Here is a 288,358-nt window from a genome sequence, read left to right on the forward strand (position 1 = left end):
GAAGAGCAGGTTCTCCGATAAGCTGTTGTTAATGTTTGTCGACAGAGGGAACTCGTCTCTCTGCTGGAACAACAGTACCGAGGCCTTAGAAAGAGTTCTTCAGTTCAGCTCAGTGTGTGCTGGTCAGCTGGTCGCGGTTTGTACTGCTGGAGTTCAGTTATCCGATAATCTGTCACACTAAGTATTCCCAAAATACTTCATTTTTGTTTTGCGACTTAAGCATTAAGCCACTAAATCCAAACAGCACTCCAAAAACGGGCCTTTAATGGAGATGAACTTCCAGATCACTATGTGTGTGTTGCACACCGTCCAGGTGCAGCACTGTAGTTCTGCTCTTTTTATTCCATCAATCTTCTAACATTGTTCCAAAAAAATGTATTTGTGAATTTTTTCTTGATTTTCTAGAACATGTGACTTATCAATTCAGTCCCCTTTATGAGGAGGTCCACGTGGGCTAGTGGGACTCCGTTCAAAAGGACGTCCACATACAGATACACAGGACACCCCTTGATGAGGAACAAACATCTTTCCCATCTATTTGCCCGTTACCGTCCTTCCTTCTCACATTCATCTTTTTAACTCAGCCTCCTCATTTTCATGTCCCTTCTGATTCTCCCACTCCTCCATATCTGCCCACCTCCTTTTCAAATTCTTCCCTCCTTGTCTTCCACTATTTCCTCCACCACCTCTCTCTCCTTCCCTCTTCATCACATCATCCTCATATCTCCTCATTTTCCCTCTCTTTCTCAGCAGCCATCTGATGTCCTGTTAGCAGTGACCTAGTTGGAGGGCTGCCTCCTCTGGCCCAAGGCAGAGCAGCACACACACACACACACACACACACACACACACACACACACACACACACACACACACACACACACACACACACACACATGTTTGCAGTTGATGTTTTTTTTTTCCATTTCTAATGAATTTCATGTACATGAATCATATCAGATCTACATGAATCACACACACGCTCTGATTCCTCTGACCTCTTTTTTAATGAAGACACACTCTGCTCTCCTCCTGTCACATTCCTGATGCTCAGTGTTTTTTTCTGTATGATACAAAATAGAAGTAAGCCAACAACACCGACATGGAGTTGTAAGGATAGAATGACTGAGTGTGTAAACAGTCTGCTAAGTTCAGAAAATGACAACAGGCCACTATCTTCCAGGAACACGAACCATCAAGTTATTCATTTCAACTTCATACACAGAACATCCTTCACTCCCTAGACGTTGCGTGGGATGAACATTTTGCCATCATCAAACTACACTCTATGCAATCAAAGTGCAGTGTGCACATGTTTTCCTGTGTATGGGAGTGCTCCAGGGGCTGCTGAGTTATTGAAGAGGCTGCATGTCAAAGATTCCATCAAGCATGTTGTTTAAAACCGTTCAATATTTACCAAATGTTCTCTCACCTCAACGACAGCTCCAACATGGAATTCTGTGCAGATGGGAGACATCACTGGTTGGCTCAGCCTTAAAGCAATCTCAGCGATTGAAAGCGCCTCAGTCTTTTAATGTACAGAGATGGCTTCTGGACTAGCATGGGATAGTGGATTAATCATAGTTCGGAATAGTTCTGAGTGATTTTCAAACAGTATTTTTGCTTGAAATGCCCATTTCTAATCTATGTTGTATCAACTTGCGACTCCACGCGGTAAATTACCAATGAAGAATTAATCACGAGCAAATGACATCACTTTACTGTAATGCAGCCATGGAAACCTGGAAAAGACAACACTTATTCCATGATACTACAATATCTAAATTCCAAGACAATATTTTGGTCTGAAATCACTACATCAGTATAGTATCAACATATTTCCCAGCCTGACTCTAAACCACCTAAAGATGTGGTGGTAAATGCTGTCATGTGTTATGCCATTTTTATTTAGTACTGTGCAATAAGCCATGAGGAGAACAAGGAGTCCTTCAACAGATGGTCTGACCCCCTCAGAGCCCCGATCTCAGCATCACGGAGTCAATCCGAGACTGAATGAAGACACAGATGCCAGAAACAACCTAAGAGCCATACACGTCAGAAAACTGTCTGCAACTGTACCTGGTGCTGCTCGAGACGCAAAGACTGCTCACATCAAATATGCTTACGATTTACATTCTATATTTTAAGTTTGAGTTGTTTAACTGTATTTAGGTCTTTAGTAAAATCGTTTTATAAATCCTGACAGTATCCTCGTCAATACAGTTAAACGTACACTCATTCCTCTAATAAACTGATTCAGAGATGCTGTTAACATGAGGGATTGTAGAGCACAACACGCACCACCTGAGGTAAGTCATGATGCAGGCAACAAGCAAAGGATGCAGGCAAAGAGGGCGGCTGGCAGTGAGAATTCAGGACTCGCTGTTTCACAACCTGTGTGAATTCTTAGCTACAAGTCGGTTGTGTAGAAAGCAGATAACACATCAGACAGTTACTGTACAGGGCGGCCTTCAAATCCCTGAAAGAATATTCAGCAGAGTGGGAACACAGTGGCCCCACAATGTTCCTGTCTAAGGTCAAACAAAGACAATATGTTCGTCTTCTTGGTGAAAAAACAAGGATGATTTGGTCATCAAAGCCTGTGCAATACAAAAGCATGATCCTGTCTTGGCTGAGGATTTATTAATTAGGCTAAATCGTTTTTGTACAGGCCTATTTTTAATATATTTTCAGCAAAAACTCCCACATAATGACATTTATCTATATGTAAAAAAAAAAATCCTGCCCATAAAACTGTGTCTATATAGCTAGCTTAGCTATATTTCTCATGCTTGACATTGAATAATGTATTTGTCCACAGCAAAAGTTTTATTAGTTTTACAATGACATTTCAAGTTCGCCTGGAATATTAAAAAATAAAATCAATTTATAACAACAGCGGATTGAGCCAAAAGAATAATTATTTGGAAGGAGAAATCATTTTAGGTCGTTAATGACATTTATTCAACTTTATTCACAAAGCGACAGGATAATATGAATTAATTAGGAGTCATTGTCACATTGTGACAATAACTTGTCCTTCCGAAATGAAGGGATTAATAGATTTTTTTTGTTACAAATGCCGTCCGTCATACCAATTAATTATAACCTGCTATAATTTTGGGAAGGGATTAAGAAATGAAATAATAGATATCCCCAAAGCCTACTGCACTTTGTATGCATTTAATTTATGAAAGCATGTCCATGGTATGATTTCTGGGGACCTGTGTTGCATGTCAAACCCTTCTCTCATTGCTTTGTTTCCTGTCTCTCTACACTGTGTCAACTGTTAAATAAAGGCATAATGCCACAATCTATTTTTAAAAAATGGCAGAGAAAAATGAGGGCAGCAAGCACAGAAAGAGAGAAGTACAGCCAGACCAGAAAGTGCCGTTCTCTTTGTCTTTGGATGAGACTCATAAATGCTGAGCCACTTGTCATGAAACACACCTTCTCTCAGAGACACACAGCCACCAACGGCCAACTGCCTGTTTTTACCTTACAAGGACAAGTCCCTCTCGTTATGTCTGTCTGTGAGTGTGTGTCAACTACGGGAGGATTTATTTCCACTTCAAATTCATGATGTGACTTTGATATCACATATAACAAACAGTTTAACAAACAAAGCTTTTAGGCACTTAAATGTAATATTTTCAAAAATAATGCTCCTTATTTAAATTCAGGCAAAGTGCAGTAAAGTTTTAAAAATGAAATCAAATAAATATTGTGCGTGGCCACCCTTTGCCTCTAAATCAGCACCAACTATTTCTAAATATCATGATTTTTTTTAATCTACAGGGTTTTATTTTCCATCTGCAGACTTAGTAAGGACTACTTAGTAACAGTGTCATGTGTTGATGTCCAACTTCACGCCACTTCATACATCTGACAACAGACAGCAAAAAACTATGAACGAGAACAATGATATTGTGTATTATCCTGCATTAAAACTGGAAAAAAGAAGCAGGTTAAGAAGCAGAATTACTTTTGCTGTTCCGGAACCAGTATCAAAGTCAAGATAATGGTCCTGCAATAAAGAATTTTTGAACGATAACCAGTCTTATCGATCTATAATCTCTTTAGCATTATCATGGTTCTGCCTCCTGCACCTCATTGCAAGTACCCAGGACATTTCCCGAGATAGGCGTCCAGGTTGCATCCAGCTGCTTGAATCAGCGGGCTCCTTTCAATGTGAACAATCTACGAGATTAGTTGATAAGCAAAATTGTTTTTGTGAATTTAAGATGTGGCCAAATAACACCAAATTCAGCATCCATGGGGTAGTCATGTGACCAATGCTTGGCACACGCTCAACTTTCTAACCAGACACTGATTGGTCATATCTTCATAATGGCCGTGGAGAATGAACAAAGAGAATACGATGTCCCGTTCGCACCTGCATGTGGGACACTTTTGTGGTTATACAATTGCACAATGCTGCAATTGCGATTAAGATTTCAATTCAATTTTATTTATATAGTCACAACATAGGTTATTTCATGGCACTTAACACATTAAAGTCCTTACAGCAGAACTTTACAATATTATACAGAGAAACCCAACAATTCAACAATTCCCACATAAGCTAAAAGGGAAAAACTCCTCTTTAAGGGAGAAAAACCTCCAACAGAGGGAAGGAGAAACTAACTTAACAGGAAGAAACCTCCAACAGAACCAGGATGAGAGGTGGGCGGCCATCTGCCTCGACCGGTTGGGGTGAGAGGAGAGCAGAGAGAGAAAAGGACAGCATTCAAGTGTGCATCCCTACTTGAATCACACCACCATTAGAACAGAAAAAAGAGTTTGTTTTAACTAAAAATATAAACTCCTGTCCAATTGCACACATGATCATCTTCGGTTTGCCAAGCTTCTGATCACCAACCTATCCTTCCGATCACTCAGCCTGTTACGCCCCCGCAGGAGCTGTTCCTGGCACCAGCCCTCAAACTGGAGGCTGATACTTCTTCAACTGGAAAACCAATCGCCATGGTTTCCAACCCAAAACACACACACACACACACACACACACACACACACACACACACACACACACACACACACACACACACACACACACACACACACACACACACACACACTCTCACAACGACCAGCGTCCTCCTCCACCCTCCATGTTCAGCCTCCTGTAGCGGGGCCATGTGTTTTCAATGAGCAGCAGGAGGTCGAGTTACATTACAACTACCTCCACTGACAGCTAACCGGTACCAGCTGTGGAGGACCCAGAAGGAACAAAACAGGACGGGGATATGAGTGGGGGAGGGATGGGTCGTCACATGCTCAGTACAGGACGGCTCAGGATGAAGAAAATGCACAAATACCAAGATGGAATTCATGAAAAATGAACGTTGATTAATGGATGAAGAGTTTCAGCTCATTTTGCTGCTACAGTTCTTCTCACATTTCACATCGCGTTCACCAGCTTTTAAAACCAGGTTTTTAACATTTTTACTTGACTTTGTTTTTTTTAAGTAAATATTCCAACAATCGTCCTGATATTCTGAGTTTCTCTCTACAAACAAGAGATCTTCTATTCTTAAATAGATGAGCTCTAACTTTGTAAAGATGTGTGAATTTGTGTCCCAGCTTCAAACCCACACAGCACTGTGGAGATGTGGGTGGTGTTATATTGGACAATCAGGTCTCGTGCAAGACCAGTATATTTTATTTTTCCTGACAAACAATGGTAGGAGACCTGGACAGACATTAAACTATCTAAGGTAGAGTATGCAAGTTTTAAACAATTTCCTCTATTGATGCTGAAGTGTGTTTTTCTTCTACAGCCTTAAGGATTTTCTACAAATTGCACCAAAGCGTGATTGAAAGGCGATACCTTTCAGGATTTCACTTGTGAGACAGCTGACGATCAAAGACCTGCGAGGCTGTCATGACCCTACACTCTAGCCAAAGGTAATACATTATCAACAAAGATAAACAGAGATATCATATCAGCATGCGGAGATTTTTTTTGTCACTCTTTACCTCTCAGATGAGACTGGGGTTGGGATCTGTTCGCTGGTTTTGTTTGGGATCGGATTCATTAAACTCTGACAAGAACAGTCTTCGATCAAACGCATTGATGCAGCTTAAAGGTGGTTATTGGAATCAGCTTTCATTATGTCACTGAGTTTAAAGTTCGGAGGGTGTGCCACCGTAGGGGGGCGCTGCACTGGCCTCCACACACACCCCGGCAACTGCTACACACCACCGAGAGCAGACCGGGCGAGAGACAACCGGCAGTCCAGAGAAAAAAGAAGAGTGTGGCGTGGACTTTTACGATTGACAGATAGTCTATATGAAAACCAAAAAAAAGGAGCAAATAGTCTGGGAGAGGGGGTTGCATTCCTAAAATCACAAACTGTCTGATCAGAGCAGATAAAAGTAAACAAGTATCTGACTAGGCATGCAAAGGATCAGACCGTTTTTAATAATGATATAAACACTATTATTTACACTATAATGAGCGTCTGTCCCGCTTTAAATAAAACCAGACAGATTTCAATTTGACAGTGCCTCATTAGCCGTGGCCACTTTACCCAGGAGGAGGCCACACAGGGCCAAGTAGGGCTGAACACGGGTCAACCCTAAATCCAAATATTTAGCCCATTTAACAGGATCAACGGCACTATCGGATTATGTAACAGCTCACATCATCTGCTGGCAGCGGAAATGTAGGCCAGGCACTGGGTACCGAGTTAGCAATGTTAGGCCCCATTTGGACACGGAGTATGACCAGTTCAATGAACTGGAAAAAGAGGAGTTTGTGATGTGATTGCCGAGAGGAGGAAGTTATTGCTCACAGAGACAGAAAAGAGAGTTGAGCTCATCTCAAGGAAAGAAAAGTACACAAAGGTGAAAGGATGTAAGAGAGTAAAAGGAGAAGTAAAGAAAGAAAGGAAAAGTAACAAAGAGAAGATAAATTAAAAAGAAAAAGGGAAATGAAGATTAAATTAAATCAGTTATTGTGAAAAGCAGGGTATAATGGGGACCAGGGTTTCTATACCTTATCTGGTGCAGTGGTACTTTTCATGGACAATTAGCACATTGCATTTAAACGTAATGAACATATATAAACATGCACTGATTTTTTTTTTAATCCTTAATTAAAGGTGCAATATGTAAGGTTTAAGTCCAGTCTTGTAGAACCACTTTGCACATCGAAAGGAGATACAGGAGAAAATACAGAAAGAAAGCAATTCAAGAAAAAGTTTCTGGGAAGCTGACCTGTTAGCCAAGTTAAGAGAAGAGAACGGCTTTCCTCTGGTGCTACATACCAACACTAATATACACTCAGGTACTAAAACTAATATTACATAAAAGCCTCAACTAGTCAAAAGACAAAACAAAAACCTGAAGCAACACTAAAGCCGAAAACTAAGAAATGTAAAGTGGGATGGAAATAAATAGAACAAATTTACACAAACTCATTGTCAAGATTATAACCTGAAAAAGTTGCAAAAGTAAACCGGAAGTTGTCAGTCCAAGTTGACCAGTTTAAGCCGCACACACACAAAAAAGCCACTTCTTAAAGAACGAAATGAGAAAACATTTTTGGAGTTTGCCAAACAGCAAGAGGCAGAGTTCCCAAACACATGGTGGGAGGTTTTCATGAGCAGGGACTGGAAAACTGATCAGGCTTGAAGAAAAGTCAGATGGAAACCCGTTCCCATCCCACTGGGATGGATTATCACCTTCCTGCAGGACAAAGACCCTCAAACATACCGCAAGAGCTACACTGGAGTTGTATAAAAGGTTCTTGGAATGGCTTAGACCTCAATCCACCTATGAATCTATGGCATTACTTGAAAACTGCAGTACACCAACACAATCCTATCTCACTAGCAAGAGCAGTTTTACCTTAAAGAACAGGCAAAAATCCCCAGTGGCTACGTGTGCTCAGCAAAGAAATGCACCAAGAAACCTGCAGCTGTACTTAAAGCAAAAGGTGGCGCTAAAAAAGTGCAGATTTCAGTTTTCTTAATTGTTCTTTAAAAAAAAAGGACATTTTAATTCTCGGTTGGAATGAAACCAAACAGGAAACACACCAAGAGGAGTGGCTACTTTTACAATGCACTGTACCAGCATACATTTTATAACTGCTGCTTCGTGCCTGGAAATATTACAGATAGCTGCACAAACAGCATGTGCTGACAGTTTATTAGTATTTAGCATGTACACATGGATGCGTGTAGCCAGATTTCCCCTGTGTCAATCTGCGGTGACGCATCATACACCGCATGTGTCGCCCTTTGGTGAAGACGAACTGTTAATGCAGTTTCTCTCGTTGAAATTCACACGCAGCTGCACAAATGTGGTGAATATGAAGTGTGGCGGTGAACAGGTGTGTATTTAGCGCTGACAGATGAAGAACAGTTGTCCATAACAGCCTTGCCTGCCCACGTACACTCACACACTCATCTGCCGTCATGTCTCCGCTAACCAAGCACAGGGGGAGGATGGTGCACGGCTACTGGTGTTTTATTCACCGTCTTAAGAAGCCATTATTGAAGCTGGTCATAGACTTGTTCCGTCAGTGGATGTTACACAGAAGCACAACTGAAAAGAAAATGGATTTACAACTTTTAAAGTAGTTCTTTAAAGCAAAAGTCAGAATGTCACCAAAGTCCAGCTTTACAGTTGTGAGGATTTGAAATATTTTTAATGTCTTATGCAATACTAAACTCAATATCTTTGGGTTTTGAAAAAAAAAAAAAAAGAAAAAAACAGAAAAATATCACATTAGACTGAATAATAAATCGATTAATCGAGAAAGTTACATCAATATACTTTAAATTAACCTGACACTCACTTGTCATCGTACCATCTGACACTGGGATCTAACACTTTGTGAAGCAATGTTCTTGGTTAAACACATTGGAGACTTGTTTATTATTTATTTATCATTTTCAATGTAAAATGACAAAAAATAGCCAAAAATCATGAATTTTTTTTTCCAGTCAGAGTTTTCAAAAGCTTACTGTCACGTCTTCAAAAAGTCTGATTTTGTCTGAGCAGCACACAACAATATTCAGTTTTACTATGACATAAAATAAAAAGCAACAAACTGAAAGCTGAAACTAGAGGACTTCACATATTTTTACTTAACAAAAGATTAATTGATTTTTTAAAATAATGGACGATTACCCAACCAATCCTTTCAGCCTAACCTTAGATGTATATTTGTTTGTTTATTTGTATCTACAAATGGCTTTTTACTTTTCCTATTGATGACGATCACTTCATCTCAAGGCATTTCAGCTATTATGTGAAATATATCCTTGTCCATAACGGTTTTGGAAAGAGGAAAATATTATAAGGGATTTATAATTTGCACATTTCCAAGGTAATTCTATACTTATACTCTTGGTTCCGTCCAGCGGTCCGTTACGACCTTAAACTTGAACTTTTCACCTGGCCAAAGTTGCCTCCTCTTGATGTTATGTAACTGGGCTTCAGTACGTTTTGATTTTGAAGAAATTTCTACTTGGTCAGGGATCACGCTGAATTCTTCTTTAATTGTAAGCAAAGTGACAATTTATGTTTTCTCTGAAAATATAAAAACAACTCTGTGTTAAGCTGGAGGAGGTGAAGAAGTAAAATTCCTCACAACGTATTGTTTAGCAAATTCAAATTATAATGAAAACCAGATCTTCAGAAAAACTGGGTAATTTCCCAAGTGATGCTTAATGCTGCAAATGATCTGCCGTTCACACCTCCATGTCAACGATCCCCTGCTTATCTGCAAAAGTTACACACAAGTCGCTTTTTATTTCGGTGTGTGCGTAATGAACCAATCAAGAATGAATTCAGTCAAACTCCACTTCAACACCAACTCACTTCCATCCATGACTCACCGCAACGCACCGCGGGGCTGCAAACAACACTTGGAAAAGTTGGTTTTTCACACTTAGAAAAACGTGTAAGGTTACAAATTTGGACGCCGAATTAACTCTGAGGTTCCAACAATTCAGCCCTAAAAACAGGTCCGTTTTTAAATGTGGACTTGAGTCCTTTCTGTAAGACAACGGAGTATTTGTACAGTCATTCCATCACTCCTCTCCAAAACGCCCACTCCCCACTGACATTACCTCGATATGTCATTTTAATTGATTTGTACACCAGGTGTTTAAATACTAGCACGTACCTGGACATAGTTGCTTTCGCAGTACTCCGCTACTCTTTCCAGGTTGGTGAAACTGTCCAGTAATGCTCTCCGTCCCGCAGGAATTTCGTCCTCCAGCAGCATCTGCAGCTCCGCCATCTTTACATGCTTTTTACTACTAGAGGCTGCGGCGCGCGCTGACTGGATGTACCCCGCTGCCTTCAGGGGCTGTGGGAAACATTAACTACGTGCTCCAATGAAAGGGAAAGTGGGAGTTTTCTGTGACACCTCAGCGTGGGGGTGTGGCACTGAAAGTAACAAGAGCATTTCAGGGTTACGGTCGTGGACGGGACAACCGGGCACAGGCCCAGGATCCCAAGGGGTCTTGGGGACCACGTTGGAGGGGACAGTTACTGTTTCTAGTTGGAAAGTCAATTAAATGACGAAGAGACACACAATAACTTTGAAATGACAGCAAAGACAAACAAAACAATTTAAAAACTACTTCAAATACTAAACAACCACAAGGACACCAAAATAACCAAAACGACAAAGATAAAATTAGCACAAATACTTGGCAAAAAATACAAACAGATGCAAAATGACCATGCAGACAACCTCAAACACATAAAATGACGACAAAGACACAAAGACTTCAAAATGAATCGAAAAAGATGCAAATGTACTAAAAAAAGAACAACTTCAGTCCAGGAATATAAAAATGATCTTGAGTAAATTTCAGCCTGAAATCCAATTTAAGTAAAAGTATAGACATATCAGCTGCTAAGTAGTTTAACTATTAAAGTAAAAGTATTGGTTTGGTCCCTCTGACTGATTTTTTTATTTTATTTTATTTTATTTTATTTTTTTTTATTTCACTCTATTAATCCCCGAGGGGAAATGTCTTCGCTACAGCAGGGGGGCTCTCAGGGGGGAGATGCTGCAACAGGCTGCCACTAGCGCGGCGCCAGGTAACCTGACCTGAGGTGCATGTTTTTGGATGTTTGGATATATGATCACATATGACAACAGTAGGTTATTATTAATAAAGACGCAGTGTCTCAGCAGTATGTTACTATCGTAGCTAGTGTGAACTTCTATATCCAGTTTTATATCCAGTGACAGCAGATAAATCTGAGGGGTTGTCAGATAATTCCTTAGGGAGGACACAAGAAAAAAAAAAGTTCTGATTGTCAAATAGTTTTCCTGTTTTCCTGCAGTCAAGAACTTTAAAGACACCAAACACCCGCCAGCTGTTACTGTACACATACTGCATTTATTTATTTACAAAATCACATTCATGTAAAACAAAGTGCTAGATAATATATTGTACAAAAACATAGATTAAAAGAGCAAACACAGATTTGGAGTCTGATAGAGACAGACAGACAGACAGACAGACAGACAGACAGGGCTTCAGGCAGGGATGTCCAGGTTCTCGTCTCCTCTCGGGTATCCCTCCACTTCCATTGTCATCAAAAACTCTGCAATAGAAAATAAAAAATAGACCGGTGTGTAACATGCTTTACTTTGGTGCCATCTGGTGGTAGTATCAAGACTAACGTCAGGATAAACTGCAATACAACACAGCAGAAACCTCATTTGTAAGATCAAAAGCATCATTCTTACATCATGTCCACTCATGAAAGGGATTACAGAAGCTGTGTTTTAATCATCATTCAACCTGCATGTTCTGTTTGGAGTCCAAGAGACTAGTGCTGCGTTCCAAGTGACATATATACTAACAAATAGTGCACTTACATGTTGGAGCTTTTACTTGTGTAGTGCAGGAGTTTTGACAGGGTAGTGTTGTTTCAAATCACACACTGCACTGACTGGAAATAACCTCAACATGTCAACACATCACCCATCAAAACATCTGCAGCCTAAATTATTTAACCCAGAAATTAACATGTTTCGTGTCCTCTATTTCGAACTCTATGAACACACTGATGGCTTCTGGACAGCAGTAGTTAAAAATAAACCCTTTTGTGTGGTGTTCAACAACATCTGCAGCTTCCTCAGACGCTTTAATTTGAGAATTCTTTACTTCAGTGGTCCCACCCCTTCTCTACATAGCCAAGATGGCCACACTTCTTTTTTAGACTGTTTTGAGTGCATCATCCTGGTACCTGTAGTGCACTGCATGTTTCTGTACTTGACAGTGTGAACGCACATAGGCACTCAAAATAGTGAGTGTTAGTACACAAGTACGTCATTTAGAACACCAGAGTCCTCTTTAGAAGCTCAGGTTGCATTTAAACTTTTGAACTGATGTTTCAAAAGTGCATCTGTATTGTGACTGGGACAAATCCCCAATCAATCAATAGTACACAGCTGTGAAATGTATTGGGGTAGACGTATTTAACTACAGTACTTGAGTAAATGTACTTGGTTACTTTGCCCCACTGCATCTACAGGAACACAAACGAGATGGAATAACAGCCACAAGCAATTACAACAATGTAGAAGTGTTAACTTTCTATACAGTCGTTAACCCGTGTGTGAGCTACTTTCACTAAGGAGTTAGCCTGACAGTAATCTACAGTGCGATATCTCCACTTGCCTTCTGTGTAGTCGATGTCCGGCCGCGTGGAGACGACGGCCCAGGCCATGCCCACCAACAGCGCCACCACCAGGTTCACTACAATCCACGGCCGCAGGATCTGCTGCTCCGAGCCTGGAGGCCTGCAGGAGGCGGGGAGGTTAGCAGCAAACGGATTAATAACTGGGAAAAAGACAACTGGACAACTGTCCAGGGGCCACTGACAAGTATGCTATTTAATAAATGTCAGAACATATAGAATTATGGCCACTATTATTCCCTAAAGTCAAAAGGAATTATCATTTCTTTATTTAATTATCCCCCCCAAAGAAGATCAAAAAAATCTTCCACTGTATATAAACAATATGTAACACAAATATATAAACAATATGTAAAACAAATATATAAACAATATGTAAAACAATCAGGGTTCTCACCACAGAGTCTCGTTGGCAGTAGGATAGAGGTTGATGCGATCACTGGTCATTTGCTGACTGAGGGACAGGATCAGGGCTATAAAATACACTGAACACAGAGAGATCATGTTAAAACATTTCATCATCATTATCATCATCATCATCTCAATCTCAACCCTGCTGTCATGTTGCCTCACTTACAGAAAGATGCCAGAGCAGCAGGGTCCAGAGTGAGGAAGCCTCTCAGGGCCATGGAGGCCTTGGCCAGGTTCACTCTGCGGGTGACCCCAAAAACAAGCATGTTTTTTTTCTGTCTTATTGTCTATTTAAAGTAACTGATTGTTGTCCAGCAGCAGTTCAGTTCAACTATGGACCACTTTCTTTAAACTTTGGGGTTTTACAGACGCAGTGAAAATGCAGGTCCTACATTATATGTTTCAATAACTTGTGTTTCTTTCTTTTAAACTATTTAAGACATTTTCTTTAGGGTTGTTTCTAAGGCCAGATAACATTTTTCTATTAAGTTACCAAAGTTAAGTCAGCTTATTACTAGCATGTGTGCTTCAAGTGGACTGTATGTAGCTGATTGTTTGTTCGCCCATGATAAACACTGTTCCTGCTTCATTTATGGGTGAATAAAGTACAGTTCTAATTGTATGACCCTCATTAAGGCCACAACCTGAAATGCACAAAAAAAGCTTTCTTTCTGACAGAATTGCTGCTGGAGTTTAGACTTCATCTGGCTTTGTTTGCATCCGCCATGCTCACTGGAAGAAGGCAAAGGTGTACCACAATTCTCTATTTGTTCTCTGCAGAAAAAAAAGTCTACTAAACTCATGAGAGCGGAGTACGATTTTGTCTTACTGGCTGCTATTTGCACACTCAAAAGACAGACCTGTCGAATGCAGACACGGTGCTGATGGCCAGCAGCAGGTAGAGCAGAGACTGAGCAGGGTAGGCCAGTAGGTGGTACTGCTGCAGCAGGTTGGGCAGTGTGGTCATCTGCTCGCCCGCCAACACGTACACAACAATAATGTTCCACACCGCGTAGCCGGCCAGGAATCCATGAGAGAACAAACCGATCACCCTGCAGGTGGAGAACAAGAACTTTGTGTAAAACTGGCTTCACCGCTACACTACTGCTGGAAAATATTACATTCATCTTAGGACACGTCATACTTCACAGAAACATGATCTCTGAGGTGTTGCACAAGCCAGTCGCCTAAGTTCCCTACTTTTTTTTTTAATGTATGTGCTCCCATCATGTGATAGAACGTGGAGTCGTACTGATAAACAAGCTTACATTTCAGCTGAACCAAATATTTCCAGCTGTTGTGATCAGTCAATGAATGGATGGCCAATAACTTTTTGGAGCTTACAGACAAAACTGAAATCCTGTTAGCTCCTCAAAAGTGAAATGAGATCTGTTTAAGAAACTCTCAGTGTGTTGTTTTTTTTATTGTGTGTGTGTGTGTGTGTGTGTGTGTGTGTGTGTGTGTGTGTGTGTGTGTGTGTGTGTGTGTGTGTGTGTGTGTGTGTGTGTGTGTGTGTGTGTGTGTGTGTATGTAGACCTGAAACCACTGTGGACTCTTAACGCGATGTCTCTGGTGGTCCAGATCTGTCTGGGGTCGACGTAGTCTTCCATCATCTCTGAGTGTCGCAGCTGATCTACTCGCTCTGCCTGGAAACGTCCTGCACACAAACAGAAATATTTCCATCACTTTAAAGGGCATTTCATTGACTTGCTTGCATTCCATGGAGCCATAACCTAATCCTAAACCTAACCTTACCCTCGTCTTTCCCTTAAAATCTAATAATTAATGCATTGTTGGCTTGTTTTTCATCTCCAAACCTGTACTACAAGTCAGCTGTTTTTAATGTTATTACACCTCCGCGCCTTTATTTTAATTTTTTTTATTTTGTGTTGAGTGTAAATATCCTTTGACATTTTTGAAAATCTTTTTTTTTACTTTGTGGTCTTGTTTGAGTGCAGAGCAAACACCCTGAGAGTGTCTGAGGTGAGAAGGTCAGGTGAAGTCAACTGCCTGTGACCTACACAGACACTGACACTGCTTCTGATGGATTAAAGAGTATCACTGCAACTTCTGTCCAAAACAATAAAACAAACATTCATTTAATTTGTGCTATTTTGGACAATCAATAAAGTAAATAAATAAATAAAATGTTTATTAGTGATGAATAAAGTTTCTTATTATTCTTATTTTATAGTACTTAAACCCAAAAAACTCTGACCTAATCGTTTCTTTTGAAACAAATATGTCTCAAGTCATTATGTAATACAACATTGCCTTCATTTTACAGTATTATACTAAAATAGTGTAGTAGAAGAGGGAGATCAAATTCATAAAATTCAATGTTTTAGAGGCCTGCAGTTGTGTATTTGAGCAAAACCAGTGTCAGATTTTTCTTAGATATCTGAGTGAGGCACGACGACAAAACTCAACATTCTTTCTGATTGTTAAATCTGTACGTTTTGCTGGCTTTGTCTTTCACTGCTGCTGACTCATACATTTGAATCTGATTCAAACTCACGGTTTCTCTCCACGAAGACTTTGCCGACTGGCTGGCTGGTTCCATGCGGGGCGGAAAACAGGGAATGCTGGGGGATGGGCGACGGGGCACCTGTGGTGATGTCGTCGTCTTCGGCTCCCAGATGGTTGCTGTGGTGCTCCGAGGTCTTAGTCTTCCTGCCATGTGACAGAGGAAAGAGGACTTTGTCACATTTTGAATGGCAGTGTCAGTCTGTCCTCCACTTTGGTTCAGACTGAACTAATAGAACTGTAATAATTGATTGTGAGGTTTTGGACTCATGAACTAATGCACACTGCAGCTCTGGCTCACATTAAACCCTCCTGCAAACCACAGACCAAAGCTCCATCTTTCTCGCCTCCAGTGACGGGGTGAAGAGGAGGGTTAACAAGGTGTCACTTCTACGATACATTAACTTCTCTGTACATGGATGATATAGTTTCCTGTAGCGCTGTGCAAAATGTCCAGAAAAAGGAGCAATGGCCATGTTTGGCTCAACCTGACAGTTTTGGGGACAATGTGGGGCGCACCAGTTTTTTTTTTCTACCAGTTGAATTCAACTTGAATCTTTTCCTTGACTGACTCACTCTTATCCAATAATGCTTTGCTTAGTGAATGCGCTTAAATGATCGCATGTACTGATGTGTTTGTAGTGGGAGCTGCTTTTGTAACTGATGATCGCTGTGATCAGTTTAATATTTCCTCATACACTTGTGTTTACATTTGATTATTTTTTATTTGTTTTATTTGTGCCGATATTCCTTGAATGATTTGATTCAATTCGCTGGTGGTTGATTTCATCGCTGGGTTCTTATATACACTGACTGAGCTTCAACTATGATTAAATGCCAAGATTCTGCTTTTAAATTTGATTCATTGATTGTTACTCAGCTGTGACAGTATTTGCTTGTTTGATTGGCATAATTTGGGTTTTTGATTCTCAAAATGGTTAATCATCTTATTGAATGAATCAAAAATTTGTTCTCATTCCTGTGATTATTTATCTAGTGCTTTCCTTCGGATAAAATCTCAACAAAGGTCTAGCCGATGATTAGTTTACTAAATGCTGCTCCTCACCGCTTCCTTTTTGTCCTTTTGGTCACAGGAATTGTTTCCTCTCCGTCCATGACGGGGTCGGACGTGTTACCGTTTGCCATGTCAGCGTGCTCTGTTTCCTGGTCTGACACAAAAAACCACAAGTTCAGTCACACCTAAGTCATTTTGGTAAAACACTGTTTGTTACATAAAATCAGTGTGACACCTACAGATATGACTTCATAATGAAAAACAGATAAATAAGTGATACAAAGTGCACGAAACAGAGATTTAAAAAATGTAAAAGCCAAATGATGTTGTTCCTTAAACTCTGTATGTAAGAACTACATACAGTATTTAATCTCCATATCTACATGACACAAAATCAACACATAGAAAACAGACAAATATATGATTGTACGGCTAGTACACTGAATCCACTCTGTTCCTACACAGTGACTTGGTCAGTGGTCAATAAAGTGGCAGAGCATATTAAAATAATAAGGCTATAAAAGATTTTAAAAATAAAACATGGGAAGGAGATAATGGCCATATGCCAAAATTTAAATAAAACAAGTTAAATAGTTTTGTACTCAATATTACTCAATATTGCACATGAACCCATGTGGATAATATAAACAGCTATTGCCAATTAAACCTAAGAAAGCTAAGTTTTCCCCAAAAGTTCAGCAGTTATCTTTTAGCTGGAGCGCAACAAATGGGCTATCTCCATAAACATGAATATCTGCCACTGACTGAACGAGTGACTGAATCTCTGACAGTGATTGTACAGCATTGGTCAGACAAATGCGACCACAGCGCTATAGAGCTTATGAATTTACTTGACAGCTTTGAACTGACCCAACATGTAAAGGAAGCCACCCACCAGCATGGTAGCACTCTGGACTTAATGATAACAAGAGGGTTACACATGGACCATGTGAATTACCTATCTCTGATAATCACTGTATTTTCTGATGTGATCGTAACCATGCCAAAGACTAAAAGGGAAATTCTGTTTCAAAAGAGACTCTATGATGAAAGGGATGAAGCTAAAATTCACTGAGATGATGAGGTCAATTGAGCCTCTTTAAATGACATGGTTGAACATCTCAATAACACTCTGTCGTCTGTTTTCAAATACTGTTGCTCCTCTAAAGATCAGGAAGAAGTCGACTGGTTGAATCTCCCCGTGGTTAAACTATAACAGTGTGACAAAGAACAAGAGAAGTTGTCGGGCAGCTGAAAGAAAGTGGAGGAAAACTGGACTCACAGTTCACTGTGATATATACAAAGAAGCCATGACTTCCTGTAACAAAGCAATACGTCTGGCAAGAAAGGATTACTTTTCTAAGAATATTACAGAGGATGCTGGAAACTCAAGAATATTGTTCTCCACTATTGAACATCATACTCAACACTAGCCCCGCCCCCCTGCAGGTCTCGGCATCAAAATGTGAAGAACTGGTACTGTTCTTCAGAGACAAAGCCACTTCAATCGGAGCCAGTATTGCTGCTTATCTATACACGCACAAACTCCAAACATCTTCTAACACAGAAGCAACAATGGAAACATTCACCTCCATCACATGAACTGAGCTTTGTAAGACTCACTGGGTGTAACTCCTCCACTTCCTGTATTGACCCGATACCAACAGCGTTTTTTAAGCAGGTATTCAACAGCATTTCAAGTCATGTCCTCGAGATTATAAACACATCCCTTCAAACAGGCATTTTCCCAGATGCCTTCAAAACAGCTGTTGTAAAACCGTTAATAGGATCTATTCTCATGCAGCTTCATATGCGGTTTCATATCAGTCCTTATGCATCTAATTTCTTTTCTATATTTTTAAATGTTCCTTTATATCTGTTTTCATGTCAAACACTGCATGTCATTTTCTTGCTGTAAAGCACTTTCTTGTATGAAATACATACAAATAAAGTTTATTATTGTTATTATTATTACACACTACTACTATCTTAAAAAATGTAAATCATCTCTGTTGCTAGGTTTTTTCTAAGGGTCGGCCTACTTGCTGGAGAAGTAAACACTGCATACATTAGACTAGAGGCTACTGACGTGACTGATTGTTTTCCGGGTTATTGGTCATACCTATGGTCATACCTGTGTATTGCCATGGAAACGGAGATAAAAAAAAAAAAAAGTTTCATATTTTGAGAGCGAATCACCGCCCAAAAATTAATACATTTTGATTCCATATTTTATTTAGTTGGTAACTTCTTGCGCCGTATTTTAAAAGTTGATTAATATGGTTTTATATTTCTCTGTAATGTAGCACAATGTTACTTATTAGTGTCTTTGTCATTGCTGGAACTCAAACATTTTTTCTGACTTCTCAAAAAATATATATTAGACAATTAAATAAATTCAAAAAGGTGCAACGACTAGTCGACTCCTGGTTTGAATTAACGACTTTTAGTTGACTTTTAGCAGAATCTTGAATCTTCCCTGCAGAGTTCATCTGCACTATCAACTCATGTCAACTTCCTGATAGCAATCAAGCAGTTGTGTTTTAAGGAACAGACAATAAAGCTGGAGGTACAGCTACAATGATTAAACTGCAGTAGTGGAGGGGAACGTTACGTCTGTGCCAACTGTTCATCTATCAGCAGACAGCTTTGCTCGTGTTTTTGGTATAAAGGCAGGTAAAAGTTTTGCCACCGATGGTCGGCGCCCTCTTCTTTTTCTTCTTCTTCTGTGGTGCTGGATCCTGAGGCTCCGGGGTCAAAGACTCTTTGCTGTTGCTATGGGTTACATCCTCCATCTCCACCTCCAGGCCCACTAGAATAGAGTAGAAGAGAACAGAATAAAATAGAATTCAGTGCTGTGTGGAGCTGCAGGTAGTGGCTATCGCCTCTCACCTTCTCCCTGCTCCTCCCCATCGTTGACCTCCTTCTTCACCTTCTTCTTCTTGCTCTTGACCGTCGGCATGTCGATGTTTCTCTGTGAGAGGATCAGAAGTTCAAGATGTGAATAATGTCAATCATGAAGATCTCTGAGCGTGTAACAGACTCTGAGTAATTTAGGTCAGTTAATTAGTGTTTCACGAGGATCTGCAGGCAGCCGGGTGGTGATGCCTGTTTGAGATAATTGGATTAGTTTGAGCTCGGAGGACAGGTGGTGGAGCAAAGCTTCAGGAAGCATGCCACACAGCACACAGCTTGTGTGCACACCGAAATCAAAGTAACCACATTTTTGATGATTTTTCAAAGATCCTGCTCACGTTCATCTGAACCTGAAGATTGATTGGTGCACTCACTGTCTTGCTGCAGCATTTCTGCAGTTACACTTTTCCAAATATTGGTTTGTCCAGCTCATGCACTTTGCAGTTCGAATGTGCGTAAAATTATGCAAAATGCAAACATTTTCAGCCTCGGATGGACAATAGGGTTTAGTTTTATTTGTGTCTCTAAGATCGACATTACTCTCACATATCTCCAAATATGAAGCTATCAGCAGCTGGTTGGCTTAGCTTAGCATAAAGACTGGAAGTAGAGGGCCTGGCTCTGTCCAAGGGTTAGAAATCCCACATAGCAGCACCTCTACAGGTCAGTGATGAACATGTTTTAGGTTGATCATCCGTTTTATGTGTACAGAAACGAAAAGAGTAAAGACAGATTTTTTTTTTTTTACTGGGCCTTGTGCGGACTACTTCTTTGGGAGCAGAGATGTCCTCGTCTTGTTATTGATGAGACTGTGGTGCGACCTAAAGATATTTGGACATTATAAAGTTCACTGAAACATTACGAGTTCTGACAGAAGAAATATATTCATCATTTTTTGTACGCTGTTTAAAATGTTCTCTTTGGTTGAATCTGGTGTTTTTATTTGCAGTGCTTCTTTTGCATTGAAAAATGTGTATTTCTTGTCAGAGCGACACCACAAAGCATTGTGGGACAGTCGTTGTTGTTGCGTTGTTGTGTGCAGGTGGATGCTAAAAAAGAGCACTGGCTTCTTCGGAAAGAAAAGAGAAAAAAAACAACAAAAAAAAAAACAGTGCAGAGGAGAGGAAATATAAATTGACCAAGTGAAAGACGGACTCTTGTCTGCTTTGAGGTTTCAACAAGTTCCAGGCAATTTGTGATAATGAAGTCAGTTTTTACCTTCGGACAGAGCCAGGCTACTGTTTACAGCATATATTAATGCCAACGGCAAGCTAAATTCACACAGCGTCCACTCGCAGTAATGCAACACAAAAGGACCTCGGTCACCCAAAAAGCATTTTCCTTCCGAACACTATTATAAAAGGGAAATGTGTAAACTGGTCAGGGCACCTCCACCTGCAAACAAAGTAATTTTACTTATTATTGATTTTTTATCCATGAGGGTTTCATATTTATAAAATTGTTCTGAGTCTAGAAAAAGGCCCGTCACTCCCTGTTAAGTTAAATAAAGTTTTCAGTGGATGATTTTCTCCACATCCAGTTGACTCAGTTTAAAAAAACATTTTTTATTAACATTTTTATTTGGAACAGAACTGAAAAATTATCTTGAAAAACGTGTTTACATGATGTTCCCATTTTAACAAGGGTGAAAATGGAAAATAATATAGTAGAATAACTTAAAAGGACACTGTAAATAATACATTAAAAATTTAAAGAAAAAATGAACTATAAAAAAATTTGAAAATACGAACTTTGAACGTCTGTTTTAAATGAGGATGCATAATCATCCAAGATTTCCAACAGCTTTCAAACTTTTTTTGTTCAAGTATTAAAATAAAAGTTTGTTTCTCCATCACAAAAATATCATGGATCACATTAACCCAGTCTCTCAACTGTTGGAATTTCAGTTGTCATCCATTTTCTCGTGAGAGCTTTCTTACTTGCAATCAACAAAATATCTATTTTCAGGACCCTGGACGGTGTCTTGTCTCTTACTATGGTACATTGTCTCAAATTTTATTTTCAATTTGATTTTACTACCTTTTCCATGGTAGTTTAGATTTTTTTTTCCCAATATTGGAGGAGTAACGGACAGCTCCAGAACAGTGATTTGCCTTTTCTCCTCCACAGGACCTCCAACATGAAATGTTTTTATTTATGAAACTCTGCTGTGCTGGTGTTTAAAAAAACTTTTACTAGATTCTTCCACCTAAATTCTCTTCAGGAAAGAGCAGACGTACCTTTCCATTGTTGTTTGTTATTTCTTTCCCCCATATTTCCAATTGTAGCATTACATTTCAGTGGAGTCCGTTTTAAACTGATGATTGAGGGAACAAACTAGTTGTCTTTCATTTTGAGGGGTTATATTGATGTTTTGTCAGTTATAATATGATAAAAACAGTTGATTTCAGGCTGAACATTTCAATGAAAATTCCGGACGGCACTCGGCATCGTCACTGCTCCTCCTCATGTAGAGAAAAAAAACATTCCTTATGGTTTCCACACATGGGGCTTATGGGTGTTGAGTGTTAAGGCCACTTTCACAAAGCCATCAAGGGGGGACCTCATCACATCCACGGGCCGAGCAGGGAGCCATCACATCTGCACAGACCCTGTGATGGACCAGAAGGCAGTTTTAGATGATTGAATCTGCAAACCCCTCCTGGTGTCACATACAGACATGACAGTGATATTGATCTGAGCATTTTTGGCAAAAAAGCACATTCCAAAATATCTTGTGTTTTATGGGTAGGAAGTACCTGATGAATGAGACCCCTGCTTGGTCCATGAGATATGTATTTACCCATATATTTGTGCAACCGTTCAACACCTCAACTACACACACTGCTGCTGAGTGCCAAATCTGTAATACACACTAATTCTATGTAGTCAGTAGTGAATTATAAATGACATTTACTCAAGTACTGTACTTTTAAAAGTACTTGTACTTCACTTGAGTATTTCCATTTGATGCTACTTTACACTACCCTGGTGCAAACCAGACCCAATTTCAGTCCATGAATATGGGTCTGGCGATCCTCCATAGGAATCGTTTGCGGTGGCCCGTCAAATGCTAATATGAGCTGAGTTATCAGACTCTATTCACAGTGAAGAACACTGAAGCTGTGATCAACAGTCGGTGCAGCCAGACTAACTTCATATTTCCACCTCACTACATTTAAAAGGGAAATATTGCACTTTTTACTCCCCTATATGCATTTCACAGATGTACATGTTACTAGTGACTTTTCAGATCAATATTTTATATTCATAATATTGTTCTATATGCATTCTTAAACATAGATTAGCTCAATGAACAGTGTTGAGATTAGCTTCACCATGACAAAATAAAAATGCTGCTCATGTTCATGTCAATGACGCACTGTTCCAATGCTTTATACATGATAAATATGGAAACACTACATTGGGCCATTCTGCATAATGAGTACTTTGACTCTGGATAAAAAAACATTTGCTGACAGTGCTCATGTATTAAAGTAAAATAAGTACAATTTTAAGAGTTTTACTAATATTGAAACTGTTTGTTTATCATTGTGGGAGTAAAGTAAAAGAACTGAGTAATTGTTCCACTACTGAATACAGTATGTACAGTACTACATGTTAGTATATTATACTGTAAAATGTTATGAGTTATTCCACAAAAAAAAATAATTTAACTGATTTACACAGGAAATTATACATCAGACATTCATCAAACTGTGTCGTGTAATGTCACTGAGTATATAACAAACAAAACAAAATGTCTTCATTCCAATATAATACTGATTTTCATTTTAAAAGATCTTTCATTTTCATCGAATTTTTCAGACCCGTAAGCTACATCCACTTTTATATACAATTTATGGTCACCACCAGGAGCAGCTTCTCCAGTCCATGTACTAATTAAGTACACTTTAACACAACAAGTATATTTTTAGCACATTATTGTTTTTGTGTTAAATAGTCGCAACAGAAATATATGGCAAATGTGCTAATAAAAAGTGTATTAAACGCATGAATACCTAAACTGTCCTGCATGTCAGAAACAACCTAAACATTTTGTGTTTAATTTCCTGTCTACAAAGGAAGTGAGGTTGTGTCTCGTGGCATGTAGACATTCTCTGCTCGTGATCACCTTTATAATCTAGTGAGGTACCGAGAGAGCTAAAACAAAGGAAGAGACTTTCTTCGACAGCAGTCTAACAAACATCCACTGCTATTTAGTGGCACTGATCAGTGTTTCTGCACAGCGGCATCAGCTGCTTGTTACTGGTATTAGTGGTACTGGTCAGAAAGTGTTGGTATGCGTGTGTTTTTAATATGTTTACACCAACATGATAAAAGAACAGAAACTGTCTGTATGTGAGCCTTCAAAATACACTTCAATGTAATATTTCTAAATCTAGAACCATCACAATCATCCTGTTGTTTCTATGACATGGAGTAGTTGGGTCAAATATTTTAATTTGTTTATAAATTAGCTTCCAGAATGGCAAAGCAGGAATCAATGAGTTTCGTGATAGTTTGTGGAAACTGCACAATATATTAACAGAAGTTATTAACAATAATCTGCATCACCGTAACTTCTGATAATTTCAGCATCTGTGCTCCTGAAAATGTTCACCCATAAAATCATCAAACTAATGTGCTGCCACAACACTCAGTGAGCTGCTGATAATAGAGGCTGAAAGTTAAAAAAACAAACTGGACGGGCTACATTCGACCAATAAGACACACAAATATGAATATTTAAATCTTAATATTAAATTATTTAGAAGGGGCTTAACATTTACTGTAGATTCACAGTTTAGTTCTTTTTTGTTCTGACACACTTTTAGTACATTATTCATAAGTGCACATGGAGGAATAGTAAATATACTTTAAGGACGTTTGCTTTAGTGTACCATTTGTGTGCATTTTGTCAGAATAGTACCCATCCACAGCACACTCAAAAATGTACTGGATTTGTGGTTGTCTCAATCAAGTACACTTCATTTTGGGTCATTTCCACTGTGAATACACTCCACACTAAAGTTGCTGAGAATCACTGTGTAGTGTGGATACGGCACACCAGTCAACTGTGACATGGCACGACATGGCCCTAAACAAGAGACTGACTGAAGACTGGAGACACCATAAATACACAAAAAAAGAACCTGAGATGAGGTTGAAAATAACAGAAGAAGCTCATAGACAGACCTTCAGTTCAGTGAACAGAATGTGACAGTTTTGAGTTATAAAAAAAAAACATTTTCACAACGCTTTGTTTTACAAAATAATGCAACAGCAGATAGTCTTCCTTTGGAAGCAGAATGAATATTATGACAATAAGCATAAAAATCATACTAAAAAAGACCATGATTGGAAAGATGTTGCACTATGAAAGACTGGCTATTATTAGAATTAAGAGTATATTTAAATTAAGGGATGCTTAAATTGTCCAATGTTTTTTTTTTAATCTCTTTTAAGGGATGCCCTAATTAAATTAATCTAATCAGATCATTTAATTAATTGACCTTATTATTAATCTTATCGCAAATTAAATTATCTCATGAGGAAAAACTATTTCTCTACAAACCCCATTCATCTGAACAGGAAGCTTCAGGGCGATGTCAGTGCTCACCTGTGCAGCTGAGTCTGTCTGCGGCTGTGGAGCTGAAACACTGCAAACGCTCCTCCTGTGTGTCTGATCTTATCAAGCTGAAGTGTCTTAGGCTGAGCCTGAGTGTAAAGACTCTGCCTCCCTTCCCTTTATTCGACAGTCTTCAGTCCTTTTTTAATTCCACAGGTGCATTCAAGATGACTGCAGGTCTCCTTAAATTGTAAACCGGCAGCCTGAATAAAAGGTGGGGAGGTAAGGTGGAGCAGAAAGGAGACGCAGAGCGGAGAGGAGGCTCATCTGCAGCTTTCAGAATTTAGAGTAACAGGTGGATCACGTGTTGAGCCGCGTTGGCCCCTGGGAGCTTTGTGGTAGGTTGATCAAATGTGATGTCACAGCTTGGCGTAGCTTCAAATCAGCCATGGATGCTAGTAATCCTTCAGCTTTCTTTTCTTAAATCATCCCTTCAACATATCCAATCACTCCTTGCTCTGCAGCTCAGTCATCAAGAAACAGAATCAGGTGAGTGGGAGAAGTGTTCAGATCTCCAAAGTTTAGGAGCTGCCCCCTAAGAGTCGGTCAAGATTACAAAAAGCTGCTGGTCCACTGAGCCAAGCAAACTCAGGGGGGATTTAGGGGGTGCAACAGGTCAGAGAGATAAAATTATAATCCTATACTCAGCAGACAGTCGACGTACGGATGCTAGATTAGGAGGAATGTGCTCCCACTTACATAACTGCTGAAGAGGTGAGCAGTGTGCTGCTGCTCCCTGAGGTCCACAGGTCCAAGGTTAAACCTTTACAGAACAGAAAGCAGCTCACTTAAATGGATCCTGTTAGAACAACACACAATGTACATGCAGACCGTGGAGTGTGAACCTGAAATAGTCATGCATTCAAAATAGTAATGATGATAATAAAACATGTAAAGTGATTCATACTTGATTTTGTCTGGTTCTGTTGGAGGTTTCTTCCTGTTAAAGGGAGTTTTTCTTCCCTCTGTCGTACGTATTTCTCCCTTAAAGTGGAGTTTTTTCCTCCGAGCATATATGTGGGAATTGTTGAATAGTTGAGTTTCTTTGTATAATGTTGTAAAATTCTGTTGTAAGGACTTTACTATGTTCAGTGCCTTAAAATAACCTGTGGTATGATTTAGCAATATATAAATAAAAGTGAATTTAATGATACTGTTTTAAATGTCACTCAACTTCAAATTTCTGGTCATAAAAAGAAGAGAATATTGAAAGTAAAAGTTAATTTCACAACAACTTCACGTCAACCTCTTTGTCTACATCTTCTGCTATCTGCCGTGTTGTGTGAAACCGGCTGCCGCTCGCTATGTGGATGACACGCAGACTGAATGATGGCAGAGAGTAGGCACTAATCCGCCGGTTAAATCGGCTGAGCTGCATCTGGCCTGCACAGGATTAACCTGAGCAACACAAGAGAGGTTAACCCACAGCGTCCACGCCAAGTGTCGCGCAGCCGCCTCGGCTCCAGCTGACTGGGACAAATGTGTTCAGCAGGTCCACCTGTGTCTCTTTTCCTCCCTCTGCTGTCTGTACATCAGGACAGCAGGTGCTGACTTTTGTATCTCTGAAGCATGAAATTGATTGGTGAATGTATATAATTGTCTGTAAAATTGACTTCAATCCATAATGCTCCATTTCATTTGCCGAGGTGGTTCTGGTTCATCCTGCTCTCCACAATCACCTGGTACCTCGCACTACACCTGATACTGCGTTTTTAATGCTGCTCGCCATAAAGATGTTCTCATACAGATGAGACATTCATTTTTCTATGTGCTTAGATAACTAATTAGGCTGTTAACCAGCACTCATCAGGTGGTGTGTTGTAAATGCATTTCATTATTTTATAATCACAACATCAAAACAAACTTCTGAGCAAGTATTTTACTGGACAAATATGAGAACAAATTGCAGGGACACAGTATCAGCTAATACACAATAGGCCTACATACATATGCAGTACCAATAAAGTAAAATAAAATACAATGTGCGAAGGCCTACTTAGTATTCAGTGTCCGAATAGCATTTGTCCGTCTACTCTTCTGTGTGTGTGTGTGTGTGTGTGTGTGTGTGTGTGTGTGTGTGTGTGTGTGTGTGTGTGTGTGTGTGTGTGTGTGTGTGTGCGTGGAGTAGGTCCATGTTTTGTTCATTGGTTTAGATAAAAATGTAGTCGCAGGCTCTACAGATGACTGGGTCCAAACCCTTCGGGAACATTGCTGCTCCGCCAGCTGTTCCAACTCCAGCTCCAAGCCAAGCTTTGAACCTCCCATCCCGGCCTCTGGCCGCGCACTGCCTTCAGCTCTCCAAACCTGTTCAACCCACACACAGAAAATGATCCCAGCTGGGCTACGGAAATCCAAGATGACGTGTTCGAGGAATGCAACAAACACGGAAGAATATAAATTGTAAATCTTACAATTTACAAACTCAAAGTGCTCAAAGTGCATTAGGGTTGCAATCAATACTAAATTATTTATGATGAGGACTTTATTTGGCTTTATGTAAACCTGTCCGATTACTTTTGAACCCCCTAAACTTTGGGTTTTCAGAACTCATACTGTGGATTTCATTGTGGAATCACTTGTATTTAATTGACAGTATGAACAGAAGGGACGATCATAGCCTGTTTCACTCTTCCTTTGGGCACCTGACCTGAAAAAATTAAATAAAATTGTGAACATATCCTTTAGCTTCAGCAGCTGATAAATAAATATCATGGTTTAAAATGTCGTTAATGATAATAAACTGCTGCTACTCCTAATCTTTTTGACAATCAACTCCATAAAAAGATCGAAACCAACAGGGAATTGATTGTATACTAAAAAGCATTCCAAATCCACTGTAAAGTGCAGTTTCAGCTTTTGACCACGAGGTGTCAGTGTAACCATTCTGTAAGACTGCTCCCCCAGAACAACGAGGTGCTGATGAGTGTTTTCTTTAAGTGCTCCGTTGAGCTTTCAGTAGAAGATAAAGAGGAGGATTAGTAGTCTGAGTGAAGTTAAATTCATAATCAGACACTCTGTAATTCATTCATTCATTTCATGTTGAATCTATGTTACCAAAAGGAAATGAAGGAAACCAAATCCTTCATATAACAGAATCACTGGATGTCATGTTTGTGTCCGCCTGACTGATGCAAGCTCAACATTCTGCACAGGTTTGGTGGTTTAAAGTCACAGTTCACGCTATCTGGTTTTGTCTCCTTCATTGTTAATGTGTTTGAGGAAGAATTACTTATATAACAGAAGGAGGCAGTTTATCAGGTGGGTTCTGCCCTCTGATGGATTTAGTCAGGACTCTGCTGAGTCAGTTGCTTTCTCACTGATCCCCTCTGTTAACACCATACTGTGTGCTGCCACTTATTTATAAAAGCAAGCACCTCGTGAGAGCAAAGGAAACATATTTACAGCCGTTTTTAAATTCAATATCAAGGTGCATTTAATTTACCTTAAAAGTGTGAAAAAAATGATGCTAATCAGATAACCTTCACAGTAATGAAATCAGTGATGATCCTAGCAGTGACATCGTAAATTATTAAAGTAACTCATACCAACAAATACAAAATTAAAAGGCTTCAGGAACCCCAGAGATTTTTCTAAAAGTTATCCTACAACACAGATTTCTAATATTGGATAGTTTAAGAGTTCTTGGCTCTCTGCACTTTTTAGTGTCCTGTTTATATCATTACCAAATAGAGCCAAACCAGGGTAGCGGGAATAAGTCAGGGCTTAACGCGACAACTAAAGATTTGCTTGTGCCAAATAAGGCTAACATGTTGTTAATGGTCACCTAAAACCCCTGAAAACACTGAAAAACAGGACCAAAGGTGGTGAATCAGAAAGAATCATTCAGGACCAAAGGTGATGAATCAGAAAGAATCATTCAGGACCAAACTGGGCCAAAGAGGAAGAGTTGGTCCAGGACCAAACCATAAAAGCTAAAATACCTGAAGTGGGCCACTCAGGACTACTGTCTGGGTCAAACTTAAAGTCCCAGAACAATATGAAAATTACCCAGAATTCCTTGCACTACCTTCAGTACTCAGTACCAGTCAGGGGAGTGGCTTCCTGTCTGAAGCTCCTCCCTCGGTGACATTTGAAACTGAAGAAGCTGTGCCTCATGCTAGGCTGGCAGCCATACTGTGGCTGCACTGCCGGCTCCCTGAGGGGGGACGTGGTGCTGACGTGGGAGGGGACGGGAACATCGCAACATTTTTCTTATATCCCTGAATTAAAAAAACTTCTGATTGCCCACTAAATAGTACACTATATAGTGAACAAAATCCACTCTGTGCAGTTGCACAGTGGACAAGTAGGCAACCAGAGTGGATTTTGAATCTGAATGCAGCTCAAGCTGTGATCCATCTATTCTTTTCTTTTCTAGACTAAAGTAAATTAATACACCGATGACACACAGGCCTAAGAGCCGACAACCAAAGTTCCACAGATGGAAATCTCCAGGCTTCACAGTTGTTCCATTTGCACAGTGTACAAATGGTATTTGTCCTTCCTGTCAGAAGGATCTCAGCAGCAGATCATGTTGAGGTGGATCGCTGCCTTCCACCACTTCAAACACTGACCAGGCAGAGGTTGCTAAGCAACTGTTGTGCAGCATTCTGTTGTTCTGTTGTCTTTACGAGATGCTGCATTGCACCTTCTGAACGCGACCTCATCAGTGAGTTACCAGCACCAGCAGACGTCTTCTTACTGGAGTGGGACAGATGGACACGACCAACCAGTAAATCACTGTGAGACGCTTCGGCATGTTTAGAGCACTTTTCAAAGCAGCACAACGTGTCGGTATTAAACATGTGTAACATCAGAAACACTGTTGGAAGATGTAACACTGTAGGTTACAGGGTAATTATTTCATAAATATGATGTATTAATAAAACACTTATGGGCTATGTATGTATGAAGTCAAAGAATGAAAGAATAACGGGATACCAACACCGTATTCAAGAGGAATTAAGGAATATATTGAACTGTAAGTGGTTATATATTAAACATGTTATTATATTATAATAAATTGCACAAATATACATTTATAGCATTTTAAAGATGAATTTAATTAATTATCTGGCCTGAAATTCCAAATTGGTGAATCTCTAGTTCTCTGCTTCCTATTTTTTTTTTTTTTTTAATTTTTTTATTCACTCAGCAGCAAACAACAGAAATACAGTTCAAGATGAGACGGTGAACACAGTGGAGCATTTAGCAGCTAAAGAGCCACATATTTCTCTGAGGAGCTGAGGAAACCAAAAGCAGAGTAAAAAGAGAGAAGCTATGTCAGGTGGACACAAACATCCCCTGAATTATATTCTTTACTTCAATACTTTCACCTTAAGAATGTAGCATTTTTTATATTTATGTGCTTTTACTTAAGTGCAATTTTGATTGTAGGCGTTGTAACAAAGTATTTTCACAGAGTGTCATTGTCGCTTTTACTGCAGTAAAACATCTCAGTACTTCTTCCACCACTGTAGATGAATCAACAATTTTTTCAAGAGGTGGTGCAGACCAAAAAAGAGCGAAAATACATAAGTACAATACATACTCATGTGACTATGTTACAGTAGCCTACTGAAGAACTTGAGTAAAAGCACTTTATTACTCCCTGCTTCTGGTTAGCCCACAGTTCATGCTCGACTTAAAAACCCTGCAGGATGTTTGCTCAGTGTGATAACATATTTTGGATGCACCATTGACGCCGTCTTTTCCAGCCACACACACACACACACAGCTGTCAGCCAGGAGTAGCATCATAATAGCCGACATACGATTTCACACAAGAGATTTCTCACTGTAATGGTTGCCAGGTGCAATGACAAGCATGCGTTGGTGACGAGACATGACAGCAGCGGGGAGTATGAAGGAATGTCTCGACACCACACTCGACAAAGGGAACACAAAGAGCTCTGGCTAATTACAGCCACTCTTCATTAGGGATGCAGCACAGTTAATGGAGGGCTGCTCCCTTTGCCTCCTCACAATACTGCTGCTGCTGCTGCACGCATTATTCATAGGCCAGCAATAAACACACACACACACACACACACACACACACACACACACACACACACACACACACACACACACACGTTTCTGTAGCTAACCTTGTGAGGCCATTCACTGAAATAATGCAGTCTCTTGCCCCTTGGGCTAAAAGCGAGGCCTGACAAAAATGTCCTCATTTTGATGGTGAAAAACTCAAATTAGTACACACACACACACACACACACACACACACACACACACACACACACACACACACACACACACACACACACACACACACACACACACACACACACACACACACACACACACACACATGTTGGTCTTTCTATCTTTATGAGGACACTTGTTGAGATAATGCATTTCCTTGCCCCATACAAACCTAAGATTAACCATCACAACGAAGTGCCTAACTCAAACTCAAACCTAAACCTAATTCTAACCTCGACTGTTAAACCAAGTCTTAAACCTCCAACTGCCCTTCAAAGTTATTAGGACCAGAACAAATGCCTTCACAATGTGGAAAAACTTTAAAAAAAAAAAAGAAAAAAAGGCATGACCAAATGTTGCAGCTGGTGTTTTAGATTTCAGTTATCTTAAAGGGCCACCTCTGATTGTGTCTTGCAAGTAATCTTTCATCCAATCCATACTGATGCTGTAGGCAGTTGTGTGGAGAATACAACAAATATGGATTGGAAATATATCAAATGGAGCTTCTACATTTCTAAACTTTAGGTCCCTGATCTCAGTGAGACACAGACAGACAGAGTGTTGGACCAGATGGAGCCGCTGGATTAAACTTTCAAAGGCAATCATATTCTGTTGACAGAGGAAATACTGCAGCGGGATTTATGGTGCCTTTGAACTGTATGTCAGATGTTCGGAGACCTTTCCAACACAGAGGACGGTGCGATTCCTGGTCTCCACCTCCCAGTGTGGTGGTTCAGATCAGCTATAAACACATCTGCAGGGTTTTCCCAGGTTTTCTGGAGGACTTATGTGCTCTGTTATTTAACTAAAAACTTTTGTCATCTTCCCATAACCATTTGACAGAATAAAAGCATTTGTCTTCTTCCTAAAACTGTTTAGACATCTACAGCAGGTCACTCTTTTAGTTGGTGTTTCCAGTTCCTGAGTTATTGTAGCGATTCGAGTCTTTGCTCACTCTCACGCCTCACTCTGAGTCATTTTCTCTGACAGTATTCCCCAGGCTGTCTCCTTGAGAACATCATCTGAGACAGCCATAAATCTTGGCTGGTTGATCTGCTTTACTTGGATTTTCTCTCTGGTTTTAATTTCAAGACGTTGGGAAAAGCTATAAATTTGTTTTCACAAGTCATGACCTCATGTCAACTGTTCACAAACTCCGACAGATTAAACACTTTCAGGGCTGATTAACTCCTAAAGACTCACGGACTAAAAGTGGACTAGTCTGGCAACAATGAGGCTACAAACAGCATGCTTCTGTTCAAAAAGAATATCTTAAATGTCTAGTAATTGTATAGTGTGCCCAAATATGACCACCATCACTTACAGTATACTCAGGTCAGTACAGTATAGTATATTTCAGCTTGTAACTCATCGATTTTTCCATGTATTTGGATTAGACGCTACACAAAAATGCCGGGGGGCTACACTCGAGTGATGATATGAGTAATGATAGAGAAAACTCTAATCTTATTTCTGACCTGGTTGGACAGGATGTCTTAAAAATGAATTCTGAGAGAGCAGAAGCTGAGAAAAGTACTAATACAACACTGTAACTGTACTCTAATCAATTCATCTGATCCTGATTTATCAACAGACAAACAGACAGGTAGGTAGATACAATAGAATTAAAGTAGAGATTAAACATAGACCCATAAGTAGAGTATACTGAAAAAAACTGCAACCATAACAATATTCTATACTGGGGGTCTCGAACCTTAGCTCGGGAGCTACCAGTAGCTCGGTACCCGTTTCTCAATAGCTCGCAGAAGATTCAAACAGTATGCAGTGATTCCCACATATAGACTTAACCTTTCAAATGAAAATGGAAAAGAAATGCACACGGAAAAAAATAATGCACATGCTGAGTATCAGTTTGTTATTGTTCACATAAAAGAAGCTTATTCAGCTGGTTTGGCTGGAGCTCAGCTTTGTGAATAAATGTTACTGAACATGAGTAGCTCTCAGACACATTCATATTGTCAAAGTAGCTTTAAGAGGAAAAAAGGTTGGAGACCCCTGTTCTATACTATTTACCTATATAGTAAAGGTAAATATAGTTAATTAGTAGCGATGAAAAATCATGTTTTGGCTTAAACATAAGGGACACAGTATCAGCAAACAATTTGATTTAAAATGCATTAATACAGCAACAATAAAGTGAAATAGTAAAACCATTTACTTGTCTGTGGTGCCTCCCCAACTGTTAAACTTCAGACAGTGAAGGATCACATTACGCTGTATTTGTAATTCATATTTCTCACATGGTTGCATCTCAGCCTTCCAAATATATAACAGCTGTACTTACTATTCTCCACAATATCAATCTATTTCACATTTTAGAGTAAAAGGAAATCCACCAGCTTATTTTACACCACCTCTATTTCTACATTACAAACATTTACAAGCCTCCATACAATTTCTGTGCAGCTTTCCGTGCAGCTTTCCTGACAATGTCGATGGTTTCATCCAGTGATTGTCATTAGTAGGAGTCGTTTTTACTGCTGCCAGGACACTGTTGGAAAAGGGATCTAAAAAAGGCTGTCCTGGTTACAGATAACTCACTGATCTCCATATTTTTGACAGGAAGACAAGTCATGTGATGTTTCTTTCATTTTTTTGTACCCATTTTCATTTCCTATTGGACCATTTTTGCGGGATCGTCTGTCTGAGCTCAGTTTATTGTTTATCCAGCAGAGAAAGGAGAGCTGGAAGTCATTTACTGGCCTGAGGAACCATAATCCGGGCGGATGGCTACACCCTCTGTATTTTCTGTTTGTGTTTGATATTGCTTTCAGACACAATAGAAACACATGTGACACACACAGAAACAAGGTTGGGGGAGATTAATGGAGGGGGAGGGACTGTGAAAAAGAGACAGAGGACACAGAGGAGGAAAAAACGGAAGAGGAATGAGCAAGAACCAGTCTAGGAAACAGAGCTTTTCAAATGTATTTTACTAATTTGTTTTGGACAGTGTTCGGTACACCGTATTGTGTTATACAATATGTCCCTTTTGAAAAAATAAAGTTGTTGATTAAATATGTACCAGAAGGAGTGGCATAACTGCATATGCTAAATCTGAAAGGCCATCACTGATCTAAACTTTGAAAGCTCTGATTTACAAATATTTAATTTATATGCTTAGATTATTAATCTGATATGACTGAAATTCAAACTGGTAAATCCAACTCCTCAAACTGACGTAAAGTGATAAACTGGAGAAATGACATCTCACTCAGATTTGCTGGAACTACAGAAACTGTCCACTGTGATTTTACAGTGGTGTTAGAGTGGTGCTTTTTTATTTCACAACTCTTTCATCTTTGACAGTCTAGACACACAAACCATCAGCAGACAGGTCTCATTTTGTTCTGTCATCAAGTTATTGGCTGAATGAACACTGATGAGAGATGTGACCTGCTGCTGGAGGTGTTTGTTTCTGAAGAGATGCAGGGAAACAAGGAGTCAGATTAATTTCAGCTTTAGAATTGACACTGAACAAACTTGGCACTGACTCGGTTTAGTGTGAGCACAGATTTCACAGGATCCAGTCGTGGAGGTAAGATCATACAAGTTCAACAAAATTTGCGCTGTGTCTGCTAGCTTTAAAAGGCCTGCTAGCCTGCTGTAGCTCACATATTTGACCACCAGTGGTGGAACAAGTACTCAACTGCGATACTCTAGCAATACCATAATGAAAAAAATCTATTATGAGTGGAAGTCCTGCGTTCAAAATCTTACTTTTTAAAAGTGCAAAGGTACTGTCAGCCAAATATACTTAAATGATCAAAAGTAAACGTACTCATTAAGCTAAATGGCTCAGTTTAGAGTAATATAAATACATTTTGCTTCATTGACATGTACATGTGAGCAACATTTTAACGTTGTCATGGTAGAGATAAATTCAACACATGATACAGTTGAAGCATCTAATCAATGTATATTATTGCATATATAGTGACTGACCATATGTTTTTGGTATAAAATAAAATAAAGCTGTCAAATAAATGCAGTGGAGAAGAAGGTATAATATTTCCCTCTGAAATGTAGTGAAATGGAAATATTAAGTGGCATTAAATGGAATTATTCAAGTAAAGTACACATGCTCCTAAACTGTAATTAAATACAGTACTTGAGAAAATGTACTTAGTTACTTTCACAACTGTGTACAACAACGAGTGGACGACTATGTGAACGTGAAGAGACCTTCTGACTGCGAATGTTTGACGACAGCCTGGACGAACAGAAGTTTCATATCAAAGTAAATGTCATGTACTCAACGCTTCCAGATGAATATGCGCATGTGTTACAATTTGAGTAAAGAAACAGTAGAGTGCAGTAAACTTTTTTTTTTAAATTGCAGTAAAGAAACAGTAGAGTGCAGTAGTAAAAAAAAAAGCAGTAGATGTTGTTAAAGAAATGCAGTGGAATACAGTAAAGAAACACTCGGTAAATAATCACAGTAAAATAAAAAGCTGAGATTTTGATCTTTAAGACTGATGTCTCCAATTAATCAAGTAATCAAACAAAGGGTAATACAAAATATTAAATGACAAACAGAAAGTGCTTGTTTTAGCATCATTTTCTATCATCTAATCCACTTCCTGTCCAGAACAGTGTGGTGCTTCTGTGTATATCCACAGCCAAACAAAAGCACCCGGTGAATGAAGCCACCACCAGCTGTTGTGTACAAATGGAAACAAGGATGGTGAAGGGCCCACTGAGAGACGAAAGCCTTCTGTTGACACAGTAAACCTAACAGAGCCATAAATACTGCAGCCAGCCTTCCTCCACTTGCGCTCCTTCCTCTCCTGCAAAGGCCGCCATGTGATTATGTGTGTTCCCTGCTCAGGAGTGGTGTATAAATAGTAAAGCGCTGCCCCAAATTGTGAAATTGGTTTCTCTCTTCACTCAGGCCCAAAGGAAACAGCAGCAACCGTGTAAAAATCTTTCAGGCTGCTGCCAAGATTTGTGGACAAACAGCAGCACTGGGGGTGTCGCAGTTAGGACTCGGACGGGACATTCCTGTCTGTTTTTGTTTTTAATAATGCAAACTAATATGACACTTCCTCGTCATTAGCTCACAGCCGCCTGCACAGAGATTTAGAATAAATATGTTGACGAACAAATGGTGTTTGGAATGACGCTGCTTTAATGAATGTCACGAGGTTAAATTGGAGAAATGATGAAATTGGCTGTGTTAATGATTTGAAATTGATATGCCAAAACATTATAGTGGGAATAATTACAAAGACAGTGGCTGATAACCAGATGCTGTCATTTCACATTAATGACAACATCACTTTATTTTTGGGCTCTTCTATTTTCCAGCTAATCTCCTGGAAACATTCCTCATCTTTTCCTAAATATTAGTTTACCAAAGTGTAAATTAATAGAATATTTCCAAGAAAGTCCAATGCAATACAAACTCTGAACCTGAGCACCTTGCATGGTAGCTCTGCCACTTTTGGTATGTGACTGTGAGGGGGTCAACGGGAGGCGAACTGTAAAGTGCTTTGAGACCACTAAGGTGATACGCCGCTACAAACGTGCAGACCATTTAGCATGTGATGTTACAGTCAACAATTAAAACACTTCATAATATAAAATTTCACCCATTCAGACATTGTAGTCCTTTGTATGCACAGTTGCCAAGACATACCTTTTCTGTGCTGGCAGTTCACATTGTTGTTGCTCAGTTTGTGTTTTTTTGTCCAAGATTTTTGTAATTATTCTTTTACTACTCAAAAGTCATGGGAATAAATCTACAGCGCTATAAGATTTACAAAAAGTAAAAGGGTGTGAATACTTTCTGATTCCAATAAATGTGCTTGGGACCTAAACAAGATATATATATATACAAGATTAATGTATTAGTCCTTTGTGCTACTTGCGGAAAGGTACAATATCTAAGTGGTTTTAGTTTAAAACTCTTCAAAATCAGAAGATGAAAAAATAAGTCATAAATATTAATGTTATGTCTGTTTATTGTGTTGTAGAGATATCTACTACTGAGTTTAGCATGCTAATCAGCTAGCCTCAACTTGTCCTATTTTGTATTACCACGCTGCACCTCAAGAGGCGATAGTGAGTCACCTGCCCTCAGTTTAATGAGAGGAAGAAGAAGTAGTGTCTTCGAGTTAAATATGAATATGAGTTCAAATAGATTTTCACTGCGAAGTTTGATGCTGAATTTGCTACATTTCTTCTTGACTGATTTAACAGAGATTCATTAAAAGGTTGGCCGTGGCCACATGTGGTTCAGAGCAGCTATAATAGCTGTTTGTGCCTGGCAGTGTTATCATCTAGTGATCAAACTGAGGCAATTTAATGTCTCAAACAAACAAGGCGTACTGACCTTGTCTGGACAATTCAAAACAGATCTTTAGTGCAGCTACCGAAAACACAAACCATACAAAAAAACATTTAAAAAGGTGTTGATATATGGGCTGTTTTCTTGATACTATCGTCTTGTTAAAATCAAGAATATGCAACAAACTATACAAACTTAACTGATTGATCCACTACTGGGCCTGTACAATCAAACTGTAATAACTGTATACCTAGATGTAACTGTACATACGTAACTGTAGCGCCCCGCCCCTTTACCCTATGTCTAAAGCTGCTGAAACTGACTGTTTGGGTTGGTCTCGCCTTACGGTAGCTACCGCTAACGTTTTTCTTGTCTTATGGACTCGACTGATGAGCAAGAAAAAACAACAACACACAACTCTTCTTTCAAAATTAAACTAGTTTGCTGAAAATATTTCAAAAACAACACAAATACTAAAAATATATATATATTTTTTAAAGAAGATCTAAGTAACTGGTCAACACCCTTATTGAATTTAAGTGTGAGCATTGATATTATAAGGATGTCCATTTTACCTGGACTACTGTATTTATTCATGTCACTACCAGTTAAAATCCCAACCAGACAATTTCAGGATTGGGACAGACAAATCTCCAGATTTATTTGGAACAGAAAGAAACCAAGGGTTAAATATAGCACGTCAACCATTAGTAAGGAGGGAGGTGGTATGTCTCTTCCTAACCTTAGAGACTATTTCCATTCTGCCCAATTAAAAACAATAGTTCTTTGGTGTGATAATGGTTACGAGGCTAAGTGGAAGGAGATGGAAAATGAATGCAAAGGTATCCCAGTGCAAGCAATGATCGCAGACCGCAAACTAATGTTAACTTATCGTGACCACCTGAATCCCATCGTCTCATTTACCCTCCACACTTAGTTTGAAGTTATAAAGCAATTTAATTTGCGGACCCAGTTAAGAAAACTCAGATGGCTTGCATATGATACAGAATTTAAACCAAATTATACTCCAAATACTGGACAAACCAAGGTATTACTGCTTTCTGCACAATAATGGAGAAAAACACATTACAAAGTTTTCAGGCATTGAAGGAAAAATACAATTTGGAAAAATATGATTTTTTTTTTCAGATATTTACAGTTACGGCAGTACTTTCTAAAAGAAATTAGGACACATGAGGTAACCATAGAACCTAACGAAATAATACAATTAACAGTACGGGCATACATAGGTAGCTCCAAATCAATAATTTCAAAAGTTCACCAGGGAATTACAAAGGGCAGAGGAACTACCATAACATATATCAAGGAGAGATAGGAGAAAGAACTAGAAGATAAAATATCCAGTCAGCAATGGGAGAATACGTGTGAAACCGCGTTTTCTACTTCCTGTTCTATGTATCGGTGTGAATTTGGCTGGAAGAACCTTGTTCATTTCTTTAGTTCCCCTAAAATGAAGACATACTTAACTACAATAAACCATAAATGCTGGAGAAATTGTGGGGAGGGGAGTGCAAACCACCACCATATCTTCTGGTGCTGTCCCAAGATACAAATATTCTGGGAAAACATTTGGAGAATTATGCAACATATTCTTGGGCAGCAGATCCTATTCACATGCAAGTCACTTTATTTGGGCGATCTACCAGAAGGAATAACAGGAAATGACAGGTACCTCCTGAAAATATTAACAGTAGCGGCAAAAAAAGCAATTACTCGTAAATGTTTACAACCCGACCCACCTTCAGTAGAAAACTGGACTGAAATCGTTAAAGAAATCCACGATATGGAAAGATTGACCTTCCTGCTAAGACTAAGAAAGGACACATACAGTACATAGCAAGATGGACAAAATGGAGCAAATATTTGTCAGAACAAGGAAATGGCCAGGTGTTTTGCCCTCCCTAACCTCACAAGTTTTGGGATTTTGTATGCTGTAGACGCTCATTATCTCTTAAAAAGATAAGTGCTCTCTTCAACCAGGATGCTACCCCATGTATTGAAGACTAGTTCCAAGTTTAAGAAATGCTGTGTATGGAACCCTCTGAATATATTTTGGGATATCTGTTTGTTGGGATGAATTTATGGGTGACACGATTGTCTGACAACGTTGTTGGTGTGTTGTATGGTTGTTTGGATGAATTCTTTTTATTTTCCACTTATCTATATGCTTAATTTGTTTTTTCTTTTTTTGGTCAGTTGCATGGTTATGTATTTTAATTTATTTTTCTTATTTTTCTCTTTGCTGTAAAACACCTTAATAAAAAAAATTCAAGTATAAAAAAAATACTACAAAATAAACTTACCCCCATGGGGGTGATGTAATTATCAGTCATATATACATATATATACATATATATATATATATATATATATATATGTATATATATGTAAAGCCAACTATTAACTAATAAAATGACGTGTATTTTCATTACCTCTATTCATTTCATGTACATTTAGTCTCAGCATATAATGAGAAACTACAGTCTTGAGAGGGACTGCAGTGGAAGAGACTGCAGGCCTGCAGTAGGACTGTTTATCCATGAAAACTAGTGTGAATTCAGGAGCTTCAGTGAGTCAGTGATCTCTGTGGAATTAACATTTCTTTTGCTGAAAGAGATTTGTAAGCAGGTAGAGAGAGAAATGCTCATGCAATTCAGTCTGGAGGTTTACCAAAGATTGCGTTTGACACAGTGAAGCTCTGCCCTAGATTTTTATTTAGATATCCTGGGCATGCACATACACACATTAATCCTTTAGCAGCAGTGTGTGTTGCAACTGTGTTGCATCAGTAGCTCCTCAGTGGTCATGAACAGCCTTTCACAGGATTCACCAGACTTAAAAAATTCTAAATGTTTGAATGTCTTTATTCAAAATCCCCTTTTCGACTCAAAACCGTCTTTTGGTTTTTGGATGTTTGAGTATGGGGTCAGTTTTATGTCCTATGTCGCGAGCTCATTAAACATTTAGGCCTACGAGGAAATTATATTATTTCACATGCACAAATATTTACTGCCAATTGTACGATATAAGTCCTTGTGTACAAATTCAACAACTGAGAGTTGTACAGTTAGTGGAGAGAGAAAAAACATCAGAGCACCTGTGTGTATAGAAGTAAGCAGCAAGCTGCCACCACGCACCAGAGTTTCTGCTTGAGGCTGCGCTGCAAGGAACACACTGGTTAACTCTGCTCTTGTTTAGGTCTACTCGTGCAAATCGATGAGTTTTTACAATTTGGGGGTGGAAACCAAAGGAGGCACTGGCCTTCCTACAATTGGTTGCTTTCTACACAGTCCCACCCACACTGCTTCCTTGAAAATTGATTGACAGCTTCCTTTGACTGATGAGCTGTTTCTGCAAGACTTGAGACAGAAATGTAAACACAAGGCTCATGTAAATCCTAATAAATACAATCTTGTAACATAAAAGAATATTCAGTTTTATTTCTGACATTTCCCATTATTGTGGCTATTGTAGCTCTACATGGGTCGTGCTAACTTTGCACTCCCTTATCAGGGATACATGGAATAATACAAAACAGTGTATATCAGTGCAAAAAGCATGAGCTCCCTGCAGCGACTTCTCATTTCTCATTTCACAGAGTCAGCTAATGACCCTTAAAAGCCACAATAGCCACACTAATGGGAAATAGAATAAACATGATCTACATTCTAGCCTGGTAGTGCAACACTTATAGGCCAGTGTAGATGTAGATGGTGAAAATATGTCATTGTATGAGACATTTTTCTGCTAAAGAGATATTGACATGTGCTGCTGTAAAACGTGAAACTTGAAACCTTCAGTGCATATATAAGTGGACTTATTGGAGAAGTAGAAATCTAATGTCTAGCAACTAAACTTTAATTCTCTGGGAGGAGAATTTATAACTTGTTTATTGAGATTTTTTGTGGAAACAAATATATCGGACACAAATTTGAATGCCAAGGAGAATATTTTTATGAATCTTAAAACATGTCTGGAGGGCATATTCAAATTAGGAAAAAAATAGTCCCTTGAATGTTTTGAAAGTGTAACAAAAAACCTTTACATCTGCAGCACTAAAAATGAGGACAAGTGTGTGGCGTCTCATCCTCTTCGGTATCAGTATCAACATCGCTCACCTTCCTCCTGATCTCCAGACTTTGGTTTGACATCATCATCATCATCATCATCATCCCTAGAAGGAAAAGCATTGTTTGCTAAACTTAAGTGTTAATAACTCTGAGAGGTATATGAAAGGAGCAGGAGACAGTCAGGACCATAGTCATCATATTTAATTACAATATGTAACTTATGGCAGTAAGACTTTTCAGTCCGCTGCCTTCAGCTTCTTCGTACAGTATAATGAAATAAATTAGGCAGAGTGATCGAATGTACTCCTCGTTCATGTTATCCTTTAACTAAATACAACTTTTGTCTCTCTTTATTTCAGTCTTCTCCATCCAGAATTTCCGAAACACTGTCGTTTCCACCTCTAGCCCTCCAGTCTCTGGTGTCGTGATTTCGACAGGGAGCCAACGATGAAGACAGGCCTGGAGTGTTTTCACACTTAGTCGCTCAGATTATTCCAAACCCTGGAGGGATTTCCCTTTTTAAACAACAACAAAAAAAGTGGCAGTAAGAAATGAATATGGTCTCATGTTTTGGGGCATTGTCTTTGCACACCAGCTCCAAATCTGTTAGCCATCATACACTTGATTTCAGGAGCAGTGAGGGCTAAGACACTCAGGAGTAATTCATGAATTTCATCTGTAGAAAAATCATGTTTCTTTTAATACTTTGGGATATGCTAAAGCAGCTTCCCATGATTTGCTGTTTAAAAAATATCCTTATTTATCGTATACTGCCCTGAACTCTAAGTTCATTCTCTGTCTGACACAGGCTTCAGTGTTTTCAGGGTGTATGTTATTTGACTAACATGCCTGTGCTGCAGTCATCTTGCTTGAATAGATGGGCGGGCATAGTCTCCTCCCATTTCTTAGTTGGATTCACCCCTCGCTCCTCCCCAGCTCGTCCAAATATGGTCACTTATGGCTGCAAAACAAAAACAAGATGGCAACGGCTGAAATGCCAGACTGGAGGCTTCAAAACAGCAGTTTACAAACCAATAGGTCCACCTGGTTTTTCGAAAACCTGAAAGCTTTATAAATGACACAAGTAAAAATATGAAGCCGATACTTCAGTGCACTTTTAAACTCTGTCAACAATAAAATAAGACTTGTGCCAACACTCACAATGAGACAAACCTGTAGAAGGAAATGATACAACAGACATAATGTTTGACAATCACATTGGAAAGAGAGGATTACCATGAGTTGGCAATAATGACCAGAAAAAAGGTTCTTGTTGGATGACAGATTTAGAGTTGGTGTGCAAACCCCTTTCCAAACCCACCCCAGAGTGTCATGAGGACGGAGTGATCTCTGTGGTCATGCTACACGAAGCCCAGACAGTTTCTGGACAAGAGAGGAGATGAAGACTCCCATTTGATCGGCTAATGAGATGAGGTTTGGCATTAAATCTCTTAAGGATCAACTTTGGTATAACTGTTTTTTCTTTCTGTTGACTGAGCTGCTGCCAGGTGTTTGAGGCTCCAGGCTGTACCAACAACAAGACTACCAAGGACCAGCATTCAGTTCCAAGCAGAGACAGTTGCAGTGTTGTCCGGACTGTTTGTCAGCATTAAGTCTGTAAGGTGTCGGGTCCTGTTGCAGTTCATTGTGAAAAGTATCTGCAGTGATGAAAAGTTTTGGACCTGGACCTGACACCCTGAAGTGACCTGTGTTTTGGGATTTTTTTTCCAAGGCCTGAACATCCTTTTCTTCCACAGACTCCAGTGTCTGCTCGAGTGAACATCATGGTCCGATGCGCTGCTGTATGTGAGGAACACGCGCGAACACACACACGCTTAGACCTGAAGGTCTGAGGCGTTATTGTGCTCCTGTTCACGTCAGTGTGTCTTCCCAGTGTGTGTGTGCGCTGTGCCTGTGTCACGCTGAGCTGAGGCTGTCAAAACCACAGAACTTCCAACGTTTCTCCAGAGTTGCGCCGACGCCGCTCAGCTCCTGCCTGAACATACTTGGCAGACGGACCATGAGACGCTCCAGCTCCCCTGCAGACACCTGAGCGAGGACAGCAGTGATGAAAAATCACAAATAAAAATGTAATAACACATTTTGTTACTTTAGTGGGCCTCATACGGCAGAAGAATTCATTTTTTTCCTTTTTTCTGAATTAAGCTTCATTGGATCTGGATCCTGCTGACATCCTTGGATCTTTAGATGTTTTACTGCTTTTTTTCTGTCGACTTATTTATTAACTTTTTTAATCAGCTTTAATCAGAAAATGGATGAAGTAAAGGAGGAAGTTGTTTGCTAATCTGATAGATGGAAACACGTAGAAACCAAAGAATTACAAAAAAAAAAATGTATTCCAGAAGGAAAAGCTCATCAGAGGGTAGGCTATTTACTATTGAGCCTATATTTGTTTACATTTTGTCATGGTGCCATTAAAAGTTAGCAGAATTAGCAGTTAGTGGTTTGTGTTTTTGGTACATTGCTGTACAGATAACTATCATTAGGTTACTTTGATAATGGAGAAAACCTAAAAGGTTTTGCATTTCTAATAGGCTTTGATGATGATATTTGCCACAATGGGACATCATTTTATCACGAGAGAGTGCAAAATGGGTGGTAACCTATTTTTGCTTTTGTTATTGTCGTTGTCATTATCACTGTGTTGTTACGTGACCTTGAGTAAGAAAACACACAGTTGTACCAGCAAAACTCCCATCAGCCTCAGCTGTTCTTTGGGGTTTACTGCTAATTCGTAAATGTTAGCATGCTGACATGCTAAACCTAAGAGGTAAGCATGGTTCACATGGTAGACATTACACTTGCTGAACGTCAGCATGTTATTCTGTGCATGTTAGCACTGCTGTGCCCACAGAGCGGCTCTCAGGCTGGATGAAGGCAGCATAATGTCATTTTCACCCTGTAGGAAACAGGCAAATCCCTTCGCAAGGCATTGTTGGCCCTAAGAGAGCTTTACCTTTGAGTCAAGTCTCTGTATGTATGACCACAGATACTCAAGGTTGGCTCCGAATGGATGGACATGGAGGAAGGTTGATATAATGCCTGCAGAGAAGAAAACAGGTTGTCAGACAGACTCGTAGTTCAGTGCAAACAGGATCGGAGGAAGGAGAGTTCCAACCAATCACTGTAAGAGATGTTCAGTAACAAAGTCAAGGTTTTGTAAAGGGGAAAAATATGAATCTTTAAAGTCAGCGAAACACTACAATGAATATAATCATTAAAGTACTATAATACTTTACAACTGCAAAGGTCATGTTATTTAATCTAAGCACGTACCAGTATGTCTGTAAGTAGTACAAGGATCTTATATGTTGTCTGCAACACAATGTTGGTTAAGTTTAGACCGTTTTAGTTGGAGTATTGTTGAATTAGAGCATCTTGTATACTATACTATATACAGATAACAAAATAATACAGTAGAGTACAGTAAAAATACACAGAAACTATGGAAATAACTATGGTATAGAGATTAATAAGGGTTCACTTTTTATTATGAGTCACATCTGCAGGGGAAAACTAGTCTTTTGCATTGTGTCATATGTTCTGTTTAAGATACTAATGTGAATCACAATGAAGATACTTTTAATTGTGTAGATTTAGCATTCAACATCAATATTCAGTGCTGTAAGAACACAGGCTTGGCAAGCTAATACAGTCAGCAGAGAGAGAGAGAGCTGACAGAGGTGAGATCCACTCGAGTGGATATTAGATGTAGAAGTAAAGACTGCAGTTGAGCAGCCAATCTGCATCCTCATGAAGCGCTGCACAATAAACAAATGGCACAGCGGCCCCGTACAAAAAATGCTGGCCAGAGCAGAAAGCACTCTCAAGCTGATTACTTCTGAGAGGTCCTGCAAAGCTCGGCAGTCATGCAGAAGGAGAAGGGGGAGGAAGGGTGGGGTGGGGTGGGGTGTGAGGCAATAGAGTGGCGTGCCCCTGGAGGATCCGGCACAGCCAATATTTATTTCCTTGATTTATGTGGCGAAACGCTGGCAATTACAGACGGGCCTAATTCAATTCCTTCCACCAGACCTGCTCACATGGGAGAGTGCCACCAGAGGAGAACTGTAGGGTGGGGGAGGGGGGGTGGGGAGTGTGCACTCTTAAAACGAAAGTTAAATCTCCAACTTGCACCAAGGAAACTAAAAAAAAAAAGGCAATTCAGTAAAAAAGAGGAAGAAAAAAACTCAATGTGCATGACTTGAACAATAACTTAAAGTCTGAACTTTAAAGAAGCAGCAAAGTTTAGGTTCTAGGTTCTGCCTTGTTTTTAACTGGATCTTACAAACTAGTTTTGGATTTCTGTCATCGTGCAGGTCCTGCCTGCTTGTTTTTGGTGGTTTGCTGTTCAGATGTGCACGTGATAGTGATAGCGATCTTTGTTTTACCATCAGAACACAGAACAAGAAACCAGCAAAAGTTATTGTTTTCAGTTCACATTTCCAAAATATAACTGCATAATTGGATTACATTATACGATATACATTTTATATATTTTACCTTGTGTAGGTTTACATGCACCATTTTATTTTGAGAAATGTATCTGCTAAAGCATTTTCTCTTTGTTTGCTGTGTTAGACAAACTTAAAATGGCCTGGATGCTACAGAGTCTGTAAGTATGATGGTTTCAGCGAAGAAATACCCTGAGAGAAACACATGTATTTATGGTTATTTGCACGGATTGCACAAAATAGACCACTAGATTCAAGGACAAGTACCAGTGCAGTGTTGTTTTTACATTCTTACAGAAGCTATTTCACTTTATTCATCACTTATGCTGAAATAACCAGAAACAACTTTTGTATGTGTTGTAACCAGCTCCCACTTCATGCTAGTTGTTTGGAATGACAGTGTGGTCGGACCTTCATCATGGAGGCTCCATGTGAACACTCAAATAGAGTCAGAGTGGGTAGGGAGTGGATGCAGGGGATAGAATGGATTTATAGATACACCAAGTGTAATATTTCAAGTCTTTTTGTCATTTAAATTCAGTGTCTTTTATATGAAAATTGAAATGTGTGAATTCATGTCATGTTTGATTGCATGAGAAAAAAACAACCCACATGGCCTCTGAAAACGCTTCTGTTCGATGAAAATCTCCCAGCAACATCAGCAGCAGCAGCTTGCCGGCAGCCGGGGAGGAAGACAGAGAGCCGGGCCGCCTCTCTCCTTCATATTTGGATTTTCTTTGCGCCACTAAGAGAGATAAATGTGCTGCTGTTTCTCCTGCTCTCCTCTGCTGTGGGCAAAACACTACAAATCACTTTGTTTTTATCAATACCACTTGCATGGCCTGTGTAACATGAGGGGGAAAAAAAACAAAGAAGCAGAAGCAGCTGAAATAAATTCAGTCCAGCTGCTGTGTGAGGCCGGCACTGAGTGAAATGCATGTCTGTGAGCTCGGAAGAGGACAGATAAAGAAAAGGAAGACACAGAGGCAGCCACGTTCAGTCAGTGTGTGTTTCAGTGTGGCAGAAGGTTTCAGTCTGTTTCACTGGTTCTGGTTGAGAGCTCTCCGAACCCCCAGACGGCAGACAGCAGTGTTTTTGTGTCTGTGCGAACATGACAGCGGTGGTATAAAGCTGAGATGAGTCAAGTGTCGAGTGCTCTTTTCCACTCATTTATGTGTGTTCAGTCATCTTTAATGCTCCAAACACTCAGAGCTCCGCTGAACTCACAAAGCAATCAATCCAGAGATGTTCCTCTATGTTTATGTAGAATGAACGGCTCTGCACAGTCTCTCTGGAAATTAAATTAGACGCCAATAACTGCCAGCATGTTCCAGTCGAAGATTTTATAATCCGAGTATGTTTATAATCCACCTGGAGCTGTGTACTGGAAGAGGTTCCTCGGAAGCAGCCGAGGACGGAAACAAAATGCTCAAAGTGCTCACACAATCACACATCACCTCACACAGCAGTCAAATCAGATTCACATCCATCCTGAGGTGGAACCAGCAGAGCACAGCGCCGCCAGGGAGAGCAGTCATCGAGAAACTGGTGGGTGGGCAAACGTTTTGAAGTATGCAGCAACATTTTCCATGGATAAGGTAATGGACAGGTGAGAGAAGCTTAAAAGGTTCTTAAACACCAATGTCTGCTAATGATTGTCTGTCTTTCAAGCTAGAGACTAATACTTGACAAGATGTTTAGATGTGTGGAAACAAGAGTGTAATTTCCACCACGGATGGATTTTCTGATCTGATTCTCTCTAAATGTCCTCCCTTCAACTGACTCTTTCTCCCTCATGCATCCTAACTCGGCCACAGACACTCTCCGTTCTACTCTGTCTCCCTCTCTTGATTGTCTCTGTCCTCCTCCATGTCCTCCAGTCCTCCCCAGCTCTGTGGTTGTCTGACTCGGTGCTCCCAGAGAGACACTATGAGAGCAGCAGAAAGGAAATGGAGAAAATCGAACCACCCTAACGACCTGCTCACCTATCAATCTCTCCTCTCCTCTTTCTCTGCCTCTATCTCTGCAGCCAAAAGCTCTTTCTACCAAACCAGAATTCAATCCTCATTTTCCAATCCCAAAAAGCTCTTCTCCATCTTTTCCAACCTCCTTGACCCCCCCTCTCCTCCCTCCTCCCTTCTACCAAGCCACTTTGTCAACTACTTTACTAAAAAGATTGATGACATAAGCTCCTCTTTTTCAAACACAGCTTCTATAACTACATGTCGATCATCTTCATCTTCATCCCCTTCGCTTTCCTCTTTCACCCCCTGTCTCCCAATCAAGTTGTTACCTTGGTAAACCCCCCCCCCCCCCCATCCCATCTCACATTCTCCAGTCTATTGCTCCTGACCTTCTTCCTTTTCTCTCCATCTCATCAACGCTTCTCTGTCAACGGTCTGTTTCCTGAACTCTCTGAAGGAGAGAGTGAACCCTCTCCTGAAGAAATCCTCCCTCAACCCGTCTGAAGTAAACAACTACAGACCATCTCTCTTCTTCCCTTTCTTTCCAAAACCAAAATCAACTGTCCTCCTATCTCCACCATAATAACCTTCTTGACCACCAGTCTGGTTTCAACAGATCACTCCACAGAGACGGTCCTCCTTCTGTCTCTGAGCAGCTTCACACTGCCAGAGCAGCCTCTCTGTCCTCTGTCCTGATCCTTCTAGACCTTCTGCTGCATTTATTCACAGTGAACCACCAGATCCTTCTTTCCTCCTTCAGGACCTCGGTGTCTCAGGCTCTGCTCTCTCCCTGTTCTCATCCTACCTCAACGACCTCACCTACCGGGTAACTTGGAGAGGATCTGTGTCTGAACCTTGTCCTCTCACTACTGGTGTCCCTCAAGGCTCTGTCCTGGGTCCCCTCCTCTTCTCTTTGTACACCAACTCTCTTGGCTCTGTCCTTCACTCGCATGTCTTTTCCTACCACAGCTATGCTGATGACACCCAACTGATCCTCTCTTTTCCCCGATCTGAAACACAGGTAGCTTCATGAATCTCTGTCTGTCTGACTGACATCTCTCAGTGGATGTCCTCACACCACCTGAAAATCAACCTCGACAAGACTGAACTGCTCTTCCTTCCAGGGAAAGACTCTCCCACCCTCGACCTGACTACTACTACTACCACTGCTACTACTACCTTCAACAACTCTGTTATCCCCGACCCTGACTGCTAAGAACCTCGGAGTCACTCGACAGTCAACTCTCTCTTACTGCCAACATCGCTGCAACAACACGTTCCTGTAGATACATGCTGCACAACATCAGGAGAATACGTCGACTCAGAAGGCGGCGCAGGTTCTGGTCCAGGTTCTGGTCCAGGTTCTGGTCCAGGTTCTGTTCATCTCATGTCTGGACTACTGTAACTCCCTCCTGGCAGGTCTACCTGTTAGCGCCATCCGACCTCTGCAGCTCATCCAGAATGCAACAGCTCGACTGGTCTTTAACCTCCCGAAATTCACTCACACTACTCCACTCCTCCTCCTCCTCCTCCTCCTTTTCCTCCTCCTCCTTCTCCGCTCCCTTCACTGGTTACCAGTAGCCGCCTGCATCCGTTTCAAAACATTGGTACTTGCGTACGGTGCTGCGAACAGATCAGGTCCAGTCTACATCCAGGACATGGTCCAACCTTACATCCCAGCCCGTTCACTCCGCTCTGCTTCTACCAATCGGCTTGTTGCTCCTCACTGAGTTAAACACTCTACAAAATCACAACTGTTTGCTGTCCTGGCTCCTAAATGGTAGAATGAGCTCCCCAATGACATCAGGACAGCAGAAACTCTGAACATCTTCTGCCGCAAACTAAAAACACACCTCTTCAGACTTCACCTTGAACAGTAGAACTTTAGTAGCACTTAAAATGGCACTTTCTGATAGAACTTTGTAGTTTGGCTTTCTTGAAGAAATTGTATTTTCTTGATTCTTGTTGTTCTGGGTTTTCTACCCTCATGGTTGAAATGCACTTATTGTAAGTTGCTTTGGATAAAAGCATCAGCTAAATGAAATTTTATGTAATGTAAAAATGTTCTCCTTTAATTGTCCAGACAGTTTTCTTCACTTCACAAAGCGGCAAGCTTCATGATCAGGGAGGCTTTTACTGCCCCAAGTTTTACTTGTCAGGTACCTCAGGACTACAGAGGCGCCTGAAGAAGTTCTGCATAAATATGACCTCAAACATCATCAGATTTTCACATAAGTCCTAAAAGTAGATACAGAGAACCAAATTTAACAAATAAGACAAAAATATTGTTCTTGGTCATTTATCATTTTGAGAAAAATGACCCAATGTTACGTATTTTATGGAGTGGCAACACATAAGTCATCCTTAGGGATTTGCAGTTAATTCATTGGGTTGGAAACGGTTACCAAACCATTTCTCAAGAGTTTAGACTTCCCTAAACAACAGTCAAAAAGATTTTGTACAAATGAAGGAAATTGAGGATCCTTGTTACCTTCCTCAGAAGTGGTTGTCCAAAACAGATTACTTCAAGAGCAAGAAGTGAAATAATCTGCGGGTCACAAAGGAATCTAGGGTAACATCTAAGCAACTAAAGGCCTCTCTCACATTGGCTAATGTTAATGATCATGATCATCAGGACAACACTGGACAACAAAGGTATGGATGAGGCAGGGTTACCAGGAAAAAGACACTGCTCTCCTAAAACAACATTGCTGCCCAGCTGCAGTGAACTTTTTGGTTTAAACGAGGAGCGTTATGTTTAGAGAAACAAAAACACTTCAGTCCAACATTAGAACCTTTTCCCATCTATGAAACATGGTGTTTGTAGTATCATGACTCGGGCCTGTTTTACTACATCTGGACCAAGAACAATGAATCTGGAATAAAACCAGTGAACTCTAAAGGAAAATGTCAGGACAACTGTTAGTGAACTGAATCTCAAGACAAAGTGGGCCATGCGGCAAAACAACGACACAAGCTCACTAGCCATTCTATCAAAGAAGAACAAATATATAGTCCTGGTATTAATTCAATAGAAATGTTAAAGATGGACCTGAAGCGAGCACTTTGTGCCAGAAAACGCACCAACATGCCAGAGTTAGAGCTGTTCTGTTCAAAGTAGTGGGTTAAATTCCTCTCAAGCCGAGTAACAGGACTAATGAACAGTTGGATTGTAATATTAGATCATTTTACTCACTAAATAAACAACCAAGTAATATTTCTTTGTCATTCAAAACATTCAACAATTTTTTCCAAATAAACAGCCAACTCCCTGGTGTCCCTCAAACTGTTCGTCTTTAACAATGTTCTGGTGTCAAAATGTCAAATAATGAAAAAGCATTGTTTTCACTTAACGTGTATGTGTTCTTCTGTGGTGGCAGTGTTACAATGCCTGAACACAGACACAGTGCTTTAAAGTTTTCCTGTTTGGCTTACTGTCACAGAAACATGATGCCGCTGCAGCTGGTTTGGTTTAGAGACACATTTTCTTTGACATTGGAGAGTTTTGATGAGAACAGCTCTGCAGATGAAGATGTACCTGGATTGGGTTTTGTGTGCTAATTGTTATTTGGGTCATTTTATAAGCACAAGTACAGTAAGACTATTGTCTAAATATGTCGAGTAGAAGTGAGGACTAACAAGATCATTTCATGTAGTTCTCTCAGCTACCTCGATACTGCTTCTACTAACACCCAAGTAGTTTTCCAGGACAAATTTACACCTTGTGAAACCAGAAGATCTGACAAACTCCTGGAAAAGCTGCTGTGGTCAAACGCAGGAGAAAAGGAAAGAGGTGCCACAACTTCCAAAAGCTGAGGGAGTCTCCACAAGTCCAGTTCGTCCAGATTTATAAAAAAAACAACCTTCGTCTGTTCATCCACGCTAAACACGGGAGAGGTGTGTGCTTTGTGTAATAACCAGGGTGCAATAACCCTGAGCACGTGACCATAGTCATTGACCATCTGCTGACTGATTTGATTTTGGTAGGCGTCCCTCGATGAGAAATTACTGTTGGTTGATGATTTTAAATAAAGTGCTGCGAGTTACAGAAATACAACATCCTTCCATAAATGATTAGGATACCTGATGAGAATAAGGATCTATTCGCTCATCTTCTCCCACTAAAGCTTTGACCTATTAGTAAAAGTCATATTTACCCAGAAGCAGTGCCTCTTTTTCTGATGCGACTCCTCCTCTTGTGATAAGTTCACTCCTCCTTTCTCTGCTGTGGTACAGCGAAGGAACACATCCATTGATCCCCTGTGAAAACAAACATATAATAATACACATGGGTGAGAAAACAAGGGCAACTACTGATACTTAAATTAACTGAAGCTGATAATGTTTCTGTTATTTATGTAGGATACCGAACATTTACTTCATGGAGATTTCTACTGATTTATAGAAACAGACAATACATGTTGTACACCACATCAATACTGTGAGCACTTATGTGTACATGCAGTACAAGGACAAAAGTGCAAGCATGACTTCATCATTAAATAAAGGGCATCATAGCGCTGCACTCCGGAGAGTCTCCGGGTTTTAAGATAACACCACAGTGAATACAGGCCGACTGGGCAGAATGTTTTATGTATCTGTGTCCTTCTGACTTCAATCAGTTTCCACTTCAGCATCTTCGGAGCAAAAGTTCACGTCCCGTGACACATACGTGTTATATATATATATATATATATCTATATCTATATATATATATATAGATATATATATATATCTATATCTATATATAGATAGATATATATATGTATATATATATCTATATATATAGTGCTGTGACAGACAGCAGAGGAGGTTTAAAATAACATGCCTGAACTCTCTGCACTCTCCTTCCACCACTAATGTTTCACTCCCATCAACTCAGTGACAGTGTTGGACGTGATTTGAACTGAGGGTTTTTTTTCTCTCAAAGTTTTCTGGAAATTATCCTTATGTGCTGCAAATATGGAAGAGGAAGTACATTTTGAAATACTTATTGTGGAGATACAATTTGTATCTCATGATTTGCAAATGAAAAAACGAGATTTAGGAATAATCAACCCATTATTGCACCAAAGCATGTAATACACCTGCCAGTCCACTAGAGGACAGCGTGTCAGTGTCACAGCTTTGACTTGCCTATACGTGATAAAAAACTACGTGGTTAAGGAAAACAAAGCTACTCTCGGGAAAAAAAAAAAAAAAAAAAAAAAAACGTGGTTACAGTTCAGAAATAATTTCTTCAAACAAAACCTAATAACTTGTGGACTCAAACCCTGGCCTCCTCGATGAAAGTCTACTGTTTTATTCATCCAACCACACCGACCTGGCTTAGCTCCACAGGGAATCGTTGCCAGTCGTTCTATCCTACTGCGTAGGCATCGGGTTAAGTTCAGCATGTGGCCAAACAGGCCGAAACTGTGCGACTGCTGCAACTCCCTAACAAGTCCACCAAAGCGTTTTTCCCTGAGCACACCATGTTTTTAAAATGTTTTTTAATGAATGCCAGCAGCTTCACGGGGTGGTGAGCTTTTATCTGCGCTGAGCGCCGAATGGTCTGCGTTTTCTTTTCTGGTCATCGAGAGTTGAAAAATTTTCATATATTCATATGTAAATATAAACGCTGCGCTCGTTACTTTCACCAGTCGTCAAATCTGATTGGTCTACTGATTGGCTCGCCCTTTAGAGTGGCTGAACAAACTCTATTACAAACAGCGTATCCAGACTATAATTACAGTGAATAAAGCTGAAGCTGTGAGTGATAGGCCCACTCCCAATGTCCACCCTAAACCTGAAACCATCACTGGCTTAGCTGATGGCACAGCTGAAATGCTTTGAGTTCATGGGGGGTTGAAATGGTAAAAAAGATCAAATGGGACACGCCATCGTGACATCACACACTGCTCGCATCACCATTGGAGAAGAAAAACACCAAACCTCTGAATAAATAAATTAATGAATGAATATGGCCTATATTATATATATATATACGTGTGTGTGTGTGTGTGTGTGTGTGTGTGTGTGTGTGTGTGTGTGTGTGTGTGTGTGTGTGTGTGTGTTTAATGTTTATATGTCTTAACAAATTACCAAAACTCAGGAAAGGCATTAACATGAGTAAATCCAATGCAGACGTTTGACTAAGAATACAAACAACTTTACAAACATGCATTAATAACCACAGCAGCAGCAGGTTCTGTCACTTCCAGATAATATCATCAATGCTTGGTTTGTTTGCATTTTGTGGGCAGCGGGACAACCACGTTTAATGCATCACCAATTTTGCTATGAACTGTGGGTAATTCCTGAAGTCAAACTGCAGAAATGCTGACTTACGGAAAGGGTGCTTGAAGGGGTCAAAATGTCCATCAGAGAACCCTGACGGACTAGAAGATTTGACAGTGGGACAGCTTTAAACCCTCACAGACTTACCGGGAATGCGCCTCTAAGACCCTGAGTCTGTGAGGGGGACATTGGGATTGGGCCATATTGTGGTGGAGGTAGAATAACCCCCAACCTGCCTCCTATTTACTTTTCAAACCAATTCAATTCAATTCAATTCAACTTTATTTATATAGCACCAAATCACAACATAGATTATTTCATGGCACTTAACACCTTAAAGTCCTTACAGCAAGACTTTACAATATTATACAGAGAAACCAACAATTCAACAATTCAACAATTCCCACATAAGCTAAGAGGGAAAAACTCCTCTTTAAGGGAGAAAAACCTCCAACAGAGGAAAGAAAAACTCTCTTTAACAGGAAGAAACCTCCGACAGAACCAGAATCAGAGGTGGGCGGAGCATCTGTTAACAGAACCAGGATCAGAGGTGGGCGGAGCATCTGTTAACAGAACTAGGCTCAGAGGTGGGCGGAGCATCTGTTAACAGAACCAGGATCAGAGGTGGGCGGAGCCTCTGTTAACAGAACCAGACTCAGAGGTGGGCGGAGCATCTGTTAACAGAACCAGGATCAGAGGTGGGTGGAGCCTCTGTTAACAGAACCAGGATCAGAGGTGGGCGGCCATCTGCCTCGACCGGTTGGGGCGGGCCAACTGTCACACTGATGCGCTGTCCTCTAGTGGACTGGTGGGTCTATTACATGCTTTGATGTTATTCTTGGCTGGAGCCCTTCATGGTGTTCTTGTCTTCATTAAATGTTTTGTAACAGCATTAAAAGATAAAACAAAAAAGAGTTGATACTTTTCACATTACAGAGTGATGTTTTTTTAATAGCTTGTTTTATTTGACCAACAATTCCACAATCTAAGATGTTTAGTTCTTCAAGTTGAAAAGTGTTGAAATATTTTTCATTTCCTTTTTTTTTTTTTGAGGCAGTAAAATGCCTTAAAAGGTTTTACTTGTTTTTTGTGTCTTTATTTTGAAATGATGCCACCGGCCCACAGGATTTAATGTCATAAATCTGAATATTAGTTTGCATATTGCTCTATAATTTTTAAAATATGTAGTGTTTAAATTGAAGACGTCAAGCACACGTAAATATAAGTAATTTTGCATCCAATATGTACATTCATGCACAATTTAAAAGTTATATTTTTTTGTTCAGGTATTAAATAGGATTAAATTAGATTCCAAACACGTGCATTAAATCCACACTTCTGAGCAAAACCGACATCAATTGATTGATTCCCAGAATAGCTGTAAATAAAACAATTTTTAGACTGACTCATTGCTTCAGCTCAGGTCAGTTTTTACCTTTTCATGCACCTCTCCGTTGGTCCCCTCCACACCCTCCCCATTACTGCTCAGCAGCTGCAGGGAGAAAATGCACGGAGAGAAAGCAGTTGATGAGTCGCAGTGAAACTGAGAACAAAGTTCATCTGCAGCAGAGGACTGTTTGTTTTCCAGAAGGTTGCAACACACTGAAGACACACACACACACACACACACACACACACACACACACACACACACACACACACAAATAGACAAACAAGTCAATTGAGATTGAGGTTGAAATGAACTTATTGTAAGTTGCTTTGGATAAAAGCGACTTACAATAAGTGCTTTTTGGTTGTCCTTACTCTCAACAGATTCCCTCTTCTTTGCACATTCTTTTTTTTTACCACCAAAGTGTGCAATACACTTGTCAGTACATTAGAGGATATGATGTCAAGGTCACATTGTGCCTTCCTAGACGTGAAAAGTACACACATGTATGAACTGGGTCAAAGGAGGAGTCCATGTGACAAAATAAAAAGAGTAAGGAAGTCGCGTGGAACAGAACAAACTGAGGATATTTGACCAGGAGACCTGTTTTTCTTGAGAGAACCAATGTGGATATTTTTAAGCAACGTAAGTAGGGTACTTATATGACATAACCTATTTAATGTTAATGTTAATGTATGTTAAATAACTTATGGGACACACATAATGTTAACTACATAAAATTGTTCATTGTAACCCAAACATAATCTTTATCTAACCTGAACCAAGTCATTTTGATGGCTAAACCAAACTATATTGCGACTGTGTCACATTTAATACACTCGGAGAGAGTTTAATTCTTCATGAAAAAACATCTGTTGAAGTCACGTCAGTGATGCTGATAATGTGGATATAAAATCTTAAAAAATAGCTTAAACAGTATCAAAACTATCCAGGATCTTAAACCTTCTCTCTGCTCATAATGTTGTAACTACTGATACTTCTCCCAGAATCTGCAGCCTAAAGCCTGAATAACGACTAACTGACTGCTGCTACACCTTCTCACTCCCAGTAATCCATCAGCAGAGCCTGGCAACCTTCTTCTCAGTACAGCAGCCAAAATCATCTCAAACCTTTCACCAGCTGCTTTCACTCAACAGTTTCTGGGCAAAAGTCCACCGCAATTTTAAAATCCTCAGAGCAGATTAGAGACTTAACACGTCACTGGATGTGAAGCATATGTACGGATAATTGAAAAGTAGACGTGTAAAGGCTAGCTGATTGATTTGTGGATGGTTTGTGGAGTCCAACCATAGTGTCCATTGTGACATCACCTACTGGTTTTTGAGCTGCTTATTGGAAGCCTCCAGTCAGGCATTTCAGCAGTTGCCATTTTTTTCTTTTGGAGCCGGAAGTGACCGGACAAGATGGGGAGTTTAGAGGGGTGGACCTGACTGAGAACACGAGGACACTATGGCTGCCCACATATACTGGAAAACCTATTGCACCACAGGCATGTCAATCAAACCAGACACATCCCCAAACAGACCTCTCCTAACATGTAAATAATAATGGAATTATTACAAGAGGGAGCCCCAGAGCACTGATCAGGTATACGCTTTTTAAATGAGAGTCAATCGGAGCCATAGTTTTTTTTGGTGCCAGCCCCTATTGGCCCTCAGTGGTATTGCAATTAAATGCACTTTCGCATTGGCTTCACTTTTCAGAAACAGATACTATGTCCATTTATATATATGGCCTCTAACCTTTTTTCCTCTGAGAGCTACTTTGACATGTCCAAGAGCTACTCCTGCTTAGTAACATTTGTTCACATAGCTGAGCTCCATTCCAAACCAGCTGAATAAGTTTATTCTATGTGAACAACAACAAATTAATACTCTTCATACACATTTTGTATAAACGGTGAACTGCGGTGTAACTTTGATCTCACTCACTCAGTGATAGACACACACTTTATAGGTCTGGCCTCGCTGCCGCAGTCCAGCCAAAAATACTGTGTTTTATGAGCATACATTTCTTTCCAACTCATTGCGAGAGTCTCTCCTGCGTTTTGCAAGTTGCAGTTTCTGTCCTCTGATCTCTGTGTGTCTCTCTCAAGGGGGAGCTCCACCTCTGCTGCACTGACACAGTGCTGAGCAGACACAGCTGAAGGGAGCGAGGGGTAATCTCGGACAGGTTAAATATATATATAGATAAATAAAGAATTTAAAAATGATAAAATGGATTGCCAAATATACTGTCAATATACCTGGGCGGCCCGCCAAAGTAAATCTATGTGTGGGAATCACTGCATATTGTTCGAACCTTTCCCGAGCCACTCAGAAAAGGGTGGTAAACTACTGGTAGTTCATGAGATTTGGTTAGAGACACCTGATATACATTCTGTGAGTCCAACATGTGCATTAGTGTGAGCAGTATGGGCAACCATGCATCTCTATCTCTTCATAATACAAAAATATCTCTGAAACAAACACTCCATTGGCTGTGTGGCTGCCATCGTTGCAGACTCTTCCTATCCCTCCTGTGGACTGTATGGAGGTTTGGAGAATCCGGGCAGCCAGTGCCAGGCTCACTAACAGCTTTTCCCCCCTTCAGGGTCCTCAGGTTTGCTGTCCTTGTCCCAAGAATCCCCTGATTCAGCTAGATACGGCTGGAAACTGCAGAGATCTCTTGTTCAGCCTGATGCTTGATTTGGGTCTCAAAGAGCTTGGCCCAAAAGCCTGAAGTGGCACAGCAGTATGTGCTAAAGTACAGACAAATTTCGCGGCTGATTTATGCATTGCTTCCTCGGACTGAGCTTGTTCAACTCTTTATACAAGAGTGTACCACCTATAAATCTCAGCTTTAAAACTGCTGAATACACATATCTCCTCCTCCTTCAAACCCCCTCAGCTCTCCCAGCCTTCCTTCTTCTTCCAACAGAAGAAGAGTAAGTTTCATTTAAGACCAAAATAATTATCAAGCTTCATATTTTATTCCGACCCTCTACAGAGGTGTTGCAGTGTGTAAGAACATTTTGAGAGAATCAATAGAAACAGATTGGAGGAAAATTGACATCACTTTCCATAAAGAGCCCAAAATAAAGAACATCTCTGAAGCGGTATAAAGAGGTATGAAACAAATCCAACTACACACGCTGGTTTTGCAGAAATTGTGAGAACACTTTATTGATGTGACCCTGTTTACTAACTGGGAACAGTCCCGTGATAAAACAGTGAAAGAGGCTGCACTGGTGAATATGAATCTGAATGCTTATTATTATTTTATAACTTTGGAAAGTTATGAGGGGCTTATTATTTTGTCTTTTGTTGCAACACTTGCAAGGTAACTAGTACAAATTCAGAATACAAAAGAGTCCAGCAGGAATATGTGCTTAGATGGACTCAACAGGCTAACGCAGCGTCGTTCTGGAATGATATTTCACTGCAGCAATGGGTAAGCCAGGTTTCAAATGGATTGCTAGCTGTCTGATATCAAAAAGGCTAAGTGTAAAACTAATAATGAGTGCCTGCCTGATATGTCATTGATCCTGTACGTGCAAAACAGCTCTGAGCTGCTGAGGAATGGACTCTTGATGGACGTGTCCTGTGGGATCAGACACCAAGACCTCCTGTAAGCACAGTAAAGCCACCACAGATCAGTGTTGTTCCAGCAAATCCCCCAAAACGTTGGTTCATGGTTTGTCCCTCTTTGGATCACTGCTGACTGTAATCACCACACAACCTTTGTAGTGTTTTTTTTTTAAAAGAGCTGTTCTAATGCAGTGCTAAAACGGTTTTATTTTTCACAGTTCCTCAGATTGTAATACCAAATGGCAACCCGCCCATTGGTTTGTGAACTGTAGTTTTGAAGCCTCCAGTCTGGCATTTTGGCCATCGCCATCTTCTTTTTTGGAGCCAGAAGTGACCGTGTTTGGATAAGTTGGTGGAGTAGTGAGGGGTTGATCTGACTGAGAACTTGAGGACACTATGTCTGCCCACCTACACCGGCAACCTGACTGCAACCTAAGCATGTCCATCAAACGAGACACACCCCCAAAACATACCTCCCCAGTATGTGTTCACTTTGTGTTTCATGAGGAAAAGTGATGCTGTAAAAATGGCAGTCTACTGGTGCCAGTGTTTTTTTGGAACCAGCCACTAGTGGTCCACATTGGCACTGTGCTTTAAGGCACCTCCACTTTTTAGACCCGCAGACTGCATACATTTTTATATAGATTCTTTGCATTATAACTGCACATTTTTCCAACATTCAACATGCTGACTACGAGAACCGACTATTTTTTGCACTGCTGCTAAGAGATAAGTGCCATTCTCTTTAACTATGAGCAGTGATCATATTGAGTAATTAATGGAGCTTCATCGAAAAAGTCTGATTTAAGTACAATTTTCAGACCACCTCAAGAGGTTATGTAAAACTTCTCTACTTTATATAATCTGTTTGAGTGAGAGATTGCTGTTCATTAGGAGCCTGTTAGCTTCCACTTAAACAAAGACAAAAGTAATTCCCAATTACCTGATTCACATATTGTGTTTTCTTATCTGGTTTACTATCGTTAGCCCCGGTTTTCCCAACACTTAGGAGTCTCCTAGTTTTTTGTCAGTGAGGCTAAACTGGCAAACGGTGGCCAGTAAATCCCTCTAAATGGTTCAACTACCTGATTCATGTGGTGTGTGAGTGTGGAAGATTTAGATTTGTTTAAAGGCACCTGATTGAGTTACAAGTAATGAAACATTAATTTGCTGCTAGTAAATTTCACTGACAGATCATTTGTAATTATTAACTGATTACCATTTTCAAAGAAGTTGCCAGATTGTTACCCACCACCACTTGGTCCACAGGTATTTATAAACCACACAACCTTTCTCAGGTCACTCAACTCTCAGCAGGACAACACAGAAAAACATCCGAGCAGGGTTGTTGCCATAGCAGCAGCCCACATGTCCTTCCAACATCCTTCATCCCTCCATCATTTCTGAACCCATGTGTGTGTGTGTGTGTGTGTGTGTGTGCGTGCGTGCGTGCGTGCGTGCGTGCGTGCGTGCGTGCGTGCGTGTGTGTGTGTGTGTGCGTGCGTGCGTGCGAGCGTGCGTGTGTGTGTGTGTGCGTGTGTGTGTGTGTATGTGTGTGTGTGTGCTGTTTTATTGTTGCGACCATGAAAGAGCCACAGCAGAGAGACTGGAAAGCGAGCTTCAGAAGAGAATAAAAAAAAACTGCTGCTGATAACGCAGCACATCGCGTTCTCTCAGAAATTCCCATCTTAATGTTACAATCGTGCTGTGTGTGGCCTCCCTGATAAGAGTGTGCTGTAGGAGCTTTACACATAAAACAGACTTCAAAGAATTAAATCCAACAAAGACATCTAAACTGCAACCTATCACCTCATCTCCTCTGTGCAGTGTGTTTACGACATGGGGCTTCAACAGACAACCAGCTGGTCGAGATTGCGTCTTCATTCTGCACCACTATGTACAAATATGCTGCAAAAAAGCATGGTGGGCATTAAAAGCAAATAAGCCAAATATTGTGGCATGTTACTTGTGAAAGACGAGAGAAATAAATTCAAACTGCACTTCGGTCAGAGACACATCGAGCAGCTGATAGTTTGCAGCAAATGTTTTTACAGTTTGACAGTAGAAGGTTCTGCTTTTTCAAGGAGCTCTCAAAGAATCCAAGCAGCAACAATTCTGCTGAGTGATTGCTGATAAGAGTCAAAATAGAGCCAACAATATAAAACTATAGACAACATGAGGCACAGCCAGCGCATGGAGACAAGCAGGTGACACAAGCAAACATCTCTTCCCCAGGTGAAGAGGGAACTGAGATTGAGGGGAAATGTACGTCTCAATCCTCAGCTATGGTCATGAGGACCGCCTGATTCTTTGAGACTGCGGGTACAAGTAATTGAAATGAGTTTCCGCCATAAGGTGTCTGGGCTCAGCCTAGGAGATATGGAAGGAGCTCAACCAACCAGAGAGAGCTCAGAGTAGAGCTGCTTCATTGTGAAAGCAGCTAGTTGAGGCGAGTTGGTTATCTGATCAGGATTTTCGTCGGGGTCTTTGATCGGAGGTTTTCTGGACCCATTTAGCTGGCAGTAGACCTGTGCCCTGGATCCGCCAGACTTCTGCTCATGGTTTCAGGTTTCCTCACTTGTTTAAAGACTAGAAACACTGTTCACGTTAATGTTCGCTCATCCACTTTGATGTGTGGACCAATCAGTGACCAGTGTCGCCGGTTAGGAGCGATGAGGTTAAAGTTGAGTATTTCTTTCTAAAGGTAGTTGCAAGCGGTTTTGGTGCATACCAATTGGTGGAAGGCTGCTCCAGTTGTTTCAAAATCACCCCAAGGTTTACGTCCTGAAGGATTCCCTATGAACTGTATCCACACGAGACAACATAGGTCAGGTATCACTAGGCTAAGAGAGCAGTGATATGGCCTGTGAATGCCTCGGCATCCCCCAGGAGGAGATGGAAAACATTTCTGCTTAGCCTCATGCTACCACTGAAACACCACTCTGGATAAGTGGTAAATAAATGGGTACATGGACAATTAAGAGAAAAATACAACATAGTCTGACAAACTTAGTTATAATGCCTAATTTACAACCCAAAACAAGTCAATGTAACATCAAATGATCTTACTGATTTCATTTTCGTTTTCATGTCAAAGCATAATTATCTAATGTATGGTTGTGCTATCCAGAGGACCAATCAGATGTGAGTAGGAGTACACACCTTGTCTCTGAGGGTGAGAACCTCTCCCTCCAGGTAGCGATGCTCGTCTCTCGCCTGCTCTAATTCAGCCTCCTTACTCGTCAGCTTCTCCTGCAGGCTCAGGAGTTGCTGGAAGACAAACACAGACACACATTTATCAAACACTTCAGGTTCAGATCAGCTCTTTGGGCAGCTGCTGAGGGATCGTTGGTAGCAGTGATTCATATGAACATGCAGGGAGCAGGAAGAGATGAAGTGTAATTTAGTTTTCTAATTAGACTGAAAAAAGAAGCTGATGATGCAGAGAAGCTGCAGCAAGCGTGTTCACTCTGCTTTTAGTCCAATACGAATGAAGAGAAACAGAACGTCAACTGCAGCACTCAGTAAGCAAAGTGACAGATTTAATCATTTTCATTAATTTCACTCCATTTGCTGCATTGCTATTTGATAATGAGAACTGTACTAATGCGGAGGCCATCTTCTATTCTGGTAATATGGTCTTTTCGTGAGAATAAAATTTATTTAAGGTATTTATATTATTTGCGTGATGTAATTTCATCGTAAAACTTTAATAAAGTCTATTGAGGAAATATTTATTTCAGCAAAGCCCTTATTTTGTTTGTCTCAGCTGCTCGTCTGCACTGAGGCGGCAAAAACAAGAGCAGGTAACAAACGAGAAGCGACAGTACTGTGACTTACCCTCACACTGTTAGGAGTCACGTAAGCAACACATTTACAACAAAGCCAGCGGGGCAGGGTGTGCGAGTGTGCTTATGTGTGTGTGTGTGTGTGTGTGTGTGTGTGTGTGTGTGTGTGTGTGTGTGTGTGTGTGTGTGTGTGTGTGTGTGTGTGTGTGTTGGTGGCTGTCTCTAATGTGCCTTGTTCTATCAGTGCTGTCACTTTAGATAGAGAGAGACAGGAAGTCGAGTCAAATCAGGCTAACCCGTGGCAAACAAGCTTTGTGCTCTAACACAGCTTCATGAAATCAGGGGAGCGAGGGATCATGGGAGAGGTCTGAGTCAGCACTGAGAAATTGTTGCTGTTGTTTATTTGTTTGCGTGTGTAAACTCAGCTTCCTGCTCTTTACTCATAACAACTCATCTGCAGTTTCACACAGCAGCTCAGTGCAGCAGTTAGGGGTTAAAAGTGCCTTGCTCGAGGGCATCGTTACTGGGAGGTACTGATACTGACACTGATTCCTTGAGCTTAGTGGCAGCCAAGCGGAAACCAACAGTAGGCGTTCTCGGACCGGAGGAACTGCACCTTTCTCAGAACAGTGGGGGGGAATTCCCCCTATTTTACTTGAACTTAGAACCCTTTATGTTCCTATAACTCTGTTTTGGAGGACTTTTTTAGCTCCCACCTCTGCCCGGGTACTCTCCCCGTTACAATAGGAACTGTGGTGACACACACAGGAGCACAGACAACTGCGTGTTTAAAACAGTGTGTAAACAGTAAGCAGGTAAACTACAGCTACCAAGTTTCAACTTGAGGCACACAATAGTGAGAAATGGGGTGACAACAAACGTGCAGGCTTTATTAAGCCGATTCACATCGGAGGAAATACAGCGTGACCTTGATTCAACAAATAGAAATATCAAAAGTGTGTCCATTTACGTGCTGCTACGCAGCGGTGTGATGCTTTTTGAAGCACTGGAGGGTTGTTGTGGATTTTTCAAAGAAAGTGTCTGACTTCAGGCACAACACGTTCCTGCAAATTTTTCAAAGGCCTTTTTGTGGGCGGTTTCTTTCATTTAAAAGACTGTGGGGCTTTTAGTTTGAGAAATACAGGAAGTGTTAAGTTTCTATTGCCCCGTAACAGAATAATGACCACGCAAATAATAACGATCATAACAAGGCTTTAAGTTAATACATCTTAAATGTAATTATGAGAAATTTAACTGTTCCATTTGTTTTTATTGGCTCTCTTGAATAAAACATGCTTTGGATCTTCAAACAAGTAAAATATGTTCATAAATTTCAACTAGATCAATTAAACTGAAAACTGTATTTCCTTAATTGACTGCTCCGGCAGTAGTGTGTCATTTCACAGGTCCTATTGGCGGTGCGAATGCAAACAACAAACATCCTTAGAAATGATTTAGTTCTGGGAGAAGGGGCTCATTCTCCTCAAGAAAGTCCTTAGAACTGTTTGGTCTGAAAATGCCTCGTGACTTTTCTCATTGGTTTGTGAACGGCCGCTATGAAGCCTCAAATTCAGATTTTTTTTTTCCCGTCACCATCTTGGTACTTCGGAGTGGTTTGGAGCAGGAAGTGACCATATTCGGACGAGCTGGGGGAGGAGCCAGCGGTGGATCTGACTCAATCTGATTGGAAACCTGGCAATACTACGTCCCGCCCACCGATAGCTGTAACCTGACTGCACCACAGGCCTGTCAATCAAACAGACACGCCCCCCCCAAAAATATGTTTGTTTGAGGCTTATTTTCAAATTAATGACAGGATTATTTTCAGATGGACCTCCAGAAAACTAGTAAGAAGGAGTGACTTTAGTTAGCAAAACCAAAAATAAGTTGTGGAAAACATTTATTGACTGAGGATTTTATGACACTAGTCTAATGGGAGTCTATCCAACAAAGTCAAATGCAATGTGGTGCTCAATATATTGGACATGGAGAAAGTGTTAGTTGCTACAATTATTAAGTATTGGCTCATTATATTATTGTATCATTTTTAAAGTAAATTATGTATTCGGTAAATGTAATATAATTCATAAACTGATGTCAAAATCTCTCTGTTTCCTCCAGAGATTAATACAAACTGTTGATTTGAGAGAAGATAAGCCAAACTTGCACATTGTTTTTCAGCTCTGCTCTGTGGAAGTGTCTGTAGGTCTGACAACATCCAATTTATAGCGATAGTACAGCAGCTCAAAGTGAAGAAAAATCCACGTTGAGTTTATTTTTAGGAAACTCATCGATAGTTTACGAGCTCTTTTTTTCCACTTATACTCAACACATAATTTTCTACTTTTCCATTAAAACTTAAAAACGTAACGAGGGAGTAGGCAACTTAACCCTTTCCACCCTGGGGGTCCTCTTCAGAAGATTGCCGAGTTTGACACGTTCAGTGAAGAGGCTGCCTTGTACCACTGTGACTAAAACAAATCTAACATTCTTGTGCTTCATTTCTGCTGCATCGAATTTAATAGAGAAGCAGTGGAGAATTTTAAGAAGGGCTTCAATCACGTCATTAAATAATTGTTATAAGGATGTTATTTACTCACTCATTTACAGATATTTATTAGGGCAGAAGTGAAACTAGTACTGATACTTTTTTGAGTGAAATTTTAAAAAGCAACAGTTTAAGGGATTATTAAATGCAATAACTAACTTTTTCTTCATTTCTCTTGTAATTAATTGCATAAAACTTTCCTGAAATTATTATTGTATCTTCACAGAAAACATTTTGAAAACTAGCTAGGGTACCCTAAAACAAAACAAAACAAAAAAATCATATTTCTCCTCTTCCAGACTCTCTCCCATCACCTGGAAGCTCCTAACAGGGTTTCTAAGTGAAATTAGAAAAGTTGATTAAAGGATTTAACTGTTGGTGCTAAAAGTAGGACTAGATCTGTGTCACTCTGATGATCATTTGTGGTCAATAGTTATGACTTCCCGCACTAAGACACTTGATAAATACTTGATGAACAGAGGAAGAAGAGGAGTCCACGGCGGAGACACCCACCTGCTGCATGCTGTGCATGCTCTGCTGCAGCAGCTGGATCTGAGCCTCTGGACTGGGAGCATGTGTGTGTGTTTGTGTGTGTGTGTGATCATCGTCCAGACGGCCGGCTCTGCTCTGCTCCCTCCTCAGGAGCTCCACCTCGTTCCTGTAGGCATCCAGCTGCCAACGTAGGGAGTCGTTCTCCTCCTTCAGAGATGCCAGAGTCTGATCACATACTCCTGCAGGAGGAGGGGAGGAGTGGTGGGGAGAGGAGAGGAGAGGAGACCTTTAACCTTTAACCAGCCCTTTATTGGTCCAATTTTTTCAATCACCAAAAAATAAAAACAAGGTTTAACACATACTGTATGTACATACCACCCTTGCATGATATTACTCAAAACCACCAACAAAAGAGATAAATAACAGATTTGTTGTCATTATCAGACACTCAGAACAAGCGAATCCTGAACTACCCCTGATTGAAATAAACTCTTCCAAATCCAACACCGTTATATAAAAGACAAACTCTATTTTGAGGCGTGTAGCCACCAAGCCCTTAAACATTTGTTCCACATCAACTCATCTTCATTTTGTTTCTTCTAGTGAGCCAGATGCTAATTTGTGCTTGACCCAACAAGAAGTTAATCAGGCAAATGGACCTGCGCCATGCACCTTACCTCTTTGTCATACAATTATACATGCTTTGCCTTCACTTCTCAGAAACAGACTTTCCACATCTAACTATTCGATGTGTGATGAAAACACGGCAGCTGACTGAGGAAGCAGAGGCAGAAAAAACACATTTTCAATTCCCCCAAAAATTAAAGCTACGAATTAAAACCGCAGCAGCAGTTTACAGCTGACAAAACACAGCTCATTTATTAGATTGCAGTTTTGGTGATGTGTTATTAACACTACTCTATCATACCATTTTCCTCAGTGCGCATCTTCTTGCAGGGGTTTTCATCCAACTCGTCATCTGACATCTCCATCTCCTCCTCTCGTCTGATGCCCATGATCTCTTCGCTGTGGGCGTTTCTCAGCTCCTGAAACATCACAAGCAGCAGATACACAGGGTGACAGCCGTCCTCAGCTCACTCAGCCAACACTGGGGTTTCCTCAACGAGTTTAACAATTACATACTGCATATATCAGTCTTAGTGCCATATTTATTATGAAGCAGGGGTTAAACATGTGTGTATGTGTGTGTGTGTCTAAACAAGATGCAAAATCTTCCCGTAAGGGATTTGTATAAAATCAATAACCTCCAGGTGGAGTATTTTTCTCTGTCTCCATGTTTCCAATTATTATTCATCTGTTTTTCTAGTTTCTGTCACTCTGCAATGGCACTTGACACCAAGCAGCTAAAAGTCTCCCTTCTCTAAAGATAAGCTTCTGCCTCATAACCTGTATGAGGTCCTCTTATCTTATTGCTTTTAGTTTGTTTTTTTGCACCTTTTTTTTTTTTTTGCATTTACTATTATGGAGAAAAATCAGAAGTAACATGATATTGTTGAATTAGGTTCTGCCTCCAAATGGAACCGTATTTACTGTTTTTACAAGAACAGTCCAAATGAACTCTTGTGGTTTTTAGAAAGGGTGAAGTCCATGGAAGTTCAAAAGTTAATATGTTGTAGTTTTTGTTGTGAATTGGTGATATTTCCAGCAGCCTCATCTTTTCCCTCTGTCATTATGATCTTGCACTTCCTGCTTCATGTTACCCGCCTGCTTGCTTGCTAAATTGTTAGCCTCTGTGGCTTCTAAATTCCTAAATAAGGTGTCTTTTGGCGACCATGTTGCTTTTGCCTATAGAGATATCTCACCGTTCAACCACTTAAACACCAAGCATACTGTGCACGTGAGTTCTCGTGTTGTAACCACAAGCTCATGAGTTCCTTTTGAAAGCAGCAGGTCTGAACGGCAGCTGGAACGGTACATCGGGAATGAAAATACAACGTAGATGAATTTTGAGGCCAATTTAAGATGCTTTAACTTAATTTAATATCTAAATAGTTCAAAAATAAAAGCAAAGTTGTAAGCAATGACTTTTAGCTTGTAATTTTATATATTTAGTAATATAATTATTTGCTTAATTTAATTTGAGCTTTTTGGCTGCAGGGCGACCAAACATTCTATTGACCGGTTGCTGCCATGGCTGTATTAAGATTAAGATTAAGATTCTTTTCTCAGTGGTCACTCTCAGTATTGCACCAAATAAATAAATATATATATAAATACATATATTTTCTTAAATTCCCTGTTGTCCACTTCACAACTGCATTGTCCACCGTTCCCACTTTTTAACAACGCAAAAGCATTTATAAAGCTATCTACAGGCATGTGGGATGCCTTCCTGCTGCATTTTCTCTCATTACCTACGCAGAAGATTCCTGTGATAATCAGATTTTTACTTTACTCTGCCATTTTCATGATTTCTTAATTTATCAACTGTAATTTCACAGTAAATTTCTGCATTCTGTATGCAACCTGTTTCCATACAAACCATTGCTGTTCCTGCAGACATATGTGTTTATAGACTTACCACAGATACTAGCCATTAAAGGAGGGGCTCACAATGGGACTGCAGCATGCTAGAGATGATCTGATCTCACCACAGGTGTGTGACAAAATCATTGTCTCTTCCCTCTTTTTCGACCAAAACTAATAAATGTGGTGACAATGACATGACGAGGAGGAAGCTTAAGGTAATTATTTGTCATACTTCATTCAGTTTGACTAAAGAGGCCATGTACAAGAATACAAACATGGTATAAAGGACAATTATGTCAGTCCTAATTATTTCATGCCACATTGAAATCAGATCACAACACAGAAAACGCAGTCAGGAGATGATCATCATGGCACCAGCTGATTTAAGCCTTCAGGGATGTACAGATGAGAGTTGCAATAATAGTTCCAAGCAGTAAATGAGACTTATATTTTAACAAAATTTAGTAAGTAATCTGCAAAAAAAAAACCAACATGAATGCATGTTTCCATTTGCCACCATAATACAGATATGAGAAGTTGGTTCATGGAGATAAAGGGCTGCTGAAGCTAAAAGGTGATGTGATTGAAAGAGCTCCAGTTGAAATTCAAACTGTGCAGAAGAATGATGTTTTCATGTTTTAGTTGTGACATAAAACAAATCAATCATAGTGTCAATATCAGTTCCCTAAGAGCCAGGTGCAGCTTGGTGAATTGCTCTATATATACAGTATATGTGTGTCTGTAGCAATAGCCAGTGTATGCATATTGCGCAATGTACCTGGAGGTGCATATCAGGGTGCCTATCGTAATAATACACCCTCACAATAATAAAAGCCTGCACCATTGACTTAAGGTTCGCTTTCTGTTGGTCAATCTTTTTCAGCTGCCTCAAGAAATTGATGCACCAACAAAGTACTGGCCTAATTTTAAGACCAATGTGCCCATGGGTGCTCTGATTGGTGCAAGTATTTGCTATTTAAACAACGTGGATGTAAAAATGACAACTGGTTTGAAACTAGCACTTGCGCTACATTTGGCGCCACTTTGCGACCCAACTTCGCTGCTTCTGTAGTAGCTGCTCTCTGCCTGTAGAGGGCAGTGTACACCTCACTTTGTTTTTGTGCTGTGATTTGAAATACATGAAAAATAAAGTGTCTTTTATTTCACTTCATGTCTTTGATTTGTTTTCATTTCTGCATAATAACTTTCTGTTTTCAATCGCCACAGAGCGACAAAACGAATCTTCCCACAGAGCAACATCGAGCTCCACATCTGAATCCACCGCATTGATGCTGCATATCCTCGAGTGCTGACTGGGCTGAAATCGGACAAATCTTCCCTCCTTTACACACAGCCTTCTTATGTTTATACTTGTTATCTAGATTCGACTCAGGATGAATAATTGATCAGAGACTTAACCCTGGAAATCACTGTTGCCATAGCAGCGCTTCACACTTTCGAGGAGGTGTCAGATCTTTGCTTTACGTCTGGGCTGCGGGGAGAATGGGAGGCCCAGATGATCAGAAGCCGCTGTCTGTCTGTCTGTCTGTCTGTCTGTCTGTCTGTCTGTTTGTCTGTTTGTCTGTTTGTCTGTGAGGGCGAAGCATCCAGCAAAAAACAACAAGGGCACTGAATCGAACAAATTCCACAAGGCTGTCTGTCAGCTCTCTCCTGGGGCCAGGAGTGTCAGCAGAGAAGAAAGCTGTGGGCTGGGGTGGGAGGGGAGAACAGAAAAAGGTATACCAACCTCACACTGCTTGCGCCAAATGTCTATGTTCTTGCGCTGTGCTTTTGAGAAATGGTCCCATGCCTTTTGCCTGGTGGCGGCGGTGAAAACGGCGGTGATCTGCTCGACTTTGGGGTGAACAGGGAGGAGGAGGAGGAGGAGGAGGAGGAAGGGTCAAGACAAAACAAGCCGTTTATGTAGCGTTGTAGCACTGACTGGAGGCTCGTACAGCACACAGAGGAGAGACCGTGGACACACACTGACCACAGGCTGGCATGCAGCAGGCTCTTTAAAGTTAAAGGAACATTTCACTCCATAATGAAAATTGAGTCGCCATTTGCTCAGGTCAAACTCCATGAATGTTCAGAATCGTACCAAGTATAAGCTGATACAGAGTCAGATCTGATCCTTTAGATGTAACTGAATGTCCCTCAAAACCTTTTAAAGACCAGTATGTGCTGCTCATTAACAATGGCTCACAACTGTGTCTTTTAGAAAATTACCTTTTGCAATTGAGAAAACTGTAAAGCAAAACCAGCTATGGTTGGCTTCAGACATAAAGGACAGGCAGTACTGCTTTACTGAATATACAAGTGGCCTCTCGGAACCTCTGCAAGGGCCCGACTCACTAACAGAGTTACTGTAAGTGGAGTAAAGTGATCCTTTGAAGGACGTGACTAAGTAAAACTTTTATGTATAGAAAAAAAAAACATATTTTTGTACAACCCCATTTCCAAAACATTTGGGAAGCTGTGTAAAATGTAAATACAAACGGAATGCAATGATTTGCAAATCATGTAAACCCCAATTGAAATGAAAATAGAACAAAGGCAACACATGAAATGTTGAAACGGAGAAATGTTATTGTTTTATGAAAAATATGTGCTCATTTGGAATTTTGTCCCTACTTTTCTAAAAAGTTGGGACAGGGTCATGTTTCCCACTGTTTTGCTTCACCTCTTCTTTTATTAACACTCTGTAAACGTTTGGTAATTAAGGAGACCAGTTGCTCGAGTTTTGGAAGTGAAACGTTCTCCCAGACTTGCCTGATATAGGATTTCAGCTGCTCAACATTTAGGGGTATCCACTGTCGTAGTTGTCGTTTCATGATGTGCCAAATGTTTCTAATAGCTGACATGTCTGGACTGCAGGCACTCCAGTTTAGTACCCGGACTCTTCTACTATAAAGTCATGCAGTTGAAATACTTACAGAATGTGGTTTGTCATTGTTTTTCTGAAATAAGAAAGGCCTTCCCTGAAAGAGACGTTGTCTGGATGGCAACATATACTGCTCCAAAACCTGTTTATATTGTTTGGAATTCATGGTTCCTTCCCAGATGTGCAAGCTCTCCATGCCATGTGCACTAATGCATCCCTGTACTGACACGGACGCTGTTTTTTAAACTGTGCACTGAATGGTCCCTTTTCTCTTTAGGCTGGAGAACGTAGTGTTCATGATGTCCCATTTTGATTTGTCAGACCACAAGACAGTTTTTCACTTCACCTTACTTCATTTTAAATGAGCCTGGCCCAACGAAAGGCGGTGGCTTTTCTGGATCATGTTTATACTGTATATGGTTTCTTCTTTTGTAGAGCGTTAACCAGCATTTGTGGACGCAGCGATGAACTGTGTTCACAGACGATGGTTTTCTGAAGTGTTTCTGAGCCCATGCAGTGATTTCCACTAGAGAATCTTGGCTGTTTTTCATGCAGTGCCGAAGAGGATCCAAAGATAACTGTCATCCAATGTTGGTTTCCAGTACAGAGATTTTTCCAGATTCTCTGAATCTTTTCATGATATCATGTACCGTAGATGATAAAAATCCCCAAAATGTTTAATTGAGGGACATTATTGTTAAATTGTTGCACTATTTTCCAATGCTGTCTTTCACAGAGTGGTAAACTCCTTCTCATCTTCACTGCTGAGAGACTGTGCCTCTCTCTGGATACTCTTTTTATACCCAATAATGTTCCTGACCTGCTGTTAGTTAACGCAGTTAGTTATGAAATGTTAGAGTCTCTGTTTTTTAGCATTACACAACTTTTCCAGTCTTTTGTTGACCCTGTCGCAACTTTTTTTTTAAATGTGTTGTTACTATCGAATCAAAATGAGCATATATTTTTCACAGAACAATAAACTTTCTCAGTTTCAACATTTATTATTTGTTGTATTTGGTTTATTTTTAATTAAATATGGATTTACATGATTTGCAAATCATCACATTCTTTTTTTAATACAAATCTTAAACAGCGTCCCAACTTTTTGGAAATGGGGTTGGAAATTATTGACCCATTTTGACTGGAATTGAAAATAATAGTTTGACAAACATTCAAATATAATAAAAAATGATCTGGATGTAAATTAAGAGGGAAATTGACTTAAACCGCAGACCAACAGAGTTTATCTGTTTGATGACAAACACTATGAGCTACAAATCATTTGTCCTTGCTTAAATGTAACAAATAAGATAAGAAAACAAATGTGCTCATTTCAGGGAAATTCTGGTTGATTTCAGCCAAGTATATTTCACATAAATGTAGTAGGACTGTCTTGACTTATAGTCTCCACAGCTAAGACTCAGGCGTACATATATTGTGCGAGTGGCATGAGGTTCCCACAGCAAAAAAAAACAGTGAAGTCTGGGGGTAATCTTTTCTTCAAAAAGGTAAAAAATAAATTCCTCAATTTCACAGTCAACAACAGTGCTCTGTGGAGTGAAGGGCCACAGTGATTGCATACAACAGGAAAAAATCCACAGCACTCTGAGTTGTGGGGTTTAATGATTAAATATTAACGGATTTTCATCATCATAGCTCAGGGCTCAGAGTGCTTTGGGTTTTTTTTCCCGATTGTTTGCAAACATCCCTTTTACATCAGAGATTTTAAACGTTTGTCTCTCAGTCTGACCGAACAGCCTGGAGCAGCCCTCGCGGCTAACTGCATAGAGATCCTAATCCGGGGCCACATGCCAGATGAATACATCTTCTGAATATTCATCTTTCTTATAAAGGAACTGAAAACACTCAATGCAGTGGTGGATTTTCTCATGGACTAGTATGAGGACAGGCGTGAGTCATTTCACCTTGATGGTGGACCGCATTTACTCAGCTGAGCAGCTGAATGGAGGAAGAAGGACACAGGACGAATGTAGAAAGACAACAGGACCATCCTCGAATCAAACATAGATTAGGGTACAGGTGGTGTTCCTGCACTGATTGAATCTCCACAGCAAACTCCAGAGGGCCTTTTGATTCGAGATTTGGAACATAGATGTGTCCACTGATGAGACAAGCTGGTATCACAGCAGAGTGTGAAATTGACATGCCCATTCACGACAGCAAAATGTGAGATAGCTACGGTTGGCAATGTCTAGGCATGACAGTTACACATTTTCCTGTAGTGGATGAAAACCGCAGAAAAACGGCCTTTGTACTTGATCTCAATACCTCTGTTGTGGTACCTTGGTCATATGATCCTTCGCCACATGACATTTATGTGCATGTAAGTTTCACGCTTACAAAACATGTAACTGTCATGCATAGATAGCCCTAAGCGTGGCTATCTCATGCTGTCGTGGATGGCCGTGTCTATTTCACGCTTTACTGTGATACTGTGTTGGATAAATGGTCCCAAGCAGCGCCTATTAACACTGCCGTACTGCACAACTTATTTCACTTCCCAAAAAAATCAGCTGAAGAACTGAGCAGGGCCAGCTGGACCAAAGGCTCTCCATACCATACGAAAAAAACGATTATGTGTGTGTCCCACCTCAATAATCACCAGCATCTGGCTGCAGTATATTATTGGACCCACTATGAGCTGAAATTACAGTCATGGCTGAGTTACAGTTGTGTTAGATAATCAAGTCCAGCAAGAAAATAACGCTTTAGTTAACTTCCAGAGCATTTAGAACACAACTGGAGCTTCTACAATCCAGCTGTTGTTAAAATAGAACCTGTGTGTTTCTTACATCCATTCACACATGCAAACAAACTGATGTGCAACTATCAAGGCTTTTTGTGTTTAGAGTTGATTCAAGTACCAAAACCTCTAGGAGACTCGCATTGCTCACCTTCAAATGCCTGTTAGCATTGTTATGCTAAGTACGGCAGGTTGAAATAAACCAGAATGGTCCTTTAATGTTGGTCAGAAGTGTGTGCCATGTGATGAGCAGGTCTCTCTCCTGGCCAGTGCTCTGTACTTACATCTCAGCACCTGCAGCTTCACTTCCTTCAGGACTGACAAAGGCGGCATTTATGCAGAATAGATGGTGAATTTTAGACTCCACATCAGCATAGTCAGGTGTCATGTTTCCATATTCAAGCTGTAATGTGATTACCTTGTGTGCAACAGTCACTGCGTGACATGAAGATTATAACTTTAAACATGCAGTTAGGGGAGCCGCACTTCCATTCTGTGAGAAAATGCCGCCTTTCAAAATTTTGCTCTGTTACTCAACATTTCCAGCAGTGACATCCTTTGTATTTATCAAACCTGAATGAACATAAAGCAAAATCCAACCATTGCAAACAACATCTGCGCGCTCACTGTGCTCAGGACTTGCTCTGATGGAGATCAACCGAACTAAAGAAAAAATACACCAAGTGGACAAACACAGAGTAATAGTATACTCACCCTTCACTTACCTTGTTTACATGTTAACATGCACAGTGAACTGATGACAATACATACACTGACTGAACTGCCATGTTAAATCTGCATGAAGTTTTTTTTTTTTATATTAACATTGAAGCAAATGAGACACCTAAAATTATCATTAACTTTGCAGCTGGAGCTTTTGGCTTCTAGTTTTGGTTCTCCATCTGCCTCTTAGCTCCAGTGAAGTACATTTACATGCACAGTGTGTCCTGTCTGGTTTCTGGTGTGTTTTCATTCACATATTAACATGCTAACATGGCATCGGAGAGGAAAAGAAACAAATCTTTACTTGTGGGACCTTGACATGTTTGGGATTTCTATATGAACACTAACTAATACAATTATCAAAATAGTTAAGAATTATTGTACTCCCCTACTAAGAAAACACAGTTTCCCATGTTTTTCAGATGGGACAGCTGTGAATACATGTAATGACATATGTTTACCACATATTGCAACATATAACAAAATGGTAAACATATGTGGAAAAGTTTTCACATGGGAGCCACATTCACACATTACACCATAAAAAAAATTCACATGTGCACAATCACATGTGTCATGTGATCACATTAATTCATTTTTTTTTCTTTGAGGGCTGTCACCCCAGTACATTTTTTCAGCTCAACTTGTAAATACTGTGTGGTAGTTTATTTATAACAATCTAGCCTGTTTTATGAACTCTTCATATGTTGTGTGTGTAAAAATGTGTAAAGTAACTAACGTTTTTAATTAAAGGTGGTGCAGTAGAAGTAAACTCTATTTTAATACATTTACTCAGAGATATAGTTATTTTGGAGTTAATATGTGGCAAGATGATCGAATAAGAAAAAAAACAACATTTCTATCGATTTAGCTTCAGAAAAAAAAGTCAGACAGGCAAAGAAAGACTACTTGGGGATAATAGTGGAGCATTTAGAGGTAAATATTTTCCTCACGAGTTGGAGGAGACCAACAGAGAGCTAAAAGGAGAGTAAATATTGGACATCATGTGGACACAAACACAACTGCAGTCCATTAATTATGTATGTTGCTCTGTGTCTACTGGATGTGATCAGTCAGTGGTGTTTTTCTGTGAAGTGACTGCCCCATAGTGGTGGATAATCACTCAATGCAGCTTTAAATGTAAAGATCTTGAGAAGTGACAGTGAATGAGTAATGTTTAAACAGGGCTGTTTTAGTGTAGCATTAGATAACACGCATTAACATCATCAGCTGTGGCTACAGTCGACGTGTTGGCATTTTTCTGAAACCTGCCTGTGAAAAGGTCAGAGCGCCGTCTCGCCGTCTCGCCGCTGACTCTGAAACCTCGGTGAGAGTGACCTAATCACCACCGCACAGGGGGCTGAAGATAATGGAGCTGATGGTGAGATGAATGGGGGAGGGTTGTCATGGAGACTGGGCCGAGATGCTGGCAGAGTAAATGACTTGCATCGAGGCAAGCTTTAAAATGGATGTGGTGGAAATGGCTTCATGGTTTGCACCTCCGTAATCTGCGACTGCACCACACCCTGCAGCAGAGTGAGGCTGTGATCAAGAGTGCACTCACACTGCACGCTGATGCTGTGGAGATGGATTTATATGGAGATGACACTGGGCATTTTGGAATCAGCTATCAACTAATATTCTGAAGAAATTGGCCTGAAAATTTTGACATTTTAAAATACCACAAATAATCCAGACAATATTGGTGCAGTTCTGAAAAATCTAAACCTCATTCTGAAATCTTTGTTGTTGAAAGCAGCTGTCAATGTTTGAAAAGAGCTCGCAGGTTTTGTTCTCATCACTCGAGATTATTAGACAAATGGTAAAGCATTAAAGGCGAACTCTGCAAATGCTGATAACACATTCTGTTTTAACGTCAACTGTCCAACTCAATCAGACTTGTAAGCAGTGAATAAAGTCTTCATTTCTTACAGTGTGAAGAGCAAAATACATATTATATTAACCTTACAATATACTGTGGTATATAAACATTTTTTTACTGATCTCATTTTAGTGATCAATTACAGTTCTGATGAACACTCAGTTGTCAGTTTATTAGGAACACTTTACCTTCAGTGTTTTAGTGGGGAGAAATGGTGGCACGAGAAATGCAAATCTGGAAAATCACACGATTTTCTAATCTTAATTCAATTAAATTGTTTTGATTTTAATGTGGTATTTCACTGTTTCATATAGATGATAATGCAACTGAGTGCAAACCTGTGTGCCTCATTTCAGTTTTTACTGCATGTGCTGTCAGTTTGGGTGTGTTTGCTCAGGATAAGATCAATATTACTGTGTTGTACAGAGCACTGGTTCTTAAGTGTTCCAGTCTCACAACCCTAAATCATTCATTTGCGACCCAAAGTGAAATTTTTCAGCCACACAAATTTTCACACAAAATAGTGCCGTAATATCCCTCATAATGACTTCATGCATTTGACAGACTTTTCTTCAACTAAATTTTTTTTTTTTTTTTTACTTTTCGAACGCTAAACCTGTTTATAAATGCTGGAGTTACCTACTGATGTGACGATGTTATTGTTGGTTGCTACTGTCATGACAATGCTGGCGGGAAATGGCTACTGAGTGCGCATTGCGTCATGGGAAACATATGTCCTTCAAAATAAGAGTGCATCAGAAGAAGTTCTGTAGACTTCTAAATAACTAAAGAATAAAGAATGACTACTGTTTTTCCTGCACACATACTTGAGTCACTCAAAATGTACCATGACCCAAAAGTGGATCACGACCCACCGGATGAGAACCATTGGTCTATATGACACCTGTAGTTTCATGTTAATGGAAGAAAAAAACCTGTTCTTGCAGGTTCCAATCCCTCTGAAAAACACAAAGCAAAACAATAATTCTGTCACTTCTTCCTGATCTTTATCTTTACTGTTCACTGTTGACGAGCACGTTCGTTGTATTGTTAAGGCTCAGTCAGTTCAGTCAGGGGAACTGATGACTTTTATTCAGATCATTCATTCATTTTTAAGTTTATCATATTTTTCAATCCTGGCTTTGCTTGTATCATTTATTCTACCAAGTTTTTATATTGTTTAAAATGAGGAAACTTCATGAAGGATGGAAGATGGTATTTGTATTGTGAACAGGACGCCATGAGTGAAACTTACCTGAATAACTGCACAGTTCACAGTTATTATACTGAAGAGTTCCCACATGCGAAACAACCGTCTGCCTGGCAGTTATTTCGATGCAACTGTGTGTGTTTAAAATAATAAAGTGCCCTTACACTGCATTAATATGGCCAGCAGGGCGTTCTTGAAAACCTCTTTGGCGTGCTCCATTTCCTCCTCGTGCTGAGCTTTCTCACTCATCAGCCGGCGGACGTGGCTGTTGGCTGACTGGATCATGGAGTAGAAGTGGTTAGCGGACCGGCGGTTGACTTCGCCCCGGTCGATCCAGGTGAACAGCACTGCCGTGGCTTCACTGAAATTATGGTCATCTGTGGGAACAAAGTCAAAGTTAAAAGTAACAAAGGTAAAATAATATCCAGACCGAACAAACTATCTGTTTTTGAATCCATACTATGGATTCTTCCTCTACAGTCAGAGCTTTTAAAATAAACGTGTATGATGTGCTGTCTTAATGTTTTTATTGCTATGTTACAATCTCCAGTGGGATACTGTATCTTCATTATTTTATATTAATAAAAGAAAGACTTCTGTTTGTTTTCTCCAAGATGGATTAAGTTGTTTCAAAAGTAAAAGATAATTTTTCTATTAGACAATGTTCATCACAGCTGGAGGGAGCCCTTCTGCTTTTTTTTGATTGAATTGAAACTCTGACAGTTGAATCATCAGTAAAAAAAAAATTAACTGTGTGAGAAATGATCTGTTTTTTTACTCGAAACAATAAAAGCCTGTGGATGTAAAACAGGAAGGAGAGAAGTCGACTGTGACTTCCAAGGTGTGTTCCTGTACGAAACAATCAGTCACAAAGCTTGAAATACTGTCCTGTGTTAGTTGGTACAAGCTGAAGAGGACTATTGAAAAAAAATATCTTTGGAAGCTGAGGAATTATTTAATTTTTAGTCAGTGATGCAGAACTTTGACTTTGCCACAGCTCTGATTTGTGCCTCTAACTTTCTTTCTTCCTTCGTCCCACCAACTTAAAAAATAAAATAAAAATCCTCACTGATGCTGAGTGCCTTCCCTTCCTGAGATCAAAACCTCTTATTCACAAGATTGCTAGCTACATTTGCCCATTTCAATCTTTAAATGTGCAATAACTGATTGCTCATTTGGCGTCGACCTGTAGTCTCTAACAATCCCCGGTCAACATGAGCCTGAGAAATTTAGAGGAGGTTTAGTCAAGGTAAATATATTTTATGGAGGCTCGAGGCTTTTGCCTTCCACTTTTTCTGCAGTTTCCTGCTGGAACAGCTGATAACAGTGCAGCACGGTTAGACATCCAATGTCTCTTAAAACACCAGCAGATAAGTGACCGTTATCTGAATAATGAATTATGACTATTTTTAAACATATAGCTGCTTTTACAGAATTTCCTTGAAGGATTTCTTGGTAAAGATGCCCAAACAATGAGATCCTTGTTTACATACATTACAGTCTTCCATGCTGGGTTACTTGTGAGGTGCCACCATAATGGAGCGTACGCCTGCTCCCACCTAGAACCCAGATTCATCTCAGGACACTTTGAAGCTGGTCTAGACTTAATCTCCTCAAACTCTGGACAAACAGGGGCCACTTGCACTCTCCATACAACAAATTGTCCGTACAAAAGGTTCGCTTGACAGTTTTCCAAGCCTCATTTCCTTTGGATGGAGCTGATGTTCAACATTTTTATGATTTGGTCATGTGTGCAGAGATAATCTGTGTTTCCTTCATATCCTCATCAAACCATCTCCTTCCAAGGAATGTTATCGTGATAAAGAGAACTCACTATCAGAGACACCTGTCACAATGTTAGATTTTTTTTAATGTTGTAATTCCAAAGAAAGCATTGTAACTGCTTTAAAATGTCCATTAATTTAGTGTCAATCCTCTTAAACTCAAATGAAATCTCTCCTGATGCTGAGACCCTCCCCCATCCTGAAGAGTGCGATGTGAAAGTCGTGTCATGGGACCTTTAACATTCAGTCAGGCTAAACAAACAACAGAGCAGCTAGTGAGGACTAAAATCCTTCTCCAGGGGCGCTCGCTGTTCACGGTTCCGTGAACCACGGCACAGCCGCTGAACACAAAAGGCATTTTTGATTTTCAACTTTTCAAGCAAAACCGCGAGCTGCGCTCAGTCATAAAAACTAAAGTCTCCGCGGGCCTCCGTCGAGTGCGTTCCCCCATTTGAATAATAATTGAACGGTGCCACGGAGCTGTGGACGACGGCAGAACAGAGTGAATTAGAGAGCATTTAATGAGCTCAATACCCGCCGCAACACAACCTGTAAGAAGACACTTTCCACCGCTCTGATAAAGCCCCATTCATACACAGCAGCAGATTACAGTCACATTACAGCGAGCACAATGAAGCGCTGCTGAACAGGGACGACTGGGGGAATAATGGAAATGTATTTCCCCTGCAGTTTGAGATGAAGAATGAATTGAAAAGGGTTATTCAGAGAGAAAACATGCTTGTTTATGTAAGGTATTAAAAAATGGAGGGGAAAACTGCTGCGAGGCTGTCGTTTCGATTTTGCAGTTTAAGTAGAGATGCAGATACTAATAAAGCAAAGGAACCTGTTGCTGGTTTCAAAGAGAGGTACAGAGAGAAAAGGTAAATGTAGGGAATAAGGTTCCTGCTGTTGGGGTAGTTACTCTCAATTGTTATTATATTCCACTTTTTCCATATTTGACTGCCAAACTGCCAACCCAGCCCCTCGTCCAATGACAGGTAAGATACAAACTCCAGCCTCCCCACTGCTGCTCTCCAAAGGATAAGTATAGATAATGATATGGTATGATACAACTGTTTAGAGACTTATCAAACAAATGCATGGTCAGTATTTGGTGGCATAGTTCATTACACTGCAGTCTGTAGCCTTGTCCCATACACTTCAATGATACACTTAATACATAATACAACAAAAGGGAAATGAAATGTCAGCTGCCTTTGAAAAAGAAACATAAAGCAAAGTGAGAACATTTCTGCTTTAAATGTATTTTGATTAACCCCCTTATATGTTTGCAATTACTAGACAGTTTACATGTATTCTCCAGTTTTTATGCACACCTTAGTTAATGAATCCCTCAGCTGTACCTGCTTTATCCTGTACACGATCAATAGGGGGGCTGGAGCACATATCAGCTGAATATGAGCCAGCGAACCTGAAGAAAACCCAGGCAGAACATGTAAACTTCTCACAGAAAGGCCCCTGCAGACCTGCACCTTCTTGCTGTAAGGCAACAATGCAAACCACTGCACCACCGTGGCAACCAATGTACAGCACATATCTGTGGTATCTGATTGACCATATTTCTCTAAAAATACTTTATTTTGGAGGAAACAAAATGTGGCATCTTAGCATTTGGTTGCAATGCCTTTAAAAACAAAAACAAAAAACAGACATTTAAAAGGATTTGATAACTGGATTCTGACTTGATGAAGAGCTTTCAGACCCTGTCCCTAAAAGCTGCACACACTGTCACGGTAAGTCGAGCATATCGAAGTTGAAAGATGCTGCTTTACAGTGAATAGGAGGTAAAACTCAAATGCACGATTCAACAGACAAACTGCAGTTCAAAAACTCTACTGAATTCAAGCAAAGGCAAGGTTTCCAAGGTTTCCAAAAGGCGGATCCCCAATCAGAAGTCAGGTCACAGTCTGTAATCATAAACCATGCAGGCAAAAAACGATCAGGCAAAGGTATCAAAAGGGGAAAAGACAAAGAGACAGAATCCAGGAGACAAAACTCACTTCGGCACACAACTCACAGAACAAGGAATAACGCTGGAACGAAGAGCAAGTAATACCACGACGAACTGCCACAAAAGGTAAGGAGCACACAAGAGAAATTGGATTGAGGTAACTGGACACATGGGAACACAATCAGGGCGGGGTAGACAATCACAATGGCGGTAAGACATGAAGACCAGAAGTAAAGTGACCTGGAACGAGACAAAAGGTAAGTGACCAAAAAAAAAAAAAAAAAGTGAATCTGGAAATAGTCATTTCTGCAAACTGACGTTAGAAATATCTGATTCCTAGTGTTGCTGGTAATGGGTTGCTCAGCAACATGTTGATACCAGAGACACACAACCAAATAATGTGTATGAGTCAAAACCAGGGTTCAGATTACACAGTGGCTTTTGTGGAGCCCTGTTTTCAAGTGCGGACAGCGACTGAACATGTCACATCCTTTTCCCTGAAAAGTTCTGTTTACAACCACTAAAAGAAAGCAGGCAACTGAACGAAGTGAAGTTAATCTGTCTTTGTGAAGAGAAGTTCAAGTGGCAATATAAAATTGAACTTGATTTGAGTGTAGTGCTGCTATACTTGGATGGCCAAAGCAAGAATAGATATATACCATCCAGGACTGGACACTGCTTCCCCAACAACAAGCCGTGGATCACCAGGGACCTGAAGGTGCTTCTTAATAAGAAGAAAGCAGCCTTCAGATCTGGGGACAGGGAGGAGCTCAGGAGAGTGCAGCGCCACCTGAAGGAGAAGATGAGAGAGTGCAAGGACTCCTACAGGAGGAAGCTGGAGGCCAAACTCCAGCAGAATAACGTGAGGGAGGTGTGGACCGGTATGAAGGAGATTACTGGGTTCAAGGGGAGAGAGAGACAACCAGGGGGAACCTGGAGAGGAACAACCAGGGGGAACCTGGAGAGGAACAACCAGGGGAAACCTGGAGAGGAACAACCAGGGTGCTCCCTGGAGAGGTCAAATGAGCTAAACTGTTTCTTCAACAGGTTTAGTTCACCACCCTCATCTGTCTCCTCCACACCTCACACCTCCTAAACACCTCTGCTGCCTCCCCCCCTCCGTCCTCTGTCCCACCTGGTGAGCTGCATGGACACAGAGTCCTCAACTCCAAAGGGCTCTTCCTCCATCAACACCTTGACCCCCCCCCCCCCTCCTCTCACCCCCCTCTCTGTGACGACTGGCCAGGTTAGGAGACAGCTGGAGAGAATCCACCAGCGCAAGGCTGCAGGACCTGACGGCATCAGCCCCGTGGTCCTGAAGACCTGCGCCGTCCAGCTGGCTGAGGTCCTACAACACCTCTTCAACCTGAGCCTGAAGCAGGAGGAGGTCCCGGTGCTGTGGAAGACGTCCTGCCTGGTTCCTGTCCCCAAGAAGACGACTCCATCTGGCCTCAACGACTGCCGACCGGTTGCCCTCACATCTCATGTGATGAAGGTGCTGGAGAGGCTGGTCTTGGCCCACCTCAGGCCGCTGGTGAAATCTTCTCTGGACCCTCTACAATTTGCGTACCAGCCTCATGTGGGAGTGGACGATGCCATCATCTACCTGCTGCAACGAGCTCAGTCGCACCTGGACAGAACCGGTGACTCTGTGAGAATCACTTTCTTTGATTTCTCCAGTGCATTCAACACCATCCAACCACTGCTACTGAGGGAGAAGCTGCGGGTGGTGGGGGTGGACACGTCCACCGTCTCCTGGATCACTGACTACCTGACAGGCAGACCACAGTTTGTCCGTCTGGGCAGTGTGCTGTCTGATATGGTGGTCAGTGGTACTGGAGCTCCTCAGGGAACTGTTCTGTCTCCTTCCTGTTCACCTTCTACACAACTGACTTCCAGAACAACTCAGAGTCAAGACATCTGCAGAAGTTCTCTGATGACTCTGCAGTGGTAGGATGTATAAGGGATGGACGGGAGGATGAGTACAGGGCAGTAGTGGAGGACTTTGTGGAGTGGGCAGGAAGAAATCACCTGCTCCTGAACGTGGCCAAGACCAGAGAGATGGTGGTCGACTTCAGGAGGAAGACGACGGCTCCACAACCGCTGAGAGTTCTGGGAGAGGAGGTGGACATGGTGGAGGAGTACAAGTACCTGGTGTCTCCATGACAACAGACTGAACTGGAAGACCAACATCAACGCTGTCTACAAGAAGGTGATCAGACGACTCTTTTTCTTGAGGAAACTTCGATCCTTCAATGTGTGCAGTGAGATGTTGGAGATGTTCTACCATCTGTTGTGGCCAGTGCATTGTACTTCGCTGGGGTCTGCTGGAGGGGAGAGGAAAGGGGGGGGGGGGGGCATTGGAGCCGGAGACACCAACAGACTTAACAAACTGGTTAAGAAGGCCGGCTCCATCATTGGCTGCAAACTGGACAGTCTGGAAAAGGTGGTGGAGAGGAGGACGCTGAACAAACTATTATCCATATTGGATAATCCTGACCACCCTCTCCACCTGCTGCAGGGACAGAGGAGGACGTTCTCCTAAAGACTCCTCCAGCTCCGCTGTCACAAGGACAGATACAGGAGATCATTCCAGATACAGGAGATCATTCCTGATACAGGAGATCATTCCAGATACAGGAGATCATTCCTGATACAGGAGATCATTCCAGATACAGGAGATCATTCCTGATACAGGAGATCATTCCAGATACAGGAGATCATTCCTGATACAGGAGATCATTCCAGATACAGGAGATCATTCCTGATACAGGAGATCATTCCTGATACAGGAGATCATTCCAGATACAGGAGATCATTCCTGATACAGGAGATCATTCCAGATACAGGAGATCATTCCTGATAAAGGAGATCATTCCAGATACAGGAGATCATTCATTGAAATTATTTGTAATGGATATTCTGCAATGATATAATTTTTTTCTAGGTTAGGTTAGGTTAGGTTAGGTAGTTACTTTGTTAATCCCCGAGGGGAAATTTTTTCGCTACAGCAGCATACAGAAGCAATAAGATAACAATAGAATAATAGAAAAACAATAAAATAGCAGTTCTAGATTCTAGATGTTTTAGCTGGAAAAATGACACCACAGTTCTTTGATTGAATCCAGCTAAAGGACGCCAACAACACCGCATGGAAATGTTCAGTTTCCTCGATCACTCTGAAGAAACAGGAACATTACCAGAGCACATAACTGTAATAACAGTAATGAGCAGTGAGCTGGATTTGAATGAGATTAAATGGCACTAAATTGCAAAAGGGATTCCGGCCCGCCTGTGTTTTCATAAACACAGTGAGGTCTAAATGCCTGCAGGATTTTCAGTCATGGGAGATAAGATTCAGCCACAGCAGAGCGGAGGAAACATGGAGGAGGAGGAGTGACCTTCACTCTCCTCCACAGCAACATCTCTTGCTTCTCACTTATCCACACCTCAGCCAGCTCCGTCCCACGCTTCATCTTCTTCCATCAAATATCTCCTAGTGCAGAGATGGCAGGTGAAAGGCAGCTTTAGAGCCGGACAGACAGGAGAAGAAAGGTCCCCGGCATTAACGTCAAACCCATTACACAGTAGAGAAATGAGGGTATGGTGGTGCAGCTCCTGCAGTGAAAGTAGGCTGATTTTAAAAGAATCTCAGTAACATACTTGAAAATCTCTCCGACCTTTGAAATCTCACTTGAATTATTCATTCTCATGATTGATTCCTTTACAGAACACATTCCTGCTCAGGTCCAAAACAAATTGGGAAATAAAACGCATGCACTGGGGGTGCTCAAACAGGGAAATCATCTGAGACAGCTCAATACACACCTTTATGGATAAAATGGCACAGGGATTGGCAGGAGCACAGAGTAAGTCTGCAGTTAGTCCAGTCTACGAGGTACAATACAAACGTTTTGACACTGCTCCTGCTGCGTGCGAACAGAGCATAGCAATACAAAGTGCTGTTTAGGCCACATATCAAGCATGCTTACAAATACAACACTTTACCTCTCACACATGAGAAAAAGCTGACATACCTATTTTTGTCTGTATGGTTCTGTGCATGCCTAAAGTGACTTAACCAAGCTTTTAACGTGAAATCTGAATATAAAAAGTAATGTGTGTGCAAGCTAATATTCAAAAGAAGATCCAGCAGAACAATGCTAAAAAAGAAGGTCCAGCATTGTTCCGCTGGATCTTCTTTCGAATATTAGCTCGCACACACACTACTTTTTTCATTAACATTTCACATTAAAAGCTTGGTAGAAAAAGTAATGTATGTGATAGCTTTGAGTGTGCATATGCGCTGATAAAGTAGTGCATGTGCGAACTTTTTTACGTGTTGTCTGTGAAAAAATGTGTGTCAAAACATCTGCGCACGTGCAAATTTGTTATGTGCATGTGTGAGCTTTCTTGATATACAACACCTCATACAGCACTGTGATTTGCACAGAGCAGGGGAAGCTAAGACTTTCACAAGGAAGTATTCCAAGTCACATCACTCTTGACTGGTTTATTTCTGTTAACAAATTCAAAAATAATACGACGGCCCACTTCACAGTGCACATCTCACTGTACTGGCGCTGCTACGAGCCATTTAAATATAGGACAGATAAGCAGGAAGCAACTGCAGGAAAACAGAAAGGTAAAGTCGCATTCAAAATAACATTGCTTCATCTTTGTTTTGTATTTTGGTGTGGAGAACTGAAAATGTAACATCATATTTATATTGTAATTCATTTTTTCTTAATCCACCTCACTCATCCATCTAACTCACTGATCGTCTGTATTAGTCTGCTGCAGATTTGACTTTACTTTGTGTACCTTTTTATTATCTCTGATGTGTAAAATACAAAATGAATGAGAGTGAACAAGCAAATTTCTGAAGCGGTCTTTTTCTTACACTTCGCTGCTCTGAGAAAATGAGAATCGATAAATTTGGACCATTTAGCACCTAAAATAACTGTTACTGTAGAAGATATTCTTTATTAAATATCTTCTTTACTCTATTTTCTAACACAAGTTGTCCATTTATAGTTCTGATGCCTGAATCAAAGGAGCCCCAAGTAACAATCACCAACACTGTGCACAAAAAAGATGAGACGCCAAATCAATAATAACTAAAGTTCCACTTTGCTGCTCGGCTTCGATGCTGTGATTTCTCTTCTTATCAAACTTTTTGTTGTCACAAAATCTATTTGGTGCCTCGATTTGTTCACTCTGAAACTCTCTAAGAATCACTCTGCTATACCTGCAGTTTACAAAAACACACAAAAAGACAAACAGCTGCATTTATGGCTTGTTAAATGACCTTCCCTGTATTGCAGTGCACCTCTCCTGTGTTGTCCCAATGTTTGACTGCTTCACACTGTTGCTGACAAACACAGTTGTTTGTATCAGTTTCCTCTGGGAGGCAACAAACGAGGATACAGAATATCAATAATTGTGCAGCTTCCTGGATGATTAATTTGCACTTGCTATTAGATATCACAGCTGGTGATTGAAACAGGAGATTATATCGCGCTCACACACACACACACACACACACACACACACACACACACACACACACACACATAGAACAACAGATGTGCTGACAATCACATTTCGAGCATTGTTAACTAATTCAAAATCCGCTCTGAAAAGCCGTTCATGATTTTAGACTAATATGTTTGATAAAAATGATTGTCTCACTTTTTGTATCCATGACGACACTGTCAGATTTGGTCCTGCCCTCATAAACATCTATTCACCAGTGTAGATGTCGTATTAATCACAACAGCATGGACCACATATAAAGCCGTTTCCACCAGCTTGCTCAGTTCTTTGAAAGTCAGGGAGGAGCAGAGATCTTATGTGCAAGTAAATACAATAGAACAACAAACAGAACCAGTTCAGGTTCGACTGACCAAACAGGAAGGAAAACAGCTCAGCTTGTCTGAGATCTTGGATTGAGAGGTGTGTAGGATTGGAGCACTTCAGAAGGACCTGGAGCTGAGTCCACTTTGTGAAATAAAGCCTACTTCAGGTGTGATGTCACCACTCACTGATGTCAGTTGCAAATATCAAACATGTTTAAAGAAATGAGAATGGATCTTTACACATCACACACACACACACACACACACACACACACACACACACACGATGATTTTATCATAGACCAACTGATCAGACTGGAACAGAACAGCTGATCCAGACTGGAACAGACCAGTTGATCTGGACTTGAACAGACAAACTGACTCTGACTGGAACACATTCGGTCCAACTTCGTCCGATTAGTCATTAAGCCCAAATCAGATTCATGAGCTCAGCAGTCTCCGCCCTTAACAACTACAAGAGTAGTATTTTCATCACACATGCTGTTGTCTTAAGAAGTCACTCGAAATGAAAACCTAACTAGTATTATCTCTGTCAGACAGTTTTCTGTCCTCACCTTTCAGTCTGTCTGCCAGCTGCCCCGCCTCGTGTTCAGAGTAGTGCACGATGGGAGGGGGAGACGGTGGCCGCAGGCGGTCTTCGTGGATCTTGCGGCGGTGTCTTTCCTCTCTGGCCAGTAAGCGCTGTTTACACTCCCACTCATACAGGTCGTCTCTGGCCTGGGCAAAGTCGACATGGATCCTCCCAGAGTCCTTCTTATCAGTGCTAGATCCAATACGCATCCGATACCCTGAAGGAGAGAAGAAGGAGTGTTAGACAGGCCCTGTCCACAACAGGAACCTGGAGGCGAGATCCAGACCTCCTCTTGTAAATATGATATATATACTAACCTGACAGGTAAATCGCCTTGTCTACCATAAACTCCTCACTAAATCGGATGTGGCAGAAGTTCTTCTTGCTCTTGCGGATGGCGACAATCTCCCCACACTGGTCAAACACCTCCCTGACGATTTCCTCTGTGGCGTTCTCCGGCAAACCTCCAACAAACCCTGTCTTACAGCCGGGGGGGCGCTCCCGTGTGGATGGAGGAGGCAGGTCTGAAGAACAGTAATCTCATCAGTGTCATGACTACGTACTCCACATCTCAATATACAGCAGCATTTCTCACAACATAAAATAATTTCCATGGACAGTAAAATAACAAATCTGGGCAAAATCACTTCAGATTGGTCTCTGTTCTCAGATATAATTATCTTTAAAGACGAGATGATTATTAAAGACAGTAATATTTTGTTCAATTTTGTTGTTAAGTACGGTTAATTAAAAACATTTTCATGTGAAATATACTTTGATAAATCAGGTATCAAATTTGTTTATTCTTTAAGTACTACCTAGCTTGTTATTACCTTGATTTCAGTAAAGTTTGTTTGTTTGCCAGCAGGATTCCAGACAAACTACCGTGTAGCATGAGCCGAGGAATTACATGTTGGTGTGGATCTGAATCACGGGGTGGATCCATAAATTATTTGTCACTGTCGTTAACAATGCCAGATAGAGCATTTGACCCAATAAATTCCATCCTTCTTAAAATCCAGTAGGTGGTAGTAAAGTTCAATAGTGACAAAACATTCTAGAAATACAATAACTCCATTATCAGAATCTACATTCATGGGTACCAGTAATCCTCATGTAGATATTAAAACTTAATACAGAATGCGGTCATTGTAGAGCACTTAGGAAAAGTGCTTTCATTGGGGAAAATCGAGACTTTGCCACAGTTGTAAATATATTTGGACATATATAGTGGCTACGATTTCAGATTTTCATATCATAGAAGAGTGGACTTTTGGCCTTGCCAGAGGTCTGTGCTACCTAAGTGCCCAGACATACAGAAATTATTCTTGACATATCATAAATTGTTAAATTTATCTACGAGAGAAATTCAAAAACAGTAAACCTGATGCTAATATTGTGTCTTTTCTTAACCTGACATTTCTGACCATCTAATTTTCGGCTGCATCTTTTTTTTAATTTTCTGTAACAAGCAGATTCTCTCTGCCACAAAGCAGCACTGACATCCTCCCTCTGTCTGAAACCTGCATTTGTCACATCATGTGCAATGCTCTAATGGCCCCACCTCCCTCTAACGCTCCAAGTGGAGTTCCTCCCTGCTACATTAAAAGATCAGTCTTTGAATAAAAAAAGAAATAACAATCTCTGAGTGCTTGTCTCTAATAACACCTGTGGTCGGTTTTACCTTTTGACCTTCATTGGTGCAGTATGTAAAATTGACAAACAGTAACACACAGTGAGTTTAGGGTCTTACTGGGGTTCTGAGGGAAGAGAGTGCAGCTCCCACAGTGGATAATTTCCTTGATGACGGGCATGTCGGGGGGAACGGGTGGCGGCGGGACCAGGCTGATGCCTGCCATCATGGGGTTGATGGGTGCGATGAGGCCCAGCCCGGGGTCAAATCTCTGGATACACAGAGAGTCTGCAAAACAGAGCAACAACAGACATCACAACTGAAGACTGGAAGACTGTGTGAATGTTCACACAAACAAAAGATTGACATTTGTAGTTCAAATACTTTGTGTTTTTGGTAAGACTACAAATACATCAAAGATGGAAAGGGATACACCCTGTTTCTTTTTAGAACGGATTATGATGAAATTTCAGGCATTCATGTTCCCTTTTGGATGAATGCTGATACCTTAACCCCATCATCAAACACCTGTAAATATAATTATGTTCCCATCAAACCAAAGATGGTGATCATGGTAAATATGACATCTGATGAACATTATCATGTTACCATTGTTGCAGCCAATGCTGGCATTTAGCTGTGCCTAAGTACAGCCTCACAGAGCTGCTGTTGTGGCTATCATTATTAATATTATTTGTTTATTTAACAGGTAAAGTGCACATTACAAAAGATTGCTGTGAATGTTTCAGAACTGAGTTGCGATATTTCATCTGTTATCTCTGAACAGATGTTACAGTCACCCCAAAACCCTAAAAACAGAATTTAACATTATAACATTCAATATACAAAATGATTGAGATTATGTATAAACATGCAGAGTGATACTAATAAACTATATACTGATATTAATGTTACTAAAACAAATAACCATCATACAGGACAGCATTATATATATTTTTTTTATATATATATTTTTAGATACTGTGCAACAAATAAGCACATAGTACAATATAAAAAGCAATGAAATGAAGAATGTTCACGTCAATAGAAATATGGACTACTGTACAACATATCCTCCAGCAATGGTGTGGAAAATTAGTTTTTATTTATTTGTCATTTTGTATTACAAAAAAAATATGTCAAGTCAAACAGACCAGCTTGATGTCTGAAGAAGTTACAGGAGGTGAAGACGTACAGCTGCTGCTGTGTAAGGAACAACACAAGGTCTCAGTTCAAAACTTTACTTCGGCCTGCTCACTCTTTAAAATTCTTTGTCCTGAAATGAGCTGTGCAGAGCCAGGCAGGAAATTCATTCACATTAATTACCAGTAATTATATTGCTAAATAATATTTGATACTAATGAAAATGAATCCTCAATGCATACATTTTATATCTAAAACAGCTGGTTTAGTCTACTGGAATCTTGTTGAATTCAACACAATCAATTAGGATATCAGCTGCTGGGGTCATCAGGACTTTGGCTCCTACAGGATGGATTTTCCCTTTGTATATTTTACAACAAATTATGTATTTAATAAGATATTTTTTGACCATATATTTCTGTGGTCATTAAAGTGAACTGTGCATGTTGTGACATCAGTATGATGACTAATTTGTGAAATGTCTAATTTGGGGAATACAATATAAACTCTGTGTTGCTTTTTGTCACGATGGCTTTTTGCCATTGCTGCTTGTTTTTCAGCCCTGTAAATATTTTCTGGAGCTGTAAACCAGCGTGCATGCAGTTTTTTTCCCTTTCTTTACAAGGGTCAGAGGCAAAAAAAAAAGGTTGAGGTTGAAACTGTGGTTTAATATATTAAATAAATAAAAGATCACAATCACACATGCAGGAGAGGAAAGGAAAAGAGTAAAATAAAAATAAAAAAGATAATAAAGCATCACTAATTAGAAGAAAACACAGATAAGAGAAGAAAAAATGGACACTGGATCTGTGGAAAAACACAAGAAAATATCATCTCCACAGTGTTAATGGGAAAGGTGGGAGGGAAGAAGAAAATGTCTGTTCTCCAGGACAAAGAGAAAGTGGAGGAGAAGGAGGAAAACAAACATTGAGAGGACAAAGGCGACAGGAGCAATGCCTCAGCTGTCTGGGTGAAAATAGAGCAGGCAGATGGGAGGAGGGTGGAGCGGCGTCCCATGTTCCCATCTTCCACACTGCAATAACAATGGAGCAGGAGGAAGCAAACGTCAGCAGAAAATCCCACCCGCCGCCGCCCACACAGCCACAACAGCAGGGAGAATATAGTGATTCAAATTACAGGCGAGGGAAGCTGTCACACAAGGAAAGGACAAACGTCCCTTATAGTAATTTAATAGAAATAAATGTTTCTTTTGCTGCTCAGTGTGGAGGATTGATAGAACGCCCCATTGATTCAGTGTGAAAGCTTTTACTTCTGCTGGTCTAAACACTGTGCACACAGTGAGTCTTTGCCTGAAACGATCACAAGCGCACAGGAAGTGAGGCATTTTACATTTCCAGTTTGTTCGGGATGAACAGAAGAAGATGAGGCTGACTAACTGACAGTAAATCAAAAGATAGGTGGAGGTCATACCCTTCCCCGGCAGCGTCCATCGGTTCGTCCTTGGTTTGTGTTTTTCTGGATTAAATGTTTCACAGTGTTGGTTCACTCGAATGGTATCTGAATAGTTTCAATATTTTGTGTTCAGGAACTCCAAAGGTAAATAGTTCCCATGAAAAGATAAGTTTTTTTGGATGTTCGTTGGTCAGTTCACTGCTTTGGTTAAGACTAAAATATCTCAACAGTTATTACAATGATTACTGTGAAATTGTAAACAGTTACATCATCTGACTTTCTGGCGCTACTGTGATGTCCACAGTTGTTTTGAGGGAAATATCTGAGCAACTATTGAGGGGATTGTTGTGAAATAATTTAGTGTCTCAGACAGGATAAAAAAAATTTGACTTCAATACACTGAAAATTTTGTATGGCTGTCAATTGTTTTTTCTAAAATGGATTTTCTTGTTGTTTCTCTTTTTTAAGGGAGCAGATTCAAGCAAGTTCATTCGTAATTGAGGCTCCAGGTTTAATTCTAAATTGGTAATTCAGCGAATAGTGTTGTTTTTTCTTCAGGAATGTCTGTCACCCTTTTGGTTCAGACTGAAATATCTCATCAGACTCCATTGGCTATTAGCCACCAATTTTTCAGCAGATATTTATGGTCCTCAGGCAATAAGTTAAGATAAGTTTGGATCAAGCTACAATTAACTGTGACATCACCCGTTGGTTTGTTAACTGCTGGTTTGAAGCTTCAAGTCTGGCATTTTAGCTGTTGCCATCTTGTTCTTTTTGGAGCCAGAAGTGACAATATTTGGACGAGCTCGGTAGGAGGGGGGGTTGATCTGATTGCAAACACGAGGACACTATGCCCGCCCACTTATACCAGAAACCTTACTGCACCACAGGCCTGTCAATCAAACAAGACATGTCCCCAAATGCACTGCTATTTGAGGCTTAATATCCAATTAATGGTGGGATTATTTTCAGAAGGACCATCAGTGCACTGAAGTGAATTTAGCATATGACAACATAAAAGAGTTGTGGAAAAATGTATTGACTTTGTATTTCATGAGAGAAGTCAAATGGGAGTCTATGGAACCAGACTTTTTGGAGCCAGCCCCTAGTGCCCCTCAGTGGTATTGCACTTTAAGGCACATTGGCTTCACTCTTCAGACCCAGTCCATTTTAATATCTCAGACAAGTTAGACTACAGAAATAACAATTGAATAACTTTAGAAAGAGAGTTTCCAAAACTCTACATCAGCCTTGCACTTCATATGGAGTATCCTGGTCCTTTATGTCATTCTCCACTCACTGTTCTGTTGACATTGATGCTTCCATGAGGGGAGTGACAAGGTATTCTCTCCAAAGATCATCCCTTTACATTTTGGCCATTGACATTCTACAATAATACATTCAGTGAGAGCTTTCAGATACCTCTTTTGGAATCCTTATTATGTTTTTTATGCAGGTATTCTTTAGTCAGCACAATCCCAATAATTGCTAACATGTTTTAATTCATACAGCATTTGGGTACACTAAAGGCTGCAGGCTAAAGAGCTGTAAAACACTTCCTGCACTGCATTTTGTTCAGTAAAAAGAAACAAAAAAAAGCCCTACACACTCTCTCTAAAAGATCTCCAGGCTTGTAAAAAGGAAAAAAACAAAACAAAACAAAAAACACTTGGGGAGATAATTCTCCATAAATCTAGCATGTGCAGCCAAGATGCATTGGGATCTTCTTCAGGTCTAAGGGAAACTCATTAAAGCGTTGTCTGCGATAACCTTGACAGGTAAATTACACATCTTCGTGCCACACATTCATCATAATCACATAAGGCTGGTTTTGCTCAGTCTTTCTCACAGAGCCAAAATGAGTCAAGCCAGGTTCATTTCTCTGGCTGCGAGGCTCTGCTGCATCTGCCAGAGACAGAAACAGAGGCAGAAATATAGAGAGAGAAAATCAAATGCACACACAGGGAGGAGAAGAATGAAAACCAAAGCCAAAAAGTGGAGACAAAGGCTCTGACAGATGAAAAAGGAATATTTATGCCTTAAATTGTGATTATTTTGTAACTGTTTCTTAACAACCAGATATACCAAGAGACATGAGCTGCATCCGTCTTGCTGGGAAACATCTGGCTGTATTTACCCTCAAGGTGAAAGCTCATTGGTCAGGACACACCCTGATACACAAATGCCAGGGATTGTATATAAAAGCGGACGTAGGTTCCGGGTCTGAAAAATGAGGCCGTTGCGGAAGTGCCTGAAGCTGTAATACCACTGAGTGCCGCTAGAGGTCGGCTCCAAAAGGCCTCTGGCTCCACAGACACCCATTCAACTAGTCTCATAAAATTCTCAGTTAATACATTTTTTCCACGAGTTATCTCGGTGTTGTTTGCTAAAGTCAATCCTTCTTATTAGTTCTTTGGCCGTCCATCTAAAATAATCCCGTCATTAATTACAAAAAAGGCTTGAAAAATATGTGTTTTGGGGGCGTGTCTGTTTGATTGACAGGGCTGTTGTGCAGTCATGTTATGGCTATCGGTAGGTGGGATGTAGTATCGAGTTTTGAATCAGTTTGAGTCAGATCCACCGCTCGCTCCTCCCCACCTCGTCCAAATATGGTCACTCCAAACCGCTCCTAAACCAGCAAGATGGTGACGGCCAAATTCCAAACTTGAGGCTTTATAACTGCCGTTTGCAAGCCAACAGATGACGTCACGTTTTGTTGCCTCTTGGATTAAACTAATACTAAACATAATTTAAATCAAATTCCAATTGTGACATGACCTCATTTTTTAACCCTTAGCAGATCTTAGGTACAATTGAATGCACAGGTTTCAGCATTTGTGTTTATATTTTCTCACGAATGTTTAAAAAGTAGTGGGGAATGTAACTAAGTACTCACATGCTGTACTTTAGTGAAAAGTGGAGGAATTTGTACTAAACTTGATCATTTTCTTTTCATCTTTTGAAGGGGTAATTCTGTACTTTTTATCACATTTCATCAGCTAGAAAGAGCTACTGGTTACTTTACAAATTACATAAAATGTTTTTATGTTTTTATGTGCTTGTTTAATATGATTATTGTTAAAACTGTATGTACAAACAGAGCTCAACAATTATTTATGCCGGGTTCAGACTACAAGGTATTTCTTCCTGATTAGATGGTCACTGTCAGATTAGGTAATTATAGAGTCATACATTTCTGCTGTGATTTGGCTGAGCGACATGACAGGCTACAAATGAGTCATAGCTAATCACAGCTGATCGCCTTTCACGACCCACATGATGTCATCAGGGATGAGAAGCCAGAGATCGACTTCTTGAAACAAGAATGTAAACAAACCACGACGTCTGAGCGATTGATTCTGTCTGTCTTGTGTTGGGAAAAGACTAATAAAGGAAAGAAGAAGAAATTGACAGTGGATCCATCTGTGGGTCACACCAAGAGGACAATAAAGGGTAGTTTGTCCTTTAGCCTGTCTTATACTTTACCATGTGTACAATTAAAGAGCACAATGTCATGCACACATTGTGGCGAGAGAAGGTAAAAAAACGAAGACTAGTTTGTTGTTGAGACGTTGTGAGCTGTCCAAGCTGCAGAATCACTTCAGTCACACAACTCACGTTAGAAATGTTCATTTGAACAGCAGAACAGTTTGGCCTCTAGGCTCTGGACTCATCACTCCCCGTAGATGGGATTACACAGATATACCGTATTTGGGGAGTGATGAGCAAATATCTTAAACCCCTCTTTGGAGCCTGCAGGTGGATGCTGGGGTGGTGGTGGGGCCGAGCAAACAGGCAGCAGCACTGATGCAGGCAGCAATGTCGTTGACAGGCAGAAAGGGGGCGATACGAAATTTACCAGCCTAAATAAACTGCAAAATATTGGAGGGTGTGTATGTCAGATGATTATCGAGTACGTAGCATGTCGCATGATGCAGAGCAGAGCAGCTCGAGTTGACTGCCTGAATCAGCTCGCAGACGTTGCTCCTTTTGTTGCCCATATTTGGTTCAGCGTCCTAACATAACAACCGCCTTTGATACTGATTATAATTACTTTACTTTATGTCGAAAATAATGAGAATTTTTACCTGAAAGCATGGTATTAATACTTTTACTTAAAGCCCCTTCAAATAATTGGATCAAGATCATTTTGATGGGACGCTGACTTGTAATGTGGAAAGTGGCGCCTCTTTTATTCCCACTGCTAAATGAAAAAGTTTCTCGCCTGCAACAACACAATCGTCGCTTGCCTCAACCCCTTCTTGCTAGTTTTGGCTCTTTGAAACTTCTTCTCTTCTCTTTCTCTGCTCATCTTTCAGGTCCATGGTGAAATTGAAATTGCGTACATACCCCATGTCATAAAAACTTGTGATACACAGGTGCTGTTGTTGATATAACTTAGAATACTTAGTTACAAAGGTGATTGCTTCCCCCTACTTGATCTGCATGTGTGCAACAGGAAGGTCTCAAAACTTTCGTTTTTAGAATCCCTTGAACACGCAAAGTTACGTTGGCCATCGGAGCTGTTACTAAGGCGTTTATCCCCTTGCACACGTGCAGTAGCCAGAGAGATTTTAATGCATCATAATCCTGTGGTTCCCATTTGTGGCCACAGAGGCCGCTGTTAGCGCTGCGCAGCAAATCTTACATATTGTTGCTTTAAGTCAGGGGTGTCAAACATACGGATCCGGCCCACCAGGGGGTCCAGCTCGGCCCGCCGGATGACTTTGCTAAGTGTGAAAATTACAGAAAGACATAAATTGCATTTCTATGAGAATATGGAGGTTTATGAGTACAAACGTTTTGTCATTTTTTTTTTAATCGATCCAGTAATTGCTTCAAAAACAGCGTAAATGCGACGTCTGCTCCGGAGGCAGCAGCGCTCGCTGCTCGCTTTGTGACGCGTTTGACGTCAAACGCGTCACAAAGCGAGGGAATCTGCAGAGGAGAGCCCAGGCAGATAAACAGTGGGCTGATGTCTGAGTTTTTGGTCTTCATGTTTCTAGTTTATTGTAGAAAGACCTTAAAATAGGATTTATCATCCAAAAACCTTCACCAATGATTTAAACAGAGAGAAATATTGTTGTTATGTATGTATTATTATGCTATGATTTTACTGGTCTGGCCCACTTGAGATCAAAGTGGGCAGTATGTGGCCCCTTAACTAAAATGAGTTTGACACCCCTGCTTTAAGTAAAGGCTCACTTACAAAGCTCTACATGACCAGGCTCCATCATATCTTAGAGATCTTATAGAACCATATAATCCTAGCAGAGCACTTCTCTCTCAGTACGCTGGTCTACTTGTGGTTCCTAGAGTTTACAGAAGTAGAATGGGAGGCGGAGCTTCAGTTTTCAGGCTCCTCCCCTGTGGAACCAGCTCCCAGTTTGTGTTGGAGGGGCAGAAACCCTCTCTAGCTTTAAGATTAGACTCAAAACCTTCCTTCTTGATAAAGCCTATAGTTAGGGCTGGCTCAGGTAGACCTGAACCAACCCTTAGTTATGCTGTTATAGGCCGAGGCTGCTGGGGGACCTCGTTACATGCTGAGCTTCTTTTCTTTCCTCCTACTCTTTAACTGACTCATACCTCACCATCTTTTTCTCTCCCATAGTTTCTTCTTATTATCTGTTGTCTCCATTCAGTTCCTTCACTCGTGTAGTTTCTCTTCTTTCTTTTCCAGATGTCCCGTCATGGAGCTGCATGTCTCTGCTCTGCGCTTGTCGTCTCCACCAACAGTTCTTCTCTTCTATCTCTATGCTGTCCTTTTCTCTCTCTGCTCTCCTCTCACCCCAACCGGTCGAGGCAGATGACCGCCCACCTCTGATCCTGGTTCTGTTAACAGATGCTCCGCCCACCTCTGATCCTGGTTCTGTTAACAGATGCTCTGCCCACCTCTGATCCTGGTTCTGTCGGAGGTTTCTTCCTGTTAAGAGGGAGTTTTTCTTCCCTCTGTTGGAGGTTTTTCTCCCTTAAAGAGGAGTTTTTCCCTCCTAGCTTACGTGGGAATTGTTGAATTGTTGAATTGTTGAATTGTTGGTTTCTCTGTATAATATTGTAAAGTTCTGCTGTAAGGACTTTAATGTGTTAAGTGCCATGAAATAACCTATGTTGTGATTTGGCGCTATATAAATAAAATAAAATTGAATTGAATTAAATATTTCCAACATCACTTTAATAAAGGGAAAACTCTTACCTACGTTGAAGTAGAAATGATATTTGAACACACACACATCAGATTCATTTGTCCCAATTTTCCTGTTTTGTTTCTTTTAGCTTTTCCTCATATTAACCTTCACACGTGGTCTAAAGAGGGATGAGAGCTGCAGCTGTTGGCAGAGGTGGAGCCTAATTAGCATCACATCATATTATCATGTCATCCTTTTAATATTTTCACTCTGGTCCAGTGAACTTTGGTTGCTGTGTTGCTGTCCGTCCCTACTTACAACTCTTACTCTCTCCTTGTCGCTGCTTCACTCAGTTAAGTGCATGCATTAAATTATACTGGGCTTAACACAGAAAACTCAGACTCAACAAATGTCTCTATGTGCTTATTTTATAAACCCCCTACAATGCAGCACTTATACAAGGCATGTATATAATAATTGGATCATGTTTCTGTATACAGTATATAGCAGAAACACGACGCTCAGACAAATCCCAACGTCTCAGAAAAATAATTTCCTAAATAGATTCCAAGGTGAAATTAAGCCGAGAGAAAACAGAAAATGAAAGTGAGCGGCTACACGCAGAGCTTAGTGTAGTTTTTGTTGAAATAACAAGTGAGAGTGGTGTATTTGGAGTGCAGCCACACTGTACGTACTGCTGAGGGACAGATAAAGCTTTGGGGCTTCAGTTAAGGTTTGGACTTGAATATATTATATGTATTTCTCTGTTTACATTCAACTCCATGGGGCAGTTATGAGTTATATGGTTTAGATATCAAGAACTGAGGAAAAAACAGAGGTATTTATTACATCCAGATGTTTGAGTTTCTGTTATGATGATAGATTTTCCAGCCCAGCCCTCTTTAGCAAAGTGTCAAAGTTTGACATGTCTGGAAAAATCTCTGCCTACATACAAGTCGAGGATTGTTAAGTAAAAGTACTATTCACTGGGAACTATTTGACTAGTATGCATCCAATCACAAAAAGAGAGAACCACTCACACAGTAAATTCAGGCTCAAAAAAATTCCATCCAAATTTAAAGAAAACACTTGCCTTTGACAAAAATGATGGGAAGCATGAAATTTAGTTCACCTGGTGACCAAGCTCACCATTGACTGCTGATCTGTGGATGGAGTGTGCGATAGTAACTATCGTCTTGTTGATATGTTTATGTGACATAAACTATAAAAACATTTTTATTAATAAATGACCATTCAAAAATATGAAAATTATGCCAATATTTTGTGTGTGATGTGTACACATACTGCTGTATGAAGTAAAGTGTCAGCAGAAAAAGCTTCCCAACTTAAGGTCATCCCTCCAAAGCTTCACAAGATTAATGAGATCATTCGTGGGAAAGAAGAAATGTTCTTTTGCACAATTTTGTTTTCAGTTTTTTTCCATTACTTTTAATGCAACGTTATTACTGCTGCTACAACTACTACTGCTTTTTCTACTCTATGTCATAATGTCACTACGACCACTGCTATTGCTTCAACTACTACTGCTGTGGGAGTTGTATAGTTAATGCGGTTTACACAGAAAACTACTACTGCACTACCATTAACTGTGTTACATATCCACTACTGCTAAACCCCTTAGGTCTGGAACACACGCCTGCATGGCGTCTGTGTTACCTGTTATACTGGCGTCATTTCATTTCGGCATCCATATCAACGGATTACAGCAGCCGGACTGCCTGCTGATACCTGCGTCACACCTGCGTCTCACGTCTTGCGTTTGCGTTGCGTCATATATAAAATTGAATATACAGGGAAACAATCTGTGATCACACACATTTGTTCAGTATAATCACAGCAGAAAACCAGTGTAGGCTGTAAATATATCATGGCAACAGGCCCAGGTAAAGGGCGGGGTTTTCTTTTTTCTTTCAGAGATGTGGCCAACATGAGATTACCAAACAACAATTTTACAAAATGCACATCTTATGATAAAACAAATACATTATCAGAAAGATAAAAATAAAAAAAGACAGAAAGCAAAACAAAAAGTGAAAAAAATTTACTTCCCACAGAAGTCAGTTCAGTACATGAAGACTTTTTTCAGCCCCCCTCAGGCTTTCTCCAGGTAAATGGATAAAACTGCAAGCGAACACCGAGCACAGTCTCTTTGCGCCATCTATATTTACCTGTTTTTATCTCACTAAACAAAGTGTTGCAGTCTCCTAGCAAAAGAGACAACAGAAAACAAAAAGACACTCATTTTCTCTCATTCAGGCAGCACATCGAACAAACCGGGCTTTACCCGACCAACTTAACCTCAAAACTAACTTGAAATTAAATCTAAATTGGAATGATTTACATGTTTTTGTTTGCTTTTTGTCCCAAAAAGAAGTTGACTCCTGCAGCATGAGTAATACAAGTACACATACTGTACAGACAGACACATAATCAAGCAGAGAGACAGATGATCTCAGAGTCTGTTCACTGTGACACACACAGATAAGAGCTACATTAATGTCAGTGCAGACTGATCAGAGATCAGCCATTTGGAGAGATGGCCACTGCTTCTTGTTGTCCTCACCTCTCTGTCTGTCTCTATCTGTAAGGTTTTAATATATCACGCTCACATTAATGGGACGGACAAACAATGGATGTAAAACCCCAAAACAGTCACAGATTAAATGATTACACAGCTCATCAGAAAAAAAGGTACCTGAGACCAGCTGCTGCCCACTGATGCCCACCGGCATGATGCCCAGGTTGTTCATGGCCGTGGCCCAGGCTCCATGATCAGCGACAGGGACGCTTAGGTGGTTCCGCTCTGCACCCAGACTTCCTACACCATCAGTTGCTGCAGCAGAGACGAGCAGACACCCAAAACTTTAGACATGAGGAGGAGCTGAGTGTTTTTTCTGGATGCGGGATTAAACCCCTTCAGCATGAATATAACACAAAATATTTTCTGGAAATAGGTTTAAAAAAATGTGGGTTGCTTTATATTCAAGGACAAGGCAGTAGCACTATGACAGCATTATCCACTGTTGTTTTTTTTTAATGGAGAGAGTACCAGAGGAACCTCTACAGAGAGAATTGCATTATAGGTTGTTTGTAGCCCTCCTGTTACCTGGCTAGTTCGTGTTTTCAGTTCGCTTTAAGTAAGAGTCTTTCAGAGTCAGTCTGTGTTTGGTTTGCCCAGTGTAACCTGCAGGAGTTTCTGAAGGCTCCTGTTACTATAAATGTTCTGCTGTACAAAGGAAATAAATGCAGGATGAGTGAAAACGAATTCACAGTGTCGCCTGATGTCTGAATATCTGTTCTGAGTTCCAAAAAAGTCTGACAGTCAGAACAAATTATTGTGAGGGCTTCAAGAGCCTGACAGGAGTCCGTGTGAGTCTCTGACAAGATACACAAATGGGGTTTTATGTAGGGATGGGACACCATTTTTGAATATTCGAATACTCGTTATGATATAAAAAAATCTATGAGTTTATGCGGTTATGTTCCTCTTCATTTCCCGTTTTTACTGGCGTCTGGTTGTAATGTGTTACTTCTCTCAACCACCAGTAAACAACATAAGGAGAAAAAGAACACGTTGCTACCAGGTAAAACTGTCGCTAAGAGATTAAATGCAATGGGAATTGAAAAGTTCAGAGCAGTTTTCGCTTGAAATGTGCATCCCCTGTTTTAAGTATTGCTATATTTCATTTATTCTGTGATGAGGACTCCCTTCTCCCTGGATTAATACTATTTTTTTTTTTTTCTGGTTTTAAAGTGTTTCTTTCTGTTTATAAAGTATCTTTCAGTCAAAACAAAAGTTGAAAAATGGGGGGTTGTCATATATTTAAGCAAGTAGGATAATTTGGAAAGTAACATTTTAATTTGGTAATGTACCGCTGGCCATAGCAGGTAGTCTGTTTTCTCCTCTCTCTGCAGTCCTGTCATCAGATCCTTCCTCTGGCTGACGGAGGGATGCCGGGATGCAGCGACGGCTGGCTGACCAGATGGGCTCATCCAGTTTGAGCCACAATCACAGTCCAACTGTGGAAGACAAAAAGAGCGGGGAAATTTAAGGTTAAAAAGATGAAAAAGTCGGACAAAAAAATATATTCTTGAATCTGGAGATGAATCATCGATGAAAAATCTTTACATAATAAGGAAGCAAAGTCACGATCCCAGCTGAACTTCCAACAGGGAACAATGCTGAAGACAGACACGCACACACGCTTTGCTTCATGCACACTGACACTTTTCAGGAGCCGGTTCTAATCTTTGAAAACACACAAAACTGTGCTACAACTCCCCTCGAGCACAGCGATACGCACACGCAGACACCCCCCCCCCCTTTATGTGTGCTGTTAGTGGGCTGGCATCTTGCTCATTACCAGTTCCCCACCCCTGTACTAAGCCGAGCTCTCGAAGCCACATGGAAGACATCAGAGTAACAAACTGACAGCCCTCAGTGGCTCCGAACGAATCCTTCACTTCTGCCTGACAGGACACAATTCAGCTGCATCCATATCAAGTATTAGCAGAAATCATGCAGGGCAGCCACACTGTTGTTGTTGAGTTGAGTCTTAGAGCCTACTGTGAAAAATGCCTGTGGTCTCAGCACAGGTTGGGAACAAAAACGTTTATTTGTACTCAAACTCAAACCTCTCGGATTCAGTCTTCATTTGAGTTGGTCGACCTACCACTTTAAATCCAGACTAAAATGTATCAAAAATGTTCCATATAATGTTGTACAGAAATACCTGGTCCCCAGCGGATGAAAACCAATTAAATAGATAAACGTTACTACAACAATAAAGCTCCTCACACACATTTGCAATACCACTCCAAGTATTCCTTCTGTTTTCATCTTCCTTGTAAAAATCGTTTTGCCTTGTAATCAATGTATTTCTTGTAATTAAGCTGCAAATAAATTAGATCTTAGAGTCTAGAGACCATCAGGCATTTTCCTTACTCACTTGTTTTTTGCAAGACACTGCGAGCTGGAATATTTCCCAGCATTCATTGGTGTCAAGAGGCAGCGATACAGTGGCATCCAATGGGAATCAGTGCAAATGTTAACAAGGAAGGCTAATTAGCTTCCACGTTCTGTATATAGGCTGAAAAGTGTGATATTGCATTAATTCAGGGTTCTATTGCTTTGTTTATCATAAAGCAGGTTTATGTGCTATAATATAGTGTGAAAGTGTTAAAATGCTCAGCTGACTCAAAACTACACGCAGCCTGTATTCAGTAACTTTGGCCATTTGGATGAGCTGTTTGGACTCCTGTAAGTTTGTGATTTCACAAACGAAGGCTCGTGTCATGTCCGCCCTCAGCACAGCCTACTGTGTCACCTGGTAGAAATCACATTGTTCATTATGTTGTGGAGCTGGAAAGCTTTTTGTGATTGGACTAAATGTATCACTCAGATAAGTCTCAGCCAATCAGAGGAGAGGTCACTGATATCAATGCACCTTAAAGACAGACGCAGAAAATCCTGTTCTTAGTAGAGCTCCAGAGGTGTAAAACTATATCAAGAGGGCTTTTGGTAGTTAAAACCCCCAAAATATCTCTTATTGATATCAAGAATGCAAATTAAACACCAGAAAAGTGGTGGGGAGCCAAATTTACACTGCGCTCTTTCTTACTTTAACTCTTTATTCTGGATGACAGAACGTAGATGTTTAGCAGATCAAAAAGAAAGCAAAACACAACTATACCTGCTTAGAAATCACAAAGCAAACACACTTCAGAACAAGTTTTTTTTCTTAAGTGATGTTAATTTTTGGTGGCTAAATTAATGCCCTATATGTTTTCCATCTCTCAGATGATCAGAAACATTCAGATTTCTTCCATTTTCACACAAAAGTCAGATTATAAACTGAGACTGAGACTCTTTTTCCACAAATATGTTCAAAAAAGGTTTCATCCTCTTCTGAAAAAATTCACACAGCATCATTCCCTGACAAAAAAAAAAAGAGTGCTGAGAATTCAAATTTTAGTTTCACTTTAAATGTCTCTTTACAGAAGTGTAAAGGCTTCTCCTATACCTAGAAGCTGTATTTGTCAGGAGCAGACTGTATCTTTGATGTGGGATTGTAAAGCGTGATACTGTAGCGCTGAGTGTTTGGCATGCCAAACACATCGCTCTCTCTCGCTGTCAACCCACTCTGCTCTGCAGTAATCACCATTATTCACATCTGACACCAGGAAACCAGCCGAGCTTCGCAACACATCCTGCTTTAATTGAGACACAATCATATCAATGACTTTTCATTACTGACTACACACCACGACGTGTAGTTGGGAGGATACTTCCCGTATAACTCCAAAATGTGCACCATCATCACTACAGTCATGAACCTTAATTATAAATGTGATTATTGGTCAAAAATATGCTGTTTTAATAAACCTGTTTGCTGCAGGCTCAATGTCAACAGCCAAATAAATGCACTGAAGATTTACATGTACAGATATGAACTTCAATGATCTACACACACCAAAGCACACAAACACACACTCTTTTACAAAGACACACACCTTATAAACCTGAGTCTAACCTGAGACCTAAAACCAGGTCTGAACCATTAAACAGCTCATAGAAAAAAAACGAGGACCTGATAAAACGTGCCCACAAAGACGGAAGAACATGAGCACACACACACACACACACACACACACGCACGCACACACACACACACACACACACACACACACACACACACACACACACACACACACACACACTTCCTGCAGGCAGAATTAGGTCCCCGGCGATACGGAGGGGGATTGTGGATGAAGCAAAGGCTTATGACGAGCTGAGGAGGCTGCATCGCTGCAGCACCACAGGAAGTTCACAAGTTTATTTTAAGCACGATTTATCCAGCAAAATAAAAGTGTTTAGTTTGTCAGTGGAGATGGTAACGTCAGAGTGTCCACCACTGTGGTCCAGCCTGCAATATCTCAACACTTGTTGGGTGGATTGCAATCCACTTTTGCGAACACATCCTAGTTCCAAGAGGTAGAGTCCTTTTGATTTTCATAATCTTTACCAATGAAATATATCATCATCCTCAATATTAAAATGTCACAGAAAGCACACACAATTCAGTATATTTGACCCCCCCATGCAGACATTACAAAGCCAATCTTAAAGGTGACCATACAGCTGGAGATGTAGTGCTAATCAACTGGTGATATTTACATTATTGTATTCAGGTAATTGCTTATCAGAAGCTCCCCTACTGCTAAAAGGATTCTTCTACTCAAACAGATAAAATTCCTTCTGTGAATGGGTTCAGATGGATGTCACTGTGTCCCATACCTTACAGATAACTAGACTGTCTTGGTCCGTGAGTAAGTGAGAAAGTTGTGACAACACATGACAACAACAAAAAGGCAACATGGCAGCCCCCAGGAAATCAGCTCTATAGCTGCTGTCTGAATACAGAAAAATGACAAACAACCTCGTCATCACCCATGTAGACCATCACAGGGACGAGATGTAGTTCGGAAGTTCATCATTATTTGTACACTACATTTCTACATGTCGTTTTTAGCAGGTAACACTTAAAACAACCAACAAAGTAATCGCCGTGTGAGAGGGATGTTACCATTTGTAGTTGTCTGTTAATGTAGTAATTAGTAGCCTATTGTTTAACAGCAAAATACCCTGCTCTAACTATGTTGTAGTATGACCTAAATTAACCATATAGTGACTATTTTTTGCGCTGAGCCAGTATATTTCTTCTTTTCACCACAAATGTTGACGTCAGACCTTCTTCTTGGAGCTCTCAAAAATCTTTGACTTTTCCGAGTGGGAAATTCCCAGTTTGAAAGGCGTTCAGATGATTTCTCCCACTCGGAGGTTGGGACTTTCCCACTTTCCAGTTTCTTGCATGAATGCACAATCTGTATATTGAATACAGAAGGTATTTTTCCTTGATGGGGAGATGAGACACGAGTAACATGGGATGGAACATGTGAAACCAAGACTTATGTCTGCAGCATCAATTTCACATCACTGTTGATATGTTTGTTTTTGTGAGTTTCTTTTATTCATTTTCTGGTATTGTGATTCACTTTTTGTATGTCTGTTTTTTCTGTTTTTATTTGATAACTCTTTCAGCTTGTTGACCTCTCCGCTTCATAGTGCAATACTGTGATGCTTAAGCAACACCATTATAACTCGCAATTGGTGAGTAGACTGTGCTTACCTGCACCACATACTTAATAAAGCCAATAAAAGATGCATTTAAAAGTTCCACTGAATAACATTCATAGTCCACAGGTCCTGATGACTTTGGTGCTGACCTGGTCTCTATGTGTTTGTTAGTCATTTGCTGCTGAGCAGGTTGTGTGCAGTGGCCTTCAGAGCCTTTACTTTTAAGACGATGCTATGAGAGTAAACTGTGAAGTTGTGGACTGGACACTTAACAACAAACTCAAACTCACTATGAAGCCACATAAAGGCAAAACAAGCTGCAGATGAAGTGCAACTCACTGAAAAGCTCCGTAAAGCAGTGTGGAGATGCAGATACCATGTTGGCCTGGGATATTTTTCAGGAAATGACATATTTATTTTTGAATGGAGAACATTTGCAGGAAGAGTATAACACAGACTACAGAGAGCTGTTTTGTGTTTCCCATCCTCAAAAAAACAGATGCTGAAAAAGGAGCAATGATCCTTTAATTGGGTTTGTCCTATATTCGCATTGTGGCTGCTTTACCACAAAAGAAGAGACAATAAATAAATGAAAAAATAAAATATTATTAAATAATAATATAATCATATAATTAGAAGATGTGTTGACTGTCTGATGTTAAAGATGCTGTAATCAAATTCCATGTTCCACGTTTATCCGGACCGGTACCGGTACCGGATAAACGAGCCCAACTACATGTGCAGGAGGCTGCAGAGAGCAGGTGGAGGAGGAGGAGGAGGAGGTGGAGGAGGAGGAGGGACATCAGTGGAAGAGAAACACTGTGGGCTTGACCTGAGCAGGTTGAAAGTTTGAATTGATTTGATGTAATGAATTGATGTGATGTAATGAATTGATGTGATGTAATGAATTGATGTGATGTAATGAATTGATGTGATATAATGAATTGATGTGATGTAATGAATTGATGTGATGTAATGAATTGATGTGATGTAATGAATTGATGTGATATAATGAATTGATGTGATGTAATGAATTGATGTGATATAATGCAGCGTTGTTCATGTTGCAGTCGTTACAGAACTAAATCAACTCCTCCTCTCTTATTATCTCCACTATTGTAATTCAGGTGCGTTAGAAGTAGTTGGAGACTCACTGTCTTCTGTCTCTGGTGTCCAGTTTGACTCCTGTGTTACAGCTCAGGGGGACAAGCTTCATTTATATGCATCTGTATGTTTCACTCATTGGACAAATAAATTCTGATTCTATTGTTTTCATAAAGCAGGCTGCTCCGTCCACCAGAGAGACAGAGGACCAGTGGGACATCATGTATAAAGTCACCGAGAGGTTGGATGTCAGACGGACCGCTTAGTGGGGAAAAGAACTGCAGCCACAGGACTGTCATACACAACACCTTCCAGGGAGGGGGCGGAGCTTCAGCTCTTCAGGACACGCCCCCCCAGTCTCAGAGCAGAGAAGACTGATGATTTTCTCACTATTTCAAACCCTAATTTAACAAACTTGTCTGTGTTTTTATTCATTCACATTTGGATGGGTAGTTAACAACCCATACTTCTGTGGTGTGATGAACTTAAAACTCATTTTCATTTCTACTTTACAGCATCTTTAAACGTTGGGTTCGGGTGAAATGAGATTTTCCAAATTTGCATGAGCACGAGCCTGGGAGCAATGCAGAGGAATCAGGTTGATGCAGAAGCTTATGTAAAGTATGACAAGAGGCAGAGCTACGAACATCTCCCACTCTGCTTTCTGTACGCAGCTCATCACACACACACACACACACACACACACACACACACACACACACACACACACACACACACACACACACACACACACACTCTTTACCCAGGTAAGAAGTCTATGTTTAATGGGCCGCATCAGGCAGTTACTCGAAATCTACGCAGACACAAACACCACGAGCGATGTAGTGTCTTCACTAAGTGACTCTTTGTTCAGCTACTTACTCGTCTGTCTCACCCCATCATGTCTAATATGTCTAATTTTCTGTGTGCGTGTGTGTGTATGTTTGGGGATGTAATGTACCATCACAGACTTGAAGACTACCTCATCTGTTGTGTGTTTTCTCCAGAGTGCCAGGAGGTTCGACTGCTTTTTCTCTCGTATGCTGATGACTGTATGGAGTATTTGGAGTACTGGATGTTACACAGGTCTTAGGCCACAGAGTGCACTGCTTCTTATCAGGTGCATGGGTCTACACCTGTCAGGGCAGGTTATTACAGCTGTTCTATCATATTTGCTGCAGATATATAACATATATGTAGGTAAGTTTTCCCTACATCATTTTCAAGGGGAAACTGCAAGTTAGAGTAATTGCATGGTCATAAAAAACACATATCAAATATAATAAACTAAGTGTCACCCATCAGGTTGTAGATTACTAATCTGAAGCTTCCAGTCTGACCTTCACCATATTGGTTTCTTGGAGGCAGACGTGACCGTATTAGGAAGTAAAAGTACAATTATATGTTTTATTAGCTTCATGTAAAAGTACACAAGTATTATAAGCGTAATTTAGTTATTGTATCAGCTGTGCTACTACACTGTACAGCAAAAGTACTACTACTGTAGTAAAATGGGACTAATAACACTGAGCAAGAAAATCTGAACTTTTACTTATCCTATAAACTAAATGAGGTGAACTATATTTTTGTTTTTATGGCAAATTTAAATCTGTTTTTAGAATCTTTGTGTCAGGCATGCTTTTTAAATGATTGACTTTATATTATTTATTCATAAATGAGGGTGCTGTTACATTCAGAATATGAACAGACTTTTAACATGTACAAGTGTATGAGTTTTGCGTATACTTAGCATCAAGGACATCTGTTGCTTGACAACATAGAAGGGTTCCACTTTCCCATGTCCATGTGAGGTTCCTTTAATTTAAAAAATTACTATGGATACCAGAGAATATATTTTGATTCAAAGTGCAGAAACACAGAGGAAACCGGGTTTTTTTTCTGCATGGGTCAAACCTTGTTAATCTGGAATGTAATTCACAATCACTGTGTTAGCATGCTGTTAGCATTAAACTCAAAGCAATGCTGTGTCTAAGTCCAGCCTCACCGAGCTGGTGGAGTCCGATCTGAACATGACAAAAAGTGTTGAAGTGTTGGAGTAAAATGAAGTGTGAAGTTACGGAGTGTATTCCAAAGCAATTGGTCTTCAAAAAGCCTCAACGTGTTCTCTGTGTGTAACTGCTTGAATTCAACTCCTCAGGTTGTTAAAACATCTCTTTGTTTCCCACTGTCTCTCCGTCCAGAGAGAGTCGACTGGACGATGCGAAAGTCTGCTGAATGTTTCTGCTCACTTTCACGCACCATAAAATATTCACAGCTGAATGCATGCCCTGTTTATTATTCATGACTTCACTTGATCTCTGAATCATTCACACACAGTAGCATCACAAGGTACTCTCTCTCTCTCTCTCTCTCTCTCTCTCTCTCTCTCTCTCTCTCTCTCTCTCTCTCACACACACACACACACACACACATGTGTGCTGTCAGATTTGCATGCTGAGGAATGCTCAGTTGTATGCAAACATTGAGAGAAATGCACAGAGACTGTGGATGTGCAAAGTTTATGACAGGTCTTATTAAACCTTTTATCTCTCCTTATTATTTTTTTTTATCAGTCAGTGTTGGAAACATGCAGTAATGTCAGCAGCTTCTCACTTAGAGCCAGTATAACCCACAGTAGTGCTTCTGGTAAAGGGAGGGAGAAAATCTGCACATTTCAAACTGTCATTTGTCAAATTTCTCTGCACATATTTAGGTGGTTGCGGTTTTAAATATTTACTGAACATTTGTGTTCAATCTACTGAGGAAGGCTTTCAAAGATCCTCCTCTCAAATAATATCCAAACAACTACACGAGGATTGTTGCTCAGGATTCAGTGTGAGCCACTAGTCAGCTACAACCCTTAGACCTGTTCTTGGTTTTTTTTTAGCTTGAAGTAGTTGCCATTTTGGCAAAACTAGAGGTATGTTTGCAGTGTACCAGTGGATGTTCGGACAACGTTCACTGGATACTTTGATACTGAAGAAAATGTGAGGCTTCTCAGGCAAGCTTTGCAGGTGTAAGGAGCCTCTTTTTTGTATTTTTTGTAGTATTATGTCAAGGAGTATTTCCAACAATGCAGAACTGATTCTGTTCTAGTTTGCAAACCATTGTATGACTTGTGAATTTTTCAACAAAAAATAATAAGGGAAACACTGTGAAAAGAGTCTGAGATTAAAAACATTGTGTTACACTTACTTGGCACTGAAATAAGTATTTGAAATAAGATGATCAAAGCTGATGATCAGTTACTCAATATGAGGTACACCATCCTGCTGGGTTTTCCCGGACCTATATTTGCAGAAAATAAAAAATGAAGTCCCTTTTTATGGGGATGAGAAAATTCTGTGAGGAGGTGGACACCGGAGGCTAAATACACCCTGCAGGACTGCTTTGAGTCCACAGACTGGGACGTGCTGTGTGGACCACATGGGGAGGACATCAACAGCATGATGGACTGTATCACAGAATACATCAAATTCTGTGAACACACCACCGGACCATCCCGGACTGTAAAATGCTTCCCCAACAACAAGCCGTGGATCACCAGTGACCTGAAAGTTCTTCTTAATAAGAAGAAAAAAGCCTTCAGTTCTGGGAACAGGGAGGAGCTCAGGAGAGTGCAGCATGACCTGAAGGAGAAGCTCAGGGAGTGCAAGGACTCCTACAGGAGGAAGCTGGAGGCCAAACTCAACAGGGATGAAGGAGATAACTGGGTTCAAGGGGAGAGAGAGACAAGCAGGGGGCTCCCTGGAGAGGGCCAATGAGCTAAACCGTTTCTTCAACAGGTTTAGTTTACCGTCCTCATCTGTCTCCTCCACACACCACACCTCCCAAACACCTCTGCTGCGAGACTGAGCTGCCATGCAATCCAGCCACCAGGAGTACATTCACACACCGATGGTACTCAGCAACTCAGGGTTCAGTGTCTTGCTCAAGGACACTTAGGCATGTGGACAGGAGGAGCTGGGGATCGAACCGCCAGCCTTCTGATTAGTGTGCAACTCACTCTACCATCTGAGCCACAGCCTCCCGTTTCACCCTGGCAACAATCACAGCAGTTTTAAAGACAAACACTCAGAAGGGCCTGAAAAGAGTACAATCAGGAGCTGAGGATCCTGCTGGAGCTCCTTGAAGCGCGACGCACGTGTTGCTGATCAGTCCCAAATGGTGCTCACGATGTCCATCTTTTAAAAAAATTGCCCATAAATCAGAATAAAAGCGACTTGTTCACTGCTCCTTTTAGACACACTGCGTTCTAGATCTTTAAAATGTGCTGCGGGACGTTCCACAAATTCCATCTGCATTAAAAATGTTAATGGAGCATGGCAGCAGTCCCCCATGAAAATCTGTAAACATTCAATCTTCAAAGACACCCTGCTTCCGAGTATGTCTCCTTCTCAACAGACCACAGATTACAGATTCTAACAGATCGACTGACTGACTGTCTCCTGCACATTAACAGAGCAACAAAAAGATTTCAAATAGCATACATTGTTTTATGACACATCATAACTCCCATTTCACTGGGTCCACAGACGTTGTGTTTAATGGCAGCGGTGAGCAGATGAAGAGTTCATGTCGAGGGAGTCACGTGTTCCCGCTTCACTTCACCCACACAGCCGAGCGATCACCATATTTCTGTACTTACAGCTCACAGCACTGCATGCAACGCTAGCCTAAAAATATAGTTCACGAAGGCAGCTGTCATGCAACGGCTACAGGCAGGAGTGGATGGAGTTGATTTTTGTCAACAAAAACTGCAAATTTATTCATATCAAAATGATTATTAATTACCATTATGCGTGGCTAAAAAAAAGTCATTACTTATTGATTCAGTTCCATCATAAATATGCCCCCAAGCTGTAAGAAATTACACTGTCTAACATCTCTGTATACGAACAGTTGATCGATGTCCATTTTAAATGGCACATTGATGGGTTTTTAATAGTTTTTAGAGCTTCAGCGTTGCAGACATATATCAGCCTGTGTTGTTGTGCATTTCTGGAGTGCAGACCCTGTAGGTACTAATACAGACGAGAGCGTTGCCATTCATATATAAGATATGATGCAGTGCCGCCACTCAGTTTCCAGTTCTTACAACACATGTACGGTTGACGGCCGCTCAGGCAAGGAACTAAGGCAATTGTGTGTCCGGATGTTTCAATGTGCATCTCGTTACAACGCCATCATTATGCTCTTCACGATAGCTACCTACCAAGTACCTTAGGTATAAGGTATAAGTAGGAGAATTATTGCTGTTCGTTTTACTTTTGTAGCCAATAGTGCAGCTTTATTGATATTTTACTTATCAAAGTCAGGGCTCCCGCTCTAGCCCACCTTTGTGCTGATCTGATCAAATCCAGCAACAATATTTTATTCCCAGCAGTTTGTCTATATGCTAGTTCACAGGCATTTTCAGGACAAAATTTAACAGATTAAACAATAAACTGAGCAAAATAAATGAATTTCTTTGGGCTGCCTTTCCTAAAGATTGTCCTCCACTGGGTGGCAGCAGATCAGTGGGGGCAACAGGCTTCTTACTGTTGGCTGTGAAGGGCTCCTTCTCCCAAATTGTAATAGATCAATAATAGTTTTACAAACTTTTCAACTGGCTTTTCTGTCTTCTACACGTAACACCCAATATTTGAAGTCATTGTAAACTCTTGAAATTGAAATTTTCCTGCAAGTTTGCCTTCGTTAGCAGCTACAGGAAAAAGCACATGTTGACTGAAGTGATTGTTGATAAGCAGGACAAAGACAAACAAGGTGAATATTACATATTGAAAAATACTTCATGGAGAAAATGACATGTTATTAAATTGAAACAAAAATTTTAAATGCTACAAACACAACTCCATGATACTCCATGATATGGCCCAAATCCTCAGACTTTCCATGTTTGGAATAAACTTTTTATAACTCCAAGATATTCCAGCGATGTCATGCCCAGTGGGAAACCTGCAAAGTCTAAAGGTCTTTACACTCAACCATTTCTGCCACATCCAACAGGTTGGTCAGTGTTCACTTATCATCCTTATATATCCCCGACCTTTTGCATGTGCTATTGTTACAAGATAACTGTTATGTTATTCACCTCATCTGTAAGTGATCGACAGATATTTGTGACGACTGTACAGATTTTTCTCTGTGTTAAAGCACTGGTCTGACCAGCCTTCACCACACTGTCAGTATTGAGCTCATGTGCACCATTCCACAGGCCTTTTAACCAATGAATATTGTATCATCCACAGAGTGCTGTCTATTTCACACATTCTGCGTGGAGGGCATTTCATAATTCATTATGAATATGCATGAATGACTGTATATAGCAGCATCCTCATGAGGCATGCTCTGTATCTATGGAAACACTGATAGACCAGGAACTCATAAAACTGGTTTAGCTGATACAGACTGTGCACTCGTATCCAGCTTTACGAGGCAGAAATGCAATAAACATAACGGAGTTGAGTTTTGATTTGGACGACGATTTGACGACTGCTGCGTGACTGTCAGCTGAAGTCAACAATTTATTTATCTTTCATCATCACACTCCTCCCTGCCTCAATCTCCCACCTGTTGTCTCTATAAACCACCCAGCCTCCCACTTATCACTCATTTTACTCTAAACCTTAAGGACTTATTCTGATCCATCAGGCTGGTAGTTCAGCAATTCATATTTTATTTTCATTGTGGCTAGTATTCAATAACACCCTGCTGAGGTCATGATGTCCCTGACCTGACCTGCCAGGAGGACAAAGACGTCACACTAACATACTAATGCAGAAGTAAATATCCAAAAGCTGGTTTTGCATCCACTGTTACAATGACTGCTAATTTTGCAAATTAATGATAATGAGGGGGAAGAGGTGAGCATCCAAATCCTTGGATAGAATGTCTTTACTGTCCTTCTCCTGAAAACATACTGTTAGTCACTGAGACATCGTTGATTTAATGTTTCTGAGACATTCAGAAGGTGATGATTGTGTATTTTATCTTGATTATGTATGCGTTATGTTTTGTAAGGAATTGTACACATGATAATGTCAGTATAGTGTAAAAAAAATGGCTCCCTGGTAATTTGCTTGATAAAGACCAGGTAGTGTCAAAACTTTGCCTTTGAGTTTATTAAAACTTTTTGGGAACCATTATCTTGTGATTATCAACAGGTTTGAGAATATCTTGAGAACAAAATAACATAAGAATGATCAATGGAAATCAAAATCATTATCAATGCAGGTCTGGATTCAGAATCATACTCAATAAAAGTGTAAAAATCAGATCACAGGCTGATCCAACTTCTGTGGAGATTCCTGAAGACAAGTCCAAATGAGTCTCAGTAGTGTGTGTGTCCTCCACGTGCCTGTATCACTCCCTACAACGCCTGGGCATGCTCCTGATGAGACCACGGATGTTCTCCTGAGGGATCTCCTCCCAGACCTGGATCGAAGCATCAGTCCACTCCCGGACAGTCTGCGGTGGACGTGGCGTCGGAGGACGGAACGAGACACGATGTCCCGGATGTGCTGGATTGGATTCGGGTCTGGGGAACGGGCGGGCCGGTCCGTAGCATCGAGGCCTTCATCATGCAGGAACTACTGACACACTCCAGCCACATGAGGCCGAGCATTGTCCTGCATCAGAAGAACCCAGGACCCACTGCACCAGCAGATGGTCTTCAACGGGTCTGAGGATCTCATCCCGGGACCTAATGGCAGTCAGGGTACCTCTGGCTAGCACATGGAGGGCTGTGCGGCCCTCCAAAGAAACGCCTCCCCAGACCATCGCTGACCCACCGCCGAACCGGTCCCGCTGGAGGATGTTGCAGGCAGCAGAACGTTCTCCACGGCGTCTCCAGACTCTGTCACGTCTGTCACATGTGCTCAGTGTGAACCTGCTCTCATCCGTGAAGACTGCAGGGCACCGACGGAGAAGCTGCCAATCTTGGTGTTCTCTGGTAAAGTCCGATCACCCCGCACGGTGTTGGGCTGTGAGCACAGACCCCACTTGTGGACGTCGGGTCCTCGTACCACCCTCATGGAGTCTGTTTCTGACAGTTTGAGCAGAAACATGCACATTAGTGGCCTGCTGGAGGTCATTTTGTAGGGCTCTGGCAGCGCTCCTCCTGCTCCTCCTTGCACAAAGGAACAGATAGCGGTCCCGCTGCTGGGTTGTTGTCCTCCTACGGCCCCCTCCACGTCTCCTGGTGGACCGGCCCGTCTCCCGGTATCTCCTCCGTCCTCTTGACACTGTGCTGACAGACACAGCAAACCTTCTTGCCACAGCGTGCATTGATGTGCCATCCTGGATGAGCTGCACTACCTGAGCAACTTCTGTGGGTTGTAGACACCTCATGCTCCCTCTAGTGGTGAGGACACTGGCAAAATGCAAAGGGACCAAAAATCATCCAGAAAGGACGAGGACAGAGAAACGGTCTGTGGTCACCACCTGCAGAACCGTTCCTTTATAGGGTTGTCTTGATAATTGCCTCATTTCCACCTGTTGTCTGTTCCATTTGTACAACAGCAGGTGAAACTGATCCACAATCAGTGTTGATCCTAACTGGACAGGTTGATTTCACAGAAGTGTGATTGACTTGAAGTTACATTGTGTTGTTTAAGTGTTCCCTTTATTTTTTGGAGCAGTGTTTTTCATATATTGAATGGGATGTGCACACACCGCCTGCTTGATTGTAACCTTATCAACTTAGGTAACCACAACAGGTACCCTAATTAATTTTTTTTTTCTTTAAACCCAAACCTAGATTTTTTTTTTTCTTAAACCTATTCCAGTGCTCTTATGTGCCTGAACAGAATTAATCATTAACCATATTGGTGTAACATGAGAAAATGCTTTTATTTTTGAAACAAAGATTTGTGGTTGTTGGTCCCAACTTTCTGATGTGACCCACAGGAGATATGACACAAATAAACTGATAAAAAGCATTTAACCTGACAACAAAATATTTATTGTTTCAAATAAGAAGACCCACATAACCGGAGCCAAATATACACTTAAAAGTCGTGTAAGGCTACTTTCACAGAGGCTAATTCCACTGAATTTGAAAATCGCCCACCAGGACTCCCACACTGTGCTGAGGAAAGTGATGCAGCATTTCAGCTTGGAGAAGTTCAGGTATGTGATTCCCTACAAAAATTCCACCAAATATTACCGCTAAGTCTGAACCTCTGCCAGAGGAAATATAATAATCATTAACTGTTTAAACAGTTTAAAACAGGAAACTCAAGTCAAGTCAAATTTATTTGTATAGCACATTTAAAACACAACAAAGGTTGACCAAAGTGCAGCACATAAACAAAATGAGTCAAACACGGTTAAATGGACTTGATCAATAAAAACAAATGACATCAAAAGCAGGATTAAGTTTACACAAAGCACGCAAAAGTGTAAGAGCAGTAGATAAGAACTGAAGTAGTGATTAAAGTGGAAAAGCCACAGAGAATAAATACGTTTTTGAACAGTTTATCAATATTAGAGGTTGAAGACCTGGAAGGTTGTTCCATTGCTTGGGAGCTGCAACCGAGAAGGCATGGCCCAGGTCATCATTTTAGATCTAGGGACAACTAATAGCTGTTGGTCGAGAGACCTGAGTAAGCGAGGAGGGTTATGGGGCTGCAGCAGGTCGGACAGATAGGCAGGGGCTGCTCCATTTAAACACTTGCAAACAAACATTTAACATATTAAAATCAGCCTGCACTGGACAGGTAGCCAATGGAGAGATTTCAAGATTGGTGTAATGTTTTCACGCTTACGTGTACCAGTCAGAAGCCTCGCTGCAGCGTTCTCCACCATCTGAAGCCAGGATAAAAGATTTTGGCCAAATCCAACATACAGAGAATTGCAATAGTCCAACCTAGAGGAGATAAATGCATGAATGACTCTGTCCAGGTCTTTTGAGGGGAGAAAGGGCTTGACCTTAGCTAAAACTCTGGCTTTAACAACAGATTTAATCTGGAGATCTAATTTAAACGAGGAATGAAAAATCACACCCAGATTCTTTACATTAAATTTAGAGTGGGTTGCCGTAGGGCTAAGACAAGATGAAGGACTGTCAGGTGTCACAGCTGAAAGGCGAGAGGGTTTGAGCAGCAAGATCTCTGTTTTACCTTCATTGAGACTCAGAAAAGTTTGCGAGAGCCAGGTTTTGACATCGGCCAGGCAGCTTATTAACGACAGAGGCAATGCCAGATTTCAGAGGTAGGTATATCTGAGTATCATCGGCGTAGAGGTGATAGGAAATGTTGTGTTTTTTTAATATGGACCCCAGAGGTAACATATATAGTGACAACAGAATTAGACTCAAACTGGACCCCCAGGAAAAGCAACAATCTCTCTTGTAGAAGTCCAACGTTGTGTCGACCCATCCATCCACCCTGAAGTCTGTACTTTGCAGACTTTACGGTTTTATAACTACATCACCTGACTTTCTGCTTTGTTTATTTGGACATTTGCTGCCATGCCTCATGTTGTTTTACACAACCAGTAGAGATAATTGATTAGCTATTTGCACAAACAACCATTGAAGAAAACTCCAAGAAAATATTAAAATTACAAACTGTTGATTTTGGTATTTATTTTTGAGGACTTGTTTGGAGGACTCGAGCAGTTAATGATTCATTCGCGCCTCTAATTTGATGTGAATCAATCCACCACAGTCACGTCCAAACACATTCCTGGTTTGAATCACTGAGCATTGTCATTTCACTCTTCCTCTTATTTCACCCTCTGTGCTCTTCAATGTATTCAGTGCGGAGCGTAAAGACTCTAATCTATGGACAAAGTGCAGGGCCTGCCATCTCCAGTGTGACTGGGACTCCCTCTTTACCCTTCAACTGAGAGACAGGGTCATGGCCCAGATATCAGTCAGCGCTCGCTGCAGCAAATTACTTCTAATAAAGCCTTTAGAAAGGCACCATTAAGCACAGCGACAGAGAAAGAGACAGAGAGAGCGGGAGAGAGAGATGGACTGTAGCCGTGGCAGCAAATCCAATCAGCTCCAATCACATCATTGTCCAGAGAAAGAGGCCAGCTCCGTAATGATCAGCAGAAGAAGGGCAGCATTTTGCATTTAACATCTGAATGGAAATCAGTGCATAAATGGCTGAAACATAGAACATCTTGGCAGGTTTTCGGCAGCTTATCACGAGCACAGCTGGTTTTGGTGAGTCCCTCCTCTCTGACACAAAACAAATCAGTTAGAAAAAGAGAAACAGTCATGCTAAAGCAATTAGCTGATTAAACAGTCAGCAGGCAGAATATGAGTCTACAACAGCTATAATTAAGCATTAATCAATGAAGTCATTTAACAAGTAGAATGGGCCAAATATGTTTTTTTTTTATTATTGTTAGACTAACCTAAATTAAATGATTAAATAAGGTAATTTAAAATAAAATTGACATTAATAATTGTTAGATGCAGATCCAAAGCTGGGAGTTAGCGCTTCATGTTTGTTGTCTGTATTTCTATTTTCACGGCCTCCTTTTCCTCCACAGTCATTATCACTTCATCAGGTTACTGCCCCATGGTAAGACTCATAATTAGCTGGGTGCCTAAAATTAGCAATGAAAGGGCTGCATCAGCAAGGGACAAGTAGCAATTAACGGCTGACGCAGAGGCCAGCTCCACGAACCACAGGCCGAGGACAGGTTGCAACAAAACACTCATTTTCTTTTCTGTCTGTGTGTCATGAGGTGGTGGAGCATCTCGCTGCCCTCCACCATCATCCAGATTTACATTGTCTGTCTAACTATTGCTTCATAACTCCGAGTTCAGTTTTGTCAGCTTTTAATTTTCAGCATCACTCCGAATACGTTTCACTTCTCTTCTAATCGCACATTTGAACAGCTATGTATGAAATTCTCTCTGCCACATAATGTAGTCTCACTTAAGGCCTTTACACACTGGGCCGTGACCAAGCGGTAACCGATGGTGACGTCACCCATTGGTTTGTGAACGGCCGTTGTGAAGCTCGGATTTTGGCTGTCGCCCTCTCGCTATTTCAGATCAGTTTGAAGCTGGAAGTGACGAGCTGTGACCAGCTGGAGCGGAGCGAGCGGTGGATCTGGCGCCATCTGATTGGAAATGTGACAATACTACATCCTGTCCACCGATAGTGGAAAACTGACTGCCCCACAGGCCTGTCCATCAAACTGACACTCCCCCAAAATCCCTGCTTCTTGAAGCTTATTTTCTAATTAATGACAGGGTTAATTTCAGATGGACTGACAGAAAACTACTAAGAATAGGCGACTTCACCAAAGCTGACAACACCAAATTGACTTGTGGAAAAAATTTATTGACTTTGTATTACATGAGAGAAGATGAATGGCACTCTGTGGTATTACAGCTTAAGGCACTTCTGCATCAGCCTCATTTTTGTGACCCAGAAGCTACGTCAACTTTTATACACAGTCTGTGGTACTAGTTAATAGTAGCCGTTAAACATGACTTAGTGAATGAGACTGCCCTCTAGCATTGTGGTGATGTCACGTGGAAAAGTGTAATTCAAAACAAAGATATGTTACTGAAATAAACAGTAAACAGAAAATAAGAAACTTAACAAAATGATTACAATGTTCTGGCTTGTATGCAACTTTGTCTGAGGACATTGGAAATCAGAAATGTTTCTTTACAAGACAAGCCAGGTGTCATAGAAAGGCAGAAGAAACAACAATAATCTAAATATGGTCAAACAGTGCACATTTCAGCTATAAAGCAGACAGTTTTTTAAAGGCATCAGCAATGTTAGTTTGACTCCAGCTGGGAACATTTTGTGCACGTCATACCCCGATCTCTCCTCTCGTTCCCTCTCTGTTTCTCTGCAGCCATCTGCCCAATGAAAGCCAGAGGGTCAAAAAGTCAGCATATTTCCCTAAGTATGCCATGACATCAGCATCTGTTAAAAAATGTTTTCAGGCCAAATGGATGCGCAGATTCTCTGACTAAATGACAGAGGCGACAGTGCTAACCACTGCGCCACTGTGCCACCAAAATTAATTTATCAGTCTATCAATGAATTCAGAAAATACTTAACATAACTGGTGGTTGGATTCAGGGCTAAAACCAGAGCAATGTTTTTATTATCCATCCATCCACTATCTATACCGGCTTTATCCTAAACCGAGGCATGGGGGATTGGAGTCTATCCATCTATCCTCCCTGGACAGTCCATCACAGAGCAAACACAGAAAAACAGACAACCATTCATGCTCACATTCACACCGATGACCAATTTAGAATTAGAAATGAACCTGACACTTATTTATTTGGATAACAATGGTAACATTCAAAGACTTTACACTTGAGAACAAATGATGAGGTAATAGAAGCTCCAGACCAAACTTATCACCATTAGCCTTCAAAAACCATTCGAACCATTAGATTGACTTCACTCAGCAGACAGCTAATGTACAGTTTGTGTCAGTGTGTCAGTGTGGCGGAGCTACATTACTGAGAGCACTTCATGCATCTCGGTTACAATGCTACAGCTCTTTAGACTTGGAATCAATCCACCGTGCATTGCTTAAAATTCAAGCAATGCTATTAGCGCGGCTGCGGCTCGTGTTTCGAATCCATTTAATCCACTTAGGGCCTGAGAGGCAGCAGAGGAGGGAAGGGGGGTCAATATAGTTGCCAGTTTGTAAAAAGGGAAAAAACAAAAAAAGAAATATGGGATATTGATGCAACTGGACAATGTTACTGACTGTTGAGAACAAGGTGATGGACCTGACTAATACTCAACATGTTTTTAGGATTTTATCCCTTCTACTTCTTTATCAATACTCAAAATTACATTTATTTACTTCATAAACTGATTAGTATCACCATGGAAACAGACCCTATCAGTTATACAGGTGGAAAATTAGGCTCTAACCACACAAGGAGGCAAGCATTCCCTTAGTTAAGTAAAAGTATCGATACCACACTGTAAAAAGTAGGCAACTCCATTATTAATAAAAGTCCAACACTGAAAATGTTACTGAGTCTAAATTATGTAAATAAATATAATGCATATAATGCTGAAAAACAGCAGGGATCAGTCGAATTTCCATCAATAGGAATGTTGAATGATGAAGGGGCGGGGCTACAGGGAGGGGGTGTAATGCTGAAAAATGCCCTTAAAGTACTCAAAGAAAAGTACTCAGTGTAGAAAAATGGTTCCTAGGAGTGTTATACAATTTATATTATACATCATTCGATTTGAATTACTCATGCATTAATATGTAAGCAGCATTTTAATGCACCAGTTGATTGGCTTTTGACTATTTCATATAACACTGCAGATATATATATTTTTTTATGATGAATTAATTAGCTGCTTGTTATCCTGATAAGTTCAGAGATGAATAAATCAATTGACTGAGTAAATTCAGAAAGTAGAGTGAAATGCTGGTCACATTCACAATGATTTTTGTTTTTTTCCAATGAAGAGTTTCTTGAGTGTCTGCAAGGAAAAAGCATCAAACTGTCACGTGTGAAGCGTGAACCATAAAATGTTCAGTATCTTTACATAAGAATGATTATCAAACCAAACAATTGGTTTCTTCTCTGATTTTAAATACTATTAGACAGTTTAAACTACAACAAAGCATCACATTTATAGGTTGTTATTTCTGTGTTATATCTATAAAATCGTACGGTAAACTGTGACCATAGTCATTAAATGTTTGTGGCAGAGTAAAAGTATAAAGTCCTTCAAAAGGAGAAGGAGTCATTTAGTAAATGTTTTTAGCCTGTAAATACTAGAAGTAGGTGGAAAGTGAAGTGTACCCCGTGTTTTGTCATTTTAAGTGTAGAAGTGAGTGCTAACATTAGCAGATTCACAAGCAAACGCAACCTATCTGTTGTTTTAAATGTCATTTCATGCATCTCCCAAAATACATCTCCTGACAACCAGACAACCTGACAACCTGTGTGTAAATGAGTGTTTCTGTGGACATGAGCGTTTTGGTTATTACACTTATCCCAGTTTTGATCACATTGGGCACATGAGGTTTACATGAACCACAAATCTGTTCTATATGATGAATACTAGTATCCTGGTTACTGATTACCACGTGCTATTTGTGCTGGTAACTGTGAGGCAGCATTATGAAATGTTAAAGTGAAGTTCCTTTAACTGTTAACATTGAACGTGACGGTTGCTGTTGACCCAACCTGTCTACTGCGGACTTGAATAGGTCAGCGATTCTATACTTTCTCTATCTAAAAGAACACGTATACTAAATGTTTTCAGTGCCCAAAGACTAAAATGTGACAGTTTGTGGAACATCTCTCAGATGAAGCTGCACCTGTGCAGTAGATCTGCAGCATCTGCAACACTAACTGCTTTCTTTCTTTCACAGGAGTCCAGCATGCACATTGAGGTGTCTCATTGTCTCAAACCCTGGACAAAGGCTGATCCAGGTTTCTGACAACAGGATGTGATGTTCACATACACTAAACACATGATCCTTAAAAACCAGATCATACCCAGGATCTTCCTGTTGATGTAAACACACTCAGTAAAACACGCGGGAAAGAATACGTTTAGGCTGTTTGTGTTGCTGCATGGAAATACTTTGAGGTTGTTATATTCTATAAATGTGAACACAAACACAGAGCTGAGTTATTAGTAACAAGTGGTTACATCCAATTATAGTGACAGGCTGGAGCTTGTTGGAGGTGGGGAAGAGTTGGCAGCCAACAAATGACTGTTTGTCACATGATAAAGTGATGGAGGCAGCATTAAATCAACCCGACTGCAGTGAGACCTGGATGTGAAAGACATTAGCTAAATGCATTCAGGTCCATTCAGGAGTCAAATTGAGAAGTCCATTTATTTCTTCTCCAATTCAAAGAGTCCATAACTGTAATTTATGTAAGAGAAAATATCTAAAATGTCCTGCATATCTTACACAATTTATTTTTGCATTTAATGGCAATAAATTACCAAGATAATGTTAATGAAAAAATGAGTGGGGCTAACAGTGGGTTAGCTAGTTATTTAAGGTAAATAGAGTTAACATTCTCTGTAGCTGCAGTATATAACTCTTTAAATTGATCTCCTGTTTTGTAAGACTTATTGCAGTGCTGTAGAATTTTTAAAAAATGAAGCCGATAATAACACCAAATGCTAACACTAAAGTTCTTTAGACTACTTGTTGGTTCAGAAGTCAAGTTTTGAAGCTCGTTGTAATTTACAAATTTATTTCAGTCCTACTGTTTTCATGGTGTGAGCTGAAATGAACTTTTTGCACCTCACACTGCTGTCAAACATCACTGTTAGCGACGACTCTACAGCTGCTGCTCAGAGGCTCTGCGAGCTCTGTTCCTATGGTTACTAAAGAGAGGGAGGTCTGTGTGTACCAGTCAGAAATAAAAATGAATATGAAGATACAGAAAAATGCTTTATTTGTGAATGTTAGTATTAAATGTTAAATGCGTGGGATTTAGTCAGCTCTATTGGCAGAAACTGGATATTCATAATTAGTTTTCACTAGCGTATAGTGTGTAGTGTACACTTCAAACTAAGCATTCCTGAGTTTGTATTGCTATATATGATCCCTTGATATCTACATAGGGAGTGGTTCCTTTTCAAATACATTTTTGGCCATACATCTATACGAATTGCGTGTGCTACAATAACAGGAGGCTTTTCTGTGTGCAGCCAGAAAGAAAACCTACAGATAGCAAATGAATTGTTTACGGGGTATAAATGGCATAAAAACTAAAGTTTTGTACTCTGATGTGTAATGGAATTTTCTTGTATCAAAGGCAAGGTATCAGTACCAGTACAGGTATCGAAAACCTTCATGGTTATTATCATCAATACAATATTTATCAACAGTTATCTCCCATGTTAAATGTTTGTCGACTCATCCCGCAACCCTGACCTACTCCCTACACGATTTCATGCCTCCATCACAGTGTCAATGCCAGTCAACCGCACATTAACGACCAAGGAGGTTTTTTTAGACGACGGCCGAGATTTTAAATCAGTATGCATGTTTACGTCTGCACAACACACTGAGGCAGTATCACACACCGTCACACAAATCTTAAAGGCAGCAAATTTGAAATGTCACAGATCTGTCTGTGTGTGTGTGTGTGTGTGTGTGTGTCTGTGTGTGTGTGTGTGTGTGTGTGTGTGTGTGGCAGAGCCTCCAGCAGGCGACAGCGCTGAGTCACAGAAAATGACCAGATGGTGTTTGTGAAAGAGGGAGGAGAGGGAAAATGGAAAACGAGAGAGGGAGGACGAGGTAAACAAAGAGCAAAGAGAAAAAGGGATGATGGGAAGCATGGAGGAAAAAGAAAGAGCAGCAAAGCAGAAGAGAGAGGGAGAGACAGAGGGAGAGAGTGTTTTGTAGCTAGCATTCCTCCAGCCGTGACTGCTCTCTGCATTTTAAACACCTTCCCTTCTGTCGCTGACAGACCGGGCTCTGCAGGACGGGCCAATTAGCATCGCTCACACACACATACAGGCCCAGAAACAGACATATACACACAGACAGCAAGCAAAAAAATCCTGCCTTTGAATATTTACGTTCGTCTGGCAGAAGGACGGGAAGGAACGTCCACATTTTGACCAGAGGAAAATCCATCTGAAGACAAGAGAGCAACAGTGATGAAGGTTTCAGTCCAACTCAACAGACCCAATAAAGACAAGTCAGGCTAAATCCCCAACATGAATAGAATAGAATAGAATAGAATAGAATAGAATAGAATAGAATAGAATAGAATAGAATAGAATAGAATAGAATAGAATAGAATAGAATACATAAAGTAACCCTATTCTATTATTCTAAATTCTATAATGGAACAAGAAATTAGTTCCCATGGCATGTAGACTATCATTTACTAACAATACCACAGACAAAATGACTACACAGCTGTTAGTAAAGACAAAAATAGTGACGCCGATGATGATGATGACGATTAAGCGTCCGAAATCTCACTTAGTTTGACACTATTGCTTAAATTAAGGAGCACCCAATGCAGGGAATGAGTGAACAAGCGAATAATATCAGACTCACATGCTAGCAGCATGTTTACCGCCACCAGGGAGGTTACGTTTCCTGTGTGGCTTTTTGGTTTGTTTTTCAGCAGAATTACGGACAAATTGGTGGAAGGATGTATCATGAGCCAAAATACATTTTGGAGAGGATTCAGTTTATTGGCCAGATCCACCAATAATTTTTCATTTTTTATTGACATTGTAAGATAGGACCTTTGGTCTACTAAATGCCAGACAAGTTAATCCTGGATCCTGTGTGTCACTTCTGATGTCACGTTAAGCATATTGTGTCAAATCCTGTTGCCAATGCACTGTTCTGTTCTTTTCTGCTGTTTATGGGTTTATATCAGTCTCTTTGAAGGCAACGTTATGCAATTGGAATTGCGGGTCCACACTGTAGAAAACAACCCATTATCTACGTCTAGCTGTCCCCACCCTGCTAGCTGTCCCCCAGCAGGTTCCAAGCAGCCGGGCTGGCTGGGCGACGGAAACCATAGGTATGAATCGGTCGAGGCATCTCAGAGTCTGGATCTGACAGGGGCTTCCTTCTTCCTGAGATCTCCTGTGCTGTGATACGGCACTAAATAAATAAAGTGGACCTGAAAAATCCAGGAGATGGTAGTAAAGGGGTTTTAGAAATACAATGACTCCATATTACAATCCATATTCATAGGTATTTGTAATTCTCTGGGATACTCATGTATTTACTCAAACTTAATACAGTATGCAGCTGTTATGGAGACCTGTGGGACTGGTTTCATAAGGGAGGACTGGAACTGGTACAACAGCTTAGATGTGAGGGCTCAGCTAAGCACAAGCGTATTTTGACACCATTCATAAAATTGAATTAAAAAATTCATATATATGTTGGTGGTAGCAGTTGTCGATTTGCATGCCAATGAAAAGTGGACTATTGAGCTCTCCAACTGCCCTATTAGTTACCATTGTTGTCATCATCTCTGTAAGAGAATATCAATCGGCAACTCTGGCTCTCAAATGTTAACGTTTGCTTAATTTCTTGTGAGAGTAATACAAAGTACTCTATAAATCTTTGAGTTTAACCATACACTGTATATAAAAGTGGACCCTTCCAGGTCTGAGGCCGATGCGGAAGTGCGTTAAGCTGCAATACCACCGGTTGCCGCTAGAGGTTGGCTCCAAAAAGCCTCCAGTTCCATAGACTCCCATTCAACGACTCTCATAAAATTATTTTTCCACGAGTTATTTCAGTGTTGTTAGCTAAAGTCACTTTTTTTTTTCTGTCAGTCCATCTGAAAATAATCCCATCATTAATTTAAGATAAGGTTTAAAAAAAAAGCTATGTTTTTGTGGGCGTGTCTGTTTGATTGACATGCCTGTAGTCCAGTCAGGTTAAGGCTATCGGTGGGCGGGACGTAGTATGGCATGGTTTCCAATCAGATCAAGTCAGATCCCCCCGCTTGCTACCCCCCCCAGCTCGTCTAAATATGGTCACTACTGACTACCTGGCGACGGCCAAATTCCAAACTCGTGGCTTTGTAACGACCGTTTACAAACCAATGGGCGACGTCACTATTGGTTGCCGCTTGGGTTTAAACCTGTCTTTTAAAAAAAAAAAAAAGACATCTAAAGACATCACATTTCGCTTTAGGAAATTATATAATTGTATAATAATAATTGTGATTTTGTGTCTTCTGACATGTTACGGCCCAAATGAGGAAATAGTGAATAAAGAAGATAGCTGTCAGATTCAAGGGTTTTCAGAGAGTTTAAATCCCTCAAAGCTTGGAGATATTGGCTGGATTAATTGTTAGCACTTCCTGTTGGTAATGTTTGCATGGATGTACAGTCAACTATCACTGGATTATTCTGAAAAAAAAAGCAACAATAACCATCCCTTGAGATGTAGTTCAGTAAAATTTTCCAAACACAATTTATTTTCTGTTTTATGATTCATTGTGAGGCGAGGTGTGATATTATCTTGTGTGTAGGTGAGAGTTGATTATTATTCAGAGTGAAAGTTAAAGTAAATACTCTTCTCCTCGTCATAGCTTTAACTCTAACATGCAGCATTTTCTATCCCGCTCCTGACAGCACAAATGAAACGACTCCTTACAGAATTTTTTTTTTTTAAAAACAGCGTTGTATAATAAAGTGGCTGTGATTATTTTTTAAATATTGTATCACAGCATGCATGTAACAAACAATGTAGTTAAATGTGACATTTTTGATGTCCTGCAGGTCCTGTCATGATAGACAACAGACAGGGTTTAAAAAAAAGAAATTGCTCAAACAGCAGCTTTGCATTAAAACATTTTAAACAAAACTTAAACTGATGACCACAAAGCTATTTTCAAATTTGATTCATTTGCACTGGACCTTTCATTATTAATAATGTAGGAATAGGTGTGTGTCTCCTACACTGGCAAAGCAAAAAAATCATCAACTGTCAAGTAAGTTCTCATCAAAAGGTTGAAACAAAAAGTTCTGGGACGAACGAACGGTGTGCAGCACCGAGACATGCACGCAGCACAGAGAAGCTGTCGTCTCTCTGAGTAAATATTCAAACTTTTGTTGCTTAATCAATATCAGCGCCTGAGTTGCACACGTTTTTGAGACCACTGGTCTGTGCTTCTTCCATTTCTCCATGAACATGAAACTTGAGGAGAGACCGTACATCAAATTTTGTGTTAAATTTTTGGGGAATAGACAGAAGTCACAGGGTGGCAAATCCGGCAAGTAGGAGTAATGGAGAGTAACGATTGTGTTGTTGTGGGTGAGAAACTTGAGAAACTGTGTGACTTTGTTCCGTCCTCTGCACAGCTTCTTATTCCACCGGCGGCATGTCTGTCTGTCCGTTTTATCTTCCTTCCTGATTTGGTAATGTTTCCTTTATTTCTGTGCTTCTATCGTGGGTAAATGTTGTTAAACAGCTTCTTTTTTGTCCGTTTTGTGGTTATTGTTGTCATTTCCTACTTTGTGCTGCAGCCTACAGACAACGTTAATACAACCTGATGTGTTTTAGTCATTAAAAACATGAGTCTTTCTAATTATTCTGTAACTACTTCACATACTGTGTCTGTAGCAGGAGGAGAATGCATTTCTTGTCCAAATTGAGACTGCGGGGGTAAACGGTGATGTAGTAAAGTTTTTTACGACCAGGAGTTTGCACATGGCTGTTCTATTTTTGAAAAGGTTCCCGGAGTTTTATTCTGTTTTGTGCTGAAGTGTCTGATTCTGTCATTTTTCTTGGAAGGACAGTTTCCCTGGACAAAAGTAGGAGTAGAAACTGTGTCCACATACTTTTGGCCATATTTGTCTTATCAATTAATAGATGTGTTCGCAGAAACAAGGATGACACAGGAAGAAGCAATCGAAACCCGCAATGGAACAAGATTTTTAAAAGAGAAGAAATAAATGAATAAGAATAAGCAAAATAACGATGACAGAATTTGAAAATGAATGAAAACTGAATGCAGCGTGTCTGCGTGTGTTCTCAGCCTCTTATTATATTCATGCTAAATGGGCTGATTGACAGAAGCAGCGGGCTGAGGCGGCACCGTCTGTTCCCATCCCATCTAATCGCAATCAAGGAAAACTAAGAGTGGCAGAAATCGTCTCAGAGCCTCGTCTGTGTTCCCATAACTGCGGTCACAGCCGATACCGCGGCCACTCCTCAAGGCCTGGACATGACTCTGACAGCTCTGAATTGGACCTACGACCATCTGAAATTCAGCGCTGCATTTCAGATGATTTAATTTGAGTATTTTTACAACTAAAAACCTATAAAACGTGACTACAGCTGTGTCTGGGGCATTACGAGGTCACCTCAACAAGCCATGCTAATGAAATCCTTTTTGTGCTGCTTAACAGCTGATTAAAACTTTAGACACAAGCCAATATGGGCCTCGGTAAACAATATCAGTCTCACCACTCCGAGGACATCTGCCATGTTAGACACTCTGAATCTAATCCTGCTTTAACATGATGTACCCAATTACTGGGACAAATAACATCCAGATGACAGTGATGACATCAGACAACAAGATGCAGCGGCACAGAGGGAGACCAACAGATGACAGGGGAGATCGTACAGCAGCAGCACTTTTTGGAGCTCTGGAAAGAACAGGGAAGCGTTTACATGGACATGCATGGAGAAATCTGGTCCTGCATGTGCAAGTGATGAATAAAAATGTATCCTGGTTTCTGATTAGTGCATGCTGTTTGTGCACAAAGCAGCCTGACTTGTTGGGAAACTGATGTCCTCTATCATCTCTACTACTAATTGGTCATCTTTTCCATGATTTCTCCATCTGGATGACCAAGTAGTTTTTCATTATCTGGGGCTTTTTTTCTGCCGCTGTTGTTTGTGTTTCACTTAGCTGTGGTGCCTGCTGCATTTAGAAACATCGATGTGTACAACAGTATCCTGCCTTCTTTCACTGGAGTCTAACTAGAATTTTCAGGTTTCTTGAAAGATGGATAAATGTAATCCAGGTTTCTGAAATCAGGATCTGATGTTTGCACCTACAAACAGGATGACAGGATTCTTTATAAAGCCAATCATAACATATTAAACCTTTTTATGTTTTTCTTTAGACCCAGTTCTTTGTTTGGGAAAATGGTGGTTTGGTATAATACAGAAAAAGTCCACGGTGACTTGAAACAGAATGGATTTATTCATATTTAAACCAGAGTTGGGAGTCTGGATATGAACCCCTGGTCCCACAGTGCCATTGTTGAGTGCTTTATACACTCTCCATCCACCCTGACACCTCCTGGTAGTGCAGTTAATAAATGTGGCACTTCATTCATTCAAATAGATGTAGCCTTTGAACATAATCCAGCCAGGAATTACATCACTGGGAATACAATTTAGTAATATATGAAAATAATTTCTAGTAGACAGTGTGTAGTGAAGAAGACATGAAAGCATTAAACTGAGTGTAGCAACAGAAAAATACATTTGTATAACTACTTGTAGTGGTTTACATGGTGTCAATCGGGGAGACGATGTTTGGTGTGAATTTAAGGATGTGTGTCAGAGATCAAAATACATAAATAAAATAAAGGTTCAGACAACGGAAAGTTTTAAGGCTTTTAATTTATTCTAAATTAGCAAACCGTATCCACTTAAATTCTTGACAAATCAGGTTGGATTTCTTCAGACTATTTATCTTTTAATTTGTCATCTACAATGTCAAACTTCATCCCTCGTGACACGTTGTGGTGCACTACTAACAGCCTGGGAACAGGAAGTGCTTTACAGCAGCTGCAGGAAGTAACGGAAGACGTGTAGAATAATAATAAACTCCACTATGTCACTTTCTTCTTATGTAAGCAAGGGATTCTGGAGAGTCTTAACTATAATGCAATGCATGCTGGCATAATTTCAACTTGAAACAGTCAAACTGAACTAATTGCACTGAATAAAAATGAAAGAAATGTTTATTTAATAAGGATAACGTAAACATTAATCCATTCAGTTACCAGACAGTTTCTCTATTCGCAGATTACTAATAACCCGTAATTATTATTTATGGCACTCAACAGAGCACCTTTTTATTTGTGAAGGCAGCATCCTTAATCTAAAACTGGGTCTGAATCTATTCCTTCAAAATAACTGAATAACTCCAATTTAAAGTGGATGTGAAATGTGTTTCAGAGTGTGCTAAATGCAACTGCAGGGAAAATCTAAAACTGACCAAAAAAAAGTCTCCGCGGATGGGTCTGCTTCCAGAAATCTGATGAGAGCTCCAGATGTTTTGGCTTTCTACTCCACATTCCCATTTATGTGTGTTTCTATGAGTGTGTGTGTGCCAAAGACAGGGAGGCGGTGGAACGGAGGTTGAATTAAACGTACATTAACCCCAATTTCTAAGCGCAGAGGTCAGTAAAACTATAGAGAGACGGGAAGTGAAAGAAAGCCTCTCTCTTTCAGATTTTAGCACACACACTTTCTTGAATTTCTATATTTGTAGGGACCCTAACTGACATGATGCTTTCCCATTTCCCTAGACATGAACCTAAATCTGACTCCTAAAGCCAAGTATGAACCCTCAAACAATCCTTTGAAGGTCTGACAAAATGACAACTGGCCAAAATGCCCTTCTTTGTCTAAAACTCAGTTTAGTTCTCACAACGATAGAAATCTGAACACACAGGATGAACTGCACAACCCTGCTACGCTGAACTTTATAAAAAGAAGAGAACAAAGTCACATCTAATCAGCCCAAGTCATTTGTCTATCTCTAGTTAATTCTCTCGTTAATAACCATCTCAAACTTGTAATTGAGTCCTGCATCAGTTTTTTCTTCAGTGCTCCTGGATTGTGACGGAGGGAATTTCACATCGTGGAACAGACGGCATCAGTCCATTAAAAGAGTCAAACTGAACTCTGAAATCTACCTCAATAAATCTGTCAGCTCACACACACTTTCATATGTGGTGCTCCAAAGATCGTTCATACAATAATTTATCAGTCAAATAAAAGCAGTCAATGCACAGATGTCTAAATGTCCTACCCATGTGTATCTATCATCGGGCCGGGAGATATAATACAATACATTTTAATGCCAATCTTTGTCTCTACACACTAGGACAAAATGTGATTTGAAAACAGTTTTCTTTATTAAAACTATACACGTTTCCCTGGTAACCAGGGCTATTTTGTTATAATTCCACAGCCCCACTGTGTTTAATGTGTTTGTTTGTCCTTTTTATATATTACATTTTTAAATGAGTTTTTATGTGGCATACTTTATCCAGTTTTATGCCTTTTTTGTAATTTGATGGGTTAATTGGTTTTATTTTTTTCCTTAAAGCACTTCACATTATCATTTTGAAAGGTGCTATAGAAATCAAGTTTATTATTACTGTTGTACATGCCAGACCAAAAACAGAAAAGCACCAACAAGGAGAATATTGTCCTTTTTAATATTTAAAATATTGTAAAGAAAAACAACACAAGTTATGCAATAAATGCGCGATTCACATCCTCATTAAACAATGCTTCTCCACATCTTTCCTTGTGTCAAATGCTTATGTAATGTTGACTGCAAGAACTACCGTGACCAGGTGCATTATTTTATGTTTTTCACAGCATTTTTCTTCCTTGTCCTGAGTCCCACATGCTGGAGCCACATCCCACAATTTGATTGGCTGTTTTGAAGAGTCAACACTGCAGGACAGACACTTTTCTTAAATGTGGCTATTGACCAAAGGATGCAAGTGAAAAGCATGGAAGGCAGTTACCATGCAACCGTGCTTAGTGTCAATCAAACTGCATACATGGGTCAAGTGCAGGTTAGTCTCTCACTATCTCTGCTGCCAACTGTTGGACGTCCAACAGGGAAAATTGGAATGCATCACAAGATTTGCAGATTTAAGCAGAATATGAAGGAAACTATCTCGATGAAAAGGAAATGCAGCTACAACCAGAACTGGAAACAGAACTGTGTCGAGTTGGTGGAAGATGCAATTCTTATAGAATGTTTTGCCTTGTTTGTGAATTCATAAGATTCTCACAAGAAATGTGTGTCTCAAAAAGGGCTCACAGAGAAAATCAAAAATATTTGCCAGACAGATAAGGAAACAGAAGCTGAAATAACCTCCAGTCATACAAGGTCAACAGACTGTAGTCATCAGCCAGCACTACATAAGACCATTTACTGTGAAACTTTGGCTTCCTTTGATGTTCACTGTATTTATTTAGCGTGGGAGTTCAGGAAGTTGCATTCAAATAAATTGGAGTTTGTTTATAAATTCAAAATACTAAAGGCTTGACCTGTAACCTGCATGGTATATTGTGTGTGTGTATTTTATAAGGATAGACAACCAAAACTTTAGTTTACCTATCAGATGCATCATACTCTTTTCCCGACATCCAGTTTGCTGGGTTCTGGTCACCCTAACAAGAACCACTGAGATAATCAAAATATTTGCTTCACTTGTCATAATGTTGGTTCATCTGTGTATGATCTCCTGCTACCTCGGGTTCTCTGGGTGTCTGGAAAACCTCCAAAGTAAGGCATCCCGGAGGATCCTTAAGAGATGACCGGACCAGCTGACCTGGCTCCGTTCAACATGAAAGAGCAGCTCCTTCCTGATCTCTGAGCTCCTCTCCCTATATCTAAAGCTCAGCATGGCCGCCACATCCAGGGAATTCATTTCAGGTGCTGGTCTCTTTCTTTCGGTTACTACACAAATATGACAAAATAAAAAGCTTTGCCTTCAGGCTCTTAACAGTGGCTCAAAATGTCCACTGTGAAAAACCACAGAAAAAAACCTCCTCCATCTCCCTTTCAGATTCTTGTCTCTTCCTATACAGTTTGCTGATGCTGCAGAGGAGCTGCAGCTCCAACAACAGCAGCGGTGAATAAACTGGAACACAGAAAGAAAACAGATTACTGCTTCATCACAATGATGCTTTTATTGCTAAAGAATAGTTTAAGAGCAGGGAAATCACAGCGGGGGACTTTCATTTCTTATCACCACCAACACAATTTTCAGTCGCAATCAAAAAATTCTGCTATCTGAAAACACTGAGGAAAGTTTATTCAGCGTAGGTTGGTACGACGTGCGGCGCAGTCACACAAACAACGAAACAATTCAGGGGGAAAGCTGCAGCGGCATCAATTGAAAACACACACTTGTACATCACTATTCAAAGCTATATAATCACAGATATATACAACTAGGATTCCAGTGGAATTTTTTTATAGTAGTAGAGGGACACACACACACACAAACACACACACACACACACACACACACACACACACACACACACACACACACACACACACACACACTGCGGCCTGCACAGATGTGTCTCTGGTGATTTTCTAATGGAAGCACTGTTGCGTAGAAGAGTTTATTCAAAGAGCAGGCAGCAACTTCTCATCTGATTCACACCAGCAATTAAGGAGCAGCCTCATGCCTTTGGGGGAGGGGAGGGTGGGAAAAGAGAGGACGAGAGGGGTGGGGGTTGGGGGGGACCAGAGGAAAAGAGAGAGAGATCAGAGGAATCGTCGAATCACGAGGCGATAAGGTTTTCTTTTGTGCATAAGCCCCCTTTGCTTCCTCCTATATTCAGATCGACTCTTTGTCAGGCATTGGTTTGTGACTCTATTGTCACATTCTGTATCTATTCACACCACAGCTCAGTCAATTTTGTCAATTGGGATGCATGCACACGGGGAGGTTTTATTATGACTCGATCAAAGAGATGGCAGGTGGAATGGCATCATTTTATTTAAAAAAAAAAAAAAAAAAAAAACTTGCAGATGAATTACTACCTGATATTCATGAGATATAATATTACACATGTTTGTGTCAGAGCTGAAGGCGTCGTTGGATGTAATTCATTGTCATGGCATAAGTTACCGGTTTACCATTGTGTTAAAAAACTCATTTCCCTGTTTATTTCCTCTGAGCTGCCACCAGTGATTCATAACAGGATCACGCTACAGGATATTAAGAGACTTGATTTCTCGTCACAGATGTTTTATGAGCAAAAACACCAAAACAGTCTCTGGTTTGAGCATCTCACGTGACCAGTTTCTGCTTCTCTTTTTTCCTGTCTGAAAGTGAATTTAATACATTTTAGTTTTGGACAGTTGGTCGGGCAAAACAAGCAAACTGAAGCCATAACTGGGCTGTGACAGGTGTGAATGGCACTGTTCAACATTTTTAACATCATAAAGAGTAAATGATTAATCAACTCATCAAGGAAATAATGTATCAGATCAATTTATAATGAAAATAATTGTTTAAAAGAGACTCAAAGTCCATCAGACTCACATTTATTTCTGTTTCAAACTGCTGCTTTCTCTTTACTGTGATCATCATTCTCCCAAAGCTTAACCACAGCAGTGTCGAAACACAAACATTTAAATTTTTGGATTTGTATCAGTTTTGGAAGATGTAGTTGACCTGTCTATTTCCAGAGTCACATCAGAAAACACGTATGTGTTGCTCTGGCAGTAGATGGTTTGATTTGGATGACTTGTGGGATATAAACCCCACAATTGAGTCAGTCTGCAAACAGTCTGCAAACAGTCACAATAAACAGTTGTGAACACCTAGCATCTAGTGGGTGTGGTAATCATGAAGCGGGCAAAAAAGGAGGTCAGCTGACGTTGTTGTAGTGCCACAAAGTCAGCATAGAGAGGAGGTCGAGGTGGATGGATGGATCAACAAAACAATGGGTTTGTTAATTCCTCATTTTCAAACCAATAGTTGACATTGTTTTATTTAGCAATGACTGAAACTGCCACTTTATTATTGAAACTACAAAGTTTAAGGTCCACCAAGATTAACAAGGTCCCCTAAGTCTTATTTCAACCGAAACTATGATCTTTCTCTGGACCTAATCAAGTTTTTGTTGTGCCTAAACCTAACCAAGCCTCCACTATTGCAGAGACACATTATAAAAGGATGAGTTGCAGTGTACATTTTTCAACTTTTTTTTTAATAGTTTTAGTTTTTATTTGTGATATATCTTTAGCTGCTGATACAAATCAACGATATGGTCATTTAGTTTGAAAAACAGCACACAGCTATGTTTCCCTGAGCTTTTCTATGAACAATATTAGTCACTGTGGCCAAACTCAAAAGGTAATTTTACCGTAGTTCCATTAAACAGCAATATCTACTGTAAAGCTACCACAACTGAAAACAGTCTGCATCATAAAGATGAGGTCGAGCATTTAGCGCAGGTGTCTCTGAGTCGCCTTTTCCTAACTAAGGCAGCAACGTCCTGCTGCAGCTAGGCTGTAAGCAGTCACAATCCTTTAACATCTTGGCTATAAAAGACATTTTTCCAGAGGCAAGACACATGTAAAGGAGTCCCTGTCAGTTTGCTAACATGGCTGATATTCTTCTGCATGACCACGTTCATGGATCTGACACCGTCATCTCCTCCTGCTGCCATGAAGTATTAAACAGGACTGGAGGACAGATTTAAACCCCAGACCAGAGAAACACAAATCCATGTGAAGATCGAGTGTGTCAGCAAGCGAATGTTTCACAGAAAAGTATTCAAAGAGGCGGCAGCAGAATTCTCAGAGTGTCGAGGATGTTCAGACCACAGAGGACAGACTCAAGGTCGAACCACACAGCAGTGAATTATTCACCACCCAGAAAACACACACACACACACGCACACACACGCACGCACGCACACACACACACACACACACACACACACACACACACACACACACACACACACACACACACACACGCACGCACGCACACACACACACACACACACACACACACACACACACACACACACACACACACACATCTCCCTCCCACTCTGCAGTAAGTATACTTGTGTAAGACTTATTTGTAACATCAAATATGATTTTTGTCATGAACGTTTTGTGAAAACTCTCTCTGTGCAAGTAAAATCAATTCACACTAAGAAGTAACTCTAGATGGTGATAAATGGAGTACCAGATTAAAAAGTACAACATTTCTCCTCTCTTGTAGAGAAGTATAAAACCACATGAACTGGAAATACTCATAAAGTAAATGTACTCCCCAGTGCCTGCTTTTTAACAGATTTTTTTTTTTATTATTCCTGAAGAATTTAAAATTACTGTTGTCCAAAATAAGAGTCTGATTGTTTACAGGTTGCATCAGGTAAAACACTCCGGTTGCACAATTATTTCACCGCAGTTTAATAAAACTGCCTCACAGCAAGCTTTAAGATGAGCACAAGTCTTGACAGGAAGTAGACGACTTGTGTAGGAAACTGCTCACAGTTATCTTCTGTCTGTAGACCATGATGATAGCAAAGTGAAAACAGAGGCTTTTTTTGTTTTGAACAGCAAATAAAACTAAAACAGAATGAAAATTACAAAATATTGTATGGAAATCACAGTGAATAAATCGTCTAAACAGAAGTCTCTGAACATGTAAATACCTGACTGTTAGACTTGGACTGATAACCTAACCTGCATTATGACCTCCCTGATGAAAGCCTGAGTCTCTCTCAATCTGCAGGTCCCTCTCACAGTATCTCCTCCCTCACGCCTGCTGCAGTGCTGAAACGTATGACAATCTGTAACTTTCCATTTCAATAAGCCCCACAGCAAAACGAGCGAGCTGCCCAGCATCGATCTGTTTTTCCTCAGGTTTTATGGAGGGCAGGAGGGAGGAGGACATGTCAGATTTTCCCTTAGCTGGATGGCAGGCAGCAGCTGGTCTAGACATGAAATCACCAACCACAGGATGTGACACAGATACAGAGAGACTGGATGTGAACGCTCCCCACTGCACCGGGTTTTAAAGGTAAAGCAGCAAAGGCACCATCTTCTTTTCACACGGTGAAGCCTATATCAATACTTTACCAGTTTACATCTTGTAAAGAAAACCGAGCTGGGGAGGAGCGAGTCATGGATCTCACTCTTTGATTGGAAACCTGAGGACACCTCGCCCCGTACACCAGTAACAGAAACCTGAATGTCCACATGCCCATCAATCAAACAGACATGCCCCCACAAAATACAGCTTTTTGAGACCTAATTTCTAATTAATGATGGAATAATTTGTGGATGTATCACCAGAAAACGAAAGAAGGAGTGACTTTAGCTAACAGCACCATGACGACAAGTGGAAAACATTTATTGACTTTGTATTTCATGGGAGAAGTTGAATGGGAGTCTATGGAGCCGGAGGCATTTTGGAGCCGATCCCTAGTGACCCTCTGTGGTATTGCACTTTTTTGGCAGGTCCGCATTGGCCTCATTCTTCAGACCTGGAACCTAGGTATACCTATGTATCCACCACATGACAACACATTGTTATTCTTTTAGATTAATGAATACAGAAACACGCAGCAAATAGAGAAAACATTGATATTTGGATATAAAACACAAGTGTTGTACTTAAGTACAATTCTAAGGTACTTGGGCCTGGAACACACTCCCTGCGTGGCCTCTGTTACCTGTTGCTGCGTGGCGTCATTTCATATTGACGTCCATATTAACGGATGACAGCAGCCGCACTGAAACGTCTCAAACCTCCGCGTGCGTGTCGCGTCATTTATAAAATAGAACCGACGCCTATTTTTTAAGCATTCAGTTCCCAGGTAAAATATACAGCTAAACGATCTATGATTACATCTATACTGTAAAATCACAGCAAATACCCAGTGTAGGCTCTAATTATATCATGGTGATACCTTACCAGGTGTGAGTTGTCTCCGCTCCTCTCTCCTTGCTCTGTATCACTCTTCTGTGTTGTGGGTGTGTCTGTGTATCCGGTGCTGTTCAAGGGTAAACAAAAACCATGTGGCTGCTTTTTGGTTCCAACTCATCACTTGTCGGATCTCAAACATACGATACTGATGGCCATTATCAAAGAGAAACTCATTGCTTTACTGGCAGGACCTGCAGCTGCAGCACCGCATCTGACAGGCTGCTGACACGCAGCCGGTGTGGACACACACGCAAGCAAGCCACAGTTAAGACGAGCGTAAAAGGTAACGCACACGCCACAGGCACTGTGTCCAAGGCCTTCTTGGCATATTTTCCAACTGATGTTACTTCACACTTGTCCTTTAATCCAGGCTGATCTGGTGAAATAAATCAATCTTGTAAACAGCCCTGCTCCCCTCTGATGTTCAACCTTGAACAGAATATATAGATTTGAAGGACCATTTTTTTTGTAGTACATATTTACGTTTCACCACAGCCTGGGACCTCAATATCTCTACTGTATTTATAAAGAGGGAAATAATTGTTCACGTCGTTGTACAGAATGCTGCTCTTTAATTCCCATCTGATCCAACAGATTTCTCCCTGATGATCCTGTTCCTCCGTCCTGCCATAACAAGACACCGCTGCCTTTCCTTGCCCTCTCCTTCAATTGCGTTTTTCTTACTTCTCTCGCTGTTTTTCTGCCCCTGTTTCCTCCCTCTCTCTCTCTTTTCTCGCCTTCCTCCCCACCAGTCACAGTGATGAAGTGACCAGTGAGTAGCCGTCCCTGCCGGTAATCACCACGGTAACTCATGGCAGCGCCGCGGCGACGGCAACACGCCATCCATCACCGCCTCCGCTGCTGCAGGAAACTGATATATCAAGATGTAAATTCTGGTCCTGCCGCTTTTTCCACTGTCTCAGAGAAGGGGGGAAAAGAAGGAGGATATGATGGGGGAGGAGAAGAGGAAAAGGGTAGCAGGAGAATAACGAGGAATGGAGGACAACTGAGAGGTGAGGAAGAGGAGGGAGAAAATGAGGGGATGCGGGGGAAGAGGTAAAGGAGGGTAAACAGAGGATGGCTGAAGAGAAGGGGGGATTAAATAATGGAAGAAAGGATGAGCGGAGGAGCGGGAAGGGGAGAAAAAACAGGGGCACAAAAGGAAGAGAAGAAAAGAGCAATAAGGGAATATACTGCAGCAGAGGAGATGGTGGATAGGTGGTGAAAAGAAAACAAAGCAACTGAAAAAAGGGGGAAATAGGGGGAAAGAGATAAAGAAAGGAGGGAGAAGAGGAGAAAAAGGGAAATAAAAAGAAGAGGGAGGAGAAAACTAAATGTATGATGAGGACAGAAATGTTAATCCATCCTAATCCAGCCTTATTGCTTTCTCTCAGCCTGCAGTTAACACACACATAAACACACAGAGCAGTAACATGTTGGCCTTCCATATACACTCGTGTATGTAACAGTGGTGGAATACTCGGGTCATTTGCTTCAGTAAAAATATGAAACAGTCAAAATACGCCTTAACAAATAAAAGTCCTGCATGTGAGCAAAAGTATGTCAGTGAAATAAAAAAAATGTACTTAAAGTATTATAAGTAAAAATGTCCACAGTGAGTGTCAAGGCTATAATTAATGCATTAATGAGTAAGTTGAATACATAAGCAGAGCATGAGGATGAAGAAGCAGAATACAGCTGAAATATGTCCAATTCGTGTTCTAAGAGGAGCACAAGTGAGTTCCTTCACAAATTTCAAATTTAAGTTTTCACAGACTCTCCTGAAAAAAACTTCAGCCCTCAGCTGCCATGGAGCAAGAGAAAAGTAAAGAGATGCCACAATGTCCACAAATACTTCCTTTTAAATAGAGTGTAGTGTAGTAGGTTACAGCGGTCTGTGTTCAAGATAAAACAGTAGATTAAATATATTGAGTGAGTATTTATCTTTCATCTAATTACTTGGATTATTTTCTGATATTTATAAATGATTGTAATAATCTCGTAAAGGATAAAACATGTTTTTGATCATAAAATATATCTTAATCTGCCGTATGTAAAAGGGATGAAAGAGTGCTTGAAAAACGACCGAGTCATTTAAGGATTATTCAAGCTACTGTCTAATTAAACAAATGTTGTCTTAATTAATTTACTTCACTTTATAAACTGTCAGTTAATAAACTTGATGGTAGCCACTGTTTGTGTTTTAAACCTTTGAAAACATTTGGTTTTCTGCCACTGTGGGTTGGTCAGTCAGACATCAAGAAGATGGACAAACCAAATTTGAAGACAAATCAAACAGTTTCATTCATCAGTTGATCTATTAATCAGATAAACAAGATCAGAGTCAGAATGGATGTGAGCATGAGGGCTCCCCAAAAATACCAAAGCCAAACATTATGGCTTGTGATCATTTCTGTCATCGACCTCTTTTTTTTTACAGTTTGCATGCATTTATAATTAAAAGCACTTCATATAGGCCTGAGGAAAGACTGTAAAGACAATCCAATACTCAACAACAAACAAGATACCTGGTGAATGGCTGGACCATGTATGAAACACTAGAGGGCTTTTAATTTGAAACTAGGGCTTTTAATTATAAAGGGATAACAATGGTGTAATTTCACTTAGACACTCACTCAGTGACTGACATTTGTGTTTTTAGCCAAGAATGTTGTGGTGTGGAGCGCTCGTATGAAGCTGATGCATTAACTGTTTCTATCTATTCCAAGTCAGCAGCTAAGGGCTCCATTTGACTTTTGAAATGATGGAACATCCTGTTAAAAGTTTAAGCCAAAGACAATCTGAATCTCATCGGTTTAAAATTCCAGGCACACTTTCTACATTGATATAAACACTTGTTTGGGTTCGTGGATGAAAGACGGTTAAGTTACTGTCAGTAATATGAGCCTAAACTTTAGTCCAGCACCATCTTTCTATCTATTGCAGTGAAACTACATGTTGGAAACACCTTTCTGATTAACTACACATCAAACAGAGCAGAGAGAGAGAGCATGAATGCACGAAACAGCTAAATCACTCCTCAGATCATCATTTCACAAACTTTTTCTTAGTCCTCCATTCTACATCAGGACAGTTACTACCCTGGAAAACTGCAAATCCACATAGCAGAGCCAATAAACAATTGTTGGTCATGAAACCCAAACCCAAAGTCTCTGCACCTAAGTAGTGTCTGAGAACATGACCGCTGTTTGCGGATTTTGTAAAAAGCGTTGCCTAAAACATCCGAGGACTCACCTGCTAACGTTAGCTTATTCAACAAAATCAACTGTACAACTTTGTCAGACTGGCCTCATCCTTAGGATTCTTGCCAAAATCTTGTGAAAAGGTCCACAGATAAGACAGATATGTGCTGTATATGAAAAGACACGCAGCCCTGGATGGCACCTCAGATTAGTTTGAATATATTAGGTGCCAGTTATTTTTATTTTGTTTGTACAGACAGAGCAGCAATATTCTGTTTGATCCACTAAATAATGCAAGAGAAGAAAACTGATAATCATTGGCTGCTGTCATCGAGTTGATAAAATTGATAAAACGGAAAAGATAACACAAAGTGAAGTTCATATCTGTGTCCAGAGACCGAAAACTGAGAGGAAAGTAAGGAACAGAGTTACCTGATGCCACAAACCAAATAATCCTGAAGAAGACTTTCAAAAGAGACTATTGAACTGAATCCAAATCCAGTCTGCAGGGCAGAGTATTTAACATATAAGAATGACAGGAAGGCCTCATACACAGACTGCAATGGACTCCAACTACAGACCAGCAGGCTGCATGTCAAAATCTGCACCACTGAGTAAGCAAACAGCTTTATTTTACTATAACCCAAATTAAAAAATATTTCTTCCAAACAATGGTTTGTCTACAAACTCAGCAACAAAGAGTGGCTGTCTCACCAGATGTCATCAGAGACATGGTTGGATCTTTAAGGGCAGATCCAGGGACAAGTTTCTATAATACATTATTAACATGGTAAGACAAGACGAACAATCTCTTCTGGGTGAAAATCTCCTCAATGATATTTCATTCTTCTGGTAAAAATGTGACAAGTCAAAGTGTTTGGATAAGGGCTATTTATATTACACCCAGTCACACCGGTACAAAAAGACAGTGAAAATAAACATAGGACTTACTGTTGTTCTGCAAAAACGCACATCTGATGGTCCATGTGGAGACAAACACAGAGTTCACCATTAGGCCCTGTGTTGAGGCGTTCGTGTTGTCCTAATGAAGTGAATGTGTGTGTTGAGATGTCTTCAGCTTTCAGCTATGACATCATCTCCTCCCAGTCCCCCAAAGCAACGCACTGACTCCCTGAATGTTAATGGGTGTGTGCTGGATTCACGGCTGGTGGAGGTGGTGAGTCTCTATAAAACTGTGTTACGATTTACTGCATCCTGAGAGGGAGAGCGCTGCACACACACACACACACACACATACATACACACACACACACACACACACACACACACACACACACACACACACACACACACACACACACACACACATACACACACACACAGAGCAACAGCTGGGCAGTGCTGACCTTTCTAAATAAAGGGGTAAGCTACAGAAATCCACAGGGAAACAAAAGCAATAAAAGTGTGTGTGGTAAGAAACAACACAAAGAGATGATCAGATCTTGACAAAAGTCTGTTCAGTCCACAGTCAAAAGGGCCACCTTAACTAATTAATCTCACTGACAACGAATCAGATAATCAGAATAAGGAGTGTGACATCACACCTGTTGTATTTTTTTACATCAAGTATAACAGGCTTGTAAAGTGTGACTAATGGACTGTAAGGAAACCATATAACCTGCCGCTGAATTACACTGATTAATCATATAGAGTATAAAAACGTGTGATAATAGCAAAGGAAATAAAGGAAACGGAGAAAGGAAATAAAAACAGGCTTTTTCATTAATTTGTCTGTGTTAGTCATTGCAGCAGTGAAACAGTAAAACCATCAGACAAATCTGGAACAAAACAATATTACCTGTTATCACAACAAAAAAAACATTACGTTGCCCCATAAGTCAAACCCATCAGATAAAAACACTAAACACAAAACACAGATAACACTTTTTAAAAATAGCACAGCTTCAAGTTCACTGCTTTAATATGTGGAGAAATGCAAAAACAGACAAGATATGCTAAGTTAAGATCAGACCATCACTGTTTGGAGGAGGAGTTTCATGGAGTGTCAGTTTTGCTAAGTGACCGAGTTAATACACAATTTAAATGCATGAAATTACAGCATGTTATCGAGTGATATCATGTTCTGTTATTTGCTAAAAAAAAAAATAGTTTTAAAGATATTAAAGCATTATGGTGGTGGACTGTTGTGGAGCGGCCCGTGAAGCCGAAGTGACTGATCACTGTTTAATGTTCAGTGGAGTGGAGAGAACAGTGTGTTGGAGCCAGAGAGAGCCATATGGCAAAGACAGTCCCGAGCCAAAGCAGTCCAGACTGGAATGAACCAGTCCGGCTTCCAGCAGCTCCTCTCTGCACACAGACTGAACAGTGTGCTGTCACATGGTGAGACTGGGAACCACGGAGCATACTCCAGAGATGATTGACAGGTGCTCTGCTACTGTTATAAAGTGACTGACCTGAAGGCAAAACCCACACAACTCTTACTATCTTATAGTTTTAACTAAATTTCACCGGCTATTTCTAAAAAAGATGTACATGAGGGTTTTATATTCACAATATCAACGAAAAAAAGTACCTTCCGTACACAGGAATGACACCATGGAAACAAGACAATGTATGTTTGATGATTATTTACGCTTCATAATTTGAGAGCAGCTGTGAATGTTAAAAATAATTTCATGACATCACTGTGACTCTCCTGACATCACTGTTCACAGAATCAGCTGCACATACAAAGTGAATGGTGCTGAAAACAACCCACAACTGCTCTGCTCCTCCAGAACTCACTGAAAGTAAATACAAAGTGTGGAAATGACCCCACTTACCTGAATTACTGAGAACACGGCTTGAACAGCGGGGCGCTGTTGACTTTCCCTCTTTATCTTTGTCTTTCATTCTGCTCTTACTTCTTTTATTTATCCGTTCTTGGTCTCCTATGTGTGAGTGTTTTATTTATCTCCTTGTTTTCTCTTTCATTATTACCTCAACACAGCCAAACTGATTGGAATGCAAATGATGAATAAATCTGCATAGTGCTTAACGAGATTATCTCTCTGCTACGCAGTCTGATTGCACTTGTGAAAATGAGAGTGATTGATGTGGATCAAACGTGACTTTATGAGGGCAGTACTAATTCGTTAGTGACCCAGGATTATATAACACCCTCTAATCCATTCAGTTTTGTTTTTTTTTTTAAACAGTGCCTCAGCAGCTCCCTGGTATTCCTCAAACAGTTTGTTTTAACAATACTCAACACTAAATATCCACAATTTTAAAGAGCTTCCTTAAGATTTTATCTGAAAAGTGTTTCAGATTGCTGGTGACAACATAGATCTACTCCAATAAAATAAGATGGATAAAAATTAAAGAGTGAAATGTTTGACAGCGTCACTGTTACAATGCCTAAACCCAGACACAGTGTGTGTCTGTTTGGTTTATTGTCATAGAAACAGGACGCCGTTGAAGCGGGTTACAGGTTTAGTGCAGAACAACATTTTCTTTGATGCTAGAGGGTTTGGGTTACAACTGATCTGCAAATGAAGATGAACCTAAAGACACTTTTCTAGTTTTTCATTATGTAAAATGTGTAAATAGTACCTGATAGCTGGTACTATTTTTGGTTTCACCTTTAGTGAGGTTTCAAGTGGGTGCAGTCGATGCTAAGAGGTGACGCTAAAACACTGCAGACCACTCATTGGTCAGAGAGAATCATCACAATCACTGCGTCCCTGTATGCGCATCATGGGACATCCTGCACAAACCCGCCATTGTTAACCAACCAAGATACGATCTAGGACACCATATTTCTTGTCACTTGGACTACTGGATTAATAACAGCCTGCAAAACCAGGCGGTGGTCAGTTGAGGAGCTTCAGACGTTCCTCTGTGAGAGTTGCTGACAAAAAGTTCCAACGAGCGTGTGACGTTGAAGATGACATCACAGTCGTGTTATATGTAGTAACAATGCAGCATTGAGGGAATACTATCTGCAGTGGAAAATGAAATCAAGACCTGGACATGGTACCAGAAGCAAACAGGGTTGACTGGAGTAGAGCCAGTACCCTCAGCTGCCTCGGCCCTGCTGCTATAAATGCACAAGTAGCTTTCCAGGTCAGATTTCTAACTCGGGGAACCCGAAGACCTCAGAAACACACACTCTCCTGGAAAAATGTTGCCATTCAGCTTCTGTGGCCACAGAAGAAGAAGAAAAAAGAGGTGCCACAACTTCCAAAGTCTGATGGGAAAGTCTTTAGTTTGTTCAGAATTAGAACAGCTTCAGCTGAAAAACGCCGGGGAGGCCTCGTCAGTCCATCCACACTGAACAGCAGAACAGTGGAGTGATGCAGCTCTGTCAACAAATTGCAATAATCAGAAGCATGAGAATGTAATTAGTTATTACTGTAGTGACTGATTTGTGGTTGGTATGAGCCACTCTTTGTGTGCAGTAAAGAAACATGAAATACATCGACATTTACTGAAAAACTACCCATAAATTTAGCAGTTAAAGGGTAATGCTACATTACTTTGTTTTAATATCATAAAAGAACCAAAAGAAAGAAACTATATAGTTAAGGCTGTACATCGTAATCATTAATCAGTAGGAAACATTATAAATGAGTGCTATCCACTTATTCTATTTCCAGACTTCTTTGCAGTCTGGTCCATTTATATAGTGTTTAGCAGCAGAACAGGATTTAAAGCTGACCCGTGTGATGATCCGACACCTTCATAATTACTGGATTTAAACTGCAGTAGACGTGTGAAGCCAGCAGCGAGCTTCACATGCAAACCCTCATTCATAAATACACTATGATACAATGCATTTCCCTTCTCACAAGTGGAGAAAGACGAGCGAAAGGAGTCAGAAATGTTAATCTGATAGTAATAAATTCATTGGCACAGATGTCTCAGCTGAATACTGAAAGACAAGTGAGAAGCTCAAGATACTTGTAGGTCCGCTCTCCAAAACAAAGCCCCAGGTCTCTGCAGACCAGCCTCTCTATTCATCACACACCACCGCAGTCACAATAGCTGCTGTCTACTGAAACAAAACACACCCACTAATTGTGTGTTTTGTGTGCGCTTCCTCTTTTATGGCCCTCTGCTTCACGTTGATCAATCACAGGCGTGGCGAGGGAGAGCAGGGTAAGCGGGGAGGCCTGGGCGGCGGTGGTTGAGGGGATGTACCCGCAAAGCACCTATTGGCACCATCCGTGTTCCAGCGAGCCCTCATATAAATCACTGTTAATGACACTGGGACGAAGAGAGAGGAGGAGGAGGGGGAGCTATTTGGCTAAATATTCTGCTCAAAGCTGTTCAGCATGTTGCTGTAGTTTATGAGACTTTCACCTGCCTATAGTAGGAAAACATGGGTTTTCTGGTTCAGATGGGAGCTCAGTGGGTTTTTATTTCTTTAATTAATTAATTAAATTCTTTAATTAATTAATTATTTAATTTAATTTCCTTTATTAAACCAGGAGAACTTCACAAGGTGCGTTTCCATTCATGTGTTTTCATGTGTGGTAACTAAAAAATTTACAGAATTTTGAAATTATGCAAAATGTGAAAAGACACAAATCATGTTCATCAACATGCACTGAAGTTTCAAATTCAATATAGAGACATGAAATAGACATAAATATCAGATCTGCGTGGAGCAACAAGGAAACTGAAACCGTCCTCACATTAATACATGACCTTGGAAAGGAGCTCTTTTAGTGACATCAACTCATTGTGTCTTCTTCTTCTGCAATAATAAAATGCTACGGACAAGAGAAGTCAGCTATCACAGCACAGCGGGCAATATACTGTCTTTCCACTAGAGGGCTGACACACTGTCAGTGTCAAAGCTTTGTATAAGGAGGTTTAAAAAAGCATGTGCTTTAGGACAACAAAAACAAGTGGAAAAACATGTGGCTACAAACAAACACACATCCATATTGTCTTCTCCCAGACTCAAACAATAGCTTTCGGTTTTGGGGTCCTTGACATACACCTTCCTCCACACACAACCTTTTTGAAAGGACTTTACACAATTTTGTACTTTGTCTAATGAGGTCCGTTGAGTGATGTTTGTCTCATAACCTCATTATGTGACCTGTCTCAGTTGTCTTCTGCTCACGCCAAGGTGACACCAGGCATCAGAAAAACCAACTGTCTAAAGGTCACTCTGCCCCCTATTGGGCTGGTGGGTGTATTACATTATTTGCCGTGATCCTGGGCAGGGAGAACGAGTGCCACCAGCTGTTTATCTCAACAAACTAACTCCTAAAATTCACATGACAGTAATAGATAGAAACGGACATGAATTCACATTTTATTTGCTAATTTTCACAGACTCTAGTTAAAAATCGGATGAAAAAGCGGCTACTTAACATAAGCTAACATTAGCAGCTTCTCATTTACGTAAAGCCTGACTGTTGCCTTTGTCCTTAAAATGTCAGTGTCAGCTCTGGTGACGTCAGATCAGGAGGAGGTCTCATTCATATTTTTGGTGTCCAATGAAACTTCAGTCTGTTGGTTAATATGCTGTTTCACGAGTCAACTGTTTTAACAAAGTGGACTCTCCTCTCTAGAGAAATAATCAGCTGACTGCAGCATCTTAAATACAGCACAGGTCCACGGCAACTGTTTATGCGTCAGATCAATATTTGGAGTTCATTCAGCTCAGAGATGAGAAACAGACCCTCCAATATGGATCAAATAGTTGTTGTTTTTTTTAAAATCAGCTGTAAAAGTCAGTACAGTGCAGCTGTTTTCTCTGAGTCTCAACAATCATCATCAATCAATAATCTTCTGCTGATCAGTTTGAGATGATTAATTAGGCTTCTTTAATATTAATGTGTTTCATTTAGTAGCTGTCAGTAAAAACGTTTTTTTCTGCATGGTCATAATTCACAATTCTGAACTAATAGAGCTCCAACTGAGAGGCAAATGATGCAAATTAAAGATATATGATTAGAAAGAATAATAAAGGATCTGGGTTTTAAAAGTGGATTTGATCAAATGCTATTGAACCCCAACCCTAGACCTGCCTAACACTTAGGGCTGAAACTCATGGTGATTTCTTCAAAAGTCTTTTTTGTCTGACCATCAGTCCAAAACCAAAAGACACAAAAGTTTACTATAAAGAAAATATTTTCAGAGGTGGAATCTGAAAATGTTCATCAGTTTTCCTTAAAAACACAAAAAAAAACTATTTCCATGAAAACAGTTGCAGATTAATATTCTGTCAATTGACTCATCATTACAGCTCTACACTTAATACAAAATGCATGCTGCTAGATAAATAAACATAAACAGTTTTTTAAAATTGTCCAATTTGATACATTCATACATATTTTTAAAGGACAAAGAAAAAGGCTTTTTATGCAGTAGATCTATTTGTTCATGGTGCTGAAAGTGAAATAGTTTCAGGAGAGTCCGAGAAGAAGACACTGCTCTGCTAAATACGAACGTAAAGTAAGCTCAGCTTAGCATCAAGACTGGAAACAAAGGGAAACGGATAGCCTGGTTAGCTGACCTGTGCAAAGGTAAAAGTTGCATCCTTTAACTTACAAACACTATTCATCTGAATACAGACACCAACTGCAGATAGCACATTCAAGCTTTTCTGTGTACTAAACTGTTCTTCATTTTGACCAGAAATATCGACAGTGAGCTAAAACGCTGCTGCTGGCACGTTATCCGGAGCCCTTTGCTAATCAAACAGAGAGGACAGATAAAAGGTATGGGCAGAGATTCATTAGTGTCTGAATCTGGGTATTTTACAGTCTGAAAGCTGGATATCAGAACCAATCTATAGTCCCTTTCCTTAATGACTGTCTGAAACTGCAGCCTGCACACACAGTGATGCTGTTTTAGGGATTGAGAGGCCTGTCTAAGTTGTGGGTACCAGCGGTAAATAGCTGTGATCAGGATTTTCCTCATGTACAATGAGGACGGGCAGAGAGTGTGATTTGATGTGATGTGCAAAGAGAGGCTGGTTTGCTTTGTAAGTGGCAATCCAGACGCCCTGCTACTCTCACTTTAAAGCTGACACACCGACTGGATGGCTGGTTGGCCACTTTATTCTGGAACCGGCTGGAATGATTGTTTTGGAAGCTTTGCTGGTGACAGACCAGTTAAGGCAACATATGAATGGGAAGCAGATTTAAACGTGAATATGCAAATGATGCATGATGGTGATCCACCACGGAAATACTGCACGGCCCCTACAACATGTAAACAAAGACACTTCAGATGCAGAAAACACAACCAAATTCAGACATTAAACTGCTAGTTTCTCATATGAAACTTGAATATTGTCTGAAAAATCAGGTCCAGACATTGCTCTTTTACTCATTTAGCAGGAGATTGCGAGACTTATTCTCATCTACTGGAAATACTCCATTTGGTTTCGGTAAAAGGTGGTGCCTTGATGGACCCTGCATAATGTCATCAATACACCCACCTTCATGCTCTGAATTCTTTGGACAATGACCAGCTCTAGTCACACATGGGCTCAAAATTACATTTGTATAATGAACTGGCAGGGCATAGTCATTTTAATGTCCATTTTCATTAATTTGGATATATGGTTTTTCATATGCAGCTCCTCTCCGTAATGTTCTAGGAAGTTTATAGTTGCAGTGCTGGTGTGAAAGCATTATATGGTTAAAAAAAAAAATGACTTTTAGGTACCACAAATGACAATGGATTGGAATGGAGTGATGCAGCTGAGTGCAGTTCATTCATCCAATTTACTAAAGTAGATCCCTGATTTACATATTCCTGTGGAGCTCGCTGCCTGAACATTCTCCAAAGTAAATGATTGTTCACAAATGCATTAATCTTCTGATGGCTGATTAGCTCAGCCCTGCCTGTTACTGTTTGTATAAAAAGAAAGAAGTTTCCTTCTCCTCCACTGTCGTTAGATTCAAAAACACACACAGATTCCATAGAATGATCTGGAACCCTGCTGAGACATTGAGCTGTAGGACACACACACACACACACACACACACACACACACACACACACACACACACACACACACACACACACACACACACAGAGAGATGTGTGCAGGATTACACATGGAGCTTCAGGGACAGCTAAATGTTCTCATCTGCATCCTGCAGCAGCCACATTGATTCATGTTAGTTTAGAGGATATATAAATAGATACAATGGTTTATAAGCAGAAGAAATGTCAATATGTACAATACTGTGCAGAAAATGTAGGCACACTGTCTCCTAGAAATGGTGTGTATATGCATTTAAATGAAAACAGCAAATATATTTCAAAGAAATCTTGTAGAAAGTGAAACGTACCAGTAAAATATTTACTGGCAACACATTTTTTCCACAAAAATATCTGATCTTGTAGAACAATATCCGCTTGTAGTGACCACAACCTTATCAAACAGTCATGTTTACTGGAGCACTGGAAGCTCTTGGTCAATGTAAGGAAAAGATGGCCTGGACCATGAATAACAGGAAGAGGAACAGAGCATGGTGTCTTTCAGCATAAAAGACTTTTCATTTCCATTCCGTTGCATGTGAAGCTGAGAATCCCAGAGTGTTGGGAACAAATATATTTTGTCGAATACATTTGGGCAATCAAATCATTTCTAACACCTCAAAGCTGTAAAATCTGTCACCATATTTCTCTAAGAACACATTTCCTTGTTTCCTCTTGGATCTTTTCCTTTCCTTTCACATCTTTGGTGGGATGGACTTAGATGCAAGAAAAACATGCAATTGAGAGACTTGGGATGTACTTCATGATGCTGAGATCAGGGCTCTGTGGGGGCCATACCATCTGCTGCAGGACTCCTTGTTCTTGTTGAAGCTGAAGACAGTTTGGATGTATGCTTGGCTTGTTGTCCTGCAGCAGAATGAATTTGGGACGATCAGTTGATGATGAATAAGAATGGAACATTTTCTATCAGTCTGCTCATAAATCATTAGTCAAATTATGACTTGTCATTTGTGAGAGAATCTGTTGCTGCTGCCTCATGAAGAGTATTGTTCATTGCTGAACCCAGCATTGACTTTAATAATGTCCAATTACAGCACACTCCTGCCTGCCGACATACATAAATCATACAGACGAGTAAAGAAAAATATCACCTTTTGATGTCGGGCTCAAATTGAATTCTGAAATAAGCCATCATGCACTTATTACTCTCCGTGAGACACAGCTGATTATCCCTGCGTGCTCGAATGGAAATATTCCCGAATGAGAACAAAGAGATTTCACAGCAGCTCCATCACCAGCACATCCACCACCACCACCACCACCACCACCACCACCCCCTCACACACACACGCACACACACAACATGGAGATGTACACAGGCAGGAGTCCCACAGGACGTTCATGGAGACTCCCTCCAATAAAGAGGATTATAGATTTTGCCCTGTGCACCCAAGTGTTTCCAATGAAATAACGGCCTCCTCCTGCAGAACTCATTAAAATTTAAACCATCCCCCCCTTTCAACTGAATATCACTGTACTGCTCCGCATGCAATACAGTCTTTGCATGGAAAAATAACCCTGCCGAGCTGGGTTATGTGTGTGCGTGCGTGTGTGTGTGTGTGTGTGTGTGTGTGTGTGTGTGTGTGTGTGTGTGTGTGTGTGTGTGTGTGTGTGTGTGTGTGTGTGTGTGTGTAAGCATCTGCATTGCAAGGGTGTGAGAACATTAGAAAGGAAGATAAGAGGAAGTGTGAGTGAAAATGTGTTTCTATCCTCGGTGGCCCTGCAGGCCCAGTGGCTGGTTAAAGATCTCAAACACACACAGACACACAAACATACACACACACACACAAATCAAAAATAAGGTGAGATGAATGTTAAATAAAAAAAATTCTCTAAGCTGAGGGTGGAGGCAGGAAATTCACAGTTATATTGAGGCTGTACCTCAACAGGAGGGGTCGCAGTGCTGCATGCAGACACACACACACGTTTTTACTTCTATTTTTGAGGACCCTTATTGACATAAGTGGCACTTTCCCTTACCCTGACCTAAACCTGACTCAAACCTGAAGCCTTAAACTCAATTTGAGCCCTCAAACTGCCCGTTGAACGTCTGTCTCAGATAGGTTTTAATCTTTTCACTGCATGTATAAAAAACTATGGTAATGATTTTTTATAAAGATTATCATAAAAGGTGTTTTGAGTATGAAAAAGGAAAGAGAACATAATATAATTTGCTTATGGAAGAATAAGCAAGTTACTCTGCTGTGCCACATTCTGGAGGCATTAAAATATAAAAATGTTTACTTATAATCACTGAAAATGTTGACGATTGAAGATTGCAAAATGTATGATTTCACAGTTTAAACAGAACCATTATGCTCATTTCCAGGTTGTTTTTTTTACTGAGAGAGCAGCTTTGCATGATCCACTATTTAAATAAATCCTTATTTATCTTACATATACTGGCCGCTTATGCAGCCCCTTAATTAATCATCTGTTTGAAACAGGTCCTTTTAGCTCCTGTCTTTTTAAGACCAAAGATCCCTTTCTTCTGATTTATTCTGATCGCATCCAGAATAAATCAGACGTGAGCCGTTCAACGTGGTCTGAAGCCTGAGCTCATTTGTCAAAGGTATTAGTTGCATATGTTTACCTCATTATGAGAAACACTGGCCACGCTTAATTTGAACATCTGATATTGTAACCTTAAATGTATATGAAATAAAAACAGAGCAGTATAATGGGTCATCTTTAAACACATTAGTATTGCAGAAAGAACATGGCTGTAATTCATGGAAATTATTAATACTTTAGACAAGGTGAGGTCAAACCCTATAGGACATAGCTGGACCATGCTTGAAAGCTACAGCTCTTTTCATTTGAAATGAGGGCTTTTAATTTGAAATGGATACAGGAAATTGTGGCATTTGGCCGAGCGATAGTGTAACTTTATTTCTCAGTTGGATACAGACATTTGTGGGCTGTTCCCATCATTAACGAGAATCAAGAGAGACATTAAGTAAGTTCTATTAGAAGAAATAAAAATTGAGCACAAACCAACAGATCTATAAAGTCTATAAAAACTCAAAATCCAAAAATTGACATTTCACAATAATGCAAAGCTTTTACTTGTTTATTTGAGTTTATAAAAATCAGCATGGGTCTGTTTAATCAAAATCATCTTTAACAAAGTGTTTCCAAAATCTTTTTACAGGATTCCAGTGGAAAATTCTCAGCTCAGTTTTTGGAGTTAATATAATAAGATCTTAAAATATGTTGAAAATGATCTGGCCTTCATCTGATTTCTGGTAAAATTACAGCAGCTGAACACTCTCTGGCTCGACCTGCATCCCTGAATCAACACTTCATATCCTGATGAAAACCCTGGAAGCAGATCTGTGTTGATTTAGCTGCGGTCTGAAAATGACTTCTCAGTTTGACGAGTTCACAAGTAAAAAATGAGGCTGTACGATGTTTTATTTTCATCTGTGTCGTGTCCTAAATCCAGAAACCTAACTATCGTCCAGCTGAGTGCGCAGCAGATTCATGACATGGGGAGTTTCACAGAGACCTGTACTGTTTAACCAGTCATACAGGTTTCTGTTAGATTCAGAAAATGTCAGTTAGACTGTTTTTTTAAGCCTGTTTTGCCACCTGACAGGCTAACTCTGAAAAAAATTGACGTTTCCGTGGTAACACTTAGTGACACCAGCTGATAAAAAAAAAAGAGGAAACATGGATGAACAGGATCTCTAAATGACTACAAGATGCAAAACAACCAGAACAACTACAGACACAAACTCTTTCAGTCTGAGTCATTCCAGTTGCACTAACATTACTCTGGGACACACCTGCAAACCTGCAGGAGAACCCAGATATAAACAACGGTTCCACTAACAACAACAACAACAACAGTCATGTACACATCGATCTTATGACTGAGTGAATACAACAATAAAAGACAGAGTAAATTGGACAAAAATTGCACATTTACCCAGTAGGCCGTAAGAACTGCCATCCTTGAATGTTCTAAAACCAACTTTGACGCCAGCCAGCAGCCTGCTCTGTTTATATGCAGCAACATTTGTGCTGCAAAGAGCAAACAGGAAGGAAAAGAGATGAGTTTGTCTGACATCCTTGATGGAGAGGTGTGCAGGACTGTAGAGCTACAGCAGGACCTGGAGCTGAGTCCTCTTTATAAAATTAAGCTAACTTCAGGTGAGGTTGTTTGTTTACTGTAACATCTCCCTCAGCGACAAACAAGAGACATCCTTTGCCACTGAGGTCACTTGCAAATATCAAACAAGTTTAAAGAAATCGTTTTGAGTATGTATATTTTTATCAGTACAATTTCAACACCAACTGACCCAGACTGGAACAGATGTGGTGACACCATTCATTTATAAACTGCCTGATCTCCCTGCTTCAGACTTCACACTCTTTTTGTGCCTTTAAATACCTTTAAAATAAATTGTGCTGGTGGTTTAAAAGCCATTATTGTGTCCAGAAGGAGCTGTGTCACGTTTCTGCATTAAAAATCTGTTGGTGAGCTTTGCAGACTGCTGCTCATCTCTGCTGTACACTCCAAGCTCCAGGCTACATTAGTTGTAGTAGGGTAATGTCATCCTCCTTAGTTTCTCTCCACACAACTGACATTTTCTGTCTCCATTGTCAGCGTTTATATGAAGGTAAAAATGGCATGAAAAAAACCCTTAAAAAACAAACAAGACGGGACAGAGAACATGTAAACATGAACATGTTAATTCACAGAAAGTGTATTAATTGTTAAAAAAAATAAATTTAAATGTCACTTTAAAATCTGACTTTTCTAAAGACGCTCTAGTGTTGTGGTCCAGTCTTTTTCTTTTTTTTAAAAAAAACCAAGCAGACTATTGATCAGACCAATTAGCAAACATAGTGAGGTGACACACTACATGAGCTGGTCCTCTGCTGTTGCTATGCAACCTGATAACTCAAAGATTCAGAGGATGAGGTGAACGTGCTTTGACGAGTAAAACCACCTTCCCATATTTATTTCTCTATACTTTCTCCTTCTCTGTCTTCTCGTCAGCTTCTTCTGAAAAATAAATTTTGCTTTTTAAAAAAAAAAAAATCTCATAAATTCCAACTGATTAACATCAGCGGTGCAGGATCAGTTTGTAACAGCTGAACACAAATCCATCACTATGTTTTTGCATCCTTTCCAAGATCTTAGTTATTTTTCAAATAAGCGAGAGACTGAGTTTATGTGATGGTCATGATGGTCTTGCTTGTTTACTACTTCTATAGTATCAGTTGTGCAGTGTTGTAGGTGGCTTATTTCTAAAATTATTGTCTTTTTATCTATCTTATTTATGTCTACGCATTTGTAAATATTTTCCTCATTGTGTGCACCTTCTTTGTGTTTCTATGCTGCTGTGATGACCAAATTTCCCCACTGTGGGATAAATACAGTCTAAATCTAATCTAAATCTAATTTTAACTACAGTGCATATGTAAATTTACTTTCATGACACCAGATTCCTGTAAAGCCTCCAGCCCCTCATGAACCTGAACAAAATAAGTGGTTTAGAAATCTGAGACTTTGTGGTTTCACTGAGCCATATTTCTATGGCTCCTCATCATTGATGGAGGAAGATTTGTGGAGATTTGAAGCAAAAACTGCTGAGCTCTGCAGCCTGTGCAAAACTCATAACAACCATATAAACCTCAAGAAAACAGAAAGTATGAGCCAATATGACCAATGGTGGAGGAAGTAAGTAAACATACCAGTGTAACAATGTAAAAAAATAATTAATATATCAATATAATACATTATATACTCTACTTTGACATTCGACATGTTTCTGGGGGGGTCCCAATCAAAGGGGAAACACATTCACATGCCGTTGAATTTATGCTGTTGTGATTCAAAATGTGTGTATTGAGATATTTTAGTTAATGTTCACATAAAGAAGCTTATTCAGCTGGTTTGGGAGGAGCTCAGCTATGTGAATAAATGTTACTAAACATGAGTAGCTATCAGACACTTTTATTTTATTAAAGTAGTAGTAGGAAAAAAGGTTGGTGACGCCTGCTAAGTGTCCTGTACTGTCTTGTCTTGTGTGTCACACACCATGCATCTACTGGGTCTGAATAAAAAAACATTAACATCCACGCGTGAATGAGACTCAACTGTCAATTTAATTGTTTAATGCAGCAGTGTTTCATATTCCATTTGTGAAAGGGGCTTTAGAGTGAGACTGCTGCAAAATAAAAAGAGTGACTGCTGTCAATGGCATTACCTGTGTCAGATGGAGCATGTCAGTGTGTCACTTAGCCATGCTCTACATACCACAGACAGCAGAGAGGAGGCTAGAACCACAAAAGAAGAGAATACATGGCCTGTTTAGCCTCTATGCTCTCTCTTTCCATCGCCTCCAGCTCTGCTGTAAAGGTTGAGAGATGAACTCTGACGGCTAAACAACACGACCCGGACTTTCCGTGCTTGCGCATGAGAGCAATTCAAATGTAACCAGGCATATTTAATCTGCAGAGTACCGGGTCTGACACACAATACAAACAGTAAGGTCAAAATCAGGTTTTAAACTTTGTTCCAGGTTTTAACATTTGCTCCTTCTGAACTAGGCTTTAAGGTGAAGAGCACCCAGATTTCAAGCATTTTCCAAACTCCTGAAGCAGATTTAGAAACAAACGGTGGAAAAAGCTCACGTCATTAAATAAAAAGCTGCATTTTTCAGGACACGCTCCATTTGTTTCTGGGTATGGGCGAGGACGAGACGCATGACTCCAGCTCAGTGGGAAATATGAGACAAATTCATCCCGACCAGCTTTTCCATCAGCTGTAGAGCCAGGAAGTTACCATGAGAAACAAAGACACAAACACATTCATATGTGGAGCAAAGACTCATCTATTATCTCCTGCACTTACAGCTGTCAAGTGCCACAGATTAGGGTTTGGCATGGAAATAGTATCTCTGAAGTGTGTGTTAAAGTGCAGATGGCTGACATATAAGACTGAATAAATGAGTATTGAAACGTGACAAATGCAGATGTTTTTTTACGGAGCAATTTGATACCCTGTGAATTATATTTATTATCATGTTTAATACTTTTATATAATCAGGGTTTGAGACAGTCTTCTCTTTGTTGTGCAGCATATTATTCTCTTATTTACATCTTGTATTTGTATTTTCTCCTCGATGCTGCTTTGATCGCCTCTTTTGAATTTTCTGCTGTCAAATTCTTCATTGAGGATTTATTCATTTCTCCACTTTTACATGCACCAGTCTTCACTTCTGCTTATTATATTCAAGTTAACATTGTTCTCAGTGTGTTTATCTGTTCCATTGTTTATTTGTTGGGTTGAAGGATTTATGAGCCGTGCCTGCTACATAGCGTGTACACAATTCTGCTCTGGAAGCTCTAAATATGATGTGCTGTGTCTCATATTTGAATAACTAACAATAATAATACATTTAATGATGTAGTGGTTTTCAAGTTAGTCAGACTGGCTTAAAAAAACACAACAAGTTAAAAAGACCTAAAACCTGAGGTGACCTGAGTGGTTGGGGTGTATAACACATATTTTAGGCACAAACACAGCAGTGAGTCCTCAGTCTGATGGCCAACCAGACGGCGAGCTATCCTTAAAGGCCGTTTTCTTTAAATTAGTTTTGTCTCATATGAGTTTAATTCCCATCTGAAGGTTTTTTACTGTTGATATATATCATTCATAGCCAGATTTATCCATCCAGTCATTATCTTGGACCAATTTACAGAAGAGCAGCCCAGTTTGGCCGACCGCTGCATTTCACAAGCTCTTGTTTATTCTCCTTATTTTTGGATAATCGGAACCGTGATGAGGAGTTTTAATACATAGTGCTGTACATTGCAATTACATTTACATTTAATAGCTTTCCTATTAAATTCCATTGACTTCTAGCTATGAAGGATGATGGTGTTCTCTCTCTCCTGCAGATGCTCATGTGCTGTTAGTGACTGACTTTGAACTGTCAGTCAAGATGAGACATCGAGACAGTGACAAAAAAATAATAATAACAAATAAAATGTGATCTTACTCCAATTTTTGTTCCTGCACACAAGGCAAACATAGGTAACACTTTAAAAAACAAATCATATTTGTTTCAGTTAAGATTTGAATTGAGGATCCTGAAAGATGACCGGATGATATAACTGCAGCACAGAAAAGCTAGTCTTGGTCACAGACATATTTATATTTGTGAATATATTTATGAATATAATTTACATATCTAAAAAAAAAAATCCACCATCAGTCTGGCTATAGTGCCTTAAAGGAGAGTGAATATAAACTCCAATGGAATGAAAACGCTGCTGTATGTCAGCTAGACAGTTCCTTTATCTCCAACATGATGGACCGGACGTCTGTCCAGGTCACCTCCCTGCTCCCTGTCTGATGCGTCCAGAGACAAACTGACACCCCTGCAGCTCTGAAAGGGCATGAACTACATGCAACACCAGGTGAGCCCGGAGACAGATGAATTCTGGGAGATGTAGTGTGGTGTGAGATGTGAGGCTGCAGGGCACAGGAGGCTGTCCAGCAGCATCTATCAGCCAAACCATCAGAGTAGAAGATGCTTTGAGCAACTATTACTGTCACACACTGCCCTGTGCAAGCAAACACACACACACACACACACACACACACACACACACACACACACACACACACACACACTGAGCATCGAATCACAGTGGAGGCGATCATGCACTGTCACACAGACAGACATCAGTGTGGGTGTGTTATCCCTGGTTGGAGATCTTTAATGCAGTTGGCAAAATAGTCGATCCAAGTAGTTATTTCTGAGGTTCCTTTCGGTCAGACTGAAAAAACAAAAGCTATGCAGTGACAATTTATCTTCGGTACATCCTACAATGGCACAGCGTTTATTCAACATTTTTGCGATTTTTGTAGCTTGCTCGCTCTGCGATGATCTGAGATTTCCTACACAGTGACGTGTATGGGTTGGAGAGGGGCCGTGCGGAAAGTAGTTATGCAGCGAGTTTTGAACTTCTGCGTGGATCTGACCTAGTATCTTCACGGACACCCAGACTATTTGTTGAGATGGCAAAGTCACTATATTATGGCTGTGTGCATTTCTGCATGGACTAATCCTTCTTAAACAGTATTCATCTAGCACAAACACCTATTTTATCATTTACAAAGTGACGAATTTGTTTTATACAATATGGGGCTTTTAAAAAGACAAATAAAAATCCCTCTTTTCGGAAAGCTTGCCTTAATAGATGCTGTACGCAAGCAGTTGTATGAGACTTCCTTGTTTCCCCAAGACTGTACAGCAGAGGTGGAGAGTGTAAAGTTAGCATGACACATTAACCCACCAGAGACACATTAATGGGAAATACTTTAGATTGAAATACACCAGAATTATCCTTTTAAAACTCCATGATCTGACCTTGTGTCTTTGTGCTGATGGTGCACTTGTCTGACTGTGAATGTTTCCTGTTGTCAGGTCTCAATTTCAACCTAAATGAGACTCTGATTAAATAAAGTTTATCGTGTTGTAATCAGCTGCATGGTGATGATGATGATGATAATGATGATGATGATGATGATGATGAGAGGAGGAGACTGAGCAGAGGAGCAACAGTCACCATCGACTGCAGGCTACGTGTTTCTATGATCATAGCTCATATTCTGTCATCAAGCATTAAAACGCAGAGATATCTGATGATTCAGCACAGATGTGATGTTGTCATTAACTTGTGTTTGTGCTGATTTTGTAAGACAACGTCCAGACCATGAAATAAAGATTGCCTACTCCAGCTGTCTGTCTCTCTCCTCACCAGATGTTGTGATGCAGTGATGTTGAAAAGAGGAAGAGAAGGAATACTTTTCATGTGGTTCAGGTGTTTCACGGAGGACCAAATTCGCTCAGAACAAAATCTGGCAGCTGTGCTGGATATTGTTTCGATTTTATCCATTCTGATTCGGCTTCAGTGTTAAGATAAGAAACAGATCAGAGAGCTTAGTGAACAAATAAAAAGCTTTAAAGCTTCTTTCACAGTGTGTTGTTATACATGTGGAGCAGGTTCTCGATATTTAGTCCTACTTGGAAACAGGTTCAAACATTTGGCAGAACTCTGGGAGTATTTACATCCTCAGGGTGGAACAGAAATCCAGAAGAATAAAGAAACTGATCAAAGTTTGCTCTTTAAAACCATGACGGTGCATCACTCGGGTGACTGAATCATCAGACTGGTTGGTATCAGTTGTCTGTCGGCAGAGTGAACATTAGAGGCGATGGAAACCAGGGCAGCTGCAGGGTGTTCATTAGGACGGCGCAGGAGAGAGACAGAGTTGCTGTCGGTGTAGTCGAGGGTTTTGGCAGACTTCAGGCAGCTTGTTCCCTCTATTGTTCCCTCTGCTGGATGGTGTAATGATCCATCGTCTTTGTCCAGAGCAGTCTGCTCTGTAATAAAGGCTCATCCCTCACTGTCCGCGGCCGTCAAACCGATGCCACTGCGGGGAAGGTGTGTCCTATAGATAGGAACACAGTTTAATAGTACTTATGGGTACCTTTGGTTAATGCCATTATTTGGATCTGTAGTAAATTTGTCTTATGACAGAGAATGTAACTGCTGACATAAGAAGCGGGAGAGCTCGTACAATCTGTCTGCCTGAAGATCGGATCCAATATTCATCATTTTTTCCCAATTAAAGTGAACAATAGTTTGTTTAATCTGATTTCAGAGGAAATTGATTTATAAAAATGATGGTCTTTTGTCTCTCTCTACTTGCAGTCCCAACTATTGAATTATCTGATTGGTTATACATCAGACCGGCACATCTGTGAATTTGCAGTACATCCCCGCCCACTTTTGGGGAAAACAAGTGACACTCCTCATAGATTTTAATGTAAAAAATAACAGGACAAAACCAAACTATTAGAAAAGCTCCAGGGTTAAATTTGTTTATAAATTACCTGAAGACAACATGCCAAGTAAATATGTTTACTCTCTGCCTGCCATACTAGATATATAAAAAAGTTGAATTTGATCCCTCTTCAGTCGTCCCTTTAGTCTCCCGGCCATTCAGTGCTATAAAACTACTCAGTGTCCAGTGGTGTCCCACCCAGACATCTATTTTTACCTTACTGAGTCTCCAGGTGAGTAAATTACCAGTGAGATATTTTACTCTTCAGTCCTACAAATAGTCTGCTAGTTAACAACAGTACTGTGCTCTGACAACTGACACAGTGGTGTGTGTGATATTGGTTCTGTTGTGATGGAAGAAGCTTAAACAAAATGTGTCTGTAGAACCTGATAAAGTTCATAAATGTGGAGCTGTATTCATTCATTAAAGAAAGTTTGAACATAATCCAGCATCACTTTTATCAGCTTGATGTAATTGTAAGAAACAAAGAAGTCATAAATGAACCTCATGTCTAATAGTGTTAGTGTTTCTTCACATCCTGATAGAAAACCCTGTCACAGAGTTTTGACATGTTGACTTCAGACATCTGATTTTAGGGATGTAACGTTACTGTGAACCACAGCACAGACCTTTGAACACTCACTGTGAATCCTATACTTATAAAACACAGACTGAATTGTGAGAGTTTGATACTCTGGAGTCTTTGCATGATTATTTGGTTTTCAGCATCTAAGAGGAAGCAATGAAAAAAAACATGTCCACAGAGGACAAAACCTCAGCTGCTGATTCATGGCAGGTCTCTCACCCACAGTCACATCCCTGACTGAAACAAAGATCTGCTGTGTGACAGAAGAAATGAATGTGTTTGTCGACCACCATGAATTTACACAGATAAACATCATGTCTAACACGTGATGTGTCACACACCTACGTTTAATCATGACAGAGTGCGTGTGTGTGTGTGTGTGTGTGTGTGTGTGTGTGTGTGTGTGTGTGTGTGTGTGTGTGTGTGTGTGTGTGTGTGTGTGTGTGACGGCGTGGGAAATGGAAGTCATGTCATCCTTCTTCGGCCAGGCTAATGGAAAGAGCAAGAGCTACTGCTTATCTACAACACCTCTGCTAAACCTACACACACACAAACACACACACACACACACACACACACACACACATACGAGTTTTCATCCCTTCAGGGGACATTGCATTGGCTTGGCTTGCATTCATAACCATAATACCTACTTGCCTAATCCCAACACTCAACCTAAATTAGTCTTACTTTTTCCCGCTGCATAAACAGATTCATGTTACCAAAACATGAGTAATACACACACACACACACACACACACACACACACACACACACACACACACACACACACACACACACACACACAGATATGGAGGGCAGAAAGCAGCCTGTCTCTTTTCTCTTTCTGAGCTTCGGTGCTTGTTTAGCATTACACACACACATATCATTTACATATTGAGCTCTGAGTGGTCGGGAGGCGTCTGACCTTGTATTTGTAGCTGGAAGAGGGAGAGATGTGAGACAAAGACACTTTGTGAGGTGAAAGAAACAGGTGCATGCAGGTGTTCTGAAAACTAATGGTAGTTAGCAATGAGCCCGATTGGCCAATTTGTGTCAAATAAACAAAAAAACAAAAAAAACACCTCCATCTCTAAGTCATAACATCCGAACACACAGATATTAAACACATATTTTTAGGTTCAGTCCTGATGTTTATTGCAAATAAACATTCAGAATCTGCTTAAACGTCATTAAAACTGCAGAGCCTGATAATCTTGATGTTAGTTTGCAGTGATCTGTGCATCCATTATTGCACTGAAAACAGCAACTGTTGATTATCTCAAGAACAAACCTGCCTCTACAACTGAAATGTACACTAATATATGAGACAAACCGGAGGACACCTACAGCTCACTCACTGAAACCATGGCAATATTACGTTTCATGTTTAGCTCCCCCCCCCCCCCCCCCCCAGAGCATTAACTGTAGTTCTCAAACCTATAACATGATTATTGCCTAAATAGAATAATAATCTGTGACAAAATCCATTATTTTGAAGTTTCAGCCTGTTTTCATTCCCACTGGGTCACACGCTAGCAGCTGTTGGCATCAAACAGATACACAAATGCTGCGTTCAAATGGGATCGTATTTACCGTGTACACAAGACAACACCAGATGAGCAGCCCCCTCTTCAGGTATTTACAACGTCGGAACTAAAATTTCTATAAGCCTCGAATTCACGAGTTGTGACGTCTTTGCTGATGTTTACAGAAATGGCAGAGGGTATGGGAGTTAATTTTTTGTTGAATTTTAATCTAATTATTGTAATTTTAGTCACGTAGAGTTTGCCTTCATTACTTAGATAATAGCCAAAGTCTGAGGAAAATGTTGATCTTCCCAAAGGGCTCATCTTTTCCCTCTGTCCCGTTGCATTTCCTGCATTAAGTTATCACCCTATTAGCTTGCTAAATTGTTTGCCTGTTTGGCTTCTAGACGCCATCCAAGTTGTCGTTGCCGTGGTGCTTTTAGGACTTAACCACTTTAACGGGGAACAAACCTGGGAAACTCGTGATCTTTTTGTGACCATTATCACGTCGTTTTGGTGTCTGAATGTAACGCACACGGCACCTTTTACATCAACCTGAGACGCATAAACAGCATTACTTGATGCATTTGAATTGAGAACACCTTGGAAGTTCTTACATGTAGTCATATCAATGTTTTTTTGACAGACAACATGCTTCTTGCACATATTCTAAGATGTCCAATTAATGTTTTCTGAATGCAACTGATGTTTGCATTTAGTTAAAAAGGCTTTTTTTTACACTCATAAATCACTGGAAGAAACAGCCAGCTTGTACAGGAGCTGCTGCTTCTAGTTTCCCCTCCTGTATGAGGTCAAACCTCCTCAGCCCTTCATACATTTCTGCCTCTTTGAATTTCTGCATGTGTATTAAGCTTTAGTTGACAAGGACGGGCGTCCTGCCTCAGCGTCTCTGCATGGCTGAACACAGGCTCACAGCTGCAGTCATGTAGCAACGTTATGAGAACATGCGCAGATGGAACCAGTAATATTTACCACACTATGATTAAAAAAGTGAAGACAGAACTGTTAAACACATTGTTGGGTCGGACTTGGTTCATACAGTTTGGAAACTGGGAATGATGCAGCGGCGGTCCTCAACCGGAGCACTCTGCATCGTCTTCAGAGAGGAACCCTCTGACAGAAATGGGATTTTAAATGTGGTCTCACAGTGACAAACCACAATCCAATTACTCCACCAGATCAACTTGCCTCATAACACTAAAATGAAAGAATTACATCTCCAGATTTAGTATGTGCACGTGATTTGAGTCTCGCCTGCATACTTAAGATCAATAAACAGAGGGGAGAGAAAAGCAGATGAAACAGCACTCGGAGTGAAGAGAAAAATTCCTCTTGCCAACACTTGGTACCTTCAGGCATTCTGGTCAGACTGAGCATCCATCCAGTATCTAAATAACCAAGACTAAACGCAGCCTAGACAAATTAGATATGGGTTACAACCACGTCAAGAGGTAGTTTGAGCCACAATCTGGCCATAAGCATATAAATCCCAGAGGACTTTTACTGCATCTGTCTCTCTTCACCCCCCCTCCCCCCACCCTCCACCCCAACCCCCCAAACCCAATCTCAGCTCCGTCCACTGAGCATAGCTGCTCAGGCCTTAAACTAGATTTTATTCAAGTTAAAGTACAACCATGTAAAAACACAAATCACATGTCTCTTTAGTGGAACTGTGGCATTTGAAATATGACAAGGAGATGCTGGTTATTTCACTTATTTCAGTAAAAAAAAAATGTTGCAGCTACCAGTTTAAACCATAAGAATAGTTTTATTACATGTGCGTATTGTGTTTTTTTAATATAATATGTAAAAAAAAAAATGTTTTAATGTATAATAGTATACATTTCTGTAAAGCTGTGTCAACAGTTGTGTTCCTATTTTTGTACTTTTTTCTGATGTATTCAAATTTTGTTTTATTTTTTGGCTACAAAAGGCTTAGAATATATTTGTTTATTTAATATGGCCATCTGACATTCAAGGTGGCATCTATTTATTTCCTGTATTATCCAAACAGTCTCTCTAACGAGATAAAACATAAAAGAGAAACAAATCTTTATATGTTGGAATCATCAAAAGCTTGATTATGTTTAAGTATCAATGTAGTTCTTCACTGATTTCTGTCAATGGATGAATCTAAAGCTGAAACAATTAATCAAACAAACAAAAACTGCCAATCCATCTCTGGTGTGACAAATTTAGTTGCTTTTGTTGTATGTGACAGCAAATTAATCTTTTTCCTTTTTTTCACATTTTATTGAAAAAATCCTCAATTTTTACTTCCTAAGGTGCTTTTTTGAAGCATAAAAATTCTAAAGTTGCTGGTTCAAACTTCTCAAATGTTTATGCTTTTGTTGTCATATGTAGTAAATTGAATATTCTTTAGTTTTGTATTGTTTTCTTGAGTGAAGATGTCACTTTGTACAACATGTAGTTATAAAAGGCATTTTTACTCTTTGTTTTGACAAAATGGTCAAAACTCCATTGATCAAGAATATATTTATCAAATAATGAAAATAATTACTAGTTACAGTTTTATCTTAATCTGAATGAGACCTGAAGAAATAAAGTTGACAGTATAAGCAGTTGTGTTGTTTCACTGATTGTGTTTGACTAATTCATGTTTCTAGAAATAATTGCTTTATTAATCAATTGGGTAATTTTCTAAGCAAATAATTATACTATTTGTTTGAATCTTTTTTGTCATACGTGACAGAAAACTGAATATTTTGTGGTGTTGGTTGAATAACACAGAATATTTGAGGATGTCACAAAGAGCAGTGTGAAATTATAATCAAGATAAATGGTAAATTGAGAAAATGATCAGATTAATTTCAGCCATACGCCCTGAATGAGACTACTTGATTAAATCAAGTTTGGAGTAAGGTTATAGACAAAATACCTACTAATGAGCAGACAGATGGATCAGTAAAAAGAAGAATTGTTCATTGCAGGACTGAATCCGCTGCTGCCTCTCAAAAAGGAAGTAAATCCTATTTCCTGCCGATCTCTTCTGCAACTTTCACTGCAAATCAGATTTACTTGATGTGTAGCTAGAAAAAGACCACACATACACACACACACACACACACACACACACACACACAAAACCAACCATTGTGTGAATTAGACAGCACTTCAGTCACAGCAGCTCTTCCCCTCCGGCTGCTGCCTCCATCACACTGATGGCCGAGGCTCCTTTGATGTGCTGCCGCTCAGTGTGTGTGCCTTCATGCTTATATATGTGTGTCTTTGTATCTTCTCAAATGGTGAGATTGTAAACAGATCACTCAATCAACAGACAAATGTATCAGATGACGCTGGTGTCATCAAATGTTGGACATTTTCTTTAAAATCAACTCATTATTTGACTGCTAAAACTGTTGAGTCATTGCAGCTCATAGTTAGACACAAGTGCTGCAATTAAAGATTATTTTCTGTATTAAATTACTTATTCATAGATGAATAAATTAACCTTTTGATTTGTAAAAAGATGATAAGAAATCACAATGACCGAAAGCCCAACAATAAGATTCACAGTGAAATGAATCAGGTGTAACCTGCAACCAGCAAATGTTTGACATGTTCACTTGTCTCTAAAACTTGACTCGAAAGCAGAGCAAAGAAAAATATAAATATTTGCTGTCACTTTATTTTCTGTCAGTTAACTAATTATTGCAGCTGCTCATGCAGTTAGACAGCAGAGCTCCAATTAATGATTGGCCGTTTATTTATTTATTATTAATAAATGAACCGTTTAATTGTAAAATCTGAAAAAAATAGAAGAGGATGTCACAACTGCAGACTCCATTATGAAGTTTTCAAATGTGACCAACAGTCCAAACCTACCGACTATTCTGTTTATCGAGATTTATGAAGTAAAAAAGCAAGAAGGACTTTTCACATCTGAGAATATTCAGTGTCATTTTTGATTGAAAACAGTCAAACAATGAATCCATTTTTGAATTGTTTGATTCATTTTTAATCAATTAACTAATCACTGCAGCTCTACATGTAATATGACACCAGGGCCAGAACCAATCATCATCAGTTTATTTTTTAATCAGTCAATTAATGAGTAAAATCTTAAAAATATAAGTAAATCATAGTTTCATAGCACACTATAGTTTCCTACGCTGACATCATCAAATGTCCGAAATAAATGTGGCTTAAACAATGAACGTGTTTTAAAAATAGCTTTTCTGTCTATGGACTAATGTTTAGAGCAATGAGTTAATTCATTTATTAGCTGAAATTAGAAAAATATACTGAAATCAATTATGAGTTTCAGCATTTAATCCTTAAAAACCTATTCATTTTCTCTGTTTTATCTGATTAAAAACTGAATATCTTTGAGGTTTAGAGCATTGGTCAGACAAAAAAAGACATCTGAAGGCGTCATTGTGAGCTCTGCGACACCATGACACACAGTTTTACAGTTTTCTCATGTTTAATAGACCAAATAATTCACTGACTAATAAAATGCAGTTTAATGGAATGTAAAATAATTGGTCGTTGCAGCCCTACCTGTACACGAGGAGCTGCTGTGTGATTCTGAGAGCCGTGGCAGCTTTCTGAAGTGACAGTAATGACTTCGCCTCCATTAACATGAGGAGGAGGAGGCTCGCTGAGGTTAATACTGGTAACAAGGCCTCCGCCCTTCCAGCCTTTCACAGTCTACTCGAGCACAAATTCTGAGCTGGAACTGCTTTCTGCTGAACAAATACGGCAGTCCTCATGAAAACTGTTCAGTTCAGAGCTTCAGGCATCAACAGAAATACCAAGAAATGTGATTGGTTGCAGCAGTATGTTTCTGATGCCAGTTGGTTGAGTTTGAAATAGATCTGAATGTCACAAATCACTTTGTTCTGTTCAGTTCAGTTCAGAGATTTGAGGTCGTTATCTCACAGACTGTAAATAAAAATGGACAACGTGTCATTGCTTCCTCCATCTGTGCAAAAGTGAAACAAAAATTTGGCAGAAATGTGCGCTGCCATCTGGTGCTGGTGACGTCATTTGCAACTGCAATGTGTGCAATAGTGAACTGAGGGATGTTGTATCTTCAACCTGCCTCCTGCCCGGCTCAGATCACACCACTTGAACTTCACGTAGCCGAGCATCTACAGTACCGACTGTCAGGGACTGCTGGTTGTTCAGCCTGTTAGCTAAATAGCAGCTACTTTCCTCTTTCGTCGGGGAATGGGCTGGGTGAGTGCACACTGCATTATTTCATGACGTATTCTAATGGTTTGTGTTGCAGATGCTGAACAAGTTAACAACAAGTGTGAGAATTTGATCCTACGTGTCTGACGCTGACTGAACTTTGGTTGTTTTTGGTTACCATTCTCCAAGTCTAACCGTGCACACTTGGACCACCTTTTCACAAAGACAGACAAAGATTTCAGAGTTTCTGTCATGATTGTCGACTTTCATCTGACACATTCATAATGTGCGATTTTCAGCTGTCTGAAACTCCACCATGTTCTCTCCGAGTCCCCTTCTTGGTCTACATGAATTTGTTTTCGTTCTGTAGGTGAATTACTCTTCGCACATACTATTTAATCTTCTGCCTTGTTGGACTCTGTTTACGCTTCTTTACTGAGACCTGTCGTATTGGACATACTGGTCACTGTCTTTTTTTATGTCTAAAATGTATTACTTTTCACCCTGGTCCTGAGATACGTTATCTCATTCCACTGTATGTGTATAAATATGGATATGGTCGGAATGACAATTAAATCATCCTTGAAACTTGAACCTTGATTTTCAATTTCTGTCAGTTACCACTAATGCTAGCAAACAATAACTAGCTAACTAACGTTATAGATGCATACATGGAAAATATTACATTTTGACAACTAAAATTTTAAGTTGTGAACAAAATTCCCTGATATTGCCTGACTCATGGTAACCCTGTGTAATGTACCCGTGGATATACAGAGAACTGTCACTGGATTGCCATGATACTGAAGAACACTTTAAAATGTGATGAATCTCAGGCAGAATCTGAGGTTATTACAGACCAGACCATTCAATTTACAAATTTTAACCATCTCCCCCTGTAACTTTAACCTCCCACCAGTTTGTGACTCCTCTGACGGCCAAAAGTCCAGAAATATCCCTGACTCTGCTGCTTTGATTTCGACCTTTCTTTTTGGATCTCTTGCGAGTCCACCAAATAATTTTATGTGAGTTGAATAACAAATCACTGGAGTGCCCCTTTAAGTAAAGTCCGGTATTTTCCCTGATTCACCCCTACAGTCACAGTAGTTTCATTTTAATGCACTCCAGCTTTAAGAGCATCTGTCTTGGTGCATTAGACCCGACTGTTCTGCGAGCAGCTTGAGTGTATAGTAGTGCACTGTAAATACTGGAAGCACATGTACATGTTTGTTTGTTTTTTTCAGACCGGACACTGACCGACTGCTAACACTGAGCTGGCTGGACATTTCAGAGACTTGTTTCTGTGACAGCGAATGAAAAGCAGCTGAGGAGAGAAAACTGGTCCAGAGCAAGAAGTCCTTCTGAATGCTGCGTCTCCAGATCGATACACAGCTGGTGAGTCTTCTCCTCCACACTAATTCACATAACTGTCCTTGGGAGGACGCCTCCACCCAAATAAAAAAAAACATATTTTCGCACTTATCCTGTTAAGATTATAACCTTGGAATAATTTCCACAACATCACAGTTTACTTTAGTGGATTTATATGTGTTGGGTTTTGAAAAATTACATCTGTATTATTTTGGCTAATCCACAAAACTGCTGTCAACAGATTTCATGGGGACTATTTCTTTTCTAGAAAGTAGCTTCAGTGAAAACAGTGAGATCTTCATGGATGAACAGATCTGATTTTTCCTCTCTGGATGCAGATTCTGATACCCAAATATCTGCATATCGGTTGATATGGATCTGATACCAAAATGTAGACAGTGTTCACCTCTGAGTGGACCTGGTTCACTGAAGTGAGGCTATAACTACAAAGTGTCCTACAATCCTGATAGATCAGCCTGTTCTCATTCCTATCAAATACTGACATTTTGTCAAAGTCATTGGCGACAGAAAGACACACACAAGGTACCCTTTGGTATCGTCACTATGACCACCTGAGTCGAAGAAGGAGGTCATGTGACCGAGTGGAAAGACAAAATTCACATAGGGAGCATTTGGGGTGGTTGGATGGAACGAAACATGACTTTCACCTGTGAGAACAGTGTTCCAATCCGTGAGAGAGCAGAAGTCAACATGTCTTTTACGCAACGCAACATATTTAATTTACACGCCATACTAAACATTTCCTACATAAATGTACTTATTTTAATGCCAACCCTGACTTTTTCATAACCATAACCCATATGGCAATCCAACTTTTGTAAACCCGTTTTAAAGCCTGAATTCAGACATGTTGAGTGACTCCATCTTGGACTTTAGTAGATAGAATTGACCATATATGGACCACCTGAAGAAAAGTGGGGAGTGAATCTGAATGAGAACCTGAGAACACTTTGCCTCGCCCATTTATACAGGAAATTAGACTTCCTGTCAATCAAACCAGACACACCCCCATACAAACCCTCACACATAGCAAATAACACCATCATGACTTGTGGAAAAAAAATGTATTGACTTTGTATTTAATTCTTGAATTTGAATGGTAGTCTATGGAGTCAGAGGTCTTTTGGAGTCAGCTCCTAGTGGCCATCGGTGGTGTTGCACTTTCATATTGGCTTCACTTTTCAGACCTGGAGGTTACAATCATTTTTATATACAGTCTCAACTAGGTGGTTTTTGGAGCCTCAACATAAGGCACCTTGTTTGTATGGTCCAATCTGACGCCCTGTGATGAGAACAGGTTGGACGGTTGTTCATATTTTATTCTTAACTACATCCTCACATTTGACTGTTTAAACATGAATGACACAAAGAAAATGATCAAATAAAAATATAAAGTATATGTAATTATGTTAAATTTGTTCAACTGTTTATATAAAAATTGTATATCTTATATTTGTAAATGTTAAAAGAAAAAAGGTAGATGTCAGGTTTGTGTCCCCACAGTGTGCTGAAAACGACACGCAAACACTCTCGCTCCCATAAATGCTGGTGGAGTCATCTCTTGTGAATAATTCCTCCCATGGTGGAACGCAGCCTAATGCTCTCACCGTATCTGAAAATACCAGCGCAATTAGCGACAGTCGTCCCCATTGAGCTCTGCAGCGTGGGGTCAATTAACAGTTGTGAGGTGGTGTGGCAGAATCTGCAAAAGACATGAAGAGGATGGATAATCGCATTACGGAAGCTAACAGGCTGCTTTTGCCACACGGTATAATGAGATGCATGAAACATAATCACAGGAGAAGGTTGGGGAGATTTTCAGTCCATTCTGAGGACTGAAGAGGATTCTGTGTCTGTGTGCTGACTGACAGAGGCCGCTTTGTTTTGTTTTGTTTCCGCTGTCTCCTGTGAGAACTCATCAGCCACCGTCTCCCCAACAACTCGCCGGCCTGCGGGGAATCTGGCGGGTTGCGTAGTCACCTCTGTTGTCGCACGCACACACACACACACACACACACACACACACACACACACACGCACACACACACACACACGCACACGCACACGCACACGCACACGCACACACACACACACACACACGCACACGCACACGCACACGCACACGCACACACACACACACACACACACACACGCACACACACACACACACACACACACACACACACACACACACACCCCAGGCCCTCCTCAGCATAGCCGTCGGACCAGACGAACGTCACCGCCTCGGCAGCCGGCCGCTGGCGGGCGGAGTGGTGTCAAATTCTGCTACAGAGACTCCAGAGCTGATATTCAGCAGTCCCACTATCATGTCAGTTCATGATGTAACAGCCGGCTGTTTGTCTGCAGACAATACAGAAGCTGTTTGTTGATGATGACGAGTGGTGTTTGTGTTTCCACTGCCTGCGAGGAATCACTGCTGGAACGTCACTCATTAACACAGACACCATGACGAGTTGATTCACCACAAAGTTACACTCTATCGAACCCAATTCCTTGTCACTGTTCACTCTCAGAGCTCTCATGGCATCAATTAAGGGCTGCAGCAGGAAGCTGTTTACAAGGTAAAAGCTCTAAGAATCCAACATATTCTGCAGCAAGCAACAGACAGACAGAGACAAGCTGTACACCATCCTGGTATCAACATGTGGTCTGTGCCCAGTAAACTTATATGGATATGAGACGCGTGTCCACGAGACCAAACAGCAACCTCCAGGACTGAAAAATGAAGTCGACACTGAAAAGGCAACAACTGCAGTCCCTCGAATGGCCACTTGAGGCCAACTCTAAAAACAAGTCAGACCCCATGAACCCAAAACTAAAATTCCCAACTTTACAGCCGAAAAAAAAAAAACGTTTTTGCGCTCTATAGCCAATTACCCCGTTCATGACAACTGCACAGGGGTACATTTTTGTATCATGCTCCTGTTAATGTTACATTAAAGCTTCAAGTTATGCATTATTGAGGGAACAGCTGCTTAGAGAGACAGGTGGGTAACACCACATAACCACCATAAACCACCACTGCCATAAACTGTCAGTGAGAGCCACACAGACAGAGATTCTCCACTGCACTGATTTTAGCAACCACGCTTCATTCGGCCCACCTGAGCTCCACCACACGTCCTTTTTTGCACATTTTTGGATTAGCCGTGAGAAGTGGACAAACGTTCAAATTAAAATCTGTTGCTTTTTAGTTTTGCATCACTGTAAATTTAATATCTTTGGGGTTTTGGGGTTTGTTATCTGAAAAAAAATTAATCTAAAGATGTCACCCTGGAATTATGGCAAGGGATTGATAGAGAAGGTTATCAATAATGAAAGGAATAGTTAAGTGCAGCCAAGACACACGAGAGGATTTTCTCATCCTACAAATGTCCAAAACTTTCTGTATATTTGGCCACTGCCATTGTTTTTTGACAAATCAAATACATCTTTCCTTCTTTCATATTGCAAGGATGAAAAACAACAGATTGTTCTAACAAACGTGATAAATCCTGCATTAAACTGAGCTCATAGCTGGCTGATGTGCAGAGATTCCCTCTCTCTACTCGTTAGTTTAAAGTTTACTAAAGCAGGATGTTTGCGATTAACACTCCTTGGTGCTGTCTGCACACGCTGCTCCTCTCCATGGTGCTGAGGAGGTCGCCCAGGTGACGTGTTACTTGGAGTATCATGTTCATGAGCCAAGATCCTGAGCTGCAGCACGTAACTTGGACTTTAATTGGATAATTTGGCCAAATTTCTGCTTGTGCTTCACAACAGTATTGCACTTAATACTGTACTACATTAATCTGACAGCTTTAGTCTTCTTGTTTTCTTTATAGATGAAGAGTTTTCACACAAAAGATATGATGAGCTGTTAAAATGCACCTTGTTTTCTTGTTTATCTTTAGACTTTTACATTTTCTGCCTTCCCTTTATTATTGAATTGCAAATCATGTTGGACTTTTTTGCGAATATTCTCGTAATTTACAGCTAAATATCCATAAAACTTCAGGGTAATTAGCTGCAGCCATAAAATAGAAGCAGGATTGAAGTCGGTGAATAATGTGAGCCGAACAATGACAAACGCAGCTCCCTGTGCTGCTGAAGGGTCGTCAAGGTGACTTGATACCAAGGACATCCTCTGCTCCACCACAGCTGATCCCCCCCCCCCCCCTCTTCAAACCTAACACACCACCACCCCTCCTCCTCATCACATCAGCTCACCAAGCAACAGCAGCAGCAGATAGATCCACCAAATGACACACAGGAAGTAATCAGACATGCAGCCTTTCAGGTGCAAAGCAAAGTGGACAAAATTCTTTATTTGCAATTAACCTCCTCCTTGGATTAGAAACAGCACTATTGTCAGGACATGAGATCAAACCTCTGAGGGTGTTTGGTCACTTTCAGTCCAACAGCATTCGTTTGTTTCTTCTTTCTAGAAAACCTTCAGAGGAATCTCACCTCTGTTCAACTGGATTACTTTTAATTGGAAATCTGTTGAACAATAGGTGGATCCAGAGCCTGCATGTCATTGTTCCAGACATCCATCCGGATAAACACAGCACAACGTTTGGTCGGTGCATCAGAAGAGACATACTTCTGCTCATTCGCATCAGATAAATAACGTTTCAGCATTAGGAATAAATGCAGTAATCACCCTGTTTGAATGCCACAGTTCAGTCTCTGCTGGTTCATAATAAGTGATCTCGGATGACGGAGTAAGTGAAGGCAGCAGCGCAGCTTTCAGCAGGCTGACAGGAGCGTGTCATCAGCCGGGGGGAAAAAAACATCCTTAAACCCGTTAAAAACACAGCAGAGAGCCCACATCACCTTACCGGGTCAGAAGGACAAGTTTGGCGGCGAAGGATCCGACGACAGTTCCGGAATGTGCGGGCGTCAACGCGATAAATCCCCGTACTGGTGAGGCTGGAGACGATCCCTCCGTCTGTCTCCTCTCAAGCGCTCTGGTGCATCTCAGCAAGCAGACACCGAGCCGCCGCAGCTGGTGCCGCCGCCGCCGCTGATGTGCTGCCTCCGGTAGGACTGAACCAGGGGGCGCGTCACCGAAAGAGAGCGCCGTGCACGACGACCGGGTCTGGTCTCTGTCAGCGGGTCCCGACCGGTGGAGCCGGGGACACTGAGTGGAGAGGGGGGGGGGGGAGGCTGTCAACTGGGTTATGACAGAAAACCGTCCGAAAAAAAATAAACAGCGAGATAGATTCATTATTTCATTGGCCTATGTAATTTTTTGCAAATTCATTATTCAGCCTCTCCCAGAATCAAGCAGTCAGGTAGAAAGTTAGTCGCAAATAATTGGCAAATTATTAGATTAATCATTTCATTGTTAAACCTAGATGGCAAAAAAAGAGACTGGAACTATCTTCTCCCTCCGGACAGAAATGTGTTTGTGGCCCAACAGAGCTCACAGGCTACATGTCAGTCTCATTACTTTTCCAAGACCAAGAGATCTAAAGTTGAAGCCATCAGTTGATTCATCAAATTTTGAGCGACAGAAAATTAATAAGCAGGTAGTGTGGTATCGGAGTTGCTTTTCTGTTTATGAAAATGTATTTGTTTCCTAGTTTTGCATCTTCTGTTTTTTACTTTTGGCCATACGAAATATGTCTCATTAAACCTATTTTCTGCCATTTTATACACAAAACAATCAACTGAATCTTAAATGAGAGCCAGCACTGGTTGTAGCCTCACTCACTCACGTTTTCTGTGTCAATTATTGACAGGCATAAATTATTTAAACAGTTTGCAACAAATGAGCTCCACATAAACCGAATCAGTTAAGGTTTTATAGCTAGATTTTGACACAAGTCATAACTATGTCTGTACCTGTTTAAAATCAAGTATGCAGCCTGTTAGAAATTTTTCAATGAGATTACTTGAAATAAATAAAACTTACAATTTAAGTTACTATAAGAAAAGATTGACATCTTACACCAGAGCTGAGATGATGATTGACATTAATAATGGTTTGAGTCTTTTATACATTTTACTGGAACTACTCATGCATGAAAAGTGGCTGATGCTCCTGTTAACTGAGTATTTTGGACAGTTAGACAGACAAAAGGAGGCATTTGAAGTTGTCACCATGGCCTTTGTGGAATTGTTTAAATAAATACAAATAAATTCATAAGAAAATAACTGTCAGACTAATGAAGAGATAATTGAAATCAGTTGCAGTGCCACAGCACTCGTAGTCTGCAATAATAATACTGACTCTCCTTTTTCTGTACTAATAAGTGGAAAGTCCACATTTACTGTTCTCTCTACATTTAAACTGTTCAAAGTTTTGCGCACAGATTGACAGCAAGTCAGACTCCACATATAATGAAGGGCGACATTATAATGATTCTGCAAACATCAATAAAAGACAGCACAAATAATGAAGGAGGATTTTCTGCAGCCCAAAAGGTCTTTATTGTAATGCTTTATAAGTGATCTTTAATACATTAGGAAGTATTTATTATCATTATCAACCTCTTAAAAAAACTTCATTCATGGTATCTAATCAAAAACAGGTTGCCACTGGTTAACGAGGAACAAGTAAGTGGCTGGATGGAGATGAGATGTTGTGTTGGCTTAATTGGTGAGTATTACAGTTACACTCAGATAAACACACACTGAGGAGCTGAAGGTGTTGCATAGCCTTGTATATATTGTGATGTCAACACTGTATGTCATGACGCCATTTTCCAAATTGACCTAGAATTTGTTTTTGCTTGTAATATAACAGAGTCACCTCTCATTTTTTGTCTTTAGCTATAATCTGTGATGTTAAAAAACATTGAGGCAAATGGATTTGAGCAAAAATTCAAACAATCCAAGTATATGAACAGAGGTTGATAATAAATTCCTCAGCAGCAGCACTTTGTAACCTTGGAAGAATAGATGACAGCGAGCTTTGGTCACAGAGGACGTCCAGGCAGCAAAATAGAAAGACCTCCTCCTGCTGCAGCAAAAAACATGTCAACTGGGAACGAGGCTGCAGCATGACATGTTATATGTAGAATATGTCACATGACCAGGGCCTAAATAATAAAGCAACGCAACGCACAGGGTGGGAAAATAAAGAGTGCAGCATCGTCAAGTAAATATTCTGTTTGGTTGACTCATCAGCAGCCTCATGTGTTTGGATGCTCCTTCTTAAGAGGTAAAGTTAAAGTGTGTTAGCAGATGGACAGGATGAAGATGAAGCTCCTGAACTCTAAACTGGTTATTTGGCGCCCTCTGGTGGTGCTTGAAAGCTCAGCACACTAACGTTATCATAAAGTATCAGCAGCAAGAGTACTTAAGTGTTATCAGTTTCATGTAGTTAAAGTCTCCGTAGAAAAAGTACACAAATATTATGAGCTGCAAGTAGTTAAGCGTCCAGTAGTAAAAATAAACAAGTATTATCATTTTGATGTAGTTAAAGTATCAGCAGTAAAAGTACAGAAGTATTATTAACTTCATGTAGTTAAACTATTTGTATTAGGTTAGGTTAGGTTAGGTAGTTACTTTATTAATCCCTGAGGGGAATTTTTTTAAATTAAAAGTACTCGAATATTATCAGCTTCATGTAGTTAAATTATCTGTGATAAAAGTATACAGGTATTATAAGCTAATTGTATTGAAACTATAGGTAGTAAAAGTACACAATTATTATGAGCTTAATGTAGTTAAACCATCAGTAGTAAAACAACACAAGTATCATGAGCTGCAAGTAGTTAAAGTATCTGTTGTAAAAGTACCCATGTATTATCGGCTTCATGTAGTTAAAGTATCAGTAATAAAAATACTTGTGTATTATCAGCTTCATGTAATTAAAGTATCAACAATAGAAGTAGACCAGTATTATTACCTTCATGTAGTTTAAGTATCAGTAGAAAAATTAAAAAGGTATTATCACCTTCATGTAGTTAAAGAATCAACAATCAATGTACACAAGTATTAGCAGCTTCGTGTAGTTAAAGTACGAGTAACAAAAGTACAAAGGTATTATCAGCTTCATGTAGTTAAAGCATCTTTAGGCTTCATGTAGTTAAAGTATCAGTATCAAACGTAACCAAGTATTATCAGCTTCATTTATTTAAAGTATCAGCAGCATGAGTACTTAAGTGTTATCAGTTTCACGTAGTTAAAGTATCTGGAGCAAAAGTACTTAAGTATTATCATCCTCATGTAGTTAATTTATCAGTAGTAAAAGTAAACAAATATGATCCTGTTTCACATGGTTAAAGTATTTTCATAAATGTACACAAGTATTATCAGATTCATGTAGTTAAAGTATCAGTAGTAAAAGTTCAAAGTTATTATCATTTTGATGTAGTTAAAATATCAGCAGTAAAAGTACAGAATTATTATCAGCTTTGTGTAGTTAAAGTGTCAGTAGTAAAAGTACACAAGTATTACCAGCTTTATGTAGTTATTGTATCAGTAGCAAAAGTACACAAGTATTATCAGCTTCATGTATTTAAAGTATCAGTAGTAAAAGTACACAAGTATTATCATTTTCATGTCGTTAAACTATAATCAGTAAAAGTACACAAGTACTATCAGCTTCATGAAGTTAAAGTAATAATCCTGCATGGAGGATCATATGTAAAATATTTATGTGCAAAGGAACTGCTGCTATCAGGTAAAAGTGATCCAGTAAGTGTACACAGAGTGCCTGAGCTGGATTCAGCACCAACTAAACAAACAGCCCCAAAAGCAGGAGTACACAGGTCTTGACATTATAATTCAACACGAGTCCAACTCTGCTCAGCAGCTATTACCAACAACACTGCTGCAGGAAAATAAAGTAAAGTTTGGATACTGCCTCTTTCCATGATTTGGTTCCTTTCACTTCTTGATAATCCTCTTGAATTTGCAGTGAAACAAGACATTTTCTCTACTTATGTAAAAGGACATTCAGTAAAAAAAAACCTCCTGCTTGCCTCCATTGTTCTGCGCTGGCCTTTCCCAGCAGCTGGTTTTCGTTCTGATTTTTTTCTCAGTGGCTTTGTGTTTTATTATCCATGACTTCAATTCCACCACCCACACTGTGGCCAACTAACAACCCTGGGAAATGCCCACATCCTCCTGTTCATCAGGTGAGTCACTGAGATTCAAACAAGCAAAGAGAGCATGTTTAAACTATCAGTTCAGGTTTCCACATTCCTCACAACAATAAATACAAAGCAGATCGACATAAAGAGTTTACATTTGTCAATAGAGCAGGAGAGTGCTGAAACAACAGGTATAAACCACTTAAGTTCACAAATTATTGAAATGTTTTATCACGGGAAGTTGTCATTCTGTTCTTCCCCCGAGCAGCCCACAGGTACTCTGACTTTACTTCAGTATTTTCAATGTATACTACATTTTACACCAGCACATTTAAAAGGCAAATATTGGAAAGCTACATTGATATACCTGCTGTAGATGGTAATATTAAATTTTAAGTCTGCCTATTTAACACTCTCGAAATAATTTATGGGTTGATTCATGTATTTTTTAACAGCTATAATTCCTCCTGTGGACACTCTCATCAAGTAAAACACGTGTAATATTCTACAATATAGTGTTAGCAGTTATAATTGTTCACAAATACTGTGCATTAAAAATATATTTATAGCTGAATACAGCTTCACTTCAGTGAGTTGTGAACTATTTATTATATCTATGTGTGTATATTGCTTACAAATATAAAATAGAGAACTTAAAGTGTGACCACAGTGACTTTATATACAAAATAACCTGATCAACATCATTATAAAACAATAACACCCCTACAGGGGCCGTTCACATGCTTTTGATACTTTCAATACATAGCTGGAATTATTTATGTTTCATAACACTTTTTAATGTTTCAAAAGGCAAGATTAAGTAATGTAAAACTAATTTAAATTTTAAAGTTCAGTCACATATTTAACATGTCTTATTCTATTTCAGCTTATTTAAATCTCATGATTATTTTGATTATTTTCAAAATCAACAAGGAGAAACCTTAAACACTAAAAATCATTCCATGAGGAAACAGCACACCAATCTCCATTCACATACCTTAAATGATAGTACAAGATCAACCCAAAGTGTCCATTCCAGAATTTAATCTAATGATAGCATGAAATGAATTATTACCAAACACCATTCAAGCATCTGGCAATTTGCTAAAGTACAAATTACCAAACTTCATTCAAATATCTACTGATTTATATCTCATGTGATGAAGGTGCTGGAGAGGCTGGTCTTGGCCCACCTCAGACCGCTGGTGAAATCTTCTCTGGACCCTCTACAATTTGCGTACCAGCCTCATGTGGGAGTGGACGATGCCATCATCTACCTGCTGCAACGAGCTCAGTCTCACCTGGATGGAACCGGTGACTCTGTGAGAATCACTTTCTTTGATTTCTCCAGTGCATTCAACACCATCCAACCACTGCTACTGAGGGAGAAGCTGCGGGTGGTGGGGGTGGACACGTCCACCGTCTCCTGGATCACTGACTACCTGACAGGCAGACCACAGTTTGTCCGTCTGGGCGGTGTGCTGTCTGATATGGTGGTCAGTGGTACTGGAGCTCCTCAGGGAACTGTTCTGTCTCCTTCCTGTTCACCTTCTACACAACTGACTTCCAGAACAACTCAGAGTCAAAACATCTGCAGAAGTTCTCTGATGACTCTGCAGTGGTAGGATGTATAAGGGATGGACGGGAGGACGAGTACAGGGCAGTAGTGGAGGACTTTGTGGAGTGGGCAGGAAGAAATCACCTGCTCCTGAACGTAACCAAGACCAGAGAGATGGTGGTCGACTTCAGGAGGAAGACGACGGCTCCACAACCGCTGAGAGTTCTGGGAGAGGAGGTGGACATGGTTGAGGAGTACAAGTACCTGGTGTCTCCATGACAACAGACTGAACTGGAAGACCAACATCAACGCTGTCTACAAGAAGGGGATGAGTCGACTCTTTTTCTTGAGGAAACTTCGATCCTTCAATGTGTGCAGCGAGATGTTGGAGATGTTCCAACTGTACTGTACTTCACTGTGGTCTGCTGGAGGGGAGAGGAAAGGGGGGGGGGGCATTGGAGCCGGAGACACCAACAGACTTAACAAACTGGTTAAGAAGGCCGGCTCCATCATCGGCTGCAAACTGGACAGTCTGGAAAAGGTGGTGGAGAGGAGGACGCTGAACAAACTATTGTCCATATTGGATAATCCTGTCCACCCTCTCCACCACCTGCTGCAGGGACAGCGGAGGACGTTCTCCTAAAGACTCCCCCAGCTCCGCTGTCACAAGGACAGATAAAGGAGATCATTCCAGATACAGGAGATCATTCCAGATACAGGAGATCATTCCTGATACAGGAGATCATTCCTGTCCACCGCAATAAGACTGTACAATAACTCACCTCTGGCAAAATCCATCACACAACAATAACACCGTTGTCTGTTTTTCTTGGTTGTTTAAATATAAATAAATAAATAAAAACGTTGCACTATTGTTTAGTTAGTTTTAATTTAATTATTCTATTTTATTTTATTGTATATACTGTGCATTTTATATTTAATATTTTTACTGTTATTTTATTTCTTTCCTGTATCTATAAATGCTGCTGTAGCAAAAGAATTTCCCCTTGGGGATTAATAAAGTATCTATCTATCTATCTATCTATCTATCTATCTATTGAATGAGAATGTGAGACAAAATCAACCAACCTTTCAAAAATGTACTAATTTAATGATAACAATAAAAAAACCGCACACATAAAGATTCAGTGATATAATACAGCATCTAAGTATCTATGAATTTCATAAAGCATGAGAAAGACCAGTCAAACTTTCTTGAAATACCTGTCTGTTCAATCATAACGTAGATTCCATACCAAGCTCAATTCAAGTATTTACCAATATAGTAACACGACAAAAACGCATACTAAACTCCATTCAAGTATCTATCATCATCACCATCATCATCAGTATCATGTGAAGTCATACCTAACCCTACTCACGTATCCAGTAATTGAATGACATGAGGAATACTAAGACCAAGCTGCAATTCAATATATCATTCAAAACAATTGAATTAAAATATATACCAGTTAAATGAACACATTAAGCAGACTAAGATCAAACTCCATTCAAACAACTTCCATTTTAATAATGCTTCCCTTCCTAACTGTGCTAAATGATTTAGTGATTCTCAGACGCATGTTGGTGCAACCTTTGCCTCGCAGTGATATTGTACGATCCCTTTCTTGTGCAGAAAACTTGCTTTACACACTTTGGCCTTACTGTGTTTGTGCAAGAGTCAGCAGAAGAGCTCAGAAGAGAACTTCCACATGGTGTGAGGGTTTTCCAGTGTGGGCGGAGCGGCGTGCAGGAAGTAGAGTCAGCTGTAGTTTCTGCCTTCGCTGTCAGACACGTTCCTGCTGTCGTACTTGAGGCGGAGGAGTGCTGCTCTGTCTGTGGCAGAAACCCGGATTGAACATCTGTTATCACGATAAATACCTCGGCTGTCTGCGATGAGTCACGCCGTGCTGGTGGATCTGACTGCCGGCTGCTACCCTGCGTGCACCGGCGCGTCTCTGCTAGAGGAGTCCGCATCTTTGTCGCATGTTTTCCTGTTGTGCGGGAAAAGTTACCGGAAGAAAAACGGCTTTTCAGGCACGTTTCTGAGCTCTTGCAGAAGCGTGCAGGTCCTGGACTCTGGCTCCACCGCCGAGTGTTTGTACCGATTCAAGCAGACTCTGGACCAGCTGGATCTGAGCTCGGTCAGGGTCGTCACGACCGCACAGGGCCGAGAGATGCTGGCTCTGTACCAGAAGCTGCTTTTTACGGCCGTGTACACTTTCGATTACAAGGTGAGGCCGACAGACAATTTCACCTGTCCCAGCTGCAGAGGCTCCACCCACACGGAGTCTCCTGGAGGAAGAGTCCACCAGGACGTGTCGGCGGTAATGCAGGAGCTGCCTGCGCTGAAGGGAGACATCACAGTTCTGAGTTCAACACTGATTCCTGGTCGGTTTAAGTCAAACAAATTATGAAATAGCTCCTGATATAAAGATAAAAGAGTTTTCCTCACACTGTCATTAAATTGGTTTATATTTGAATTGATTTTGGTTAGAATTTGTCAAATATTATCATTACTCGGGTAGATACTTAAAGCAAATAATGAAAATAATTCATTAATAGACTTTTTGTTTGTTAGTTTTTGAATGGTTGGATCTTCTCAAAAATCTGAATTTGCTACATTCTTTTAACACTGACAAGTTGGTTGTGCTGTTTAATAATACGTGAAAAATGTTGACTAATTTAAGGATAATGCAAGAACCATCACATACTAACATCCATTCAGGTATGTACCAGTTTAATGATAGCTTCAGACATACTCATGCCGAACTCCATTAACATATCCTTCAATTTGATGATGGCATAAGGTGACCTAATACAGAATTTTATTTAAGTGTCTTCCAATTTAAAACTAACTTGAGAAGAACCGATTATCAAACTGAATTTAAATATCATCAGATTAAGTAACATGAGTTGAACTCAAACCAAAAACCATTCAAGTACCAATTTAATGAAACTTGAGAAGAACATATTAACAGAATTTAAAAAAAATTGTATGATGGGTCTTTTATCACTTAACACACTGTTGTCTGAATTAAGGTTTAATCTGCTGACAAGGTATTGCTGTATAACTGCATTTATCCTCAGACGAGACAGTTTGTACAAATACTGTAAAATTAGGGATACAATAAATGTCCCAGATTTTTAAACAGAGATTGGTTTGTGTGTGTCCATATTAAAGAAACCAATTTATCTCTTTTCTCTCTCTGTCTCAGACTCCTTCGGTCATGGCTTCAGCTCTCGTGCAGGTGGTGTGTCCTACATCCCGACCCTGTCCTCTTTGAATCTGTTCAGCAGCAGTAGGAGGAGGGACCCCGGGGCTGTAGTGATGGAGAACAGACGCCGACTGGCCCTCCATGCTGGTTTTCACCCTCAGCCACTACATCTGGTCAAGGTACTGGACTGCCAGTATTTCAATTATCCCGCACAACACAAGATCAACCAGCTGCAGGACCACCAGTAAAACTACTCTTAACAGTTCAGTACTTCTACAACATGTGAAGGGACAGTTGGTTTTTCTTTGTGTCCACTGCCACCTCATGGTTCCTGATAATTCTGAAATAATTGATTGATTAAAAGCAGATTGGTCGATTTTTGGAGGCCTTTGATGTTACTGACTGTTAACGCAAGAAGAACCCATACCAAACTCCATTCACATATCCACCAATTTAAGATAACGTAAGACAATCTCATGCCAAACATCATTCAGGATTCTCCCTTGATTAAGTGAGGAAAAAAATCTCACGAAACTGTTTTCAAGTATCTGTTAATTCATCAGTCAAAAATCACAGCCACAGTTAATGGCTTAAATTAAAGAGGGCATTTGTACCATTAAATCTATACAGATAAAGTACTAACACATAGTGGTACAAGACATGGATACCCATTTTTGTGGGAGAAATATAAGTAAAAGTATTTTATTATTTAATTAAATGTTTTATTGCGTATATTCAGGGTGGAAACACATTTATTTTTGTTGCTAAAAGATTTTGTGGTGATGATAGAAAATGTTCACAAGCTTTAAAATGGCCTTTCATCTCCACATGCTGTAGATGCAGGTTGCATTAAATAGGAAGAGTTTTGGAAGATTTGTTTTTTCTCTGCTGTTAGAGTAGATCAAATATTTTAGGTTTCTAGGCTGTTGGTCAGACAACAAAGATTTTTAGATGTTTTATAGAGTAATCATTTGTATGCAGCTCTTAAGGAAAATAATAATAATAATAATAGTAATCCAGCATAGTAAAAAGGAAAACAAATATGTACGTGATAACTGCTGTAACTTGTGAGGCCGAGGGCAGATGATGGGATATTGTGTGACGTTCAAAACAGTCAGAACTGTTGGATGTTGGCTTTTTTTCCTGCAGGTGAACCACGCTAGCAATGTCTGGGTTTTAGGGAAAGCCGAGCCGGAGAACTACGACGCCATGGTAACCAATCAGACTGGGGTGGTTTTAGCAGCTCCAGGTGCCGACTGCATGCCGATCTTGTTTGCTGATCCGGTGTTGAGAGTCATCGGAGTTGCTCATGCAGGTAGATGTTTCATTCGAAGAGGTTTGTTGGAATCTTGGAGAGATAAAGAACGACGGTGTGTACACTCTTTTGATTTTTTTTTTAAATTTCTTGTACTTGAAAATGTACGTACCACTAGCCACCAGGTGTACCAACAAACTCCTAATGGCAGACAGGTGTAATTGCAAGTAAACCAGTATCTAAACTAAAGTTATAAAACCAACTGCAGTCAGCAGTTTAATTATTTAAAACATTTCTGGACACATGCAATTCTACTTTATTTTGTTAGCTTGAGGCGCCCCCTACAGGATTTGGTTACAACAGCTCAAAGCAGCTCGACCCATGAAAATTGACATGAAACAGGCAGCAGCGGCACAACTTTGAATACAAATTGTGGCAATTTATAGAAGTGCAATATTTTTATGAAAAGGGTTAAATTACAGGTTGGAAGGGGACCCTGATGGGGGTTGCCATGGTGACGGTGGATGCCATGGTGTCCGAATTCGGTTGCCGGGTGAGCGACATCGTGGTGGCAGTGGGACCGTCAGTGGGGGTGTGTTGCTTTACGCTTGACAGAGAACAGGCGTTGGACTTCACCTGCATCCATCCAGACTGTGTCCCCGATCCAGAGTCAGTCAGACCACACATCGACATCCGCCTCGCCAACAGGTACGGCTCAAGACAATAGAATACAGTCGAACACAATAGAAAAAACTGAGGTTATAATGGAAGAGAAATGAAAGGCAAATGTTTTGAAACTGTGTCAGAGTTTACAGGAAGAAAACACCTATTGTTATGTCAAAATAAAAGGTATCAAAGGGTGTCTAATCAGTGTTAATTATAAATGTAGTCACTTACAGCATGATAAATATAAATTCTGTGTCTCTGGGAAGCAGCTGCAAAAAACGGTTGTTTTTCCTGTAACGGTTTGTCATTTGATGTTTATAGTGATGTAGTTTGTGCTTTGAAGAAGTACAGGCTCATTGAGCTGTCTGGGTCATCAGGGAGCGCTGTAGCTCCCCAAAACTAAACCTGGTTCTCTTCGCTTGTACTGCAGCTAACTACGTTTACAGGAGCGGATGGGATGGACGAGGATGGTGTTTCAGCTGACTTCAGTGTTTAGACGTATTTATTTGCGCTACAATATAAGACTAATGAAACTTTCCTTGTTTAGGTTTTTAAAAGGGTCTGACAAATATTTGTATTAATTTAATTTCCACAAGTTTGCAGAAGAGCATTCAATTTTCGTCACCTTACATTAGTAAAGCTTTCAACGAAGTGTTGTGTAAATTTTACCTTAATTTCCATAAAATGGTTCAAAGAAAAGGCAGTTGGTTGATGGAGATAAACAGCTGGAGGAGCTCATTGTACTGTGGATGGAAACACTCCTGTTGTCTGTATGACAAATGAGTGAGACGTCAACTGACAGTGAAAGCGGACGCAGACTGACCAGTATCTGATTTTAAGATGTGTTTTAAGAAGTATTGGCCTGATTTTTGGGAGCATGTTTGTAAAATGATCTCAAAAGTAACATCTTTTCTTTAATTCTTCACACTGTTAACCGAATCAAGCATCTAATTTTCCACCTCAGAGCTCTCCTCCAGAGAGGCGGCGTCCTGCCTGAGAACATCCACGACGACAGGGTGACAAACCGTCCTTCTGTGACACCCTGCACCTCGTGTCACCCTGAAGACTTCTTTTCCCACGTCAGAGACGGCCTCAACTTTGGCACGCAGGTGGGCTTCCTGTGGATCAAAGAAACGGGACCTCCGGCAGAACCTCCTCCGGGCCGGACGGAACGACAGGAGGGATCTTAGCTGGGCTTTGGTATCGCAGTGTTAAGGTTCTATCCTGAGGATATTATCTTCAGTACTGGCAGAAACAAGCACGTCTGAAAACTGAAAAAGAGACGCTGTGTTTACACAATGTATTGTAGTGCACAGCACTCACTACTGAGGTCATCATACCGCTTGAGGAACAGACTGGCAGCCGAGCTGAGGAAGATGATGATCAGCGGTGAGAATGCAGGACTCCCTGTTTGGTAATAGTCTGGGGTTCAGAGCCGATGGTACAAGTCAGCCAGGGCCTGCAGATCCCCCTGGAAGTATCTGAACAGCGAAAACAGTCACCCCACAAGTCTCCCAGCTAAAGCCCCACAAAGTCATTATGCTTTTCTTGGTCAAATATGATTCACTCCACTGCAACTGACTGCACCAAATCACAGAGATACGGTTGAAAAACATATTTACGTGATACATATTTAACATCCTTACCAGCAGTACTGGTTGAAAACTGAGTTCAAGTAAGAAGCTAATTTACTGTAAATGTTCATAATTTAAGATTTTATCTTGAAGTCATAACAGCACGTCTGATTTTGATCTTTAAACAGATATTCAGATGAAAGAAAAGCAACTTTGTCAATCTGTGCACAGTTTACCAGTCAGTTCCTTTAGCCTCACACATGACCCCTGGGGGTGCCATATTAAACAAAAAACAATCCATTATTTTTAATTTAGGTAAATTATTTGTACAGGCCCATTTTGTTCAGCCAAAGCTCCACAAAACTACCTTTAACTGATCATGATTTTTTTTGTTTCCCATAAGCCTGTTTGTTCTTATGGGGTTTTTTTCAGCCGTTTCCAAATAATTATAACGAAATTCTCCAGTAAAGAATAAAATGAAATTGAAATTCAATTTATACAGGAAGTCACTTCTCCAAAACAAGAGGAGAGTTTGAGCTGGACTTTTGTTTGTGTGTTCTGTTGAAATAATTAAACATTTTTGGTTTCTTCTCGTGCTGAAATCAAATGGTTAAATCACACATGATACAAAAGCATTTGGTGTTGGAAGCTCATAATACTCTGATGAAATGATGGGAAGGTTTAATATAAAGGTTGAAAAATCCAAATACCATAAGTCTTGTATTTAATACAAGCTGATGAATATTGACATGTACAGCATTTTGCACAATTTGTATTTGTGTTCCAGTGTTTTAATGCATATTAATTTTAATGTCAAATACATTTAAGATGCAATCTTAATGTGGCAGCTGAGTGGATTTTATTTAAGTGATGAATTAAGCGCGGCAGCTGTTGTTAACATGCAGGCAGGAGACTGAACCGGCGGCTGCTGTGGGTCCATCAAAGACTTTCATAGTATTAAAATCCATCACAATTTACAGCAGCATTTCGATCCTGTTCATAAATGTCAGTTTTATCTGCAATCTTTTTGAAGTTTTTTTTATATAACCACTATGGTTCAATATATAAAATAATTAAATATATTGAATAATTTAATACGATTAAAACTGCAAGCAGTGATATGCGGGCCCTCGCACGCTGCACGTCGGGGATCCAGCAGGTCGGGGTTGCCGGCTCCCCGACGTGCAGCACACGAGGGTCCACATATTCCCGCTTGCAGTCTTAATTTTTTTCTCGATCTCGTTCCCTATTATTCTTCCAAAAAAAACAAAAACATTTTTTTGCTGGCTTTAACATCTTCAAAAACTCATGAAAGTTGGTGCCTGATGCATGTGCAAAGTTTCGTGAGGTTTGGAGCATCGTTTGACCTTAAACATCAACTTCCTGTGTCACGGTGAAACATCAAACTTAGCCGCATCGCCCTGCCTATACTATATACTATATACTGCATACAAAAATGAATTTTGGGTCACTTTTTGGAGAAATTTAAAAAGTTTTGCATACACTACACATTACAGGAAGATATTTGATATCACTGCAGACCCCCTTGAAAACATGTATTTCTACTATCCAAAGCATGTCTGCGGCAATTTTGGTTGCATCTGAATAATATTTATGGCCGGTGGAGTTATAGGTTGCCCTCGCACGGTGGACGTCGGGGAGCCGGCGGGTCGGGGCCCCTGGATCCCTGACATGCAGCGCGCGAGATACTGCATATCCCCACTTGCAGTTTTCATTTTTATCTCGTTTCCTGTCTCCAGCAGGGGGCGCTACGAATATGAGTGAATATTACCATACAGGTGTCTTCAGGGCGGGACTGTTATCAAAGATGTAATGTTTGAGGAAGATCGGAATATGTACATAAAAGTTACAGCAACTTGGAGTTTCATGGCGAGATGATTAAAATGGCCGCCACACCACGCGCACACTGTTGGATGAAGATAAATTCATGATGCCAAGACACTTTTATGTACATCTCAGTGTGCTACACGTGTTCAACAAATTTGGTGCATGTAGGTGAAACTAGGTGCCGAGGCTGCAGTTTAGGGGGCGCTGGTGAGCCGTTTGGCCACGCCCACTCGCATAACACATATCAGATGTGTGTCTCACCAGGCCGGAGGTATCCCGAGGAGGAGTTAAAGTACAACGTGAATCGCCAAAAGCTCCTGTTGAGTTGACGTAACGGTGCAAAGTAACTTTTTTGTACGTCCAGGCGTGATTCACGTGTCCACCGATTTTCATGCATGTATGTAAATGTAGCCGCCGGGGCATCTGTGTAGGGGGCGCCGGCGAGCCATTTGGCCACGCCCACTTGCAACTCCACTAAAATACAAAAATTTGCACTGGGAGAACTTTCATGATTTTTTTTGAATATGAGAAAGCCTCCAAAAATGCATTTAGCATTTGCAGGATAAAAAGAATAATAATTTTACGAATACCAATACGGCTTTCGCACCTTTGGTGCTCGGGCCTTAATTACACAAGACAACAAAGATGTTTCAGGGTTACATACAGCATTTATTTAGAGTTTTGATTTGTCTTAAAAAGCAGCCCTTTTCCTAAAAAACTAAATAAATATTACAAAGATGATCTGAGTAATGCGAAGTGTTGTACTGAAGGGATCAGCAGGTTTTCTCAGCCTCATCACTACATAAAATTAACAGGAAACAAAAAGACAAATCTTGTGTTTTCATGATCAGAATTTCAAAATCATCAAAACAAAATCATGAAATGAGAGAGTTCTTTTCAACACAGTCCAACTTTAGCCATCACATTAAGCATCTTCATAACAAAAAATGAAATGAAAACTGAACCTCCTACAGTTCAGTCAGTTTAGGTGAAATTCCCCTTTTATCTGAACATGACTTAGAAAAATGACATGAAGCTCTATGGTGAATGAAACAAATAAATCATGTTTCCAGCTTCCTGTTGACGCATTACTGCATAAAATAATAATAATGGGGGAAAAAAGTTACAGAAAACAGACAAACGCATCCACATGACAGACTTAATAGAAAACTACATTTGTGGATTTCATTAAATAAATCAAATTAAAAACACCTCTGACATTCAGTCACTCTGAACTCTCTCCATTCCAACGCAGCCAAACAGAAAAGTCCTCTGACATTAAGGCCAGTTCTTTTGGTTTAGTGCAAACACCGAGCAGAACAAATGTAAAGTGTTCAGTCTTAAAATAAAAGCATCGCGCTGCAGTTGAACATTAATGACTAAGCTGCACTAAAGTACCAGAGAAGAAGAGTTTCATTCCAAAACAGGCGCTAAAAGTGAGCCAAACCAGTGATTAAGGTGATTAAAGAAAAAGCAACACGACTCCATTTTTCCAATCACTAAATCAACTTGTTCACTTTTTCATCCTGGTTTTCTTTTGTGTGAAATATTAAAGACTTTATTGTCTACGTTCTATCTGAAAATAAAGTTTTACTTAAGTTACTAACTAACTAAGTGATGTGATAGCCTGTATATCTATATTTATTTTATTTTGTTAAAGTATCTTTCCAGGTCTTTACATCTTTATGTGTTTAGTTGATCTCTTTTTGACTATTTTACATCTTTGACATTATTTTGCATCTCTTTGTATGTGTTTAATGTGTTTGTTGCCATTTTGTGTCTGTGGTCCTTTTGCATCTCATTGTGGTCATTTTTATGTTTATTTGTGATTGTTGTGACGCTTTGCTTGTAGCTATTTTGTGTCATTTTGTGGTTGTTTTGCAACAGTTTGTAGTTATTTTGTGTTTTTGCAGTTATTTTGTCTTTTTAATTATTTTGTGTTTTCATAATTGTCTTTTTTTATTGTTGTCTTTATTTGTATGTATTTTGTGTTTATTAGTAGGATAGTTATTATTTTGTGTTTTTGTAGCAATTTTGTGCCTCTTCCTAAATATTTTTGTCCTTTGTAAATATTTTGTCTTTTCGTAGATTTTTGTGTCCTTGTAAATATTTTATGTCTTGTTATTTTTTTCTCTTTGGGGTCATTTGTAGTTTTTTTGTATTTGTAGTTATTTTGTGTTTATTTGACGCTATTTTGTGTTTATTTTTATTGAATTTGCTTCTGTTTAGAGATGTTTAGTTTCTCTTTGATTTTGATATAGGTTTTGGGTTGCTGTAGTCATGTTGCATCTCCATGTGGTTGTTGTACACATGAAGTTGTTTAGCGTTTTGCATCGGTAAAAAAAAAGTGTTGAGATCATAATCCAGAACATGTTAAGTCATCCTCTGGGGACCATGAATGTCTCCATTTGGTTAAAAATTTCCTTGTGGGGAAAATTTAACACGACTAAAATTTCATCTTCTGAGCACCGCAGATATGAATACTAACAATTATGAAGATGTAAGTTCTCAAATGTAACAATGTCCAAAAGGAGAAAACAGTATTTTGAAATGAAACCCTTTTTGTAAAACTCCAGAACATACTAGAAAATAGTGTGTGACAAAATAATTTGATGATTACTTTGTCACACAAACATGATGAACACTGATACAACAAAAGAGATGAAATTACCATCATACTGCAGAAAAAGCTTCTTTGTATTATGACTCATCAGCCAAAACATTTTCCCTGGAAATATATCATCACTTCAGACGATCAATACTACAGCTCACCACCACAAAAATCACACACTGAAATGTTCTCATCATCCAGTATTAAAAGGACATTTACTCGGCTTCAGACATAAATAATATATCTCAGACTCTTGAATTGTGGCGATAGTTTCCTCCAGCATCTCATCTTCATTGTTCTCATTTGGCTTAAAGCAACTACACAGATAAAGATGTTAAAGAATTCAAATGAGGCAGTCTTTCTCACACTGGGCCGCAGTTTAAAGACAATCATTACTAACCAATAATGCAGCAAATGTAAAACCTGCAGCGAGACAGTCAACGATCCTGATGGCCTGACAGCTGCCTGAGTGTGCACACTATCAAGTTATTATAAAAACTTCCACTTTAAAACCACAAAGGTTTAGAAAGAAACTGAGCCCCGCAAAGAGATGTTGTTTGTCTAAAAGAGAGAAAACCAGAGGAAACTGTGCCCAAAGAACAGCACTCGTGTAGTGAAAACACCATCCCTAAAGTCCAACAGTGTTACATCCATATGCGTCTGAACAGTTACAGATTCATCCCATATTGTTCCATCAATCTGACATGAACTCTATTGAGACAAAAAAAACGAGGTAATGAATTTAAAATTAAGTGACCTGTCAGGAGGAGGCTGGGGAAACTCCTCTCAGTAAAAGTTTGTATTTACATTAAAAGTTTTCTGCGTAAAAGATCCTTCAGGCTTATAAAACGTTAAACAGTTGACTCCTGCTGTCACCAAACTGCACACATCCTTCTATTGTCTCACTTAGAGGGAGACGATTGTTCTCTCAGCTTATAAATACAGTTTAAGAAAATGTTTTTGTAGCTTTAAAATCACCCAGTTGCACAGAAACATGTGACTTTAATACAATCCAACCACCAGGACATCACATGACCGTTTTTTTCCTGGTCTATGTTTGGGCTAATTGGAAATGGAAACTCGCTTTGAAGTGGGATGATCCACAGTCACTTCCTCATGATCATCAAATATGTATATGAAGAGATCTGTGACTAAGCTGAAAATACAGATCTCCCATTTCGGTCACTACAGTGTAAAGGAAAATGAAGCAGGATGATTCCAAGTTGAAGTTGTGAAATCTGGGTAGAAGCCAAAGTGAACCCATCAAGTTTCTACTGCAGCATGAGCACCCAAAAAAAAAAATCCCAAAATAAAGTCTGCAGTCTTGGGGCCAAAAAATGGATCTGCGTTGTTGTTGTTGTTGTTAAACCAAAGGACTGATGTTCCAGATGTTCTGTTTTCATGCAGTTAAGTAACCTGATCACTGCTACAGCAGATATAAGATGTTTAAATGCACTGCGGTAACCTGGTTATTTAAAAGCCACAGTATACACCTTCCTCCACCTGACTTGTTCACAGCTTCAGTCTTCCCTGTGATTACAGTCTAAAAAAAACCGTGTTCAAATTAAGGTTCACTCAGCCACTCTGAAGGGTGGACCAATCAGTGACCAGTGAGACTGATGTTGAAGGAGCTGCACCAATGGTGGCAGTGGTAAAGTTTTAGTACACAATATATGTCATATGGTGGTCAAAGCTGATTATGGTTAAAGACTGCTCCAGTAATTTCAAAATTTATCTAAACTAGTCCAACTAGGATGCAACAACTGAAAACAATAATCAATTGAGCGTGGCTGGATCAATGTATTCATTCATTTGGTTTTGGTAATAACAGGCTAGTGCTCATGTATTTGTCTATTAACTAAATGATAAAGTTAATTACAATTAGTAATTGTACAATTAGTTGTTCAATTATCTAATTGGTTGGTCTATAAAATGCCAACGCACCTGAATGGAGCTTCAATAAAAGAATCCCTGCCAGAGGTGAGAGATGAAGATATCACAGGACAAAATGGTCCGAGGAATGACGTAAAGAGGAATGGATGAGCGAAAATCCCAAAGAAGAAAAGATGGAGAAAATAACAGAGGTTAGGAATGAAGGAAAAGAGTAGAGAGAATTAAAAAGAAGAGACTTTTCAGGTGATCAGCTGCCCTAGTGTGGAAGTGTGTGTGTTTGTTATCAGCTGCGGTGACACAGCAGCAGTCCAGCCACTAGGGGGAGCAGGTTGAGCAGCAGGAGCCACAGAGTAATGGCCAGACCTGGAGAACTGGAGCACGGATCTAAAACAAACAAACAACACATACATGTCAATTACATTTTTACAGTGCACTATACAGATTTGGTTATTTTAATAACGTGTGCTTAAATGATTATTGATGCCTGAGACTCTAAATTTGATTACATTTACCACTTCAATGGTTCGCCTTTTCAGACACTACTATCCACTAACTGTTCCATGAGACGCCAAGAAAACCATTTAAGTGCATCATCCGAAGCAGCTAAATGTAAGATAAGAGTGAGTGAGACTGACCAATGGGGTTACTCCTGGAGGTGTTGATGGGCGGGAGCTGGTGGGGGAGAGGGCAGTCATCACAGAAGACAGTGCAAGCAGGGCAGACCAGGACGCCTTTGTAAACCCAGTCGTTGACTCGAACGCTGACACTCAGCAGCTGACCGTTACGGCTGCACTGGAAGGAGCGATCCTGAACGTACACCGTCAGACCCTGAGGGGAGCACGACACCTGCAGCGCAGAGAGAGCGGCACGCAGACATACAGTATGTGGGTGGACCAGGTGTCTAGTTTTCCAAAGTCAACACTGCAGGAGAGACACTTTTCTAACATGTGGAAATACAACAAGAAAGACTGAAACCCAAAGATGATTGACAGATTAGGGAACAGGAGCTGAGCTAAATTAGACAAATGTACCTCACTGTGCAGCATCCCAATCACGCAGGTCAGCAGACTGGTAGGAAGCTTTACTGCACTTATGAGAGTTCAGAACGTTGCATTCAACCTGTACATATATATATATATGTATATATATACATATATAAATATATTACATTTTGTTTTTTTATGTTTTAAGTTGCAGAGACATATTACAATTTTAGACGATCGCTCAATGGGTCCCACATCGTCCCTCACAAACGTACCCTTTGTCCCATATTTGGTTTGTTGAGACCTGTTACTCTCATAACACGTGTGTTTAATGTGTATGCTACACTTGTCAGTAACTTTATTTAGTATATTTCATTTAAACTTGACAGAATTCTGTTGATACAAAAAATATTTTAACAGATCTAAATGATGGCTCAGTTCAGTGCTTATTTAACTTGCTAACATTTTGGCCAACACGCTCATTCACTTCTCTGTGAAGAGAGTCCCCCTGTCTGAAGGGTGAATGCAACAAGCTACTAAATAAGCCCGTTGCTTTTTAGCTTAGCCTAGTTTAGCTAAGCAAAAAGACTGGGAACATGTTCCTTGTGTAAATAATCATATGGATATGTTATTTATTATCACATAATGGAGCACATTGGGTAAAAAATTTAGAAAGGATAAGACATGATAGGACATCATGTGACCTGAGCTCTCCACTGATGACAGATAAATCAAATTGAAAGCCCTGGAAAGAGCTGCTAAATGGATCATAAATAAATATTTTCTTTTTGGTCAAATCTAAATTGTGGATTGAATGTTTTGAAAAAGCATAAAATGTATTCTTTAAATCTGTTGTGATGCTAGCTGTTGTTAGCCGAGCTGCTGAAATTTTAAGGTATTTTTGGTTTAAAAAAGACGTTGCATCAAGCTGTGAATGTAGATAATTGTTTCAAGAAATGAAGAACTTAAGCACAGCTATCAAAGATAGCTGCTGAACCCTTGTTAAAAAGTTGATAGTACAAGTAAGAATATAACTCCAGCTCCCTGTGGCCCTGTGGCCAGTAGGCCCTGTGGCCAGTAGGCCCTGTGGCCCTGTGGCCAGTAGGCCCTGTGGCCCTGTGGCCAGTAGGCCCTGTGGCCCTGTGGCCAGTAGGCCCATTCAGTAACCTGTCGATGTGTGTGATGATATACATCAACCTGCTAAACTGTGGAGAACTGACGGCACCTTGTAGCATCCGGAGCCCCAGTCAGGGTACGTCATCTTCCGGGTGCACTGCTCCATGACAAACGCTGACTTCTGGTAGAGACACACAGAGTCCGGTCCGTACCGCTCCGCTCCATAATTCCTCCACCAGTCTGACCACACACAGAAAGGTCGCACTGGTCAAACAGGCAGCACTGGTGAACAGCATATTCATAATAAACAGTTTACAACAGAGTTAAGTGAAAACGTCCCCCAAACATCTTAAAAGAACTCTCAGTTCAACTCATGATGTTGACAGGAATCTGACATTAAGGTCAGCTGAATGGAGGTGAACAACCTCTCTGTCAAGTTCTGTTAATTTTTCACAATAAATACATAAAACAAAACAAAACAAAGTACAACACGAAAGTTTTCCTCATATCGTTAATATTCAATCAGAAACAGCTCAACACCTCTAAGGACAAACTGAACAAGATTGGGCTCTATGTATGAGGAAGACATGGGAGAAATGTGAAGCACAATAAGTCTTTCTGTCCCCTCCGCCAGGCCACAGTGAGATTTGAAAAACCCAAATAAAGCAGAACTACAGTATGCTGCATGCATTTTAGTTACAGTCATACAGGGCACCATCTTGATTTTGGTCTGCAGGGTTCAGAAAGCCTCTAAAATTCTGAAATGTGAAAGCTAAAGTGTGAAAATGAACACTGTTTTTAGTCTGTGGAGCTTTTTTTCAAATTAGCAATTTTTTGCTAAGCAAGCCCATATTTTTTATAATGAAAAACACCCGATACAACAGTGTGCGTCAGTGCTGTGTTTTAAATGTATTTTGGACAACAGTGAACGTTATTCTTTAAACAACATGGTGGTGGTGACAGCAGCAGTGTGAACAGTACCTGGCTGGTTCGCTGACACTCTGCAGTACGAGTTTCTCTGGTACTCTCCACTGAGGTGCCAGCTGAACTCCTGGCTGAAGGGACAGAAGTCAGCGATCTCCACAGCGCCACCGAAGTACGACAGCTGATCAGCAGCCACGTCTGGAATCTGCTCAAAATACTGCCACACACACACACACGCACGCACACACGCACACACGCACACACAGAGAGAGAGAGCGAGAGAGAGAGAGAGAGAGAGAGAGAGAGACTCGGTGACAGCACACAGACAGGCCACAGCACATCTCATTCCTGTTCACAACAGACATTAATATGCTTCCTGGCTGATCCTATCACAAGTAGACAGCTCAAAGTACAGATGTGAATGCAATGAGATCCGATCTGCTCAGACCACATTGGAGGTTATAGCATCCTCTAGACTTTGTTTGAGTTTTCATTAAGTTAACGTCAACTGTAAGTTCTGACACACATCAAACCCACAGCAGTGGAAGAGGCCCCTCATCCCTCGCAGGGCAGAACCCGACCCTCTCAAACCTGCTGGAATAATCTAATGTTTTGAGCCTGAACCGACGTGATCGAGTTGAGCCCGACAGTTCAGGATGTGAATAACATCAGACATCAGTGTTCAGACATTTACAAATCGTTATTTTCCTAAAAGTCATTTTTTTTCACAAAAATGATTTTGTGCCTAAATCATCATCTCATGATGCTGGCCACCTCTGGTAAAATCGCCTACAGCCTCAGTTGAACAGATCATGCGATTCTACCCCTGTAGTATAACGGCCTATGTCAAGAGTGTGACTTAGGCCGTTTTATTTTGCCAAAGTCAAAAGACAATGTGACTTGGGAAATTTTACAAGCTTTTCAAGATGGCGGCTGCATCAAGAGGAACAAAAATCTACCGAGCCACTGGAGTTATTTCCATGATTCAGGGCTCGTCCCCTATCGGTAAGTGATGACGTTTACTATAAGATAAGCTAGGCTATAAATATCGCATCGTTAGTTAGTCTTTTATTCAGTCTTTTTAGTCAGCACACCACTTTGGGAATCCCTGATGTAGCTTAATACAAGTGACCACAAGGCAAAGAATGTTTGTCAGAATGATCACACATTTGTGACCGTACACCTCAAAGGGTTGAAATGTTTTCAATTTCGGTAGGAGATGCACTCGACAATTCTGACACCGATCAGGCCTCATCCACTGAAAATGACAATGAGACCGTTGTTGAAGAGATGAAGCAGCATGTACCAGGCCGAGACTGTTTCAGATGGAGCAGACAATAGCTTAAACACTCTCGTTGATGTTGTTAAAGATGGCAGGCAGACTGATCCACACCATGAAGAGGACATATCTGATGAAGATGATGTCATCAGCGATCCAGACTATACCCCATCCTGTGACGTGTCCTCTGCCCCTGAAAATGAAGACAGCCTAACCATGGTGGCACCAACTCCAGAACAGCAGGATGAGGATGTTGATTTAAACAATATGGTCCAAAGGAAAATAAATAAACGCCTTAGTCCGGGAACATGGAAGCAAAATGAATCCAAGGAGAAACGTCTCAAAGGAATGTCATACAAGAGAAAAGGTGGCAAAGAAATAAGTGCAAAGGCTATGGGTCCTCCCTGCAACTCCAAGTTATGTCAGCGAGTCTCAACTCGAGACTGCCAAGTCATTACAGAAGAGCAGCGGCAGAAGATTTGGGCAATGAACACCTGGGAAGAACGTCGGTTATACGTCACCACTTTGGTCACAAAGTTTAACATAAAGCAAAAGAAAGTTGCTGAGGGATCCCGACGCAATTCATCATTGTCCTACCAACTGAAGCTTCAAGATGGAACGAGTCTCAACGTGTGCAAGGCACTTTTTTCCTCTACACTTGGTCTCCCTGAAAGAACTGTTACACACTGGCTGAACAAAGACACCATCGACCATGACGAACAAGCAGCAGCGCCGCTTGAAACTGATGTGAAGGATTTCCTTAAGGACTGGTTGAGGGACCACTATTGAGTCACACTACTGCAGAAGCACAGAGACCTACAAAGACAAGAAGTTCCTTCACCCCGGGACAACCATCTGCCAACTACATCGGGAATATCAACAGGCAGCTGCAACTGCTGGACTGAGGGCCCCAACGGCCAAGTTACAAATACGATATTTCACAGATGTGTTCCATGAAGAGAACTATTCCGTATTCATTCGGCGAAAAGATCAGTGTGATGTTTGTGTTTCATTCAAGCATGGGAATATCAGTAAGGCCGAATATGATGCACATGTCACCCAAAAAGATGAAGCGAGGCAAGAGAAATCCTGGGACAAGGATTCTGCGAATAATGAGAAGTCCGTTTGGACAACTGACTTGCAAGCTACGCTGTTGTGTCCAAAAACCCAAGCCAGCAGCCTGTATTACAAAACGAAACTGCAGGTCCATAACTTTACCCTTTTCAACTTGAGATCAAAGGAAGGGTACTGCTACATTTGGGACGAATCGGAGGGCGACCTGAATAGTGAGGTATTTGCACACCTTCAATATCGTCATTTTGAAGGTGTGAACAAAGACCATCCAGAACTCAAGGAGATCATAGTGTGGAGCGACGGTTGCGGTTATCAGAACCGCAATGCATGTGTGGCGAATGCATTCTCTGAGCTTGCAAGGAAATATGGGGTACTAATAACACAGAAATACCTTGTTGCAGGGCACACACAAATGGAGTGTGACAGCATGCATAGTACTATTGAACGCAAAATAGTTACGGATATCTTCACCCCGAGAGACTATGTCATCATACTCCAGACTGCAAGAATCAGGCCATCACCTAACTATGTGAAGGTGCTCAAGCATGATGAGTTCCTGAAACTGAATGGATCTTACTTCATTAGCATCAGACCAGGAAAAAAAGCTGGAGATCCGAATGTGCATCACTTGCGGGCTCTTCAGTTTAGCAGTGGAGGCAAGGTCCGTTTCAAGCTGTCCTTTTCGGAGGACTCTGCGTGGGAAGCACTGCCACAGAGGGTACAGGTGCCAAATGAGCCGATAGCATGGATAAGAATGTTTCCATGTGCTCTGCCAATCAAGGAGAGAAAGTTCCAGGACCTCCAGTCAATGAAACACGTCATGCCCGTCGAGTGTCATCACTTCTATAAACTATACATTAAACTTTAATTTAAAAAAAAAAAAAAGGGCAAAACTGTTCTCTTGAAAATGTCTGGATGTGCAGAGAGGAATACACTCGACGGCAGCGGAAACCTGCGAGGAGGAGCTCAACTGCAGGTTTAACCCAAAGAAGGAGAGAAAATCAGCAGATATTTTCCAAGACCGCTTCAGCAGCCAACAACAAGAGGAACGACTGCACGACGGCTACATGGCTTTTAACAAATCAAACATTCACTTCGGTCATTCTCGTGACGACGGGGGGGGGGTGGGGGGGGGTGGGGGGGGTCCGCCCGTAACTTCCCCGACCTCACATTTACGCAAGCACACATGCAAGAAGACAGCAAATATGAAAATTGCCTTTTAAAGCATACCGAGATAAATTAATTCATATGAACATGTCCTTTTTTTTTTTTTTTTTTTATAAATATAATACAATATGGACAATTTGCCACATCAATAGGCATCAGTCAAGAACCCAGGAAAGAAGAGCTGGAGGGAGAAGTGAGGAGATGCACATGCTTCCTCAGCATTATGTTGAGTTAGTTTGTTAGTTATGCTTTATTGATGACAGTGTTAAAGGTCTAAAATTGCTTAAGTCTCAAAGGCATGTTCAAAAATGTCCCTAAGTCATTTATTCCTCTTATGTGACATAATTGACAAACATTGTTACTAGTATGTCAATAGTCATCTATTGTTGTAACCTTTTTGATTGAAATTATTAATAAATATCATAATCAACATTTGGTTAAGTTTTTTGTGTTTTCTGAAAAAACAGAAAAAATGACTTAAGCCATTATTTTAGGAAGGTGACGAAATGTGAAATACGTCAAAACTTTCTCGGTGACGGTGCATTAAAATGAGGGTCCTTTCTGCGAGGACGTTTCATTGTGTAAAGAGCCTGTTGTTTTTAAACATCTTTCTACTCGCCTTTCTGTACATGTTTACATGTTAATCTACTTTTACAACGTATAGTCACATGATGTCTGTGTTCATTTGCATATACAGTAGCGCAAAAAAGTGAGATCATATCATAAGTGGTCCATCAGTTAACTATTCTGATAATGAATTAACATAAATTCTTCTCTAACTAAAATACCAAATATTAAATAGCTCTAACAGAATATTTACATGATTTATTGCAAAATGTGAAGGCACAGGAGGGTGCTTAATTCGGTTTTTTTTCATTTCTATATTTCAAAGATGTGGAATGGATCGACCTCTGTGCTATTGTAACTAATCATGTGATTGTCAGATTCAATCTGGTCGACAGCGTTGCACAAGATTCTGCAAAAGTTGGTCTAATCTTTAAGGGGACTGTTAGGACACCAAAAAAGGTCCCAGGGAAATCTCCCCCCGCCTGCTCTGCTGAGATGGTCACCACACAGTATGAGTGTCCAGTCAGTGCTCCCAGTTGTCTACCTGGTACTCCAGCGGCAGCTCCTGGGGGTATTTCTGCAGGTTGCAGACGGCCACAGCCAGCTGGTCCTGTCTGCAGGTCAGCTGCAGGGGAGAGGCTCGTACTGTGTCGCAGTACGGAGTCACCACATGTCGCCTGCAACATCAAATACAACACAAACACTGCTTGTAAGGTTATTCTTTTTTTCTTTTTTTTTTAAGTCCAGAATTTATAGTTTTTTTAGTTAGAAGATGAAAATCTGATGAATAAAACCAATGATGCCGAAATGCAGCTCAAAATCAGATGATAAAAACACCATTTGGCTGACATGCAGATTAACTGACATTTTGTTTTGAGCCTGTTTTCTCTTCATTCTTTTCTCTAACATACATGACACTGGGCTCCATGGGAAGTCTTTCACAGTCTGAGCACATGCCTGAACACATTTAAACTGAAATCCCACTAACGCTGCAAGCTTTAAAATAAAAGCAGGTCATGAGGGTCTAAAAACAGCAACGCTTCATCTGAAGAGAAGTTTCACAGAGTTATAGTGACCTTTGTCTCTGTCTATCCATCCAGAACTTGCAGCTCTTCATGACAAAGTCACAGCCGAGGCCACGGCCCCAGTCCAGCCTCTGAGCAAGGCTGTAGTTGGCTCGGTACCAGCCGCTGTCCTCCATGATGGCCAGCGTCAGCCGAGAAAACACCCGGTTCTGAGTGTGGGAGCCCGTCATCGCTTCATTCTGAGGGAGTAACAAGGGATCAACACAAAGTAAAATAAAAAAAACTGTTCACTATCAAAAAGCCACAGAAGAATGTGTGCTGACCTCCAGCAGCCGTTTCTCCCAGTGGTTGAGTTCAGTTCCTGTCCCTCCCTGGTTCTCCAGCTCCATCCCCTCCAAGATGGGACAGTTAAAATGTCTCCTCGCCTCCTCCTGGAACAGAACAACACATATACAGCTCAGTCACTTCCTGACATCAGGTATAATAACTAAACTACAGGGACATCAGCTCCATCTTTTCCACCTCTAATCTGACATCTATATTACATTTCTGTCAGCACTTCCCAGCTAAGTCTAGTATATATAACTCCTTGTTAAACAAATAATCAACTAACAAGACCTGGCAACCTGCATGAATAACTGAGCAGGTCTAAAGGGCAAAGGTCAGGGGACCCCTGGGCCTGAGCCTCGGTATAAAGTGACTTATTCTTTCTTCTAAAACCATCAGCTTAGACAAAGGATAAAAAAAAACAGGCTAAACCGGAACAAATTGATTCAAAACAACTACAAAGAAATACAAAATAACTAAAAAGATACAAGATTCCGACAAATATACAAAAATGCCTACAAAATATGCAAAAGAGACGTAAAGCGACTACAAAAAGATACAATACGAACACAAAGAGACTAGAAACGACAGCAGACCCGAGATTCAGACAGGTGTCAGAAAATATATTTATTAACCAATTTAAATTTAAATTATGTCTTTATATTAAGGTTGAAACTGTGACCTTTACAAACTGCTTCTTACCACAACACGAGGAGTGACGAGGACGTGCACTTGGTGTCGGACCATCACTCCTCCTTTGATGTCCCACAGTCTGCTGACCCTCCTTATCACTGCTTCACTCCACTGGTACAGACCCAGGCTGGCACACAGGTTCAAGATTAGAAGTTAGAGGTAGCACAGTAAAGCAGATGTAGCAGGATTTTAGCTGATAAAAGCATCAGAGTACAACAGAAGTGCTTTTTGCCAGAAATGTAATAAGCAACAGGCTAAACACTGAATTGATGCTGTGATTTGTCAGACATGTGGAGGTGAGAAAGTGTCCTGGATTTGTGGCACATCCAGACACTGATATATAGTTTGCACCCCTGCAGAATGAGATGATTTGCCATCAGGTAGAGTTTGACACAAACTGTATTCACCTCTCGTTGAAGGCGGGCAGGCCACTGGCGAAGCGAGGAGTCAGAGGTTTGCCGTCATCATCGTGGTAGAAGGCAAACAGACCTGCTGAAAACCCCTGGTGGACAGAGCGCAAACAGCACACAGACCCAATTTAAAGGACTCGGTCCACATCCACAGAGATAATCCACAAAGATTCTGTTGTGAGCCTGGTTAAAGCCTGGTAACACCAGACTTTTTTTTGCTTTTCTGTTGACTTTGGTGAACTCTGACAGCAGATGCTGACTAACAGGAATCCATATTAGAGCAGCTACAATTAATATTTAAAATAAAAGTGGTGTATAGATCTGTCTGTCCCTCGTGTTACACGACAATAAGCAAAACTGAAGGGAGGCGCTGGTAATATGGTGGTCTGTTATGAGTATGCTGTTAATATGTTCTGTAACCAATTCTGTACACTATGATAATATAACCTACAACGAGTACGCTGACAAAGTAGCTGTATTTGTATCTCGATCTATTTATGTATTTATATTTCTTTCTACTTTGTTTTGGCTGGTTGGGCTGTGCCAAAAAGTTGACATAATATAAAAACTATTTTTTTTTTAAATTAAAAACATGAATAATCTGTGTTGACATGAGACCTTTTGTCTGCTCTTTATTGCATAAAATAATGAATCCTGAGAATAAAATTCCAGCAGGACAGTAAACGGTCTTGTACAGAAAAAATACAAATAAGCTCCAACAGATGTTCCCACTGACAAACACTAACATGTTCCCAACATGCTACAGTTAGCTCACCACCTCAAGCACTAACTGTTTCACAAAAGACGGTCACACAAATTTTGCTGTGCTGCTTTCTGGTGTGACCAGGCTTTACTCACTAGTAGTTTAGAGCCAGAGCTGTGTTGGTGTGTATCTGCAGGTATGCACTGTATCCTGCCCTCTTCAGGAACAATTGAGTAGCAATACTACAAAATAAAATATTGCAGTAAAAATTGCGAGCTGAAAAAGTCAACAAAATGTACTTTAAAATATTTCATCAGGGGGCCTTCTGTAAGTATAGCAAGTATAGAAAGTTAGAAAAGATGAAGTGTAATTCAGCCCAGCCCTAAAATCTAATGAGGGTTAAAGGTCAGGTACCAGCTCATCTGTGATGAGTTCTGAGAGTTTCTTTACAACAATAAATCGCACAATTTGACAGAAGACGGGAAGAACAATGCAGCTGTACTGACCAGTGCGTGGATGATCTCATGTTTGACTGTGGAGAGCATCCCTTCAAACTCCTGAGGCTGAGAGGAGATCATGGAGGGACATAGGTTGGCGTAGCCTGCAATTGGTCTGAACACACACACACACACACACACACACACACACACACACACACACACTAGGTCAAACTATTCGTTTTTTTTAGTCCTACACTGAAACGTGTAGGACTAATCTAAACTGTCTCAAGTCTTAAAAGTAGGATAATAATCGATACTAGGGGTGAGCGATATATCGAATATAATGATGTATAGCAGCATATGTGAGGAGAAGAAGAAGAAGAAGAAGTAGGAGAAGAAGAAGAAGAAGAAGTAGGAGGAGAAGAAGAAGAAGTAGGAGAAGAAGAAGAAGAAGGAGAAGTAGGAGAAGAAGAAGAAGTAGGAGAAGAAGAAGAAGAAGTAGGAGAAGAAGAAGAAGAAGTAGGAGAAGGAGAAGGAGAAGAAGGAGAAGGAGAAGAAGGAGAAGAAGAAGAAGAAGTAGGAGGAGAAGAAGAAGAAGAAGTAGGAGAAGAAGAAGAAGGAGAAGTAGGAGAAGAAGAAGAAGTAGGAGAAGAAGAAGTAGGAGAAAAAGAAGAAGAAGTAGGAGAAGAAGAAGAAGTAGGAGGAGAAGAAGAAGAAGTAGGAGGAGAAGAAGAAGGAGGAGAAGAAGAAGCAGGAGGAGAAAAAGAAGAAGAAGTAGGAGAAGGAGAAGAAGAAGAACAAGAAGAAGAAGAAGAAGTAGGAGAAAAAGAAGAAGAAGTAGGAGAAGAAGAAGCAGGAGGAGAAGAAGAAGCAGGAGGAGAAGAAGAAGAAGAAGAAGAAGAAGAAGTAGGAGAAGGAGAAGGAGAAGTAGGAGAAGGAGAAGGAGAAGTAGGAGAAGGAGAAGAAGAAGAAGAAGAAGAAGAAGAAAAAGAACAAGAAGAAGAAGAAGAAGAAGAAGAACAAGAAGAAGAAGAAGAACAAGAAGAACAAGAAGAACAAGAACAAGAACCATTAAAAGGAAGCCTACTCGTTCCAAATCGCATCCTTTTTCTTTTCACCACAAGCGTTGCGCTATCGATCGCGACGGATATGACAAAGTGGGTCAAAGTTCAAAACACATTTTTATGATGAAGTAGTATGTCCCAATTGTACACACTACATGCAAGAGTAGATACTTTTTAAGGGTAGCTGTAGTTCGTACTAAAAGTAAAAAGAAATAGTAAGCAAAGAGAGCATCAGAGAGAATATATGTACAAAAGTGCAGTTAATCATCATTACAGTCAATGTTAACAATCGCTTGCGTGTAAAAGCTGAAACATAAGTAATCTGTGGAGACATCCAGAAAGTCCGTCACGTACAGGCAAAGAGATGAAAGTTACAGACAAGCTCTATGTTCATGTGTCAGTGCTTCAGTATGAAGCAGCCTGCAGCCACACACGGAGTCAACTAAATATCGACATGGGTTCACAAAACAAGTTAAGAATTAACCAGCTGATAGTTATGGCTGCATTTATGAATTCGGTCTAAAATGGTCAGGGCGTCATCCGAGCTGTGGTTCAGACACAGTTTCAGTTTTATATTACTCAGGGCAGGGACAGATCAATCATTCAGGGATGAGGGGGCTGCAGGTAAACTGTAAAACACTGTCAAAGATAAAGTCCTGCTCAAAATAATCCTGCTGCAGTTGCCTCTCAAGAATGTTAATTTATATAGGCTACAGTACATGTTATGTTGTTTTTTTTTCTCTCAAAAAACCTAAAAGAACCAATTGGATTGTCGTTGAATAAATACTGTTTTGTGAAATTTGACTTGGTTGTAATTTCACCTTTTTTACGTGCAAGTTTAAAATTGTTCCAATATAAACCACTAATGCATATAAACAGGAATCATCATACTGGTGGTATTTTAATGCATCTAAGGCTTAAATGAAACATTTCTAAAGTGCTTTAGAGAATATTTCAAATTATCGCAATATTATCTTTAGCCTATATCGCCCATCCCTAATCAAAACAATACAAAAAACAATCTAACCTTAACAAGACATATCAGGTAAACATATCTGTTTACTCATCTCAACCAAAACTGATTGTTAAAAGGTTTTGGCCTCCCACCTGTCCAGCTCAGCCTCCAGCTGGCAGTAAGCAGCGTAGGCCACTATGTTCTCCTGTCCACAGCGTTCTGTGGTGATGCCGCTGACATACAGCACAAAGTCAGACCCCTCCACTCCGGGACCATCCGGGGGCCCCGTGGGGCCACATGACTTCCCAGACTCACTGCACACCTTGCATTGCTAAGAGTGATACACAAAGAACAAGAGTGAGGAAAGGGACCAAAGTCTGAAAGTAAAACTCCTCACTTTACAACATATAACGTTCAATAACCTCTGCATGTGTCTGTCATGTCTGATGATAAGTTTTAACCCTGGATTCTTAATAGTGAGCCCTAAATGTTCACCAGTAAAAACAGACAACAGATGGAGAGGCTGTAATCCCAGTCTTCATACTTGACATAGTGACAATACGCTTTACACAATATATAAAATACACAAACACAACACATTGTTTTACAAACCAAAAAAAACAGTAAACAATTGACGCAATTTAAATGAGAAAAACGCAGAAAAGCTACGATTGAAACTACCACGATCAACTAAAATATCGTAATTTAACATAAAAGCCCATAACATACCCAGAATGCTTAAGAGTTACTGGGATTTCTTCATTAGGCAGTGCTCTTTTAATATTTTTTTAAAACTACAGTGAAGGAAATAATTATGTGATCCCTTGCTGCTTTTGTAAGTTTGCCCACTGACAAAGAAATGAACGGTCTATAATTGTAATGGCAGGTTTATTTTAACAGAGACAGAATATAAAAAATACAAAAAAATACAGAAATTCACATCATATAAAAGTTATAAATTGATTTGCATTTGATTGTGTGAAATAAGTATTAGATCCCCTACCAACCAGCAAGAATTGTGGCTCCCACAGACCAGTTGGATTCGTCCTTTCACTTTAAGAAAGTACTCAGAATCTCAACTTGTTAACTGTATAAAAGACACCTGTCCACAGAATCAATCCATCAGATTCCAACCTCTCCACCATGGAGACCAAAGAGCTGTCTAAGGACGTCGGGGACAGGATTGTAGACCTGCACAAGGCTGGAATGGGCTACAAGACCATCGGCAAGCAGATTGGTGAGAAGGAGACAACTGCGATTATTTGGAAATGGAAGACACATAAAATGAGCATCGATCACCCTCGGTCTGGGGCTCCACGCAAGATCTCGCCTCGTGGGGTATCGATGATCATGAGAAAGGTGAGGGATCAGCCCAGAACTACACGGGAGGAACTTGTTAATGCTCTCAAGACAGCTAGGGCCACAGTCTCCAAGAAAACCATTGGTAACACACTACGCTGTAATGGATTAAAATCCTGCAGCGCCAGTCTGAGGTTTGCCAATGAACACCTGAATGATTCAGAGAAGGCTTGGAAAAGGTGATGTGGTCAGATGAGACCAAAATCGAGCTCTTTGGCAACAACTCGTGTTTGGAGGAAGAGAAATGCTGACTATAACCCCAAGAACACCGTCCCCACCATCCAGCATGGAGGTGGAAACATTATGCTTTGGGGCTGTTTCTCTGCTAAGCAGACAGGATGACTTCACCGATCCGGAGGGAGGATGGACGGGGCCATGGACCGGGAAATCTTGGGCGACAACCTCCTTCCCTCAGCCAGGACACTGAAAATGGGTCGTGGATGGGTCTTCCAGCACGACAATGCCACGACGGCTAAGGCAACAAAGGAGTGGCTTTAAAAGAAGCACATTAAGGTCATGGAGTGGCCGAGCCAGTCTGCGGACCTTAATCCCACAGAAAATCTGTGGAGGGATCTGAAGCTTCGAGTTACCAAGCGACAGTCTCGAAACCTTCAGGATTTGGAGGATCTGCAAAGAGGAGTGAACAAAATCCCTCCTGAGATGATTCAAACCTGGTGACCAACTACAAGAAACATCTGACCTCTGTGCTTGCCAACAACGGTTTCTCCACCAAGTACTGAGTCATGTTTTGCTAGGGGATCAAATACTTATTTCACACAATCAAATGCAAATCAATTTATAACATTTATATGATGTGATTTTCAGGATACATTTTTTTTATTGCTCTGTAAATTACTGTACATTGAGCTGATTTTTCATTTTGGATCTTGGTAAAGTGAAACAACCTCCAGCTGCGTGACGAGGTAAATACTTGCAAGCGTCTGCACTAAGCAATATTTTTCTGTATAAAGTAAGTGGGGTCTTTGTTGTTATGAGGTTCCTAATGAAAACCATCAACGACTACAGCAATCTACATTTCACTTAAAACCAAACATTTTAGTAACGTTACTTCTCAACCCACAAGTAAGAGCTACACGCGCTGCATTATTTTGGACCAATTGCAGTTTTCTTAAATTACCTAGTAAAGTATTGGACCAAACAATTGAACAATAATCCAAGTGAGACAAAAACCTAAGCCTCAATTATTTGTTTACTAGTTTGTTGTGTCAAATATCTTGCACATCTCTTATTATCTCTTATTATTGACAGTGTTTCCCATTTTAGTTACCAATTTCTGTATGTGCTTTCCTATATTAATTTATTGTCTATGATCACTCCCAAAAGTTTGGTTTCTTCTACCTGCTTAATTGACATTGTTTATACTGAGATCGAGCTTTGATTCAATTACTACACTGGTGGTTTTAGACACATTTAAAATGAGTCTGTTACTTTTGATCCTTTCTACCACAGACTTCAACTCCCGATCTAGATTTTCTTTTAAATCACCAATTGTGTCTTCTGCTAAATATATTGTGGAGTCATCAGCATACATTGAAATACGTGCCTTTTTTAATACGAAGATGGAAGATCATTAGTGAAAACTGTGTACAAGAATGGCCCTACACAACTTCTTTGAGGCACTCCCTGTCTTCCATTGAAGTACATGTTTGTTTTCTATCAGTCAAATAACTTTTAATCCATAGTAGTTAAGATTGATTAAAACCGTAACATTAAAATGTTTCCAACATTAACTCATTACCAATAATTTTCCTGTCATCTATTCCAATAAGCCAATCATCAACCATTTGAGCCAAGGCCGTGGCTGTATAATGCTTCTGTCTGTATGCATGTTGGAAATGTGTGATTATATTGTTATTGGAAAAGTAACTCTGAATTTCTTCATACCCAATTCTTTCCATCATCTTACTTAGGATTGGCAATATACTTTTTAGTCTTTGGTTTTGGCACCACTTTGTATATTTTACATGCATACATTTTTATCATAACGTTGATCGGTATGGAACCAGTTTATGTAGCGAGCCCAACTCTGTGCAAATTCTGCTTCAGGTTGGCCTGGGATATTTTTTTTTTCAATATCTCTTTCAGGAATGATTCAATTAATTCTGCTAATTAATTCCACATCTTTGTCAAGGCCAAAGACTCTGATATTAAATCTTCGGCAAATTTTGTCCAGCCTTTCTGTTTTCTCCCTGTGTACCACAAAGCTCCAGCTCGACATCAACCAGTTTGGCTTTGCACTCCTTCAGTCCATTTTTTAAAGGATCCAGTTAACGTTGTGATTTTCCAACTGCTTCGGTTCGTTCTTTTCTTATTATTGAGCGGTTTAATGTAGCGAATTCATGTTTATTGCTCCACTGCGCACTGTCGGCATCCGTCTCCATTCTCACAGGTGTAATGTTTCAGATACTCCCACAGTGTTTTTGTAGACTTGGCAGCTGCATCTGCTAGCTGGCATCTCATCAAGAAAATAGGTTGGCTTTTGTCTGGTGAGGGTAACTTGTTACTGTACAGGTCTAGAAATTCAAAAACACAAATCACCTGATCCAATTCCAACTCTCTTTTAGCTCTTGTTTTGGTCTTCACCAACTCCTGGGGCTAATATCTACCCCTTTTATCTCACTTGTTTTACTTAGCTTTGCCATTACTTAAGCCCTAATTTGCAATTATTTAACATGCTTAATTAAGCTCGTGATCACTTCACCTGCTAAACGTCAGCATGTTATTTGACATTAGCATTTAGCGCTAAGTACAACGTAGGGGTGGGCAATATGTTGAATATACTTGATGTATCACAGTTTATTCTACGTGGGATGTATTAAATGACTAACATCGAGTACAAAGCTGCTGCCGGCACGAGATACACCTTGATTTTATGCTTCTCTCACTCCATCCGGCTGTGTGTCTCTGTCTCTCCCCATTTCTGAAGGGCTTTCGAAAATATTTTAAAATATCGCGATATATATTGCGATATTATTTTTAGGCCATATCGCCCAGCCTTAACAACGTAACACTGCTGCGGGCATGAATGTGGACTCTTTGATTTTGTTTTTTGAATTATTCACAATATCTGAGGCCCTTGCTGACCTGCAGGTGGTGCTGTGGTACAATGACGGGACCACACCGGGTGATGTCTGCACAGGCGTCCTGGCAGTAGCGATGAGGGTCATCTCTCTTCCTCATGTACTGGTTGGTTGCACATTGTCTGAGTAGACAGAGACAAAATAAAATGTATCTTAAACAAAATCACCATTTTCGCTGTGGCCTCCCTGATTTTAACAAGAGAAAGAAAAATCTGAACAAACATCATGCACGTAGTACCAAATGTTAGAGCAGCTTGAGGTTGTCAAAGGCTTGATAACATCCACTGTCAAACCGAGCAATAAAGGCAAAGCTTGTATTCGCAAACTGAAAGCACCAATAATTATAATACAATGCTACATGTAAGGTAGGTAGGTCATGTGTGTATATATACATGTACAATACATGTATATTGTTCTGATTTGGGCCATTCTGCATAACTATTGTTTTTCGTAAAGATGTTCTTCTTATTATTATTATTCTTACGTAAAGTGATTTTTCTTTTTGGAGGCTTTATCATATTCAAAAACTCATGAAAGTGGATACACATTTGTCTCCCGGCGAAAAATGTCTTATTCTAGTGGAGTCGCGAGTGGGCGCAGCCAAATGGCTCGAGAGCGCCCCCTAAAGAGATGCCCCGGCGCCCACATTCACCTAAATTCACCAAATCACGTGTATCACACCAAGATGCACAAAAAAGTTACATTGCAACGTTACGTCAACTCGACAGGAAGTCCACCATTTTGAATTTAGTCGCCATTTTGGGCGATTCTGACACGTTGTACGTTGTTGAACTCCTTCGAGGGATTTTGTCGGACCGACTTGAATTTAGTTTCTCTGGATAGAAAACATGTTTGGGATTAAAAGTTATCAAAATAATTCGTTTTCGTCGATGTGTGTGCCCGTGAGAGGCGGCCATTTTGAGCGTCTCGCCATGAAACTACGAGTTGCTTTAAATCTTATGTACATGGACCGACCTTCTTCAAACATCACAGGTATGATAACAGCCCCGCCCTGAAGACCCCTGTGTGGTAATATTCGCTCATAGTCATAGCGCCCCCTGTTGGCCACTGGAAATGACACTTCTCATACTTTCACATTCTACGTTGAGCTGGTTGATCCCATGAACCTAAAGTCGGGTCACAATAACCTAAACATGTAATTGATGATATATTGAGACATTCGTTCGACTTTGTCAATGGGCGTCGCCGTGACGATGTGGTAAAGTTGGATGTCTCGCCGAGACACAGGAAGTTGATGTTTAAGGTCAAAGGATGCTTGAAACCTCACGAAACGTGTGACATACTTCCGGCGTGGTGAGACGATACATTTGATGTGTTTTGCGAGGGGGCGTGACCAAACGGCTCGCCAGCGCCCCCTGCTGGAGACAGGAAACGAGACAAAAATAGCAACTTTAAGCGGGGATACGCGGTCCCTCGCACGCTGCACGTCGGGTAGACGGCTTCGGGGAGGCAGCGCGCGGGAGTGCGAGGGCCCGTACATCACTGCTTGCAGCTTTAATTAAATTTTCTGATTGTTATGACTGGCTCATTCAGGCCATAACAATGACGGGAGGTCCACATGTTAAAACTGGAGGAAGTTCACATTTTAATGCAAAAAGCAAAAACTGCAAAAATGACAAGAAGACACAATTAAACAAAAAGTCAAAGGCTGCCAGGAGCCTGGGTGTCCATGGAGAGGGTCAGCCCCCACAACCAAACAGGAAACCATGTCAACAAGGCAAAAGGATGTGCTCTCATATGCAAAGTCTACATGAGTCTGCCTGTCACCCTTCCTCCAATTCCTAAACCGCTGCCTATACATGTCGGTGACCAACTCGTATGCTTTTAACACCGCAGTTTTCACCTTGGTGTAATCCATGCTATCAGCAGGACTAAGAGCAGAATATGCCTCCTGTGCCTTCCCATAAAGACACACTGCAGCATTAATACTCTGTCAGCATCAGGCCGCCATGTGGTGTCCGCTGTTGGGATACAGCCTACAACCACATGGTTGGAGAACAAAGAAGATGCCAACATGCTTGACCGCATGAGACAGTGCCTACAGATCCCATCAGCCTCCATTTTTCACAAGTCAGACTTACAAAAAGATTCGAAAATATCTTCTAACATTATATGTGACATATTCAAACATTACATTTTCTCACACTAAGGCTTTTTAATTTCAAATCAGGTGTTTTTTACCTGCAGAGGGAGTCAAATTATTGGATTATTGGACCCGCAAATTAAATTCAGATTAAAAACATGGTGATGGGAGGGCCCACATACCTGCTGAGCAGTACAGGCCCCACCCTGCGCCGCACACTGAAGGCCCTCTGCAGGTAGTCGATGGCCTGTGGAAACAACTTATCCTGAGAAGACACACACACACACACACACACACACACACACACACACACACACACACACACACAAGTTAGGTTAGCCAACAGTGATGTCCAAATGTCCTGATGTGTACAATGCTACATCCCTTCAACCTTTACAGGTCAGTAAGAACATAGACAGTAGCTACAGAAACATTTCATAGGCTGTGCTGTCGCCGACTCCCTCGCTACTGATATAGCTTTAATATGGTAGATAAATAGTTTCAAGCATCAAAACCCCAACGAAATGATTCACATCCGAATTTGATCAACTCAGTCTAATAACGTCTCGAAGAGATGCGTGATTGAATTATTTTAATCCCATTCCAGTTAGCATTGAGGCTAGGATGTGGGGTTCTTGGTCAGCAGGTGTGTCTGCCTATGACAGCTGTATTACTTCCTCAGTCGCAGTAACAGACATACCAGCATTCAACCCAAACATAAGCTTTAAAACGTCCCAACACACACCTGTAGCTAACGTCACAGGTGTTGCAGTCACGCAGCAAAGATCGTCATCGCACAGGTTAGCAGTTGATCTTTTTGTAACTATAACAAAAAGTGCGAAACATATCAGGTGTCTCCTCACCTTCACCAGTCTCCTCTTGTCTGCAGAAAGTCTGTGGAGAGAGAGCATATCAGGCTACAGACAGAAAGAAATTACGTACAACTAAGAACTGCAGTGGCGAAGTGAGTACAAGCGTTGTCTGAATCACAGACTACAAAATCTCAGGCTACAACTTCAAAGTAGTTTTTATGAGTTTGATGACAGTGCAATCTGAAATAACTGTCTATGGTCTGACTCTGGTGAAAATGGTTTTGACTACTTTTAAAAGCTTATTTTTACTCTTCCTGTTCATATCACTGACAGCCGTCGGCTGCTGAAGCACTTACTTGTCAACACTGTTGTCGTAGATTATCTTTATCTTCAGCTGAAGATCGTCAGGGGAGCTTCTCTTCGTCAAACGTTCAGGCTTCAGGTACACATGATGGACAACCTAAACAAAGTCAGCAGAAACTAAAATAAACCTAAAAACAGTTCAAAGAAACTTTTTCTTTATCATTTAGCAACCATACTACTTTGGGTTACTGCATAGCTGCGATTCCTTACAAAAGAATATTGAAACAGTGAAATGTCTGGATATTCAAATTCAAATTAATTTAATTAAATGATCGTATGAGGCTGTGGATGTTCATCCAGGGAAGTGAATACCCAAAAAAGCATTGCATTGATGCAACAGTCATTAAAATCCAATATTACCATTGTTGTTGGATGATTTTATGTGGCGACAGCTTTATCAGTATTGACGCATATGTCAACCAACAAGTGATGCCAAAATAATGCTCGAGACAACCAATAAACAATAACTCCGTAAGTTTTATTTTTTTCAAATGTAAAATGCACCAAACAATAACAGTGAAAGCCTCAGAAAATTCTGTTTTATTTGGGCTTCATTACATCAAAAATTTAACTTCATTCGGGTAACAGAGATAAGCTTTTGGTGATAGTTGGAAGAAATAAATTCAAAATAAGAAGAAATGTTGTTAATCCACTTTCTGGGGTTTTTGAAACGTTGCAGAATAATTATTTTTCTGAAAATGCAGTGCCCATCCCTGAGACAGGAATCTAAGGGTAAAACAAGTTATTGAAAAAGGACTACCCAACAATCTCCACTATAAAACACACTGCGAACAATGTACGAGTCAATTTTGGTGCCTTATTATTTTTTGGTCCATGTTAGTTTTGCCAAAGTGATGCTTCTATTTTGAAAAAAATTATCCGGAAGTGTTACTTGTGTTGTAAATGATTTTAGTCGCAAAGTGTATGTGTGGATTACCACAATTTTTGTTTACTTTATGTTTAACTGTGAATAAAAGGTTAGAAGATGCAGTTTTGGCCATTTGCGAAGATGACACATTTATTCTTAAGAAATGTACCCGGGTGTGGTCTTTATGTTGTTGCTGGGGAACACAGGATGAGGTTGAAGAGTTAAACTGATGAATCTACTTTAACTACTTTAATGACGAGTTAAACCTGATGAATCACTACTTTAATTTACTTTAACTTTCACATTAAAGACATTACTTTATATTAAAGACACTACTTTATATTATATATAAAGTGTATATACTACTTTATAGTATATAATAAAGTAGTATATATACTTTATATATATATATAGTATATAATAAAGTAGTATATATACTTTATATATATATATATATATATATATATATAATACAAAGTAGTATATATACTACTTTATTATACTTTATATATATATATATATATATATAATACAAAGTAATATATATACTACTTTATTATATACTATAAAGTAGTATATATAAAGTATATATACTACTTTATATATACTATATATATATATATATATATATATATATAATACTACTTTATTATATACTATAAAGAAGTATATATAAAGTATATATACTACTTTATATTATATATATATATATATATATATATATATATATATATATATATATATAAAGTAGTATATATACTTTATATATATATATATATATATAAAGTATATATACTACTTTATTATATACTATATATATATATAAAGTATATATACTACTTTACATTTGAACACATTAAACCCTCTTTGGAACAAAGTAGCTCAATGTTAGCCTGTTAGCTTGCTGGTAAATCTCATTCAGGTAGCTAACTCAACTCTGTCCTGATGTTTAATGAGTCACAAACACAAACTGCTCACTTCATAATGGAGGAGGTTCTAATGGAGGAGGTTCTGATGGAGGAGGTTCTGATGGAGGAGGTTCTGATGGAGGAGGTTCTATTGGAGGAGGTTCTAATGGAGGAGGTTCTGATGGAGGAGGTTCTATCGGAGGAGGTTCTAATGGAGGAGGTTCTGATGGAGGAGGTTCTAATGGAGGAGGTTCTATTGGAGGAGGTTCTGATGGAGGAGGTTCTAATGGAGGAGGTTCTATTGGAGGAGGTTCTATTGGAGGAGGTTCTGATGGAGGAGGTTCTATTGGAGGAGGTTCTAATGGAGGAGGTTCTAATGGAGGAGGTTCTGATGGAGGAGGTTCGTGGAGCCCCTGACGGACCGGGTTAGACAGTCTTGTTACACAGAGACGTGACTTCGCCAACGCAGCGGATGCTAGCTGTGTTAGCTCGGCTCACCTGGCTGGGAGGCTCGGTTCGGTGTCGGCAGGTCTCGTGGCAGCTCGCCGGTCCAGCCAGGAGGGAGAGGAGGAGAGCCGGGCCGAGGAGGAACCAGGACACGGACGACTTGCCGTCCCCGCTCAGCCGCGGCTCCATCCTCCGACCTGCCCGACAAGGGCTCGGCAGCTCGAGGTGAACAGAACCTCCGCCGGTGTCAGTCCGGTCCGCTCCGGGCTCGTTTCATTCATCGCTCGCAGGCTGAATCAGAACATGTCAGCATCCCGCAAACACGAGCGACGTTTCCAACCTGAAGGTGAAGAGAAGAGTTGATGTCCGTGACGGCGTCAACACCGGCTGGTCTCAGGCAGCTCAACGGTCGGTGTCAGCTGACCGGACCGAAGGTCGTCTCACTGCAAGAGGAGTCACTCAAACAAAGATGTCTCTGACATCGCTGACAAACACACGGCTGTCCAAAGATCGTTTGTTAATCAGATGGGCCACTCTGAGCTGGAGAGAAGGTGTTTTTGTTCCTCTTGAACCGCCCACAAACCCGAACGCCTTCAAACCGGTGTCGTCTTCCGCAGGAGCCTTTTAAAGCAGTACAGACATACATGTCTGTAGCTGCCTTCATTGAGATCTAACCATAATAACGTTGAAATACAGTCACTTTATATCTATGATAATAGCAAAGGATGTCTTTGTGAAACTGTATGGGTTCTTTTTACATAATCTTTTACAATTTTGGACGAAGAAGTGTTTGCAATACTGCTTATTTTCGCATACATTTACGTGAAGATAGGCTATGCTGATTTCCATGTGTTTGGTATGTTGCATAATGTTTGACTATTAGACTGAAATTGATTGTAATTAATTAAAAGAGGCAATATAATCTCTATAATATCTTTAACACAATTCTCATGAGGACTGCGTGTGATTTGACCTGCTCTGTGCCCTAGATAATAACGAATCCTGTCGTTTTTAGTCGATTTACAGCAAAGATAGGGTTAGATTATGTTGGACAGATTATAGCCCAGACTGGGTTTTTTTTACCTGCTGAAATACTTTTAAAGACCCAATATTACAAAAAATAAAAAATAAAGCAGTTTTTCACCTGCCAAAAAGTGATTTCAGCTCCTGCATGTTGACTGAAAGATATATCTCCTGACTGGCAAGTCATTTTGCAGAGGCGCAGGGTGGTGACTATTACTGGGTAACTGCTTTTGATTTAAAAATGTTTTTCACCTGCAAAAAGGGATTTCAGCTCTTGCCTGTTGACTGAAAGGCTGTGTCTGCCCTGAAAATGCCTTGATATCTATAATTAGAGTTATATTAGACAGATGTAACTGTCCCTCAGTCTTTTATACCTGTTTAAAATGCTTATAAAAGGCCAATATAACCAAATATGGCAGTTTTCCCCCTGATTTCAGCTCCTGCATGTTCACTGAAAGGCTGTTTCTGCCTCAAAGTGCCTTGATTTCACTCAATTATATTGGACAGATTATAGCTCACTACCTTTATACCTGTTTAAAACCTGGTCCAATCCAACCCATAAAACATATGGGTTACGTGATACATGATTATGGGCCAAGATATTTTTTATAGTGCAACATTGAAATTTTAATGAACAGTCACAACGACACAATGATAAAAACTATAACTGCGTAAACACTATATATAACATACCTGTGTAAAAACTATAAACAACATACACATTCAAAACCTATGTACAACATACTTGTGTAAATACATTTACACAGGATGGTACAGATTTCACTGGCAGGCTTCACAAATGAATGTGTTCCTTTTCCTAGTTCGGCGCAGCTCCTGTGGTACCACCGTGGGTAAATGTCCCATCCAATCTAAATTAGACAAAGTAAGAACCCAAAACTAAATGCAAAATAGCTAGACAAAAGTGGTTACAGATTACTCAACTAATAAAACAAGTCATGTTTGGTATGTTAACTGTGGAATTTAGAAAAAATCTTTGGATCCTTTTTGATGGTCCTCCCTTTTAAACTTAACATGAGAGACAGGTAAAACATAAGCAGTTATCCAGTAATTATCGCCATCCTGCTCCCCCAAAATGACACGTCAGTCAAGTCATCTACAAAACAAGTGGATTCGATTTTTTTAATAGACACAAACTTTGTATATATATATTATTAGGATCATCATGATTTAATACGTTTTTGAATAATTTATGTAAAGGTGAAGGTGAAGAACTTCATTATTTGGTTATATTGGCCCTTTAAGCTTTTAAGCCCTAGAGGCCCCCAATTGGGGGCCAGGGTGAAGACTTAGCATTATTAAAATATGGACATATATAGTGATATTTACACATCTGAACAAATCTCACAAGTGTTCCCTTGTTATTACACCAACATTATTCAAATAGACCTTGAAATATACTCTTTTTATTATGGGTATGCAATTTTTGAGCAGAGGCTTAGGTATTTTTAAAAGGTTAAACATAACTCTAAAGAGTGAAATCAAGACACTTTGTGGCAGAAATAGCCTTTCAGTCAACAGGCAGGAGCTATATCGCTTTTTGTTAAGGGAAAACAGCCATATTTTGTCATAATAGGCCTTTAAAAGTATTTTAGCAGGTAAAAAGGACTGACTGAACTACAGTTTTCCCAATATGGCTCTCCTTATTGATATCAAGGCATTTTCAGACAGAAACAACCTTTCAGTCAACAGGCAGGAGCTGAAATCACTTTTTGGCAGGTGAAAAACTACATTATTTTATTTTGGTAATATTGGGTCTTTAAAAGTATTTCAACAGGTAAAAAAACAAAACAGGCTGGGCTATAATCTGTCCAACATAATCTAACCCTATTTTTTGTTATAAATTGGCTAAAAACAACAGGATTTGCTATTATCTAAGGGACAGGTGCAGGCTAGTCTTGCGCTGTGAGTGAACCGGTGTCCAGCTTGAGAGAGCTCCTGTGTGTCGCTGAACGTGTGCATTTCTGACTGAAAGATAACATCTTCTGCCTCCATTTATCCATTTGCTACAATATGTTGGATTCATGTTAATGTGTATTTAAAGACATTTAAATTTGTGGAAAAAGAATTGGGAAAAAAAAAATGAAAAATTGTCGAATCAACCAAAACTTTCACGGACCCCCTGCAGTACCTCCGCGGACCCCCTAGGACCTCCTGTTGAAGACCTCTGATCTAGGGCACAGACAGGTAAAAATCACACGCAGTCCTCATCAGAATTGTGTTAAAGGTTACCTTTTTATTTTATATTTCCTCTTTTAATAAATTACAATAAATTACAGTCTAATAGTTAAAAATGATGCAACATACAAAACAGTCAGTTCCTGTCAGACGATCACATTTACAACACTGGAACACCCATTACAACATGCGCTCGATACCATTAGTCGTTTTAAATGCCAATCACAAATGTGTTAACCCAATCACTATTTAGTAGGTGTTATCTGGTATACAAAAGCAGCGGGATAAGTTTTACCAAAGGACGTTCTGCCTGAAAGGCAGAAAGAGGTTTTGTTGCAAAAACCTAACTAAAAACCACATTTATGTTAAAGTGTTCAAGTACATTTTAGATTAGTAATGTGTTATTCATTAATGCATTTTTATGACACACATACTATCTCTCGCTCTCTCTTGATGACTAGAAACCACTTTGGCCATGTAATGTATCCCATTTGCCATTCTACTGACTAAGAAACTTGATTTTAAACTCTTATTTTAAGCCGTGGCGCTGTGATGCAGTTTTACGCTGTCCTTCAGCTTCTCTCACTGAGATAAGGCTGTTTTTGAAACATTGTGTTTCCTGTGAAATTGTCCACACAAAGTGACTTGAAACCAGTAGTTTCAAGCCACGTAGTTTATCCCATTTGCCATAGTACTTCATCTCATGTGATGAAGGTGCTGGAGAGGCTGGTCTTGGCCCACCTCAGACCGCTGGTGAAATCTTCTCTGGACCCTCTACAATTTGCGTACCAGCCTCATGTGGGAGTGGACGATGACATCATCTACCTGCTGCAACGAGCTCAGTCTCACCTGGATGGAACCGGTGACTCTGTGAGAATCACTTTCTTTGATTTCTCCAGTGCATTTAACACCATCCAACCACTGCTGCTGAGTGAGAAGCTGCGGGTGGTGGGGGTGGACGCGTCCACCGTCTCCTGGATCACTGACTACCTGACAGGCAGACCACAGTTTGTCTGTCTGGGCAGTGTGCTGTCTGATACGGTGGTCAGTGGTACTGGAGCTCCTCAGGGAACTGTTCTGTCTCCTTCCTGTTCACCTTCTACACAACTGACTTCCAGTACAACTCAGAGTCAAGACATCTGCAGAAGTTCTCTGATGACTCTGCAGTGGTAGGATGTATAAGGGATGGACGGGAGGACGAGTACAGGACAGTAGTGGAGGACTTTGTGGAGTGGGCGGGAAGAAATCACCTGCTCCTGTATAAACTGAGAATAGCTGGACTGTGTGTCAATCATGAGACAGCGTTAGCAGACAATGTGAGTACATGTTGCTTCCTGAATGTCAGGTGGTCTCGGGACCATGGACTGTTAGATAGGACCCGTTGTTTCAGAACAAATGAGAGCAGATAGTGAAGCCCAAGAACAAAGTCCAGACCTTCACCAGTTAAAAAGGACGTTCTTGGCTTTTTAGCTGCAGTTGCTCTCTATTGAAACCTTTAATTTTCAATAAACCTACATTGCATCAGACTCCAAAGACTCGTATGATTATGATGACTGCAAGTGGTGTGAAGGGACCACTTCATCATCACTGTGGGACTGAATTCATCTGGATCACACCTCTTTTTGTGGAAAGTGAAGGTGTTTTTGTCACATTTTGAAAACTCAATATTTAATAAGAAAGGGACAATTTTATTTTGATGGCAGCATTAAATTGTTTTACTAATTTGAGTGCCTGTTGATGTGAAGGTGTCAGGCTGCCTGATGTACTGATGGACCCAGGTACATCCAGCTGAACCCGGTTCAACCGAACAGTTTAAAAAGCGGCTGCTTTGGTTATTATTAGTGACAGTAAGTAAGAGTTTTGAACCCTGCACCATCAGGATGCTGTTATTGATACTAATGCTCTCTTTCCTTATAAGGTAAAAAAGGGGCGGTCTGAGTGTGACGTAGAGGGGTCAAAGGTAATTTTGTACGTCGGCTTGGTGGTTTGGCGCCAGCAAATTTCGCGGGGAAGCAGAGCAGCCGAGCAGCCGAAGAAGGAAGCTGAAGTACGGAACCGTAAAAGCGGCGGAAAGTGACGTGTTGACCGGACAGTCCGCCGGTGTGTTGACCGGACAGTCCGCCGGTGTGTTGTGTGTCCGTCCAACAACTCGGGGCGAGGTGAGCCGCCGGTGTGTTGTGTCAAACAAGCAAAGTGTCAATGTTTGATGTTTGTGAGCTGTGTCGGTTTGTCGGTTTGTCGGTGAGTCGGTGTGTCGGTGTGTCGGTGAGTCCAACCACCACCGACCCGGAGGTGTGCGGCCGTGTTAGCCGCCGGTCGTCCGCTCGTCCGTGCAGGAAACTTCGCTCCCTCCGGACTCGCTTGCTAGCGCTGCTAACCAGAGAAGCTCGCCGGTTTTGGGTCTGAACGAGGGAAAGTCCGGTTTGCTCCGTGTCGCGTGCAGCAGCGGGACACCGGTAGACTTGTTGCGGGTCCTTAAACGTGACTCGTGGCCTCTGGCAGCATTTAACATCACGTCACTTTCACCCGCAAACACCGTGTTTACATCGTCGACATGTTGGCGTCCGCGTCCTCACTTTGTTCTGTTCCGTCCACAGCAGTGGAGGGTGGCCGCAGTTTGATTCCCCTCAGGTATGTGAACACATCATCGGCTTTCTTCTTGAATATTTCTTCTTTAGGTGCCAGCGAAGTCTAAATTCATGGCACCTTTCAACACCATCTGCTTTACACGAGATAAAAGAAACAGAAATGTCTTTTTAAAAGCGTCTAATAGATGAATAAGAGAAAGTTCTTCCACGAAGCAGGAGAATAAATGTCATTGTACACTTTCACTGTACCAGTCAGTAGTCAAGTCACATTTGCTCTACAACTTGTACACTATGCGATGTTTGGAGGAGCAAAACAACCTTTTAGTGGTGAAGAAATCATCAACATGGTAAAAGAATCAGGACAAAATGATCTGGAGATAGTAAACGCAGCCAGAAGAGAGAAGGATCCCGGATGGCTGGTTTATTCATGTTTAACCGCCAGTCAGCTGCTTTTTACATGAAGATGCTTGTATGACGGCTGAAATTAAAAGACGTTATTATCAAGTAGCCGGTCAGTTCTGTTTTTGTTGATTTATTGACTCACTTTTATATAATTAGAGCTCATACAGCCCAATATTATGTTTAATAAAAATACAAAAAATTCTCTTCATTCGACCATCTTTCCAAATCCGGAAGATTTTTGGTTGATCCATCAAATGCTCGTTATTTTTGAGAAGCACAAAACCGTGTTGTACTTTATAAACAACTTAAACATATATTTTTACGAGTTAATTGTCTGTCAACAAGCCTCGTCTTTACCGTGCTGTTTAATTATGATTTCAGAGACCCGGTCCTGCCTCCTGATTCTTCATTCATTCATTCATTCATTGATTCATTGATTCGCTCTCTTGTTTTAACCTGCAAACGTTCGCCACATTCACTCTGAAACTCACGACTGCTTCGACACGCAGGACGTGAGGATCTGGGTTCAGACCGCTGACCATGTTCCCAACATGTGTTTTCTCCTCCATCTCCTCGTCAAAGGCCTGACGGAGGTGAGTCATGATGATGGTGTCGGCAGGGCCTCCGAGCACCTCCAGCTTCCTCCCTCTGTTGGAGACTCTGGAGGACGCCACCGCCGGACCGTCCGAGCAGACGGACGCCTACCTCACCATCGCTAAGTAAGTCGCCTGCTTTCGTGTTCGAGGACGGAGTTTCTCCTTCGTTACGAGTGAGAGAACAGCTTATTATTTTATTTTTCCAGTCGGCTCAGCGGAGAAGAAGGCCGCCAGTTTCTCCCTGCTGTTGAAAAGCACTTTTGCCGATTGGGTAAAACCGTTCTGGTGAGTGTTGTGTTCACCGTTACCGGTCCCTCCCAGAAATCACCTTCGCAATAATTAAGACACATTCAAGCCAACTCTGCAATATTTGCGGGAGCTTGCAATTAAAAAAAATTTAAACAGCCAAAAAGGCTCGTCAAGTCAAAGTAACTCTTTTCAAACAAAACACACTTTATTAACAACAACAACAACAACAAAAAAAAATCCTCATTTACAATCAACACAACAAAAAAACAACTCTGGCCACCGGAGGAAACCGAAACCAGCTCAACTGACGGGGGATTGAACCGCCGACCCTCCGATTGGAGGGCGCCAGTTGTTCTCGTAACAGTCACAGACCGTCACTTTCATGGAGCCTCACGGTTCTCTTAAGTTTAATAAATAGGTCAAAGTTAAAAAAAAAAAGATTAAAACTCAAATATTTCTCATGTACAGCATGATTATTATCAAAGGCAGTGATTACATATTTATTCTTTTATCAGGTGTTGCTTTGAAAAAGATAAAATCTTTCTATCTCGACTTCCAATCTTTTCTAATTCTCAAAAACTCCACAAATTTCATCGCAATTTTTGAGAATATCCACCTCAAAATCAAACATTTTTAATCGCACCAATCACAGAAGAACTCGGTGAAATCCTGGAGGGACTGTTTTACGACATTAAAAAGCTGCGGGAGCCTCTCGTGTTTCATTTTTTACAGCAGATCTCTTCATCCGTGATGGCTCAGTGTTTCTGCCTTGTGTGGTTTCCAGGTTCACATCAGCAGTTCCAGTGCCGAGCTGAGCCAGGCCGCCCTGCAGGCGTTGGGCTTCTGCGTGTACCACGCTCACGTCGTCTCCGCGGTGCCCGGTACGTTCCCGTCATACGTCACACTCGTCGTCATTTTAAACATGTAACCGCCGCGCCGGCTGATCCTCTTCTGTTTGTTCTCCAGAAACCTTCGCAGCAGAAATACTGTCGGCGCTTTGCTTCCTCGTGGTGAAGTCGGCCGATAAGAACACGTGCACCAGAGCATTGTGGGTCGTTTCCAAACAGAGCTTTCATGCAGATGTCGTCGCCAAAAAAGTGAGCAGAGATTTAAATCCAGGCAAATGTGGCCCAAGATGGAGCAGCGGTGGTGATGTCAGGGGTGAAAGGTCGTTGTGTATTGAACCACGTAGCTTCTTCCGTCCAGGTGTCGCTGATAGTGGAAACTCTGGAGAAGGTATGGAGCCGAGAGGACGTCCAGTCTGTGGTGATGGAGCACGAGGCCTTGAACGTTGTCATCAGGTAAAAACATGAATTCAGTTTATTCTAACCTCCAGTACTTCCTATTAATGTCTCGGCTCGCCGTCAGAGGAACTAGTAGTGTTCAAGTGGGCCAGTTTTAAACAGCCCTCTGAACAGGAAGTCACTCGCATGCTGTCGGATCTGATCCTCCTCTAACAAGTGTTATCAGACCAGATATCAGTTTGGACACCAGCTGTTTTAACTACAGCAGAGGAGCCGGTCAAAAGCTCCTTGTTCTTTATGAATGTGTACTTGTAATGACCGTGTTGAAATGTGATATTCAATGAAGCATCATTTATCGTGTTTTGTTTTTGCTGAGCCGTGGTTTTTGTGTCCGTGGTGTGTGCAGGATGCTGGAGCAGGTGCCGACCCAGATGGGCGACCGAGCGGTGCAGTGGGCGAAGCTGGTCGTCCCGCTGGTGGTCCACTCAGCCTCCAAGGTGCGTCTGCGGGCTGCCGCCGCCTTGGAGATGGGGATGCCTCTTCTCCTGCAGAAACAGATGGACGTGGCCGCTGTTATCGAACCAATGATGTCCCCAGTGAGTATCTCCCCGTGTGTTGGAGGGCGGCAGAGCTCAGAGAGGTTGTGGTGTTGAGGTGTGCACAACAATCTGTAAGAATGGAATCCCATTTCTTTGTACAGAAACATTAGGGGGCGCTAGTGAGTCACTGCAACGTCCAGACAGATGCACTGACATCTGTGATGGACAGCGTCCGCTGGGTTGGTCGGGTTTAGACGTGAGGAGTGAAGGGGTGATTCACAGAATCTGATGGGGGACACATTTCAATGTAACACCTCTCTGAGTTTCTGCAGTTTGGTGGAATTTAAATATTCTTCTCCTGCTGTCAGTTAGTAGTTGTTTTGTTTGTCATTACTGATCTATTGCTGATCCAACTAAAAATACACTGAAACGTCTTTGTATTTTTAGTGATGCGTTTCTTTCTTGAGAATAATTGTAATATATAAAGAATCACACTGTAAAAGTCCAATTAATTTTAATTTACTAACAAGCAATTCATTCTGTCAAACCTGGAAGACAGATGTTGTCAGGGTGTTGGTGTAGTGATTATTCAAAACCAGGATGAAAATAATTCTGAAAATTAAAAATATCATGGTAGATTAAAGACTATAATCCCTGAACCATCTACTGGTGCGATGTGTTTTAAAGTAAACGTCTTCCAGATTGCCCTTTTAACAGTTGAATATTTAACGATTAAATATCTTTTTTTTTAAGGTTAGTCAGAAGAGTGACGTGGTGAGAACGAGTTGAGCTGTGTGATGACTCTGCTGTCTTGTTCATGTTTCTCCTCAGAAACTGATCCCAGAACTGCAGAAACTTTTCATGTCCAAGAATGAAACCAACGTCCTGAAGCTCTGGCCCTTATTTGTGAAACTGCTCGGGAAGGTAAAGTATTCATGTTTTACTGTATGTGTGCGTCCTGGCGCTCACGGGTTAGTAGATCAATACACAGTACTGCAACCTTCAGGAACATCTTAAACTTCCTGTCTCTGATTCAGTTCACGTCTGTTCGATGACAGATTGAGACTTTGAGCTCCATTTCTGACAAACCTTTAAAAGCTGATACTCATTTTCTGAAACGGTTTTATTTCCAAGTGACGTTTGACCCGCCAGAGAAACCGAACCCTGTTCAACAAATCACCTGAAAATGTCTGACATCCCATTTTGTCCTGCCAAAGGCACATTTTGCATGTTTTGCATGTGTGAGGCTGAGTTTGTAGCAGGAGGAAGGTCCAACCCTGATGACTAACGGGTACAAACTTCACGTGATCATCATCACTTCCTGAGTTCCCCTCGTTTTTATGAGTGCTGGTCCGGGAGGGAAAACGTACGTAACTCGGGTCCTGTTTAGATTTAAGGAGGCGTTTTGTTGACGCTGAGGGTTTTTGTGTCCTCTTGTTTCCACATAACTCTGATTTATATGTTCGTCCTTCTGATACTGTTGTGGATCAGGATGACTGCAGCAGGGAGCGGGTTTGTTTTCTCCTCACTAATGTCGGAGTTCAGTCGTGAAGAATTATCTCCTCTACTCTGGTTCTTGCATGTCCTCATAGTGAGTTGAGAGTTTTTCTTTCTACCTGTATGCAGGACTCGAGTGCAGCGCGGGACGGCGTGTTATTGCTTCTATAACAGTGATCTGAAGTGTTTTCCTTCTCGTCACGACTTTGATCAGCTGACAGTATTTAAGGAGTTCATGGCTGAGCTTGTCTCCATTAAAAGCTCGGAGGATAATGAAGACATCAGGTAGTAAAGGCTCCTCCCACTGGCCTCCTCATGTCGGCCTGCGGGGATAAACCATTTCACAGGGAGCATAGACGTCTATAAATACGAGTCCAGAACAGAAGAACACTTCTGCAAAATCACAAATCTTTGGACCAGCTGGTGTTGGCATAAAAAAAAAAAAAAAAGGTTTCCATGATGAACGGAAAGGACAGAAACGTCTGTTCTTTCTCTCTCGTAGCTGAAGTTTATCTCTTTTTTGTGTGTAATGTGAATTTATTTTTAATCTTTTTTGAGTCATTTTTTTTTTTGTTTGTTTTTTTAAACGGGCAGAAAATGGTGAAAAATGTTTGTGCTGATTTCCCAAAGTCTTTTACACAAAGTTCACATTGGTCAGGGAATTTCAAAACCTCTTTTCCAGACAGAGCAGCTCAGGGATTTTAATCATTTTTATGGGACAAGTTCTGGAATATCAGTTAATTGTGCATGTAATATTTTCCATGTCTGTATCTATAACGTTAGTTAGCTGGTTATTGTCAGTATGGATGTTTGGCAGCGTTAATAATCAGACACAAATTAAACATGTAATTTATTAAGTTGCGAGCTAATTACTCTTGTTAGTTAATTCTTTGACTCTGCAGCCAGTATTTATACATGGATTTATTTTATTTGAATATCAGCCAGGGGGCATGTGTCAGCCTGTTTTTAACAGATGTGACAACGGCAGCATGTTTTTCTGTTAGAGGTCGAGGAGGTTCAGCTTCTCAGTCGGTGAAAGTCGGAGTTTGAACTTTGACTTCAGAGTAGGAACTCTGAATGTAACATCTTCAAATGTCTTAATTTATCTGACCAAAGAAAGAGGGATGATGTGTTCAGCAACATGTTTGTGGATGAACTTTCTCTGGTTCTGGTGGTCTCGGTTCCTCTTCACAACATTCAGAGCATTTAGACCAGGGGTGTCAAACTCATTTTAGTTAAGGGGCCACATGCTGCCCACTTTCACCTCAGGTGGGCCAGACCAGTAAAATCATAGCATAATAATGCATTCATAACAACAATATTTCTCTCTGTTTAAATCATTGGTGAAGGTTTTTGGATGATAAACCCTATTTTAAGGTCTTTCTACAATAAACTAGAAACATAAAGACCAAAAACTCAGACATCAGCCCAGTGTTTATCTGCCCCGGCTCTCCTCTACAGATTCCCTAGCAGCGAGCGCTGCTGCCTCCGGAGCAGAAATCGCATTTACGCTGTTTTTGAAGCAATTACTGGATCGATTAAAAAATTTTTTTTAAAAATCACAAAATGTTTGTACTCATAAACCTCCATATTCTCATAGAAATGGAATTTATGTCTTTCTGTAATTTTCACACTTAGCAAAGTCATCCGGCGGGCCGAGCTGGACCCCCTGGCGGGCTGGATCCGGCCCGCGGGCCGTATGTTTGACACCCCTGATTTAGACAGACTGATATCCAGACACCTGGGACAGATTGACATGTTTTCCCTCCACAGCTGCTGCACAGAGGAGGTCCCTTCATCAACTCTCTGCTGCACTTGGAGGAGCTCGGTTTCCGCAGTTCCTCTCCGACCATTAAGAAGATTGCCTTCATCGCCTGGAAGAGCCTCATCGATAACTTTGCTCTCAATCCAGGTGAGCGACTCGGCGGTGCAAGTTGTGTTTTTTAGCCCTCAAACTAAACTAATCCTGTGTTTGAACGGCACAGGTACTCAGTTATCAAACAGAGGTTTTAAATGGTCTCTCCTCTTCCTCCTGAAGACATCCTGTCCAGTGCCAAACGGGTGAAGCTCCTGATGCAGCCGCTCACATCCATCCATGTCAGAACAGAAGCTCTGCTGCTCACCAAGGTGGAGGTCTGGTGGTACCTGGTGGTCCAACTTGGGCCCAATCTGTCTCCCAACTTTGATCAGGTGAGACAGCACAAACTACTGCTGTAGCCCCGCCCTCACCTGTCGCAGCCACTCATACAAAAGAATACAAATGAATGAAGGGGCAGAAGTGTAATAATTAGAATCAGATGGTTTTGAATTGAAAAGGCCTTGAAATGTGGATTTACGAGGTGGATGTTTCCCTGTTTATGATCTGTTGGTAGATGGATATAGATCTGAAATATGTTGTATTGTCAGTTTTCATAGAGAGCTACTTCAGGTGTAACGTTATGGAGTTGGTGAACCGTGTTTGTGTCTCCAGGTTTCTGTACCGCTGCTCCAGTGCACCATCGGACCCGAATCCTCTTTTGTCTCTGGCACTCCTTCCAGACCTGTCAATCAAAATGGTGCTGTTGCACCTGGCACACCCAAGACGGGTAGGCTTCCACATCCGCCTATCAATCCCCTGAGAGACACCAGCTCACAGCAGGACTGGACTCCCGGCAGTGAAAGGTGTAATGTGTAGTTTTTGTTTCCTTCTCTGGGCTCTCAGGCTTCAACAGTCCAGCCAATACATCTCGGATGAGCCTGAATTCCAGTGTCCAGGTCGCCTCCACCTTCCCCTCCATCCAGCTGTTGGGCCTGGAGATGTTGCTTCACTATTTTATGGGACCAGAGGTTGTTTCCACGGCAGCCAAGAACAAACTCACCCTGAGTCTCGGTGGGTCGGAGCTCTGCGCTGAACTGCTTTTTATTTGGTGCCTGAGTCTTCAGTTGAGGATCAGCAAAGAAAATCAGCTTGGATTTTATTTTGAAATGCAACTCGGGCATAAACTGATGGCAGAAGAAGTAACCTGGCAGCAAAAGAATGAAAAAAGTTATTGTAAAAAGAGGTCCTCCAAAATGCGTGTTTTATTAGACATGAAGTGAGGACTGATCTGTTGGGCTGTTGCTCCCTTTCAGATTTGAGCAGGTTTGTTTTTGTGGAACCGAAAAGGTGATAAAGTAGAAGAGATTTCGCTGCTCCAGTCTTCTGTGGGTGGACATGTCAAGTAAAATATCCTGAAACTGCTTGTGTTCATGCAATTCAGAAAAGTTACACACTGTAGCGTCGACGTAAAGTTGATGTACTTATGATGACGGTGATGTGCTTCTTGACAGCGGTGTCATTCTCTTCTAGCCTGGTGTTACCATATCAGTTTTCACTCTGTGAAATATGGCTGTGGCCCCCATCTATAGGGAGTCGGTTGCAGTTGTTCCATCCAATTTTGACCAATCAGAATGTGCCGACACTCTGCAGCCACCGACCGCGTCAACCAAAGGGTTTTTTCCTGAATACAAAATATTGTTAAAATTGTTTTTAATGCACGACAGCAGCTGGACGACGTGCTGAACGTTTATCTTGTGCAGAATTATTCCGGTCACCCAGAGTTGCACTCGTCACCGTCACCAGCCGTCCGATCACAGTGAAGGAGGGGCGGGACATACGTGGGTAACCACCGGCACTGCTCGCTGATTGGTCGGCCCTTCACAGTGTCTGTGGCTGTTACCAGACGCTTATCACAGCCAAGAAAACTCACGCTTCCTGTTTCTGACCCAGAATAAGTTGCCAGGAAAATTGCTGCCAAAATGGGGACAGGCCGTTGATTGATGCCGATATAACAAAACTCTCAATACCAGAATTTCACAACAAAAATGTATCAGATGAATGCACCATGAAAAACTCTTTAATTTAATAAACAAAAATAATTAGCACAGAAACATTAGCCACAATGTTAGCTTCAAGGAGATGACGTCATGTTGGATGCATCCTGACCTTTGGTTGTCTGAACTGTTCCTGACCATCGAACATGAACACTAAACCCTCCTGGTGTCGGTCTTCCCTCCATGTTGTTGTGTCAGGTGTCTGCGGCTGGTTGTTCCTCTGTAAATCTCCATACTTTGGTTAAATCATCATGTGAACAAGGCTGTCCTTCTTTTTCAGAGCCTTTGAATCAGCCTCTCCTGTCTGGAGCTTCGTCTTTCACTAAACACGCCTCTGTGCTCATCTTCATCATCAGAGACGGCTTCGTCAACGTCGGAAAAGACGCTCCAGGTAAACGGCTTCACTTGGATCTCAATCTTTCAGTTGCACAACGGAGTTGAATTCAATCCTGTCATCCTCTTTGCATTGAGCAGAAAGGTCAGGAGTTGTTAGTATAATTTTGCTGTTATGTTGTATTTTCTCTATCTACAACTACAGATGTTCCCTAAACGCCTGCTGCCGTGCATGCAGCTTGTGTGCTGCTAAACTAAGTTGAAAAGTGTCAAATAAAGTATTCAAACATCAGCTTTAACAGGAAGGTTCAGTGTTTCCCTTCGACTGGGACCGGCTGCCCGTCTCTGTAAACCGGGTGTATGCTCTGGAGCCTGTGACACTGGAGGGCTTTTAATTTGAAGAGTCGCGGTATTCAACTGATCTCTCCCTCACTGAGTGACAGACCGACACTCTTTTTAGCTCCGCCCCTCCGCTGCAGTCCCCCCAAAAATATTGTATTTATGTTGTTGACCCTAATTTATGATCTGCTGTTTGTTTCCAGCTCAGTTTGAGAGTCTGCTGCGTTTTGCAGACATTGACAGTTGTGCGAGTTTCTGTCCTCTGATCTCTGTTTCATGAAGGGCAGAGCCACTCAGAAACGGGAAACATGCGAGTGGGTGGGGTCGTGAAGACCTTAAACTTGCATTCGTTTGATTGGTCAACTCAGGGTCTTTCTGAATGATCTCTCGTTGTGATGCTGATAGTTTCAGCTTGTTGTAACTTTGCTGCTTGCGTTAGAGTTTTAGTACCGTTTCAGAACTCCGTTCACTAACAGGCCTGAAAACACAGCACTTGACCGTCCACGTACACTGGGCATGCAGCGCTGGTCAGACAGGAGAGGGCATGGGGACTTGAGACGGGGACTGAGACGATTGGGTCACCAGAACAGGTGCGACACTGGTGCTCCAAGTAGGATTGAAATCTCTGCTGGATGCAGGATTTGTCCCAAGTTGCTGAAATACCAGCGGCTCTGTCGGCAGTTTTATGGGATGCAGAATAAATCTGCTCACCAGCTGCAGGTCAACAAGGTCAGCCGTGGCAGTAACCTGCGTTTTGTGTTGAATGAACCACCTACAGTCAAGGTTGATGTTCTTTGTTTCCCTCCAGAGAGTTTTCATGTCATAGGGGTGTGATGAGTCGCACACGGTCTCACTGATGAGATCAAATCAGGACACCAAGCTTCATCGTCTTCAAGAGCGTCTTCCACCCGTCCACACTAGTTGGTCCATTCTACCTGAGATGAGCTCAGCAGCATTTTCCAAAGTTTTCAGGGTTAAAAAGGATCCAGCAGTGTCGACACAACCTACACTAATGTATTGGTGTAGGTCGTCTTTGTATTTGAGTAACCAAGGCAAGTAAAGGAAGTCTGTGTCAACACTGTTTGGGAAAGAGAGTAAATATAACCAATAATAGACACTTATTCAATTGTGTTCACAGTCCGTCTCCAACTCCAACGTGTAGATCTCATAGAAGACCTAAAAGACGACCTAACCTTAAACCTAATATAACATCACTGAAGCTAAAACCTGCTGTCTGACTGCATGTAAACATGGTTATGGTTGTCTCTCTCTCTTTGTGTCCTACAGATCCCCTCTTGGATGTCATATGGACAAGTCTTGTCCGGTTTGTCAACTTAACCATAGAGTCTGGTAAGAGATGGTATATTAGTCATGAATAGTTTTCATGTGAACGGGAGATCACGACCAGAGAAATGTAAATGAAGGCCATTTGTTCAGTCTGGGAATCAAATGCAACCTTAAATTTGGTCAAGAAAGCCAAATACTTGACGAGTGACACATGAAATGTTAGTTTCACACTGCTTTTTGTTATTGTGGTATGAAATCACTACTTTGTGTGTTGTTGTGGCTGCTGCTCAGCAGGGTGGGCTCTGAGCTGTGGGTCCAGCCGGGTAGCACCACATAGAGCACTCTGATTGGGTTGTGGCTCTGTCACAGAGGAGGAGGACCAGCGAGACCTCGTCCGGCCTCCTGCCCGACCCACTCTCACCGTCATCAGTTTAAGTTGGAGCGTTCAGATCCTCGTGGTCTGGACTGCTGTGAAAACACCAAACTCTGAGGGGCCTGTCCCCGATGATGTCCCTCCTGTCCATATATGGTCTTTGTGTTTGACCCTCTTTAGCAGGATTTGTAAAATATCCTTTGTGCTTTGTCAGCAGGCAGTAAGAAGGATCGCCAGGGCTCTGAAGTGCTCACGCTGATGCTTCAAGCTCTGCAGGGTATCGTCACCTCAGAAGCTCTGCCTGCAGACAGAGTCATGGTAAAATAGAGCCACAACCTTTGACAGGAAGTCATCAAACACTCAACTAGTTTATATCAGTAGATCTATGAGGTACTTCAGAACAGGCATCTTGAGCTCAGTAAGAAAAGGTTCATGCCAGTTCAAAACGTGTCTCCAACAAGTTACGTCATTTATTGTCATCAGTCTTTCGATGTCAGTTATGTGGCTGCTGATTGGATTTGTTATATTTGAATTGCAGTTCTCTGTTGCAGCTTTAAGAAGTTTTGTTGTTGTTGTTGTTGTTTACTCCAGGTTCTCTTCGAGGCCACAGTCAAAGGTATTCCCCAGAGAGTTCTTGGCTCTGCTTCCTATCAAGTGGGCAAGATGGACGTGTTAAATGTGAGTTCTTCTTTTGTCCCCCAGTCAGCACGTATTTCTGAAATGCTCATTAAAGGTTTGTTGACGGTCGGTTGGTGTTTCTTTCCTCAGGGAACGCCGGCTCTGTTCCTCATCCTGCTCCTCTGCAACAGCAGCATGCTGTCGGCCTACATGGAGGATGAGAGGTGGGTCCAGAGTTTAGTTTGATCATCTCATTCCAGACTCGTTCGTTTGGTCCGAGGACTGACTGAAGAGGCCATTTTCAACACAGACTTTTTTTTACCTTCACTCCCTCCAGGAAATCGCGATCTGGCGATCGCAATAATCAAACTCAGATTTAAGCCATCGCAGCAATATTTCAAAAAATGTCCTCAACAGAACCTCTGCTGAAACTATTACAGCTTAAATTGGTCTTTACAAACAAAACTCGCTTTCTTACCCAAAATAACTCCTCAGAACAATCTCTCCCTCCTCATCACCGAAACAAACCAGAGGAGGCCGGGAAAATACAAAAAAGCAGAAGCCTGCAGAAGAAATAAGGAATACTTTGTTAAATTAGTTTTACACACACTTCAAGTTGTAAGAGGCTGCACCTAGTTTGGATGTAGTCGTGGTATGTTACAGTCACAGACTCTGACTTAATACGCAGCAAATGACATTGACATTTTTTAAGGAACATTAATAATCCATAATAATAAATATAATACGTTGAGGTGAAGTCCGGTTCTTCGGGACCGTCTGAGTGGACACTTTACTTTTTCATTAAATAAAGCTTACGAACTGGTTTTTGTTGGAACTTTTATCCACCACGTTACCTGGTTTGACGCATATACATGTGACGCTTTTTTAATTTGGAGTCAAGTTTTGCACAAAGTCCATTTCAACTAATGACTTATTTTGTATTCACAACTCCACAATTTCTCACTTTTCCACTAAGTTGCCAGACTGGTGCCATCGAGCTCATATTCATCATATTTATGATAGAAGTGGACTTGTGAGCGTTAGACCTGTTACACTGGAGAACTAACTGGGATATAACAGCTGAGTCGGCTGGTTTCTCCTGCTGGTGCCCAGCGGTAACAGATGGTGTTAATATAGAAATATACTTCTTCCAGTTAAAAAACGGCTCTCGTTTTGTCCTTTTGCATTTCTTTTTTAAGCTCGTACTTTTTTTTAAAAATACGAAGCGCAACAAAGTGGGTTGATGACATCGTCACGTGCTCTGCTGTACTTAATGACGCCCTCTGGTGTTTGTACCTGCAGATTCTTCCGCTGCCTCCAGACGCTGGTTGGCTGCGGCCTGTCGGGTCCCGCTTCCCCGCTAGCGTTTGCAGAGGCGGTCCTGGGCGCCTTCAGCCGGAGCGCCGGGTCTCTGCACACCAAGGAGCAGCTGTGGAGGATGTGGAGCGTGATGGTCGGCTCGCTCACTGACTCCATCGCACAGGTTTGAATTTCAAGCTGCCGTTGGTTTTGATTCTGTTTTATTTTGTTTATAAAGGAGGCGTTACGTTTTCTGCTGAACATGATATCTCAAGATCGCTTTGAGGGAATTAGATCAAACTGGGCAGAAACATGGATGAACTGATTACATTTAAGGGGGCAAAGGTCAGAGGTCAAGGTCACCGTGTCCCATGTCAACACATTCACATGAACATATTATCTCTGACTGCCAAATTTAAACAAATTCCATCCAGTCACCTTGAACCAACGATGACCTGGGGAGATGTTGGTGGTTTAAGGTCAAACGTCAAGGTCACTGTCACCTCACATCAACACGTGCATTTCAACGCAATTTTTCAGGAAGGCCTTGAGGGAATTTCTTCTCAGAGAGGAACTGCTTAGATTTTGGAGGTCAAAGGTCAAGGTCATCCGGAGTTCAAGACCTTTATGGGTTTGGGCAGATATACATGTAAACTAGAACTGGAGTGGTTAGCAGAGGCAGACGACCGCTGGGCGGCCATTTTAGTTTATAAACCTTTAAGTTACAAAATAAGTGCTCTCTCAGCAGTTATCATGATGGAGATGACCCCCCCACCCCACCTCCCTCCCCGACAAAAAAAACTGTCACACACACAAACGGGTACATAAAGAGAAGAATGGGACTCACTTCTTCCGTTAACTCGGCTTTTCAAACTTGGAAAACCCTCCGCTGAGATGAGAAGCCGGTTTTAGTTTCCTCTCTGAGGTGATGGCCGTTGTTTACGCTGCGTCGAGGCCTTCCTGAGAGTTCATGATCATTAGACCTGTGGATGCACCGACAACCTGACACGTAACATTACAAAAACACTGGTCAGTTTACGGGAAGAATAAAGTCATCACGGAGAATTAACATTGGTGAAGGGATCTCAGCTTTTTAAAAGCTTAATCAGTGAGCCTGATGTCAGAACATGAATTTGTCCTCACAAACTTTTTTAATTTTTTTACAGTCTAATGAAGTGAACCAAGGTGACGCCCTGGAGCATAACTTCAGTGCCATGCACTCTGCCTTGATGCTCCCCGTCACGCACCTCCTGTGTGGCACCCCGCTACCGCAGGTCTGTTCGTCTTCTTTCATCGTTTACCATCATATGACCGGAGGATTCGCCCTGATCGGGATCCCTGTGTTTTAGGCGGCTCAGAAGTCGATGCTGTCTTCGTGGTCCAAGCTGTACAAGGTGTTCGCCCGCTGCTCTGCTCTGGTGGTCACGGCCGAGGAGAACATCTGCTGCGAGGAGCTCTGTGCAAAGATAGCAGCCGCGGTGGACCGAGAGGCTCTCGCTGTGAGTATCAGAACTCTGGACCGACGTGAACATCCAACGAAGATGTGTTTTTATTATGAGCCTGCTGTTTCCAGACCTGCATTCACTGTGTGGATGTATTTGCTCCGTAGGGGGTCGTTTCCAGGCCCTTCAGGGTCATTTTGAAACTGTTGGAGCAGCCTTTAACCAATCTGTAATGACTTCCAGAAATACCCCAGGGGCCCCAATTCATGCATACGAAGGGTCAAAAATTCATGTGAATGGAGGGTGGAGGGTCCAAAATACGTGTTCATGTTATGTGAAATTACATTTCATTAATATATATGAATATATTTTGCAGAAAATTTACTTTCTGAATCTGAAATAGATTTTTTTGGAATAATTAAAACACTACTCTTCATCTGCGTGAGATTAATTTTATTATTTTGTTGTCAATAAAAGTAATCCTACCCATTTATATTGTAAAATATTTTCACAGCTTCTATATCACATCTTGACTCGCAGCTTAAAGTCAGTGACTTAGGACACACACACACACACACACACACACACACACACACACACACACACACACACACACACACACGTACTTCTTAGCTGGACAAACTTTAGTGTGGAGTCTTTAAAGTTGGGATTTTACAGCACTGCAGTAGTAACGCAATAAAAAGAATACGCACGAGCTTGTCAAAGCCATGGTGGGACAAAACAAATAAGGTGTGGCCCAAATTTGGCCCGTGTACCCTAAATTGGGCTACTCTGTTATGTGCCGAAACTCGACCACGGCTCTAACTGCATTTAGAGCCAGGTTAGGTCATATGAAATAATAACTATATATATAAATACCTACACTTTTTATAGGTTCAAATAAACAAAAAGCAATTTAAAAGATTCTTAATACATAATAAAAAATCAGCATCGGCGTCCCGATTGGAGAACAATTTAAAAGCCCAGATAATTTGTGAAAACATCACGATTGGAAACCTGAATGTGGAAGTTTACACTTCAAAAATGTTAGTTTTGCTTATTTTGTGGTGCTGCTGCTGTCCGGTCCTCCAGGTTCCTTCAACAGCCAACGCCGTCGCCAGCATCCTCCAGGTCATGGTGGAGTGTGTGGACTTCTCACCGTACACGCCTCAATTTCAACAAAAGCTGAAGTGTAAGAGAACTGAATCCAACCTTTATCTCTGCTTTCACTCGTAGATTTTAGAGGAATGATGTGTTTTAAAACGTTGGCTCTTCTAGCTCCTTACACACCCGTCCACTGGCTGCACAAGAGGAGTAAAGCGCTGGGGAACCTGTCCAGCTTCCAGGACCTGCTGCTGCAGTGTCTGCAGGTCTACCTGGAGGCCCCCGAGGCTTCATTTGATACCACAGCGTTGGCGCTGGTATCGGTCCTGTCTGCTCTCTTCACCAACCTCGTTCTGGCCAACACTGTCCAGGAGGCCTTGACCTCTCTGATCGGACCTCTCACCGCTTTCTACCGACGGGCAGCCGGCGAGCCGCCCGCCTTCACCGCGCAGCTCCTGGAGAAGGTGCCGTCCTCGTCGAAGGTGCACAAACCTTTTAGATGTCGTTCAAGTGGCCGAAGTAACAGCCGTCTGCTTTCCCCTCTCCGTCTCCTGCAGCTGGAGAAGCTTCTCGGGGACGTCCTCGGCTGCCTGCAGAGCCGATCCGCTGTGGCCTACGACGATGAACTTCTGGCTCAGCTCTGCCCGCTGCTCTGCGTCTTGTTCCTCCACAAGAACAAGCAGCTCCGCGTCTCCGTCACCCAGTTCTGGAACTCCACCTTCGCCAACGCGGCCCGCCTCGCCTACCCCGACCAGATCAGGTGAACATCTCCGGGTTATCGCTTCATGTTCATGTTGTACTCGCAGCAAAACGGTGAACAGTCGTGGATAAGAAGAAGAAACAACACCGTTTTCTCAGGAATAACCTGAAACTGAGAAAAGTAATCAGCATCCAGAACAATTTATTCCATATTTGATAAAAATCCAACTTCGGTTTTGATTTTGGGTTTTACAGAATTTTTCACCACTTGTGATGCATTTTGCTGCTGCTGTTGTTATCAACATCTGTAAAATATGTTCTTTTAGCTGAATTGCTGCTGTTTCTTGTCTGCTCAGCACAACGGCAGCATGTCTTTCTGTTCATGTCGGGTCACGGAGGTTCAGCTTCTTATTCAGTGAAGGTCCGGTTTGGTTTGGCTCGGTTTCATTTCACCTGGTGGGAACTCTGATCTTTGAAAGGATTCAGATCAGGACTCACAGAAGGCCAGATTGGGAACAATCTTCATGCCAAACCTTTCACACAAATAAAGTGTTCAATGTTGCATTTTTCATACACAGACCAGTACTGAGCCAAGTGAAACAGAGGACCCCGATCATCCTCCCTGGTTTTGAGGTGGTCTCGGTCTCAGATGAGCTCAGCAGACAGTGTTCGGTGAGTTGGCGTAAATATCTTTTTATTTTGCGTTGTGGTTTAAACTTGCAGCGCTCTCACTCTCCCTGTGTCACCGTGTGTTCAGAGTGAGAGCTCTCAGCTGGAGACCAGACTGAGCGGGATGTCGCTTCCATCGGGGGGGAAGAGGGACTCGGTGCAGGGGAAGGCTGCTGAGCTGAAGGACAGGAGCTCCACCAAGACCTCCAAGCCAGTTTCTGTACGTTTGTACTCGGACCAAATGGTGTTTCTTGAGGGTCTGGATGTATTTCCTCTAGTGTACAGTACTGTGCTCTTTGAAAACATGCACTATGAAAATATCAAACATAATATGAATGCATTGCCTCATTAGTTTCCACTGTTGCAGACAAAGCTGGACTTTGGATCTCCTAAGCTTCCTCGCAGAGACGTTTTGGATGAGGAGGCCTCCATTGACTTTGTCTTTATCCCTCCCGAGACGAAGGACAGAGTTCTGACGGAGCACCAGAAGGAGGTGAAAAGGACTAAAAGGTCAGATTTCTCCTTCGATCTGTGCGGTCTGCATTTGGTCATTTAAACCTCACGGCTGAACGGCTTCACGACATACTGCATCACAAGAACCAGCAGAACAAACTCTTTCTGAGGACACCTGTCGTTTCTCTGCACGACAAAGCCTCTTTAAATGTGGTTCTTAACAAACAGCTGACGTCTGTGCCGTCTCCAACATAGAGCTGACATTACATCCTACTTTGTATTATGAGAATAACATCAACGTATTTGCAGGTCTACCTTGACACCCAAGTGTTATCAGCACATATCACAGGGTCGTGTCTCCTGGTTTGGGAGTCATTCATGACATCCGTTTTCCATCAGGCACTTAACACATATTTATTTTTATATTGCTGAGTCATACAGGGTCCCACAAGCATGGTTTATATAATGCCAGATTCTACACAACTATATCTTGTGGTGAGACACATGTAAAAACATGACAATTTAATTCAACCATTTTTTTCCTTGACATAAAGGCTAAATAAAATATGTCCTAGTATTATCAAATTCAATAATGAAAGATCCAGATAGCCCAGACTGTTCTGATAAAATGATACAGCATGAATGTTCAGCACCAACAATGACCAAGATATGAGCTTCAGAGTGAAATCTCCTGAAAACAGCCTGTAGGGTTGAGAGGGTTGAAAAGGTTGACGTGTGCACGTTGAGTGAAGCTGCTGTTTTCTGTGCTGCAGGGTTGACATTCCCGCCATGTACAACAACCTGGATGCCTCTCTGGATACCAGCGTGTTCAGCCAGTACACACGGAGCCAAGACGACTCTTCGTAAGTTCTGAGCATTAACTTTCACAAACAAAATAAATCGCTGCTCTGGTGAGGAAATAAAACACTCATTATCAACTATTTGTCAACAGGGACAAACTGACAACTGAAAAAGATGACGGCGTTACGAAAGAGGCTCCTGACAAGGTAATGAAAGAGATCAGGGAAAGACTCCGCCCACTCCGTGGGTTCAGATCCTGTTCTTCCTCGCTGCCACGGCATGTATGAATCAAGTTTACCTATGAAATAAAGTCATGGTAACATCTCCAGGTTACCATGAAACTAACACGGTTAGAGCTTTAATAAAGGTGCTGACATGACTGCTCTTATAGTCTCAGTCAGTTGGTGGCAGTCGCGCACCAAGATATGCAGCACTGAATCAACGAAGGCATGGAAGAAAACCTGAGCTAGCAAACAAAACGGGATTTTAAAATACTTCAATTGTCTTTGCAACGTTTTTTTTTTTTTTTTTTTTGTTGTTTTGTTTTTTTAACACCTTTAGGAACGATCACGGTATGTTATTATCCCTGCTGAGCTAAATAACCTCACAGCTCAGACCCAGAATAATGTTTTGGATGACAGACAAGCACAGAAACACACCAGTATATATACCTCGAAGGATTTAAATGGCATTTTAGATTTGTTACGTACTCAAAGAATAAGGAAATCTCTTCATTGCTATAACGCACATCAAGCATGTGTCAAGTAACACCTCCTGATTTCTCCATTATCATCGTTAGATCACAGCAAATCTCAATGCTTTATATCCTTTTTTCTGTATGTCTGCAGAAAGATTTAGTAACGTGTATTTGGTTTCTTTCAGACTCCTCATAAAGATTTGGAAAATGAGGAAAACACTGAAGTTCTAACTAAAGAGACTAAAGACAATACTGATGCAAAAAATACAGATAAGATGACAGGAAGCCAGCAGGAGATGGTCTCCGCCTCAGCAGATGTTTCTATGGAGGATAACACAATAAGTGACAAGTCGGCTGAGAACGTGGATGTGCAGGCTAAAGACACCACTGATCCCAACATCTCCGCCTCTTCAGATTTGGTTTCAGGGACGCCCCAGAAAGCCCACAGTCGACGTCAGTCGTTTATCACTCTGGAGAAGTACGCTGACGGGAAGGTCACCAGCCCCAGCAGCGTGGTCGCGTTTCCAAGTCCGCTCGTAAAGACCTTCAACAGCCGAGAAAGCTCGAACACCAATCAGATGTTCTCCTCTCAGGCTTCCCGGACAACAACTGCTCCAAACTCTCAGGGTTCCCAGTCGACGCCGACTATAAAAATGGACTCTCGGCGCCCTGTGGACGATGCACCGGAGTCCCCTCGAAGGCCAGCAAACTCTAGAATGAAAAGCAAGCCGGTGAAGCTGACGGAGAGACTGCCGAGTGACCCCACAGAGGACGAAGATGTTATCCCAGACACCCAAACTGAAGTTGATGTAAAGGGGAATACAACAAAGGCCACAAAATCAGAGACAATGAAACTCTCAAACCAAGAAGAGCAATCTGAACTGGAGGTCGATGATTCTCAATCGTCCGTGACCCAGGCATCTCCCCACAAACCCAGACGGTCCAGCCGCTCCAGAATCAGACCTCTGCTGCCCGGAGAGGAGGCCGAGCAGCGGGACTCAAAACACACCCAGTGTAAAAGGACACGTTCTGCAGAAAAGGCCGAAAGCGATTCTCCAAAGCAGAGCGCGATGCAAAGCAGATCAAACACCAGGAGCATGTCTGCCGAGGACAACTGTGTTCGGGACAGATTACGAACGAGGGCTCAGAGCGACACAAGTGAGTCCAGACAAACCAACTCTCAGGGCAAGAAGATCAGACTGTTCAGCTCTTCACAAAACTTCCTCAATAAATCGGAACGCAAAAGGAGAAGTGGCGGTGAGCCCGAGTCCAGTCAAACACGTGTCAAACCGGGCAGGCGCAGTCGGCAGAGCAAAGTTTCACCGGAGATGGAGGAGGATGCTGGACTGAAGAAAAACGTTTTGCCTGACGAAGAGGAAACGAGCCAAACTGTCACCCATGACCTGCTCGAACAGACTGACAAAGATAGTGAGCCAAAGAAACTCTCCCAGACGGTCACTCTCTCCCCTCAAACTGGTGGCAAGTCTCAGGAGTCGGAGCCGGTAGAAAAGACTGAAAAAGAAGGTGATAAGTCGAACAAGGATTGTCACACCGTCGTGCCTTCAGCTCAAGATGGAGGCCAGTCCAAAGAGTCTGAGCCTGGAGGAACGGCCAAAAAGGAAAAGGACTCTCCAACTAATGACAAGTCCCAAGATAGAACAAACCCGACCGAGAACATGGTGGCCGAGGTCCAAGACAAACACAAGGCGCTGGAAACTATGAGTGCCAACCTCAGTCAAGAAGACTCTCAGGTGATCACACCTTCATCTTCTGATAGCCAGTCTAAACGTAGATCCAGAAGAACCAAGGCGTCGTCTGAGACGGCAGGATCCCAAGACAGAAGTGACCCGGAGAATTCTGTAGGAAGGCAAAGTAGGTCTAACTCTCAGGCAACGACGCGAGCTGGAGGTAGGACCAGAAGGAGCGACGTACAAGACGGCTCGTCAAAATCAAGGAGCAGCTCGACTCCACAGAGTTCTCAGTCCTTAGATGTGTCTGATGAATCCCAGTCCTCCCAAGGCAGGGGCAGGTATTTAAGACGAAGGTCCTCCCAAGCACTGGTAGCCGGTGTGGAGTCCTCGGAGTCTGAATCCTCTGAGGCCAGAGGCAACGCTGTTATCCCCAAAAAGAGAGGGAGGAAATCTAAAGCCTCTCTGCAAAGTCCTCTTACCCTTCAACTTCAGGAGGACAAAACTGAGAAGGTTGATGCTGATGTTTCTCAAAAGGAATGTAGTGAACGCATAGAAGCAACAAATCAAACCGATCTAGAAGAATCATCAGAATTTCAGGATTTGCGGGGCGCTGAATTGCTCCTGGTTACAGGTACCATGGAGGTGCAGAGTAAGGACCGATCCCCACTGGAGCTGGAGGCTGAAGTATCTCTGGAGGCTGAAGTATCTCTGGAGGCTGAAGTATCTCTGGAGGCTGAAGTATCTCTGGAGGCTGAAGTATCTCTGGAGGCTGAAGTATCTCTGGAGGCTGATGTATCTCTGGAGGCTGAAGTATCTCTGGAGGCTGATGTATCTCTGGAGGCTGAAGTATCTCTGGAGGCTGATGTATCTCTGGAGGCTGAAGTATCTCTGGAGGCTGATGTATCTCTGGAGGCTGAAGTATCTCTGGAGGCTGATGTATCTCTGGAGGCTGATGTATCTCTGGAGGCTGAAGTATCTCTGGAGGCTGATGTATCTCTGGAGGCTGATGTATCTCTGGAGGCTGAAGTATCTCTGGAGGCTGAAGTATCTCTGGAGGTGACTGAGGATGTAGAGATGAGCAGCGAGGATCAGCAGAGAGGAAGAGATTCTAAAACCAGCAGTGATCGTACTTCCTCACAAGACTCTGGGCAGTTAGAAATGCTTGAATCTGTTGTTCTCAGTAATGAACAGATTCAGTTAAAGTTTCCCAGTGACCTGTGTTCATCTGCTGTGGACTCGGTAGCGCCCCCTGATGGGACAACAGACAAACTGCAGTTCTCAGAGTCTTTAAAGGAGAACGATGAAGCAGCATCTGAAATTGGGGACGTGGTTACAGAAAAAGAAATGTCCGATTCAGACCGCCAAGAACATGCAGTCGTTCTAGTAGAGGACGAAGTTAAAGACGGTCGTTCACAAAACCAGATGGAGTGTCCAACTGGCACAGATGAGCCTTCAAAGGAGGAGGAGCAGTCGACCTCAAACCAGCATGCAGAAGCCAGCGGGGAGAAACAGGCTGCACGTCCAATGGAGAATGAAGGCGACGGCCAAACCCAGATTATGGAGTCTCCGAACAAACGGAAAACTCTGATGGCCAGCACTGAAAACCACGTTGCTGCAGATCTGGATGACGCGTGCTCTGCTTCAGCATCCTCCGAGTCTTCGAGGATCTCTGAATCTGTGTTTCAGGATTCTCCCGTGAAGCAGAACGACCTGGAGTCGGTCATGCGGCCAGACGTAGGACAAAGCCCCGACGGTGGGAGGACCAGGGGAACCTGGTCTCCTTCGGCTTCACCCTCCACCAGTATTCTCAAGAAGGGCCAGAAGAGAGCGCTGGAGGTGGACACTCCCTCACCCCTCCTCAAGGTTAGTAACAGACACACTTGGTTCAAATGGGTTTCCAATACGCAACTTCTGTGAGCCAAAAATCAAATCTTTGTGTTTGTAATGTTGGTAACAGTAACTTGGGTTCCTCCGTGTCGTTGCAGTTCAGGCGCGTGTCCTTTGCGAATCCAATCCAGCGTCAGGAAACTGCAGACGACATTGATCGTCGCAGCCCGGCTGTCAGAACCAGCTCGCCGAGGAGGTCCAAAGGCAGCAGCATCCCACAGCCGAAGGTGTGAACGGTGGTAACGCCTCTGGTCCGGTCCGGTCCACTCAGACCAGCTCTTTTCCCTGACGGTCCTGTTTCTTCCTCCAGCAGGTCACCACTCCAACAAAGGGCCTGCTCACCCTGAGTCCAAGGAACCTTCGTAGTCCAGGTTACAAGAGCTCCAAGAAATGTTTGGTATGAAGACACACGGGAGAAGATGACATGTCCAGTATGCTCTCTGTTCGGCTGGTTTATCCAGCCTCCTCTGATGAGTATAGCACCGTACATATTGATGAGTGGATCTGCCTCTTTCACTACTGGGATTTTTACTTCATCAGATGAGGCCAATGTGCTCAGAAGGTAGCAGTTCAGCTGCTTTTCTACAACCTGCTTACTAAAAAACATGTTTCTATTGCTATTGGGGACAAAAGGGCAAGAGAGCAGGTTTCCCACGAGCCGAGGAATATCAGGGAATTATCAAAACTCTCTTCCAGACAGGGAACTTCATCATTTTTTGGTCCAAGTCCATGAATATCAGGAATTTTAGTTTGCGTGTTTAAATTTGCGTTTCTTCTGAGGAAGCTGCAGCTGATCCTGAACACTGTTTCTGTTTCACTGCTGCTGGACAGAAGAATCAGAGTTTACTGAGTTTTAAACAGAGGACATAAACACGTGTTCACACGATGAGGTCATCTCCTGTCTGTGATCTGAAACAACACGACTCGGTAAGAGTCCTGACGTGGAAGATCTACCTGAGGGGAGTTTGACATTTGACTCGGTGAGACGTGAACACGCGTGTCGACGTGTTTCACCGGCACCCAACGGACACGCGTTGAAACATTTGACCCGGTTATTTTCTTTGTACAACACTTCACAGGTCGCCCGTAAACTCCTGTAACACAAGAGCCCGATAATAATCTGAGCAGATCTCTTGTCTGAGCTGGTGACACAAAACGTTAGAAAGTCGGTCCAATGTTTGAATTCGTTCGGAGTCAAAATATCGATCGGGCCGGCTTTAAACGGTTTTCCGGTTTGGTTCCGAGTCGGTTTGTTGGAGGCTGTTCGTCCTGATGGAAGATGAGCCTCCTTTTTTATCTTTTGTTCCAGATTGCTGAAATGAGCCAAGAGCCTCGCCCCGTGTCCAAAGACTGCATCTACCCCGCCCTGGTGGGCTGCTCCACGCCGGTGGAAGCCGTGCTGCCTCAGATATCCTCCAACATGTGGTGAGGCTCTGATATTTCTACTTTTTAATTAACGTGAAACTTTTCCGCTTCACAAAGATGCATCTGGGGTGTTTTCCACTGCCGTCGGTTGTCTTCAGGTCTCGTGGTTTCGGGCAGCTTGTCCGAGCCAGAAACATCAAAACGGTCGGTGACCTCAGCGCTCTGACTCCCGGTGAAATCAAGACTCTGCCGATTCGCTCCCCAAAGATCTCCAATGTCAAGAAAGCGCTTAAAATCTACGAACAGCAGGTACGGCGACCGATGAAGAGCAACAGCAGGAGGGCTGTAACGCCACAACACCAATGATCCTTTCAGTGAATTTGACACCTAAACTGTGATCCCGTAGCGGAAAGGACGAGGCGGCGATGAGTTGAAGAGTTTTGATGAGACGGAGATGATGACCTCTGAACTGGAGACCAGCGGCCCTCAACATCCAGACGAGGACAACACCACGTCGGGTGAGACGCTCGCTGGATGAACTCTGTTCATTTGTCCGTCAGATGGGAGCAGTGAAACCACAATGCAGCAAATTTCAGGGAATTTTGTTTGCCATTTATCAAATAATTTGTTTGTTTTTTCTGGCAATATTTCTTGGTACTGTCCGAGTGGTTTTATCCTCTTTCAGTTCGTCGAAGGGAAACATGAAGGGAAATGTAGATTCCTGAATTTCTGGCTCCAAAATGAAGAATTCAAAGACTGGCTGATAAAAATAGACCACAGAAGGGCTGAATGTAAAGTTTGTAAAACTACTAAAGATCTATTTAACAAAGGAGAGAGTCCTTTGCTGCCATGGCAACTGTAAGAAACGTGCTGGATTCTTGAAAGAAAGTTTGCATGTTTTTTGCACTGTATGTGTGTGTTTATAATTCAGCAGCAGGTTTTGTACTGAAAACACCCGACAGCTTTTATATAGATGGGAATAAAACAATGTGTCTGCTCAGCACAACAGCAGGCCGAGTTTGAGCTGTTCATTAGAGATTCACGTCACATTTCTCTTCATCTGTGATCTTCATCCGATCCAACCGGCTCCTGTTCACCGTGGAGACGTGGAACCAGCAAATAAACACAAGCTTTTCCTTTCAGTACTCAAACAAAGGCGTCTTTTCTGTTTGCAGCCACGGAGCTGCTGGACGAGTTTGTTTCTGCGGATGGGCGACCAGAGCAGGACGTCCTGGAGAACCAGAGACCCGGCGCACCGGACCCGGAGCCGGAGCCGGGTCCTGGCGGGCTGCTGTCGGAGGTGGAGGCTCTGACCGGCAGGATGTCGGCGCTCGGACTCCGAGGCTGCTCGCCGCAGCAGCTGCTGGAGATGCACGACGGGTTGGGAGACATGATGAGGCGCGTGGTGGCGGAGCTGACCGCACGCCTCCGCCCGACGGACGGAAAACCGTGAGGAGGACGGGGCGTCCAACTGGCGCCGCGCCGGCCCGACTTCGTTTGTCTCTTCAGAGGAACGTTTTCATCCTCCTGGTGTTCGAGACTCGGACTGATTACGTCAACACGCTTTACAGGATTTTAGGGTTTTAACTCTCCACGCCTTTGAATTTTGCAAATTTTTGGTTCTTTTAAAGTCTTTTTAGAAGATGCTGACAGTACGTTTTCTTCTGTTTCTAGCTGGAGCCGTTTGGTTTTAAGAAACACTCAAAGGGAAGCACGGACACACTTTAAAACTGCCAAAATATTTTTTTTAGCGTCGGCCTCAACACGGAAGGTCTTTCCCCTGCAGACTGCCACCAATAGTTGGTCGAAGACTATGAAGAAAATACGATTTCCCCTCATGCAGTTTATGCTTTTTAATGCTTTCTTACGTCATTTCATCCGTTTACAATTCAGCTCATCAGTGCTCTTGTATATTTTGTACCATCACACTAAAATGTCTTATTGCATTTTTATCCTCATGAAACACAGATTGTTGTAGTCGTCTCTTTTTTAAATACTTCAATAAAAGACAGAACTGATTTTTTTTTTTTTTTTTTTTAAGTGCAATTACAGTATTTCCTAAAGGACCAATATTTAATCTCTGTTTCTATTCTAACACGCTTGCTCTACTCGACCTCCTGTGTTGTAAAATCTCTTGCGAACTTCAACCTGCTGTTTCGGGTCTGCTAGCTTAGCAGTTAACGATGTCTTCTCCTGATCGACGTGTCGGAGGTTTCGTTATTCCTCGGACTCCTTTTATTGAAGGCAGCAGTCACTCAATTGGAACTGAAAAATGATCCATTAACATCAGCAGCAGCTAACCGGGCCTTGATAGACCCACAGTCTGTTTAGAAAAGAGTTCGTAGCTTCAGGTCTGTAAAATGGTTCTGATCCAGAAGTGTCTTCAGCTGCAATACCAGCGAGTGCCACTAGAGGTCGGCTCCAAAAAGCCTCCGGCTCCATAGACTCCCATTCAACTTCTCTCATCAAATCCAAAGTGAATAAAATGTGTCCATCAGTTATCTCGGTGTTGTTAGCTAAAGTCACTCCTTCTTATTAGTTTTCTGGAGGTCCATCTGAAAATAATCCCTCATTCATTAGAAAAGAAGATTCAAGAAGACCTGTTTTTGGGGGCGTGTCTGTTTGATTGACAGGCCTGTGGTGCAGTCAGGTTACAGCTATTGGTGGGCGGGACGTAGTATCGTCAGGTTTCCAATCAGATCAGTCAGATCCACCGTTGGCTCCTCCCCCAGCTCGTCCAAATATGGTCACTTCCTGCTCCAAACCGCTCCGGACTATCAAGATGGTGACGGACAGAATCTGAACTGGAGGATTCATAACGTTCACAAACCAACGATGACATCACTGATGGATGATGACATCACTGATGGTTGCTGATTGGTTAAAACTCATGAGAAAGTTTTTCTGTTTGTCTCTGACACCACCCCGAAGACACCTGTATGGTAATATTCACTCAATCATAGTGCCCCCTGCTGGCAACAGGAAATTACAGTTTTTATATTTTCACATGCTTGTTGGAGCCGGTTGATCACATCCACATCAAATCGGGTCTGAATAGTATTAAAACGTTTATGATGATATATTGAGAAGTTTTGTGCGTTTTTGTCAATGGGCGTCGCCATGGCGATGCGGCAAAGTTAGATTTTTCGCCGATACACAGAAAGTAGATGTTTAAAGTCAAAGGATGCTTGAAACCTCACGAAACGCGTCACATACATCCGGCGTGGTGAGACGATACATCTGATATGTGTTTTGTACATGGGCGTGGCCAAATGGCTCGCTAGCGCCCCCTAAACTGCACCTGGTGCCGGGGCTGCCCTTGTTCCAAGTTGAACCTGTTAATCGTTAAACTAATACCTACAGGTTTGTACAGTCATGAGTGATGAGACAAAATCGCTCAATAAAATCGAGGTGTTCATATTTATTTGCTTGGGTTAGGGTCAGGATTAAGGTTATGGGTCTGGGTTAGGGGTAATGGTTAGGTGTAATGGTTAGGGTTAGGTGTAATGGTTAGGGTTAGGGGTAATGGATAGGGTTAGGGGTAATGGTTAGGGTTAGGGGTAATGGTTAGGGTTAGGAGTTCAGAGTTCTGATGATGTCACAATGCAATGAATGGAATTATTGCTTGTATTGTGTGACGTTTTAATGTTTACAGTGTGTGGACATTCTCAGTCTCAGCAGAGCTTGAGATATTTGAGACCCCTCTGTAAACAAAAATGATATTTTCAGATATTCCAGTTATGTTTACGATATTTTGAGAAAATAAAAGCAAAATTAAAACTGCAAGCAGTGATATGCGGGGTGGATCTCTTGCAAAACTCTACGACTGAGCGTTGCGGATTCTGTTCTGGTCGTGCCACCGCGACCCGACTCCGGATGAGCAGAAGAAAACGGATGAATAGACGAACATTTTGTTGTGTATGGAGGACGGGTTAAACTGGAGCACAGGAAATCAGACGTACAGTTTGGAAAGAGCGAGCAGGCAGCGACTGTTTAACTCCAATGAGACTTTAGTATGACTTGTACAATATTTGAGTGTGAAAACAAGAAATCATGCTCTAAAATTGAACGAGCATGCTCTTGACTACTATAACTGTTATACCACTATATAAACTATGTAAATCTTCTCAGGTTAAGCCAGCAGGTGTTTTCTTGAATTGTAAAAGCGTTCCATGCAGTTAGTTCTGATATGAAAGTAAGAGACAGTAATGTGATTTCCATTGATGTGCTCGGAGCAGCTGGATCAGTGCAGCGGCCTCCACTGGATCAGCCTCAGTGTCTGCGGTCCTGGTCCACAGGAAGCAGGATAAAGACAGAGAAGAAGGTCATTGAGGAAGACATTGAAATTACAAATGAAACTCTGCATCGTCTGTTTTACATTCTTAATCCATATTCATCCTATACCTTGTAACTGGTTGCCTAAAAGTACATTTTAAAGTTCATGACACCTAAGAAGGCACATTTGTTATCTAAGATATGTTGTACTATTCAAAAGGCACAGTTGCTTATTTTTAATTCGCTGCTGTCAGTAAAAATGTCCTTTCCAGCATCTGGAGTATCGGATGAATTCATCCATGATTAAACACCAACCGGCTGCGTCGTGGTGTTTTGTTGTCGGCTGTAGTTACCAGCGCTCGGATCCACTGAGACTCGCTGTATATGTAAAGAGACTTCCTGTCTGTTCGCAGCACCATCACGTTCTCCCCCCGCAGCCGTCTCATTTGTTTCTCTCCATCTGCAATGAAGATCTGAGGAGCGACAGACACCAGCTTGTTTTACAAAGTGAACATCTGAAAAGGTATTTTTTTCATGAACTGGAGGCCAGTGAGGGTTGTAAGGTTGTAACTGACTTACAGACTCTCACAACCCTGTTTCCATCGAAGATTTGGACGCTGTGTAAAATGTAAATAAAATCAGGCATTGACATAAAAGGAGTACTTTAACTATCTGTGAGGGTGGAACTATTTCTCCCTGCTTCATACAGGTCGGTGGGTAGTTTAGTGGTTCCAGTCCAGGATCAGACCTCTAACACTAAATCTGAAGGGTGATGACAGGAAAGAAAACATCAAAGTTTTGCTACACAAGTTTGAGTTTGTTTACTGTCATTAGACATCAGGTTATTGAAGTGAAACTGTCTCAACCGAGTTTGGAGGAGATCTTATAAACTTTTCTAATCTGACACGTGAAAGCAGGAACTTTCAGACAAGTTGTGAGTAGCTTAAAAAAAAAATACTTCAGAAGTGAACTTCAGTACAGTCCTTGATCACATTTAGTCATTTCATACATATTTACCACAAAATGCCACTTGTTGCTGTAAAAGCACCACTGAGACCAACAGTCCCGTCAGGCATTAAGCAGCTGAGTTTAAGTTGATTACGACACAACGTTCGCTTCAGTTTAGCGATCGGTTGCAGTAACGTTTGTGCTTCTTGTTTCTGACCGTGGGGACTCTGTCCAGCAGACGCTGGGAGGTTGGAGCTGGTGAACAGTTGCAGGCGGCTGAAGGACCGCGGCCGCCGGAGTCTCCCTGCAGGCCGGGGAGGATGAACACTAGGACGACACAAGGTATCATGAATCAGAGTGGATCAGCACAACACGTCACTACTACCGATCCGCTGCAGCCACGGAGAGAGATCCCTGCTGGCTCCTACAAATGGATCATTGATGTGTTTAAAGTGATTCATGTAAAAATATATTTCTGGGAAAGCTGCAGAAAGCTTTCTGTGTGACTCCTCGTTGACCCAAATCTTTACTACAGAGAGGGAGAATGCAAAATTAGCTTTAACCATAGAGACACTATTTCTACATGTTGGGAAACGATGATGTGAAACCATTAACACGTCATCACTGCAGTCATTATATAATATTAATATATGAAGCCATTCTGGTCAAACTTCCCAACGCATTACATTCTTCTGGTTAAAACTCATCGCTGGTCAGTAAACTCACGTCTCTGCAGCCTGGCAGCGAAGTTTGACCTGAAGAAGACGTTCAGAGTGAAATTAGTTTTTTCCAAATAAGAGGAAAAAGTCCAAAAACATGATATAATGATGTGGTATTTCTGATTTGTCCCTAACTTTTCACATTAGGACGTGTTTTAGAGAGACGAATATCTACTTATTATTATTATTATTATTATTGTTATTTCCTATTACGCACAACCACTTGGTGTTAAATCTCGTCTCCTCTCGGCTGACGGTGAACTGAACTTCTTCCTGTTTCAACAAACCTTGTCCAGGAAGTCCAGGATCTCCTGTAAGACCCGGCAGTCCTGCTGGACCAGGATGACTCGGCTGCCCTGTCGGTCCACGAGGTCCCTTCAACCCCTGCACACAGTTATTTATTCACGCATGAAATCACTGGTTGAACAAACACTAAGAAAACCGTTTGTTTGTCTAGTAAATCGGAGGCACGTTAACATACTCAGGCCTGAACACGGTACGTCGTTCTCTCTGTTGGTTTACAGACCGTGTTAGCACAAACGTTACACAGCACTTCCTACTGAGAAGTAGACTTTCATACATAAAGCGAATGCATCGACTTTATATCTGAATCTAATGCTGCGTTCAATCAGTCGAATTCACCGTTAACACGAGAAGAGTACGAACGCTGAACTCTAAATCTGCTACAAGCCTCCAGTTCACGAGTCATGACGTGTTTGCTGACGTTTACAGAAAGGTCAGAGGTCATGCAGGTTCATGTTTAGTTGGATGTTTGTCTTCATAACTTAGATAACAGCCTACGTCTGAGGGAAACGTTGATCTTCCTCACTGTTAGCATGCTAAACTGTTAGCATCTGTGGCTTCTAGACGCCGTCCACATAGCCGTTGCCTAGCAACTGTTTTTTGTTGTTGTTTTTTTTACATGACTTCCAATATTGTAACCACGATCTCACGAGCTCCAACTACTGTCATTAGGCCTCATCTATCATTTAACACTCCCTCTTCCATCCAGTAAACAATCTACATCCACTTGACGAGTCTGGAGCTCATTTGAATAAAACCACAGTGATGCTGAGTGATAGAAGACAGACAGAATAATCGCTCATCATCCTTTACAATAATAATATATAATCTGCTCAAAAGAACGGATTTTCTCAACGAAAAATGAACTTCTCTATTATCGATAAAATCCTCAACAGGATCAGTTGGTTGATGTCGGTTTGACTGTTTCCATCTGTACCCACCATCCATCCTCTGCCGCCAGGCTCTCCTCCAGGTCCTCGTTCCCCCATCTGCCCTGCATCGCCCCACTGGCCCGGGTCGCCCTGGAAACAACATTGCAGAGCCTTCACAGCTACTTTACATGTGTTACGTTTTTCTCTTTCATTTTACATCAGCGAGACTTTTACCTTCTCGCCCGGCGCTGCTGTGATGCCGCGCTCGCCCTGCAGAGACACACCGGCTGACTGGTCCACAACGCTCAATTCATTCATGTCAGATCAATACAAGCAGCAGCTTCCTTACCAGATCTCCACGGAGCCCTCGGCCTCCTTTCACACCCATTTCAGCCTCATCAGGGGACATAAAGAAGGTGAACAATAAGAAGTGTGTTGCTCCGGAAATGTTTGTGTGGAAAATGGAATGAAGCACAGCGGTCACTTACCCTGAATCCTTTATGCCCCTTACTGCCCTGTGAACACACACGAATAACAGAATATTACAGTTAAGATAAACCACAAATTCAACATTAACGTCTTAGCGAGACTTGAAGTTTCAACTTATTATTTAGTAATAAACTGTTTACACCTCGTTTTTGATTGAGTGCACGATACTATCTTTTTTTCCTTTAGTCTTTTTTGTTCTTTTTTTCTTTGTGTTCATTTTTCCAGTGATGTTGTTTGTGGAGAATTTTCTTTTTAAAGATTTCTGGCATACTGCTTGTTTGTTTCTGGTCTTTCCAAATGAAACCGTTGGCAGTTAAAATGTTGTTGTGTAGAAACGACAGAAGAAACAAGTGAAAACCAAATAACAGTTGTTGTTTTTTTAACCTTTTTTTTCTCAGCTGGTTTCTGTAAAAATGAAACGGTGTGTGATGTGTCTGAAGGTTGTGTCGTCATAGAGAAGCCCTTCAGACACACTGTGTTGTTGGGGCAGAAAACCTTCAACAGCACGTCAGTATTAATCAGCACACGTTTACTTGTGCAAATTATGTGAGCCTGAATTTTTCTATATGATTTGAACACAATTAAAAAAATAGCAAACATTGTGTTGGTTTGATGGTAAATGTATCTGTAGCTTAACACAACCTACATGTGGTGATGACGAGCGTATCCTGTTCACTGCTGCCTTCATCTGTAGTAGTTTAGCATATATGAAATGCACTAAACCAGGAAGTATGTAATGTGGAAACTTCCCAAACTCAGGAGTCACCAAGGACGAACCAAATGCAGCACGAATCCAAGCTGAGCGGTACCTTGATCATCCCAGGAGTTCCTATGTCTCCATACAGGCCCCTCCAGCCTCGGTCGCCCTTCTCCCCCTGAGGAAACACCAACTCACGTCAGCCTCACTCACAGTTCACTGTTGTTCTGATAGAAACACATGACATGACAGAACACCTTCTCTTCAAAGCAAAAATCTAATTTAAAGTCCTACTCTCTCATATAAACCTTTTAATGGCCCAGCTTTGTAGAACCTTAAAGAACTTGTATCGTCTCTACAGAGCATTGTACTCCCAGCGAGCCGGCTGACTCGTACTTTCTAAAGTTGCTAGAAACAGAACGGGAGGCGGAGCCTCCAGACTCCAGCCTCCAGGCTCCAGCCTCTAGAGCTCCAGAGCTCCAGGCTCTAGAGCTCCAGCCTCTATCCTCCAGCCTCTATCCTCCAGCCTCTAGAGCTCCAGAGCTCCAGGCTCTAGAGCTCCAGCCTCCAGCCTCTAGAGCTCCAGCCTCTAGAGCGCCAGCCTCTATCCTCCAGCCTCTAGAGCTCCAGCCTCTAGAGCTCCAGCCTCCAGCCTCTATCCTCCAGCCTCTATCCTCCAGCCTCTAGAGCTCCAGCCTCTAGAGCTCCAGCCTCCAGCCTCTATCCTCCAGCCTCTAGAGCTCCAGCCTCTAGAGCTCCAGCATCCAGCCTCTATCCTCCAGCCTCTATCCTCCAGCCTCTAGAGCTCCAGCCTCTAGAGCTCCAGCCTCCAGCCTCTATCCTCCAGCCTCTAGAGCTCCAGCCTCTAGAGCTCCAGCCTCCAGCCTCTATCCTCCAGCCTCTATCCTCCAGCCTCTAGAGCTCCAGCCTCTAGAGCTCCAGCCTCCAGGCAGAAAAGTTTTCAGCCTCCAGCTTTCAGCCTTCATCTCCTGCCGGGACGATGACACCTTCTTTATTAGATGATCGGGTGCAAACGTTTTCTTTTTGATAGAGCTTGTAGTCAGGCTCAGTCATGCTGCTGTAGGCCGTGGCCGTTGGGGGATTTCCCACAATGCACTTTCATTCTTCCTGCATTTATATTGCATCTCATTGACTCTTGTGCCTTTTCTCTCCTGTTATTTTAGCTTTTTCCTCTCTGAGTCATGAAGTTACTGAAGTTGTTTGTTTGTTTTCATATTCACTGGAGTCACACTAGACTATTGCAACAAAAAAAAAACATCCGAAATGTGTGCATCACTCTTTCGTACCCCCTGGAAACGTTTCCTCTCCAGCATGTGCTCCTTGCAGCTTGTGTCTGTACTTGATGTTTTTCTCTGGAGTTGCTCTGCGTTGAACACATGTTTGTATTTGTATTTTGGAATTATCCGCTTTTTTTTAGATCAATCTGCTGTTTTGTATTCAGCAGAACTTTCAGAAAATTAGTTCAAACAAGACCAATTAAGATCAGAGGAAACATCCCTAAATTAGCAGGGGGGAGGGGGGCCAAAATTACTTAAAAACTAGTAAATTGTGTCAGAAACTTTGACCTTTGAACCTGACTGTCCCATTGCTCCATGTAATCCCGGTTCTCCCCCTGGACCCTTCACACCAGGCCGACCCTGTAAACACACAACAGCTGATATAACTTTTCCTGTGATGAACTATTGCTTATAATCTTTGTTACTTCGTACCTCGGGTCCTCTGGGTCCTCTGCAGCCCTGCAAACACACCATTACGTGCATTATTGTATGTAGCTGCTTAAAAGAATGTTGTAACATGAAAAAAACTTTCTTGTTTGATGTTCCCAATTTGAAAAATAACAACTATGCCGTACCTTTTCCCCTTTTGGTCCTGTGATGAGTTCAGTTATATCAACCTGGACAGTCAAAGATAAACAAACATGATTTCACTTTAGGTCATGGAAACATGAAAACATCTGGATTTATTTGGTTTGGTAACACATTTACGCACATTTCAAATGAACGCCTCTGTTAGTAGGACTTGAAAAGTTCAGACCAACTCAGTGATCCAATCCTAAATCACGTGTATTTGAGTTTGAGACAGAGAACTAATCACCATCAGCTCTGCTTTTTGTTTGATTGGAGGAAACGACGGAGGCGGAGGAGGAGGAACGATGAAAACTTCACATTTCGGAGGTGACCACCTGCTGCCTGAGCTCGTCGGGAATCCTGAACAAACACACAACATTTTTACGTATGTCATGTTAATTTGTGTCGGCCCAGTGTATGAATGTAAACAGCCTCATCGGATCCACAGTCATGATATACAGAACTGTGCAAAGGTTTCAGGCTCTAAAAGTGAAGCGAGACTACTTTCAAAACGAATACCATGAAAACCTTTTCAATGAAAGGTGGAGCAAACAGAAAAAAAACCATCGAATAAATATTTGGGGAGATCATCCTTCGTCTTTTGGCTAATTGGCTGTACTGACCGTCCGCACATCCTCCGATCCACTAACCAATACAACGAGGAGGGCGGATCTGGAGCTGAGGCCCACTGAGGAGCAACACGGCACACACTATTACATTCACACCTTTAAACAGCACCGGTGGTCCTGGTACACTCACACAGGTTCTCAAAGTACTCAGGAGGTAGAGAACATCTGTGAATTTCGGTGTCTTCTGTGTCTTCAAATAATCCAGACGGCCTCTATGATGACAGAACATCCAAAGGGCCTCAAACGCCTGCATGGCACTGTGACACTAAAACATTGTCTCTAACACCAGTGAGACCAAGAACAGTAATCACTCGAACAATTCAGTTAAACCCACATGGATGTAAAACCCTGTTTTCAAAAAAGTTGGATGTTGTTTAAAATGTAAGTAAAAACAAGGAATAGGATGATTTGCAAATCATGTAAACCCAAATGTAATTGCAAATAGACCAAAGACAACATATCAATATCGAAACCGAGACATTTTATTGTTTTATGAAAAATATCTGCTCATTTTGAATCTGACGGCAGCAACACGTCTCTATAAAGTTGTTCCAGGATCATGTTCACCACTGAGCTGCATCACTTTTAACAACACTCTGGAAACGTCAGGGAACTGAGGAGACCAGTTTCTGGAGTTTTGAAAGTGAAATGTGGTCCCATTCTTGCCTGATAGAGGATTTCAGCTGCTCAACAGTTCAGGGTCTCCTTTGTTGTATTGTTCATGTCCTGATGCTCCAGATGTTTTCAATGATTGACAGGTCTGGACTGCAGGAGGCCAGTTTATCAGCGGACTCTTCTACTAGAGAACCATGCTGTTGTGGTTGGACGTTGTTCTGCTGAAATAAACAAGACCTTCCCTGAAAGAGACGTTGTCTGGATGGCAGCATATGTTGCTCCAAAACCTGAATATATCATTCAGCATTAATGCTTCCTTCCAGATGTTCAAGCTACCCATGCCATGTGCACTAATGCATCCTGTACCATCACAGATGCTGGCTTTAGAACTGAGCTGATAACAAGCTGGATGGTCCCTCTCCTCTTTAACCTGGAGGATGCAGCGTCCATGATTTCCAAACAGAATCTCAGATTGTGATCCATCAGACCTCAGGACAGTTGTCCACTTCACCTCAGTCCATCTTCAATGATCTCGGTCCAGAGAAGGCAGCGGTGTTTCTGATCATGTTTCTATCTGGTTTCTTCTTTGGAGAGTTTTAACCTGCATTTGTGGACGCAGCGATGAACTGTGTTCACAGACGATGGTTTTCACAAGTGTTCCTGAGCCCATGCAGTGATTTCCACTCCAGAATAGTGGGTTTTTAATGCAGTGCTACCTGAGGGCCCAAAGATCACCACCATCCAATATTGGTTTCCAGCCTTGTCCCTTGTGTTCAGAGATTTCTCCAGATTCTCTGAATCTTTTAATGATATTATGAACCGTAGACGATGAAATCCACTAATTCTTTGTAGTTTTACGTTGAGGAACATTATTCTTAGATTGTGAAAGACTGTTTGGGAAAATAGTTCAACAGAGTGGTGAACCTCTCCCCATCTTCACTGCTGAGAGACTCTGCCTCTCTGAAATCATCTTTTATACCCAATCATGTTCCTGATCTGTTGCCATGGTAACCTGATTAGTTGTGAAATGTTCCACCAGGTGGTTTTTAATCTTAATACATTTTTTCCAGTCTTTTGTTGTCACAACCTTTTTGAGACGTATTGCTGCCATCATATTCAAAAAGAGCAGATATTTTTCATAAAACAATACAATGTCTCTGTTTCAACATCTGATATGATGTCTTTGGTCTATTTTCAATAAAATATGCATTTTTGTTTTTATTTACATATTACAGAGCGTCCCACCTTTTTTGGAAACAGGGTTGTACCAGCTGATAGAAAAGTTAGAAAAGCAGCACGAGATCTGAATTCTTGGTTCAAAAGGCGTTTCATATACAGCAGAAAATACAGAAATAAGAGCCACTATGTGCTCAGATTAAGGCTCTGGTCTTCGTCATTCCACAGCGGGGAACATATAGAGAAGACCTCATGTTCAACAACACTGAAACTAGATTCTTTGTCAGTGTCTGGAGTTTATGGGCACACGGCAATAAAAGGAGGAAAACCAATTTTTCAGTTGTTGAAGAGAAAAGGACTCGAGAAGGAGTCTCACTCCTGTTATAGTGACAGCTAGTTGTCTCACTAACTAGCTGTCACTATAACAGGAGTGAGACTCCAGTGATCTGGTTCTGAGTCTTGTGTTGGTACTTACTGCTTGTTAAAGAGGAAGTTGCTGGCTGCAGGCTGCTGAGCAACGTCGTCCATCCCAGAACGAAGTGAGGCAGCATCATTTTCTGCCTGCAACAACAGCTGCATGTAAAAAACAACAACAACAACTATGTGATGCAGTATAACAGGAATATTTGCATGTATGATTGATGGTCTAACTTAATGATATTATGTTTGTCTTGACTTCACTTGAACAAATTAGATCCAATGTACAGACATTAATCCCCCCCCCAACCCCGAGGTAGACAAGCAGCTGGTGGATGTGGAACATATCAGATTTTATATTTGTCATTGCATACAGTTGTTCATGTGCATGGTTGATGAACTTTTTTGTGCAATGAGGAGATATTCACACTAATTCAGAACTTCTTTCGTCCGCACAACATGAATCCCTGCAGCGTTATTTCACCCAGCAGTGCAAAAAAAAAGCTTTCTTGCAGAATGCAAAACACAGATTACAAATCTCCCATTTAAACTTCTGAGTTAAATACTGCAGATTGAGCTCGTCTCGGCCGGACTATTGCTCACAGCTTCAGTTGTCTGTGGAGACTGTCGATCAAACATTCAGGGTCTTCCGGGCTACTCGCCAATCTGCAGTGAGAAGAATAATCTCAGACTGTAAACACAGTCGCACAATTTGTTCATTTTCGAATCAGAAAAATGTGTTTGTTCCTGAGAAACGACAGACGTCACTCTGTCACCAACAATTTACCAGCAAGTTTTAAGCGTCCGTATACAAACTGATTTACACTGAATTTACATTAAGTGTTGAATTGACTCCCTTCTGTTAAATCAGCCTCAACAAAACATAAAATGAATGCAGAACTTAAAGATGTAAAAATATAATTTATTTTCTCAGTTATAAACGTCTGGGAAACTACTAACCTATTTCCAACGAAGGTGGAGATATTAATCCTCATATATAAATAACTGAACAACACAGTTGAAATTGGTAGTCGTTAGGTTTGTCTCACCTCAGTGTTGTTTCCGTTTCACAGCTCTCGTCCTGCATCAGAGACGTCTGGAGGAGCTTCTCCTCCAGCAGAGCTGTTTCCTGCTAAGCTTGCACGCCGATAAAAACTGGGGAAATGCAACTCAGCCTCTGGCAGCGCTCTACAGACATAATCAGATAATTAAACACTCAGCCAAAGTGAAGCCTGCTGTCAGAGCCAAGCTGTGGAGGATGAAATAGTAAAAGGAATCATTACTGTATATCCATTTACATTTTAGGCTCATCGCCAAGTTCCTCACAGAAATCATGGCAGTTTATAATAATACCATCAACGCTTCACTCAGAGAGCAATGAAAAGCCACAAGTTAATACCACACCACAGGTTTTTTTTAGGTTCTTTATCTGGTCTGTACTAAAATGCAACGTATCTCGGTCTGTGTATGTGTGTCTGTCTGTTGGTCCTGTTCATCCCGTCTGCATCCACCTCAGTGGATGTATTGATGGACCTGTGGTTGTGTACTGGCGGAGCTGCTGTGATTTGGACATGCAACATGTGTGATATTATAAACAGGCAACTGGTGCTCTGTGCAGCAGCAGGGGCGGAGTCAAGGCATGCAGGGGCGGAGTCAAGGCATGCAGGGGCGGGGTCAAGGCATGTAGCCAGTGACTTTTCTCTTGCTGCTGTAAAAACACGTCATCATATTTAAAATATGAATATTCTAAGAAGAACCATAAAGAGTATTGATAAAGAACCAGACTAAGAGGCATATGGATAAGAAAAAAATAAAATATTATTCATACCTCCCCCAACAATTGTCTACTGAAGTCCAAAATTCAGTGAAGATACCCCCCCCCCCCCCCAATCCATTCTCCCCCAATTACAAGCGCAGTAAGAGGGGAAGAGAGGGAGCTCTGTCTGACAAAACTCTCTAAACACGTGTTCCGTATGAAACCTTTATTTTGAAAGTGTTTACCGGAAGTGTGAGTGTAGTACATTACGTCTGTCTTTACGCACAGTGATGGCGAACGTCAGAACTTGTCAACAGTGTCCTCACGTCTTCCAGCTGATTAGAAAAGATAGCAGTTTGTATAAAAACTGACGAAGCGTTCAGGTTGACGTGAAGTGGGTTAGCATTTGTGTTAGCCTGACTCACCACAGCTCTAATTATTTTCGTACGGTTGTAAAATAAACGTTAAACCGGAAAACGAGACCATAACAAGCTCATTTCAGACTTTCAACCGCATCATTTACAGCCATCACATTCAGAGCCTGTGTTTGTCCGCCCTCTGGTGGCCACAAGGAGTAACTACAGCCAGCATCTCAGGGCGTGAAATTAAAAAAATGAAGAAATGTCCCCTCGGGGATTAATAAAGTAACTACCTAACCCAACCTAACTGGCCCGATGAAGTCCATACCAACTCGTCCAAATGGGACCTCCATCAATGGCAGAGGACGCAACGGCGCCCTCGGAATGGCCGGCTGGTTTACCAGCTGACACTCCGGGCAGGATGCGCACCACTGACACACATCCCCCCGGACATCCGGCCAGTAAAACCGGGCCATTATCCGGTCCAGAGTTTTCTCATATCCCATGTGGCCACCCATCGGGTTATAGTGAGCCTTCTGGAAAATCATTTCCCGGCGGCTTTTTGGCACCAACAACTGGGTGTTTTCCTGTCCTGCTAGTGTGACAACTCACTCTACACAGTCTGTCCCTTGTCCCTTGTCCCTGAAAAGTGCGGATATGACTGTGCCGCGTCAGGACGCACCAGCTGACCATCAATCCTTATCACTTGGTCAAAGGCAAAGCGGAGTATCATCATGAAACTGCTCAAGTGGAAAATCCTCCATGAGTGTAATTCGGGAACCGGTGGAGTCTCTACGGGAAACTCCGCTGGTTCCCCCTCCCCATCTGCAGTGTTGGAAAACTTCGCGTCACCGCTGAGCACAGCACACATCCCGCATGTTCCCGTCTGTCGTGAACGCACCACGCACTGCCCCATTAACTGCTTAAACCCGGGACAATCTGTTCCCAAGATTAGGGGGTGCGCAAGGTGGGAGCTAACCGCGACCTTCACACTATGCTTTTCCCCAAGTATCTAATTTCCACTGACACAATGGGATACTCATGAACATCCCCATGCACACACCTAATCTTCACCCACAATGCCTCCACCAATGCCCCGGGCCGAACCAGGCTCTGGTGACACATACCACCAGAGGGTGTTGGAGGGCAGGCAATCCGGCCGCCCACACCTCCAGCATCCCTGCCCTGACGTCTGAGGGGCCGCTGTAGGTTGGGAAGGGTGCCTGTAGCTGCTGGGACCTGTGGAGGCCCGATATGAGGGAGAGGGTGAGACGGCGGAGATGGTAGCGGCCGAGCAAAGAGCTGTAGCTGGACCCTCCTCCGAGGGGCGGGAGTCGGCTGGGCTGGAGCCAGCGGGCGACCGCTGTCTTCCTGACCGCCGAGGTGGACAGCGAGGTGGTCCTCTACCAAACTGATGGCGGGATGGTGGCAGCGGACCCACGCTGCCATTTTCCCTGGAAGACCATCCACGAACTGCTCGACCACCACCTCCAGTAAGGCCTGCTCCGCCACTGAGCTCCCCGGTTGCAACCACCTGGCTGCGGCGTCCCTCAGCCGCTGGGCCGGTCCTTTGGCTCCAGCCTGGCCTCACGGAACCTTCGTCAGTGCTCCTCCGGTGAGAGGTCCAGCCGGTCCAGGTTGACTTTCCTCACGTCGGTATAGACATTCCTGGCAGCCGGTGGAAGCCCCAAGGCCGCCGGTTTTTTAAATTTTAAATTTTTTTTTTTTTATTTCACTTTATTAATCCCCGAGGGGAAACTTCTTCACTACAGCAGGGGGGCTCTCAGGGGGGAGATGCTGCAACAGGCTGCCACTAGCGCGGCGCCAGGTAACCTGACCTGAGGTGCATGTTTTTGGATGTTTGTTCCTCCCCCGTCAGGAGAGGCAAGAGTCGGACTGCCCACTCTGCCGCGGGCCAGCCGCCTGCATCCGCCACTGCCTCAAACATGTCGAGGAATGACTGCGCATCATCAGCTGCAGTCATTTTATGTAGGGCCATCCCCGCCACCGTAGAAGAGGCCGGCGGCGGCAGAGCTGCAGCCGACCGTGCTTCGAGCCCCTCGAGTACCTGAGCCTGCCTCTCTGCCTGGGCCAGCAGCGCCCACAGGAACTGCTTGTTGATCTCAGCGTGGTCCCACTGCATGGCCGTAATCTCCCCCAGCATCTATCCTAGGGCGAGGACCGGCTGCGCCGGCATGCCCATCTGCTGACCGTCCATCTCCCTGCTGAGACCCAAGTTGGGTACCAGTGTGACGAACATCTTGCCGTCACCGTGGGTTCTTTCAGCATGAACGAGCAACAACCAGCCAAAGTCAAGGTTCCAACGTGTTTATTCCAAACACAAACAATATCAGTGACCGTGTGCTCTCCTGCCGAGCATCTGAGCACATGTCACACGTCCGGGCTGCAGCCAGCCTGCTGCTCAGTCTCTCCAGGAGTGCGAGCCCTCTGGTGTCCTGCTACTTGGTTTTTAAGGAGGAGAAAGGGACAATCAGGGATTTGATTCAGCTGGGCTAATTCCAGGCACCGTTCCCTGAACCACTCCCCCAATCAGTCCCTCCTGCAGCTGGGCCAAACCACACCCCTCCACCACAATCCCATTTTATGTAGGTCAATAATCTCTGCAGGATCTATTCTCCACCTCAGCTGTAGTTCACTGCACTCGTCCTGCAGTTTTTCAGACAGACTGGACAGTTTTCTCTCTCTGTTGCATTTTGTCTGAGTTTTTGTAAGTTCAGCTTTGTCTTTGGTCTCCTGCTGATATTTTTGTGATTTGTGTTTCAGCGAATGTTTCTTGGTTTTGACGAGCATCACGTGCTGCTGCCTGTTAATGCTATCGGTGTTATTTGAAACACACCATATGTAGTGTATGGATCTATTTTGCTCTGTAGTAACACCTTGCCCTGTGTTTCCAGCACTAGGCGCAGTGATATGACATTCTTCCTGTCTGTACTGTTGTTCAAAGTAAATGTCAGTGCCGGTTAAACTGAAGCTCAGAGTTCGCCTGTTATTTTATTCTTTTATTACAAACATAATACCATACGAATTTATGTGGATTATTAATCTGTTCAACATACTGTGGTATATTATGTACTGAAGTAGGAATAAATCCACAACAGTTAAACAAAGTTGATATTAGATCAAATGTAATCTGATAATTGAATTGTTTCTGGGTAAAAGCAGTTTTATTGTAAAGAGTGTGACTGAGTTTCCCGTTCCTCACTCTACAGACAGCAGGTACAGGTTCTGGATCTTTGACCTTCAAGAGCACTGTATTGTAGTGAGGACAGACGGGGGACGGTTCTGTCTTCCGGTGGACACCTGTCGGGAAGGTTTCCTGCATACCAGTGAGTACTGATTGACTGATGAGTCTCGCCTGTGGGAACGAGGGGAGGATCCTGTGGAGAATAAAAGTGGGGAGTAAATGGCCAGACGTGAGGTGTGGCTACCTGACCTGCTGCTGTGTCGAGTGCAGCGAGGTGAGTGGGTGCTGTTCGCAACTTTTAATGTTGACGATTAAGCAGGTGAGACGTCCCAGACCTCGGAGGGGAGGCTGGACGCCTCCTTTAGATAGAGAGGGACCGGGAACCAGCTGGTGCCCCGACCTGCATCCTGAAGGTCGTTACTGCCACAGCTTCCTGACATGGACATCACGACATCACACCAACATGACCAGCAGGTTGTTCGCTGGGTTTACATCCCGGCTATTGGGTCCCCCATGAGCACTTCCGGATTCCACGACAAAGTCTATTATTCACGACCCACGGGGGGGTCTTGTTGCCGGACCGGGCGGGATAAGTTTCTATTCAACCTCTATTTTCATGTTCTTATATTGTCTTATTAGTGTTCTTTGATATGCACAGTATTTTTTCTAGAAAGTTGATTTTAATAGATTGATGCCCTACAGAGGGCACCATAGAGGCAGTTAAGGGGATCCTCCGCCCCCCTTAATGGTTAAGAGGGTTTTACCCACCTGTAGTTGTAGTGGTCCGGATTGATTGCTGTGTTTCATTGGTGTGAAGTACGCCCCCTGGTGTGTGCAATGTCAACGTTTCCCCCCCAGAAAGGGCCGTGGTGAGGAGAGCCCCCCCTGGATGACAAAATTTGATCTCACAATGAAGTTGAACTTAACTTTTTTGAGTAGTTTGGGTTAGTTTTGGGGTAATAAGACTCAGTTCACATTGTGAGCAGCTGTTCATAACATGATTTAAACATGAAGGAGACCTAAAAGTATTTTAAATCCTCCTGTTTAAGTCACAAGAGATACTCAAACACATCATTTTAAAAAGTTCATCTCTGATACACACACACACACACACACACACACACACGTTCCTGTAAACAGTGAACGGCACATTACCAGCTCATGTTTCATGTAAACAGGGAGGGAAAACTGAAACTGAAAGTATTCATTTGTTTGTTTTGACTCCATTTTGAGACGGCGGATCAGAAGGAGGAAAACTGACTGCCGGGGCAGGGTAAGTGTTAACACAACTTAATTATTATTTTACTGTCAGTCTGACCGTCCCTTTTCTCCCTGTGGACTGTGGAGGGAATAGGAGTCTGAATGAGCTCATCAGTTTGATCCATCTGTGGTTACAAAGACTTCAGCCTATCCAGCTCCTCTGAAACTGCTTCACACCGTGAGCAGGAAACAGATTCAAACACGAGACAAAATCACCAAGTTCAAACTGTTGGATGTGTGGCCGCTGTACATCTGATTGATAAAGGAAGAAATCTTTCAAAGATTTTTCATTTCCAGTTAAACCTGTGTCATGGATCCTGTTAGTCAGGGAGAGGAGGAGTCAGCTGTCTGTCAGCAGTAAAATACTCTTAATTTAGTTTCTGTAATAGTCATAATTACTGAGTACCAGCTATAAAGATGTGATCTGTCATGTTAAGCACAGCAGCCCTGAAAGCAACTGTAGGACCAGATGTAAACTTGGAACATTTCTCTCCTGTTGAGTTCTCTGAGTTAACTAGAATTATTTCTTCATCTGGATCCTCCAGCTGTCTGTTAGATCTCATCCCAACTAAACTTTTTAAGGAAGTCTTCCCTTTAATTCATACTTCCATATTAGATCAGATCAACCTATCTATTGTAATCGGCTATGTACCGCAGGCTTTTAAAGTGGCTGTAATTAAACCTTTACTTAAAAAGTTGACTCTTGATCAGCTGTTTTAGGAAACTACAGACCAATTTCCAACCTGACGTTTATTTCTAAAATCCTTGAAAAAGTTGTTGCAAATCAACTTTGTGATCATTTACAAAGGAATGATCTGTTTGAAGATTTTCAGTCTTTAGAGTTCATCATAGCACAGAAACAGCTCTGGTGAAAGTTACTAACGACCTTTTATTAGCCTCAGATAATGGACTCGTCTGTGTACTTGTTCTTCTGGACCTCAGTGCTGCTTTTGATACGATTGATCATACGATCTTATTACAGAGATTAATTCAATTCAACTTTATTTATATAGCGCCAAATCACAACATAGGTTATTTCATGGTACTTAACACATTGAAGTCCTGACAGCAAGACTTTACAATATTATAGAGAAACCCAACAATTCAACAATTCCCACATAAGCTAGGAGGGGGAAAAAAAAAAAAAAATCCTCTTTTAAGGGAGAAAAACCTCCAACAGTGGGAAGGAAAAACTCCTTTTAACAGGAAGAAACCTCTGACAGAACCAGGATCAGGGGTGGGCGGCCATCTACCTCGACCGGTTGGGGTGAGAGGAGAGCAGAGAGAGAAAAGGACAGCATAGAGATAGAAGAACTGTTGGTGGAGACGGCAAGCGCAGAGCAGAGACATGCAGCTCCATGACGGGACATCTGCAAAAGAGAACAGAAACTACACGAGCGAAGGAACTGAATGGAGACAACAGATAATAATAAGAAACTATGGAAGAGAAGAAGATGGTGAGGTATGAGTCAGTTGAAGAGGAGGAGGAAAGAAAAGAAGCTCAGCATGTAACGAGGTCCCCCAGCAGCCTCGGCCTATAACAGCATAACTAAGGGTTGATTCAGGTCTACCTGAGCCAGCCCGAACGATTAGAAGATTAGAAGACGTTACGAGGATTAAAGGAACTGCATTAGACTGGTTCAAATCCTACTTATCAGATAGATTCCAGTTTGTCCACGTCAACAATGAGCATTCCAGACAAACAAGAGTTAGTTATGGAGTTCCACAAGGCTCAGTGTTCGGCCCAATACTTTTTACTTTGTACATGCTTCCATTAGGAGATGTCATCAGGAAGCACTGCATCAACTTCCTTTGTTATGCAGATGACACTCAGCTATATCTTTCTATAAAACCAGATGAAACTAATCAGTTAGTAAAACTTGAAGCCTGTCTAAAAGACATAAAGGCCTGGATGACCAAAAACTTCCTGCTTCTAAATTCAGACAAAACAGAAGTTCTTGTACTTGGTCCTAAACACCTCAGAAACTATTTCTGTAATCACTTAGTTACTTCAGATGACGTTGTCTTGTCCTCCAGCAAAACTGTGAGGAACCTTGGAGTCATCTTTGATGAGGATTTGTCCTTTAGACACCATATAAAGCAAATCTCCAGAACTGCCTTCTTTCATCTACGTAATATTAATAAAATCAGGAAAATCGTTCCTCAGCGTGACGCAGAAAAACTCATTCATGCGTTTGTTACTTCTAGACTAGATTATTGTAATTCCTTGTTGTTAGGATGTCCAAATTACTTATTAAAAACCTGCAGCTGATCCAAAATGCTGCAGCAAGAGTACTGATGGGATTTAGCAAGAGAGATCATATTTCTCCAGTTTTATCTTCTCTTCACTGGCTTCCTGTGAAATCAAGAATAGAATTTAAAATTCTCTTGATGACTTACAAAGCCCTACATGACCAGGCTCCATCATATCTTAGAGATCTTATAGAACCATATAATCCTAGCAGAGCACTTCTCTCTCAGTATGCTGGTCTACTTGTGGTTCCTAGAGTTTACAGAAGTAGAATGGGAGGCGGAGCTTCAGTTTTCAGGCTCCTCCCCTGTGGAACCAGCTCCCAGTTTGTGTTGGAGGGGCAGAAACCCTCTCTAGCTTTAAGATTAGACTCAAAACGTTCCTTCTTGATAAAGCCTATAGTTAGGGCTGGCTCAGGTAGACCTGAACCAACCCTTAGTTATGCTGTTATAGGCCGAGGCTGCTGGGGGACCTCGTTACATGCTGAGCTTCTTTTCTTTCCTCCTACTCTTTAACTGACTCATACCTCACCATCTTTTTCTCTCCCATAGTTTCTTCTTATTATCTGTTGTCTCCATTCAGTTCCTTCGCTCGTGTAGTTTCTCTTCTTTCTTTTCCAGATGTCCCGTCATGGAGCTGCATGTCTCTGCTCTGTGATTGTCGTCTCCACCAACAGTTCTTCTCTTCTATCTCTATGCTGTCCTTTTCTCTCTCTGCTCTCCTCTCACCCCAACCGGTCGAGGCAGATGACCGCCCACCCCTGATCCTGGTTCTGTTGGAGGTTTCTTCCTGTTAAAAGGAGTTTTTCTTCCCTCTGTTGGAGGTTTTTCTCCCTTTTAAAAATGAGTTTTTTCCCTCCTAGCTTATGTGGGAATTGTTGGGTTTCTCTGTATAATGTTGTAAAGTCTTTTTGTAAGGACTTTAATGTGTTAAGTGCCATGAAATAACCTATGTTATTTATTTGGCGCTACATAAATAAAATTGAATTGAAAGACACGTGACTCATACTTACATCATTTTCGAGGAAAAGAAGTGATGGAAACATGAAGAAAATGAAGAGAAGAGAGATAATGTACCAGGCTGAAAGAAAGAGATTAAAACTTGTGTGTGGACTCTTAAACACACGCTTTGTCCTGATTCCGGTGTTATGAGCTCTCAGTCAGTGTTTCTGGTTTTCCTCTCACAATGACTGAAGTCCAGAAGATGAGTGTTTGTGGGGAGGAAGAGGAGAACCGAGCCGAGTCTCCAGGATCCAGCCCTCCGTCAATGAAGAGTGATCAGTCCAAAGAACATCCTCTGACCTTCAGTCATCAACCAGGACCTTCAGACTCAAAGTAAGAGATTGTTGTTAATGATTCACTTATTAGACATGTTGAGAGGAAACCTGTTATGAGGTGAGGTGTATCTGGACCCAAATGCAGGCACACAGACTCGGGTAACAGGCAGGATAAGTTCAAAAACAGTATTGTTTGTACAAGGGTGGTACCAAAAGTCTGTCTTTCCTCCTGAGTCGGGAGGGAAACTCCACCGACTCACCGGAGACGAAGCCAGCTGGTGCGAACCCGCACCAGCTCTGGTCCGGACAATGTCTGGGAGGGAGCTGTAGACATGGCAGCAGGCAGACAGACAGGCTGAACGCAGCGCGTGGCTTCGCTGGGGGAATCCCGAGGTCCTCCACAGCAAGTGGCAACAGACTGGGTACTGGAGTGACCGAGCAGCACCGACTGGTAGCAGAACGGGAGCAGGAACAGGATCATGAACAGGAACGGACGGACTGGTATGACTGGCAGTGACAACCTCTCTCTGGCAGTATGGACCGACCCGTCATGACTGCAGGGGCAGGGCAAATGTAGTCTGGGGAGGTGGTTAATGGAATGAGCCACCTGCAGGTGGTGATCAGTGGGAGTGGTGGCAGCTGCTCAGACTGGTGAGTGGTGTGGCCATGGGAGGTGACAGGAGGCGGGGAGAGGAGGACACAGAACACATGGGGACACCATAACAAACAGACAAGGGACTGACAGCACACATGAGGAGAAGTGACTGGGGACCAAACAGAGGGAGACGCACCAAGGTCAGACAGGGATCCTGACAAAACTAGAGACCTGATTGATTAAAGTTAGTGAACACATGAAGACAGAAACATGTTTGTGTTTGCAGAGATCAGTTCTACAGATGGACAGAAGAGTCTCCAGGATCCATCTGTCTGTCTATGAAGAGTGATCGATCCAAAGAACATCCTCTGACCTTCAGTTGTGAACCAGGACCTTCAGACTCAGAGTAAGACATCTGCTACAAACCTTTGAACCTCCAAACTGATAACCTGACCTGCAGCAGCCAATCAGATCCCTGCACACTAAAATGAGTCAGCAAAGAGACCATACGCGTGACAACTTTACAGCCGAAGTAGAGAGTTTCATCTGTCAAAGATTAACTGAGGACTTTGTCTGAGCAACATTGTTTGACTGTTAACAGTGGTGAGTTATGCTGAGTCAGGATAAAGATACAGTATTCATTAGAAAGGGGACTGAATGCTGCAGATAGACTGAGTTCAGGGCATCATGTTGTGGTCAGATGAAGCCTGCAGCAGGATGTGGTGTTCACTGTCATCATGGTAATAAAGAAACAGACAGACCTCCATGTGTGAGATCAACTTGAACTGAAGGGAAAGAATCAATAAGGACAAGAAGTGCAGAAACATCAGCAGCTGTTTGTTACAATCAGGACTTTGTTTTATTTTAATTCATGTTTTGTTGATGTTCATTTGTTTCACAGGTCAGAACAAAATGAATAAAAATATGTTTGTGTTTGCAGAGATAAGTTCCTCAGCCAGAGAGCAGCGTCTCCAGGATCCATGTGTCTGTCTCTGAAGAGTGATCAGTCCAAAGCACATCCTCTGACCTTCAGTCCTGAACCAGGACCTTCAGACACAAAGTAAGAGTTGTGTTGTTGTAAACTGACCAGATAGAAGATGATTATTTGAGCATGAAGTTAAAATGATCTGAAATATTTGTAATCATGAAGCAGAACTATTGCAGTTTGAAACAGGAGGATTTTAGTTTTAACGTATTTCTGTTGCAGAACACCAGAAAAACTATTTTACATTTCACACTTCAACAAAGTATTTCAGTTGTTGCACTGAAAATATGTTTGAGCCTATAAACACTTGAAAGCTTTAGTAAGTGGACCTCTGAGCTTCGATTCTCTCCATCAGACAGTAGATTGATCTGAGGTCCAGAACAAACATCTGAGGGCAGAACTTCTATAAAGTTTCTCTGCAAACAACATCTGATTCAGACGGCTTCTCTGGTTTCAATATTTGTGTTTCATTCATGTTTCATTTTGTCGCTGACAGAAGCAGAGACATGAAAAGAAAACATAAAAAGAATGATGTAGAAAAAAGCAGAGTCACCACAGTTACATTACATTTAGCTGACGCTTTTTATCACGAGCAATTTAGGGTTCAGTGACTTGCTCAAAGACACTTAGGCATGTGGACAGAAAGAGCTGGGGATCAAACCACCAACCTTCTGATTAGTGTGCAACCCACTCTACCATCTGAGTCACAGTCTCCACAGTTCCTGCTCTGTCTCAGTTTATTAAAGCTCTTCTAACCTGAGTTCAGACTGAACTAACCCAGGCTGCACTGCCACACTGACTGTAACACGGGGAAGGCTTTTACTGTGAAGGGGCAGCAGGAAGTGAAGTGTTTGTATCAATAGAGAACTGCAGGTAGATCATTCAGTTTTTAATGAGACAGCCTGACAGGAGGAGCAGCTCATCAGAGTATCTGAAAGCAGGACAGTGGAAACACAAGGAAGCATCATCTTCATCACAGACTGACTGCTGAGTCCAAACAGAGAAGTAGCTTCACTTTTACTGTCCTCTGGGTCTTCTGAGCTTCTGGACATTCAACCCTGATAGTTTGAACAACCATCATCAGATTACTGTAGTGATGAAGAAATATGTTGACAGAGTGAGGAAGAGGAGGGGTGTCTCTGAGGACCAGCAGCTGTCCTGCTGTGTTCTGTGTCAGGATGTCCTGGAGGATCCCGTCTCCACCAGCTGTGGACACCGGTTCTGCAGACGGTGTATCACCTCCTACTGGGACCAGTCGGCTCCATCAGGAGACTCCTCCTGTCCAAAGTGTGGAAAAAGATCCAGAACCAGACCTGGACCGCAGACAGACAGTCAGACTAGCACTGTACAAAGTAAGACTGTCCATCTGTCTGCTGAGGACTCAGTTCTGAAAACTGGACCTGTTGTTTTATATCGTCTCGTTTGTTAGACATTTAAATTATTGTAAATCCAACAGAACTGAACCAGGTTCCTCTTCCTGTCTTTGGTTTGTGTGCAGCTTCTCTTTCTCTAGTCTGACAGATGTTCTCTTCTTTGTCCAGATGTTGGTCTGCAGCAGGTTTTAGATGAACATAAGATCAGTGTGAGGAGAAGATGTGAACATGTAACTGAAGGAAGTGATGAAAGAGGAAGTGGAACCTTCCTGAAGAGGATCTACACGGAGCTCTACATCACAGAGGGACGGAGTGAAGAGGTTGATACCCAACATGAGGTGAGGCAGCTGGAGACCAAGAAGAAGATCCTCCAAGACACTCCAATCAAGTGCAACGACATCTTTAAAGCCTTCCCCGACCAGCAAAGACCCATCAGAGTGGTTCTGACCAACGGCGTCGCCGGTGTCGGAAAAACCTTCTCAGTGCAGAAGTTCTCTCTGGACTGGGCCGAGGGCTCGGAGAACCAGGACGTCAGCGTGGTGATTCTGCTGTCGTTCAGGGAGCTGAACTTGATCCAAGATGAGCGGTACAGTCTTCTCACGCTGCTCTGTGTTTTCCATCCAACGTTACAGAAGGTCTCAGCAGAGCAGCTCGCTCTCTGGAAGCTTCTGTTCATCTTGGACGGCCTGGATGAAAGCAGACTCTCTCTGGACTTCAGCAGCAGGAAGCTGGTTGATGTCACTCACGAGTCCTCCGTCAACGTGCTGCTGACCAACCTCATCGAGGGGAATCTGCTTCCCTCAGCTCTCGTCTGGATAACTTCCCGACCCGCGGCGGCCAATCAGATCCCTCCTGAGTGTGTGGACAGACTGACAGAAGTACGAGGCTTCACTGACGCCCAGAAGGAGGAGTACTTCAGGAGGAGGTTCGCTGATGAAGAGTGGTCCAGCAGCATCATCTCCCACATCAAGACCTCCAGGAGCCTCCACATCATGTGTGGAATCCCCGTCTTCTGCTGGATCAGCGCTACAGTTCTGGACCACATGTTGACCACCGAGCAGAGAGGAGAGCTGCCCAAGACCCTGACTGACATGTACTCACACTTCCTGCTGGTTCAGACCAAGAGAATGAAGAAGAAATACGACGGACACGAGACGAGTCCACAGGAGCTGATGGAGGCTGACAGGGAAGTTCTTCTGAAGCTGGGGAGGCTGGCATTTGAACAACTGGAGGAAGGAAACATCATGTTCTACCAAGAAGACCTGCAGCGGTGCGGTCTGGACGTCACAGAGGCCTCGGTGTACTCAGGAGTTTGTACAGAGATCTTCAAGAGAGAGTGTGTGATCTTCCAGAAAACGGTTTACTGCTTTGTTCATCTGAGCGTTCAGGAGTTTCTGGCGGCAGTCTACATGTTCCACTGTTTCACCAACAGGAACAAAGAGGTGCTGCAGGGCTTTCTGGGAAAAAAATACAGAGACTCATCTCATGATGACTCCCTGGGAGAAAACGACAGAGACTCATCTCATGATGACTCCCTGGGAGAAGACGACAGAGACTCATCTCATGATGACTCCCTGGGAGAAGACGACAGAGACTCATCTCACGATGACTCCCTGGGAGAAGACGACAGAGACTCATCTCACGATGACTCCCTGGGAGAAGACGACAGAGACTCATCTCACGATGACTCCCTGGGAGAAGACGACAGAGACTCATCTCACGATGACTCCCTGGGAGAAGACGACAGAGACTCATCTCACGATGACTCCCTGGGAGAAGACGACAGAGACTCATCTCACGATGACTCCCTGGGAGAAGACGACAGAGACTCATCTCACGATGACTCCCTGGGAGAAGACGACAGAGACTCATCTCACGATGACTTCCTGGGAGAAGACGACAGAGACTCATCTCACGATGACTTCCTGGGAGAAGACGACAGAGACTCATCTCACGATGACTTCCTGAAGAGAGTCATGCTAAAATCCCTCCAAAGTGAAAATGGCCACTTGGACCTGTTTGTTCGCTTCCTTCATGGCCTCATTCTGGAGTCCAACCAGAGACTGTTAGGAGGCCTGTTGGGTCAGAAAGAGAGTGGTCCAGAGATCATCCAGAGAACCATCAACAACCTGAAGGAGATGAACAGTGATAACATCTCTCCAGACAGAAGCATCAACATCTTCCACTGTCTGATGGAGATGAACGACCTCTCAGTCCATCAGGAGATCCTAGAGTTCCTGAAGTCAGAGAACAGATCAGAGAAGAAACTCTCTGAGATCCACTGCTCAGGTCTGGCCTTCATGCTGCAGATGTCAGAGGAGGTTCTGGATGAGTTGGACCTGATGAAGTACAACACATCACCAGAGGGACGACTGAGACTGATCCCAGCTGTGAGGAACTGCAGGACGGCTCGGTGAGTCCACATGTGATCATTAACGTTATCAATCAGATCAGTAGTTTGGTTCTTCACAGACACACAGGATGTATTTCTTTAGTTCAAACAGCTGATGGTCAGTTGTGTTGTTTAAGAAGCTGTGAGGATTCAAATGTAGATTGTTCTAGCTGGTTGTGATTAATGCTGATCACATGATCAAACTGTTCTTCTGCTGATCTGCAGGTATTTCTACATGATCTGTGAACCTTTCATTTGTCAGTAGATCATTATTTGGGATGTTCCAGTCGGGTCGATCCATCCTTTTTCAACTGATGGGTATTGATGACACTGAGCTGTATTCAGCTCTGATCCTTTGTGTTACGTCAGCTGTCACATGGTGTCGTCAACAGAGATCTCAGTTTGTGTCAGGATGGAGAGCTGAACTCTGACACGTGGAGACGTGAAGTCTGTCATGATATTAAAAAGAAAGCAGCACAACAGCCTGTAACATGTGTGATGCAGCATTTAGTGAGGTGGTAACAGAGCTGCATTCAGGACTACTACCGCTACAATATAAACTCTCAGTGAAATCCAGTCACTTCACTCAGGTCACTGATGAAGTGGAAGTGAGGTTTGTATGTGTTGTCCAGCTTGAAGGTGTCTCTTTTGGAGCAGAGGCTTCTTTGTTGGACGGCAGCCTCTCAGTCCTCTGCAGTGGAAAACTCAGCTGACTGTAGACGGAGACTCTGGTGTTGAGCAGCTTCCACTTCATGGTCCATCTGGGCCTCGCTGCTTCTTGGCTTGTTCCTGACCATCCCAACCAGTTTCCTCTCTGCTGAGGGACAGTTGGGTCTTCTTCCAGACCTTGGTGATGTGGCTCCTCCTCCTAGTAACTTGTACTTATGTCCAATTGTTTGAACTGATGATCCTGGAATCTGCAGGTGTTTAGAAATGTCTCGCACACATTCCTGAGTCCTGTAAATCTACCATCTTCTTTCTCACCTTCACTGAGTCCTTGAACGTTTTCATGGTACTTTGTGTCACTCGATCCGACAGCTGCTGTCAGTCAAACTGTGTCTGAGGCCCAGAGAAGCTCCCAGCTGTCAGTGGATCTGATCCAGCAGGACGTTAAGAGGCCTCGGCCACTTCAGAGACAGTTTGGAGATGAAGAATCTCAGGGAGTGTTTGTACAACATGGTTTCACTTCTTCACTTCTTCACTGCTGCTGGAAGAAATAACAGATTCTTTTATTCTCAAGTTTCAACTCCAATTCAACAATAAGAAAGAAATCTTCAGGAACAGCCGGATGTCCAGATACAAACCCATTTCATAAAACGTTGGGACGCTGTTTAAGATGTAAATAAGAACAGAAGAACCGGTCGAGGCAGATGTTCTCCACTTCTGGTTCAGGTTCTGTTAACAGATGTTCTCCTCCTCTGAGTCTGGTTCTGTTAACAGATGTTCTCCCCCTCTGGTTCAGGTTCTGTTAACAGATGTTCTCCACCTCCGGTTCTGTTAACAGATGTTCTCCACCGCTGGTTCTGGTTCTGTTAACAGATGTTCTTCTCCTCTGGTTCTGTTGGATGTTTCTTCCTGTTAAAGTTTTTTTTTTTTCCTTCCAGCTGTCGCTCATGTTGAACTGTTGGGTTCCTCTCTGGGATGTTCTGTAGAAAGAACTTTACTGTGTTAAAGAGCTCTGAGATTAATAAAGTTTTGATTTAGTGTTAAATAAATCAAACTGAATTGTTTATAACGCTGATTTCTGCTTTTATAATAAAACACATTATTTATTCTCTCATCACAGATTAACAGGATGTAAAGAACTCTCAGAGACTCACTGTGAAGTCGTGGCCTCAGCTCTGAAGTCCAACCCCTCCCACCTCACACATCTGGACCTGACCAACAACCAGCTGAAGGATTCAGGAGTGAAGCTGCTGTCTGCTGGTCTGGAGAGTCCGAACTGTCGTCTGGAGACTCTGAGGTCAGTTCACTGACTGCTGCTGCTGTAGTTCTTCTCTGTTCATGTGTCACACTTTATTTCATGTTAAAGATTTCTGAGCACAAATCTGAATAAACTTCAGACCTTTCAGAAAAGTCCTGATGAGCTTCAGACCTTCAGACTGAAACAGAAACAAAATAATAAAGCGTCTGCATGTTTGTCTGAGCACAGGAGTTCACACGTGTTTGAACACAACACTCACATGTCCACATGGACATGAAAAGACGTGTCGGTGTCAACAGTCCAACTCATCTGTTTATCTTTATCTCCATCTTTTATTCTTTATTCAGATTGATTGACTGCAGTTTGTCAAAGATCAGCTGTGATTCTCTGGTCTCAGTTCTGAAGTCCAACCCCTCCCATCTGAAACATCTGGATCTGAGTATCAACAATCTGCAGGATTCAGGAGTGAAGCAGCTGTGTGGTTTTTTGGAGAGTCCACACTGTAGTCTGGAGACTCTGAAGTAAGACTCCATGTTTTAGTTGTGCTGAGATGAACATGATGTGAAAGTTGTGGTGACACTAAACTGCAGACATCAGCTGATATTCTACTGATCCACACTGAGGATCTTCAGGGGAAAGTCTGTTTTCTTCTTCTCTGGTTTAGTCCACTGACTGGCAGAGCAACGTCCACATTTAAAACCTTCATAGAAGAAGAAAAATCCTTCACTGGATGATCGACTGTGAAACTGTGTGTTGTCAGGTGAGGTGTATCTGGACCCAAACGCAGGCACACAGACTTGGGTAACCGGCAGGATAAGTTCAGAAACAGTCTTTATTGTATGTACAAGGGTGGTACCAAAAGTCTCTGTCTTTCCTCCTGAGTCGGGAGGGAAACTCCACCAACTCTCACCAGAGACGACGCCAGCTGGTGCGAACCGCAGGCAGACAGACAGGCTGAACACAGTGGGGGCGTGGCTCCACTGGGGGAATCCCGAGGTCCTCCACAGCGAGCGGCAACAGACTGGGTACTGGAGTCACCGGGCAGCACTGACTGATAGCACTGCAGCACCGACTGATAGCACTGCAGTACCTGGTATACCCAGGCGGTCTCCCATCCAAGTACTAACCAGGCCCGACCCTGCTTAGCTTCCGAGATCAGCTGTTCTCCACCTCCTGATAGCAGTTGGGGAGCAGGTACCGGAACAGGAACAGAGACACGGACGGACGGACAGAGACGGACGGGTATGACTGGCGACAGATAGTGGATGACTGGTAGTGGCAACCTCTCACTGGTAGTAATGAGCAGTCATGACTGCAGGGGCAGGGCAGATATAGTCCGGGGAGGTGATTAATGGAATGAGCCACCTGCAGGTGGTGATTGGGGAGAGTGGTAGCAGCTGCTCAGACTGGTGAGGGGTGTGGCCATGGGAGGTGACAGGAGGCGGGGAGAGGAGGACACAGAACACATGGGGACACAATAACAAACAGACAAGGGACTGACAGAAAACATGAGGAGAAGCGACTGGGGACCAAACAGAGGGAGACACACCAGGGTCAGACAGGGATCCTGACACTATGAAACTCTGGATTTTCACCTTAAAGTCTGACATTGAAATAAAAAGCTAAATCTTCTCACAACATCAGACTGCAACAAATAAATGTTCAGTATGTGCTTGTTCACACTGGTCTGGAGTCATGTGATGATGTTGGACTGAAATATTCAAACAGATCACATCACATGTTGTAGATGTAGTTTGGATCATCTGATGGACTTTTCTTCCACATTCAGTCGACATGTTTGTTTTCTTTGTAAACTTGAGGATCTTCAGAGGAATCTGGGATCAGTTTGTTGGACAACATGAGTTTGTATTGATGGAGCCGCTGGTGGAGCTGCAGAGTTTAAGAGCTGAAGTCACTCCGTCTTTATTGAAGCAGCAGCATGTTGTCCTTCATATTAATGAGAGCTCTTCTTCACTGCTTCTGTTTCACTGTTTCAACCTGCAGCTGTTTGGAGTTTACATTTTATAAACTGGAACATTGTGAAGCTTCTTCAGCTCTGAACACCATGAAACACTGAATGATCCTCAACTCACTGCTTTTATTCTTTATTCAGATTGAGGAGCTGCAGTTTGTCAGAGATCAGCTGTGATTCTCTGGTCTCAGCTCTGAAGTCCAACCCCTCCCTTCAGAAACATCTGGAACATCTGAAACATCTGGACCTGAGAGGAAACAAGCTGCAGTATTCAGGAGTGGAGCAGCTGAGTGGTTTTCTGGAGAGTCCACACTGTAGTCTGGAGACTCTGAAGTAAGTTCACTGTCTGTTCCTGTTGTAGATCTTCTCTGTTTAATCAGCAGCTGCAGCTCCTTCATGTCTCCTGTCCACGTCTCCTGTCCAGTGTCTCCGTGCTGCTTTCAGTGATGTAACAAACCCAGTTGGTATCAAAGATCCAGTGTTTCCTGAAAACCGTCTCAGTGCAGCTGTGAGAGGAGACAGAGAGACAACGGTCGACCAATCGGATCGGCCCGATGCTTGTCGCGATGATGCGTTTGAGTTGCTACGGAGACGACCGTCGTCGTCGAGTTCACGCGTGCAGGAAGTAAAGCTGATTCCGGCTGCCGGCCTGACAGGAAGTAGAGAGACGAAGGTCCTCGTCCATCACATCTGATCTCAGACTGTTGGTTCTCTCATTGGAACCCTGAACAGCTCTGAGATCAGTCTGACTGCAGCCTGCACATCACAGAACCAGCTTTCCATTAGGAACCATGTGGTGTTCAACACCTGCTGGAGTCCAGGAATCAGGACTCAGCACTTTCTTTCCTCACACCGTGTGCAGGTCGGTGAGCTCGGAGCTTAGCGTGTTCTCTCCAACATGTGAACATGAGAGCTGTAAGGAAGCAGGCTGCTGCTGCTGCTCTGAACAGGACTGAAGTCCTGCTGCTCTGTTCATGTCTCCTGTCCATGTCTCCTGTCTCCTGTCCATGTCTCATGTCTCAGGACTGAAGTCCTGCTGCTCTTTATTCTGATGTGCTGCATCACTGACTGACAGCTGATGGAGGAAGTTTCTGCACACGCTCAGTTCACCTCTGTTCTCTCTGTTCTCTACAGGTGGAGGTGGTGATCAGTGGAGGAGGACAGGACGGTTCAATCCTGCAAGCTGAGATCAATGCTGTCATCAGACTGTTCGCTTGCGTTCGATTATCTATCTGATCATTGAATGTGTAGCGAACCTGCTTTAAAGTGCCAGCACCACATCTCCTCACCGTCACTCTGATCTCAGCAGGACCCATCAAGCTGATTTCAACTCCCACAAGCCTGCAGGATGTGAACTGTTGGTAAACTCCTCTGATCTTCTTTATCACCCTTTTACCTCATGAAAACCCAAACTTCTGCCACAAGTGACAGTATCCAACCTTTTAGTCTTCTCTCACTCTTCTCTCTCACTCTTCTCCTCCTCTCTCACTCTTCTCTCTCACTCTTCTCTTCCTCTCTCACCCCTCTCTCACTCTTCTCTTCCTGTCTCACTCTTCTCTCTCACTCTTCTCCTCCTCTCTCACCCCTCTCTCACCCCTCGCTCACTCTTCTCTTCCTCTCTCACTCTTCTGTCTCACTCTTCTCTTCCTCTCTCACTCTTCTCCTCTCTCACCTCTCTATCTGATTAATTAGGTAGAATGACCTCATCGTTAAAATGTGATCTGTGATAATAATATATCTCATAACATGTTGGTGAAGTGAAACAATAGACTTTTATACATGACACCTCCTCCTCATGACACCCCCTCCTCATGATACCTCCTCCTCCTGACACCCCCTCCTCATGACACCCCCTCCTCATGACACCCCCTCCTCATGACACCTCCTCCTCATGACACCCCCTCCTCATGACACCCCCTCCTCATGACACCTCCTCCTCATGACACCTCCTCCTCATGACACCCCCTCCTCATGACACCCCCTCCTCATGACACCTCCTCCTCATGACCTCGTCAGAATCTCGTCTGACATCACGGTGAGCGTATTGCATCACTTCCTGTCTACAAACATTGTGACTGGTGTTACTTCTCTGTTATTTCAGCTTCTCTTCCTGAATTCTACGTATCTTAACTCTCTCCACACTTCTTCTAATCTCAAGTTAAAACTCACACTTTCTCTTCTTGAACAATTCTCCTGTTAAATCTTTGACCAACGTTCACTAACTTGGTGTTTTGGTGCTGCTAGCTTAGCAGTTAGCAACGTCTTTCCTCTCCCTCCACCTCTTCTGGTTTTTCCTGCTGTGACATGTTTAGTTACGACCCTGTCTCCCTTAATGAGGAGGAGTGTAGTTAGGGCTCTGGAGGCCAGGGTCACAGAATTAGAATCACTGCTGTGCACCATACTAAACAACCAGCTAGCAGTAGGAACTAATCAGGGAGGAGGAGGGGGGAGGAGGTGTACAGCTGTCCAGGGCTGCAGGTTCAGTCAGCCGGTCCCCTGCAGCACCCGAACAGCCGGGCGGCTGGGTGGCAGTACGAAGGAGACATCGTCCTAACAAGAAGCCCACGGTTCACCACCGACCTTCACGTCTCCAACTGATGTTCCACTCTGTGAAACACCTGCTGAGAAACCAACTCTGGTTATTGGAGACTCTGTTTAACATGAAGTTAGTGAAACCAGGGGACAGAGACAGATGTCTTCCCGGGGCCAGAGACAGATGTCTTCCCGGGGCCAGAGTCGGTACTATTAAATATCAGGTCTCTCTGGTCTAAATCTCTGTTAGTAAATGACTTGATAACTGATCATCAGATTGATTTACTCTGTCTCACAGAGACCTGGCTGCAACAGGAAGAATATGTTAGTATTAATGAAGCAACTCCTCCCAGTCATGTTAATTATCATATTCCTAGAGATTGAGGAGGAGGAGGAGGAGGAGCAATCTTCCACTCTAGTTTATCAATTAATCCGAAACTTAATTATAAATCATTTGAGAGTCTGACTCTTAGTCTCTCACCCAAACTGGAAAACAGAGAAACGGATTGTATTGTTGTTGTTTATCGCCCACCTGGTCCTTATTCAGAGTTTCTAACTGAATTCTGACTTTTTATCAGATTTAGTGCTGAGTTCAGATAAAGTGATGATAGTGGGAGACTTTAACATTCATGTTGACGTGGACAACGACAGCCTCAGTTCTACTTTCAGCTCATTATTAGATTCTATAGGCTTTTATCAGGATGTAAATAAACCCCGTCACCGTGGTAACCACACCCTCGATCTGGTTCTGTCATATGGGATGGAAACTGAAAATTTAATAGTATTTCCTCCAAACCCTGTTTTGTCGGACCACTTCTTATGAACATTTGAAGTTACAATAATGGACTACACAGCATGTGGGAATAAATCCCACTACAGTAGATGTCTGTCAGATGATGTCGTGGCCAAGTTTAAGGAAGCAGTTACATGTTTATCCTCTTCGATGCCGTGTGTTAAAGCAGTGGAAGACATCTACGTTGATCTTAGTCCCACACAAGTGGATCATCTGGTAGAAAACACTGCAGTATCTCTGCTACAACTCTAGATGATGTCGCCCCTCTGAAGAAGAGAGTCATGAACCAGAGGAAGTTGTCTCCATGGTACAACTCAGAACTACGCTCTGTTAGGCAGGCAACTAGAAAGATGGAAAGGAAATGGAGTTCCACTAATTTAGAAGAATTTCACCTGCCTGGAAGGATAGTCTAATATTATGTAAGAAAGCTCTTCGTAAGGCAAGAACTTTATATTATTCATCATTAATAGAGGACAACAAGAACAACCCCAGGTTTCTTTTCAGCACTGTAGCAGGCTGACAAAGAGTCCCAGTTCTGTTGAGTCCTCTATTCCTTCAGCTCTCAGCAGTAATGACTTCATTAACTTCTTTACTAATAAAATTCTTACTATCAGGGAGAGAATCGGGCAGACCCTTCCTGCCACCGTCACTGATGTGATGTTAAGCACAGCAGCCCTGAAAGCAACTGTAGGACCAGATGTATACTTGGAACATTTCTCTCCTGTTGAGCTCTCTGAGTTAACTAGAATTATTTCTTCATCTGGATCCTCCAGCTGTCTGTTAGATCTCATCCCAACTAAACTTTTTAAGGAAGTCTTCCCTTTAATTAATACGTCCATATTAGATCAGATCAACCTATCTATTTGTAATGGGTCCGATGCTACGGTGGGTGGGTTCCTCAGACAAAATGCGCTCCAGACACAGGTCTCCCCTTTTAACAAGGTTTATTTTCATTAATCTCACTCCCGGTCCCTGCGCCCACGCTCTGCTGCCGTGCCCCCGAGCGCTGGTCATGTCCTTCTGCCTTCACCTCTCTCCAGCCTCCTTCTCCCTGCTCACTTTATAGGAGAGAGATCATTAGTCCACATCCCGATCAGCTGTGCTCATTAGTCCCCACTCGGTTCAGCTAGGCTGATTATCCTCTTCCAGGCACCGTTCCCTGAACCATCCACCCACTCTCTCCCCTCTGCAGCTGAGCTAAAACCACGCCCCGCCACCACATACCCCCACCGCCCGACTTAGGCCGGGGAGCCATCCGCCCTAACTGTCAGAAAAATTACTGAGAGGCTGGATTCAAAATCAAACATATCGGACATTTATTCTTGCAAGAAGGAGCAAATACATGTACACTCAAAGAAAGGTGTCCAGCATTGCTCAAAGTATCTCCTCCGTAGTTCAGCTTTTATACAGTGTGACAAACAGTTGACAGTTACCTCCACTTCCTCTTGTATGTCCGGTTTTGTAGATAGTACTGAGTGAGGTCGTAGGTCACAAGATAAAAGTACAGAGACGTTGTAACTGAGACTATAGAACCATGTTGTGCAACAGATAGACAAACATTTGACAAGTATGACGAGTTCATTATTTTCCCATCATATCCCTCCTGTTTATACAAGGTATAACATGTACTGAAAAATGACAATAAAAGAATCATCATTCGGAAAATCATATTGATCACACAATTGTTGTTGTATACTGTTCAACCAGACTTCAGTCATTGACACTTCATCATCTCCATTGCTACTTCTCTCGAGTTTCAGCTGGGATCCATTATTTTGTCACATGTCAGTGTCTGAGAACATGTCCTGCTCTCCAGGGAGGAGAACAAATATGTCGTCATAAGGGGGTGGTTCAGTCGTAGGTGGAATCGGTGTCGTATTCGTGGTCTTGTACGTTTGGTCAGTTGTAGGAATTTGCATATAAAGTGTGTCCTGTTTAGTCAATGTAACATTGATTAGTCTTTGGATCAATCCTCGGATACAGGGAATACAACAACAACCACAAATAATAAGTATGGCTGCTACTATTTCAACACTAGTGAAACAGGTGAGGAACAGGTCTGTCCATTTACCAAACCAAGATTCCATCATCCTGGAAAAAGGATCATCAATCCCAGCATTTACAGCAAGTTCCTCACTTAGGGCGGTAAGTTCCCGCAGAGCCTTGGTGACAGATCCATCTGGTGCTGTATTGTTAGGAATAAACATACAACATACAGAGCCAAACATTTTGCATATCAGCCAGCAGCATGTCCAATGCCATGCGGTTCTGCCATGCCATAAGACTAGTGGCATCGAGCTGTTCGCTGAGGCCCTTAACAGCATCACGTGTATAGTTGACGAAACGCTGTTGGTTATAATAAATGTAATTGATCCAGTCAACATTTGTATTTATTGTTACCCACCAGAAGAATAAAGACTCGAACCCAGCTGCCCCTTGATTCCGGGCTTTGTACTTGTCAGGTACCCCCCTGGGACTGCCTATTCCATCGATATATATATTTGGGTCAAATGTGGCTGGAGGAGTCGAGCACTTGACCCTCCTTTCGGGGCCATGCCCTGGATTCTCTAATTGTCTCGATGTCCGGGGGGTTGCGGGCAGCATGTAGAGCGGTTGGACCAATTGGACGAGGGCACAGATGCCTGTCCAATTCAAGGGCAGTGCTAAATACAGTCTTTGTGCCACACCACCAAAATATGTCTGTGCGGCCTGTGGTGTGGGTACACTGCTGTGCGTGTCGGATGTTGTCCATCTCAAGGGTGATATTACAGTCAGATTTGTGCATGTCTCCCACCAAACGGCCACCCTCCAATATTCGACGAAGGCAGGTATAATTTCCTGCATAGGAGGTGAAGAACGGTGGTTTGGTGGTGGGCGATGTTGGTGGAAACTGGTAATGATAGAAGTGACAAAAGGGATTTGTGGGCAGGCTGGCGCTGGAGAACAGCCTCATGATACAATTGAAAGCTGCAGGATCGCTGTGCAGGCTGTATGGGAGTGGTATAGTACCCAAGTGTGGGTGTGCCTCAGAGCATCCAATGCAGTCAGCTTTGCCCATCATCTGAGCTGAGTACTGCATCCACTGTAGCCACATATTGGTATCACCATATCCCGTCTCTAGTGACCACATCTGTAAATTTAGTTATTTTCAATCGTTGGACTACAGGATCTACATGCGCGTTTGTATTTGCAACGCTTTGGCGGGATACCATGGCGGTTGGTTTTACTATATTTATTTGGATCAAGCCCTTTGGATCTGCTCCAGGTACATCTGCCCCTCGGACTAACAGTCTGGAGTCACATTGTTTTGGATCCTTCAGTGTCAGTATTAAGGTGTTGCAGTTTCGTATGTGGCAACCTGGTGCCTGTTGCCCTTCCGTGAATGTGAGAATTAATGCTCCCTGTACCCAGTACTGATCCTTGTTCTTTGCATATTCTCCACCAGCCCCTGCAAATGCCCTTTTAGTGCGGCGAACTTTGTCAGTAGTCTGAGGTCCTGTTGTGGTATTGTCGTCTAATTAACAGGTATGTTATATTGGGCTTCTTACCAGGATATAGGGAGTATTACAAGCAGAGCTGTGACTGTCAGAAGACAAAAGGTTCCTCTGAGGCCTCAGAGTCCTATCCTCCTGAATGGATGCCACGTGATGCTGCCTTGAGTCATTTTAGCTGTCCACAGATATACCAAAATAAGCTCACCAGAACCTACTCGCCAGGGTGTTTGTTGGTTTCTTCACTGGTTTGAGACAAGTACCCCTATTGGTATCACCTCCCTTTGTAGCCAGACTTCACCACAGGGGAATGCCGCCTTACTTAATCTGGTATGTCTGTTATGTGGTTCAGGCAAAGGTCTCATCCTTCTGCAGTGGCTGAGGTGTATTCAGGAGGTCTGTTCAGCAATCTGAACTGCTGTTGGGGTAGCCAGGAGTATCTCGAAGGCTCCTTCCAATCTGGCGGAGCTCCAATATTTCTTTTGTATCACCTTAATGAAAACCCAGTCCTCTGGTTTCAGGTCTATCGACCTGTGTAGGAGGGACAACAGAAGACATAATATATTTTCTTTTTAACATTTTGGCCATGTAGTCTGCAGTCGTCTGGTCAGTGGGCTCTTTCTTGTCCACAAAAGGTCCAAGTTGTGGCATGTGATAGGGATGTCCGTGTATCATTTCAAATGGTGAGATGCTTCTTACACTGGTTAGAATATGCATATTTAATGTTACCAGTGGAATGCATCTCATCCAATTCCACCCTGTTTCTGCCATCATCTTTCTCAATTTGAATTTGATCGTCCCATTAGTTCTTTCCACTAGGCCTACTGACTGTAGATGGTATGAGCAGTGATGTCTTAACTGTGACCCGGAAGCTGTGGCTAGGTGTTTTATAATGTTGTTCACGAAATGTGTCCCGTTGTCGCAAAATATCTTTTCTGGTATTCCAAATCGTGGTATAATGTCCCTTGTAAGCGCTTTTGCTACGGTCAATGCATCCGGTGTTTTAGTTGGGAATATTTCTACCCACTTTGAAAAGGTGTCGATGATAACTAGGCAATATTTCTTTCCTTCACATGGTGTTAATTCAATAAAATCCATGCAGAGATGATGGAATGGATACTATGGTGTAGGGAACCGGCCCCTTGTGGGTCTCATGTTTCCTTGGGGGTTGTGTTTTGCACATGTAATACATGCCAAACAAAACATTTTAGTAGTTTGTAAAGCCATATGTTGTAAATGCTTGGTTTATTATAGATACCATCCCTCCTGTTGAGACATGGTTTATCCCTTGGCTCAAAAGGGCCGCATATCTATATCAACTTTTTGGGAGTATCAGCTTGCCTTCTTGTCGGTCATGTGTACTTGTTTGGTTGCTCCACTGCACCATTTTAATTTTGTAATTTAATGGAGTTTGGTGACGGTGTCGTGGGTTCGGAGACAGAAGCTGGCTGAGCAGCCGGAGGCGGAACGGGGGGATCAACTCCGACTGGGATGTCTCCCATGTTTGGGTGTGGAGGAGGATTGGGCCGCGGTCCCATGTTGGTTCGTTTTTGTACCACATAATCATCATCCTCATCATTTTTCCAGGAGAAATGCATTTCATTTATTGGATATAGTATTGGTGCATTAAAAGCTTTACGCCCTTCTCCTTCCCTTTCATTTTCTGCATTCTCTTTTTTCTTCTTTCTGGTTTCTCCTTCTCCCTTTCCATCCCTTTTCTCCTGTTCTCTGCCCGTCAGCCATTCCTTTGCTTCTCTTAAACCTCCTTTTCCTTTTTTTTTTAATTTCCCTCACACTTGCTCTCTATCTTCTCTGTCAACTCTCTACATGCTGTCATTGTCAGTTTTCCCTTGAATCTGTATTCCTTTTCCCATTTTTTCAAATATTTTATGTTATCCACACCTTTTGAGTGCATGCGTGTTATGTCTCCCTCCAGAGGTATCTCTTTGATCTTACTACAGCATGATCCCATTTTTGCTACCTGTGAGCCAACCAGTTTGTATGGAGTTCACCTGAGCAACTGGACACTCACAGTATCTATTTATTTGTATTACTTCTGTTTTTTATATCTTCCAGAAGTTTTCTTAAGTAGTTACCTGTAGGTCCCTGACCTATGTTTTGCACGTGAGTTTTAGTTTACCTAGTCTATTCAGACTCTTTAGTTTATATGGTCGACTCAGACTCTTTAGTAGGTCCCTGACCTAACTCTTTAGAAAAAAAAAAAAAAAAAAGTCTTACCCGGGTGTCCAACGTTTAATGGTGAATCACCCTTACCGAGGATCCTGTCATCCCTCCTCTCTCCATTTAGTCCTGGCCTCACCAATGTCCAAACTGTTTCAATAAAGAAACAGGGTGGAGGTCTTTCCTCAGGAGTCCCAGACTCCCCCCGTGCACGGTTTCAGGCTACTTCTGTAGAGAAGAGGAGATGTTGGGATCTGGCTCGAAGGACCAATTTATGTTAGAAAAATTACTCCGAGGCTGTATTCAAAATCAAACATATCGGAC

General features: G+C 41.5%; 8 protein-coding genes across 15 annotated transcripts in view; 3 read left to right on the forward strand and 5 right to left on the reverse strand.

Moving 5' to 3' along the window:
- LOC138201560 (abl interactor 2-like) overlaps window positions 1–10,333 on the reverse strand; it is a 41,283-nt gene extending 30,950 nt beyond the window's left edge. The window contains exon 1 of the mRNA XM_069155166.1: window positions 10,163–10,333. Coding sequence (XP_069011267.1) covers window positions 10,163–10,279 — 117 coding nt within the window. The 5' untranslated portion in view covers window positions 10,280–10,333. The remainder of the gene's footprint in view (window positions 1–10,162) is intronic.
- A 1,085-nt stretch (window positions 10,334–11,418) lies between these two features.
- On the reverse strand, window positions 11,419–25,246 carry LOC138201561 (transmembrane protein 237A-like). Its single transcript, XM_069155167.1, has 11 exons — window positions 25,197–25,246; window positions 19,550–19,631; window positions 19,350–19,469; window positions 16,709–16,811; window positions 15,635–15,789; window positions 14,653–14,773; window positions 13,977–14,168; window positions 13,283–13,356; window positions 13,103–13,190; window positions 12,687–12,808; window positions 11,419–11,604 (listed from the first exon to the last, which is right to left on the reverse strand). The coding sequence occupies exons 2-11, from the start codon at window positions 19,617–19,619 to the stop codon at window positions 11,537–11,539; spliced, it is 1,113 nt and encodes a 370-aa protein (XP_069011268.1). The 5' UTR covers window positions 19,620–19,631; window positions 25,197–25,246; the 3' UTR covers window positions 11,419–11,536.
- A 16,771-nt stretch (window positions 25,247–42,017) lies between these two features.
- Window positions 42,018–176,385, reverse strand: enox1 (ecto-NOX disulfide-thiol exchanger 1). 4 transcript variants are annotated; one of them, XM_069155170.1, is made up of 16 exons: window positions 175,918–176,209; window positions 125,636–125,693; window positions 102,725–102,871; window positions 101,547–101,684; window positions 90,270–90,437; window positions 88,834–89,040; window positions 88,500–88,733; window positions 78,472–78,684; window positions 70,592–70,698; window positions 67,283–67,400; window positions 66,376–66,593; window positions 62,689–62,796; window positions 55,982–56,038; window positions 52,425–52,527; window positions 44,809–44,894; window positions 42,018–43,880 (listed from the first exon to the last, which is right to left on the reverse strand). In XM_069155170.1, exons 3-16 carry the CDS (start codon window positions 102,732–102,734, stop codon window positions 43,749–43,751), a joined length of 1,899 nt encoding a protein of 632 aa, XP_069011271.1. In that variant the 5' UTR covers window positions 102,735–102,871; window positions 125,636–125,693; window positions 175,918–176,209; the 3' UTR covers window positions 42,018–43,748. The 4 variants fall into 4 exon arrangements, with proteins under 4 accessions (XP_069011271.1, XP_069011270.1, XP_069011269.1 ...); XM_069155169.1 differs by having other exon boundaries at window positions 125,622–125,693; XM_069155168.1 differs by lacking the exon at window positions 125,636–125,693.
- A 7,060-nt stretch (window positions 176,386–183,445) lies between these two features.
- Window positions 183,446–189,407, forward strand: lacc1 (laccase (multicopper oxidoreductase) domain containing 1). The gene is made up of 5 exons (XM_069155173.1): window positions 183,446–184,075; window positions 184,903–185,081; window positions 186,052–186,217; window positions 186,640–186,865; window positions 187,788–189,407. Exons 1-5 carry the CDS (start codon window positions 183,580–183,582, stop codon window positions 188,011–188,013), a joined length of 1,293 nt encoding a protein of 430 aa, XP_069011274.1. The 5' UTR covers window positions 183,446–183,579; the 3' UTR covers window positions 188,014–189,407.
- Window positions 189,408–190,899: 1,492 nt separating this feature from the next.
- Window positions 190,900–217,986, reverse strand: lmln (leishmanolysin-like (metallopeptidase M8 family)). Its single transcript, XM_069155174.1, has 16 exons — window positions 217,490–217,986; window positions 215,209–215,312; window positions 214,904–214,934; window positions 214,223–214,305; window positions 211,941–212,058; window positions 207,629–207,807; window positions 205,524–205,629; window positions 204,312–204,406; window positions 203,914–204,031; window positions 203,208–203,315; window positions 202,936–203,123; window positions 202,404–202,536; window positions 197,830–197,989; window positions 196,958–197,088; window positions 195,385–195,595; window positions 190,900–195,133 (listed from the first exon to the last, which is right to left on the reverse strand). Exons 1-16 carry the CDS (start codon window positions 217,625–217,627, stop codon window positions 195,033–195,035), a joined length of 2,004 nt encoding a protein of 667 aa, XP_069011275.1. The 5' UTR covers window positions 217,628–217,986; the 3' UTR covers window positions 190,900–195,032.
- A 4,464-nt stretch (window positions 217,987–222,450) lies between these two features.
- On the forward strand, window positions 222,451–248,222 carry rif1 (replication timing regulatory factor 1). 2 transcript variants are annotated; one of them, XM_069155175.1, is made up of 36 exons: window positions 222,451–222,816; window positions 223,255–223,288; window positions 224,230–224,366; window positions 224,450–224,528; window positions 225,277–225,373; window positions 225,459–225,589; window positions 225,699–225,793; window positions 226,143–226,332; window positions 227,107–227,199; window positions 229,546–229,684; window positions 229,811–229,962; window positions 230,243–230,357; window positions 230,474–230,641; window positions 231,905–232,015; window positions 233,584–233,646; window positions 234,171–234,274; window positions 234,548–234,634; window positions 234,725–234,798; window positions 235,877–236,057; window positions 237,040–237,147; window positions 237,223–237,372; window positions 238,408–238,507; window positions 238,594–238,883; window positions 238,977–239,179; window positions 239,697–239,790; window positions 239,876–240,007; window positions 240,155–240,297; window positions 241,014–241,103; window positions 241,193–241,247; window positions 241,924–245,292; window positions 245,415–245,543; window positions 245,627–245,713; window positions 246,626–246,741; window positions 246,840–246,990; window positions 247,088–247,199; window positions 247,857–248,222. In XM_069155175.1, exons 3-36 carry the CDS (start codon window positions 224,248–224,250, stop codon window positions 248,132–248,134), a joined length of 7,605 nt encoding a protein of 2,534 aa, XP_069011276.1. In that variant the 5' UTR covers window positions 222,451–222,816; window positions 223,255–223,288; window positions 224,230–224,247; the 3' UTR covers window positions 248,135–248,222. The 2 variants fall into 2 exon arrangements, with proteins under 2 accessions (XP_069011276.1, XP_069011277.1); XM_069155176.1 differs by having other exon boundaries at window positions 222,451–224,366; window positions 234,174–234,274.
- A 1,232-nt stretch (window positions 248,223–249,454) lies between these two features.
- LOC138201567 (acetylcholinesterase collagenic tail peptide-like) lies at window positions 249,455–260,841 on the reverse strand. Of its 4 annotated transcripts, none has more exons than XM_069155178.1 (16): window positions 260,739–260,841; window positions 260,293–260,355; window positions 259,748–259,833; window positions 257,100–257,212; window positions 256,858–256,899; window positions 256,715–256,741; window positions 256,571–256,642; window positions 255,097–255,162; window positions 254,287–254,313; window positions 254,148–254,192; window positions 254,033–254,068; window positions 253,868–253,948; window positions 252,911–253,007; window positions 252,122–252,231; window positions 251,310–251,429; window positions 249,455–250,968 (listed from the first exon to the last, which is right to left on the reverse strand). In XM_069155178.1, exons 1-16 carry the CDS (start codon window positions 260,774–260,776, stop codon window positions 250,954–250,956), a joined length of 1,038 nt encoding a protein of 345 aa, XP_069011279.1. In that variant the 5' UTR covers window positions 260,777–260,841; the 3' UTR covers window positions 249,455–250,953. The 4 variants fall into 4 exon arrangements, with proteins under 4 accessions (XP_069011279.1, XP_069011278.1, XP_069011280.1 ...); XM_069155177.1 differs by having other exon boundaries at window positions 259,748–259,845; XM_069155179.1 differs by lacking the exon at window positions 260,293–260,355.
- Window positions 260,842–266,224: 5,383 nt separating this feature from the next.
- LOC138201568 (NLR family CARD domain-containing protein 3-like) lies at window positions 266,225–284,251 on the forward strand. Its single transcript, XM_069155181.1, has 10 exons — window positions 266,225–266,282; window positions 269,716–269,854; window positions 270,678–270,797; window positions 271,332–271,451; window positions 272,493–272,728; window positions 272,918–275,162; window positions 276,928–277,104; window positions 277,413–277,586; window positions 279,179–279,370; window positions 280,172–284,251. Exons 2-10 carry the CDS (start codon window positions 269,724–269,726, stop codon window positions 280,182–280,184), a joined length of 3,408 nt encoding a protein of 1,135 aa, XP_069011282.1. The 5' UTR covers window positions 266,225–266,282; window positions 269,716–269,723; the 3' UTR covers window positions 280,185–284,251.
- The last annotated feature ends 4,107 nt before the right edge of the window (window positions 284,252–288,358 follow it).

This window comes from Embiotoca jacksoni, unplaced genomic scaffold, assembly GCF_022577435.1.
Source record: "Embiotoca jacksoni isolate LCO1_2020_lvr unplaced genomic scaffold, fEmbJac1.0.p SCAF_2, whole genome shotgun sequence".
Taxonomy (NCBI): Eukaryota; Metazoa; Chordata; class Actinopteri; family Embiotocidae; genus Embiotoca; species Embiotoca jacksoni.

What these genes read in the sequence shown, in the direction of transcription:
- rif1 (XM_069155175.1), top strand. Translation starts at nt 224,248, where the DNA reads ATGATGATGGTGTCGGCAGGGCCTCCGAGCACCTCCAGCTTCCTCCCT. An exon ending in GATTGGGTAAAACCGTTCTG is followed by an intron (nt 224,529 to 225,276) that starts GTGAGTGTTGTG and finishes TGTGGTTTCCAG; the next exon opens with GTTCACATCAGCAGTTCCAG. An exon ending in GCCTACCCCGACCAGATCAG is followed by an intron (nt 239,180 to 239,696) that starts GTGAACATCTCC and finishes TTTCATACACAG; the next exon opens with ACCAGTACTGAGCCAAGTGA.
- lmln (XM_069155174.1), bottom strand. Translation starts at nt 217,627, where the DNA reads ATGGAGCCGCGGCTGAGCGGGGACGGCAAGTCGTCCGTGTCCTGGTTC. An exon ending in TACCACAGCACCACCTGCAG is followed by an intron (nt 207,808 to 211,940) that starts GTCAGCAAGGGC and finishes TATCACTCTTAG; the next exon opens with CAATGCAAGGTGTGCAGTGA. An exon ending in ATGAGATCATCCACGCACTG is followed by an intron (nt 204,407 to 205,523) that starts GTCAGTACAGCT and finishes TCTGTCCACCAG; the next exon opens with GGGTTTTCAGCAGGTCTGTT.
- LOC138201561 (XM_069155167.1), bottom strand. Translation starts at nt 19,619, where the DNA reads ATGCCGACGGTCAAGAGCAAGAAGAAGAAGGTGAAGAAGGAGGTCAAC. An exon ending in AAAAGGACAAAAAGGAAGCG is followed by an intron (nt 15,790 to 16,708) that starts GTGAGGAGCAGC and finishes GTCACATGGCAG; the next exon opens with GAAGACTAAGACCTCGGAGC. An exon ending in AGTCTTCGTGGAGAGAAACC is followed by an intron (nt 14,774 to 15,634) that starts GTGAGTTTGAAT and finishes GTTTGTGTGCAG; the next exon opens with GACGTTTCCAGGCAGAGCGA.
- LOC138201567 (XM_069155177.1), bottom strand. Translation starts at nt 260,776, where the DNA reads ATGCAGGACGAGAGCTGTGAAACGGAAACAACACTGAG. An exon ending in TGGGACAGTCAGGTTCAAAG is followed by an intron (nt 255,163 to 256,570) that starts GTCAAAGTTTCT and finishes GTGTTTCCTCAG; the next exon opens with GGGGAGAAGGGCGACCGAGG. An exon ending in CAGCAGCGCCGGGCGAGAAG is followed by an intron (nt 253,949 to 254,032) that starts GTAAAAGTCTCG and finishes TGTTGTTTCCAG; the next exon opens with GGCGACCCGGGCCAGTGGGG.
- enox1 (XM_069155168.1), bottom strand. An exon ending in TGGGCAGCAGCTGGTCTCAG is followed by an intron (nt 90,438 to 101,546) that starts GTACCTTTTTTT and finishes TCTGTTTTGCAG; the next exon opens with ACTCTCTGTGTATCCAGAGA. An exon ending in GATGCGCACTGAGGAAAATG is followed by an intron (nt 66,594 to 67,282) that starts GTATGATAGAGT and finishes CTCCTCCTGCAG; the next exon opens with GAGTATGTGATCAGACTCTG.
- lacc1 (XM_069155173.1), top strand. Translation starts at nt 183,580, where the DNA reads ATGAGTCACGCCGTGCTGGTGGATCTGACTGCCGGCTGCTACCCTGCG. An exon ending in GAGTTCAACACTGATTCCTG is followed by an intron (nt 184,076 to 184,902) that starts GTCGGTTTAAGT and finishes TCTCTGTCTCAG; the next exon opens with ACTCCTTCGGTCATGGCTTC. An exon ending in GACATCCGCCTCGCCAACAG is followed by an intron (nt 186,866 to 187,787) that starts GTACGGCTCAAG and finishes TTTCCACCTCAG; the next exon opens with AGCTCTCCTCCAGAGAGGCG.
- LOC138201568 (XM_069155181.1), top strand. Translation starts at nt 269,724, where the DNA reads ATGAGTGTTTGTGGGGAGGAAGAGGAGAACCGAGCCGAGTCTCCAGGA. An exon ending in CCAGGACCTTCAGACACAAA is followed by an intron (nt 271,452 to 272,492) that starts GTAAGAGTTGTG and finishes ATATGTTGACAG; the next exon opens with AGTGAGGAAGAGGAGGGGTG. An exon ending in AGGAACTGCAGGACGGCTCG is followed by an intron (nt 275,163 to 276,927) that starts GTGAGTCCACAT and finishes CTCTCATCACAG; the next exon opens with ATTAACAGGATGTAAAGAAC.